General features: G+C 39.9%; 2 protein-coding genes across 3 annotated transcripts; both read right to left on the bottom strand.

The window, feature by feature from the left end:
- Positions 1–54,103: 54,103 nt before the first annotated feature.
- LOC117084345 (epsin-2) lies at positions 54,104–57,255 on the bottom strand. Its single transcript, XM_033212997.1, has one exon. The coding sequence runs from the start codon at positions 56,962–56,964 to the stop codon at positions 55,039–55,041; it is 1,926 nt and encodes a 641-aa protein (XP_033068888.1). The 5' UTR covers positions 56,965–57,255; the 3' UTR covers positions 54,104–55,038.
- A 14,049-nt stretch (positions 57,256–71,304) lies between these two features.
- On the bottom strand, positions 71,305–225,361 carry STAC (SH3 and cysteine rich domain). Of its 2 annotated transcripts, none has more exons than XM_033212995.1 (11): positions 224,953–225,361; positions 163,178–163,454; positions 136,914–137,014; positions 134,629–134,710; positions 133,471–133,586; positions 126,579–126,657; positions 115,113–115,177; positions 113,750–113,838; positions 91,031–91,082; positions 90,786–90,923; positions 71,305–73,114 (listed from the first exon to the last, which is right to left on the bottom strand). In XM_033212995.1, exons 1-11 carry the CDS (start codon positions 225,061–225,063, stop codon positions 73,016–73,018), a joined length of 1,209 nt encoding a protein of 402 aa, XP_033068886.1. In that variant the 5' UTR covers positions 225,064–225,361; the 3' UTR covers positions 71,305–73,015. The 2 variants fall into 2 exon arrangements, with proteins under 2 accessions (XP_033068886.1, XP_033068887.1); XM_033212996.1 differs by having other exon boundaries at positions 163,178–163,421; positions 224,953–225,214.
- Between the last annotated feature and the right edge of the window lie 44,832 nt (positions 225,362–270,193).

Below are 270,193 nucleotides of genomic sequence, written 5' to 3'. Positions count from 1 at the left end.
CACGCCCAGCACCAGAGGGCTCAGTTAAATAAGAGTATGCTATAAAACACTTAGCCCCGAGCCTCTTCTCCGGTTTCCATGGTTCGCCACTGGGCTTACATTACCCACACCAAACTCATGAAGAGTTAGTTGAGAATGGGGATAGGGGAAGGAGGTGTCTTTTCTGGTGGCTACTAAGCAGAATGCTACAATTGGTTCAGTTTGAAAATTTCCACAGCCTGAAAAGGAACTAATATATGATTCTTTCCTTCCAGCTATGAATGATATGTTGTCAAACCTTAGAAAAATCCTCAATGTGAAATCAGAATTAAAATTCTGTGTCCTAAAACTTTCTAGATAATTGCCCTTTGGTAGGTGTTTAAAACTCTAGGCCACCTTTTCCCAAGAAAGAGGAGGCAGACACTTCCTCTTCCTTGTCAGTGGCATTATTGTGAGGTTCTGAAATGGCAGTAATATATGTGACAGTGTTTTGTAAACTGTAGGTCACCATGCAAATGCCAGCTATTATTAGCAACATTTTCCCACAGGTACACGGGTATCAATTTGTAAATAACCAGGGGAAAAATCCCACAGGACTATGCATGAAAAGAAATGGATTTTAACCTCAGTTTAGTTGTGAATATTGGCAAGACCCTTCATTAGTTGAGCATCAATTACCTCCTCATTTATCAAATGGGATCTTTGTGGGTGTCAATCAGTTGGAATTAATAAAAATATTTGCTGTGTAGGGTCTAAATAAAAGTTGGTTATAAACATAGGGAAAAAGCTCAGTATCACGAATCATTAGAGAAATGCAAATCAAAACCACAACGAGATACCATCTCATGCCAGTCAGAATGACAGTTATTAAAAAGTCAAGAAGTAACAGATGCTGGCAAAGTTGTGAAGAAATAGGGACACTTTTACACTGTTGGTGGGAACGTAAATTAGTTCAACCGTTGTGGAAGACAGTGTGGTGATACCTCAAAGACCTGGAACCAGAAATACCATTTGACTCAGCAATCCCATTACTGGATATATATTCAAAGGAATATAAAACTTTCTATTATAAAGATACATGCATATATTCATTGGAGTACTATTCACAATAGCAAAGACATGGAATTGACCCAAATGCCCATCAGTGATAGACTGGATAAAGAAAATACGGTACATGTACACCATGGAATACTATGCAGCCATAGAAAGGAACAAGATTATGTCCTTGCAGGGACATGGATGGAGCTGGAAGCCATTATCTTCAGCAAACTAACACAGGAACAGAAAACCAAACACCACATGTTCTCACTTATAAGTGGGAGCTGAACAATAAGAACACATGGACACAGAGAGGAGGACAACACACACTGGGGCCTCTGGGGAGTGTGGGGGAAGGGAGAGCATCAGGAAAAATAGCTAATGCATGCCGGACTTAATACTTAGGTGGTGGGTTGATAGGTAAAACAAATCACCATGGCACACATGTACCTGTGTAACCTGCACATTCTGCACATGTACCCAGAACTTAAAATTTAAAAAAATTTTTAAAAAGTTGGTTGTTAGTTTTAGCTAAGCCTTTAATCTGATTTATGTGATATATGAAATTATATGAAAATTATGATTTAAAAATATATATGATATATACCTAAATTTAAAACTGAGTTTTTTTTTTTTTTTTAAATTCTTGCATTAGAAGGGAGGAAAGATGATTCACATAACTTCTCTGGCCTCGGGTTTCCCATCTGCAAACGGGATAAAAATAATATCTATCTCAGTATCTTGGCTGATCACAGTGGTTCACGCCTGTAATACCAGCACTTTGGGAGGCTGAGGTGGGTGGATCAAAAGGTTAGGAGTTCAAGACCATCCTGGCCAACATGGTGAAACCTCATCTCTACTAAAAATACAAAAAAAAAAAAAAAAAAAAAAAGAAGCCAGGCGCAGTGGCCCATGCCTGTAATCCCAGCACTTTGGGAGGCTGAGGCGGGTGGATCACCTGAGGTCGGGAGTTCGAGACCAGCCTGACCAACATGGAGAAACCCTGTTTCTACTAAAAGTACAAAATTAGCCAGGTGTGGTGGCGGGGATCTGTAATCCCAGCTACTAGGGAGGCCAAGGCAGGGGAACCGCTTGAACCTGGGAGGCGGAGGTTGCGGTGAGCCGAGATCGTGCCATTGCACTCCAGCCTGGGCGACAAGAGCAAAACTCCATCTCCCCCCCCCCAAAAAAAAAAAAAAATTAGCTGGGCATGGTGGCACACACCTGTAATCCCAGCTACTCAGGAGCCGGAGGCAGGAGAATTGCTTGAACTCGAGTGGCGGAGGTTGTAGTGAGCTGAGATCACACCACTGCATCCAGCCTGGGTGACAGAGAGAGACTCCATCTCAAAAAAAAAAAAAAAAAAAGTATCTATCTCATAGGGTGGTGGGAGGGCTAATAATTTACCATACATGTAAAGCACTCATAAGAATGTCTGGCAGAAAATAAGTGCTCTCACGATAATTTTTTGGCTGAGGCATTTTTTACACTGACATTGGGGTGTCTGGGAAAATGGTGCCTGGAGCAGTTACTCACAGAGAAGTCCACATGGTAATTGGCTCGTTTTCCTCCTCTCTAGAACAGGTGGGAACAAAACAGTTTCAGGAACAAAACAGTTTTCAGTGAGAAGGAAAAAATAAAGCAGCAGATACCTACCATCCAACATATTGTAAAGCACTAGGAGGATTCGAAACCACCAATATGTGCCATTTTTCTTATGGATTCTGCCTTCTAAAAATATATTACCTAAGTGACAAGGTGAACACCATTTCAGTGAAAAGGTTCAAATAATATGAACACAATGAAGCAGGATGTGAAAAAAAAAAACGCTTCCTGCACCCCAACTTCTGCTTTTCAGAGATTTCACTCATTCGGTTCATGTGTTTTTCCTTCTAGACTTTTCCTGGATATGTAGCACACATACAGGTAAACCCAAGTAATTACTATAAATGGGTTAATTTTCTAAATATAGTTCTGTAAGCTTTCCCATAACAATATGTCTTGAAACTCTTTCAAATGCACATGAGTTCAAACATTTTTTGAGCAACTTCACTTGAGCATGTTATTTTATTCTAACAAGAATTCAAAAAGCTAATGTTGTTGCTATCCTGATTTTACAAGTGAGAAAAGGTTAAAAAGTTTAAGTAACCTCTGCCTTGCGTAATTTTATGTAACTCCTAAGTGATGAGGTTCAGATTCAAACTAAAGCAAGTCTGGCTCCAGAGCCTATGTCTCTGTGACGCTATCCTACCTCTCATAAACCTCTATTTTTATGTGTTGAATGTCTTTAGAGGAAGATGTACCAGCACCAGGGGAATCTGTCTCCCTTCTATTCTCTGGAGGGTGAGTAATGAAGTCCATGAGGGCAGAGACCTTTTCTTTCATGTACATTATGGCATTATGTGATGTATACCACAGTATGATTGAATTTGTATTAATCAAGAATTAATTAGCAATTTAACAGATTACCATACCACAACTTGTGGTGCAGTCAAAGTCAATCACTCTGAGATCCTGAGATTGATGGGAATGTCTTGTAGCTATTACCTTACATTGTTTGATCACCTGTAAGAAAGAGGCTCTTGAGTCTGGGCATGGTGGCTCACGCCTGTAATTCCAGCACTTTGGGAGGCCAAGGCAGGCAGATCACCTGAGGTCAGGAGTTTGAGACCAGCTGGGCCAACACGGTGAAACCCCATCTCTACTAAAAATACAAAAATTCGCCAGGCATGGTGGCATGGCCTGTAATCCCAGTTACTCTGGGGGCTGAGGCAGGAGAATTGATTGAGCCTGGAAGGTGGAGGTTGCAGTGCGCTGACATCAGGTCACTGCACTCCTGCCACGGCGACATAACAAGACTCCATCTCCAAAAAATCTAAAATTAAAAAAAAAGAAAAAATAAAGAGGCTCTTGAGGCTTTGCTGAGTCACTGCGTCCTGCCTTCCTCAGGTCAGGTATGAGAGAGCAAAAAGAAGCAACATCCTCCTACTGTCCATTTAAAATGCATTTAGGATTTCCTTCATCAAAGTTTGTCTCAAAACCTGCATTTTCTTAGTCAGTTTCTGTGTGCTGCATCCTGTTGGCACCAAAAATGCTCAGGAGAACCAGTGAGAAACTATTTAAAGCATCATGACCATACCCCAAACATTTTCTTTTCTTTTTTTTTTTTTTGAGGCGGTGTCTCGCTCTGTCGCCCGGACTGGAGTGCAGTGGCCGGATCTCGGCTCACTGCAAGCTCCGCCTCCCGGGTTCACGCCATTCTCCTGCCTCAGCCTCCCGAGCAGCTTGGGACTACAGGCGCCCGCCACCTCGCCCAGCTAGTTTTTTGTATTTTTTTTAGTAGAGACGGGGTTTCACCGTGTTAGCCAGGATGGTCTCGATCTCCTGACCTCGTGATCCGCCCGTCTCGGCCTCCCAAAGTGCTGGGATTACAGGCTTGAGCCACCGCGCCCGGCCACCCCAAACATTTTCAAGGGAAAAAGTGATGAAACTCCCAGCAGTGTGAACCTCTCATTTTCTGGAAATGAAGTCTTGAATCTGAGCTTATTCGTCTTCATGTTCTCCACCTGTGTCAGAGAGCCTGGCATTTGAGTACCCACCTCCCACCTGCACAATGAAACCCTCTTCCTCAGTGTATGTGCAAGGCACAGAAGCAGACCCGAGAACTCGTGTCCGCTCGTAATTCGCAACTTACTCATTTGGCCATTCCCGAAAACAGGACCAGTGTTCATAGAACACAATTACAAGTTCATAGGTTTTTTTTTTTTTTGATTTAAAAGATATCATCAATCATCTACTTAACTAAGCACTGGCCTTCATTTTGAAGGAAATGATAAATTCAATTTGGAACTTCCTACTTAAGAATTAAATTCCAAACCCAACACTGCAGGGATCTTTTGCTGAAGATTGGGTTTTACTACCACAAAATGCTCGATTTTTAACTCAGTCAGCTCCCTGATTAGAGAGATCACAGTCCTTTAGCCTCCAACTGTGATCAGTGCCTAAGAAAACCAAGGCCCAGAAGGACAAACAGTATTAAGACACCACAGCCATGCTCCTCTCATTTTCCATTCGGTAATGAACAGGAGTTAGGAGCCTGTGGCAAGAGACAACATGTCACATGGGACATTCTGCCTCCGGGTGGGAGGTGCTAGAAGTGGACATGATGAACAATGCTGTGTTCTTGCTGCAAACACTTAGCTGAGTTTTATCAGGAGGCAATCATCACACATGTGAGGAATTGAGAACATTGAACAGGACAACTGATCTGTCTCCTTCAAATGGTCAATGTCACCAGGCATAAGAAAACGAAAAGGAGAAGAGACATTTTGGCTTCAAAGAGAGTAAAAAGATTATATAGCTATACTCCTTTAGTCATTTTTGAACCCGAAATATCTCCTTCTCTTTTTGTTGTTGTCATTGATTTTGGTGACATTGACTTGTTTGTGAAGGAAAGTTCAGGTGTCTGGCTCAATGGTCTACATTCTGAAGTTGTTTGATAATTTCCTCATAATTAAATTCAGCCTGAACATCTTGCCAAGAACATTACATAGTTAATGTTTTGAGCTTCCTACCTCAGCCCATCTTCAGGCAAGGAATGCCCTGTTTGCCCATCACCATTATCGTGATACTAGGACTGGTTACTTGGTTAAGAAGGTGTCTAGGAGAGCTGTCCATTGTAAAGATATCTTATTCATAATTGTGAAGTAGCTTGGGAAGTGCTACTTTGAAAATGTATAAATATCTTGTATTCTAACACTCTTCCTCTAAAAATTTTATCATCCATTAATCATCCCTGCCTGTGACAAGTATTGTATTAGCACTTGTACGTTGGTAATTTTATTTCCAATCCTTTGTATGTACTTGTTTTTGCTGGCATTCTGCTACCATAAATTTCCTCCCCAAATTTTAATTTTAATGCAAAATTTATTTTAATCTGTACAATTATATTGCATATCATTCTGCACTAGTGAAATAAAATTCAATGTTGTAATCTTTTATTATGATGATTTTTTGGTAAATAACAATAAGATTAACATAACATTCTATTTTTTATGTTCTAAACTCTTCTATAGTTTTAGGCTATGTTTACCATATGCAATAAATTGTACATACTGTGTTTCCTTGTCTATGTTATTTGTTTTTTGTGTGTGCATGCGTGTGGATGTTTTTGTGTGCCTGTCTTTTGAATGGTATTCAGGAAGGGTCGTATAACTCATGTAAAGTTTAACATTGCACTAAAACCCTTTCTGACATCACTAGTCCCCTTTTACTTGCCATATTTCTAATATTTGGTTTCTACATTTTAAATTATATTTTTCAACTTTAAATTTGCCACTGTGACAATCAAGCACATGATTTTCCTGTTTTCTACTTTCTTCACCTGCCACTTCTTATAGTGTTATTTCAACCCAGACATACACCAGTGACATATTCTTTTCCCGTCTTGCTTCTAATTGTTTTAGATTTACAATGAAATGTTCTCTGATGATCTTGACAGGAACAACTTTATGGGAGACTTGGAATGAGTTGAAAAAGCAAGAACGACTCTTGCGAATGTTTGCTACACAGAAGTTTTACCTCTCGGTCTGCTAGTTACTTCTCCATCTTGGCATTTGATTCCCTTGGACTTACCACAACAGAAACCAGGATGCTTGTCTTTGGCTGTGAGACATCTCTAGGCTAAAAATAGGGACAACGTATGTAAGCTTCTCAGTTCAAAAAGTCAACCTCTTGGCTTTATTTTTAATAACAGAAATGGCTGGTGTGTGAGATGCCTTGGGCTATCCTGGCAGGGTTTGGGTTATAACGTTATAGTTATGAATAGATAAGTGCATTATGGGTGTGTTTGACCTTAAGAGGAAAGCTACACAGGTGAAACATGAGAAGATTGTACATCCCACAATAAAGTCATTTCCTCCACACTTTTAGCCATTTTTTAGCACAGTGTCTCTCAATCTTTTATTCATATTTGTCCCATTAAAGGACTGTTTAGATGTATTTTCTTCACTACCACTCCAATCATGACATTTCAAATCACAGATATAAGGTATATCTGTTTGTGTATTATATGTGTATCTTTGCTTTATAAATGAAATGATTAATTTTTAAAATTCCCCTAAAAATCCATTTTTTTGTGATATCACCTCTTTTGAGAATGCGTGGTCTAACATAATAACGTTTTACCATTTGTAATAGGAGTTCGCAAAGCTTTTCTGTAAAGGACTAGATTGTATTTTATGCTTTGCAGGTCGACACAGTCTCTGGTCTCTGTGACATATTCTTTCATTTTTTAAGTAACCCTTTTAAAATACAAATCCATTTCTAGCTTGCTGGGTATAAAAACAGACTGTGGGCTGGATTTGACCCATATACCATATTTATCGACTCCTTGATTTATAACTATAAAAAGATCAAATTTAAGAGTTAAAAATTTTTTTTGTAGGCATATTGCTTGGCTCTTTGAAATGCAGATACTCTTCTGCTTATGCTGGTGATACATCCCAATAAACACATCATAAGTAAAAATATTATAAGTTGAAATGCATTTACTATGCCTAACCTACCAAACATCATAACTTAGCCCAGACCACCTTACACAGGCTCAGAATACTACATTAGCCTATAGTTGAGCAAAATCACCTACCACAAAGTCTATTTTATAATATAATGTTGAATATCTCTTGCAGTTTATTGAGTGCGGTCCATTATGTCAAAATTGTGAAGATTTCTCACCATCGTAAAATGCAAAATTGTAAGTCAAACCATTGTAAGTGAGGGAATGTTTGTATATGATTTAGTTATAGATTCAAAAGGTACACATAATTCATTTATTTAATTGCCAAATAATGATTGAGAACTTCTTGTGTGCACAATGTATGTGTAATGTCTATATTATGGCAAAACAAAGAACTAAGAAACTAAGTGTTAGAGTGAGTAAAAACAGGCAGGGATGAGCAGAGCAGAATGATGACGGGGGAAAGCTAGAGTGGTGTAGAAGGACTGACTTGGGGACTAGGCTCAGATTGACTTGGGTTTGTATCTACACCCACCTCAGTCCAGCCTCATGACCTTGAATAAGGCATTTAGCCTATCAGAGCCTTAGTCTCTTTAGCTTGACAATGCAGGTGGCAATAAAATCACCACTATAGGGTTTCTAGGAGGATTAACTGCAGCTAAGTATGCAAGATGCTGGGTCGTTTACAGCCATTCCATCCTGTTAACTTCCTTTTTCTTTCCTTTGCTCTTAACATGACTGAGCTAAGTTTTTATGGGTATTGTTATAAATTATGTCAGAAAATCAATTATATAGCTATTCAGAGATGGAGACAACTGGAGACATGATGTCTGTAAGATGAGGAAGCTTGTGGATTCAGGAACCATCTGGAAAGTCTGGTTTGGGAGGTCTCAGAGGCATCTGGGAATTTTCAGTTTTAAAGCAACCCAGGTGATTTTGGTGCAGGTAGTACAAGGGCTGCCCTTTGGGAAACATTCCCCTAGTTTTAATCAGAAAGGATTGATTGAGGTTCCCAAATCCCAGAAATATGTAGTTTTTCCACCAGGTTTCCAGAGACCTCATCAGCTGCACAAGGGTGAAAGTGCCAGGACTGGGTCCAGGAGTGTAACCTGGATATCTAAGTGGATTCTCCACGGGGATGGCCAGTCTTAACAGCCTACAAAAGGAAATAAAGTCTAGCTTGATCCAGGCCCAGGTTGACATCCTAGGGTGCTTAGTCAGGTGATTAGGGCTAGTAGGCAACAGAAACACCAGCCTGACTCTAGATAGTATGACTGGTTTGGAGAAGGACTTTGGACAGTTGAGGTTTCAGGAAACAGGATTGAAGTCAGGAAGAGGAAGATGACAAAAACAAGACGGGATTCTTAGGTCTCGGCCACAGTCCGACTTTGTACATGGGGGATGAGACAACCAGCTTTATTATTTATTAATTGCGTAATAACTTCTCAGGTCCTCATTTTTCATATCTATAAAATGGGATAATAATTCCTACTTTACAGTGATACTGTGAGGATGATATAAGGTATTTAAAGCACCCAGTATGGTATCTGGTACACTGTAGGTTCTTAATATGCAGGGGTGGTTGTTATAATCATTACAGGGTAGAGTTCTGGTTCTAGCTCAACTCTAGAGAGCTAATTAGAAAATCAGACTCAGGCCAGCTTAGTAAGAATGGGGGAATGTATGAAGATAAATATATGGAAGATTAATATAGGAAGATAAATGAGAATAGTGGTATTCTCACCTTTTAGCGTTTTTAGTACCCTTTTGAATGTTTGGAAACACACTGTAAAGGATCACAGGAATCAACCTGGCACTGGCAAGCAAACAACCACTCCAGTGTAATCCCCACCACCATGCAACAATGTCTCATGCTGCTTTTAAAAGCCTCCCATCACTCCACCAGTCTCTGGTTTGCCTCTCAGAATCATGCTTATATTTGAGCTAAACTGTTACTACTCTGACCACACTCTTGACTATACACGGGGAGTAAACTTCTTGCATTCTTCCTTTGAGTGCTGTTTGAATTTCTGCTGTGCTGCCTACCTCTCATTCCCAGCACGTTGTGCTTCTCTCTATATTGAGCCACGTGTCATATGCAGCTCAAAGTGTCAACTACTGAACTGGATCTTAACAGCGTGTATCTCCTGTTGTAGCAAGTGCAGATGTTCAACAGTTAATTATAGTGGTCAACAGTTGGGGGCATATTTGTGTGGCAGTTTTCTGGAGCATGAGGCTTACAGCCATTGGCATAGACAGATGGGGGAGGGAGGGATATGCAGAGCACCAAAGTGGGAGTTGAACTGGACAGAGACAGAGAGGGGACATCATTTGGTAGTGGTGAAAGGGCAAAAATATTTCCATGAAAATTGTAAACCAAAAATAAAGTTCTAAGCTCCTCAACTGACTGAATGGACTCCCCTCTTGGCTAAGGGGAGGATTCTAAAGAAACCTGAAAAACTAGTTCAGACCATGACAGGAAGAGGGGAGTCAAGACATGCCTCATTACTCCCTCTCCCTCTTGGAGTTTAGACACAACTGACCAGCATTTACATAAAAATGCAGATCCTAAGACTGACAGCACAGGCCCTTTGTAGAAATAAGATAGTAACTCCAACCTGGCTCTGGCAGATAACACCTGACAGATAACCTGACAGATAACAGGCCCAAAAAGAAATCAAAGAATTCTTCCCCAAAATACATTTATTTAACATATTTTGGAATGGCCCTTGAGATGGTTTGGATATGTGTTCCCCTCGACATTTCATGTTGAAATGTAATCCCCAGAATTGGAGGCGGGGTCTGGTGGAAGGTGACTGGGTCATGGAGGCTGATGTCCCATGGCTTGGTGCTGTCCTCATGATAATGAGTTCTCCAAAATCTGGTTGTTTAAGTGTGTGGCACCTCCCCCTCCCCACTCTCTGTCTCTTGCTCCTGCTTTTGTCATGTGATGCACCCACTCCTGTTTCTCCTTCTGCTGTGAGTAAAAGCTCCCTGAGATCGCCCCAGAAACCAAGCGGATGCCAGCACCATGCTTCCTGTGCAGCCTGCAGAACCACGAGCCAATGAAACCTCTTTTCTTTATAAATGACACAGTCTCAGATATTTCTTTATAGCAATGCAAGAATGACCTAATAGAACTCTGCAAAGCCGTATCTCGGGGGAATAATTTGCATTCTGTAGAGAATCTCCTTCCCTTTCCAGGCCTTTTTCCAAACCTGGAGAAATTTACCTGAATCTGATACCTTTTAAGCTATGATAAGAAGCAGTCACCCATTTACCATATATTCTCTCTGAAGTTAGCTGCCTGCAGGCTTCATCTATATAACAGGAACTTTGACTTCCACAACCCCCTTATCTTAACCCCAAGCATTTCTTTCTGCTGACTTCAACTCTTTAGGATGTCCTACCTTTCAAGGCCAAACCAATGTATACCTTATATGCATTGATTTATGTCTTTGCCTGTAACTTGAGTCTCCCTAAAATGTATGAAGTCAAGATGTAACCCAGTCACCTTGGGCACGTGTTCTCAGGACTTCTGAGGATGTGTCATGGGTTATTGTCCTTACATTTGTCTCAGAATAAACCACTGTATCTGTATTTTACAGGGTTTGGCTTTTTTTTTTTTTTTTTTTTAATTGTCCACAAAATCTTCTTCTTTTTACAGAAGTAAGAGGTTGGGAACAATTCCCAAGTCAAGGTAAGAACCCAGTCTCTCACTTCACTGACATCATGCAAGTAATAACATGTGCCCTACGTATGGACTCTATACATCCCTTTATTAGCTGGCTTGTCCACAATGCTGGAGATTCTTAGCCAGTGAGCATGGATTCAGTAATTAGAGTGTGAATTGAAATGAGTCTTTAGAATTCACTGCCATTTCTCCGCTGGGGGACCAGGGTTTATTCTTGCAGTTCTCTCTCTTTTGTTTGCTGGTGAAAGTCAATATGTTCATGTTAATTGGATTTGTCTGATTGAAACTGTTTTCTGCTATCATAATGAATGTAAAATGACAACCAGTATTTACAAGAACTTCAAACAGAAACACGCTTTGTATAAGTGAATGTAATGTTAATATGTGGAAACAGCATAATTTTAAAACGAAAGACACAAATGTCTGTCAGCACTTTTGCCATCTGCATGGCTTTGGAGGCATAAGCGATCTAATGCATTGCCCCAGATATGCTAACTTTTCACAGATCTTTGAGCGACTCTCTGGTAAAAAGGCTGTGTCTCTTTACCTTGAGTTTTTGCAGAATGAAAGTACTGACAGACCAATTTTTCAGGTCCTATGGCTCAGTGCTATTCAAAGTGTGGTGTAAAGACTGTGCCAGACTGTCAGCTGTTTGTGAGTGGCCCAGGAGGATATGAGTACAGAAATGGAGAGGACTTTGCTAGCAGTTTGCCATTCCCGCTGCGTCTAAGCAACGATCAGTGACTTTGTCTTTGAATGGAATAGAGGATCAGTTCCGGTGGTGAACTTGCGTGGTGAGTCACATGTGGCATGAGCTGCAAACTAGTAATGGCCAGTAGGGCCATGTTATTAATAAAAGTTAATAATGAATATCTTGGACTTGTTGAAATTGCTTTAAACTCTGTTCTTCCATTTCTGTCAACATATCTCTGTGGGATTGATTTATCTACTATTAGTGCTATTAAAACAAAAATATACAAATAATTTAGCTATATAGTATTCCCTGTGAATAGTATCAAATTTAGGTTAGCAAATTGTTTGTTACATCAAAACTGTTCAATGTTGACATACTGGTGTTTACTTGTTATGTGCACAAAAGTGCTTAATGTGGAAAATTGCTAACTTGTAATTTTTAGTTTAGTTCTAAGTGTAAAATGACAAAAAGTTATGACTATACTAAAGATTTTCTATGTTTACATTTGCTATGCACACTTTCAAGATATATGATGCATGAATTTTATTCTTTTTCTATGTCATGTTTACTCTGATTATGTTTATTGATTATTTGATATATGTATTGATATGTAATCTTTTTTAATTTTAAATTTTTATGGGTATATAGTAGGTGTATATAATTATGGGGAACATGAGATGTTTTGATACAGGCATGCAATGTGAAACAATCACATCATGAAGAAGGAGGTATCCGTCCCCTCAAGCATTTATCATTCCTGTTAGAAACAATCCAATTATACCCTTTCAGTTATTTAAAAATGTACAATCAAGCTATTGGTGACTATAGTCACCCTGTTGTGCTATCAAATAGTAGGTCTTATCCATTCTTTCTATTTGTTTATACCCTTTAAGCATCTTCACCTCCACCCATACCACCCATACAACCTTTCCCAGCATCTGATAACCATGCTTCTACTCTCTATGTCCATGAATTCAATTGTTTTGATTTTTAGATCCCACAAATAAATGAGAAATGTGATGTTTGTCTTTCTGTGCCTGGTTTATTTCACTTAAGGTCTTCCAGTTCCATCCATGTTGTTGCAAATGACTGAATCTCATTCTTTTTTATGACTGAATATTACTCCATTGTGTACATGCATCACATTTCTTTTATTTAAAATTATTATTATTATTTTTATTATACTTTAAGTTTTAGGGTACATATGCACAACATGCAGGTTTGTTACATCGGTATACACGTGCCATGTTGGTTTGCTGCACCCATCAACTCGTCACTTACATTAGGTATTTCTCCTAATGCTATCCCTCCCCCAGCCCCCCAGCCCCCGACAGGCCCCAGGGTGTGATGTTCCCTGCCCTGTGTTCAAGTGATCTCATTGTTTAATTCCCACCTATGAATGAGAACATGTGGTGTTTGATTTTCTGTCCTTGTGATTGCTTGCTCAGAATGATGGTTTCCAGTTACATCCATGTCCCTGCAAAGAACATGAACTCATTCTTTTTTATGGCTGCATAGTATTCCATGGTGTATATGTGCCACATTTTCTTAATGCAGTCTATCATTGATGGACATTTGGGTTGGTTCCAAGTCTTTGCTATTGTGAATAGTGCCACAATAAACATAAGTGTGCATGTGTGTTTATAGTAGCATGCTTTATAATCCTTTGGGTATATACCCAGTAATGGGATCACTGGCTCAAATGGTATTTCTAGTTCTAGATCCTTGAGGAATCGCCACACTGTCTTCCACAATTGTTAAACTAGTTTACACTCCCACCAACAGTGTAAATGTGTTTCTATTCTCCACATCCTTTCCAGCATCTGTTGTTTTTAATGATCGCCATTCTAACTGGTGTGAGATGCTCTCTCATTGTGGTTTTGATTTGCATTTCTCTGATGGAAAGTGATGATGAGCATTTTTTCATGTGTCTGTTGGCTACATAAATATCTTCTTTTGAGAAGTATCTCTCCATATCCTTTGCCCACTTTTTGTTGGGGTTGTTTGATTTTTTCTTGTAAATTTGTTTAAGTTCTTTGTAGATTCTGGATATTAGCCCTTTGTCAGATGGGGAGATTGCAAAAATTTTCTCCCATTCTGTAGGTTGTCTGTTCACTCTGATGGTAGTTTCTTTTGCTGTGCAGAAGCTCTTTAGTTTAATTAGATCCCATTTTTCTATTTTGGCTTTTGTTGCCATTGCTTTTGGTGTTTTAATCATGAAGTCCTTGCTCATGCCTATGTCCTGAATGGTATTGCCTAGTTTTCTTCTAGGGTTTTTATGGTTTCAGTTCTAACATTTAAGTCTTTAATCCATCTTGAACTAATTTTTGTATAAGGTGTAAGGGAGGGATCCAGTTTCAGCTTTCTACGTATGGCTAGCCAGTTTTCCCAGCACCATTTACTAAATAGGGAATCCTTTCCCCATTTCTTGTTTTTGTCAGGTTTGCCAAAGATCAGATGGTTGTAGATGTGTGGTGTTGTTTCGGTGGCCTCTGTTCTGTTCCATTGGTCTATATCTCTGTTTTGGTACCAGTACCATGCTGTTTTGGTTACTGTAGCCTTGTAGTATAGTGTGAAGTCAGGTAGCATGATGCCTCCACCTTTTTCTTTTTGCTTAGGCTTGCCTTGGCAATGCGGGCTCTTTTTTGGTACCATATGAACTTTAAAGTAGTTTTTTCCAATTCTATGAAGGAAGTCACTGGGAGCTTGATGGGGATGGCATTGAATCTATACATTACCTTTGGCAGTATGGCCATTTTCACAATATTGATTCTTCCTAACCATGAGCATGGAATGTTCTTCCATTTGTTTGTGTCCTCTTTTATTTTGTTGAGTAGTGGTTTGTAGTTCTCCTTGAAGAAGTCCTGCACACATACCTTGTACGTTGGATTCCTAGGTATTTTATTCTGTTTGTAACAATTGTGAATGGGAGTTCACTCATGATTTGGCTCTCTGTCTGTTATTGGTGTGTGGGAATGTTTGTGATTTTTGCACATTGATTTTGTATCCTGAGACTTTGCTGAAGTTGCTTATCAGCTTAAGGAGATTTTGGGCTGAAACGATGGGGTTTTCTAAATATACAATTGTGTCACCTGCAAACAGAGACAATTTGGTTTCCTCTTTTTGTAATTGAATACCCTTTATTTCTTTCTCCTGCCTGATTGCCCTGGCCAGAACTTCCAACATTATGTTGAATAGGAGTGATTGAGAGAGGCCATCCTGCTTTTGTGCCAGTTTTCAAAGGGAATGCTTCCAGATTTTGCTCATTCAGTATGATATTGGCTGTGGGTTTGTCATAAGTAGCTCTTATTATTTTCAAATACGTTCCACCAATACCTAGTTTATTGAGAGCTTTTAGCATGAAGGGCTGTTGAATTTTGTCAAAGGCTTTTTCTGCATCTATTGAGATAATCATGTGGTTTTTGTCATTGGTTCTATTTATGTGATGGATTATGTTGAACCAGCCTTGCATCCCAGGGATGAAGCTGACTTGATCGTGGTGGATAAGCTTTTTGATGTGCTGCTGGATTTGGTTTGCCAGTATTTTACTGAGGACTTTTGCATCAATGTTCATCAGGGATATTGGTCTAAAATTCTCTTTTTTTGTTGTGTCTCTACCAGGCTTTGGTATCAGGATGATGTTGGCCTCATAAAATGAGTTAGGGAGGAGTTGCTCTTTTTCTGTTGGTTGGAAGAATTTCAGAAGGAATGGTACCAGCTCCTCTTTCTACCTCTGGTAGAATTCAGCTGTGAATCCGTCTGCTCCTGGACTTTTTTTGGTTGGTAGGCTATTAATTATTGCCTCAATTTCAGAGCCTGTTATTAGTCTATTCAGAGATTCATCTTCTTCCTGGGTTAGTCTTGGGAGGGTGTATGTGTCCAGGAATTTATCCATTTCTTCTAGATTTTTTAGTTTATTTGCGTAGAGGTGTTTATAGTATTCTCTGATGGTAGTTTGTATTTCTGTGGGATTGGTGGTGATATCCACTTTATCATTTTTTATTGCATCTATTTGATTCTTCTCTCTTTTCTTCTTTATTAGTCTTGATAGCAGTCTATCAATTGTGTTGATCTTTTAAAAAAAATCTCCTGGATTCATTGACTTTTTGAAGGGTTTTTTGTGTCTCTATCTCCTTCAGTTCTGCTCTGATCTTAGTTATTTCTTGCCTTCTGTTAGCCTTTGAATTCGTTTGCTCTTGCTTCTCTAGTTCTTTTAATTGTGATGGTAGGGTGTCGATTTTAGGTCTTTCCTGCTTTCTCTTGTGGGCATTTAGTTTTATAAATTTCCCTCTACACACTGCATTAAATGTGTCCCAGAGATTCTGGTACGCCGTGTCATTGTTCTCATTGATTTCAAAGAACATCTTTATTTCTGTCTTCATTTTGTTATTTACCCAGTAGTCATTTAGGAGCAGGTTGTTCAGTTTCCATATAGTTGTGTGGTTTTGAGTGAGTTTCTTAATCCTGAGTTCTAATTTGATTACACTGTGGTCTGAGAGACAGTTTGTTGTGATTTCTCTTCTTTTACACTTGGTGAGGAGTGCTTTACTTCCAACTATGTGGTCAATTTTGGAATAAGTGCTATGTGGTGCTGAGAAGAATGTATATTCTCTTGATTTGTGTTGGAGAGTTCTGTAGAGTCTATTAGGTCTGCTTGATGCAGAGCTGAGTTCAAGTCCTGGATATCCTTATTAACCTTCTGTCTTGTTGATCTGTCTAATGTTGACAGTGGGGTGTTAAAGTCTCCCAGTATTATTGTGTGGGAGTCTGTCTATTTGTAGGTCTCTAAGGACTTGCTTTATGAATCTGGGTTTTCCTGTATTGGGTGCATATGTATTTAGTATAGTTAGCTCTTCTTGTTGAATTGATCCCTTTACCATTATGTAATGGCCTTCTTTGTCTGCTTTGGTCTTTGTTGGTTTAAAGTCTGTTTTATCAGAGACTAGGGTTACAACCCTGCTTTTTTTTTCACTTTCCATTTGCTTGGTACATCTTCCTCCATCCCTTTATTTTGAGCCTATGTGTGTCTTTGCACCCAGAAGATGGGTCTCCTGAGTACAGCACACTGTTGGGTCTTGACTCTTTATCCAATTTTCCAGTCTGTGTCTTTTAATTAGGGCACTTAGCCCATTTACATTTAAGGTTAATATTGTTATGTGGGAGTTTGATCCTGTCGTTATGAAGTTAGCTGATTATTTTGGCCCATAGTTGGTGCCGTTTCTTCATAGCATTGATGGTTGTTATAATTTGGCATGATTTTGGCTGGTACCAGTTGTTTCTTTCCATGTTTACTGTGTCCTTCAGGAGCTCTTGTAAGGCAGGCCTGGTGGTGACAAAATCTCTCAGCATTTGCCTGTCTGTAAAGGATTTTATTTCTCCTTCACTTATGAAGCTTAGTTTGGCTGGATATGAAATTCTGGGTTGAAAATTATTTTCTTTAAGAATGTTGAATATTTGCCCCCACTCTCTTCTAGCTTGTAGAATTTCTGCTGCGAGATCCGCTGTTAGTCTGATGGGCTTCCCTTTGTGGGTAACCCGACCTTTCTCTCTGGCTGCCTTTAACATTTTTTCCTTCATTTCAATCTTGGTGAATCTGACAGTTACGTGTCTTGGGTTTGCTCTTCTCAAGGAGTATCTTTGTGTTGTTCTCTGTATTTCCTGAATTTGAATGTTTGCCTGCCTTGCTAGGTTGGGGAAGTTCTCCTGGATAATATCCTGAAGAGTGTTTTCCAGCTTGGTTCCATTCTCCTCATCACTTTCAGGTACACCAATCAAACGTAGATTTGGTCTTTTCACATAGTCCCATATTCCTTGGATACTTTGTTCATTTATTTTTACTCTTTTTTTGGTAAACTTCTCTTCTCTCTTTATTTCATTAATTTGATCTTCAGTCACTGATACCCTTTCTCATGCCATGGTTTTCAGCTCCATCAGGTCATTTAAGGACTTCTCTACACTGTTTATTCTAGTTAGCCATTCGTCTAATCTGTTTTCAAGGTTTTTAGCTTCCTTGTGATGAGTTCGAACTTCCTCCTTTAGCTCAGAGAAGTTTGTTATTACTGACCTTCTGAAGCCTACTTCTGTCAGCTTGTCAAAGTCATTCTCCATCCAGCTCTGTTCCATTGCTGGCGAGGAGCTGTGATCCTTTGGAGAAGAGCCACTCTGGGTTTTAGAATTTTCAGCTTTTCTGCTCTGTTTTTTCCCCATCTTTGTGGTTTTATTTACCTTTGGTCTTTGATGTTGGTGACCTACAGATGGGGTTTGGTGTAGATGTCGTTTTTGTTGACGTTGATGCTATTCCTTTCTGTTTGTTAGTTTTCCTTCTAACAGTCAGTTCTCTCAGCTGCAGGTCTGTTGGAGTTTGCTGGAGGTCCGCTCCTGACCCTGTTTTTCAGGGTATCATCAGCAGAGGCTGCAGAACAGCAAATATTACAGAACAGCAAATATCACTGCCTGATCCTTCCTCTGGAAGCTTCTTCCCAGAGGGGCATCCACCTGTATGAGTTGTCAGTCGGCCCCTACTGGGCGGTGTCTCTCAGTTAGGCTACATGTGGGTCAGTCAGGGACCCACTTGAGGAGGCAGTCTGTCCATTCTCTGAGCTCAAACATCATGCTGGGAGAACTACTGCTCTCTTCAGAGCTGTCAGACAGGGATGTTTAAGCCTGCAGAAGTTTCTGCTGCCTTTTATTTAGCTATGCCCTGCTCCCTGAGGTGGAGTCTGCAGAGGCAGGAGGCCTTGCTGAGCTGTGGTGGACTCCACCCAGTTCAAGCTTCCCTGGCTGTTTTGTTTACCTATTCAAGCCTCAGCAATGGCATATGCCCCTCCCACTGCCAGGCTGCTGCCTGGCAGGATGATCTCAGACTGCTTCACTAGCAGTGAGCAAAGCTCTATGGGCATGGGACCCGCAGAGCCAGGTGCGGGATATAATCTCCTGGTGTGCCATTTGTTAAGACCATTGGAAAAGCACAGTATTTGGGCGGGAATGTCCCATTTTTCCAGGTACCATCTGTCATGGCTTTCCTTAGCTAGGAAAAGGAAATCCCGACCCCTTGTGCTTCCCAGGTGAAGCAATGCCCCACCCTGCTTCAGCTCACCCTCCATGAGCTGCACCCACTGTCCAAGCAGTCCCAATGAGATGAACCAGTTACTTCAGTTGGAAATACAGAAATCACCCATCTTCTGTGTTGATCACGCTGGGAGCTGCAGATCGGAGCTGTTCCTGTTCGGTCATCTTGGAATGGAAATCCCCGTATCACATTTCTTTATGCATTCATCTGTTGATGGACACTTATGTTTTTTTCCAAATCCTAGCTACTATGAACAGTGCTGCAACAAAAATGGGAGTGCAGGTAACTCTTTAATATACTGATTTGCCTTCCTTTGGGTATATACCCAGCAGTGGAATTGCTGGATCATATGGTAGCTCCATTTTTAGTATTTTGAGGAACCTTCAAGCTGTTCTCCATAGTAGGTATACTATGTACATTCCTACCAACGGCGTATGAGGGTTCCCTTTTCTCTACATCCTCACCAACATTGGTTATTGCCTGACTTTTGGATAAAAGCCATTTTAACTGGGGTGAAATGATATTTCATTGTAGTTTTGATTTGCATTTCCCTGATGGTCAGTGATGTTGAGGACCTTCACATGCCTGCTTATGATTTGCATGTCTTCTTTTGGGAAATGCCTGTTCAAATATTTTGTTCATCTTTTGATCAATTATCAGATTTTTTTACTATAGAGTTGTTTGAGCTCCTTATAATTCTGGTTAACAATCACTTGGTAGATAGGTAGTTTGCAAATATTTTCTCCCATTCTATGGGTTGTCACTTAACTTTATCGATTGTATTCTTGGCTGTGCAGAAGCTTTTTAACTTGTTATGTTCCTATTTGTGTATTTTTACTTTGGTTGCCTATATTTGTGGGGTATTTGTCAAGAAATTTTTACCCAGATCAATGTCCTGAATATTTCCCCCAGTGTTTTCTCATAGTAGTTTCAGAGTTTGAAGTCTTATATTTAAGTATTTAATCAATTTTGACTTGATTTTTGTATATAATGATAGATAGGGGTCTAGTTTTATTCTTCTGTGTATGGATATCCAGTTTTCCCAGCATCATTTATTGAAGAGATTGTCTTTTCCTAAGTGTGTCTTCTTGGCACCTTTGTCAAAAATGAGTTCACTATAGGTGTATGGGTTTGTTTCTGGGTTCTCTATTCTGTTGCATTTGTCTATGTGTCTGTTTTTATGCCAGTACTATGCAGTTTTGATGGCTATATCTCTGTAGTATGCTTTGAAGTCAAGTAAAGTCATTCCTCTAGTTTTGTTCTTTTGCTTAGGATACCTTTAGTTATTCTGGGTCTTTTGTGGTTTCACATTAATTTTTTTCCCTCTATTTCTGTGGAGAATATTTTGATATAGATTGCATTCAATCTATATATTGCTTTAGGTAGTATGAACATTTTTAAAAAATTGATTATTTCAATCCATGAACGTGAAATAATTTCCCATTTTTTGCTGTCCTTTTTGATTTATTTCATCAATATTTTATACTTTTCATTATAGAGATCCTTCACGTTTTTGGTTAATTCCTAGACATTTAATTTTTTGTTACTCTTGTAGATGGGATTCCTTTTTTATTTCTTTTTCAGATTGTTCACTGTTGGCATGCAGAAATGCTACCGATTGTTGTACGTTGATTTTGTATCCTGCAACTTGACTGAATTTGTTTATCAGTTCTAAATAGTTTTGTTGTGGAAACTATAGGTTTTTCTCAAGTATAAGATCATATCATCTGCAAACAAGAATAATTGGACTTCTTTCTTTACAACTGGGATTCCCTTTATTTCTTTATCTTGTCTGATTGCTCTAGCAAGGACTTCAAGTACTATGTTGAATAGCAGTGGTGAAAATGGACATCCTTGTTGTGTTCCAGATCTTAGAGGAAAAGGTTTCAGTTATTACATTCAATATGGTACTAACTGTGGGTCGGTCGTATATGGCTTTTCTATGTTGAGGTATGTTCCTTCTACACCCAGTTTTTTGGAGGGTTTTCATTATGAAGGGATGTCAAATTTTATCAAATGCCTTTTCAGCATCATATTAGTTCATTCCATCCTCACACTGCTATAAAGAACTACCTGATAGTGGGTTCTTTATGAAGGAAAGAGGTTTAATTCACTCACAATTCCACAGGTTGTGTAGGAAGCATGGTTGTGGAGCCCTCTGGAAACTTATAATCATGGCAGAAGGGCGAAGGAGAAGCAAACACCTTCTTCACATAGCAGAGCAGGAGACAGGGTGAAGGGGGAAGTGCTACACACTTTTAAAGAACCAGATCTCATGAAAACTCAGTCATTATCACAAGAACAGCAAGGAGAACATCCACCCCGATGATAAAATCATCTCCCACTGGGTCCCTCTTCCAACATTGGGAATCATAATTTGACATGAGATTTGGGTGGGAACATAGAGCCAAACCATATCAAGCATCAGTTGAAATGATCAGATGGTTTTTGTCCTTCCTTCTGTTGATATGATGTATCACATTGATTGATTTGCATATGTTGAAACATCCTTGCATCCCAGGGATAAATCCCTCTTGTTCATGATGAATGATTTTTCTAATGTATTGTTGAATTAGGTTTGCAAGGATTTTGTTAATGATTTTTGCATCAATATTCATCAGAGATATTGGCCTACAGTTTTCTTCTTCTTTTTTTTTAAATGTATCTTTGTCTGGTTTTGGTATCAGGGTAATACTGGCCTTGTAGAATTAGTTTGGAAATATTCCCTCCTTCACTAGTTTTCAGAGTAGTTTTAGTAGGATTGTTATTAGTTCTTCTTTAAATGTTTGGTAGAATTCAGCAGTAAAGCCAGTGGGTCCCAGGCTTATTGGTCTGTTCTGGATTTCTTCCTGGCTCAGTAATGGCAGGTTGTAATGTGTCTAGGTATTTGTCCATTTCTTCTATATTTTCCAATTTATTGGCAGATAGTTGCTCATCGTATCCACTAATTATCCTTTGAATTTCTGCAGTATCATTTGTAATGTCTCGTCTTCATCTCTTATTATATTTATTTGTATCTTCTTTCTTTTTTCTTAATTAGTTTGGCTTAAGGTTTGCCAATTTTGTTTAACTTTTCAAAAAACCAACTTTTAATTTCATTGATCTTTTATATTGTTTTCTTCATTTCAATTTCATTTATTTCAGCTCTGATCTTTATTACTTCTTTTCTTCTACCAATTTTGTGTTTGGGTTGCTCTTGCTTTTCTAGTTCTTTAAGATGCACCATTAGATTGTTTATTTGAAGTTTATCCTCTTCTTTGACATAGGACTTATAGCTGTAAAGTTTTCTCATTATACTACTTTTGCTGTACTTCATAGGTTTTGGTATGTTGTATTTTCATTGTCGTTTGTTTCAAGAACTTTTTGAAATTTTTTCTCAATTTCTTCATTGACCCACTGGTCATTCAGGTGCATATTGCTTGATTTCCATATATTTGTATATTTTCTAAACTTTCTTTTGTTATGATTTCTAGTTTTATTCCACTGTGGTCAGAGAAGATGCTTGGTATTATTTCAAATTTTTTTGAATGTCTTAAGATTTGTTTTGTGACCTAACATATGGTCTAACCTTAAGAATGATTCATATGCTGAGAAAAAGAATGTGTATTCCACAGATTTTGGATGAAATGTTCTATAAATATCTAGTAGATCCATTTGGTCTATAGTGCAGATTAAGTCTGACATTTCCTTCTTAATTTACAGTCTGGAAGATCTGTCCAATGCTGAAAGTGGGGTGTTGAAATCTCTGACTATTATGGTATTATGACCTCTCTCTCTCTTTAGCTCTAATAATATTTGTTTTATATATCTGGGTGCTCCAATGTTGGCTGCATGTATATTAAAAAAATTTATATTCTCTTGCTGAATTGACCCTTTTTTCATTATATAATGACCTTCTTTGTTTCTTCTTAAAGGTTTTGTCTTGAAATTTATTTTTGTCTGATGTAAGTATAGCTAATCTTGCTCTTTTTTGGTTCTAATTTGCATGGGATATCTTTTTCCATTCCTTTGTTTTCAGTTTTTGTGTGTCTTTATAGGTGAAGTATGTTTATTGTAGGCAGCAGATAAATGGTTCTTGTTCTTTCATTCATTTAGCCGCTCTGTATCTTTTGGTTGGAGAGTAGTTCACTGACATTCAATGTTATTATTGATTAGTAAGGACTTAGTCTTACCATTTTGATATTTGTTTTCTGGTTGTTTTGTGGTCTTTCTTTCTTTTCTTCTTGTCTTCTTTTAGTGAAGGTGATTTTCTCTAGCGATATGAGTTAGTTTCTTGGTTTTTATTTTTTGTGTATCCACTGTATGTTTTTTGGCTTGATGTTATCATGCAGCGTGCAAACGCTATCTTATGACACATTATTTTAACCTGATAACAACCTAACACTGTTTCCATAAATGAACAAAGAAGCAAAAACCAAAACCAAAAATCAGATTAATAAAAACTCTATGCCTTAGTTTCATTACCCTGCTTTGTAACTTTTTGTTGTTTCTATTTATATCTTATTACACTATCTCTTGAAAAATTGCTGTAGTTGTTATTTTTGATTGGCTCATCATTTACTCTTTCTACTTAGTATAAGAGAGTTTACACACTACAGTCACAGTGTTATAATAGTCCATATTTTTCTGTAAACTTACTATTACCAGTGAGTTTTGTGCCTTCACATTACTTCTTACTGCTCATTAATGTCTTTTTTTTCTGATTGAAATACTCCCTTTAGCATTTCATATAGGACAGTTCTGATGTTGATGAAATATCTTAGCTTTTGTTTGCCTGGGAAAGTCTTTACTTCTCCTTCATGTTGGAAGGATATCTTCCCTGAATATACTATTCTAGGGTAAACTTTTTTTTTTTTCTTCAACACTTTAAATATGTCATGCCGCTGTCTCTCCTGTTCTGTAGTGTTTCCACTGAGAAGTCTGCTGCCAGATGTAATGCAACTCCATTGTATGTTATTTGTTTCTTTTCTCTTATTGCTTTTAGGGTGCTTTTTTTAATCCTTGGGTCTTTGGGAGTTTGATTATTAAATGCCTTGAGGTAGCCTTCTTTGGGTTAAATCTGCTTGGTGTTGTTCTTGTATTTGGATACTGATATCTTTATCTAGGTCTGGGAAGTTCTATGTTATTATATCTTTGAATAAACTTTCTATTCCTGTGTCTAACACAAAGGATAAATGCTTGAGGGTATGAAAATGAACATCATTGGTTGCCTGTATCAAAACATCTCATGTACCCCATAAATATATACAATTACTATGTACCCAAAATAATTAAAAAAAATTTAAAATTAAAATTTATTTTAGATTCAGGGTGTACATGTGTAGTCTTTTTTTTTTTTTTTTTTTTTTTTTTTTAAACAAAGGTTTATTGCATGATGCTAAGTTTGGCTTCTATTGATCTCATCACCCATGTAGTGAACTGTGAATACAGTACCCAACAGGAAGTTCTTTAGCCCTTGCCCCCTCTCCCTGCCTCTCCACTTTGGGAAACCCCAGTGTCTATTGTTATTATTTTTATGTCCATGTGTACCCAATAGCCCCCACTTATAAGTAAGAACATATAATATTTAGTTTTCTGTGTTTTGCGTTAATTCATTTTTGTGTTAATTCATTTAGGATAGTAGCCTCTAGCTGCATCCATGTTGCTGCAAAGGACATGATTTCATTCTTTTTTTATGGCTGTGTAGTACTCCATGATATATAGTACCCCAATTTCTTTATCCAGTCCATTGTTGATGGGCACCTAGGTTGTTCCATGTGTTTGCTATTGTGAATAGTGCTGTGATAAGTGCAGGTGTCTTTTTGGTAGAAGGTTTTATTGTTCTTTGGGTATGTACCCAGTAATGGAATTGCTGGGTGGAATAGTGTTCTATTTTTAGTTCTCTGAGAAATCTCCAAACTGCTTTCCACAGGGTCTAAACTAATTTACATCCCCACTGACGATGTGAAAGCATTCCCTTTTCTCTGCAATCTTACTACCATCTCTTATTTTTTGACTATCTAACAATAATTATCTGACTGATATGAGATGGTTTCTCATCGTGGATTTGATTTGCATTTTTCTGATGATTGGTGATGTGGAGCATCTTTTCATGTTTTTTGGCCACTTGTACGTCTTTTTTTGAGAAGTGTCTGTTCATGTCATTTGCCTACTTTCTAATGGGGTCCTTTGTTTTCTTCTTGTTGGTTTCTTTAAGTTCCTTATAGATTTTGGATATTAGACTTTTGTTGTATGCATAGTTTGCACATATTTTCTCTCATTCTGTAGGTTGTCAGTTTTATCTGTTGAATGTTTCTTTTGCTGCGCAGAAGCTCCTCAGTTTAATTAGGTCCCAATTGTTGATGTTTGTTTTCAATGAATTGCTTTTGCAGACTAGGTCATAAACTCTTTGCCTAAGCTGATGTTCAGAAGAGGGTTTCTTTTAGGATTGTTATAGCTTGACGTCTTACATTTAACTTGTTAATCCATCTCCAGTTAATTTTTGTATGTTGTAAAGCTCTGGGGTCCAGTTTTATTCTTCTGCATAAGGTTAGCCAATTATAACAGCACCATTTATTGAATAGGAAGTCCTTTCCCCATTGCTGATTTTTGTCAGCTTTGCCAAAGATCAGTTGGTTGTAGGCATGTAGCTTTATTTCTGGGTACTCTATTCTGTTCCATTGGTCTATGTGTGTATTTTTGTACTAGTACCATGCTGTTTTGGTTGCTGTAGGCTTGTAGTATAGTTTGAAGTTGGGTAATGTGATGCCTCTAGATTTGTTCTTTTTGCTTAGGACTTTTTTTTTGCGGGGGGGAGTTTCATATAAATTTTTGAATAGTATTTTCTAATTATGTGAAAACTGATGTTGGCAGTTTGATAGGAGTAGTGTTGGATCTGTAAATATCTTTGGAAAATATGGACATTTTACCAATATTGATTCTTCCAATCCGTCAGAATGGAATGTTTTCCCATTTGTTTGTGTTGTCTTTAATTTCTTTCAGCAGTGTTTTGTAGTTCTTTCATAGTTTTTTCAGTCAACTTTTTGGTTTGGTGTATTCCCAGGTATTTTGGTTTTTTGTGACTATTGTAAATATAATTGTGTTCTTGATTTGGCTCTCAGCTTGAATGTTATAAGGATATAATGTGGTATATAAAGATGCCACTGATTTTGTACATTGATTTTGTATCCTGAAACTTTACTGGAGTTGTTTAAAGTTTACTAAAGTTGTTTATCAGATATAAGAGCCTTTTTGCAGAGTCTTAAGGGTTTTCTAGGTGTAGAGTCATATTATCAGTGAAGAGAGATGATTTGACTTCCTCTTTTCTTATTTGGATGCCTTTTGTTTTTTTCTCTTGCCTGATTACTCTGGCTAGGACTCCTAATACTGTGTTGAACGGGAATGATAAAAGTGTGCATCTCTGTCTTGCTCTGTCTTGTTCTAGTTCTTAGGGGAAATGCTTGCAACTTTTACCCATTCAGTATGGTGTTGGCTATGGGTGTGTCATAGGTGGCTCTTATTATTTTGAGGTATGTTCCTTTGATGCCTAGTTTGTTGTGAGTTATTATCATGAAGGGATGTTGGATTTTATTAAATGCTTTTTCTGTGCCAATTGAGATGATCATATGATTTTTGTTTTTAATTCTGTTTATGTGGTGAATTATTGATTTGTCTATGTTGAACCAAACTTGCATCCCAGGAATAAAGCCTACTTTACTTGATCAGGGTGAATTAACTTTTTGATGTGTAGTGGATTTTGTTTGCCTGTATATCTTTTTTCTATATAAAAATTAAAATAAGTATGTATACTTCTAAAACTACCTACAGATATTGTTATAAAAATTCTGTTAAATTTACAAATTAATTCAGAGAGATTTGACATCATTATGATGTTGAATCTTCCTATACTGTAAAATGGTATACCTTTCCATTTTTTCAAATTTTCTTTTGGGTTAGTTACTAGAATTTGAAGATTTTCTTATTGTAGTTATTGAATATTGCTTGCTAAGACTATGAGTAGTTATTTTATATTATTTCTTATGTAAATGGGGTAATTTCTTTCATTATATCTTCTTACTGTTGAGTATTTATATACTTGAAAGCCATTGATTTCTATATTTTATATTTATTCCTTGCTAAGTTAGTAAAATTCATTTTCAGTCAATTTATGGGGGAAGATACTCCAGGTATTCAATAAAATGATTTGTACACAGTGAAAGTGTTACATCTTTCTTTCCAATTTTAATGCTGCAGTATCTTTTGTTGTTTGATCACACTGGGCAGGACCTAGAGTATGATGTAATGTGTTAGTGGTTATAGTAAATGTCCTCATCTCATTCTGACTTGATGTTTCTCTATAAGCTTAAGGCTGGCATGTGGGTTGAAAAGAACATCTTTAATCACGTTACAGTAGTATACATTTAGACATTTGTATGGAATGTTTTTGTTATTTATCCATTTATGCATATCAAGAAAGGTTGCCAAATTTTGTCAAATGCCATTTCATTGTCTACAGAGAGAGTCATATGTTTTTTCTCTTTACTTATACAAATATGGTAGAATATACTAATAGATCCTAATACTGAACCATCCTTGAACAAACCTACATGGTCAGTATGTTTTGTTCCTTGTGCTGCTAGATTGTCTTTCCTAATATTTTAATAACAATTTTACATGGATACACATAAGTGAAAGTCACTTAAGGTTTTCTGTTTTGGGCCATCTTTATGATCTGTATCAAGTTTTGCTATTCATATTATAATCATATAATTTTTTTAAAAATGTGAATATTTTATTTCTTTTCCTTTTGTTTTTTATCTTTTTCATATTTTGAAACAATCCCTGTAAATGGCCTGTACTTAGGACTTTTTACAGAGTTGGTAAATTAATTGTTTTTTTTTCCTAAATTTTCTTTCAAAATCAGTCTATATAGAATTTCTTCATTTCCTGGCATCAGTTTTTATAAATTATACTCTCTTGGGAAAATATATATTTCATTCATCTTTTCATAGAGTTAAGCAATGAAATCTAGTGTTATCCTTTAAATTTTTTCACTTTCTTTGTTTATTTACCCTTTTCTATTTCATATTTTTTTGGTAAAACTATTTTCGTAATAAAAATTTTTACAAAGTTTTTATAATTTTTATAAAATGTATTCTCTATCTTCAGAATATAGAGTTACATCTATCACAGTCATGCCTATCTTGTTAACTCTGTCAGTCAGTCCTCTTTGGCTCCATTTGTCTTTGGCCCAGAGGAATTTGGTGGGGTGGTACAGTAGGAGGGCCAGACCAGGGCCTTCCAAAGCCTATGGCCTAGAGTAGGTTATTGTTTTGCCTGAGTCTAGGATAATACTGTTATCCACACATCAGGAGAGTTAAAATTAAAGACTGATAATATAAATTATGGGTGATAAGGCAGGACTTCTGGAACTCCAAACACTGCTGATAGTAAATTGGTATGTAAATTGATATAAACACTTTGGAAAACTCTTTGGCAACATCCAATAAAGTCAGTGACAGAAATTCTACTCTAGGTATCTACCCAACAGAACTGTATACATATATGTGCTAAAAGTCAGTACAATAACATTTGTAGCATTTTTGTTCATAGTAGTTACAAACTGCAAATACACCAAAAGTCCGTCAGCATTAGAATGAATAAATAAATTATGCAATATTCATTCATTAATTCACTCATTAAATGGAATACTATACAGAAATAAAAATGAATGAGATACATGTGACAATATGGAAAAGTCTCACAATGTTGAGCTAGAGAAATGTGACCCAAAATCATATGTTCTGTGTAATTTCATTTATATAAAACTCAAACATAGACAAACTAATGTCTGGGGACAGAAGTCATGTTTCTTTCGTGGAGGAAGGAGAGGCTGCTAATTGGGGGCACTTGAGGGGGATTTCTGGCATGCTGGTAATGTTGTATTTCTGAATCTGAGTGGTTGATAGATGGGTGTGTTTTTCTGTGATGAGCCATCAACTTATACGTGTTAATTTTGAACTCTTCTATACATATGCTATAGTTCAACAAAAAAATCATTTGAAAAAATCCTGGGCTCCCATATCTGTTGGATTTTCCCTGTCCTGGGAAGATCAGCCTTCTTTTGCAACTCTTTTGACTCTTACTCTCTTGTGTTTTCTTGGTTAAGGAACGGAGAAAGTGGAGGGCTCTGTGTCCACACTCTGAGATGGCTGAGTATGGATGCTGCAGCCCCATACAGATGATCTGTCACATCTTCCCTCCTGGTAGTTCTGGGAGGGCCATGTAGTTTAGGATACGAGGGCCAGACCTTGACTGGGTGGACTCATTGAAAATTAGGCAGATCTATAGGGCAGGTACAAGTTTTTGTGCAGAAACAGCAACAAACTCCAAATTGGAGCAGCTGAATCAGGTATAAAGAGTGAGTACTAATCTGAACATGGGAAATGAAGCCAGCGAGTCAGGAGCCAGAACAGATGGAGCTGGGGTTGAGTACCAGGGTAAAGCATGACGGTGAGGATTGATTGAGGCACTCACTGCTGCCTCCCTGTAGGTGCACAGACTATTTAGGGAGCAGGCTGGGACAGGATATAGGGGATGAGCACCTGACCAATGACACCTTCCATATTTTAACCTGCAAATGGTCTTGAAACAATATTTGTTCTAAGCTCAGACTTCAAAATTTATAAAAACAAGCATATGCTCATGACAGCATGCACAGTAACCATTGAATGGAACACCGGGAGGTTAGCTGTCTTCTCCAGGGAATTAAAATAAACGTTTTCTGGCAAGGTGCTTATATCAATTGCTACCCGTGTACAGTTAGAGCTTAAAATAGTAGACGGGCCAGGAGTGGGAGTTGTTTGTCTTTGAAACTTTGTTTGTCTTTGAATTTTGTTAGGGTTGGAGTAAAATACAAGAGAAAATGTTCTGCAAAAACCAGGAAGTCAGAAAGTATTTTTATTCCAGAACAGTTCAGTTGATGTTAAAATATCAATTAAATCAGCAGATGGTTAGCTATCCTTCTTTCTAAGGTCAATTATGTAATTTCAGAATTAAAAGGCTGACAAATCGAGCACACGTCTATTCCATTTCTTCATCTGAATACATGAGACACGTCTTTAAGTTGATTCAATAAATATTTGCTGCTTATCTTCCCCATTCATCCCCCAAACCCTCCAATATACTTGGTAATGAAATAGTCATGGAGCTAGGGCATGGGAATTACTTCATTTAGTTTTTCTTGGCCTGACTGTATTATTGTCTCAGCTTTTCTACCTGATGGATGATGTTTCTTTTTTAAATGGTGTTGCAAAATGGAAGAAATGAACACAAGAAACTTGCCCAAAGTCACTCAGATAGATATTGGCAGAACTAGAACTAGAATTCAGGCATTCTTGTTGTAGCTACTGAGGATTTATTCATTGGATGGGTTTGACATGGGGTCTTGCCCAGATATACCTGTTCACTACTTAAATTGTCAAGTCACAGAAAAGCATTTAACAGTCACAAGGAAAGTCCAATCTGGACAGGACACACTAACAGAAGCCAGTGTATCTTATTTATTGGTGTTTAGACCTAATCTGGAGATAGCAAGGAAGCAATAGAGGCTCTTATCTCTGACAGAAGCTGGGCAGGGCAGGTCAACAAATTGTGAGAGAGAGAGAAAACAACAAGGGCTACTGGCCTCATCTGGTTCTCTTTTTATTTATTCTTGACAAATGTGATTTATGAATCCCAGATCTCTTGTCCCATTATAGGATGGAGCTATCTGCTTTGTGCCCTGACACTATAATTTTGTTCTAAGCCATTCTGTCTACTCTTGTGCATTTCCTGGCCACATTTGTACACCCACTTGTCAGTTCCATAAATCATTACAGATAAGCAAATCCTTCTCTTAACCTTTGGAAAGATAACATGACCAATATTTTCTGAACACATGCTTGCCAGACTTGCTTTGGGGAGATAAATGTGGCCTGTCTTGATGGTGCATCCCTACACAATAGAGTGATTTATGAAGGGGGAGTGGGGCTCCTTCATTGTGGCTTACCCGGAGACTTTTCAAATGTCTTTTTTTTTTGAAGAACGCTGGTGAGTTGAAAGAAGACATAGTAAGGATATTCGACAAAGACTTTGTGATCAGGGTTTTTGCAGTTCTTTTTATGTATCAAAGTGGTGGTAGAATGTGAAAGTTTTATTACAGTCACTTGAATTATCCAGATGTTCTTTTTGAGGAATATGAATGTTAGTTGTATATTTTTTCTGTATGTTTACACAGACACCACCAAAAGTAGCCTCTTTCCAGCTTCAAAAGCCACATATTTGCCGTCTGCCTCTAGAATGAAGAAAACTCAACTAAGATTCATAGGAAAAAATGAAATGTATGTGGCCCATGGGAAGAGCGCTTTACTACAACATAACCATATTGCACATCAATAGAAAACCACATCCAGCATAAACTTCAAAAAAGAAAATTGTGTTATGGTGGAGACACAGGCTGTGGAGCCAATAGGGGTGGGGTTTCATCCCTATCTGTCAGTGGAGTGAACTTACACAAGTACCTATCTTAAGTTCACCTTTTTCGCTTCCTAATAAAATGAGGATAATGTATATCTTGGTCTTGTAAGGATTAAAAGAGATAATATCCTGGCTTTCAGTGAAGAATATTTTTTCCACCTAGGTATGGAGTATTGGAATGATCATCCCCATTCCTCAGTTTGTAGTACATGATTATCCTTATTTCCTGACAGTCTCTCTTTTATTATTTTATTTATTGTCCCTTCATCTCCCATGCCCAATCTTGTTTCCTGTTCCCAATGGACACTCACTCTTGTGTGTCATTCCAGAGGCTCACCCCGCTTCTGATGTAAGCTCTTATAAGCAAGGGTAAATCAGAGGCACCTGCATCATGGTCTTCAAATCATCCCACCTGCTGCCCTGTGCGCAAGAGCTGGGAAGCTGAGCTTCAGCTCCAGGGCTGTCTTTAATTCAGTTCAATCCAGAGAATCTATGGAATGCCAGGTGATACACTTCAGTGTTGGCAGAATGAGATGAGGGCTTTATTTGCTTCAAGATATAAATACACACACACATACGCACTCACACACAGAGGACAGGCATATGTATGTACACACATAAACATATATTATAAACGTATATTCTGAAACAAATAAAGTAAACGTATATAAACACATAGAAGTATACACATATGCATATACATATATATGCTTTTTTTCTTTTCCTTTTAAAAGGATATCATGTTTTTTTTTTTTTTTTTCATAGCATTCATGTAGTCTTCTCATGTAGATCTGCAGGGTTTTTTAATACTGCTCCTCCCCACTGTTTTTCCTTTTTGCTGCTGGAATAAGGAAAGTTCTTCTGGATATGGTCTTTACCACTTGTTGGGGTGGGAACTGATTCCCTTGGTCCTGTTCTAAGTTCATGCAGGTTCTGCTGGAATTTTCTTTGGAGGTGGATGAATGTGATTAATTCCCAGCCTGGTTCATTCTGGGTCCCTGGGTAGGGGAAACATGGAATCAGGGAATATTTTTTTTAACTTCCACTGTCTTTTTTTCCCTTAAACAAATGGGGTTCATAACAATCTTTAGTCTGCATTATCTACTGCTATTAGAGCATTAGACCTCCTTTTTTGGGGACCTTTTCTCTGCAGACTGTCAGCTTCCCCTTCTCTTCCTCTAGGGTTGTTTTCTTGGAGTTGCAGGTGCAATTAGGTGTAGGAATAAAGATTCGGAGGGAGGTGGGAGTTGTGAGTGGGTGGGTACAGCACCCTGATGGCCACAAAACCAGCTACAGCAATAAGTTTTGTTTTGTAAACTTTGAGGCTATTAACAGATAAAGTTTCCCAATTTGGTTTAATTTTAATTATAATTATAGAGCCTGCTTTATAAAATGGCCCTTTCATGCCTTTAATTCTGTTTAATTAGATGTTTATATTACCAACATTTTTCTTTATTATTATTGTTTTGTCAATAGTTTAACTTTTAATCTCTTTGTGCTATTTTATTTCAGGTGTCCTTCCTTATATGTAGGATATAGTTGGGTTTACTTTTTAAAACAATCCGAGATTTTTCCCCCTTTGATAGGGGAATTTAACACTTGCAATTTATTTTTCAAAATTATTATTTATTTTTGTAGGTACTTAGTAGGTGTATATATTTATGTGGAACATAAAATATTTTGATATAGACATACAATGACAATAATCCCATCAGGTAAATGGGTTGTCATCACCTCAAGTATTTATTCTTTTTTTGTGTTACAAACATTCCACTTATACTCTCTTAGTTACTTTAAAATGTACAATAAATTATTATTGACTAGAGTCACTCTGTTGTACTATAAAATTCTAGATCTTACTCATTCTATCTAACTGTATTTTTGTACCCATTAACCATTTCCACTCCCCCCACCTCAACTACCCTTCCCAGTCTCTGGTTACCATACTTCTACTCTCTATTTCCATGAGTTCAATTGTTTTAATTTCTAGCTCCCACAAGTAAGTGAGAACATGAGAAATTTATATTTCTGTACCTGGATTATTTCTCCAGTTCCATCTATGTTGTTGCAAATGTCAGGATCTCAGTCTTTTTTATGGCTGAATAGTATTCCATTGTGTATATGTACCAAATTTTCTCTATCCATTCGTCTATTGACAGACACTTAGGTTGCTTCCAAATCTTAGCTATTGTAAACAGTGCGGCAATAAACATGAGAGTAAAGATAGCTCTTTGAATTACTAATTTCCTTTCTTTTGGGTGTATACTCAGTAGTGAGATTGCTGGGTCATATGGTAGTTCCATTTTTAGTATTTTGAGCAACCTCCAAATCGTTCTTCATAGTGGGTGTACTAATTTACACTCCCACCAACAGTGTATGAAGAATCTCTTTTCTCTACATCCTTAACAGCATTTGTTATTGCTGGATGAAAGTCATTTTGGATAAAAGTCATTTTAATTGGGATAAGATAATATATCATTGTAGTTTTAGTCTGCACTTCACTGATGATCAATTATGTTGCACACCTTTTTATATGCTTGTTTGCAATTTGTATGTCTTCTTTTGAGAAATGTCTATTCAAATTTTGTACTCATTTTAAAATCAAATGATTCTTCTTTTCCCATTGAGTTGTTTGAGCTCCTTATATATTCTGATTATTAATCACTTATCAGATGGGTAGTTTGCAAAAATATTTTCCCCCATTCTGTGGGTTGTCTCTTCCGTTTGTTGATTTTGCTGAACAGACACTGTTTAACTTAATATGATCCCACATGTACATTTTGCTTTGGTTGCCTATGCTTGTGGGGTATTACTCAAGAAATCTTTGCCTAGACCAATGTCCTGAAGAGTTTCCCCAGTGTTTTCTTTTTGTAGATTCATAGTTTGAGGTCCTAGATTTAAGTCTTTAATCAAATTTTCTTTCATTTTTGTATATGGCAAGAGATAGGGGTCTAGTTTCATTCTTCTGCATATGGATATACAGCTTTCCCAGCACCATTGATTGAAGAGACTGTCCATGCCCCAGTGCATGTTCTTGGAACTTTTGTTGAAGAAGATAGCTCAGGCCATTTTTGTTCTAATTGAAGTATTTAGTCTTTTAACAGCTTTCTTATCTGCTTGTTCATCTACATACTTTCTTTACTTTTAATTTCCCCCATCACTTGTTATGTCAGCTTTCAGTTTTGCTTTTGTAGTTCAACTTTTCTAAGACACACTAACCTCCATTTGTTCTTTAAAATTTAAGATCAATTAAATGATCATGTCTTTCCTAAGTTATTCTTAGAATTAAAATTGCGTATATTTATCTCATTTATCATACCATTTTCTGATTTTTGACACTCTGATTTGGGATGATAAATCAGACTATTAGTACTGTTTAATCATATTTTAATATTACACTGTCTATAGATTTGATCCTGTTCTTTATGAACATCAAAACAGAAATCAACTCTGACTTTGTGTTTTTGGTTCCTTGGCCTATTTTCTCACATGAAACAATGGCTTCTTCATTTTTCCAGTAAGCTTTTAATTCTAGCCCATATTTTAGCCTATTAATTTTCAAGTTGATTTTGCACTTTTAAAACAAAGTTGATATATTCTTATATTTTAAAGAAAGCACAAATCAGACTTATACAAATAGTTTTTTTTTTTTTTTACGTTTTTTATCAGCTTCTTCCAAATGTTTGCTATGCTTCTGAATCATGCAGGTAATAGAGGAAAAGATGAATGAAAGATAGCTTCCAGGTATTTGGTGGGGGGAATCTGGTGGACTCTTTTGCCATTAGAACATTCCATTTTGGACATGTTAAATTCCTGATATCTCTTAGATAATCCTCTGGTGCCATCTAACGTTTAAAGCTCATAAGAGAGTTCAAAGCTGGAGATGTAAATGTAGTTGTCACCTATATGTAGGTCCTATTAGAAACAACAATACTTGAGTTTATCGGGGAGGGTATACAGAGAGAAGTAAGGATCTGGTCCTGAGGAAGGCCAACATTTAGATTTGGGGTAGAAGCAGAAGGGTGTGCAAAGAAGCAGAGAAGGAGCCAATAATGTAGGAAGAAAATGAGGAGATGATATATTACAGAATCCAAGAAAGGATTCACCAAAGATTCAAGGAATCTGAAAAAAGATTCTATAATAGGTTTCTGTTAAAGGCTACTTCTATTCGTTAAGGTGTGCCATTAAATTAGCCATTTAGACAATATAGATTTGCAAGAGTAAGTCAAATTCACTGAGCCACATATAAAATTGAACATAAGCTTGCTGGAATAAAGTGAATAGCCGTCTAGTTAATGTTGGAATATCAGGAAAAAAATTAACCTGTCTTATCTCCAGAATTCGTCGTTCATTCTGTGAGAATAGGCAGCATCATGTTTTTGGACTGAAGGGTAGAGCAGTTGCAATAAGGATTTTATTTATTTATTTATTTATTTTGAGACGGAGTCTGGCTCTGTCGCCCAGACTGGAGTGCAGTGGCCGCATCTCAGCTCACTGCAAGCTCCGCCTCCCGGGTTTACGCCATTCTCATGCCTCAGCCTCTCAAGTAGCTGGGACTACAGGCGCCCACCACCTCGCCCGGCTAGTTTTTTTTGTATTTTTTAGTAGAGACGGGGTTTCACCGTGTTAGCCAGGATGGTCTTGATCTCCTGGCCTCGTGATCCGCCCGTCTCGGCCTCCCAAAGTGCTGGGATTACAGGCTTGAGCCACCGCGCCCGGCTGCAATAAGGATTTAAAAGACTTTATATTGTGTCTAAACATCTTCTACTTCTTGAACAACGTATGGCTCGCCCTTTTTTTTTGTTGTTTTTGAGACGGAGTCTTGCTCTGTCGCCCGGGCTGGAGTGCAGTGGCCGGATCTCAGCTCACTGCAAGCTCCGCCTCCCGGGTTTATGCCATTCTCCTGCCTCAGCCTCCGGAGTAGCTGGGACTACAGGCGCCCACCACCTCACCCGGCTAGTTTTTTGTATTTTTAGTAGAGACGGGGTTTCACCGTGTTAGCCAAGATGGTCTCCATCTCCTGACCTCGTGATCCGCCCGTCTCGGCCTCCCAAAGTGCTGGGATTACAGGCTTGAGCCACCGCGCCCGGCCGGCTCGCCCTTTTAAGCTAGTTTAGAGAAAAGAAAGTTATTGAACACGCAGAGAATCAGGCTTGGGGGATTAATAGGAAGATAAAACCAAAATAGTATTTTCTAGGACTCCTTCAGGCACATTTCCATGATAATGGGCACACGCCCCACAGTTTTCACTGAGGACAGTGACCTACATGGCTTCGAAATCCCCCAACATTCCAGATGCTGAAAGCTTACTTTTTCTCTTCCAAGCTCCCTCTCCCTTTCCAATAAGATGGATTCAGTGCTGCATCTATTCTTGTCTTGTTTTCTTTGTTGAAATCTGTGTCTGTTTTGCCTGCTTGTGCCCTGATTGTAAGGGAAGTGGGGGAAGCAAGTTCTCTGGTTTCTATCTTGCACAAGTGGGTCTCACAGTCTGAAGAATTACGAAAATACAGGATGAGCATTCAAAAGATTCTGGAAATCCACAAATATGACAAATACAGAAAGTAGAGTGAACCCTAATAAGGTCACCTAAAGTTTCAGCTGTGGGAAAACTAAAAAGACTGCTTAAGAAAATAGGTCCTGATGCAGTTTTGTAATCATTTTGTGGTGTTTCCCATCATGAGATTTTGAAACTAGCTTCTATCTTGCTAAAAAGAAAGAAAAACATTAATTTCTACAGTTTGATTTTTCTAGAACATGAGAATAATAAATAAGCATGAGTCTTGTTTTTTCTAACTTGTCTTACGTGTATTTGCTTCTTTTTATTTGGTTTTTTATTTTTTTTATTTTTTTTATTTTTTTTATTTTTTTTATTTTTTTTATTTTTTTTTATTATACTTTAAGTTCTAGGGTACATGTGCATAACGTTTATATCATGTATAACTCCCCAATGCAATCCCTCCCTCCTCCCCCCTCCCCATGATAGGCCCCAGTGTGTGATGTTCCCCTTCCCGAGTCCAAGTGATCTCATTGTTCAGTTCCCACCTATGAGTGAGAACATGCGGTGTTTGGTTTTCTCTTCTTGTGATAGTTTGCTAAGAATGATGGTTTCCAGCTGCATCCATGTCCCTACAAAGGACGCAAACTCATCCTTTTTGATGGCTGCATAGTATTCCATGGTGTATATGTGCCACATTTTCTGAATCCAGTCTGTCACAGATGGACATTTGGGTTGATTCCAAGTCTTTGCTATTGTGAATAGTGCCGCAATAAACATACGTGTGCATGTGTCTTTGTAGTAGAGTAATTTATAATCCTTTGGGTATATACCCAGTAGTGGGATGGCTGGGTCATATGGTACATCTAGTTCTAGATCCTTGAGGAATCGCCATACTGTTTTCCATAATGGTTGAACTAGTTTACAATCCCACCAACAGTGTAAAAGTGTTCCTATTTCTCCACATCCTCTCCAACATCTATTGTTTCCTGACTTCTTAATGATTGCCATTCTAACTGGTGTGAGATGGTATCTCATTGTGGTTTTGATTTGCATTTCTCTGATGGCGAGTGATGACGAGCATTTTTTCATGTGTCTGTTGGCTGTATGGATGTCTTCTTTTGAGAAATGTCTGTTCATATCCTTTCCCCACTTTTTGATGGGGTTGTTTGTTTTTTTCTTGTATATTTGTTTGAGTTCTTTGTAGATTCTGGATATTAGTCCTTTGTCAGATGAGTAGGTTGCAAAAATTTTCTCCCATTCTGTAGGTTGCCTGTTCACTCTGATGGTAGTTTCTTTTGCTGTGCAAAAGCTCTTTAGTTTAATGAGATCCCATTTGTCAATTTTGGCTTTTGCTGCCGTTGCTTTTGGTGTTTTAGACATGAAGTCCTTGCCCATGCCTATGTCCTGAATGGTACTACCTAGATTTTCTTCTAGGGTTTTTATGGTATTAGGTCTAACATTTAAGTCTCTAATCCATCTGGAATTAATTTTTTATTTGGTTTTTTAAAATGTCACTGTCTGGAATGGACTCTGAGATGAAACTTTGAATGCCCGAGGTTTTCTGGTGGTTCTCTTGGAAAGAAGAACTTTGCCACAACTTTGGGAGTGGTCATTCCCTGTGGCTGATGACGATTCCTCTCAAGGGACATAAATGAGCTGTCAACAGCCAACACTCCTAATAGTTGGGTTGGGAGTGGAGAATGTACCTCGGTTCTACAGGGGAGATCTTGACATGTACCGCAGAATCCTCTACAGTCTATCAAAATAAATCTGCTTATACAGATTATATAAGCAATTTATAGTGCATAGTTGAAAGTATTTCACCAAGACTAGGAAGGAACGTCAAAGTTCTTGTTTAATCCCAACTAAACAATGGAGGACTTATCTGCAGTGGTATAATCAGCAAGTTTCTCTTCTTTTTTTCTTGCTTGCTGTCACACCAATGAGAACTGAGTAGGTCAATGTGGTAGGTAAATTTTAGCACCACCCAACAATTTAATATGTCTTACTGCTCTGTATTCAGGTGTTCAATTCATATTCTAGACTGACCAGTGGGTGGCATGATGCTTAAAGAAACTTTTTGGGACTCTTCTTTCTTTTTATAGAATTGAGGTCATGGGATCTCCACTCACACGTCACTTTCCTACTTCATTAATAACATCATCATTAGCTCAAAAACATTCCTGATTGTTGTTATAATGTTTGGAAAGTTTTGAGATTTTAAACTTTAGGCTGAGAAGTTAGCTTTTACTTGGACCAGAATGGCTTTTTTCAGAAGTCCCTGTTGTTAGTTGCAGCAAAAGGGTACTTTCAAAAACTTATTATGTTTAAAAATTTTTAATTTTTTTTAGCAGCTCAACTAGAAAACAAACTCTGAAATTAGCATTCTTCTAACAGCAGCAGTCAGAGGTATTTATCTCATTTCCTGTGTCCAATAAGCAGCTACTCTTCTAGGATAGTACAATTTTAGAGAAATAAAATAAAATTTATTGAGTATCAATTATGTGGTAAACACAATTAACTTGATTCTCATAAGGAGCCTGTTTTGTGTTCACCTTGCAGCATCAGAATAAATTCTCACCTGGAATTTGGTTTGAATATTGAGGCTGATGACACTGATTACCAAGAAAACTTGAGAGAAAGCTTATTCTTCAAACAGGGAACTCCTAGAGGAAACTTCAAAGGCACAAGCAGGTCTGGGCAGGCTTAGGAAAAGTAGGAGTGGATTGGGCCATTATAGTGGCTAGCAGGTGGGACTGGGGAAAGTTTTCTGCTAGTGCTATAGGAGGAGTTGCATGCAGGTGCTTTCTTACCCGCTTGACCATATGTGGGGCCAAAGGAGGAGTGAATGAAACTTAACAAGAAGTCAGTAGTCAAACACCAAAAATGGACTCAGACTCTATTACAGAGCTTGAAATACAATTAGTGGGAGCTCCCTTTTAAAAAGGAGGTTGCTTAAGGGTCATACAGTCAGTGAATACTGGAGCAAGAAAGATTCAAAATCTGTGATATTTCCAAATCCCATTATATATATATATATATATAAATGCTCTATAAGGATTATATATATTTATATAAAAAAGATCTATAATTATAGATATATAATTTATATATCTATAATTATATATCTGTAATTATATAGAGCATTATATATAATGTTCTATGAGAGTTTATATATATATAATACATTGCTCTATAAGCGCTGTATGCTTGATAGAGGATTGAGTGAATAGAACTATCATTTCCAAAATGTGTGAGCATTTCTTGAACTATAAATAAGTATTTATTTATTCTTTGTAAGTATAAATAAAGGAGCTTTATTTAAATAAGATTAGAAAATGCTGGGTTAAACCCATTAAACTGTGTTTTCTTTTTAAACAGAATTTATGCATTGTGAATCTTCAAGAGGAACCTGCAGAATGTCCGAATTTACTTGACTATGAAATGCCCTTTTTCCTAGCAATACACTTTTGGGAAATGCTGGGTTACACTAATTCCACTTGCTTTTATGTACATGGAATTAAGAGCCCTCCAGAAGCATGATCTCAATGTGTAGATAATCCTCCATCTACTTTATTATTTACAAAATAATATAGCTTTCCTTTCATGGAAAAGCAATTCAATTTTATTTTCCAATTTGCATAAATGAAAGGGTGGTCAAAAGAACCTATAACCTTGTATTTGTAGACCACCATTAACATTTTGATGCATATTCTTTCAGAAATTTAAAAAACACATATATTTATAATTACCAAAATATGAGATTATACTTTATTTTGTGCCCTGGTTTTTCACTGAATAATATATGATAGACAGATTTTTATTTCAAAACCATACACCCAGTAGATTATTTTTAATTGTTGTTTAGATGTAATTTATTTAATTCATTTCATATTGTTGAATATTTATCTGCATTCTGACTATTAAAATCTTACCAGTGTTAAAAATGGTGCTGTAATAAACGTTCCTGTTGCTAGATCTTTACATACATACTTAACAACATCTTTAGGATAAATCTTCGGGAAATTAATTAAACTTTCTCATTCTTCAGTTTTCTCAACTGTAAAATGGGACTTTTAATAGCATCTGCTTCAGAGAGCCGATACGAAGATTCAAATAAGTATTCTGTGTGCGTGTTTAGATCACTGCCTAGCACGTACTTATCACTCAGGAGGCGTTGGTGATTATTATTTTATTGCCACACTTAGTAATTTGTAATCCTACCTGGCTGTGCTCATTATTCTCTTGATTTACCTGGTTCTTCAGCAGCAGGTCAGCTGCAGCGGCCCTCTCTCCCACAAGGCCATCTTCTGTGCCATACTTAGCCTTGTCCTGTGTAAGTCCAAGTAAGTACAACATCTTCAGAGGCCTGAAGAGGGAGATCTGGGGAAGTTGTGACTGTTACGGGACGTACCTCAGCCTCACAAGAGTCAACAGGGACTGAGCCAACAGAACTCCCCAGTCAGTTCCCTGTCATGATTTTTCCATTTCCCAACCCAACAACCCACAGGTTTCTGAACTTACACCCTGGGAGGATAAGTATTAGGTGGGTGCCTTGCTTGCATTAGCCTCTCTTTCTTTGTAAAAGGAGAAGTACGGTGTGTTTGTGAATACTTTTTGTCACTGGTGCAGAGTTCTCTTTTTCACCACAACTGAAAAAACATAATTGGGCTGTGGAGTGAAAGGCCATTTCACCTTTGAAGCCCAGAACACTCCTGTGTTTGTTCTGGAATCTCTTCTTGTGAAACCCCCATATCAGAGTTGGGGGGTCTGGGGTTGGGGCCCAGCAATGCTAATTGCAATCAGGCTTGCTACACTGGAAACACATGGAGGGCTGACCCCGGGCTGGCTTTTTTTTTTTTTTTTAATACTTTAAGTTCTAGGGTACGTGTGCATAACGTGCAGGTTTGTTACATATGTATACTTGTGCCATGTTGGTGTGCTGCACCCATCAACTCGTCAGCACCCATCAACTCGTCAGCACCCATCAACTTGTCAGCACCCATCAACTCGTCATTTACATCAGGTATAACTCCCAATGCAATCCCTCCCCCCTCCCCCTCCCCGTGATAGGCCCCGGTGTGTGACGTTCCCCTTCCCGAGTTCAAGGGATCTCATTGTTCAGTTCCCACCTATGAGTGAGAACATGCGGTGTTTGGTTTTCTGTTCTTGCGATAAAAAGGATGAGTTTAAGTCCTTTGTAGGGACATGGATGCAGCTGGAAACCATCATTCTCAGCAGGCTGGCTTTAACAAGGTGCTGTTTGGGTTGAAAAGGTCTCTTACTCACCCTCCTGGGATGACTTGTCAGAACACTGATGATGTAATCTCTCCTGTAGTGGCTCAGGTCCACCCGGTGATCCTCTTCCCAGTGCCATTGTTTGATCAGCTTTGCTACAGCCCTTTATTTATTCTTCCTTTAGATAAAATGTCACACATGGAGGAATTTGGATAGTGCCTCAAGTTTTTGGTCCGGATCATGTCTGAACTTACTTTAAACCACTTTAACACTGACCTGTTCCGCCTGGATTTGTCCCTTCAAGCTGCTGCCCCCCAGCCACCATATGACTTGTGGGAAGACCTTCCTGTCTGAACAGAGGACCTCTTGCCTTTCTGTCCACTTGTGGTCATCCTGGCCCTTCCCCTCTTAGCTGGGAACTCTGGCCTAGGCATAAACGTTCAGCTATAGAAATAGAACAACCTTAACCAGGGGCTCCAGTTCCCTTGGGTCCTCCCTTTCATGCCTGCTACTTTGTGTATGATCACTTCATGCTTTTTATTCCCATGGCAGATTGGGTTAGATATCCACCTATGAGCAAATAGTTGGTGGTCAGGGAAGCTGACAGTTTCAAATATGGCAATACCTGTGGGAATCACATATGTGAGAGATGGAGAAGGGGAAGTTCTGTGAAGAAGGGGGATGGTCCTTGGCAGATCATCCCTTATTGATCATTATAGTGATAAACTTTTAGATTGGCAGGAAAACAGGTGCTAGGTATTAGTCATCTTTTGCTGCAGTAACAAACAACTCAATTCTCAACAGAATAAAACCAAACACTTACTTCTTTCTGACATTACATGAAATCCACAAATTGGCTGTGATTGTGGAGAGCTTTCCTGGCTTCCAGGCATCTTCTCATCCCAGCACTCAGGCTAAAGGAGTAGCCTCTATTTTTTGTACTGCTGTTGTAGAAAAAGGCAAAAATGCAACAGGCTAATCTGACTGAATCAGCACATTTAAAGCTTCTGCTCACATGTGGCAAATCTCATGTTTGTCCACATTCCACTGTCCCACTGCAGTCATGGGGCTAACATGAGCGGAGGGGCCCAGGAGGACTGCAAGTAGAGTAAAGAAATGTGTCTTGCCAACTTGGGAGCACTCAACATCATGTGGCAAAGGTTGTTGATGAGTGATCCTCATTATTCATTATAGGATAGGGAGCAGGAGGTGTGAGTTAATGGGAGTAAGGGCAGGACGACACATGGAGACTTTAAAATAACTTGGCACTTAAGGAAACGGAGTTGTGGTAAATTGTGAGGGTGGTAGATCAAAGTGGCATTTATCTTTCCCCCAGTGGAGAATTTTCTTTTTTTTTTTTTTCTTTTTTTTTTTTTTTGAGACGGAGTCTCGCTCTGTCGCCCGGGCTGGAGTGCAGTGGCCGGATCTCAGCTCACTGCAAGCTCCGCCTCCCGGGTTTATGCCATTCTCCTGCCTCAGCCTCCCGAGTAGCTGGGACTACAGGCGCCCGCCACCTCGCCCGGCTAGTTTTTTGTATTTTTTAGTAGAGACGGGGTTTCACCGTGTTAGCCAGGATGGTCTTGATCTCCTGACCTCGTGATCCGCCCGTCTCGGCCTCCCAAAGTGCTGGGATTACAGGCTTGAGCCACCGCGCCCGGCCCAGTGGAGAATTTTCTGCACAGAAGTACAAGAGAAGCCACAAGAGAGAATATAATAACTTAATACTTTTAGCCTACATTCATTGAGAGATTACTCTGTGTGGCCACTTTACATTTGTCAACAGTCTTCAAGAACTTCATGAGGCATGCACTGTCATTATTTCTATTTTAGCAATGAGGATAATGAGGCTGATAATATATAACTTGCCTAGTCTTAGAGCAAGTGAGTGACAAAATTGGTATTTAAGTCTAGTTGATGGACTGTAAAGTCTTGATTTGTTTCTTATTTACTAGATAAAGGTGATAGAAACACCTCTTTCCCCTACTCCCACTACCCTCTGTACCTCCAATAAATCCAATAGGCATGTAGGTGGTATCTTGCATGTACTGGAGCAGATAGTAAATGTTTGATGTCATTGATCAGTCAGCTCACGGAAACATTTGCCTCCAACCTGTGCTTTGGGTGTGCTACAAATGTTGCAATGAATACCCTGGATCTTTGGTAGGATTTTCTGCATCTTGGCTAGATGTGGCCAAAACAGCCAGAACTCCTGATGATTGCATCCAGACGTTGCTTTCAGCTAGAAAACATACAAAATTTACCTCGGTCTCTCTCTGGATCCAATAGAAGAAGTTTTTGGGTTTCCTGTAGTCCTTGGTAGATTTGCCGACACATTTCTTTTTATTTAGGGCCGAATGTTCTGAAAGCAGAGCTTGCATTGTATTTGCCAAACACGCATAAGAACACAAACAAAACTCATGTTTGCAAGCCCCAAATAAGTGCTTCTTGTGCCTTAAATGCCTTTTGAAAACCATCCAGTGCCACAGTGTGTAAGCTTTTTGAACAATTCTCCATAATTGTATATGCAGAGGATGTATATTCACAATTGCATGAATGTCTTTGATTGCCCTTGATTACATGGCACACTCTGTCCTGCCCTCTTAAAATAAGTGTTCTTTACACACCAATGGCTTCCTAAATTTGAAATAGATTCCTGTGGAGTGGAATTTTGTACAATAAAATTTCTAATTGGAGCTGGGGTGAAAGGAGAAGGAGAAAGGGAAGCGGACACCACATTCTAAACAAACAAAGAAAAATTCAAGTATAAATTGTTACATCCCACTGCTCGTCTCCTAAACAACTCTGTGGGTAGAGTAGAGTGGGCACACTGGCTAAGTTCCCTCTGGGTGGTAGACTTGTGCAGTCCTAAATAGCATCTAGTGTTTCTTGGAGTCTTGTTGTGTAAATGTAGTATTCAAATGGGCTGATCATAGGCAAGACAGAAGAACATGTGGGGGGAGTATATTTCATACCTTCCACTCATGTCACCATGGTCCCCAATATTCATCCCTATCATCCATGATGGAGACAGGGGTGAAAAAGACTTATAAGGAACCCAGGCTATCAGACTGTGGTAGTCCACATAGAATTGTTCGGATAGGGGGCTGGAGAGAATTTCCAAAATCTGACAAGTATTACTCCACACAGATGACGAGGAGTAGTGGATTGGCTGTAGGTAATTCGTGGTCCTTATCAGAAGGCAATGGGAAGGATAACAACTTAGCACCATCTTGGTTTACTCAAAGCTCTTCTTTGCTGGTCATGCAAGCAATAGCTTGCTGTGGTTTGCAAATTCTCCATTTTATCCTCTCTATTCCAAAAGTTTTCTTCCTCCTCCTTTGCCCAATACTGTGTGTCTTTTAAAACTGTCTTTTAGGCAGAGAATGTTGCCTTCTATAAGAATGCAACCCCACTGTTCTGACCTGTGCTCTGATTCATGCATTTTTTGGCTAACACGTGAGTATTTATAGTTTTTTTGGGGGGGTTCTGTAGTGCATAGGCCCAATGCAGTCGTTTGGACTTGGGGTATGAAGTTCAGTGGCTGCAAGTAGGGAGCATAGATTAATTCTTAGAAATACATGCCACTGCAATAGCATACTATTTTTTGAGCTGTGCACACAATGAGCCAAACACCACATTAAGGGACTCTTCAAACATTTTCTCCTCCAAAAAATACGCAAGATGCATATTATTACTCCATTTCAACCAATGAGAAGATCGTGGATCTGAGTGTACCAGTAAATTCCCAGGCCTGGGAATGCAATTGGGTATGTCTGACTCTGGAACATGTGATCTCTCTGATAACATCAGAAGGCTAGCCTGCCTCATTATGAAATTTCCAAGGTTTTTTTTTTCCCATGTCCCATTTTTCTTTTAGTTCATTTTCCCTTGTCCCCATTCAGTGATAGGCCCTATGTGATTCTCTAGTATGTCAATCAAACCCAGATCTGACCACATTTGTTTATAATGTTACATTGCTGCTGTTGTTTCTTTTTTAGACTGCATTTTTGAAATTGGGTTTTGGAGGTTAGTTCCATGTAGAGGAACTATTCCCAAAGAGCCTCGCAAGGGTCTGGAGGTGCTGGAATAAGATTTTTCTAGCATTGGTTCTTTTTTTTTTTTTTTTTTTTTGAGACAGAGTCTTCCTCTGTCGCCCAGGCTGGAGTGCAGTGGCCGGATCTCAGCTCACTGCAAGCTCCGCCTCCCGGGTTTATGCCATTCTCCTGCCTCAGCCTCCCAAGTAGCTGAGACTACAGGCGCCTGCCGCCTCGCCCGGCTAGTTTTTTTTGTAGTTTTTAGTAGAGACGGGGTTTCACCGTATTAGCCAGGATGGTCTCAATCTCCTGACCTCGTGATCCACCCGTCTCGGCCTCCCAAAGTCCTGGGATTACAGGCTTGAGCCACCACGCCCGGCCTAGCATTGGTTCTTATACATTTTTGCTAGACAAAAATTAGGCCAAGTAAGACAATACTCTGTGAAGAGACTGTGTAGTAGACACTACAGAACCTCCCAGAGTTCCCCTGTGTTGTGCACCCATCTTCTCAGCTTCTGTGAATGTCAGCTGCTCATGTTTCACAGACACCCATCTTTTCTGGAAAATTATCCTGGAATGAGGGAAACTATCTGACTTGCAAAGTTATGGGGTATCAGCTTATTTTCCTTCAGAAGGATGCCTCTGAGGTGTGGATTTCTCTCCAGACCCCTCTATTTATCAGGGCTAGACCAGACTATGCTTGAGACCACGTTCTTGCTCAGCATCTTCCTCTTGCTCTTCCTACCATCCTTCCTTCACAGGTTTCTCATGAGAGTGCTTTCCCAGAAAACCACATGTACTTGATTCTCGTCTCAGGCTCTGCTTCTAGAGATGTTGACCTAAAATAGGCTGCTGATATCAGTCTGGTCTACTCTCAGCACAGAATCTTGAATTTGATAGCTGAGCAAGATCTATTTTATTTCCAACAGCTATCCCTAACTATATTCAAAGGAGTTATTTGAGAACAACTGAACCCACTTATAAAGTAAAAACCATACAGACTTTTCAAGAAAGTTGTCTCAAACATAAGTAATCCAACAACTATGGATACTATGTAATGGATCCATGTACTAATTTCTGATATTTTCCCCCTTGACCAGATAGATTTTCCCCAAGGACTTATTCTCTCTTGTCATCCAGTTTGCACTTTCTTTTCTTCCATTTGTCTGTGTTCTGCTGTGAATAAATTGCTACTCTTGTTTCACACTATTTTTATTTTTTGCTGGCATGCAAGGAAAGAAGGGTTTTCATTTCGGAATGCTGGGTCTCAGTCTCTCCTTACATATTTGTTTGAGGCTTATTTTAAATATTGTTAAGTGCTAAGTGCTAAATCTTCAATGTTGTGGAAATACTTCTTTGTTTTGAGGTCTTTTGCAGTCTGCCTAGGGCCTGCATCCGCATGCTGCAGCTCTGTTATTTTGCTCTTCATTATACCCTGCCTTTTTCCTGAAATGATTCTGATCAGTGTCTGAGCTGAAAACAAATCCCTTTTGGGGATGAATCAGAGCACCACGACAATTCCTCTGTAACCTCACCAAACATCCACTCTTGTTGCAGATTAGAGGCTCTAACTGTTGAGTTACTTCATGTCCAATATACTGTGAGTGAATGATTTAGTCTGACATATATTCTTTGAAGTTTGTATGTTTTGATGATGTTGCCTATAAAGGTTTTTAAGTCAGTTTTCCTTCTGAATGTGTCGTTCTGAGTTTTACAAAGTGGGCCTTAAAATGCTTCAAGGAGGGGAAAAAGTAAATTCGGAAACTACTATTTGTTGTATCTTTTTTTTGATATAGGAAAGCAATTACTGAGTTAGGCAATAGGTTGGGAAACTTCTTTTTTTTTTTTTTTTTTTTTTTTTTGAGACGGAGTCTTGCTCTGTCACCCGGGCCAGAGTGCAGTGGCCGGATCTCAGCTCACTGCAAGCTCCGCCTCCCGGGTTTACGCCATTCTCCAGCCTCAGCCTCCCAAGTAGCTGGGACTACAGGCGCCCACCACCTCACCCGGCTAGTTTTTTTTTTTTTTTTTTGTATTTTTTAGTAGAGACGGAGTTTCACCGTGTTAGCCAGGATGGTCTCGATCTCCTGACCTCGTGATCCACCCGTCTCAGCCTCCCAAAGTGCTGGGATTACAGGCTTGAGCCACCGCGCCCGGCCGAAACTTCTTATTTGCAAGGTCTCTTCACCTTGCCAAACCCACTGAACCAATACTCACTGACATGTCTTTGCTCACACCGTTCCCTCTGCTTGAATGCTTTCAGCTCTCCTTTCTACTAAGCCACATTTCATTTGTGTTTCAAGATCATGTCCCACTGCCCTTAAAAAGTCTTTTTTAACTGTACTGTCCCATTCTTACATGACCTTACTGTCTTTTGAACTCCTAGAGCATTACTTGTCATGAATGGCAAATAGATGTCATTGCATATGCATACTCTGACTCCTGGTGGCTACCAACTATATTGTGTTGAGAAGATATTAAACTCAGGCTCTATCCATGCTCACTGGGAAAAGGAAGTGCTATAAACTAAATGTTTGTGACTACCTCAAATTCGTATGTTGAAACCTAATCCTCAGTGTGATGATGTTAGGAAGCGGGCTTTTGGGGGAGGTAATTAGACCATAAGGGATTAGAGCCCTTATAAAAAGAGAGAGGGGAGAGATGATCTCTTTCTCTCTCTTTCTTGGCCTTGTGAGGATACAGTGAGAAGGCGGATGTTTACAAGCCAGGAAGTGACCCTTCTGAGACACTGGATCTGGTGGCACTTTGATCTTGGACTTCCCAGACTCCAGAACTACAAGAAATAAATGTCTGTTGTTTAAGCTGCCCAGTCTATGGTATTTCTGATACAGCAGTCTGAACTAAGACAGAAAGTGTGATTCACTGGGAATGTCTCCCATAGATAGCAATGGTTGGAATGGCCCTATGTTTGACATACTTGCTTTATACCATTCATATAACAATTTTTAAAGTTATTGTTTAGAAACATAATCTATCTCTCTAGCTGGATTGCATACTCACTGATCAAGTGGACCATCTACTTCTCTAAGCCGCAGAGCTTAGCTTCTGACACAGAAGGTATTTATAATAATGAACCATTAATGACTTGTACCACACAAATAATATCTATAGGCTCCTACAGCTTCATTGTTCTTTAGATAGATAAGAACTCCTCTCAGAGCTTCTCTTGAGTGCTTAACCCACAACCAGGCAGAAATGTACAATTCAAAGAATCACAGGCATGAAACATGGTTTCACAATTAAAATGGAAAGAAACAAGGTGAAATTCCATTTGACTTAGAAACACTAAAAGCAAACATTCATTTGCCTGTGGGAATTTCTGTTTTTTAAAAATTTCCATTGCAAACAATGATTTTCAAAAGAAAACCGCTAATTAAAGTGGACTTAAAACTTAAGTTGGATCCTTTCATAGAAAACTAATTATGAATTATATTTTTATTAAATATATGTACACAAACACGCAAAACTTTCCAGATTGGGAACATATTTCCCCACTAAAACTGAATCCTAGAAGAGTTTGCATCATTAAGGAAAGAAAATGAGCATATATTCAAAGTTCAAACTCATTGAACAACTTACAACAAGGGTCAATATATGAATGAACAATTTATTTAATTTATTTAAAAAAAAAGTGAGGGGCCGGGCACAGTGGTTCATACCTATAATCCCAGCACTTTGAGAGGCTGAGGTGGGGGTGGATCACGAGGTCAAGAGATCAAGACCATCCTGGCCAACATGGTGAAACCCCGTCTCTACTAAAAATACAAAAATTAGTTGGGCGTGGTGGTGCTCACCTGTGGTCCCACCTACTTGCGAGGCTGAGGCAGGAGAATTGCTTGAACCTGGGAGGCAGAGGTTGCAGTGAGCAGAGATCGTGCCACTTCACTCCAGCCTGGTGACAGAGTGAGACTCCGTCCCAAAGGAAAAAAAAAAAGGAAACCTCAAGTCAATAATCCAGTTCTCACCTCAAGAATCTAAAGAATGAAGAGAAAGATAAACCCAAATAAAAGGAAGGAAATAGTAAAGATAACAGCAGAAACTCATGAAACTGAAAATAGAAACACATTAAGGAAAATCATTTCCATTATTTTGCATTTGCTGAGGAGTGTTTTACCTCCAATTATGTGATTAATTTTTGAATAGGTGTGATGTGGTGTTGAGAAGGGTGTATATTCTGCTGACTTGGGGTGGAGAGTTCTGCTGCCCATTCATGACAAAAACTCTCAGAAAAGTAGAAATAGAGGGGAACTTGCTACATGATAAGGAGAGATTCACAAAAAACACCTAACTTTATACTTAATGGTGAACAACTGAATGTCTTCTATCTAGGCAATGATATCTACTCTCAGTACTCTCATTCAACACAGAGCTGGAAGTTCTTGCCAGTAAAATACGGTAAAAAATGAAAACCAAAGGCATATAGATCATAAAGGAAAAAACAAAACTGTCCATATTTGTAAATGACATGATTTTCTACATAGAAAACCCCATGGATTCTAATATTAAACAAGTTCAGTAAGGTCACAGGATTTGAGATAAACATATAAAAACCATTTGTATTTCTACATACTAGCAATTAACACAAAGACACCAAAATTAAAAAATATAATACTATTTAAAACCTCTTCGAATAAAATATTTAGTGGAAATCTCACAAAACATGTAAATTTTTTGGATCAGATAGAACATTGATTAAATAAATCAAATAAGATCTAATAAATGGAAAGCCAGATTGTGTGTATGGGTTGGAAGACTCAACATGGTAAAGGTATCAATTCTCCCCAAATTGATATAAAGGCTGAATGCTACTCTTATCAGAACACCAGAAAGATTTTTACAAATATATATATACCAGATTATTCTAAAATTTATATGAGATAAAGCTAAAGTATCCAAAATGATTTTGAAAAAGCAGAATAAAATGAGAGAGCTTGGTCTGCTCAATTGCAAGACTTATTATCTAGTTAGAGTAATCAAGGCACTGCAATATTGGTAGAAGTGTAGACACATAGGTCAATTAACAAAATAAAGAACCCACAAAAATAATCTAAAATTATGCCCAAGTATTTTTTTCACAAATGTATAAAAGGCACAAAATTTAATGGAAGAAAGAGAGCCTTTTCAACAAATGGTGCTGGAGCATTTAGACATCTATAAGTTAAAAAAAAAAGAACCTTAAAACATAAATCTCACATCTTACACAAAAATTGACTGAAAAAGGAGCATGAACGTAAATGTAAAATGTTAAACTATAAAATTTTTAGAAAAACACAAGAGAAAATCTTTGAGATATGAGGCTGTACAAAGAGTTCTTGATTTGATATGATCCAGAAAAGGAAAAGTTGACAAATTGGACATTACTACAATTTAAAATCTTTTGCTCTGAAAAAGACCCTGTTAAGAGTATAAAAAGATAAGCAAATCATAGAATATTTGCAAATCACAAATCCAACAAAGGACTAGTATCTAAAATATTTAAAGAACTCTCAAAACCAAACAAACAATGAAAAAACAAACAATCCAATTAGAACACGGGCAAAAAACATGAGGAGACATTTCATCAGAGGATACACAGATGGCAAACATATGAAACATAACATATTCAATATCATTAGCTATTGGGGAAACGCCAATAAAAGCCACAATGAAATATCACGTTGAGTATATAACATTTTACATTCTATGCATGCAATGAAATTTCACATGTACTCCAAAAATATGTACAAATATAATATATTAAAAAAGGTAAATATAAAAGAAAATCACTAGACACCTATAAAAATGGGCAAAATGGAAAGCAATGCTCACACCAAACACTGACAAAAATGCAGAGAAATCCCATCACTTATTCATTACTAGTGGGAATGTAACATGGTACCATCAGTGTGAAAAACAATTTATCAGTTGCTTAAAAAACTAAACATACAACTACCATATGATTCAGTAATCATGCTCTTAGGCATCTATCCAAGAGAAATAAAACCTTATGGTTGCGTGAAAGCTTTTACATGAATATTTATAGAGGTGTTATATGCAATAATAAAAAATTGGAAGCAAACAAAACGTCTTTCAATGGATGCATGGTGAAACAAACTGTGGTACATCCAGACCATAAAATACCACTTAGTAATAAAAAGGAACCAACTGTTGATCCATGCCACAACCTGGATGAATCTCCAAAGGAGTATGCTGAGTGAAAGAACACCAACCCTAAAAGGCTACATACTATATTATTTCCCTTTTTTTTTTTTTTTTTTTGAGATGGAGTCTCGCTCTGTCGCCCAGGCTGGAGTGCAGTGGCCGGATCTCAGCTCACTACAAGCTCCGCCTTTCGGGTTCACGCCATTCTCCTGCCTCAGCCTCCCGAGTAGCTGGGACTATAGGCGCCCGCCACCTCGCCCGGCTAGTTTTTCGTATTTTTTAAGTAGAGACGGGGTTTCACAGTGTTAGCCAGGATGGTCTCGATCTCCTGACCTCGTGATCCGCCCGTCTCGGCCTCCCAAAGTGCTGGGATTACAGCCTTGAGCCACCGCGCCCGGACTATATTATTTCTTTTATACAACATTTCCTAGATGACAAATTCTAGAAATGGATTAGTGATTGCTAGGAGTTAAGGTGGGGATTTGGGCTGAAGGGAATTGGGTGTGGCTACAAAGGGGAACATGAGAGACGCTTGTTGTGATGGAAATATTTTGTATTTTGACTCCATATCAACATTCTGCTGTGATACTGTGCTGCGGTTTTGCAAGACGTTACCACTGGGGGAAACTGGGTAAACAGTATGTGTGATTTCTTCCTACTATTCCTTACAGCTGCATGTAAATCTATAATTTTCTCAAAATAAGTATAGTTTTAAAAATCCCTTAAGAAAAAGTAATAATGTAATTTTCACTAGGTTAACCTAAAGTGAAAGGATACAGACCTAAATGTAATGTCTTAAAGACATCAAGGTTAATTTCTTGTTAATGTAACTATTCCAGGTAAGCGTTCAAGGGAAGCGGTGGGTTCTTCCCCATGTGATAATTCAGAGACAAGGGTGTGATTCCAACATCCACTAGCGTCTTGCTATTAATGACTGAGGCTCCAATGTCATATCCATGGTCCCACTGGTAGAAGGAGAAAGTACAAGAGTGGATTAGCCCTCTGTGTGTGCAAAACCTTGACCTGAAAGTGGTTCATATTTCTGCTCACATTCTCTTGCAAATGTGGCCACATCTGGCTCCAAGGAAAACTGGGGAATGTAGTCCCTGTCAAAAAAGCAGCTTCTGAGATACAACCATGAACACGGAGAACAGATTTTAATGGACAGGTTTCTGCTTAAAATCTAAAAATATTCAAGCAATTTGAAAGAATAACAAAGAAGAAAACAAATGCCCTGGCTTTCCTGTTCCATTCTCCCTACTCCCAGAGGTCACCACTGCTAGGGTTTGCAGTATTTCTTTTTAGACTTTTCCTAGGCATCTACACATGTAATCACAGATAAAGAAACCCTACAGGGAGACTCACCAAAATGAGTGCATGCTCTACATAACATTGAACAACTTTCTCTTTTCACTTACCAATATTTCTTTTTTTTTTTTTTTTTTTTTTAATCCCTGCATGCCTTTAATAAAAAAAAGGAATTAGTTGATAAAAATTGGTGAGTCACATTCATACATTAGATTTTTTTCTTTAACTTTCAGGATGTTGGTATATCAGTAAGAAAAATAGCCTCTCGCTCAGGATCTAGCCAATAAGGCTGAAAGTCAATCAGTTTAGTAATTCACCAAAAACAGGAGTTAAAGAAAGGAAAAGGCAACTGGAGGCTAGGATTTTTTGTTGCTGTTGTAGTTTTTTTTTTTTTTAAATAAACATCATCTATGTGTAATCAAATTCCCATATTTTCTCCTATAAAGAATTTGCTTTAGTTTTTCAATAAGGCATTTTTTTTGTCATCCAAACATCTCTTCCTTTTAAAGTGTTCTTAGAGTTAAAACCATAAATAAGAGGATTTAAACCACTAAAATAACACGTGCCAATATCTTCATTCAGCCAGACCTGGTAAATTCTATCAAAACTAGACAGTTAAATAAGAACCACGTTATAAAAATATTAGCCAAAAAAAGACTATTAGATAATTCTGCAAACTCAAATATGAAACTGTACTAAACAAAATATGTGCAAAGGTACACAAGCATAGAGCCACGTTGGGGGTTATGCTCAGATTAGTTTTAAAGCTCGCTCTAGTGGATTTAATTCAAGAGTTGTCCACGGTGGTGGTGTTTACTTTGAACTCACACGAGTCAAAGAAAAATAAAATATGCACAACCACTTCCCCAAAAGGTCAGTGTCTTATGGAGCAGGTACTTCATCGTGTCCACACCCAGGACTGCCTGGAGTGTCCCTAGGGCTGGGGGGTGGGGAGGACAAAGATGAGGCCACTGTCCCAAGTCCTGGGACAGGCAACGCCCTGGAGACCCTCTGGCTGAGGCTGGGGACAAGGGCAATACTGATGACTCCACCTCCTCATCCAAGGCCTCAGAGGGGCCCTGCCAGGACCTGAGTGCTTGGGAGGAGGTGGTGAGAGCAGGCCAGGCCAAGTGGGCCTGCCTTGGAAGGCGAGGGTCCGAGGGTTGGGGCTGTAAAGACAGCCCTTTCATCAGGAAGCTGGAGCTGAAAAGCCCTAATACCCCTAATCCCCAAACTCTTGGATCCCGTCCCACAGACGAGAGTCCCTGCTTGGCATCCTCCAGCACAGGTGCTTTGGGCGGGTCCCAAGCCAGGCACTAGAGAAGGAAAGGGTTGGTTGTGCCAGTGGCCTGGGCTGCAGATGGGGGGATACCCACACTGCCCACCATGTTCATCGTTGCAGGGCCCAGCGGGGTCAGAGAGGAACCAGTGGCCCCCAGAGCTGGGTGTGAGGCCGTGGAGGTTATCGAGACCACAGCCATGGACTCCACTCCTGGGCCAGGCCCAAAGGATGTGCTGGTCCCCAGGACCGGGCTCCCCCGAAGTTGGTTCAGCGTCAGCGGCTGGGGCTGGTTCACCTGGAAGGGGTTAACAGGAGCCGAGGTGGCGGGTGCACCTGGTGCCAGGAAAGGGTTGAGGGACTGAGCTGGTGGGGTGGGCCTGGTCACCAGTGAGTCCAGGTTCACCAGGGCTGCATTGGGGCCCAGGAAGGACTCAGGTGTTTTCCGGGCACTGCTGGTCTTGCTTGAGGCAACGGTCAGGGGTTGAGACTCAAAGGGGTCAGGGCTGGTAGTTCCATTGTTTTGGGATGGCAGAGAGGTCACAGATTCGGCTGTTCTTTTTGAAGTCCGAAGGTTGTCAAATTCAGAAAAGTCGTCTTTAATTGTACCATTCAGATTACTGAAGAGCTCAAAGGACCCAGAGGCAGACACGGGCTTGGTGGTGGAGACTGCACCCCATGCGTCAGAAGCTGTTTTCCCGGCACTGGAGGCAGGCTGCTGTGAAGCTGCCCAGGGGTCCGAGTTCTTGGGGACAGACTGTGTGCTGGCTCCAGTGGGCACCCCCCATGGGTCAACAGAGGCAGCTGGCTTGGTACCAAATGATGGCCAGGGGTCTGAAGTACTCGCAGGAGCTGCTGGCCCGCCCCAGGGGTTGGTCTGGTTAGTGCAGGCCGACGGGCCCCAGGGCTCCGCTTTCTGGGCTGCAAGGCCTGAGCTGGGGAGAGCATCCATTAAATCCAACAGCGTAGTCTGCTGTGGGAGAGAGCCGTGCTCTTTCTTTTTTGGAATTTTAACTGTGTCCCTTCGGCTTTCTTCCAGGGCCATCTGTAATCTGAGGTCATCACCCCTCCTGAGGCGTTCTTCCTGCTCAGCCACTTCTCTGCTCATGGCAAGTGCCAGCTGCAGCTGAAGCTCCTCTTCTCCACTAGTCTGGGGCCGGGCTTGCTCCAGCTCGGAGGACACTCGTGGGGAGGTGGCTCGGGCTGCGCGGTCACAAGTGAGGCAGGGCTGGGACCAGTCACCATTTGGGCGAGAGGCCAGCCCCAGGTGCGGCAGGAAGGGGTGGCGCTGGCTCAGTGGCTGCAGTTCCTCACTCTGACCCAGCGGGGCCCCTGTGCGGTGCTGGGGGCACAGCGAGGCCTCAGGCGAGCCATGGTAGGAGGCCGGGGAACCCCCAGCCTTGCCATACTCCTGCTCCGAGTGGCTGGTGGAGAGGTTGGGCTGGCTGGAGCCTCGCCCAAAAGTGATCTGGTTGCTGCCCATGCCAGTGGCAACCTGGGCCATGCGCTCTTTGGTTTTGAGAGCCTGGGCCCTCTCAGCCTTCAGCCGTTCCTCATCCTTGAGGAGGGCCACCAGTTGCTTTGACTTCTCACGCACATTGATGCCCTGGTCCTTGCCATCTCGGTCAATGTACTGGAAGTCCTTCAGGGTCTGGATGGCGAAGATGTTCTCACGGCACTGCTGAGCCACGCGTTCAGAGCCTGTCTTGATGAGGTAGTCCAGCAGGGTCAGCGCCTTGTACACATGCCGCCAATTCTTGCCATGGTCATTGAGCCGCTTCCATACCATGCTCATGATCTCCGAGAAGGCCACCACATTGTAGGTCAGGTCGGCGATCTCGGTCATCAGAGAACTGGATGGTCCCCACGGGTCATTGGAGGTGGCTTCCCGGACTTTGATTTCTGCCTCCGAGTAATTGTTCACAATGTTTTTCATCTGCCGTCTGATAGACGAAGTCGTCATTTTTATTTTCTTTGTTATAAGTTAAAGCCCTTCAAAGAGAGAAACTTTCCTGTCCTTGGTAAGTGCGCACCTATGAAGGTTCAGTTTCCGTAATCGAGCTGGAGTAAGATCCCTGAACGGTCATTTCCTCCTTTGGAGCCTCAGATTCGAAAAGCTGGAAGCCATGACCAGGCTACAGTGAGGTCCACGTCTGTGACATGAGGCTCCTGTCCACAAGTTTGGTAACTTTCATCTGCCTCATCACCAGCGAGCACCCAGCACTTAGCACTGTGCCCAACACAGAAATGAACAAATGCGCCAGGGACCACCAGGCCCTTCTATTTGTTGTTCCATTTGATGTAGAGCAGGTATGACTCTTCAGCTTCTCAGAGAAGTGGGCAGAGCTAGGATTCACCACTGACGAAGACTTTGGCTGGGCATGGTGGCTCACACCTGTAATCCTAGCACTTTGGGAGGCCCAGGCAGGCAGACTGCCTGAGCTCAGAAGTTCAAGACCAGCCTGGGCAACATGGCGAAACCCTGTGGTGGTACACATCTGTAATCCCAGCTCACTCAGGAGGCTGAGGCACAAGAACTGCTTGAGCCTGAGAGGCGGAGGTTGTAGTGAGCCAAGAGTACACCACTGCACTCCAGCCTGGGCAACAGAGTGAGACCCTGTCTCAAAAAAAAAAAAAAAAAAAAAGGAAAGAAAAAAAGAGGACTTCAGCCACCTCCTTCCCAGTAAAATGGTATCAAATGGTTGAGAATGTCCTCTGCTCCTCCGGGCCGGCGTGGGTGCGCCGCTGCGGCCGCCGGCGGCGCTGGGGAGGCGGGAGCGACGGAGCCCGCGGAGCCGCCGCCACCACCGCGTCTGGCTCCGTTTGACACCCACACACCACCACTTACCAATATTTCTATTGTTCTCTGTCACTGCCTCTCTGTCTCTACACACACAGACACACACACTTCATTTTAAAGAAATGCTTCTATTATATCCATGGTAGAGATGTATTGCACAGATTATTTATGTCACTATAGAACCATTCCCTTTTGCCCCATATATAGACTGTTTCTAATTTTATGCTATTATAAGTAGCACTTAGTTAAACTTTGGGTAAAAAGCTGTTTCTCAGTTTAGTATTTTTCTATTTATGAGATTCAGAAATATAATTAATTCCTGGGCCCAAGACCACTGCGTAAAAGGCCTTCAAGTTTCATTTTAAAACTCTTGTCTCTTTTTTTTGGATGCCTTCATGTGTTTGTCAGCTAAGTTTTCCTCTGCAAAGGTTTACCAAGTTTACTGAGTTCAAAATGCCAAATTTTATTTCTGGATCTGGTTTGAGCTTCATTTTACTTCTTGGTGTTCATGATTCTCATGTTAGTATGTATGTGGAAAAATAGGGACAACACACTGTCTCATTCTTGGAAAATTGTAGTTTCTCATTCTCAGGAGATTCTCTAATAAAAGGCAGATCCTTGGGTCAGTCATCCTGGACTGTGCTCTGCAAGGGGAGAAGTCAGGAGTGTAAGGTCATTCATATACACAATTCTTGCTTCTTAATTTAGAAATATTTCAAAAAACATAACAATTCCTTCTTGGCTGGCCAATTCTCTTGAGTTTGCGGATCCTGACACTAGGTCTATCCCTTGGGCTTCTGGCTGTCCTCAGTCTCAGATCCTGGTTTCAGTAAGTATAAGGACTTCTCTCTTGGTCCTATGTCTGCTGATTAGCTTTGCATTGGAACAATTTTTACTGTTCAGTTGACTCCACGAATAATTCAGCTCTGGTCCTTCTGGTTCCTCGTCTCTAGAAAATCCATATTTTTTTCCTCTCTTATCTCTCTGTTTTATGACCTGGCCCTTTCTCTTCTCTCTGTATAAAAGTCACAAAAGCATTTTTCCCCCTGTGGGAGTTTATTTCTGCCTTATAAGCTTTCACTGGGTTCTGCCTTGCTCCTCAGTTAACCTCAGTTAACTTTGGCTTGTTTCCTCAGCGTCCCTCCTTTGTCCTATTTCTTTCCCATCTGGCCTGTGTCCTTCTGTGTGCTTTACACTTGACCAGCTTGATCACTTTTATTTTACTATTAAAGGGTAGCAGGCATAGAGCCCTGGCAGCACCTAGTGGGAGATGGCAGAGATCTGGGTTAGCAAAGGAGACTGATGATGAATCACTGTCGGGCAGACAGTGTGGTCTAAAGAATGAGCATGCAATGTGGAGCTAGAATGGCATGGTCAAACCTGTGTGTGCATGTGTGTATGTATGTGTGTACATGTATGCATGTATGTGTGCATGTGTGCATGGCAGACAATGGAAAGCAGAAAAGCTGGGAAATAAAAACAGAAAAGAAACTTCAGCACAGCTAAAGGAAAAGAATAAGGAAATGTATCAGGGGCTTTAGGGAGGTCTAGAAGAAGGATGGAAGAAAGTTTTCTGAGAATAATTTTTTAAAGTATTAAGAGCATTCTTTTCTTAACAAAACTGGTGAGAACAGAAGCTAGACTTTATGGAATTAAGGAAGAAATCAGCAAAGAGCCAAAACTCATGCTCTGGAATCTGACTGCCTGGGTTTAAATCCCAGCATCACCACATACCAGTTAATTGATATAGAATAATCTTCTTGTTTCTCAAGTTCTTCACCTGTAAAATGAGGATAATGATAGTGCCTGCCTTCTAGGACTGTTGTGAGGATTAAATAAGACAGTACATGTGTATCACCTGGGGTTCCATCAGAAAAGTAAGACTACTCTAAGTAATAAAGAAAACAAAATTTATTATAAGGATGTGATTTTGTAGAGACTGGGGGAGGAGCCTATGCCAGACTGTGTATCTCTTCATCTAGTGTTGGGCCTAAAGTAGCATGAGGGTACCCAGGCTGGCAGCTAGATAACAAAGGTGGGTGTGAGCAAAAGCAAAGACAAGCTGGACCCCATGAGGAGGAGTTGGAACTCAAGTCTGTCTCTTCCCACCAGCAAACTCGATGCCATGACTAACATGCAGGAGCAGCTGCACCCCTCACTAAGATGCTGTGTACATGTGTGAAGAAGCTGAAGGAGAAGATAAAGCAGGAATTGGAAGAACAGCCAGTGACAATGTGAGTGAACTGCCAAAGTGTCTCGTGCCTCCTATTGACCTTCAGAGCATCAAAAACATGGCTGCGGCTTCATTTCTGCTTTTTAAATCTCATGCAGTATTTATCTTGTGACCTTCACTGACATGGAATCATTCGGGGATGGGAATTCTGGGAAAAGTATTTTGAGCTTAGCTGTGTTGTCAAGGTGTAAAGGAGGGTGATGGTCCCCAAGACCCACTGTGTTTGTGGTGGAGGTGGTTGCCGCGAGTTGGAAGTCTTTCTGCTTCTTCCTGTCACAGTTACTGACAGTGTTTCAAGCTGGCAGGTTGGAGCTCTGTCCTCTCACAGCTGCTGATCAGAGCACTCCAGTCCTCTCCATGCACAAAGGCCCTTCTTCTTAGGCCCTGCTGGAGCTGCTCTTTCCGCCTGAGAAGAGGTTTACTGTAGCCATGGAAACTTGGTCCAAAACGGGAACTTTTTGTTTCCCATGAGAGGTATCACACTGTACACCTTTGGAGTTCCAGCTTACCTGCTTTTCCTAACCTCACTGACTCAGACTGTTTACCCACTTCAGACAGACCCTGCCTCAGCACTCCTCGACCCCAGTAGCGTAATCCTCTCAACCACATTAGAATGGTGGGCTGCCTTCTCCAAGAAACCACAGCCATGATCTCTGGGGATTCCTGCTGGCTTTCTGTGCACCCCGTGAAACACTGGTCTTCATAGATAAACTACAAGTGTACACATAAGGAATGAAGAATCCATAACAAGTCCTCTGATTTATCTTCTCCATGCCTCAGTTTATTTGTATGGAAGATAAGGTTGTCAGCCACCTTCCTCAAAAGGACATTCGGAGGCTTCACACTGAAGACTTGACATTTATTAACCAGGTCATATGAAAGTCCCAATTTAACCTCTGGAAAAATGCTTGGAGTGTTTCAGACATAGGGACCATATAAGCATAAAGAATTTTGCCCATAGCTCTTGAAGGAGATGGCAGTCAGTCAGCAGAGGCATGGCTCAATCATTGGTTTACCCTGCTTTGCACTGTGCTCAGGCAAGTTAAGTGGGGGAATCAGAGTGACCAGCATGTACTATGCTGGTTTATTAACTATCAACTGTTCACATACTGAACAAAAGATACTCTGAAAATATTTACCACGTGAGGCTAAGTCACTATTAAAAAACTACTTATTTGTGCAGTAAGAATTTTTATATTCAAAAAATTACTACAGTGCAACTGCCTCTTACTGGGATAGTACCACTCTTGGGAGACAAAAATAGTAAAACAAAAAAAGCGACCCTTCTATGTGCCACTGCAATATACCCTTTCACATAAACATTTCCTTTAATTTGCTCAACATCTTTTCGGGTGGATATGATTATCTCCGAGGATCAGAAAAGTTAAATAATTTGTCCAAGGCCACCAGCTAGTAAGGAACTAAATTAGGTTGATTGTATTTAAAAAACCCAAAACACTATGCTCATCTCACAATCTTATCAAATCCTAATAGTTGCTTTCTAGCTTAACAGCTCTATTATTTAAGGTTTACTATTTATGTCCTTTCTTGTGATGCAGTGGTAATAAAAATAAAATAAATATAAAATAAACTTGTAAAGACTATAGCTATTATATTGTAGAGCACACAATTACATTTGTAGTATATCTAAACTTATACAAGAGCAAGTAATGTTGTTACTGTTCTTGTGTACTTAGGAAACAGATTAGACTCCTTCAAAGAATGGTTGTGTAAGTGGGAAACAAATAACAACTCTATTCATGTGATGGGAAGGCCAAATGCATTCAGTGCTGGGAAGCTCTAGGGAACCAAAGAAAGTGAATATTTAAGAGAAAGCAGAAGTATTATTAAGAAACTACTGCAGGAAAATCATGGCATTTTGGGTCATTCTGTTTCTGCTGTTTGGTGTGGGGTATGATTTCTATTTTTCCAAGAGTGAACCATCACTAAGAATCCCTCACTGTTTCTTGTATGTGGTATGTTGGAAAAGTGACTTTCCAAAAGAAATATGTTTGCTTTAATTATCCAAATCTCAAACCATAAGCCCAATAAAAATCGTTTTGTGTTCAGCATGAAGGAAAGGCATAAATAAATAAGCACACATTGTATTCACATGAACAGACAGTCAGCTCAGTTGAAATAGTGAAACTTTCAGAAGTAGGTGTCAGAAACATGACATGACTACAGTGAAAGACAATCCCAGTTGTTTTGCCATGTCACACAGATGGATAGTGTATGAAGAAGTATACTGAGATGGTTGGCATGGAGATGTGTCCTCTAGGGCAGGAACCAGGCAAAGGGTCTGGAGGGGAGAAACCCTTGGAGCTCCTCTAAGACACTGTTTTAAGTGGAGGCTTTCCTTGGTAATTAAACATGGTATTTGTATAATTTTAACTGTAATCTAAGTTCTTCTGCAGAGAGTAAGTCTTGTTAAAAGGGAGATTTCTAGTCCTGTTGAGCACTTTAGTGTGTTTGGTTGTGCAAAGGGAAGGAAGGAGCTGGAGAGAAACACACTGTTTAAAAGAGTGAGAGGAATTTGGAGCTCCTGGGACCAAGGTGGGAGGAATCAAAAGGGATCAGGAAAGAAGGGCAGAGAGATAGCGAAAAACCAAGTTCCAGGACTCCTTCTGAGACTCTTTGTTGATATCATCAGGTTGAGTCTACTAAACTCAACACATGATTTATGGGAGTGGATTTCTCGTAAACAATGGTGAGGAGACTGAATTTTGCTTCCAGCTTGAGCTAGTGCAGCTCAGAAACAGCTTGCAATTCCTCCTTCTGGGTGCTCACAAGTCCTACAGTTAATCTAAGACACAGATTTACTTAATGCTCTTTACTTTTAAGATTACTTGTAATTTGAGACTTAAAAATCATAACATGCAAATAATTCCTATCCTTTTCCCCCAGTCCCTACCTGAGCTGAGCTGTCTCTAAGAGCACTAGAGATTGGAGGGGGTGGACGCACAAGGGGACCTTGTGGAGCAGCCTGTCAGTGAGTGTTCTTTAAGTTGCTTTTGTGGAGGTGGCAATGGATCTGCAACATCACACCCACACCTTGTGACTGGGGCTGAAGCTGGAGTTTCTTGCCAAGGAATAGAATATAATCAAATCTCTAGTTCAGATCTTGGATTTAATCTCTATCTTAGTGGGCTTTGTTGACTGATTTAACCTCCTATAGACAAAAGTCATGGTCATCTAGTACCATGACCTGGATATGTAAGAGGCGAGAGAGTGTGCTGGTAACAGAGATTTTTCTGATGATGTCAATATTCCATGGCATCCTGAAATGATCACAGAGATAGTTTCTCTTGACTACCATCTGAAAGGCAATCAAGCCTAGCATTCTGCCTTCAAAAAGTCCATTCACTGAAGTCAATTTTTAAAATTATCACTAGTCAAACAGGAAGTGATAGACGCCACTTGAGAAATTCAGGGCAGGGCTATGCAGTTTCAGAAGAGCTGAGTTTGGTCTGAGGCCTCTGGAGAAACCTCCACTGCAGAGGCTGAACTTGCTTCTGTATCCCTGGGGAAGCCCTTGGAGGGTTTTTAACAGGGTGGCAACAGGATCAAAAGGATACTTTAGGAGGATGATTCTGGCTTTAAGGTTGGCTCTGGGGAAGAACCACCACCAAAAAAGGCATTGCATTGGTGGAGGAGCTGTGAGCACACGGTGCCAGCAGGTTGCTGCCAAACAGGCTGCCTGACCTTGCTGTCCTGCCATGGGTCTCTTGTTGTTGCCCTATATGGCTGCAGACTGCCACTCAGTCACGGCCTGCCTCGTTGCTAGCCTGCTCTTCTCTTGCTCTTAAAGTGTCTTCCCTTCTGTTTCAGCTCTCCCAATGCCAAGTCTGTCTTCACCCCAACACCAGTTAGAACACTTACTGAATGTCATTTTCACCTATACTTCATGATGCCTCATAAACCTCTTCTTGGGTTCCTTCACCTACCTGTATCACCCCAAGCACGTTATATTCTTGTTTCCCAGAATCTTCTCTTGTTTAGACACCTCTTTCGCTCGTGCTTTATCAGTTACTCATTGCTGGTAATGATTGATCTGTGTTGACATATAAATATAGAATGTATTTGAGAAATAAATTGCAGGCTAAGGTGGAAATGCTCATATCTCATTATCTCCTTATCATCAGACCAGAGCTTATCTTTGATTCTGTTTTGTTTCCCAGGTCACACAAAGCCAGAGGTCACTGCGACCAAAATTTACTATTCCCTGCTGAGAAAAATAAAAACTGGAAGGAGAAAAACAGATTTTTAACATTCTTCTCTGGAGGCTACGAAATTTACAAGATATAAGAAAGGTATCATTTCCTCAAGGAGATGGAATATTTCTGAGTGTGGTAGTCTCTGGATGGTGGTGGTGGTGGGGACGGTGGAGGAGGAAAGGGTTAAAGAGAGATGCAAGAAAAGAGAGGCCTAAGCACTGAGACTGCTTCTTGTGTAAAAAACAGGGAGAGATTGGCTTTGAAATCAATCAACTGACTCAAAGAAGAAATAACTGCTTAAATCTTTACTGGAGTGCAGTATAAGTTCCATCTGAGTGTGTGTGTGTGTGTGTGTGTGTGTACGCATGTGTGCATGTATGTGTGTATACATACATTCTGGAATTCCTTGCCTTCTGATTAGAACATGCACTGCAGTAGCATCCTCAGTTGTAGGCCCCAAGGTGGCAGGGACAGTGTGCCCTTGGATATAATCCTAGTGGCCAAACTGAGGAATCTTTCCCCACTTTTCTGGTCCTCAGAGGCTAGCTTGGCAAAGGAGATAATAACTTTCCTACACTGGTTACACATTACCACCGTGTTATTGGATTTTTCCCATTCTCCTTAGCTGGCTTTTTCTGAGTTTGGGAACTCAGTATTCTTTAGGCATAACAATAGGGTTCAGTTAAATTTCTCCTGTTAGCTCTCCACCTTTCCAAGTGGCAGTGCAATGCTGCATGTTTCCTGTTGGTGCTGTAACAAATGACTACAGACTTAGTGGCTTCAACAATCCAAGTGTGTTATTTTGGAACTATGGAGATCAGAGGTCCTTAATGAGTCTCATTGGACTAGGGGTATGGGGGCTTTCTTCAAGCATTCAAGAAAGTTCAGCTGTGGTCCAGCTTGCAGGCTCCTCAGGAAAACCAAAGCCCTGCAGGTAACAGCAACTACTCTTTCTAGAAGTCAGGTTAGCATCAATCTTCTGTTATTTCAGCTGGTGTGTTGAGGGTCTCACACTTCAAAGCAAGGGCTCTTTAAGTATTTCTTCCTTCAGTAGACACAGAGCTGAGGACAACCTGCTCAGTCTTGCTACACTGTTGGTGATTCTTCATTGCCTGGTGCTGCCCCATCCCCATCCGACATCTTGCTGTATCTGGAACCTCATCTGAGTCCTGCTACTGCCCTCTTGGCTGAGTCCGTAGACCCTCATTGTCCCATTCTTTTTATTTTACTTTAGAGGCAAAATCTCATTATGTTGTCTGGGCTGGAATGCAGTGGACCAATCGTAACTCATTGCAGCCTCAAACTCCTGGGCTCAAGTGACCCTCCTGCCTCAGCCTCCCAAGTGGCTAGGACTATAGGTGCATGCCATCATGCCCGGCCTAACCTCCTTGTTCCACTCTTTTTCTGCAGAGTGTGCGATACTTCTCAGATGGTTGATTCTCCTGTGAGTGCAGTAGATGTTTCTTGGTCCTGAAAGCTCACAGATTTATTCCCAGCACTGGATCAACATGATTTGCCCTGCACTGCTTCATTGCATTGAATTTTATGTTTTTAATATCACATCTGCAAAAGTTGTAAACTAATTTCTTAGTATTTAATGTTTCGGCTCTCCCCCCACCCCCCAGCTGCCTGTGATTGAAAGGGAGAAAAGCAACTTTGGCAGCATTAGCGGTGAGCAGTTTCATGTTTGGGATCTCTCTATACTACGAAGGCTCTTGTGAGATCCATCATGAATGACAGGAATTTGGCCCAAATCACAAGATGCTTGTGATAAAAAAAAAAATCTGGTTCCTTTAGTTGTGAAGAAGCCGATATATTTGTTTCCATTTTGATGATGCTTTAACCCTTATTATTCTATAAATAATTTTCTTCTGGGGTCCTAAACATCAGGACAGATGTGGGAAGGATGGGGACTTACCTGGATGGATTATTCTTCTTAGGACATTTCTCTAGAGATGAGATATGAACCTAAACTGTCTTTGGAATGATATGTTGCATAAGTCAGCAGCCTCTTTCACCTATGGCCCCCATCGTGCCTCCACCTAACCCCATCCCCTCTTCCTCACCAGCCCCTCTATCCCTCACCCAATCTTCTACTAATACTGCTAATATTGCTCAAATAGTCAACACTCCAACATGAAGGGCCCACACAATTGGAAACATTTGTGCTAAAAAGTTAAAAAAAAAAAAAGCAAAAAACCCCACAAAAAATCCTTTAGTCCACAAAATCTAACTCTGCCCAATCTCCACAAAATACCCTTCCTCATCATCCATAAGTTCTAGTGAATCTAAAGTGCTTCAAGTGTTGGGAAATTATATGAGAAAGAGTGGAAAGAAGGCTGCCTTACCATACTTCCAATATAAAATTGCCTTTTTGGAAAGTGAGAACATTTTTAGCATGAGAGCTTTGAGCTTTGTGGGTCCTATTCCTAATGAAACCAGTCAAGTCCCAGCATGCTCTTATGGTTCAACGTACTTTCTCTATTGTTGCACTAATCACACATTTTTAGTATTACTTGTTCGATTACCATCTTTCCCAGTAAACTGTAACAAATACCTGTTGATTTTACCGCAAAAAGAACAACCATTGTGTCTTAGTTCATTTTGTGTTGCTATAACAGAATATCACAGACTGGATAATTCATAATAAACAGAAATTTGTTGGCTCACAATCCTGGAGGCTGGAAAGTCCAAATATTGAGGTGCTACATCTTGTGAAGACCTTGCTGCATCATCCCATGATGAAAGGCAGAAGGGCAAAGAGAGGGCACAAGAGAGAATGAATCCACTTCCAAGATAAAGACATTAACCCATACATGAAGGCAGTGCCCCCATGACCCAAACACTTCCTATTAGGCCCCGCCTCCCAACACTACTGCACTGGGGATCAAGTTTCCAACATTTGAACTTTGGAAGACACATTCAAACCATAACACATTGTCATGACCAAAGAAAACTCCGTGTCTTGAAACCAGCAGCTTGTGATTCACCATGTCCAAATTTAGATACTCTTAGGTATGACTATATTTAATCAGTTCATTACGTGATTGTCACCTTTATCAGTCTTGTAGGTGGCATGCCTTGGAGCTGTGATACGAACCCCATCCAAAGACTCAATCTTTGAGAACTTGGAAATAAGGGCATATCTGCTTTTTGAAAGTTAAAATTTCAGAAAGTTAAGCACAGACTAGATAAAATTGGAGAGATTAAAACTCTTTTTGAAAAGAGGCACTCCCTGGTTGGAGCAAGACTTACTTGAAAGTAAGAAATGTGCCTCTGAGAAGGGGACATATTCCTATACTATGAAAACATAGACAAAGTGATATCACTAATGCAAAAGTGAGCATTGGCCATTTTAAGCACTGGATGAAGAGAGGAAATCTTATCCAACAACTATCCAATATGGTGGGTACCACTGTCAAGATCAATCTTATTGTACATGTGGCTCTTTCAGGTTATGTGAGTTGGATACTACCAAACACATCTCTAACCTCCATAGTCATTTCGTGCCCTTCCAAGTACAGGAGAGATTTAATGCAGTTGCCCTCAGGGAGACCAAGTAGGATAGATATGCCAGTAAAGTTTGTCCCTCAACATAATGACCATATTATTTTCAATGTGAGCTCATAAATTATTATTTTTGGGCTTATGTGACTTTTTGAGGTTGGTAAATGTAAGTCCTACTCTGAGAAGTGAAGTTCTCCTTCCATGCACCAACACGTCAGATTCCTCAGTCTGCAAGGCTAAGGGTGTGTCTCATGGATCCTTGGAAAGTCATAAGTTCCTCTGGCACCACCTCTACATCATTGTATGCTTTTTGCTATAATCACCTATAAATCCATTAACTTGAAACTGTTATTATCATCAAGGAAATAATTACAATAAACTATATAGTAAGGCATGACACCAATAATAATTATTGCCTGTGTGTTATTCTGCAACTCCAACATTTAATTTTGCAACCAAATGCTCTCAGTAGCCAGCCACTTAGGAGCACTAGACAGAGTCTCGCTCAGTCGCCCAGGCTGGAGTGCAGTGGCCCGATCTTGGCTCATTGCAAGCTCCGCCTCCCGGGTTTAGGCCATTCTCCTGCCTCAGCCTCCTGAGTAACTGGGACTACAGGCGCCCGCCACCACGCCCGGCTAATTTTTTGCATTTTTAGTAGAGACAGGGTTTCACCGTGTTAGCCAGGATGGTCTCCATCTCCTGACCTCGTGATCTGCCCGCTTCGGCCTCCCAAAGTGCTGGGATTACAGGCGTGAGCCACTGCCCCCGGCTCTGTTTGAGTTATTTTTAAGTGTTTCTGTTTTGTGATAAATTTGTGGAGCACACCTGCTCACTCAGTTTCCTGGGGATGCTATTTTGGGCAATGATGAATTTTCTTTTATGCCCAGATTTATACAGCCTATTCCCTGCTGGTATTTGCTACAGCTATCAGTGTGATAAAGCTACTTTCTCTGGAGTTTTTCACTCTTGGAGTATACAGGTTCCCACTTTAGTTTATTCTCCTACCAACTCAGATCCCAGAGTAGATCGTCTTCATTCTTATCATTATGATTGTGTGCTTTTGCCCTTCGTAAGTATTTCAGTGAGATGTAGGAAGACAGGGGATAGTAGAAGCATAGGGGCTATTGGGTGATCTGATACGAGAATTCTTTACTGCAGAATTTCCCAAACTATGTTCCTTGGAATGTTGTTTTAGGAGAGGCTAATAGGTGATCCACAGTTTTAAATTTCCTTTTTGGAGATTTACCATGAGAATTAGCAAATTAAAGGTTCTGAGAAGTCCTGAGTAAAGAAGTCAGGTTTACTTTATTTAAATCTCAGCTTTTTCCCCCCCACACACCACTTTTTCACAGCTGCATCTCTGACTGGACCTGGCTGTAGGCTGAGGCTGACCATTAGATTTCCTTCTTGGCTCTCTCCTCCTTGGAGTAGCCAGTTTCCTGGATAACTGGCTCTTTTGCCTTTTAACAGTACTTGGCACCAAGGTGTTGTGATCTTCCCACTGGTTTTATTTTTATCTCTTTAGTAGCAAAGAAGACTAACTCTAATAGATCCTATCGTGTTCTACTCCGCTACCTACTCTAAATATGCAACCCAAATGCTAGACTCTTCCTCTTAATGGGAGTGAATGAGAATGTGTGTATGGGTGGTCATGGTGGTGGTGGTGTGTGTTGTGTAGTTAGGAAGGAAAAGTGGTTGGTGAAATCAACCATCTGTGAAATCAAGCCATCTGGACTTCTAACTGTCTGTGAAATCTAGCCATCTGGATATCTACACGTGGGCTCTCTTTGTAGCCCTGCTGCCCACGTGAAAGGTGCTGTAGATGTCTGCTAGTGATGGGAGGTAAAGGGAGTTCTATTCTCCACTTTTTGGAGCCCTGAGGAAGGCACATTCAGTTCTTCATTTCAAATTTACTATAATAGAAGTAAAATCTTACAGCACTGGTGATGAAGTATAGGACATATCTTCCCTGGTGCAGCTAGGAATGTACCATCCCTTGGCTGTAGGCAAGAGCAGGAGGTAAGGGGGTACAAGGCTGTTTTCGTACACTACAAAGCATATCCTTCAGGTTCCCTTTTTATTCTTCATATGGACACTTCCCCTCCTTCCCTGTCTCCTCACCAGAGTATCTCCTGAGGTCTTCATCTCTTCTTCACTCAAAAACTATGGTCCTTCTTTTAGCCATTTTCTGAATCTTGCAAACCTTTAAGACTTTGGCAGGCCATAGCTATCCTTGTGCTTGTAATTTCTGCAGATAGGCGGGAGAAGAAAAGTTGTAGCTCCTAAAATCTGTGTTTGTGTAAGCATTCATGAAAATCTATATTATGAGAAACATCTTGCTTTTTCCCTTATGTCTGGATGACACCAGATCTTTAGGAAATACTAGATATCTTATATTTGGAGGGGTAATTGCCTGCTAGCACTTGATGTTTGCAACACTTTTGGGCCTCATTGTGCAGAGAGAGCATTTTTCTCTTCTAACAAACTCAAATTTTGTAATTTGACTCAAATTACAAAACCCCTGCTTCTGTTATCTGTTTCTGTATAACAAATCACTCCAAAACTTAGTGACTTAAAAAATCCTTAAATAGTTATCTTGCTCATAAATCTGTAACTTGGGCAGGGCTCAGCAGGGATGATTCATCTCTGCTCTGTGATGTCTGCCACCTCAGGTGATGAAATATGTAGTCTTTCCACTGGGTCTTTCCTGCATGGTGGCCTCGGGGTAGTTGAAATTCTTATGGTATCTGAAGGTTCTAACAGTGAATGTTCCAAGAGATCAAGGCTAAAGCTGCTTTTAAAAGTTAACCTCAGATGCAATCATAGTAATGGGGTCGTTACTATGTTTTGAATATGGTTTGTCCCCTCCAAAACTCATGTTGAAATTTGATTGCCATTGTGGCTATATTGGGAGGTGGGGCTGAATGGGAGGTGTTCGGGTCATGGGGAGAATCCGTCATGAATAGCTAATGCTATCCCACGGGTGTGAGTGAGTTCTTGCTCTCTTGGGACTGGGTTTGTTACTTCACGAGTGAGTTGTTAAAAATCAAAGCTGCTCCTTGTGTTTAGTCTCTCTCTATATGCCTGCTTTCTATTCTGCTTCTCTGCCATACTATGATACAGCATATGGCCATCATCAGAAGCCAAGTAAATGCCAGCACTATGCTTCTTGGGCTTCCTAGCCTCTAGAATTGTCAGCTAAAATAAATCTCTTTTCTTGATAAATTAACCAGTCTTAGATATTCTGTTACAGAAACAGAAAATAGAGTAAGACAGCTTTGTAGTACTACTTCTGCTGTATTCAATTGACCACATAAGACCAGACCTGATTCGGTGTAGGAAGGGACTACACAAAGGAAAGAATATGAGGAGGTAGGATCTTTGGGAGACTACCTTGGAGGCTAGATACCACATCTTCTTTCTATTCAACTGTAAAAGGCAAACTGATTTTTAAGATTCATCTTAATTAAACATGCATATGATGTGACATCACTGTACCAAAAAGTCAGTGGGTATCACAACAGAAAGAAGAGATCAGGACACATGTTTCTGATGCTCCTTTCTACTGTATTGTTTTTATTAAATGGAATACTGAATTAGAGGCAAAGAGCATTTGTACTAGGCATCCAATTTTACAGAAAGGCAGTCATGATCTACCCTGGCTCTCAAAGAATCCATCTTGCCATTGTATACCTGGTTTTGCATGTGGCATCAGAGAGGGAGGAAATTCTGGATGCTGGCTTTAAGATAAGAGTAAGGCATCCAAACTTCTGTGAAACCAGCAGCCATCCCCTCTCAGTTCCCAGCTTCACACTGAGTAGGAACAAAATAAATAAATGGAGACTAATGATGCTTTGGTTTGGGAAATAATGCTTACATGCACAGGATGCATCCACTTAAGTCTTTTAAAAACCATTGTTCTAATGATTTTATTGCTCTGTAACAAAATAAATCAAACTGACATTGATTCCAAGGTGATTGTGAATTGAAGTTTAACCATATTAATGACTAATAGGATGGAAATTTGAGTGCTAGCAGGCTTGAGTAGGAAGGCATCACAGTATATTGCATTCTTGTAAACATTAGTGCAAGTACAGAGTGATAGAGATTCCCCTAGATGATGCTAATTGGGCCCCTAGTTCCTCTACTTTCAGAAGGATGAAGCATTAGGATTATTTTCCATTTTACATCTGCTAGGGTATAACATACTGCCCTAAAGAAGAATGGATTCCAATTTGGCTACATTTCTTGCAAGATGCTGTTGTTGATTCCCCTTCATGTTCCTAGTTCCCACAAGGTAGGTTCAGCCTCCAAAGTGGAGTCCTATAGGACAGCATGAAGGAGAAATGCTGCCTCCAATAGAGAGGATGTAAAATGAAAGTGTAGACTTTTTGTTATAGTCTCTTCCCTAGGTCTATCGCCCTCAAGCAGGGGTTTCATAACTGAAAGGGCTGTATAATCTTCAATAAGTAAGAACTCTCTGCCCCACCTTTCCCCACTTCTCCTCCCCACTGTATCTATGTCTTGTGTCCTGCTCTGTTACCCAGGCCAGTACCTAGAACAACAGGAAGGATGGTTTGTCATCAGTCTTTAGGCAGGTCAGGTCTTTGGAGGTGATGCCATGTCAACATAGCCCTCACATCTAATGCACACCACCAGATGTACTCAGAGGACTGAAGAGAAAGAAAGAACAAGCTGGACACTCTGGACAGCACAATCACAAAGAGGGGGAGCCTGGGGAGCACTGGAATGCTGGGGGCTGGGAAGCAGGCCTTTCTGATGCTTTGCACAGAGATTGCTTGGGGCCTGAAATGTGATGACACTGACTGACCAGTACTGGTGACATAGGTCTGGAACCAGAAGAATACTTGGCTACATGGATCTGAATCTTGCACTGGGCTACCCTGCAAACTGGAGCACACTCCAGTGTGTTAACTTACACCACACAGACAGGAAAGGAGTGGGATCCTAGGGGACAGCTGTGGTTTATAGTCCTACTGCTCCTGCCAAGCATGGCATCTGGCTCTGCCTGCTGACTCTCTCAGCCTCGTCCCCATCTGGGGAGGCCTGGATATGCTGTTCAGTGGGCCCTCTGTTTTGTGGCTGTTACTCCACAGTCTCAGATACTTAATTCTTGTCTCACTGTTTCCTGGGGGGCTGGGTCAGTGTGGCAGCTCCTCTGGGTTGACGCAGTGTGAGATGAGGCAGAGGCATCACAGCAGAGCTTGCCTACTGCAAACGGAGGAGGAGCCAGCAATCAGATGTTTTCTAGGACATCAAGGGGGATGAGGCCTTTCTTTTTTCCACTGAGGACTCTGATAAAGCCATCTTGCTCTTCTTCAGAACTCACGCAGATCTGAATGCCAAGGAAGGAAAAAAAAAAAAAAAAAGACTTTACTGTCAGCAAGAAAGAAGTTAGAACCTGCAGCTTGAATCCCTGCTGACTGAGGTTGCAGGAGCAACAAACTGGAAAAGGGAGAGCAGTTTCAGGGTGGGAAATGAGCACAGTGAGAATCTGATAAAAAAATTAGGCAAAAACCTAGCTTTGGAATGAGGCCCAGGCATTCAATGTTTTCTGAAATTTAGCTTTATAAATGAGGATCAATAAAATGAGGATTAATAGTACTGTGACCCTCTGAAGAGTCACTGTGAGGACAGAATGAGCTAAGAATGTTTGTCACGGAGCCTAGCATATGGCATGCAATGAGTGCTCAAGACATTATTTAAAGGACCAAAATAATAGCTATCATTCAGCAGACTCCTGTCATGTGCTCAGAATTTTATATGCATCTCATATAACATCAGGAAGTCAAAGGGAACTATTTCACTCCTGGCCTTAAGCAAATAGATGCTAACAATTCCCATATTCCAAAGTAAGGCCACCTATGCTAGACTTTTAAAAAGGAGTTGATAAACAGTCATTTGGATACTCTTGCCACTCACCACTTATTGGCCACTGAAGGGCATAGAAGGGTGGATGTGCCAGATGAAAATTAGAAGAGGTTTATGAACAGAACTATTGTTGTGTTGTGAGTTTCTCCTGCCTTACCTTGTCTTAGGTTGGATTCCCTAGAAACAGAGCCTGATACAGGGATCCTTGTGCAAGTGGCTTATTGAGAAGGTGCTCTCGGGGGGGTGGGAAGTGAGGGATGCAGGATGGGGGCAGGGGAAGGAGCCCAGCAATGAGAGGTTTTCAGCTGGAAAGCAGTCTAGCTTGGTTCCCCTGGGAGCTCTGGAGCATGAATTGCATCACAGAATTGTCTCACTTTGAAGCTAGGGTTTCAGACTTTTGGACCCTATGTCAGTCAGTCATTGGCCATTGGCTGGCCTGTAGCCTGAGGGGCATAACCTTCCAGGAGAGAGGGTCCTGCTGTCTCAAAAGGCCCTCCCTGAGAAGGCAGCTGTGAGTTGTTGGTGGCCAACATAGCAACTGGGAGATGAGTGCACCCATCTGGTGAAAGGGATGTGAGCAAGGTTCCAACAGAAGCCACCACAGTGGGCTCGTCCATCATGTAGAAGAAGGGGCTTGAATAGGACACTCAAAGAGCTTGATTTGTGACTCCTGGAGCTTGGGACATACAATGGACAGGTATCTGACTCATACTTCAGAAATCTACTGTGTAAGAAACTTGACTAGAAAGAGGCTCAGACAGTGAAGTGAAGAAGAGATAATCTGTAAGAGTAGAGGATGTGTTGACTGTTTCATGAAGACCAGATATGGGCCACTGTGAGAGAAGTAGCTGATGGGTCATGTTAGGTCCCTTGACATGACTTCAAAAGGGATGGACTACTTGATTTTCAAAAGCTGAGCTGTGCAGCTTTTTTGTCATATGTTTGGTAACAAATCTGTACTTTCTGCACATGTATCCCAGAACTTAGAGTATAAAATAAATAAATAAATACATGCCCAACATAGTACCAGGTGCCCTAGGTGGTACAAAAGGAGCACAAAACATAGTTTTTGCCCTCAAAATAATAGGGTCTAATCAGAATGGAAAATTATACCTCCATAAAAAAAATAAAAATAAAAAAATAAATGCTGACACCTGGCTGGGCACAGTGGCTCATGTCTCTAATTCCAGCACTTTGGGAGGCTGAGATGGGCGGATCACTTGAAGTCAGGAGTTCATGACCAGCCTGGCAATGTCATGAAACCCTGTCTCTACTGAAAATACAAAAATTAGCTGGGCATGGTGGTGCATGCCTGTAATCCCAGCTACTCAGGAGGCCAAGGCAGGAGAATCGCTTGAACCTTGGAGGCAGAGTTGCAGTGAGCCGAGATCACGCCACTGTACTCCAGCCTTGGTGGCAAAGCTGAGACCTGCCATTGCCTATGCCAGTAATACTGAAGGGGGGAGGCTCCAGTGATGAGCAGGGAGTATGTCTTGAAAGAACACACAAAAGTGCCTTGAGAGGAGGATTTACCTTTACAATTTGCCAAAGAGTGTGTTTTCTCACCTATTTCTATGTGTCAAAATTCAACAACCCTTAATGTAAGTCCTACCAGTCAGCATCGATAAAAATATAAACACCTGCCCTTTGAGTAGGCTGGTTCTAGGTGAAACACGAACCATGAAAACATGTTGAATTTAAATATTGAAATTAAAAAATCAAACTTGAAAACAATTTATTGACATATACACACAAGGATGCTGTATTGTGGTGATGTGGAAGAGTGGGCAAGGAGTCAGAACATTGAAATTCTGGCCAGAGCTAAGAGCCTTACACCGTTACTCCATGCCTTGGAGCAAACAAAAACCGGACTGACCCAAAAAATGTCTTTTGGGTCATTTTCAGAGAATTTCATCATCTCTGTGAAGAGTAAATTTCAGTTCTTGGAGCAAAAAAACCAACGAGGTTCAAATGTGTGCCTGTATATAAGATAGACTTTTGCTTTTTTCTCTTCTCTTTCAAGGTTTTTATGTAGAAGAGAAGCATTGCTTGATAGAGGCTGTGGAAGAGTTGTTCGGAAGTGTCACTGAAATAGGAAGCCAAGAAGCACAATGGTTCATGCTTTGTTGAATGCACTGGCTTATTTTCAACCTTTCAGTTTGGCATCCGTAAAGTGCTTTGATTTTGGGAGACCTTTGTAAGGATGAGAAATTTTGAAGATGATGAGTACAAACGACTGAACACAGGCTTCAGTAGCTTTGACTCTATCCAGAAATGAGGGATCCAGAATTTAAAATTCTGATGGTAAATACATAACCTCTCAGCCTTGAGGATCTACCATTTTAGGAAATAATGGCAGAGCCTGAAACATTTCCATTCATTTAGAGGCAGAATGGAAATATCTTCCCAGAAGATTAGTTATGGGTGGAAGAGTGGAAAGTGAGGACAGAGGAACTCTTTTGGTTTGGAGGGCCATAAATAGAGGGTGAACAACTAGTCTTGGTTTCCTCAGGACTTTCTCAATTTTAGCACTGAAAGTCCCAAGTCCTCCAAAACCCTTCAATTCCAAACTGTAATTGAACAGTTGATCTCCCTAGTAGAAATGTTTTACTCACCAGGTCCAGTTAGAGATATTTTTGTTGCCTAAGGATCCTCAGTTCCCTGCTTTCCTTATTTATTCACTCATTCAACAACTCTTTATTGAGTACCTACTACATGCTAGATACCATTACAAATGCTGGGAACTAGTGCAATACAAGACAGACAGATCCTTGACAGAGCTTTCTGGGTACAGCTGTCCCAGCTGAAATTTATTGAGACATCAAAAACGTGGTAAGTGCAAGGGCTGTGGCTGTTTTGATGGCTGATTGTCCTGTGGGCAACATTTAGTAATCTGACTGACAACATAAAACATAATTTTTTTTTGCACAACCTAATGAATGAAGAAAAAAGTACCAATGGAAATACTTATGGAAACCTGATCTAGCCAATGGGGTAAGAAATACCTTCTTGAAAAAGTGACATTTAAAGAAAAAAGAAAAAGGTGTGGGAAGGAGGAAAACAAGACTAGAATAAAAACAAATTCCAGCACCAAGAGATTGTGACACTTTGAAGTAATGGAAAAAATTGAGTGGACCAGAACAGAGAGATGGAGGGAATAACAGGTGTAAGATGAAGCCACAAAATTTGTCAGAGCCTAAAGTGTGCAGGAAATGGAAGCCACGCTAAACTCTGCTAAGACCTTTGGCTGACCTTCTGACCTATCTCATGGATTAGAATTGGGCCACAAGTAAACCACTGAAATCATCACCGACAAGGAGAATGGGATCAATTCAGTTAGCACTGCCTGAGTCATTTAAGATATAGGTGGACAACAGAATAAAACTCAGGACTCTGCAGCATGGGAAAAGGGCAAACACGACTGTTGGTATTAACCACAAGGGTGTTGAAAGGTTTTAATTGGAGGAATGAGGTGGTCAGATTTATTTAAAACAATTATATCTGTTTTCCTTTCCTCTCCTCTCTCTTCCCTTCCCTTTCCCTCTTCTCCTCTCCCCTCCCCTTGACTTTCCTCCTTTCCCTTCCTATCTTCATCTGTCCTCTTTTTTTTTTTCTCTTGCCACCCATTCTCTCTCCATCATTCCTCCCTCTCTCTAACCTAAAGAGACTTCCTGAAAGCTGGACAAATTTTCTTCCCATAGTGATAAATCCTGGCCTGACCAGTCAGCTTGCTGACATGAGCATCATGTATGCAGCAGTGGTAAGCTTGATGTCCCAACACCAAGGCAGGCACAGCATATGCAGAGCAGAGGCACCCCACATACACAGCAATCCATTTCCAGCCAGCCTAGCGCATACCTAACCATGTAGGCCAGGCTATGGCCAGCTCCTCAGCATCTCTCAGAAACTTTGCTTTCCTAGTATGGGACACAGGCAATTTATGGTCTTCTGGATTTGAATGACTACTCAATTTCTTCCCAATCTCATTCTCCAGAGCCTAGACTCTTTAATGGCTTGCAGGTCCTTGATTTGGAGTTAAATGTTAACATTCAGTGTTCAGTCTTTGACATTTTAGACTTCTGATCACGTATCCATATTCTCTACTTTGGTTTTTGCATTTGGTGGAAACTGAGCTGGATTCAGACTAATTCACTCATCATTTCAGCTGGGCAACCTTAGTTCTGCATCAATCACTCACTGTGCTAGGAAACAAAACCTTAAGGCAAACACTGATGATTGGTACTTATGGTCCTTTCTGTCGTTTTCCCATGAGGCAGAGTCCTACCTTTCATTCTATTGCCCATCCCTATCCTATGTAACTTAGGTAAATTTAATTGATCCAAGTCCTGTTTCTATCCTCCTTGTTAGTGATTCTTAGTGGTTTACGTAGAATTTAGTTGTAGCCAATGAAGCAAGATGAAATATCTGCTAGGGAAGTTCTGGGAAAGGTTCCCCCCGGCACTATTAAAAGAGATGCCTTAGGAAGAAAATTTTTGTCTGGAAGGATTCCTGGAGTGGCTGCAGCCATCTGTGACCACTAGGGGACGTAGTCACCATTTCAAGGATGGCTTAGCAGAAATGTGGAAGAATTTGGTTCTCTGATCAGGGGATCAAGCCACTGAATTATCAACCCAAGAACTGGCCTCTATCAGACTCTTTATTATAGGAGTAAAATAGACCCTTCGAGGTTGAGTTTGAGTTTTGTAATTTGAGATGTTTATTCATCTGCTATTACTGTTGTAACAAATCACCACAAACTTAGAGAAGCCTTAAACAACACCATTTATTGTATCACAGTTTTGTAGGTCTAGTGGACTTGGCTAGTTTTCTCTGCTCTGGGTTTTATAAGGCCCAAATCAAGGAGTCAAAAGGGCTCTATTCCATTCTTTCTTTACTTTTTCTCTAGGGGAGTATTTAATTTTAGGCTCATTTAGGTTGATGCTGAGTTCACCTCCCTGTGGCTGGAGGACTGAGATGCCTGTTTCCAGCTTCTAGAGGCCACCCTCATCCTCTGGCTTGTGGTCTCCTTTCTCCATCTTCATTTCCAATAATAGTAGGCTGAGTCTCTCTCATACTTTATCTCTCTTTGACTTACACTTTTACTTCATTTCTCATCTGTCCTCTTCTGTTGCATCTCCCTGACACTAGCCAGACACATTTCTCTGTTCTTAAGGGCTCAAGTGATTAGATTAGGCCCACATAGACAATCTAGAGTATCTCCCCATCTCAGGGCCCATAACCTTCATCACATCTGCAAAGCCCCTTTTGTGTAAAAGCTGGATTCGTTTCCTATTGCTGCTACAATAAATTACCCCAAATTTTGTGGCTTATAACAACACACATTTATTATCTTACAATTCTAGAGTTCAGAAGTCCTAAGAACAAGGTGCTGGCAGGGCTGCATTCTTTCTAGAAGCTCCAAGAGGGAATCTGTTTCCTTGTCTTTTCCAGCTCTAGAAGTCATCACCTATATTCCTTGGCTCATGGCGCTTTCCTTCACCTTCAAGGCCAGGAACATAGCATCTTCAAATCTCTCTCTCTCTGACCTCAGCTTCCATCATCACATCTCCTCTGACTCTGGCCCTCTTGTCTCCCTCTTCTAAGGATCTCTGTAATTATACTGGGCTCACCCTGGTAATCCAGATAATCTACTGGTCACAAAATCTTTAACTTAATCACATCTACAAAGTTCCTTTTGTCATATAAAGTAACATATTCAAAGTTTTGGAGATTAGGACCTGGGCATCTTTGGGTTATCCTGCCTACCACAGGATAAAAGGACCAAGACTATAACAATAAAACATTTAAAAAATTGCAGAAAATATGCACATATGTCTCAGAGTTATCATTTCAGACATACTGAATGCAGTACGTTGAAGGAAGACTTGGCCTCAGTGTTATAAGGAGAAAATATCTTGAGGTAAAGAGATGATGCAATGAGATGCAAAGAAAACATGCTGTATAGCAAAGGCACAGATCCATCCTAAATACCCATCAATGGTAGACTGGATAAACAAAATATATGTATCCCAAATTTGGGGTATGTATACACCATGGAATACTAAGCAGCCATAAAACAACAAGATCATATTCTTTGCAGGGACGTGGATGGAGCTATAGGCCATTATCCTTAGCAAACTAACACAGGAACAGAAAACCAAATACCGAGTGTTCTCACTTGTAAGTTGGAGCTAAATGATGAGGACACATGGACACACATAGGGGAATAACACACACTGGGACCTTTTGGGGGGTGAAGGGTGGGAGGATGGAGGGGATCAGAAAAAGTAACTAATGGGTGCTAGGCTTAATACCTAGGTGAGGACATAAACTGTACAACAAATCCCCAGGACATAAGTTTACCTATATAACAAACCTGCACTGTACCCCTGAACTTAAAAGTTAAAGAAAAGAAAATATGCTGTAGAAGAAAGGGGCTGACTGAGAAGAAAAGTCTACAAAGAAATAAATACTAAACTAACATGTATTAGAAACAATGAAAGACTGAATTGAAACTTCAGAAAATCAAAGTGAAACAGTCTCGGGAGGAATTAGAGAGAGATAAAGAAGTGTAAAATAATAAAGACATTCAAACTATAAAGGAAGTATGGTAAACTAGAAATGATCCAACCAAGGAATGATTAAGTTCCTGGAGAAAGAGGCATTGAGAGCAAAGGACAAATGATAAACTAGAGAAAATATTGGTCACATGTGGTACACCAGATATAAATATTCTTCAAAGGTAGAAAACTTTTTATATAATGTAAGAAAATGGGCCAAGTACATAAACAGATTATTAGAAAAAATAAATGCTCTATATATATGAGATAAAATGTAAGCCTCTTTAACCATCCAGAAAATGCAGATTAGCATGAAATATTATTAATCTATCAAACCGACACAACAAAAAATAGTAATGTTCAATTCTTGCAAGCATGTGATGATCTAGATATGCTCATGAACAGCTGGTGTGAGTGTAAGTTGGCAAGACCTTTCTGAATGCAATTTGGCAGTATGCATCAAGAATTGTACAAGTCTTGATCTGTTTTCCTCTAAATTCTAAAGTATACCCTAAGAAAACAATCAGAGTTAGAGACAAATATTTAGCTTCAAAGATGTTCATTGCAGTTATCAATAACAGTTTAAAAAATAAAAATTCTGAATATCCAATAATAGGAGGAACTTAAACACACTCCTGTACGTCTAGACTAAAGATTGGCAAACTTTTTCTAGAAAGGGCCAAATACTAAATATTGTAGGCTTTGCAGGCCATCTGGTCTCTATTGCAATGGCTCAACTCAGCTGTTCAGTTGTAGCATGAAAGCAGCCGCAGACCATATATATAGGAATAAATTTAGCTATGTTCCAATAAAACTTTCTTAAAACCTGTGTTTTGGTAAACATTTAATAACTACATTTTTTAAACATTAGGAAACTAAAGAGGATATGATATCAAAATGTGAATTAAAAGTTTGTCAAGAAATATGCCAAAGTGTTTATGTTGGTAATAATTTATTTGTTGAATTGCTTATGGTCTCTATTTTATCTTTTATATCTCTTAAAAATATTTTCCTTCAAAATTTCTCCAAAATAAATGCCTTTTGGTTTTGTAATAAAAATTTTTTTTTCTGTTTTTATTACAGCTTTGATAGAGCACAATACATGAAAATGGTTCTATAGGTGCAATAAAACTATGCATGAATTTAAAGATTTTTTTTTCAGGTGGATATTTAATGTTCAATCAACTAGAGTAAAATAGACTAAATTCCACATAAATGTTCAATTTATGGACTTAATTAATTTTCCTAAGTATTTTAAAGTCCACTTTTTAGATCAGTATTTTTTGTTTACTTTTTAAAAAGTTTTATTTTATTTTATGTTCCAGGATATATGTGCAGGATGTGCAGGTTTGTTAGCTAGGTAAACGTGTGCCATGGTGCTTTGCTGCACCTATCAACCCATCACCTAGGTATTAAGCCCATGTGCATTATTTTGTCCTGATGCTCTCCCTCTCACTACTCCATCACACCCCTGCCCCGATAGGCCCTAGTGTGTGTTGTTCCCTCCCTTTTTTCCATGTGTTCTCATTGTTCAGCTCCCATTTAGGACTGAGAACATGCAGTGTTTGGTTTTCTGTTCCTGCATTAGTTTGCTGAGGATAATGGCTTCCAGCTCCATCCGTGTCCCTGCAAACATGATCTTGTTCCTTTTATGGCTGCATAGTATTCTGTGGTGTATGTGTAGCATATTTTCTTTATTCAGTCTTTCATTGATAGGCATTTGGGCTGATTCCATGTCTTTGTTATTGGGAATAATGCTGCAATGAACATATGCATGCATTTATCTTTATAATAAAGTGATTTATATTCCTTTGTGTATATATCCAGTAATAGGATCGATTGGTCAAATGGTATTTCTGGTTCTAGGTTTCTGAGAAATTGCCACACTATCTTCCACAATGGTTGAACTAATTTACATTCCCACCAACAGTGTAAAAGCATTTCTGTTTCTCCACAGCCTCACCAGCATTTGTTGTTTCTTGACTTTTTAATAATCACCATTCTGACTGGAGTGAGATGGTATCTCTTTGTGGTTTTGATTTGCATTTCTCTAATGATCAGTGATGTTGAGCTTTTCTTCATATATTTGCCAGTCACATAAATATCTTCTTTTGAGAAGTGTCTGTTCATGTCCTTTGCCCACTTTTTACTGGGGTTGTTTGGGATTTTTTTTTTTTTTTTTTTTTTGTAAATTTGTTTAAGTTCCTTGTAGATTTTGGATATTAGACCTTTGTCAGATGGGCAATAATTTTCTCCCATTCTGCAGGCTGTCTGTTCACTCTGATAGTTTCTTTTGCTTTGCAGAAGCTCTTCAGTTTAATTAGATTCCATTTGTCAATTTTTGCTTTTGTTGCAATTGCTTTTGATGTTTTCATCAGGAAATCTTTGCCTGTGCCTATGTCCTGAATGATTGAGTTAATTTTTGTATAAGGTATAAGAAAGGGGTCCAGCTTCAGTCTTCTGTATATGTCTAGCCCATTTCCACAGCACCACTTATTAAATAGGGACTCCTTTCCCCATTGCTTGTTTTTGTCAGGTTTGTCAAAGATTAGATGGTTGTAGATGTGTGGTCTTATTTCTGAGATCTCTATACTGTTCCATTGGCCTATGTGTCTGTTTTTGTACCAGTACCATGCTGTTTTGGTTATTTTAGCCTTGTAGTATAGTTTGAAGCCAGGTAGCAGGATGCCTCCAACTTTGTTCTTTTTGCTTAGGGTTGCCTTGTCTATACAGTCTCCTTTTTGGTTTCATATGAATTTTTTTTTATGTTATTACAAAAACAATTGCCATTGGAACCCTGCTTTATTGCTTTTTGAACCCTGCTTTCATGCCTCTATTTCCCAGAAAATGAGCCACTGGAGACACCAGGAGAGGCAGGAGACCATTCTCCTTGCACAAAACCCACTCCTCAGATGCTGTCCTCAGCGAGGGTGGCTGGGGGCCAACCAGGGGGCCCACCCACAGAGTGGCAGAGGAGACAGGTTGACCCTGTGGACGTTGAGCTCTGTGGCGAAGGTCCTGGCCTTCTGGTAGAAGAAGAGCGACTTCTTGCAGTCCAGGAGGAAGTCATACGAGTTTTAAAGTAGTTTTTTTTTCTAATCCTATGAAGAATGTCAATGGCCATACACCCTCCCAAGACTGAACAGGGAAGAAGTTGAATCCCTGAATAGACCAATCACAGGTTCTGAAATTAAGGCAGTAACAAATAGCCTACCAACCAAAAAAAGCCCAGGACCAGATGGATTTACAGCTGATTTCTACCAGAGGTACAAAGAGGAGCTGGTACCATTTCTTCTGAAACTATTCCAAACAATTGAAAAGGAGGGACCCACCCTAATTCATTTTATGAGGCCAGCATTATCCTGATACTAAAACCTGGCAGAGATACAACAAAAAAAGAAAACTTCAGGCCAATATCCCTGATGAACATTGATGCAAAAATCCTTGATAAACTACTGGCAAACTGAATCCAGCAGCACATCAAAAAGCTTATTCACCATGATCAAGTTGGTTTCATTCTCAGGATGCAAGGCTGGTTCAATACATGTAATTCACACATAAACAGAACTAAAGACAAAAACCACATGATTATCTCAATACATGCAGAAAAGGCCTCCAATAAAATTCAATGTCCATTCATTTTAGAAACTCTCAATAAACTAGGTATTGAAGGAGCATACCTCAGAAGAATAAGAGCCATTAATGGCAAACCCACAGCCAATGTTACACTGAATAGGCAAAAGCTGGAAGCATTCTCCTTGAAAACTAGCACAACAAGTATGCCCCCTCTCACCACTCCTATTCAACATAGTATTGGAAATTCTGGCCAGGGCAGTCAGGCAAGAGAAAGAAATAACAGGTGTTCAGATAGGAAGAGAGGAAGTCAAACTGTCCTGTTTGCAGATGTCATCATCCTATATTGAGTAAACTCCATAATCTCAGCCCAAGCTTCTTAAGCTGATTCACAGCTTTAGCAAAGTCTCAGGATACAAAATCAATGTTCAATAATCACAAGCATTACTATACACCAACAACAGACAAGCAAAGAGCCAAATCATGAATGAACTCCCATTCACAATTAGTACAAAGAGACTAAAATGCCTAGAATACAGCTAACAAGGGGAGCGAAGGACCTTTTCAAGGAGAGCTACAGAACACTGCTCAAGGAAATAAGAGAGGACACAAATAAATGGAAAAGCATTCCATGCTCATGGATAGAAAAAAAGTATCATGAAAATGGCCATCCTGCCCAAAGCAATTTATAGATTCAATGTCATTCCCATTAAAGAAACGTTTTTATGGTATTTTAAAGTTGATTTAATAAGGATACATTTTAAAATTTAAAAATGAAGAGACCAGGTGCAGTGGCTTATGCCTGTAATCCTAGTATTTTGGGAGGCTGGGGATTGCTTGAGTCTAGGACTTTGAGACCACCCTTAGCAACATGTCAAAACCCCATCACTACATTAAATACAAAAATTATCTGGGCATGGTGGTGCACACCTGTGGTCCCAGCTGACTAGGAGGCTGAGGTGGGAGGATTACCTGAGCCTAGGGAGTGAGACCCTGCCTCACAAAAAGAAGACAAAGAAGGAGGAGGAGGAGGAAACAGAAAATATACTTGTGTCAATGCAAACTCTCACTGTGTTCATAAAAAATGAATAACTTAACTGTATTTGGAAACAAGAGCTCTGCAAAAAAAAAAAAAAAAAAAAAAAGCAATAATTATCAGACAGGTTAACCACAGAGGTAGAAAATGTGATTTAATCAAAGATGTGCATTGCATTTATCTTTAGAATCAAATTTCTTTTTTTTTTTTTTTTTTTGTTAATGACCATTTGTCTCTTTATATTTGTAGGGTTATAAATACCATGTTGGCTATTTTCTGGTGCTTACTGGGTAAGTGTACGTGGCATTAACCACTGCAGATGAATTCCTCATTTAGGCTTTACTCGTTAGGGATCATGGTAGCCAGGAAAATGACTTCTGCTATGCATCTGTGGCGGCCAGGCACTGTGCTAAGGCTTTACATAGGTGAGCACATTTAACCCTCACATCAAGTTCAAGAGGGAGATGCTACTATACTGATGAGAAGGTTGACATTCAGAGGCTACTTTGTCAAAATCACACAGGATATAGAACCATTTCTGTATGACACTAGTATCTGTGCTCTTTCTATTACATACTCCCTGCAATTAACAAGCATATTTTGAAATCTTCTACCTAAAATAACTTAGGACACTAAAGTGGAGACAAATTTTGAAGTTTGTTTCTAAACTGGATTTTTAAAAGGCATTTTTTCTTTGAGATGGCTGATGTATTTAAAAAATTGGTACTATTTTATTATTACCTGAGTGGTGAAATAATTCACCTGAGTGGTGAATTAATCTGTATACCAAACCCCCATGGCATGCAATTTACCTATATAAGAAACCTGCACATGTTGTACCTCTGAACCTAAAATAAAAGAAGACAATAATGATGAGCAGATCCATTTGGTTCCAGGTTCAGGCTGAAATGCTCTGTTGCATCTTGAACATGTCTAGCTGAAGAGGCTGAATTGTTTGCCTTACCTCCTCCACACCCCAACCCCTAACAGATTCAGTTTAACCATGAGGGCAGAGAACACAGGTATGAGGCCCATTTCCAGAAAAAAAAATTGTGAGGAATATGCCAAGGAATTGGTGGGAGTCACTGAACAGATGTTCTGCTTGTAGCAATTGATCAACTTGAGCAAATTTTAATTTGCCTTCTGGTTTCACTGATTGTATTTTAATAACACAAAAACAATGTTTGACCTCAAATGGGAAAGCATAAGATTATTCTGAAAAAAAAAAAAAAACATGCTGGCAAGATTATTGAATAACACTTTGCCAATAAAGATGAACATTCTTCCCAAATTTATTTTATTCAAAAGACTTCCCAAATTTTTGGATCAGGAAGGATACAGTTGGGTAAACTTGGGGAAGGTTGAAGTGTTGGCATGGAATCAAGCTGGGAAAAGTGCCCATTTGCTTTGTGAGTTGTGTATCGCATCAGAGATGGGGTGTCAGTCGGATGAGGATGCCTTTGCCTGGAATCAAGAATGACTCAATACTCGGAGCCCACATGAGCAAGAACTTGTTTTCAAGGAGTCCTTTGGTCCCAAGACAGCTGCCTTTATGACACTCGCCATCCTTAGGAACAAAGCTGCTCTTCACTATTCAGAGTTCTTTCCACATTGTTCAGGGCACATGGCTAGTGGAAAGCCTTGACTTGGAGTTTGCAGACCCGTGTTTATGTTCCAGCCTGGACACTCACTAGGTTTTTGCCCCTGAAGCAAGGCACATAACCTCTCTGAGTGTTTGTTTTCTCATTTATAAAATAGAAATAATGAATCTGTAAAATTCACACGCATGTGTATAAACTTTATTTATACAATGTGTCTGTACGACATTAAATAATGACTAATAATTATGGTTCTTATAAGAATTATTATTGTGACAATGTTTAAGACAGTATTAATTTGTTCTTTCCTTTTCTGTGAGCCAGGGACTAGAGATAAAAGGTTCTCTTTCAAAAAGCAGACCCCAAAACAGGTCATCACATCCAAAAAGGAATAGTCATGTGGGGTTTGCATATACTTTTATGGGAGACAGAGTGGTCAGTGCAGTCTTCCAGGGGTAGGGGTAGTGGGTTTCCAGGGATATTGTCATTATGGGGAATCTTCGGATGCCACTGCTCTTCATAGGCAGATGCTGGCTTCTGCTGTTACCTCTTTGGGGAGTGTGCAGGCAAGTGACAGGTTGGCAAATAACAGCCCCAGGGGGAACAGACAACTTTGGGCAGAAAATGAAGGATCAGGTGCTCTTAAGTGAGGTATATTTCATGTCAGCACATTGATGACTTTTGATTTGTTTACACATATATTCTGTCTACAAGCAACCGGGTAAAAGAGAGTTTGTGCAATTTACGAAATGCAATGTGTCCTAAAGTGTCATATAAGCAATTTTTATAAAAGGGAAGGATGTCAATTTCAGCTAAAACTGTAAAACCAGGGTGAAACCATAGAGTCCAGTGACCCAATTTCCTAAGGACATTAGAGATTTTAACAACCAAAAATCGTTAGATGGCATTACACCTCTTGGGGTTATTGCATCTATATAAGCAGCAGCAGATAATGCAATTCGATACAGCAATTGTTGGATATGGTGATGTGTGTGTTGTGTGTGTGCATTTGTGTACACTTGTGCAAAGTTGAGGCCCAGGAAAATCACAGCAACACTGTGTACTTTTATGTTATTAGATTCAAAAGACAAGATTGAGTATTTTAAATTGTGCTACTGTTTAAATTTTATTTTTGTAAATATATACCATGAAAGTAATTTAAATGGAAGAGAAAAAAGCCGTAAAATTTTATACTACCATTGTATCATTAATATTTATTTGTTCATGGTTTATGAAGCCATCATTTAAGATGGTGACACAATATCTGAAGATATCTGCCCTCTCTCCTAGGTCCCTCCTCACTTCTCCAAAGACAGAAGATCTGATTGCACCACAGGTGCTGGGGGTTTCTCACTGTCTCTTAAAGCTTCCTTCTCTCTTGTTCCTTCTGGGAAGGAATTGGGCCATCTTACTCCAGTTTTGCCACAGTCCTTTCTGCTCCTTTTCTCCCATGGGGCATCTGGTACCATTAGATCCTCAGATTCAGACCAGCCCATGGTGGTGGTGGTAAGGTGGGTGGGCTGTGGTGAGGCCTCTTAGGTCTCTAGATCGCATCTGGTACTCTGTCTGGTTTACTATGGTTCATGAATGAAAACAGGGCTTCAGGCCCCATCTGCATCTCTCCCTTTGTTCTACCTTGGGAGAACAGTGACTGGGATCTGGGTTCAGATTCCACTATTCCAATTCCATAATATTATCATAACACCATCACAATTGCTTAGGTTCCTAACATTGTCCATTAATGAAAATATTGTCAGTGAATTAATCACGTCCATTGTCTGTGCAATTGTTCCTAATTCTCACCATCATGAATATCACTCTGATGAGTGTCTTTTTGCATAAAGCCTCTCCCTGTTTACTTTAGGTTATTTTCTTGGATACATTATAGAAAATGGAATTACTGTATTCATGAAGTTGAGCAATTTCATGGCTCTTAGCACATGGTACCAAATCAGTATCCAAATGAGTGGACTAATGTCTTCCAGCATTTATGAAAGTGCCAGTTTCAATGATTCCATCCCCACCTTTGTTAAAATATATAGGGGAAGTAATACTCAGAATTATCGGTCTCTTATTTTCAATGATTTTCATTTACTTGAGTATAAAGGGAGGGTGAGTTACATTTTTTTTAAAAAGCTGTCCTCCATATTATCATTTTTCTTTAGATTTTTCTTTTAAAGATCCTATTGAAAATCAGTATCCAAATGAGTGGACTAATGTCTCCTAGCATTTATGAAAGTGCCAGTTTCAATGATTCCATCCCCACCTTTGTTAAAATATATAGGGAAAGTAATACTCAGAATTATCGGTCTCTTATTCTCAATGATTTTCACTTACTTGAATATAGAGGGAGGGTGAGTTGCATTTTTTTAAAAAAGCTGCCCTCCATATTATCATTTTTCTTAAGATTTTTCTTTTAAAGATTCTTTTGAATAGCCACAAAGAAAAGGTAAATCGGCCGGGCGCAAGTGGCTCACGCCTGTAATCCCAGCACTTTGGGAGGCCAAGTCGGGTGGATCACCTGAGGTCTGGAATTCAAGACCAGCCTGACCAACACAGAGAAACCCCCATCTCTACTAAAAATAGAAAAAAAAATTAGCAGGGTGTGGTAGCGCATGCCTCTAGTCCCAGCTACTCTGGAGGCTGAGGCAGGAGAATGCCTTGAACCCTGGAGGTGGAGGTTGCTGTGAGCCGAGATAGCACCATTGCACTCCAGCCTGGGCAACAAGCGCGAAACTCCATCTCAGAAGAAAAAAAAGAAAAAAAGAAAAAAAAAAGAAAAGGTAAGTTATTGTTCTTTGAGGATATATTTGTTAGTCTGAAAATGGTAAAGTCAGTTAAAGCTCCATGTGGAATATACAATGGCTGATGAAGTGGGGCAAAACAATTTTTAAAACGACAAATCAGCTATAATTTCAAGGTAATGACTGATTTTCTTGTGTGACTGAGAAACTGTCTTCGAGGCAATCCTAAAAAAGACATTCAAGATGTGTTTTCGGCAACTCTATTGAACAGAGATGTATTAAAATTATCAATGCCTTTTTCATTTTGAACTTCCTGGGAGGGCAAGCCTTATCAATTTCAACTTTAGGCATTCATCACTTTGGGAAATAATAAAATTCTTATACCAAGAATGCAGAAAGAAACAGAGGAAAGATTTTGACTTCCGAAGTTGAAAATTAAAGTCCCCTGTGAGACTTTGTTGGGAGAGGAAATAAAATTTTAATTCCCCAAATCCTCCACTAATATATCAAGAACAAACCAGGCTGGAGTGCAGTGGTGCGATCTCAGATCACTGCAGCCTCCACCTCCCTGGTTCAAGCGATTCTCCTGCCTGAGCCTCCTAAGTAGCTGGGATGACAGACGTGTGCTACCACGCCCAGTTAACTTTTGTATTTTTAGTAGAGACGGGTTTTCACCATGTTGGCCAGGATGGTCTCCATCTCTTGACCTCATGATGCACCTTCCTCGGCCTCCCAAAGTGCTGGGATTACAGGCGTGAGCCACCAAGCCCGGCCATAAGTCCCAGCATTTTATTTTACTCTGTAGGGAGGACACAGGATATGACCTGAGGGGAGCTGCAGTCAGAGAAGAAGGGAGGGCAGGAAGGCCTCTCTCTGCTGGAAGACAAAGACAGGAAGAGTAGTCCAGAGAGTTAAGGTGTGAGAATGCTGTTTGTCTCTATCAACATTCCAGCCGTGAGATGGTGGAGCTTAAAGACATACAAATGTGGGGCTTCACATTTTACTTCTCAGGAAAATTGACAGCATCAAAGAGAACTCTACATTCAACTTGGCCCTGGAGCAAGATGGTGACAGGCACCTCTAGATTATACATACGGAGACGTTCATTTATGAGCCTGAGATAGTATCTGGTTATCTAAGTTTAGTCTATTGTCTTTTGCAGTGATATGAAGCTGTTATGAGCTTCAGTGAACAGGTAGAGGCTTGGAGTCCAGATAATAAAACCCAAGAGGTTCCTAACAGCAACAACTAATGACAAAGTATTCATTAGAGAGCATTGAAGAATTAACCACGCCATTGGTGGACACTAACTCAGAGCCTGAATGAGAGAAGCTGCCTACATCAGAGACCAGTGGTCCTCAGAGAAGAGCATGGGGGACGAGATGTCCTCACCTGCCGCTATGACATTTCCTTTATGAACAGGTATCACCAAGTGAGATTCCTAAAATTTTAGTTTGCATGTTTTGCTCCTACAACACTGACATCATTGGAGTAAGTATATCTTTTCTCAAAGTGCATACTTTGAATGTGACCCCACTCATTCAGATTTATACATATTATTATGTCTATTAAAATGACACCCTATTTGGCTCATATCTGGAATGTGTTTGTGTGATTTACTCACCTGATTCTCTTTCAGTGTTATCTGCCCCTGTTCCTTACACCCAATGAAGGTTCTAACACATCTAAAAATCTTCTCATTTTGTTGTAGTCTCTGAACAAAGTTGGCAGGAAAGAAGCCAATTCTGTCTTGAATTTTCCCCTGAAAGGAAAAAGGAGGCATGCACCCACAATTGTAGCATGTATTGTAATTATAGTTATCAAACGATTTTCTCTTTTTTTTTTTTTTAAAGAAAGAGGAACACTTACTTTCCACCAGTCTTCATTGGAATCCTCTAAAAGAGTAATTATGTCTCCTGGCCTAAAATGAAGAATGAATGAGTTGGGTAAAGGTAAAAAAAGAAAAATAAGATACTTTAAAGTCAGGAGTATTCATTTCTCATTTACACAAATAGTCTTAAAAGAAATAGAAGTAAAGTAAATATAACTTTTATCAGTTCTTCCTACCCAAGAAAATAGCTTTATTACACATTGAAGGCAAACATGATTTTATGCTGTATTATAAAAATAACCATTTTTTTTTTTTTGAATAGAGTATTGCTCTGTCGCCAGGCTGGAGTGCAGTGGCGCGATCTTGGCTCACAGCAACCTCTGACTCCCTGGTTCAAGCCATTCTCCTGCTTCAGCCTCCTGAGTAGCTGGGATTACAGGTACCTGCACCATGCCCAGCTAATGTTTGTATTTTTAGTAGAGATGTGGTTTCACCATGTTGGCCAGGATGGTCTCCATCTCCTGACCTTGTAATCCATCTGCCTGGGCTTCCCAAAGGGTTGGGATTACAGGCATGAGTCATGGTGCCTGGCCAAAAATAACTGTTACCTGTAGTTTGATACATAAATGATCATGAAGCTCCAAAATGTAGAAGTTGATACATTTCAAGATACAAATCTCCCTTCTTCTCAGCCCCATGGATCTACCTTCCATTCCCTGTGTGTCCTTCTAGACTCCTTCCCATGCACTTACATTTATACATAGATATATACATGTAGAATTGGTCATTATCTTTATCATTATCTACACCTTCCCAATACCTTCTCAAAACCTAGCACACTTTTGCTTAGCTCCATTTTTCCCGCCTGCCACCTTTTATGCTGATGTAATTGGAGTTTGGTACTAGATTTGTGTATGTGTGCATGTGCGTGTGTGTGTCTACATCACTCATCAATAATTACTTGCGTTTGGCTGAAGACTAATGTGTTTTTGTTGTTAATTGTTTCTATTCAACACAGCTGTAACAATCGAAAGACTGTTATTTTTCACACTGGGAAAATTTTCTCTACTATTTCTTTCATGTTTTTCTCCCATCTATGATGTTCTCTCTTCTTTCCTTCTGGAACTTCTAGTCAACACATGCTGGACCTTCTGAATCCATCCTCACATTTTTTGTCTTTCTTACACACCTACAGTCTTATTTTCCTCTATGTTCTTAAATTTTTTTCTCAGTTATATTTTCCTGATCATTTATTTTGTATTTGGGCTTTTCTATTATTTATCATAATACTGAGAATTGTTTCAGAAAAAGTTTTCAGAAAACATTTTTAGAAAAAAATAGTTTCTAAGGGTTCTTTATTATTTCTGAAAGTTTTCTTTCTTTCTAATTTCTCATTATTTCCTTATTCTTTTCTAAAAGAGTTCTGAAAGCGGCTTTCCATCATGGATGCAATGTTATAATGGATTGTACAGAGATTATTATATTTTCAAAACAATATTTATTTTTTTTTTAGATGGAATCTTGCTCTGTTGCCCAGGCTGGAGTGCAGTGGTGCAATCTCGGCTCACTGCAAACTCTGCCTGCTGGGTTCACGCCATTCTCCTGCCTCAGCCTCCTGAGTAGCTGGGACTACAGGCGCCTGCCATCACACCCTGCTAATTTTTGTATTTTTAGTAGAGACGGGGTTTCACCTTGTTAGCCAGGATGGTCTTGATTTCCTGACCTCGTGATCCACCCACCTCAGCCTCCCAAAGTGCTGGGATTACAGGGGTGAGCCACCATGCCCGGCCTCTTTCTTTTACTGAACATTTGTTTCCTCTGAATTTAGTTGGCCTTCCTTTATCTTATTACTTCTTTTTCATATCAAGTATTTTTTCTAAAATCTAATGTTTCTTGGTTGTCTCTTTTTATGAAAGACTAAAAATGGAGGTAGGTGGATGTGGACAGGCTTCTCCACTATTCGATATCTGTGGTCTGCCATGGGTCTCTCTCTCAAGTGCAATGGCTATTTACAGGCTCTGTTTAAGGGAGCAGCGTGTGCCAATTGGTGCATCTCCCTTTTGCATACTTGAATGTAGAGCAGGTAAGCAGTACGGTGCCGCCTCCTCCTCCTATCCTAATAGCTGTAGCAAGGAGGATTTTCTTACCCTTGGGGAGAGAAAAGGTCAATTTATTTTTCTCCTAAGTAGAGCTGCCTTTTCCTTTTTCCCTATGCCCTCTAGAAGGTCTGAAGGTCCAGAGTCATCTCAACACAGTTCTTCTTTCCCAGGCTTCTGTGCTCACATTAGAGCCCTCCTTAGGCATGGGTTCTTTTTCTTTAGAGTACAGGTGTTGGCTTAATTCTGGAGTCCAACATTATTGCTGTCAATTGTTCATTATAAGTAGTAATGTGGTGCTATGAATAGTTGAGACTGTATCAATTATGTATTGTCACAGTAATGCTGTGTGATAAACAGCCACAAAACCCCAGTGGCTCCCTCACAGGCCTGGGTGTTGGCTGGCTTTTGCTGAGGCGACTGCAGTGATTTTGCCCTATTCCACATTTCTCATTCCTTGGAAGGTCAGTTTCATAGCAATGGTCAAGGTTCAGGAGCAGCGTATGCAGACACGCAAAGTACATGAAGTCTCTAAGGCTTAGATCCAGAACTTACACATTGTCATTTTGCTTCATTTCATTGGCCAAAGCAAGTCTCAAGGCCAGTTCAGACTCAAGGGATAGGGTAACAGGCTCCACCTCTGTTTTGAGAGGAACTGCAAAGTCCCATGACACGGGCATGAATATAGGGAGGGGTGAATAATTAGGGCCGTTAATGCAATCAATCCACTGCAGACTCTTCACGCTCTTCAGTGAAGTCCTGAGCATTCTGTGTCTCTTTAAATGTGCTCCCCCTTCTACAGCTGTTTTGTCCCGAGTATTCCTTGGTCTCTGGTCATCTTCATTGTTCACAACTCAACTGCATTTGCTGTAGTCTGCGAGGAAATTCCCAAGATTTCTGGCTCTCTCTTAGCACGCACTCTTGTTTTCTAGTACTGTTACACATGTGTTAAAAAAACAAAAAGTATTTTCTGACACGTTTAGGAATTGGAGCAAAAGTAGATTTGCATATTCATTTTGCTATTCTGATTCAATCTCCTTTGCTGTCATTTTCAATTCTCAGTTAATATCTGTCTTCATCAGGGATTCCAAATATAACAGGCTTGTCACCCCTGGAGCATTAAGCACAACTGGCATTTTGGTATTTCAACAGTCACAGTTTCATGCTGATGCCACAGAAAGCGAGGTGGCTGAAAATCACTCTTTCTCAGGTCAGGGATTTAATTAAGTGGCAAGGACGAAAGTCAATGTAGAAAAATCTTCTAAGCCCCAGCAGATTTTATTTAAACTAGTAACCTAAGAAACCATGAGTTAGTATCAAATACTATGACTTTGCTGCTGCTCTGGCAGAAGCTGTAAATAGGGAACAGAGTTGGGGGTGGGTATCTTTCCCTAAGAGTGAAAGAGGGAGACTGGGAGGTACTTTTCCCTAAGGGTGAAAGAGGATGCTGCCTGAATCCGACCTCTATTTTATAGTCTACTCAGAGACTCACTCTTGACTGTGCTTAGAGGTGGACAGTCCCCAGCACTTGACCCTCGTTAACTAAATTACATATTAGAATAAGGCACTCACTGGGATAACAGGCTATAATCTTATGAGAAATACCAGACATACTTCTTGAAGTGTGATGAGGGTTCTGTCTTTTCCTAAAAAAGAGCTCCACCAGGATCAGAAAATTGCTTGGTGAGTGACTTATGTATCCATTTATTATTTCTTTTGTTTTTGTTTACCCACTCATTCAACAAATATTTATAGAATGGGCTCTGAAAGAGTGTCATTTTACTAGGCACTGGGTTTACTTCGGTGAATAAAATCCTCACTAGAACTAATGGTCTAGTGAGAAAGATAGATAATAAACAAGTAAATCGATAATAAAACATCTAATAAATAAATAATAAATATATCATATATGTATAATTAATAAGTATATAGTTGTACATTGGCTTAAGGACTATGAGGGAAATCAGAAGATGTAGCTAAAAAGGACCAGTAGACTCCTCTTGAGATTAGTCAAACACTCTAAGCACCTGGCAGAGATAGCTAATGCCTCTTTTTCACTATAGAGAGGATCTTGCTCTAGGGGAGCCCTTGAACCCAAGATAGTAACTCTCTAACATCTAGGCCAGCAAATCTGTGGCTTGTGGGATTTTTTACTGCCTCCTTACCCTTCCAGGCATTACCCGACAATCTCAGCATTCTTTCCCACAGAGCCTGCACTCTGATTTAGAATCCTTTTCAACATTGGGCTCTAGGTGGTGGATCTGAGTAGGCATGCAAGATAAAACCACTCTGGGTAACATAGCTTATTATTATTATTGTTGTTATTTTATTTTATTTTTTTGAGACAGAGCTTTATTCTGTCACCCAGGCTGGAGTGCAGTGGTGCTATCTGGGCTCACTGCAACATCTGCCTCCCAGGTTCAAGCAATTCTCCTGCCTCAGCCTCTTGAGTAGCTGGGATTACAGGCGCCCGCCATCATGCCTGGCTGATTTTTTGAATTTTTAGTAGAGACAGGGTTTCACCATATTAGCCAGACTGGTCTCGAACTCCTGATCTCATGATCCGCCTGCCTCAGCCTCCCAAAGTGCTGGGATTTCAGGCATGAGCCACAGCGCCTGGCCGGTTTATTATTACTTTTTAAAAATGAGTGTTGACGCAGTTTTGAGGCTCTAGCTGGAGGCTGGTCAGTTCCCCTTCTTAAGCAGCTGATTAAGTCCCCACCACAACAACTCCCTGATGAGGGCTCTTATACTCTGGGCCACTCTGTACCACCCCTAATGTCCCACTCTAGAGCCAGGTACTAGATAATGAGGGGCATCCTCTATGCCCTAGAACCTGTGAAAATTATTCAAATTAATCAGTCTACAGGGAGCCCCTGGAAACCTAGCCTACCCCGCTGCCTGCCATACATAATCCGCCTACCGTAGCTCCAGCTTGCTGTTACCCTGACTTCCAGGGCAACCTTCTGTGTTGCCCTTAGTGGCAGCCCTTCACTCTCAGCTGTGAGTTTTCTTCTGAACCCTTTCTTAATTCAGTTCTCTTCTCTTGCCATGGTGTTGGTGTGTTGTGCGATGTCATCAAAGAAACAAATGAAAACATTCTGCCAACTGGCTCAATTTAGGGAGAGCCTTGCCATTGGCCCCAGAGGAATGGTGGCCTAATGCTTAAAATTCTCCTTTCCCCAGGTTAGACATTGGCTAATCCATGACTCTGCCCTCAGTTGTTTCATGCTTCTGTGGCGGTCAGGCCCTTTCCATGGAATAATTTCTTCATTCGGGTTATCACACTACAGGCACATTTGAGAAAAGTCCTTCTCTGGCCTGATAGTTATTCTCTTGCTTTTAGTAGACTTTATTTTCTTGATCCATTACATCTAGATTTTACAATTTAACTCTTTATTTCCAAATTCTTGGGACCAACTTGATGGGCTCCCAATTACTTAAAAGGTTCCTTTGCTTAATTCAGTCAGAGCATTGTACATACAGGTAAAGGTTTTGCTTACATTGTAATCCACAATTGTATACCACGATGTAAAGTATAATGCAATTCATAAACAATTGAAGCATCAGTTTCCTTTAGTGAAAAGAGGTCAGAGCACCACAGCTGGCCTTTTGCTTTTGTTTGCTCAGTAAAATTTGCCATAGGCCCAGAGGAAGATTTTCAAGTTGGTTATATAATGATTTATAGGAACTCTTGAAATGGTAAGGCTGCAGGCTTGCAAGAATTAGAATAAAATAACAAAAGTAACTACAGAATTATGACTTACCAGTGAGCAGGACAGGGTTTAATTTCAAGTGTGTGTGTACTTGCACACGTGTGTGTGAGAACTAATGGTTGCTTTCTGGGTTCATTCTCAACAGTCCTTCTGTCTCTCTTATTTCTCGATTTTTCATATGGGTGTTGGAACCATCTCTTCCACCACCAGGTAAACTGTCTGCAGGGACTCAGTGTACACAGAGGGTAGGAATGATATAAACTGAGCTTGGCCAGCTACATGGAACTATTCTGCAAGATCTTCCAGGGTGGGCTCTCGGAGGGAGGAGTGTGAGGTGTTCTGAGGCAACCCCTGCCCAGTCCAGCCTCTCTCCAATCCCCAAGTAGGGCACAAATTCTTACGAGAGGAGACATAACACCCTCCAGATGAGGACACTGCTTCCGAGAGAAACACTTTCTCCACTATCTGAGACAACCTGAGACCTCAGAGTGGTCTTACTTTGGGAAGCACATGGTCAAAGCAGAATGCCCTAGGGCCTTTGCTTTCTGAATGTTTTAAAATTCAAAGAAAATGAGTCTGGTCTCACTCCTCCATTTCTGCGCATTCATCCTATGAAAACTATATGACATTCAAGTATTTTCTAAATGTTTACAAAATTTCAGGTATTGGGTGTGCATAGGGGGATACAAAAATGAAAAAATTATCTAAGCCTGGGTTTTCTTATCTGTAAGTTTAGGATGATAGCACTTACTCCATCAATATTTTTTGAGGACTAAATGACATAATGCTTGTAATGCATATTTAGATAAGCCCCTATTAGATGGTGGCTATCATTGTAAAATAGTTACTGCCCTCAAGATGTCGGTAATTTCAAAGGATAAAGACAGTAAACTGTTTAAAGTAAGGGTCATTCCTGAGGGAGAAGCAGATGCTAGGTTGGTGGGGAGATGACAAACAAGCATAGAATTGATCCCAAACAAAAATCCCAAATACATGTCTCTTGGAGGATTGGCTATCTCAATTATATTTATTTACTTATATATTATGCATGATAAATTATTGTGAGCTATATTTACTTTGCAAAGTTAAATCCTTTTTTTCTTTTTTTTTGAGACAGTCTCACTCTGTTGTCTAGGTTGGAGTGCAATGGTGCAATCATGGGTCACTGCAGCTCTACCTCCTGGGCTTGAGCAATCCTCCTGCCTCAGCCTCCCAAGTCTCTGGGACTACAGGTACATGACACCACTCCCAGCTAACTTTAAAAATTTTTTATAGGGTCTCATGATGTTGCCCAGGCTGGTCTCTAACTCTCGGCCTCAAATGATCCTCCTGCCTCAGCATCCCAAAATGTTGGGCTTACAGACATGAGCCACCATGCCTGGCCTCAAAGTTAAGTCTTTATCACTGTGGTTGATATACAGTAAGGCTTAAAATTGCTAATTTTCATGTAAACCTGCATTTTTTCACTTGTAAATTAGAAGATTTATTCTAATCATTGTGTTTTATGTTTATGTCTCATTAGGTTTTTGGCAGAGGTGGTTGGTTAATGAAATAGCCTTTGACTTCAGTGGCTTAAGACGCTAACATTTGGTGTGATACGGAGCTATGGAAAACCTTCTCCCTCTTTTCATACTGTCCCTCTTCCCCTTCCTTGTCCACTCTATGAAGTGACCACAAAGGTGTATCAAGGCCCAGGGGCTGGATCTAGTATTCTATTACCCAGGTGGCTGATTGTAATGGAGATGTTGGCAGGGTTGAGCCTAGAGGGCAATGGCAATGTTCACTAAATGTTGTCATGAACAGTTGCATTTTCATACAAGTAGGCAGGCTAAGAGAGATTTCACCATTTACAGGCAAGGTTTCAATCTAGGACTAACTCCACTAAATCAAGCAGCCTCTTGCATCACCCATGCCATGTCAAAACTCATCAGAACTGCTCACTTTACTATATAGTTATTTTGAGCCTCTTTAATATTTCCTACCCTTTCTCATTCATTAGGGAAAAAGAACCTTAAATCAAGTTCATAGCAACCAGTCACTCAGCAAAACTAGATACCCTTGTAAAACCAAGCTGAAGGGGGCAGAAAAAGGAGCCAGCAAAATGGCTCCATTAATCAAGATCTATGACTTAATTTTTCACCAGACTTATTTCCCAATTTACATTATCTTGGTCCAGAATCTTTTACAGTCTTGGCACATGGGTATGTAATAAGGAACTCCTGAATTTGCATTTTGATTTTGTCTTAAGCCTGATATCCACAAGACCGCCTGTACTTTCTCAAGTCCATAGACCAGCTCAGAGAAAAGCATTCAACTAAAGGGCAATTTGGAAGGAATTTGGTAAATGTTCTTGAACTGTCATGGATCACACTCTCCAGAACCTAATTGAGAGAGGCATTTGAGTGAGAGGGAGGCTGCTAAACACATTAGTGACATTTGGGAATATCTGGGTTTCTTGACATAGTGCAGCATCAGAGCATAATATGCATCAGAGACTTTCCTCAAATAGCTTTAATTGCATTTTGATGTCCTGGTGACTGTGAAGATTATTTTTAAATCAAATTGGTGCATTAGAATTACATTTAGTTTTAATTAAGTTGATGCATTTGCCAAGCAGTAATGTACTTAGAGAATAGAAACGAGACACCAACGGAGTCTTATTCTGTCTTACTCAGTCTTGAAACCTTGCAGGGTGAAGGACATTAGAACGTACACAAGCCACAGGTCAGAAAGCCAATGCAGACCTGTGCACGGAACATTGACAGAACCGGGAAACCTCTGTTCCGGTTTTTGAGTCTGCTACTGGCCCACTGCATATCTTTGGATAAGTCACAGTTGTTCTCAGATACTGCAGATAATCAGAATCCAGGGGGATATTTAACCATACAGATTTCCAAGTAGGATTTGACTCTCTAGGCTTAGGTGAAGCCCAGGAATCTCTATTTTAATAATACTTTTTAGGAAATTCTTATGGCTTGTAACAAGTGACTTAACCATTCTGACTCAAGTTTTCTCCTTTTGTGAAATACTACTTGCTTGGGTAACCTCTGAGATTTATTAAAAGAACTCAAGAGGATGCTAGGACAAATTATGAAAGACTTTGAAATGGGCAAAAAACATGACTGATCTGGAAGTCCTGTCTGGCACATCCTTTCAGATTACCTCCCCTTTGTCAATGCCTTTGAGCTATTTTACATCTCAAGCAAGTTGTAGAAAACTGATATTCATACAAGTTATTTTTGTCCACAGAAATGCAAGTGAATTTTGCCTGGTGGAATATAGTCAGTTATTACCCTTTATCCTGTGAATACTGAATGGTTTTGTATCTATTTATAAATTCCCGTCAGCATTCCTCATTGCCTATGTACATGTGATGTATTGCGTTCTCCTTTCAACCAGGTGGAACATCTTACTGTTTCTCTCATTAATTAATGAGCCACGTTATGTGGCTCATTAATTCTGACATTCTGACATGTGTTCAATTTACATTGCATGAGAGTCATGTTTTTATCTCAAATCAAAAAAAAAATCCTTTAACAGAAGTGACTTCTCAGTAACATGCTCTATGGATCACAAACTTCCTGGTCTTAGCAACCATACTTAACAAACCAATGCACTAGAAAGAAGTGATGTGAATGGCCAAAAAGGGATAAAGTAAAATGTTGTCTACCCTTGCTGATTAAAATAGAATTGTCAGCTTTATCAGAGAGAAAACGTAGAACAATGAACCTAGGATGGAAAGTGTGGTGGAGGAGAAAGATCAGTGGACTGGGAGTCAACCTCTAAGGGTTCTAGTCCTAAGCTCCCATTTTCTTCTTGTGAATTATTGCGCTTGGTTCTCCTACCTCACCTCCAGAAAGAGAAAAAAGAACCATATATTGTCTCACTGGAGTATGAACTAAACAACCAAGTGGCCATTCACTAAGCATTACCAAGTTTTAAGGCAGTCTTTCAGAATCAGGACTGGAATTAATGTAGTTATCTAAATATGCTCCTGCCTCTGCCATGAATTCTCACCACCTCTTTTTGTAATGGGGCTTGCCTGTGCCCCTGATTTGGCACCTCTTAAAATAATTACCTGGTTCTGAAGTTTAACCCCATTATTCCCTTACGCTTTCCTCACTGGAGAGAGAGTGACTGCTCACTAACCAGGCTTCCCAGCCACCCATGACCCCTCTTCCTTCTGGAAGCCCAGCTTCTTCATATCCCTTTGAGGCTGCTGTAAGTCACCTGGACTACCTCACACCCACAGCCCTGCACACTGGATTGTAACTTATGGTCTAGTCTTCTGTTGGCCCCCTGGCCCATGACTGCTTGAGCTCTTTGAGAACGGGGCCTGTGAATGGTTCTCCCAGAAAAGAGCAGATGCTTGCTTACCATGTGATGAGACGTGAATAGATGAAGTAAATCCTGGAAATAGCATGCAAGAGTTAAAATCACTTTTAACTCTTTTTAAAGTAGTGCTTTGAAAATACTCCAAAGAGATGAATTCAGGCCACCCCATCTCCAGAGATTCTGGCAAATACTAACCAATGAGAGAAATGGTTGCTTGCTTTCATTTAGACTTGCCCATGGAGAATCTGAGACTTGCTGCTTCCAGGAGTGGCCATTCATGAATCTAAATTTGCACTTGGAGTTACAAAAGAAGATAGGTTTTTCTTTGAAGCCCCTCATATTTAGGTGTTCCGACATACATTGAAGTAGTAATTAATCTGCATTTCTTTTAGGATTTAACAATATTGAAAGAGCAGTTCCCTCTTTTCCTCTCTTGGCTTGTAGTCTTTTTTTTTTCCCTTCTTTTTCCCACTCTCATGAAAAATGGCCATTATCATATAAATCTGTTTGAGGAGAACTAATAAAAATGAAAATGACTTAGATGTGGGAAGTCAAAATGAATTCTTTGGAACAGGCATTGTATGATTGCTAAAATATGCATTTAAACCTTTAAATCTTTTATTTACTCTCAATCCTTTGTTTCAGTGTCCCTAAGATGTTTTAGGAGTTTATGTTTACTTGAAGTCATTTATATCTGCTGATTATTTACATAAAATATCAACTCAGCAAAGTCATGAAAGTCATTGTTGACTGAAAAGTTTTTATCAGCTTAAAAAAGGTGCCTTGGTGTGAATACTAAGTGATGACTCCAAGACTCTGTTTTGCAGATTGCTGAGCCCAATAGCAGTGAGGATAATGGGACTGGTTACATTGTAAGTGTTGACGGCAGGATTTAATTTCATCAAAACTAAGTGTGGGTTATCAAGCTTTGGCTAACAATGTGTGTGTGCTTGCGTGTGTGTGAATGAATGTGTACTTGAATGTGTATAAGGGTGTGTGTGTATGCGCATGTGTGTGTGTGTGACTGTGAGTGTCTGTGGGAGGTTATTTGCATGTGTAAGTGTATCACACACACGTACATACCCACTTGGCCAGAAGGATGATGTGACACATGATCTATGTTAATTCACAGAGCAGTATACGATAATAATGACAACAGTGCTGATTATATTAGGGTTCTCCAGTTTATATTCTATTTTTGTTAATTAATTTAGATAGATAGGGTCTAGCTCTGTCATTCAGGCTGGAGTGCAGTGGTGTGTTTATAGCTCACTACAGCCTCAACCTCTTGGGCTCAAGTGATCCTTCTGCGTCAGCTTCCTGAAGAGCTAGGGCTACAGGTATGCACCACCATGCTTGGCTAATTTTTTGTTTCTATTTTTGTAGAGATGGTGTCTTGCTTTGCTGCCCAGGCTGGTTTTGAACTCCTGGACTCAAGCAATCCTCCTGCCTTGGCCTCCCAAAATGCCGGGATTACAGGCATAAGCCACTGCACTTGGTCATGTATTTTTAGCAGCGTATAAGAGCTTTGTTCATGAATTAAACTGGCAGTCCATAAAGTGTAATTTTCAGGACTCTTCAAAAAACTTGATAATAAGGGTAATTGGTGGAATCTGTCCAAGACTCTTAATTTCAGGAGATTATCTACTGTACCACCCTGCTATACCCTGATAGAAGAACCTGGGTAGCTCTTTAATGTTATCAGGCCTCAAATTGTCAGCAATGTTTGAGACCCCATGCATGATGGCATCACATCTTGGGTATCAGTGATAAAATTTCATATTATAGCTCATCATGTCAGCAACTGAAAAACCTGCTCCCAAGATAAGTATTGGATATCACAGCTCCTTTTTGCTGGACCAGTTGGACAAGGTCTCATTGGGTCCGCTCAAAGGGAGAGCCTTTAACTGTGTTTTCTCTACTGTATATCCTTAGGGTGGTGTTAATGAAGTTGTTCTGAAGACTAGGAGAGAAAATACACTGTGAAAAGATGTAATTATGAAGAGAAGGTATCTAAAATCTACTGTGACCTCACTTTGTACTGGGCATGAAATTCCACATTTTATTTATATTATCTTGTTTAATACTCAGTCTTCTTAGGAAGGAGAAAACGGAGTCTCTAAAAAATTAAACGGTTTGCTAAAATTGACACAGATAGTGTCAGAGTTGGAAACTAGACCCAGGCCTCTCTGACTGCCAGAAATTTCTCTTTTCTGCCTTGCCAGCTTGCTGTCCTGCTCTCTGCCCTCGATGGTGGAAAGGTAGAGAATTATCACGGTCTACATTACCTCCAGAGGTTTAGGTGGGAAATAGCAAATTAATTTATAAAGGAAGTTTATTCCTACTTTTTCATGGCAGTGTGAAAAAAATAAATAAAGGAAGTTTATTTTGCACTGGAACTGTAGCAAAGCAGGCTGTAGAAAGTCTCTGCCTTTATATGGGATTTGGAGACTAATGATGGGACCATTGCACTTCTAAGAAAAGTGTTCACTCACCTAAGAACAAGAGGGCAGCAACCAGCTCTTCCTCTCATGAAAGGAAAATAAAATCTCAGGACTCTAAACTCACTATGTCAAAGGGAAAAAATGTTAAGCTTGGGATCTGAGTCACACAACAACTGCCTTCCTTTTTGTTCCTAAACGGATAGATGCAAAGATGGAAGGCCACATATCTCCCCAGGTGGGCTCCCTGAAACTGCTCACAAGGAAATTCCTTGTGGACCCCAAACTCTTTACCCTGAAACAGAGTTCTGTTGAATCTCACCCAGACAGTATAAAGTACCAGCTTTTCTTCACAGGAACAGGGCAAAGATAAGACTAGAAAGCATCCCTCCACCTATCTGAGACAAATCTGACTGCTTCCTCTACTCTGTGTTTATTGATATCTTATGTAAAATGCAGATTTACTGAACGCCAGACAGATGCATAATTGACTGTTCCTCCACCCCCCTTTCACTTATAACATGTGGATTCAGTGAGCATTAATCAAAGCTTCACAAGAATGTGATCACGTATCTCACTACCTACCCTCCCTGCTTTTTTTCTTTCCTCCTTACCTTCCTGATGCCCTTTCCCCTTCAAATATTGAAGTCCTCAAAACCCTTTTTGGAAAAAGCACAAACCACTTATCCTACTGTAGCTTGCATCTCTTTTTCCCAGGCACATTCTCAACTTTGGCAAAATAAACCTTTAAATTGACTGAGAACTGTCTCAAACAGTTTATGGTTTACAGTCTCTGAGGTCCCCACCTCCTCTCAGCTGTGAGTGCTTCAGTAAAGGCTTAGCAGGGCTTCTTCCAAGTTGTCTTAAGCCTGTCGTTATTTGTGAATGGAACCACAGGCTACTTTTGGTCTCCCCCTTTACAATTTCTTCTTGATGAATAACATTTATCCTGGGCTCAGGCTCATCTCTTCCAGGAAACAGGTCCCTGACTAACCACTCTCAGCTTGGTTTGCTTCCTTATTTATAGTTTCCATTATATTATTATTATTATTGAGACAGAGTCTTGCTCTGTTGCCCAGGCTGGCGGGCAGTGGTGTGATCTTGGCTCACTGCAATCTCCACCTCCCTGGTTCAAGCAATTCCCCTGCCTCAGCCTCCCGAGTAGCTGGAATTACAGACACACACCACCATGCCCAGCTAATTTTTTTGTGTTCTTAATAGAGACGGGGTGTCACCATGTTGGCCAGACTGGTCTTGAACTCCCGACCTCAGGCAATACACCCGCCTCAGCCTCCCAAAGTGCTGGGATTACAGGCGTGAGCCACTGTGCCTGGCCTATAGTTTCCATTGTATTATAGACTTGATTTGCCCACTAAGTGTATATGCCAGGCATAGCATTAGTTCAGTTAATCTCCACAATACTCATTCATTCGTCAAATAATTATTATCTACTATACATCTACTATGTTTCAAGAATGAACTCATGCTCTAGGGATATGAGGGTTAGTAATTACAGACTTGTTCTCATGGAGTTTACAGGAGAGAGAGAGATTAACCAAATAATTCGAAAAATATATAAATACAAGTAGAGATGAGTGTTTGAGAGAATTATGGCGTCATGAAAGAATATAACAGAAGAATGTAATCCAAAGTGGGGTAACAGGAAAGGCTGCAACAAGGAAATGAAATTTGACCTGAGATCTAGTGGATGAATCATAGTCAACTGGAAGAGTTTGCCTGTGTGTGTATGAATGTGTGTGTTTGATAGTGGTGGGTAGGAGGATGGAGGGAGAAGCAGACTCTGCAGGGAGAAAAATCCTTTGGCAAGTGGGTGGTGTGGTCCTTTTGTGAAAAAAAGAAGGCCAGTGTAGATGGATCAGAGAAGTCACCATGGATGAGACTGTGGGTCCTGGAGTCCCCATAAATATTCTAGATTTTACCCCAGGGCAATGGGAAGACATTGGACAGTTTTGAGCAAATATGTGTGTTTCGAGCAGACTTGGGAAGGCAGGCAAAGTGATTATCTCCTTCTGCAAGTCAGGAAGCAGAGGCTGAGATGGTTAGGGTAACTTTTTCAGGATCCATGGGGGTTACACAGCTAGATAGTGGCTTGGCTAGGACTTAAATCCAGGTCAACTGATGCCCACACTTTTTATTCTTAAACATTCAGTGAATGCTCATATATTCTCTTTCTCTCTCTTCTCCCCTCCCCCCCCGCTTTTGCTCCCTCTCTCCCTCCTTAATTCTGGAAAGGAAGCACCTACTTTTGAAATATAAAAAAGAACTGACTGGAATTAATATTATTAAGGTCCTACCATGTACCAGATATTGCTATCTTATTTAATCACATCGATCCTAGATCTAAGGGCAGTAAGGGCAGGCCTTATTATTCCTGTTTTCAAGATGAGAAAACAGATTCAGAAAGTTAGTTAGTAAGCCCTATTGTTAGAAAGTAGAGAAGGGATGTGAATCATTCTGTATGACTTCAAAGATGAGATGAAGCCCAGAACACTGTACTGTTACCTTAGTGCACTGTCACCCATAGTGGATAGGAAGGGAGAGGAAGACTGAAAACACTGAGAGCAGGAAGCTCTTTTACAACAGTCCAGGTGAGAGATGAAGGTGGGGAGAGATATAGTTGATTTTAGGCAAAGAGAAGAGTAGGAATTGAGCTTCAAATACATTTTGGGCAAAAGTAGAGCGAGGCCTCTGCCTGGCTGACTTGAGGCCTGGGCAGAGGTGGACATCTTTCACCATAAGAGGCAGGTTTGTGGAAGAGAGGGCAGAGCTGCCATGCTCTGTACATTGCTGGGGTAGGCAGGAGGGTACGTGAATCTGGAGGTTCGGGGAGAGGTCTGGAGCATTGGCCTTTGGCAGAAGCTTTTCTTGTTATTGAACAGATATATAATGAATACCCAGCATACTGCCCTGGATCAGAAGGTGGGTGGATAAGAATGCTAGTTTGTTAAAAGGAATTTTTTTCTACCTTATGATCTGAGGAGAAAAAGATAATTCACAAAGCTCCAGTTCATTCAAGGTGTTATGCTGAATCCCCAAAGCATTCCCAAAGCATTGCCTTAAACAGTCTAAATCAAGTGTCTGGCTTTTAAAATGGGAACCTATAATCTCTTGGCAAAAAAAAAAAAAAAAAAAAGTAAGTGTGATTTATCACTCCAATCTTGCAGTCTATGTAATGCAGACATTTCACTCCTGGGAATGGCTAGTCCTGATTGCCTCGAAGCAGACTGTAAATGTGTCATTCGTGAACAGACAACTTGACTTCTAATGGCCTGCAACCAAGTAAAATAAGCACGCAAGGTGATGACCACCACCAGGCAGCTAGACATCATTCCTCATTATCCCAGTGACATTCTGTATTTTTCTGAAATGACTTTTTTAAAAAAAATGTTATGACTTCAGAATAATCTTCTAATATAAAACTATAAGATCTCTATAATAGAAAGCTGTTAAATCTTAAAGATTACACACCTAAATGACAATTTCAAAAGGACCCAATATGGTGTACTTATTGTAAAGTAAATATGTGTCACCCTTGTCTTCGTCAGCAGATAGTTAATTGTGGATCATCTGCTGAAGGCATGGCTTCATCCCAGCAAGGAATTCTAGGCAGGCTCTGCTCTGGCTCACAGGGCTTGTCATATCTCTAACAGAACAGGGCTTCACTTGATAAAGGCCATCTCCTCCTCTCCCACCGATGATGCCGGACTGTTCAGGTAATATTTACAATTTCAGCCAGTGAGTTCAGCATGACGATTGTACTCAGCAATAGAGAAAACTCAGATGTACAAAAGCTTAATTGTCTCTACAAATCTAAGGAGCCAGGACTCAGGCCCCAAACTTTGCTCTGGAGAGACCCAAGACTCACTTGGTAGCAGATCTCAAACTAATTCTGAAACAAAGCTGACCTCAGGGTGTGAGCCAGGGAGAGTTGTCAGACTCCAGCAGGATAAATAAATCTGCTGTGATGTCTTGCTGGATATTATATCCACCATGAAATTTGGCGGAGCTGCTGGAACCGATCCTGATAGCATAAGAAACCTGGGAAACAGGGTCTAACTGAAGCACTTCGGTGGCTCTCACCGTTTATAGGAGTTTGGGTAGGTGAAACAGAAGGGTAATTTCACTGAGGTGGTGGACCATGGGTGGGAAATGACACAAACCTGAAGATTTGGGAAAGCCCAGGTAGCTCCAGCATGGAGAGGCAGGCTTTCTAGAAGCCATGTGAAGAGAGTAACTGGTGATTGATCATTTGGCTGGCACAGCATTCAGACAAGCGGTGTCTACCTCCCAGTGGTGGCTATTTTCCCAATGCTCTGGCAATTAAATAGTTTTGAGTGCTAACTTATCTCCGCATTTTTTTAGAAGAAGAAAGAACGAATCTCCAAGGGACCATTTGACTGGAAAAGTACTCTTTTCTATTCTGCTCTAGGATGGGAAAACACAGAGAGCCCTATCATGAGATGACTCATGTTTTGGGGTCATGAATGCATGGAAGCAGAAGTCTTTTCCTTGAGATAGGCCAGTGAACACCACATTATAAAAACTGTGATAAGTACTCATTACTGAGTGTTTATGATTTTAGGCACCGATATGTTTAATTTCCTTTCTATCATTTTAGTCTCACCAAATACCTTAAGGGGGAAGAGATCATTATTATTCTTTATAAATAAGGAAATCAGAGTAATGAGATGTTTATAAATTGCTTAAGGTCACACAGCAAGTAGGATGTAAACCCAGAATTGACTCTAGCTTAACAACCCCTGAAACATGAGGAACCTCAAGTAAGAGAATGATTTAGATTTTGAGAAGGCCACAAGACTCACCTATTCTATCTAGTGTTTCAGTTACCATGAATTGGATAGCTCCTAGTTGACTCCGATAGTTTTAGTTTGATTTTTCTATCAATATTAATTTGGAGATTAAATATATATACATATATGTAGTGTATATATACATACACATATATATAGTGTGTGTGTATTATGTACATTATATATATATTAATTATACTTTAAGTTTTGGGATACATGTACAGAACGTGCAGGTTTGTTACATAGGTATACACGTGCCATGGTGGTTTGCTGCATCCATCAACCCATCATCCACATTAGGTATTTCTCCTAATGCTATACCTCCCTTAGCCCCACACCCCCCAACAGGCCCCATTGTATGATGTTTCCCTCCCTGTGTCCATGTGTTCTCATTGTTCAACTCCCATTTATGAGTGAGAGCATGTGGTGTTTGATTTTCTGTTCCTGTATTAGTTTGCTGAGAATGATGGTTTCTAGCTTCATCCATGTCCCTGCAAAGGGCATGAACTCATTGTTTTTTATAGCTGCATAGTATTCCATGGTGTATATGTGCCACATTTTCTTTATCCAATCTCTCATTGAGGGGCATTTGGGTTGGTTCCAAGTCTTTGCTATTGTGAAGAGTGCCACAATAAACATATGTGCACATGTGTCTTTATAGTAGAATGATTTATAATCCTTTGGGTATATACCCAGTAATGGGATTGCTGGGTCAAAAGGTAATAGTTCTGGTTCTAGATCCTTGAGGAATCACCACACTATTTCCCACAATGGTTGAACTAATTTACACCCCCATAAACAGTGTAAAAGTGTTCCTATTTCTCCACATCCTCTCCAGCATCTGTTGTTTCCTGACTTTTTAATAATCACCATTCTAACTGGCATGAGATGGTATCTCATTGTAGTTTTGATTTGATTTTCTTTAATGACCAGTGATGAAGATCTTTTTTTCATATGTTTGTTGGTTGCATAAATGTCTTCTTTTGAGAAGTGTTTGTTCATATCATTTGCCCACTTTTTGATGGCGTTGTTCTTTTCTTGTAAATTTGTTTAAGTTCCTTGTAGATTCTGCATATTAGCCCTTTGACAGATGGATAGATTGCAAAAAGTTTCTTCCATTCTGTAGGTTGCCTGTTCACTGTGATGATAGTTTATTTTGCTGTACAGAAGCTCTTTAGTTTAATTAGATCCCATTGGTCAATTTTGACTTTTGTCACCATTGCTTTTGGGGTTTTAGTCATGAAGACTTTGCCCATGCCTATGTCCTGAATGGTATTGCCTAGGTTTTCTTCTAGGGTTTTTACAGTTTTGAGTCTTATGTTTAAGTCTTTAATCCATCTTGAGTTAATTTTTGTATAAGGTGTAAGGCAGGGATACAGTTGCAGTTTTCTGCATATGGCTAGCAAGTTTTCCCAATGCAATTTATTAAATAGGAAATCCTTTCCCCATTTCTTGTTTTTGTCAGACAAGCAGAATAAAGAATATCAGAGATTGAAGATCAACTTAATGAAATAAAGCATGAAAACAAGATTACAGAAAAAAGAATGAAAAAGAATAAACAAAGCCTCCAAGAAATATGGGACTATGTGAAAAAACCAAACCTACATTTGATTGGTGTACCTGAAAGTGATGAGGAGAATGGAACCAAGTTGGAAAACACTCTTCAGGATATTATCCAGGACAACTTCCCCAAACTAGCAAGACAAGCCAAAATTCAAATTCAGGAAATGCAGAGAACACCACAAAGATACACCTCGAGAAGAGCAACCCGAAGACACATAATTGTCAGATTCACCAAGGTTGAAATGAAGGAAAAAATGTTAAGGGCAGCTAGAGAGAAAGGTTGGGTTACCTACAGAGGGATGCACATCAGACTAACAGCAGATGTCTCTGCAGAAACCCTACAAGCCAGAAGAGAGTGGGGGACAATATTCAACATTCTTAAAGAAAAGAATTTTCAACCCAGAAATTTATATCCAGCCAAACTAAGCTTCATAAATGAAGGAGAAATAAAATCCTTTACAGACAAGCAAATGCTGAGAGATTTTGTCACCACCAGGCCTGCCTTACAAAAGCTCCTGAAAGAAGCACTAAACATGGAAAGGAACAGCTGGTACTAGCCACTGCAGAAACATACCAAATTGTAAAGACCATTGAAACCATGAAGAAACTCATCAACTAACAGGCAAAATAGCCAGCTAGCATTGTAATGACAGGATCAAATTCATACATAAGAATATTAACCTTAAATGTAAATGGGCTAAATGCCCCAGTTAAAAGACACAGAATGGCAAATTGGATAAAGAGTCAAGACCTATCAGTGTGCTTTATTCAGGAGACCCATCTCATGTGCAAAGACACACAGAGGCTCAAAATAAAAGGATGGAGGACCATTTACCAAGAAAATGGAAAGCAAAAAAAAGCAGGGGTTGCAATCCTAGTTTCTGATAAAACAGACCTTAAATCAACAAAGATCGAAAAAGATAAGGAAGATCATTACATAACAGTAAAGGGGTTAATGCCACCAGAAGAGCTATCCTAAATATATATGCACCCAATACATAAAGCACCCAGATTCATAAAGCAAGTTCTTAGAGACCCAAGGAGAGACTTAGACTCCCATACAATAATAGTGGGAGACTTTAACACCCCACTGTCAATATTAGACAGATAAATGAGACAGAAAATTAACAAGGATATTCAGGACTTGAACTCAGCTCTGGACCAAGCAGACCGAATAAACATCTACAGAACTCTCCACCCCTAATCAACAGAATATACATTCCTCTCAGCATCACATCACACTTATTCTAAAATTGACCATGCAATTGGAAGTAAAACACTCCCTAGCAAATGCAAAAGAACAGAAATCATAACAATCTCAGACCACAGTGCAATCAAATTAGAACTCAGGATTAAGAAACTCACTCAAAACCATACAACTACATGGAAACTGAACAACCTGCTCCTGAATGACTACTGGGTAAATAATGACATTAAGGCAGGAATAAATAAGTTCTTTGAAAGCAATGAGAACAAAGACACAATGTACCAGAATCTCTGGGACAGAGTTAAAGCAGTGTTTAGAGGGAAAATTATAGCACTAAATGCCCACAGGAGATAGTGGAAAAGATCTAAAATCAACACCCTAACACCACAATTAAAAGAACTAAAGAAGCAAGAGCAAACAAATTCAAAAGCTAGCAGAAGACCAGAAATAACTAAGATCAGAGCAGAACTGAAGGAGATAGAGACATGAAAAAATCTTCAAAAAAACCAATGAATCCAGGAGCTGTTTTTTTTTTTTTGAAAAGATTAACAAAATAGATAGACCACTAGCCAGACTAATAAAGAAGAAAAGAGAAAAGAATCAAATAGACACAATAAAAAATGATAAAGGGGATATCACCACTGATCCCACAGAAATATAAACTACCATCAGAGAATACTATACACACCTCTACACAAATAAACTAGAAAATCTAGAAGAAATGGATAAATTCCTGGACACATACACCTTCCTAAGACTAAACCAGAAAGAAATCGAATACCTGAAGAGACCAATAACAAGTTCTGAAATTGAGGCGGTAATTAATAGCCTACGAACCAAAAAAAGCCCAGAACCAGATGGAATCACAGCTGAATTCTACCAGAGGTACAAAGAGTAGCTGGTACTATTCCTTTTGAAATTATTCCAAACAATAGAAAAAAGAAGGACTCCTCCCTAACTCATTTTATGAGGCCAGCATCATCCTGATACCAAAACCTGGCAGAGATGCAACAAAAAAGAAAATTTCAGGCCAATATCCCTGATGAACATTGAGGCGAAAATCCCTAATAAAATACTGGCACACCGAATCCAGCAGCAGAACAAAAATCCTAACCAATACGATCAAGTGGGCTTCATCTGGGGATGCAAGACTATTTCAAAATACGCAAATCAATAAACATAATCCATCACATAAACAGAACCAATGACAACAACAATATGATTATCTCAATAGATGCAGAAAAAGCCTTTGATAAAATTCAACACCCCTTCATGCTAAAAACTGTCAATAAACTAAATATCGATGGAAGGTATCTCAAAATAATAAGAGCTATTTATGACAAACCCAAAGCCAATATCATACCGAATGGGCAAAAACGGGAAGCATTCCCTGTGAAAACCAGCACAAGACAAGGATGCCCTCTCTCACCACTCCTATTCAACATAGTATTGGAAGTTCTGGCCAGGGTCAGGCAAGAGAAAGAAATAAAGGGTATTCAAGTGGGAAGAGAGGAAGTCAAGTTGTCTCTGTTTGCAGATGACACGATTGTATATTCAGAAAACCCCATCATCTCAGCCCCAAATCTCCTTAAGCTGATACTCTACTTCAGCAAAGTCTCAGGATACAAAATCAATGTGCAAAAGTCACAAGCATTCCTATACACCAATAGACAAACAGAGAGCCAAATCATGAATAAACTCACATTCACAATTGCTACAAAGAGAATAAAATACCTAGGAATACAACTTACAAGGGATGTGAAGGACCTCTTCAAGGAGAACTACAAACCACTGCTCAAGGAAATAAGAGAGGACACAAACAAATGGAAGAACATTCCATGCTCATGGATAGGAAGAATCAGTGTTGTGAAAATGGCCATACTGCCCAAAGTAATTTATAGATTCAATGCTATCCCCATCAAGCTACCACTGACTTTCTTCACAGAATTAGAAAAAAATACTTTAAAGTTCATATGGAACCAAAAAGAGCCCACATAGCCAAGACAATCCTAAGCCAAAAGAACAAAGCTGGAAGCATCACACTACCTGACTTCAAACTATACTACAAGGCTACAGTAATCAAAACAGCATGGTACTGGTACCAAAACATATAGACCAATGGTACAGAACAGAGGCCTCAGAAATAATACCACACATCAGCAACCATCTGATCTTTGATTAAATATATTTTTGATTCCCTATTAGACCCTACCTGATGCCAAGTGCATTTAATGTTCAACCTTCATGAAAACTCCAATTAGCAGTTCTGTTGAGCATGTACTAAAGTGGTGCTTCCCAAAGTGTAGTCCTTGGCCAGCATCATCAGTGCCACCTGGGAACTCCTTAGGATGCAGTTTCTTGGGCCCTGTCTCCGATCTGATGAATCCAAAACTCTGGGGACAGGGCCTGTGTATTAACCAGCTTTGCTGGTCATTAGATACATGCTAAAGTTTGAGAATCACTGCTTTAAAGCATTAGGAGGGGCATAGATGGAATTACTTTTTCACATGGAGAAGCATTGACTTTAAAATTTTACTCTTTTTTTTTTCTTTACAGAAGGTTTTTACCTCATTTCCAAATCTTCATTCTCCTGTGGTACAAATTTGTACAAGGCAACATAGGTGTTCATCTGTAATGGGTCTTTGGAAAGAGATCCCTGAAAGAGAAAATAAAAGAAAAATGAGATAAGAAAGGTGAAAGAAATTGAGAAAGGAAAGAAAGAAAACAAGAAATGGAGAAATTATTGCAATGTAATATCAGTGTATGGATCGTAAGTGTTAAAATATCTAACCATTATTAAAGATTTTCTTTCAACTTTGCATCTATTTTTAATTTCTTAACTGAGGTTGGTTTCACTCTAAACAATTTGAAAACAATTATTTGGAACTCTTTGTCAGAAATATTGCAATTTTCTTCAAATAAATTTTCTTTGATAATATAGTTGATCATGAAAAATGATACAAGTTAGACTTCAGAAATGGGAATATTCTCTCTAAAGAAAGAGGGACATGAATAGTAATGCATAACTCTCACTTCCTAAAATTAACTGTTTATCAGTTAGCCGTAAAGTTGGTATCTAGTATATGAAAGGGAACCAGGTATATTCATCTGGCACTTAGTTCATTTATGTTGAGAAAAAAGCATAGGTTTTGGCATCAGACTGATTCAGTTTACCACCATCTATTGGCAATGAAACCTTGCAATAACGACAACATAAGCTGCTGTTTTCATAGTTTGTTGTGTGCCAGGCATTACGTTACATGCATTAGCATACTTCAACTTAACAACAACTCTGTTAGGGAGATTCTGTTGTTGTCCCCAATTTATAGATGATAAAAGACTCTTGTAAGTGTCATATAAACATTAGCTATTATTACTAACCAAATAAATGTTAATGCTATAAAAACATTTATGCTTCATAATAAACAAGTTAAAATTATATATTATGTCATATATAGTTACATCATATATCTAACTATATACTAATACATGCTATAAATTTATAGAAAACACACAAAAACTGTACACAACGATATATATCTTTTTATCTATAATTCACTCTGCTCTTCAAAGCTCAGGTGCATTATATAATATTATTGTAGTCTGTCTTAATTTTACATATGTAAATGAACATATAAAATATGATATACATGCTATAAAATAAAGTGATAATATACTATATAATTCTATAATCTACACATTATATAACAGAAACAAAAGGTGCACAGTGCAATGCTTACTCTTTTTACCTTTTATGCAATGAGATAGTTCTGTTTATTCCATGCTATGGTACATTGTGTTATATTATTCTATTCTCGAAAGATGCTGGTCTGGACCCACTAAATTGATTTCATGACCCACTTGGATGGCGACCTTCAGGTCTATCTAAGCACTCCTGTCTGACTTGTCTTCTGTGACATCCATAAATACCTGGTGGCTTATGTTCTTCGCCGGATCTCTGAAATCATCAGTGCCATTTTCTGGATATGTAAACACTGAAGGAGACAAGAGAAAGCAGGTGCTTTATGAATCTAGTAACCATTTTAAAAAATATGCCTGAAAGATGGCTTTATTTATTCTAAGTACCGTAGCTTCTACTTTACTACTTATTGCCTTTTCCTCACCCTTTGTGACCCAGTGTTCAGGTCGTCTTCCACGTGACTCTTCTCCTGCCTCCCCATGCAGCATTCTGTACCACCTTCTCTGTGCTCCCACAACTTTGGTTTGTTTGTTTTTTTTTTTTTTTTTTTTTTTTTTTTTTTTTTTTTTTTTTTTTTTTTTTTGCGACGGAGTCTCGCTCTGCCGCCCAGGCTGGAGTGCAGTGGCCGGATCTCAGCTCACTGTAAGCTCCGCCTCCCAGGTTCATGCCATTCTCCTGCCTCAGCCTCCCGAGTAGCTGGGACTACAGGCGCCCGCCACCTCGCCCGGCTAATTTTTTTGTATTTTTTTAGTAGAGACGGGGTTTCACCGTGTTAGCCAGGATGGTCTCGATCTCCTGACCTCGTGATCTGCCCGTCTGGGCCTCCCAAAGTGCTGGGATTACAGGCTTGAGCCACCGCGCCCGGCCAAGCTCCCACAACTTTTGTACATGCTTGACTAGTACTTGCCTCGTATAATGATTGGCAATAGTGTGTTCATATTTGATCTCATTGGATAGTGTACCTCTCAGGAGCATTTGTCCTTGTTGAATGCCTCAAACTGCTTGTTAATGGGGTGGTGGGTGAGGTATGTCCACTTTAGCTGTATTTGAGCTGCCTCTTCTATATATGATTCTTTAATCTATATTCAATACCTTGATTCTAGTTTCTTGAAGATATCTACACTGTATTTTGAAGATTAAAGCTTTAGTTTTAAACTTCAAAATATTTCCTTGATTTCTTATCGTCAACGCATTGGGGCTACTATTTGTTTTTTCTTTTAGTTTATTATTGGGAAGTATAATTTTCTTCCTTTTGTATTTAAGTATCCACTCTGTAGCCTTTGATAGTGGACAAGCCTTAACAAAATGGGCAGGAAGCCTGGGCATGGTGGCTCACGCTTGTAATCCCAGCACTTTGGGAGGCCGAGGCGGGTGGATCACTTCAGGTCAGGAGTTCAAGACCAGCTTGGCCAACTTGGTGAAACCCCATCTCTACTAAAATACAAAAATTAGCTGAGCATGGTGGCACATGCCTGTAATCTCAGCTACTCGGGAGGCTGAGGCAGTAGAATCACTTAAGCCTGGTGGGAGGTGGAGATTGCAGTGAGCCGAGATCGCACCACTGCACTCCAGCCTGGGTGACAGAGTGAGACTCCATCTAAAAAACAAAAACAAAAACAAAAAACAAAAAACAAAAACAAAATGAGCAGGAGTTTTCGTTGTTCACATACCCAGCTGTGGGAGGTCCCTGATGGATAATGGGACTTCTGCCTTATCTAGTTTGGTCAGCCTAACCTACATCCATGACTAATGTCATAGCTTTATCATTCTCATCATATGTATTTTCCTTAAACAAAAATGTGGTAAATATTTCCAAGTTTATATAATAAAGCTTTGTTGTTTAAATTACTCTACCATTTTGGTGACTTGAAATTTTAAGATTATACATTGCTGCTTTATTCTTCTCTTTGATTTCCCTTCAGATTATCAAGGAAATGTCCGTAGAGGGAGGGGAACACTACAGAAAGCTCTATAACCTATTTCATTAGTGCACTGACAGTCTTCACTGTTCTTAAAATAGCCTCAACAACAGTGATACAGAAAAAGTGCTTCAGAACGAGAGCCTCTGTAAATGTACTGATGCTTATCAAATATCTATTCTTCTTGGCTTATAGTTCCAGAGTTTATGGATGCAATTCCATTATCCCTAGGAAGCCAATATGCAGTGCAGTCACTGGTGGGGCTCTGGTTTGTAAGTAACTAGAAAACGAAGGTCCGATTCTATGAATCTTGTCTGCCTCAATGTTTGGCCACTTAACTTGATGTTTACCAGTCTAAAAAGAGTAGAGATTAGCAAAACCTTTTTCTGGTATTGTGTGACTGTCTGAAATCCTGCTGTAAACACTTGATTCCCTAAGTATAAAACCGGACACCTCTAAAAGAATATTAAATATTTGAATGGAAATGTAAAGAGAATCTTCCTAGAAAATTCTTGATTTGGCCTAAAAGGGCGCCTACATAAAGTGTACATACAATGTTCAGTGTTGATTGATTTTACAATTTTATAATTTCACATTGTTTTAATTTTTGTATTGAATCTCCCTCTGACCCTCTGGCTCAAAATGTATATCATCTTTGTAAACTTTGCTGAAAAATATTTGAAGTGACCCTATATATGTTTTCATGTATGGTTGCAAACAGAAATGGAAGGTTGCAAAAATAATTTTTAAAATCTATTACAACCATTTCTAAGACTTTGATTTAATGGAAGGGGAGAAAAGAAAGGTAACTACCAAAAACATATCATATGCCTTTTTTTTCTGGTGTTTTAAATTATTTAATGAAAAATAATTTGGTTGTTTATTTCACCTATAACAAGTATTCAAAGAATATGTCTATTATGTAGGCATAGTTTCTAATGTTACGGAAGCAAAATGAACTTTTAGTTCTTTAGTTCTTATCACATCCCCAAAGAACTTTCTTCTTTTCCTATCCTATATACTGTCTTTTGTTTTTTACCTTGCAGACCTGTGAGGCCCAAGACCACTGTGTTTTTCAGTTAGATTATTAATTTTTTAACCTAGTAATGCTGCAAGTTACATTACTGGATTATCTGACGTGAACCAAAATTTGCATCCCTGGAATAATTTCAACTGGTTAATTATACAATGTCTTTTAAAAATACTTTATGGGTTCAGTTTACTGAGATTTTGCTTGAGATTTCTGCATCTGTATTCAAGTGAAAGACTGGCCAGTGATTTTCCTTTTTCATGTCATCCTTGTTTGGGTTTAAAGTCAGTATAATCCTAGCCTCATAAACTGAGTTGGAGAATGCTGCTGTCCTTCCTCATTGCTACTTCTTGTTTCTCTGAAAGAGCTTATGTAATCTGAAAATTTTCTCTTCCTTAAATGTTTCATAGAATTTACTCATGAAGTTGTTCACGCCTAGTATTGTCATTGTGTAAAATTTAAAACATTGATTCAGCTTCTATAAATATTATAAGAAAATTCCTATTTCCTATTTCTATTTCTTCTTGAGTCAGGCTTTAATCGTTGATATCTATCTTTATATCTGCCCATTTAAAAATGTTTTAAAATACATTGGCATGAAATTGGTTATAAAATTCTTCAGTTTTCTTTACAATCTCTGTTATGTTGCTCTTTTTTGTATTCATTTTTGTTTCATCTCTTTTATCTTAAAAATCATTAGAGGTTGTAATTTTGTTTAAAAAACACTAAAGATTTATTGATCCATCTTTGTAATTTAATAATTTCTGTCTTTATTATTGCCTTCTGCTTTTTTGAGTTTATTCTATTTTATTTTCTGACTTCTTAAGTATAGTGCTTAGATTATTACTTTTCAGACTTTCCTAATTTTTAACACTCATTTTAAAGCTAAATATTCCAATCTCAACTTTAGCACTTTGGATATGTGTTGTTTTGATATGTTTTCATTCTCATTTAGCTTTAAATATATTCCAGTCTTTTTTATGAATCCCTTTATGTGTTTTTGTTTTTGTTTTTTTTGTTTTTTGTTTTTTGCTTTGTTTTTGAGATAAGGTCTTGCTCTGTCGCCCAGGCTGGAGAGCAGTGGCACAATTACAGCTCACTGCAGCCTCAACCTTCCGGGCTCAAGTGATCCTTCCCCCTAAGCTTCCAGAGTAGCTAGACTATAGACATGTGCCACCCTGCCTGGCTAATTTTTAAAAATTCTGTGTAGAGACAGAGTCTCCCTAAGTTGCCTAGGCTGGCCTTGAATTCCAGGCATCAAATGATCCTCCAACCTTGGCCTCCCTAAGTGTTAGGATTACAGGTATGAGCCACCATGCACAGCCAAGTTATAAAGATTTTAAAGTGTTTTTATTTCACAAGTTATTGGTTTTCCTAGTTATCTTTTGACTATTGATTTCCATCTTATTTGCGCTGTGGTCAGAAAGATGTATTCTATATAATAATAATTATTTGAAATTCATGAAATTTGCTTTTGGCCTAGTGGGTGATCAGTATTTTAAATCATTCTATGTGTTCTTTTTAAAATTAATTTTTAATTTAAATTCTGGGGTACATGTGCAGGTTTGTTACACATGTAAACATGTGCCATGGTGGTTTGCTGTATCAGTCTATCCATCAATCCATCACCTAGGCATTAAGCCCAGCACGCATTAGCTATTTTTCCTAATACTCTCCCTCCCCTTACCCCATTCCCCTGACAAGCCCCAGTGTGTGATGTTCCCTTCCCTAGGTCCATGTGTTCTCATTGTTCAGCTCCTACTTGTAAGTGAGAACATGCAGTGTTTGGTTTTCTCTTTCTGCGTTGGTTTGTTGAGGATAATGGCTTCTAGCTCCATCCATGTTCCTGCAAAGGACACAATCTCATTTACTTTTATGGCTGCATAGTATTCCATGGTGTATATGTACCACATGTGTTCTTAAAAGGAATTTGAATCTTCTACTTGTTACAGGGAGTGTCCTTTTTAGGTAAATTATATTAGGATTGTCAAATGTGTCATCAAATCCTCTATATCTGTGCAGAATCTTTTTGTCTATCTGATTTGCCAATAACTGAGAGGCATCTTAAAATCACTCAATAGTTTGGAATAATTTTGTCAATTTCTCCTTGAGTTTCTATCATTTTTCAGGCTATCTATATAGCCTGTATTAGGTATATGCAAGTTTAGAATTTATATCTTCAGATGAAGTGAATCATTTTAGATATGTAGATAACACTTTTAAATTCTAGTAATGTTTTCTTGGTCTTAAAGTCAATTTTTCGCACATTGATACAGCTATACAATTTTGTTTTGCTTAATATTTTCCTGTGGTTGCCCCTTGGTGTCTATATCTGGTAAATTATTTATTTTGCCTATGTTTTTCCTTCTTCTCCCTGCAGCAAGTAAAAAAACTCAAAAAAACAAAACAAAACAAAAAAAACAAAAAACAAGACAAAAAAAAACTTTGTCTTTTAACTTTCTACATCCTTATGTTTTAGGTATTTATAAGCAGTATATAGGTCATTTAAAAAATCTAGTCTGAAAAACTTTATCTTTTATCTAGAGTGCTTAAATCGGTTTACATTTATTTTGATTACTGATAAATTGGGATTTCTTCCTAACATTTTATTTTGTATTTATCCCAAATTTTCTATGCTTTTTCTTCTATTCTGCCACTTTCCATCCCTTCTTTCTTTTGAATTGATTGATTTTTTTCTCCTTCTCATCATTCAGTTTGGTTCCCTTTCTGATTTGGAAGGTTGAATCTATTTTTTATTCCTTTAGCAGTCATCTTAGAAATTCTATGAGATATGTTTTAACAAAATAGAAAGTGAAATAGTATATTTAATCTCCTCCAAAGCAATACATGAATCTCTGAATGCCCATTTCCCACATAAAGTCAGTGTTTCAGCTAATGTTTTATTAACAACTTTTAAAAAACATTATTTTAAAAAAATGTATCCAGTGTTTGCTTAGATTTAACCACATGTTTACCACTTTCTTTGCTCTTTATTTCATCTTACTTTTCAGTCTTTCCATTGAGGTCACATTTTCCTCTTTGAAGTACATCTTTTTGAAGTGTTTTGAATATAGGTCTTTCTTAATTGAACTGTAAATACAGTTTTTGTCTGAAAAATATATTATTGAAAGATAGTTTTGCTTCATTTACAATTCTAGGTTAAGGATCACTTTTCTTTCAGCAAACTGAAGATAGCATTCTATTGTTATTTCACTTACACTGTAATTTGTAAGAAGTAACAGTCTAATTTTCATTTCTTTGCAGGTAATCTGTTTTTTGTACTGCATTTTATGTTTTCTTTTATCTTTGAAATTCTGCAGTTTCAGTAACCTATGTCTAGGTATAGATTTCTAAATTTGAGTAATGGTGTCTTTAATCAATTCTGGAAAATTCTCCACAAGTATGTTCTTAAATGTTGTCTCTTTCACATTCTCTCTTTCTCTCCCTCTCTTTTTGAGACAAGGTCTGGTGCGCTGTCTCCCAGGCTGGAGTATAGTGGCAAAATCATGGCTCACTGCAGCCTCAGCCTCCCAGGTTCAAACATTTCTCCTACCTCAGCCCCCCAATTAGCTGGGATTACAGACAGGTACCACTACGCCTGGCTAATTTTGTATTTTTTGTAAAGCTGGGGTTTCACCATGTTTCCCAAGCTGGTCTCAAACTCCTGGGCTCAAGCAATTCTCCTACCTCGGCCTCCCAAAGTGGTGAGATTACAGGCGTAAGCCACTGTGGCTGGGTCCCATTCTCTCTTTATGTACTTCTAAATTGTCCGTTACATGCATGTTGGACTTACTCATCTTCCATATCACTTTTACTCTCACAAATTCCACTGCTTTGTCTTCCTAACTGTACCCTAACATTTATTTGGTTCTATATTTTAGGGAACGAATTCTCTCTTTATGCCTAATATGTTGTTAAATCCATCAATCAAATTTCTACTTTAAAAAAAATTCTTGAAGTTCTTTTTGACTTTCCTCAAGTTTGCCTCTTTCCTTTTGATAGTCTCTTTTTCCTTTGTTATGTTTTATGGTCCATTTTAACATTTTAAATGTATACAACTATATAGTTATATATTTCTTCATTTGATAATTCTAACATGTACAGTCTTGAAAATCTGACCATAAAATTGGTTGTTTCTGCTCATACTTACTCATCACGGCTCATTTTCTCATGTGTTTGGTGAATTTTGATTGTCAGCTTGTGTTCTTTGAATGTTCATTTGTGGGAAGTTTTTGAGGTCTAGTTTAAAATTTTCTTCCTCTAGAGAGGGTTTACATTTGTTTCTGTCAAATGCCTGGTGATCTTACTGTACCTGGGCCACTTTAAACTAAATTAAACTAAAATATCGTATTATTATATTATTTGCCCATACAGGTGGTATGAATTCAGGCCCTAAAATCCAAGTAAGCAGACTGTTTCTTTCGTTCCTCCTTTCTTTCCTTTCTTCCCTCGCTCCCTTCTTTTTCTCTGCCTGTCTTTCTTTCTTTCTCTCTCCTCCCCACTTTTTTGTTTCCTTTCTTTTCCACCTGAGTTAAGGCTGATATAGCATATTCCTCTGCAGGGAATTCTCTTTGTCCAGTGATCCTAAGGGTACCTTTTGGGGTATTAATATTTTTCAAAAGGGCCTCTCATCCAACCTAATACTCTGGCCACTCCCCATTTTATTGTCTATTGTTTATAAATGGGGCCTATTATTTCCCAAGCTAAGGCTCTAGGATGTGCACAGTAAACATTGGCCTTTACCTGCTTATATCTCTGAATTCATGTTTTACTGTCATTCCTAGATGCTAAGGAATTGCCTTATTTTGCTGCCAGCTCAGCCATGCATTAACTAGAATTTTTTTTAAAACAATTCTTTTTCTTAACAGTTTTAGGAATGCTAAATTGGGAAAAATTCCTCTGAATGGCCAGTTCTCCACATTGCTGGAAAGGGAATCTTCTGTTCAAGTTTAAAAATATCTTTACCTGAACTTGATACAAAGCATGTGTTGCAGAAACATACCACAAATATTTGCATCTGTAATTTAGAAATTATAAACTGGAGTGGTACCAAAACCAGGGGCATCTGCCAATTTAACCTTGAAAATATCTGCTCTTTTTTTTTTTGACACATTAACATTTGAGATATTGAATTAGTACATGCTGAAGGCTAGGATTCATTTTTCAGATCTGAGCTTGCCTTTTTTTTTCCAGGATAAAATTTCTTTGCTTTAGTGCAAAGTGAGGTAATATTTGATTTTGTAATATCCTTAAGTGGCTGTGATTAACCCAGCCCTTTTTGAAGAAAATTCTAGGAATTTATATTGCTTATGTCCTCTTCTGTCTGTTTCTCTTCCAGGAAGATTATGATCACATACAGTCATTCTGAAATGCAATTACTGAAGGCAGCCAATAACATTATTATTTGGCATTTGGAGCTGAAATAGGCAGGCCAGATTTTACTTCAGGCGAGATTTTACTTCTCTCTTTGCTTGTTACTTTGTTATGAGTGAAGTTTCTAGCAGTTAAGCCAAAGGTGAAGACCAACAATTTCCTCCATGTATATTTATGATGCATCCAGGAATAGCGTTCAAAACAACAACCAGAAACACTCAGACCTGCCAAGGATTATTTATAAGAGAGAAAGCAGAGACTGTACTCTTAGCAGTAAAGAAATTAGTATGAACTGAACTCCTTCTAAGGTGGCTTTGGAGATATTCCTCAAGGAATTTGACATAATAGCTGGTTGGAAGCAATGACACCTGTATACACTGCATATTTTTTAAGACATAAATGAAACATGTAATACAGAACTGGTTGTGACTGTAATCCCAGACACTGCTTCTGAGCAGCAACACCCTCCTTGCATGACTGAGAAGATCTGTGGGAACTTGGACCACATATGTAGGGTGTTTTCTCCATGTTGTTTCTCAAACTGACTGGACAGGACAGTAAAGTCAATCAAAGGAAAGTGTTTTGAAGCAAACTGCTGCATAATTAATCTGCCTAGCTTCTCAGGGTGCACTGTAGAGAAAGCTATTGTTGATCAAAATAATTGTTAATACATCTCCAACACTTTTTTGGAGTTTATTGCTTGCTAAGCTCTTTCACCAGATCTCTTTGAAAAAGGCTGTGAAAATGCCCCTTAACATAGAAGAGATGGAAAATTGTCAACTTGGTGTCTTTGTGTGTACTAGTCTGTGACGTAGTTTCCTTATCTATACTGGGGTATTGTGGTGTGCATGTGTGCGTATTGGAGGGGAGGGAATTGGACTAAGTGACCTCTAGTCCTACTTCTTAAACTTTAATGAGACTACGAACCACAGATTCATATGCAGATCCAGATTCAGCAGGTGTGGAATGGCCTGAAACTCGGTATTTCTAACAGGCTTTCAACTGATGCTCACGTGAGTTGTCCATGGGCCACATTTAGAGTAGCGAGGCTCTACCTGCATCTCTGACACTTCATGACTGTATGATGGCTTTTTAATAGTGATGCTACAAATCAATGATTGCTAAATATAGCTCTTCCTATTGTAAAATCCTATTAAGACCACCTTTTAAGAGAAGAAACCCTCAGTGTAAATTGTGTTCTAACTCCTCAAGGAATTGGTGAGCAACCGCATAGACAGAGCCAGACCAGGATGGCTGAGGCAGAGAGTTAAGCAGTGAGCACATGCTGGGCATAATTTTGAGAAGCAGCAAATAGAGTTTGCTGATGGATTACATCTGAGGTGTGAGAGGAAGAGGCAGTCAGGGCTGATTTGAAAGACTTTGGCCTAATCAACTGGTTGAACAGAGTTCCTATTTACTGAGCAGAGACAATTGTGGGGAGAGCCAGTCTGAATGTGTGCCTGGGTGAGGGGATCAAGAGTAAAGTTTGGGTACGTTAACTTTAAGACGACTATTCTGCATTCAGACGGCAATGTCCAATAGGTGATAGGCATCTGGAGGCAGCAAAGAATCCTAATACTGAAGATGAAGTTTGAGTCAACAATGAATGGATAGTATTTACATTCATTATATCTGAAGATCATAAGAACCCTATGGATTTGGTGTTATGATCATTTTAGAGAAGAGGTGATGGAAGCAGAGAGAGGCTAGGTCACTGCTTCGGGATCACATGATCATTAAGTGAAGTCTAGCATTCTGCCTCCAGAGCAAAGATGGGCCAAGGACCAAATGTTTCCAGCACAGTTAGTGAGGAGGAGGCCAGCAGTGATGTTGGTGAGAAGAGCGTCAGGGGAAGGGGGAAGGCAGTGGTCAGACTCAGGACTGAGCAGCTGATCACACTTAAAGCATTAACATGCAAGTCTCTGGTGAGTCAGATCCTTAGATATTGAGAAACTCTAGGGTTGCTGTTTAAATTCAATTGCTGGTCCTGCAATGCCAGACAGTTGGGCTGGGATGGCCCTGCTATAATGCTGACCCACTATGAGGTTCCCCTTGAAGCCAACACCCTCTAATTTGTCTCTCTAATGGCACTGCTAAGTGCTCAGTGATTGTTTGCATTATCTAAAAGTACAGTTTTCCCGACGTGATGCCAAACAGTCCTTACCCCAGCAGTGAGCTTTAGCAGATGTGTGTGGGCCTGGCAAGAGGGGGCATGGTGAACACTGGCACTTATTTAGGAAGGAAAACCATGGGGCAGCTGAGCACATGGTGCTTTGTGGGAATTACAGGCACAGTCCTAACTACAGAAGAGCCATAAATGAATTCCCAGAGTGAAGGAAGTAAAAGTGATACCTCATCAGACAGCTGTTGACAAAACAGCTATGTGGTATTGAATGAAGAATTTCTGCATACAGGCTGGAAAAGGCAGGGCTGGGATTGGAGTTTGGAAGGATAATTTCTGCCATGAGAATACATTCAGCTCAAGTTAACAATGTAACTCAGTCCTGCAGGACTTTGACTGACACACTTTTGCTAATCACAGTAAATGCTTCATAAATAGTTTTTGACAAATGAGTGGAGGTTAAGTAGTTATTGATGTCAACAAGGCCCAGCAAGAATGCATCCATAAGGGTCTGGTCACATGTCTTTAAGCTCTGGATTACGAGGCAGCTCTTTCTTAATGTCAGCAAGTGGAAGCATGAAGTTAGCATTTAATAAAGACTTTAGAAATTATTATAACAAAGGCTTAAATTATTAGATTAAATAATTTTAATATAGAATGTTTGGTTGGATTGTACATATCAATTTTTTGAGCTTCTTAGTTGTCTCTGCTGGGGAAGGAGCCAAATGTGAGGCCAACACTTCCCTCCTGGGCCCCACCACCACTTGGTTTCAGGTACCTAAGGTGTAGCACAAATTAACTTCTCTGTGTATGGTTTGCTAATGTGATCTAGCTCAGTGGAGGAAATGACATATTCACAAAAAGTTCTGGAAGCGACTCTTCAACCCCAATACAGCTCATTATATATATATATATATCATATATATCATATATATGCTATATATGATAGTATAGATGCTATATGTGATATATATATGATATATAATATATATGATATACATATATGATATATATGAGTATATATACTCTCATAAAGCATGAGAACTCAGGATATAGAACTCAGGAAGATATTAGAGCAAATCACTGAAATCCACCAGAAACAATGCTCACATTCTCTCCAGAACATTGAACACTTGCCCTGATTAAATTCCAAAGCGAGAAGAGAAAGCAAGGGGACTGGAAATCAACTTGACCTGCCCACTGACCCTGACTCATGTGATCACGTTTGTGCTGTGCCAGCTCCCTCACTCACCGCTGTTGCTGCGTTTCCTTAGGTCATACCCGCCTCCTGGCCCATTGGCTTCCTCAGGAACCTCCACGATATCTGAAGTCTTGCAGGAAAGAGGAGAGAGCATGGGATGAGCAATGTTATATCTGTGGGTCAATTGAGCAGAGATTTTGGTGTAAGAGAGCTTAGGTAGAATTTACATGTGTACACGTAAGGACCCAATGACTGCTGTCTTGGCTGTTTGGCTAACATCGGAAAAGCTCTGTCCACTAGGGGGCACTGTACCTCCCTTCAGGTGTCCATGGCAGGCTCAGGCTTGGTGATGGTAGGTAAGCAGTGAGTGTTGAATGAATGTCTGGAAGCACAGGCCACAGCCAGGCTTCTTCCCAGGAATAGGCAACAGAGAGAAATCAGAATTCCTGTCCATATCCTATCACTTAAAATTTTCAATAAAACGCTAGCTCTTTCTGCAGGTGTTTTAAATATTAGTTTTAGAGAATGGGATGCACTATGGAGAGATGCACTACTTAGGTACAAGTTAAATACGTTTCCACTGCTGCAAAATTAATTGTTGTTATAATATGTATCCTGACTCTCTTTTTAAAGTAAGTCACAATCGTTCTTCCACTTAGGTTACAGAAATAACAAGAACAAAAACAACAATAATAACAATAACAGCACTCTAAATAGCTAATGGTTCCTGATCATTTACCAAGTACTGTTTTTAAGGACTTTATAGATACCATCTCATTTATTCCCCAAGTTAATCCTATGGTAGACCAATTTTTCAGAGAGGAATCTGAAGCCCAGAGAGAATCGGTAGCTCTATTTGAGGCCCCATAGTTAATACATGGTGGAGCTGGGGCTGTGGCTCACAGGTGTTGCCTCCAGAGCTCGTGCTCTTAAGCATTGTGCTTTATCCATTGGTGTGCTAAAGCATCTCCATGGGCTGGTGAGAGTCTCATGGTTATCACATTGGTGGCATGAAATGGATCACCATAGGAGTTTTACTCCATGGAATTGGCAAACGCTACAAATCAGAGTCCAGCTCTGACCTGGCGGTTAAACATTTATTAGCATACCACTGAGTGCCTCTTTCAAAGGGCCATGTGACCCAGTTTCTGTCTAACTGGCTCTATACTCTTCAAAAGAGGAATTTAGGGGGCCTCTGTGGACAGTCATATATATATATATATATATATATATATTTTTTTTTTTTTTTTTTGAGATGGAGTCTTGCTCTGTCGCCCAGGCTGGTGTGCAGTGGTGTGATCTGGGCTCCATTTCCTGGGTTCAAGAGATTCTTGTGCCTCAGCCTCTCAAGTAGCTGGGATTACAGGTATGTACCCCCATGCCTGGCTAATTTTGTATTTTGGTAGAGACGGGATTTCACCATGTTGGCCAGGCTCATCTCAAACTCCTGACCTCAGGTTATCTACCTGCCTCAGCCTCCCAAAGTGCTGGGATTATAGGCGTGAGCCACCGCGCCTGGCCTGACAGTCAAATTTTTAAAAATTATTTATTTATATCTTATCGGAGAGGAACAAGTTATCTTCTTAGCTCTCCTAGCCAGCTCTAGAGCCGTTTAGCACCACCCTCCAGAGACTGGTTTTTGTTACAATTTAGCTTTAAGATTTTTGTTTTCAAACACTGTTGCTATCATGACACAGCAGAAAGAAGAAAAAAAAAGTCGCAGTGTCTCTAAGTCACTCATGCCCTGCTCCCTTTGAAGCTCACAATTTCTATACAGAAGTTAGTTTGTAGAGAATTTCATTTATGTTAATTCAATCTTATGAAACCAAAGATTATTCATAAACTAGCCAACTAACTCCCAGAATGTTGTCTGAATTTGGTTTCTTCTAACCTTCCCAAAGCCATCAAGCCTTTTATATTTGAGAACGTTTGAAAGTATATTGAGAAAAACGTAACAATTTGGAAACAGCCAAGCAGTGACTTCTCAACAATGTAAAAATATGCCTCTGCAACCCTGTAAGAAAATAAACCTGCGGAACAAAGCTTTGCTATGCAGGAATATGTTAACTTCAGGACATAAAAATACTAAAAATAAAATAAAATAAATAAAAAAAGCAGGATGCTGAAGTTCATTATCACTGACCTGCAGGCAGGAAACAAAATCGCTTTAAAGTACCAATCAGTCTAGGTCTCTGTTTTCTCTGAGGATAGTTGGACTTTGGGGAAAGAGTGAAGTGACAGATCTTTAAGTACAGTTTGGTTTGTCTTTGTCTCCCTGCAGCTGTCAGAAAAATGCCTTCACAGAGCTAAACTCCAACAAATACGTCCTGGTGGAGCCAGTGCCAGTATAAGTGGACGGTAATAAACGGACATCTCTTTGACATTCAGAAAACCATGCTTTTTGCTCCTAAAACCAGTCTGTAGGGCCCAGATGTTGCTAAAGACAAAGCTATATTAGAGATGAAAGCAAACTGGACATCCCCAGTTGTTCTTCTGGTGGTTTTGCTGCTTCTCAGCATCAGCCCCAAATGAGGAGGCTGACATGTTCATTGCCTACTATGGAACGTTTCCAAGGAGGTCTGTTTATCATAGTTCAGCAAAGCTCAGAACCACAGGAGCAGCCATCTACAGCTCATGCAGATAGATCAGAGCCACCTCTGGGAAGCTGTCTCTCCGCAATTGCCTCTATGTACTGACTTTTCAGTTGCCCTTCCATAATGCCGGCCTCACACAAGCATGGAAGAGGCTTGCACTGAAGTGAGATGACCTCCCAGCTCTCACCAAAGATTTGAGAAAGGCTTGTTCAGAATGCTGGTCAAAGGGGACAGAGATCTCTCTACTCTGACCAGTTGTGTTTGTGCTTTTCCTTTGATTGCTGGATGGCATCTACAAACAGTCTTGCCTTGTAAGGGGAGATGGTTACAGGCTGAGAGTGAGCTCTGTGTGGTTTTGGGGAAGCAACTCATTGACAGCAGTGGCCCTCCTCACTCCCCTGAGAAAGGAGCTGCGATGCGGTGGGTGAGATTAGGGAGATGATTAGCGTTCTTGGATCTCTATTTCAAACTTCAGATCCAGGCCTGTGGCCACTGTCAGTGTGTCACTCAAATGCTGTTCACACAGAGAGGGAGTAAGAGCAAGGGTGAAGAGCAGAGAGACAGAGGGCTGGTTTATTTGGACGCAAACTTTAGTTTTTAATTTAACTCAGTAATTCTCCAACTTTAATGTGCATCAGAATCACCTGGAGAGTTTTTAAAAATGGAAATTGTTGGGCTCCCCAAATCAGATTTTCCGATTTTGCAGCTCCTAGAGAGAAACCCAAATTTGCATTTTTTACAAGTTTCCAGGTGATGCTGGTGCTGCAGATCCAGAGACCACACACTGAGAACCACTGATTTAGCTCATTGCCAGCCTTCTATTATAGAAGTTTAGGCAGTTTTGACTGAGGAGGGTGCTCATTCATTCATTGATTCGTGCACTCATCACATATGTATTGACTCTACGAAGGGCCAGCAGAACCTGGGCCTTTATATTGTTACAAAGTTCTCCAGTGGATTCTGATATGCCCCAGCATTTGAGAATCACTGGTATAAAGTAATGAAAACACAAAGCTGTGAATAAGAGTCCTTGCATTTAAGCAGGTTAGTCTAATTGAGGAGAGGACTGGGAAATTGAGAGAAAAATCAAACAGGAAAGTGAAAATTACCAAGCAATAGATAACCAATGGATTAATGAACTGGATGCTCCAGGTGACCAGGGAAGAGGCAGGTGCCCAACCAGACCCAGAAGCTTGGAGAGATGCTGTCTGAGAGAGGTGGAGATAGTTTGAATGTCTGAACAGAGCATGACTAAGCAGAAAATGGAAAACTGTGCCCAGAGCTTAGGGTGTGAGAAATGAAGTGTTGTGTGGATCCCGGAGGATTCTGAGATCAGTCTTCAAAAGTCCCTTGTTAATTCTTCCTCATTCTTCACGCATTTCTTGAGCATTCACTATGTGCCAGGCACTCTGTCAGTCCCTGGTGTAATGAGATGAATGAGGACTGGGACCTAGATTCTCACCAGATACTCAGCCTTTATTCAGGGAATCGATACAATAGCAGATGAGCACAATGCAATCATGTATAGTCCTTAAGAAAGGAATTCTTGAAGGCTTGTGGGAGGAGCAACTCACCATGCTTGGTGCCGTCTGGGGATTGTTCATTGTTGGTGTAAAAATAGAGTGGATCTTAAAAAATTTCAGCTCGGTGGAGCAACATGTTCTAAGTCATAGATATGTTATAGGGCTTGGGGCGTGCAGGGGAAAGTGGGTTTTTAGGGTAATGACAGGACTCATATGCCATGCCTAAGAGTTTGGGCATTGTTGTTCTGACATAAGCAACTTAATAGAGGATTTTAATTAGGAAAGTTGTGCAAAGCCTTTCTTTAAGGGTTGATAAATCAGGGTTTAGGTAAAGGTAAAGGTAAAGGTACCGTTAAGGGTAGGCTCAAAAGGGTAGCACAGTTATTGCTTTATAATAATCTGAGTGAGAGATTATGAGGTTCAAACCTCTAGTACTGGTGATAAATACTAAGGGTATCTTTGATACTATTTTTGAGGTTTGAATTATAGGACCTAATCCCAAATGGAATATGAGTTTAGTCTGAATCTGCTGATTTTGCAATATCTGTAGGACCGGTTTGGTGCTTGGGCAAGAGGAAATATCTAAGGGAGTCATCAGTGTAGAGGTGGTGCTTGAACTAAAGGAATGTGACAGAGGTCAAGCAAAAAGAGAGTAGAATAAGAAGACCAAGAAAAGCAGACCCCTGGAAACACTCCAACTTGTGGAGTTACAGGAGGACACATCGGAGAAGGAGATGGGCTGAGCAGAACAGGGAAGTTACCCTTGAGTAAGTCAGGGGTTTCTAACACTGCCCAAACATGAGTGGCTCTGGGAAATGCCCTTCTCAGGTGACATACTTGCCTTGTTAATGGACTACATCCTGTTTAAGTTCACAATAACTCAGGTTGAAAGAAAACGCTGTTAAGGCCTGGGTGCGTAATGAAAATGAAACAGCTGGGTTCAGTGGCATGCACCTGTAATCCCAGCTACTCAGTACACTCAGGCAGGAGGATCGTTTGACTCCAGGAGTTTGAGGCCAGCCTGGGCAACACAGCAAGACTTCATCTCTAAAAAAATTTTTTGAGTGAATTAAAATAAAGAACAGTAACAATTGCCATTCATTGAGTGTCAATTATGTCAGGCCCTGTGCTAAACACTTTATGTGTATTATTGTTACCCAACCTAAGCAGCCTTTATTTACATATAAATCCTACCCATGGATGCTTTGTATACTTTCATCACATTAGCACCATTTTTATCCTTCTTTCAGTAAAAGAATTAGCATTATCTTTTGGATGCCAAATGACAACGATCTCCTCCTTAAGGAGGTAATCAGGTATCTTAAAATGACACACATTATCCCCTCACTGCTTTGAGGTAATGTCTACTGAAGCCAAACATTTTTCATCTTTACTATGAAATGCTTCAATACTCATATGACACAGTCAGTATAATATCCTTAACACATGTATGTTACGTTCTCAATCTTAATAAAATGGGATAAGACATATAAAAGTGTATTTTTAAAAAAATGGTAAACAAGGCCACCATTGTCAAATTTCTTGGCTGTTGAAATTTCTTCTTCAGAAATAAGTTGTGAATTCTAAGGGTACAAAGCCATGTCTTCCTCTTCTTTTGTGTCCCCTACAGTGCTAGTAAACTGTAGGCCCTTCATTCATGTCTGCTAGCTGAGTAGAAGAAAGAACTATCTGACGTCAATTTTATGCACAGTAAGGAAAAAGAGTAAAAATTATTTTCAGTGGTATCAGGCAGAGGACCTATAAACCTACCTACTTGCTACGTTCCTATTCACCTACATTCTATTCACCTGCCTACAATCTTGTGGCTTCACCTGCACCTAATGAGGAATGTGGACCTACATTCCTATTCACCTGCCTACAATCTTGTGGCTTCACCTGCACCCAATGAGGAAGCTGCTTCAACTCGGTCTCTGAGAACCCCTCCCAGGCGTGTGCCCTGCCCCTCTTCCCACAATCCACCTAATCACTTGATGTTGAGAGGACTCAGTGGGGCAGAACATTTGAAGGCTCATCTGTGTCTTGCCTGGAAGCTTCCAGTCCAGCAGAGGCTGCAACAATGGAACTGGTAACTAGGTGCTGGCTATCCTAAGTGGCCATGTGAACCGGAAGGTCCTTGCCTCTTTGCTGGAGGAATGGTGGCTTTCAGCATGGGCTGAAGAGTTATATGGCATCTTGGAGTATTTATAGAAATTCTGGTTGAAACAACCAGAGACAAGATGATGACAACAGGTCACAGAGATGCATGCAACAGTCAGTGTAAGTCAGATGAAACTTAGGAGAGGTGCGTGGAAGGGTGAGTGTCCCACAGAGTCATAGTTCAGGTACCGTTGAGAGGGCAGTTTTTGTGTGCAATCAAGAGGTGTGCCCTCTCTTAGAGAGAAAAGACAAAAGACATGAGAAATAGCTGTGTCTTTGAACTGGAATGTAGCTAAAAGGAAAACTGGAAATAGCCAGGACTTCCAAGTTCCTGGCCATTGTTTGAGCCAAACATTTATGTGTGTTGACTCATATGTTATCTAATATTGGTGGGAAGGTAAAGGAGACGGGGTCCATGGGAAGGGTCAAGAAGCATGAGGCCAAGGGGATGGTCTTTGGGCAGGAAAGTAAAATAATCCCTGGGTGTTGACAACAGGAAGTTAATCCTTAGTGGCTCAAAACACTTTGGCTTTCTCTTTGGCAGGTGCCTGACTCCCTGCAGACCTGCCGTCATGAGGCAGTTAGGTGGAATCCCCCATACTGCACTGCCTGAGGCCCGTTCTGCCCAAGACCGCCATAGACAAACTGAGGAAGGAAGAGGATAATTACAGAGGTTCTGTGAGGTGAGTCAGAGCCACTGCCCGAGCTGCCCTTCTTTGTCCTCTGGGCCAGGGAGGTGCCGAAGCGGAGGGTCTCGTAGACAGGGTCCACCTTATTGCCACAGGCTGCAACAGAAGAGAAAGTTCATCTGAGGAAGCTCATCTGAGAGGACCCAGCCAACTGCTTACCACATCTCCTGGGTGAACAGCACCTGAGAAGCAGGCTCTGTGCAGAGGACTTCAGCCTCTGGGTAGACAGGGCTTTCATGGCCCCCATGCAGCATGCTCCCGTTTGCAGGTCCTGCCATGAACCAACTAGTACTCTGCTCCCAAATTCTTCCTGATTGGATTTCCTCTTTCATTACTCCTCTCTAATTTCCAGGTTCTTGCAGGGACCAGCTTTATTTCCTCTACTGGGAGTCTGTGCTCACCAAGGAACAAAGCCTTGAGACACAAAGTTTGCAGTAGGAGGCAACTGTTTTAGAAATAACTTGTCACTACTGAGCCTCATTAATTTCTAATTGAAAGCTTTCTAATTTACAAATTTCTAGTTTAAAATTTGTCCCCCTAAAAAAACAAAAATAGATGTCGAGATTTTCAGAGAGAGAAAAAAAAAATAGAAGTAAACTGAAAAATATTGTTAGAGAAGAAATCCAAGCCAAAGCTATCAATAAATATAGGGTATCTTTTGATATTCATCAGAGAATAATATATTCACTGAACTCCTACTAAGCATTGGTGTATAACCTATATTTATTTTTTATAGCAATTATGAGACGCAGCAATTGCTGTTCTCATTTTGTGGGGGTTGACAGGTCAAGTAACTTGTTCAAAGACACACAGTTGTCAATAGGGAGCTGGCCTTTGAGTTTGGTCTGGGGGATGCCATGCTCTGTGTTCTTTCCACTTCACCATGCTGCTGACAGTGGGATTACTAAGCCTTTGGGACTTAGGTGTTTTCTGAGCTTCATCAGGGAAAGGATGAAAATTCCTGGAGAATTTGGTCCACTTTATGTTTCCCTTCCAGCAAAACACACAGTCATACCCCAAACAGCTACCAAACAAGTACACAGAGATACCCCATGGGTTTTGCAGCCCTGGGAGGACAGTAGCCATTACTAACTTTACTGCTTCAAACTCAACTCAACCCATCAATGTCCCGACTCACCAATGGGCATGACTTCTTTAATGCAGCCAAACTGTTCATTAATGAGCAATGGGGAGCTGTAGTAACGCCGAAACCCCTTTGGCTGGAGAGAGAATGAGGAAGGCAAGGAGTCAATGTCAAGGGAGATGGAGAAAATTATATAAGAGCTCCCTAAATAAAACCAATTGGTTTCTCCAGGAGCACCCTCCTGTCTCCCATTAACATGCTGACTTATCCTATAATTCCACAATTTAACCCCAGCAGGGACACAGAGGCAGGGAGGAATAGTGGCAAGAAGCAAGTTACACTCTATCCAGAAAGTAAGGTCCTGGCCCTGACCTCCCCAGTCCTGCCTGTCCTCCTTCTGCGGGGCACTGCAGCCTCCTTTGTATCCCAGATCCTCATTGCCTCCTGGATTACAAGTGGACTGCCAGATATTATTTCACCACAGTTTGTTATTGTGGTTTGTTAAAATAATATAAATAAAAGAAAGGCCTGGGCATGGGTAAGTGGACCTCAGAGGGAGGCCTAAAAGCTCTTGTATATCTGAAGAGCTTTACCCAGAATTATTTGCTCTGTGTTCTAGATTCCGTTCTCTCTTTTTCCGACCTCTCCCTCATGGTCTGTCTTGGCTTATGGGAATCACCACTGGAGAAGGAGAAGGGGAAGCAAGGGAGGCAGAGGTTTGAGAAAAGAGACATTGCAAATCAGAGTAAATAGATAAACTAAGAACCTGGACTCACTATACTCCACCACTGGATGGGAACTTGGTGGCCCAGTCCCTACTAGAATTCCAGAATCCTCTGTAATGTTCCTGGAAAGTGGTGTCCCTTGTCGGTACACTGTCAGTGATGGTAGGGGGTGAAGGAGCATTCACTAACCCCAGACGCAAGACATTATCTGTTATCGCTAAGACTTAGTATCCACTGATGTTAGGCCTTTCCCCAGGAGCCTCAAAGGACAATAGATTTGCTCTTCTAAACTTTAGGTCTAAAATTTTTTGAAGACAGCTGTTGATGTCCTGTCTAATTATTCTCTAGGGTAGACATTCTTGGTCCTTTTTACAATTCTTTGGCCATCCTAGTTTCAAATACCCTCAAATTTGTGCTCTGGATTGCTTTTTGAAAAAAAATTTTGAGACGGGTTCTCGCTCTGTCATTCAAGCTAGAGTGCAGTTGTGCAATCTGGCTTACTGAAACCTCTGCCTTCCAGGCTCAAGCGATCCTCTAATCTCAGCTTCCTGAGTAGCTAAAACTATAGGCACACACCAACACACCCAGCTAATTTTTTAATTTTTTTTTTTGGTTTGTTTTGAGACAGAGTTTCGCTCTGTCACCCAAGCTAGAGTGCAGTGGCGTGATCTTGGCTCACTGCAACCTCCGCCTCCTGGGTTCATGCCATTCTCCTGCCTCAGCCTCCTGAGTAGCTGGGACTACAGGTGCCTGCCACCACGCCCCGCTATTTTTTGTTTTTTGTTTTTTGTTTTGTATTTTTAGTAGAGACGGGGTTTCACCGTGTTAGCCAGGATGGTCTCTATCTCCTGACCTCGTGATCCACCCGCCTTGGCCTCCCAAAGTGCTGGGATTATAGGCGTGAGCCACCGCGCCGGGCCTAATTTTTAAATTTTTGTAGAGACGGGGTCTCACCATGTTGCCCAGGCTGGTCTCGAACTCCTGGGCTTCAGCGATCGACCCACCTTGGTGTCCCAAGTGCTGGGATTATAGGCGTGAGCCATTGTGCCAGGCTTGAATTGCTTCTTCATGAATATGTGGCACCAGGACTGAAGGCCATCCCCCGAGATGGTATGATCAGCCGTCTCAAAGGCCATTCAATCTCCTTGGTTTGGCCAACATGATTCTGTTACATTGGTGCTGATATTTATTACTCTCTCCTCTTTTGTGTGGGCTTAGCTCTTATCCTCTCTTGCTACCCACTGAGCTGACAACCAGGGAAGCACTAGGGTGACCAACCATTAGTTAGCCTGGGGCTTAGGAGGTTCCTGAGATGCATGACTTTCACTTTTAAAACCTGAACAGTCCCAGGATGTGGGACTTTCAGTGTTAAAACTGAAGAAGTGCCAACCTGGGAGAAGTTGGTCACTCTATTAATGACCGTGACTCCTTCAAGGTAGGGCATTGTTGATTAGGTTGACAAAGCTCCTTGTCCTTGTTTTCTGATGATGCCAATTAGGAAACCAAGCTGGCAGCCAGTTCTGGGGTGCTTTGCTGAGGGTTTCAGGGAAGGACTGCAGCAGGCAAGTGCCCTAGCAGGGAGGTGTGGGCCTCACTCCTGGCACAAGCCCTTACCAGCTTGCCCATGCACCGCTGGGGTGCCAGGCCATCTGTGCACTTGTGGTGGATGCTCATCTTACAGGCTTTGCAGCGCAGTCCATGCTTAGCATTTGTTCCTGTCAGGCACATGGCAAACTTTGGTTAGGATACAACCTGCCCTTTCCTGCTGATTAGTCTAAAATCACAGAAAATGAGGTTCCCTCTATAACCAGGTAATTCTTTCCTACAACTTTCTCATGAAGCTTTCAAAATAGAAAAAAAATATATATATGGTAGATTCTTTTGCTTTCTCCTACATTTTCTACCTAAGGTATACACGCTGGTTTCTCCCCATCTTTCCTATTTACTACTCCAGCAACTCTAAGCCTCCTCCATGTCCTTTGTTCTCTCAATTCAAGCTAGTAAATTCCATTTTCTTTGCTTTTCATGTAGATTACTCAGTTCTACTTTTCTGTGTCTTACTGAGTAGTGCAAGTCCTGAACTTTCACGTATTTTCTTCTTTCTATCACCGGATCTGAGCTGTTGGACAAACTCTCAGGGAAATGATTGATTCAGGGGGAAGGGCAGGTCCGTGTGAGAGTGGGGCTGACAGGCTTCTAAAAAGGGGAGAGAGGACTCAATCAGATGCCAACCCCAGCCTGGGGAAAGAGGAAGAGGATGTGAATGATAATGAAATTGCGGTTGAGGTGAGTCACTTAGCTTCTTGGGACAGGGTGCTATCATGGAGTGAGAATAAAGAAGGTGGAGAAGAAAAGGCAGAGAGCCATCCTGGTAGCTGCATGCACAAAGGCCCAAGGCAGGAGCACTGGAGAGGAACTGGGAGGCCCAGTAAGAGGGCAGGGTGTGGGAGCTTCAGGAAGATGGCCGGTGCTGCACACCGGTGTTCATTATTTCAGAAAGTGGCTGGATAAAGGTTAAGACAGGATGTTAAAATGGGTGTGTTCTCCCTTCATCTAGTCCAAGACAAGAGAATGCAAGACAAGAGGTGCCATCTGCTCTGATATCCCAAAGTAAGAGGGTAGGTTCCCAGGCAGGTCTCAAAGAGGTGCCAAAATGAATTTTTGCCACTCTTAGATGACCAAGCACCTCATGTATTAGAAAAGAGGAAGAAAGGTGAGGTAGTGGAGAGAGGATTCCTTTGCAGAGTTGTTGAGACACTATCAGTCTTATCCCTCCTCCTTTACCATGATGAAAAGGATGGGGGGTGCTCTGTTGTCTCCTCAGTCCTGAGAGGGTCTCAAGGAGACTATTTTAACAGCTTGACCTGTGTGAGTCTGTGGGACATACGGCTGTGGCCACACCCATTCTTGGAAAAACCTAAAAATAAGAGACATAGGTGGCCAGGGGTCCTGTCAGTCTACTGAGGAGACAGTTGTATGAACAGGGCCTGCACTCCAAAAGCTTGTTAGGAGAAGGGTTGGTGAGTCCAACAAATATGTGATTCTCATGGATCAGATATGGATTATGTCAAATGCTATCCGAGATGACAGCCTGGAGAGACAACAGGATTTCAACAAAGTAAATCTCTTTAGAGGGGAGATACAGGAATGAATACATCCATGTAGTGCGAGACATGAAGTCAAGATACCTTGCTGTACAACACAGCTGACCACAGACCCAAAGTGAGGTCTGTGTGAGGGTCCCAAAGTGAGGCTGTCCTAAGATTACAAAATCCACCCTCTTCTCCACAACTGCCTCACCATCTAGCCACTCTCACTGCTTCATCTGTTTTTGTCCTCCTCCAACCCAATGTGCGTGCAGTGCTGGGGTAATGTTTTAAAATGTAATCAAATCATCTCTATTTCTTGCTTAAACATCTTTCAGCAGGTTCTGTCTGCCTTTCTGATGTATTATAAGGTGCTCATCCTACTGACAAGGCTCTGTATGATTTGGGAGCCCACCTTTAACTTGATCTCAGGCCAATCCCTCTTGCTCACCATGCTTTAGCCATGTGGTCTTCTTATAGTTCCTAGAATACTTGAGCTCTTTAATTCCTCAGCTCTCTACACATGCTGCTTCATATGTTTGGAATGCGGTTTCCATCACTCTTCAGCTGGCTAGCAACCCCTCAGTCTGTGGATCTCTTGGCATTTCAATGAAGCTTTCTTGAAAACATTTCCCACCCCTCTCTAAATTATCCTTTTCCTCTTACTTTTTCTCCCAACACTCTGTGGTTATCTTTCACATCGTTTATCATGATTATTATTTATTTGAAAGTTTGTTTTAGTCTGCCTTTCCCTCTGGACCATGAACTCAATGAGGCTAAGGACTGTGTCTGTTAATTTGCCTCGATATTCCCAGCTCTTGAGCATGATGTCTGATAAATATACATTAAATAAATTAATGAACACATTTTTTCATGGTCACTCATGAACTGAAGCAATGGTGGCTGGTTTGAGATAATTCGTGGAAGTTGATTAATCAACGATGCATAAATAGTGTTCAAGAGCTGAGAGGGGGAACTTGAAGATCTATTTGTCTTATTTCATTTCAAAGATGAGATGCCTAAGGGTCCAAGGGGTATAAGATTTGCCCCAAGTTGGAGAAGGTCCTGCCTAGTTTCACTCTTGCATTGCTTGTCCTAAATATTTCCTCCTTTTATTTGGGTTGTTTAACCTACATGACGATGAGGTTGGGGCTAACTGGGTGATAACGTAAGTGTGGGTAAGAACCTGGCATGCAACCTGGAAAAGCAACAGGCAAACCCCTGAATGAGAAAAGAGTTAGAAATTACCTGAAAACTTTCTTCAGGATGGCATCATTTAACATGATGTGTGTCTGCTGTCACAGTCACTTCACAGAAAGTTGAAGTGACATATGAACACACTATACATTATTGGGCATGTATGCTTGTTTATAAATACTCACTGAAAAGTCCCTTTTCCTTTTTGAGAATAACTACTTAGCTGAAAGACTGCTGTGCTTTCAAAAGACTGGACTTTGAAAGCAATTACTTACTTTTCGTTTTCAAATTAGAGAATGCTATTTGTGCTCTATGGGGGAATTTAAGTAAAAGCTTCAAAGAGGAAGTTATTTCATTGTGTGCTGGACTCTGCAATAGTATCATTATATGTTAAAATCTACATGTTTTATTCAGGTCCAAACACCATGATTTCAGTTTTCCATGTCTGTTCTTATACAGTACACTGTTTTGTATGAACCAGACCACCAGAAATTATTTGGTTTCTGATGTTCCAATGTCCATTCTGGGATAACAAGAATGATTGAAGAGGAAAGCTTTTATTCTGCAGCTCAGAGGAATAATTCACATCACAGCAGTGGCATTAGTTTATTGTAGCAAGGTATGGGGAAGCCATGGTATGCCTTGTTTTATCACTAGTGAGCACCATCACAAAGTCATTGCTGCAAGTGACCCTTATGCATGAATAGAGTAGGAAAAACATAAGTTTTAAATTTGAATCTGTCTCAGTCTGGCTCTTTAAATTTAAGAAAACTAGTATTTCTGGAACCTCAGCTACATCATTAAATGGGACTAGTACTATCTACTCTCAGAGTTTTTAATAGAATAGTATCACAATGTATGCAAAAGGATTGCATGGGTTTAAATACCTGGAAACAAAGATTTAATATACCTGGTTTAAATACCTGGAACTTTGGATAAACAATGGTGGACCAATCATATAAACTTCCCACTTAGTCCTACCAACACCCTACTAAAATCACAGTCCAGGAATTTAAAAACAAAGCATATACTACACAGAACAAGGTTATTGGAAGAAATAGCAAGAATAGATGAGAGTTTAACATATTTGAAAGATAAAAGGCAAGTGGAGATATGGTAAGCAACTTAATAGATGATAGGGAGACTGAATTTCTCAGTAACAACTTGGAAACTAGAAGAAGATGAAATTTCAAAAGCTGTTAAAATTTTCTGAGGAAAAAAAGATTTGCAACCCAGAATTTTATGCTCAGCCAAATTATTAACATGTATGAAGGTAGAATAAAGATATTTTCCTATCTTCAGGGATTCAGAATATTTACTTTACACATACGTTTTCTTAGAAAACTGCTAGAGAATATGACTCAGAAAAATGAGGGACTAAATCAAGAAAGAGGAAACTATCAGATTCAGTACATAACAGAAGAACTGACAGTCGACACCGAGGAGAGGTAAGCGGTATCCCACTATGATAACTCTGCAGTACCGGTACACTGGAGCGTCAAGAAGAAGTAAGGCAGCAGACTTGGAAAAAAATAGCACTTAAAAGTTTATTGATAGCCAGATGCAGTGGTGCATGCATATAATCCCAGTACTTTGGGAGGCCAAGGTGGGTGGAGGCCAGGAGTTTGAGGCCAAGAGTTCAAGACCAGCCTGGGCAACAGGCTAGTGAAACTCCGTCTCTAATACAAATTCAAAAACTAGCTGGGCGTGGTGGTTCATGCCTGTAATCCCAGCACTTTGGGAAGCTGAGGTGGGCAGATCGTTTGAGGTCAGAAGTTTGAAACCAGCCTGGCCAACATGGTAAAAACCAATCTCTACTAAAAATTCAAAAATTAGCCAGGCATGTTTACGCTTGCCTGTAGTCCCAGTCATTCAGGAGACTGAGCCATGAGAATCGCTTGAACCCAGGAGACAGAGGCTGGAGTGAGCCGAGACTGCACCACTGCACTCCTGCCTAGGTGACAGAGTGAGATTCCGTGTCAATAATAAAATAAAATAAAATAAAAAGTTTATTGATACCTTTGAGGTTTTGATACTGTAATAGATATGGCATTTGATAAATCTGTGAAGGGATTTGAAAAAAATAATTATAGATACATGAAACGTTCAGGAAGTAAAAAAGGCAATTTTTAATTTGAGGAAAAATAAAATCTGTGTAAGATTGTAAGAAATGTACAGTACTTGAATCAGAAGTGAACAATAGCCACAATAGGGCATAAATTGGCCATGTATCACAAGATTGTGATAAAACTACTTGGGAAGATGGAAGTAAGGGAGCAAAGACTGTGATGTGACTCTTTGTAGAAGGTGACAGCAAGGAAGAAAGAAACAAGGGGTGTTGCTGGAGATGTGAGAGCTGAACCCTCATCTGCAGCAGGAAGTCAACAAAGTCAATAAACAGCAGCAGAAGCACAGCATTTAGAAGTGCTGAAATAAATGACAGAAGAAACAATGAAAGAGGACAAAAGTGATTGCCTTTCAGATGCGAATCTGGGATGAGACAGTTTCTGTTGTAGAACTTTCAGTATCATCTGCCTTTAAACTATTCTCATGAACTACTGTAACAAAAAGCAGGTACAAAAATGAAGTCTCTGGAAACAGGGTCAAGTCATCCCTCAGAATGATGTGGCTCTTCGGATACGGAGATGTTGGGAAAACATGGGGCTAGCTCATCACCTAAGTCATCAGTTCTTCCCTGGGCATGTGAAGTTCAGGGCTAAATTAAGACAGTTTTCTAAGTTACAGCTGAAAATTATTAAAAATGTTAGTTATGATGTTCAAATGGAGTTTGGAATGGATCAATGCAAGCCAATACAACACTGATTAGGAGATAGGCAGTGGGCTGTTTTATGAGCATGGTATCATTGACCACTATGCTTAAGTGAGCTGTCCGCAGAGAGCCAAATATTGGAGTGCAAAGACATCTGGACATCAATGTTGGAAGAAAATATTGAAAAGCTTTTCTCAATGCTGGTGGCTGAACCTACTACACTAAATGGCATGCATCCACTTTTTTAAAAAATGAAATTAATTACACATATCTGTAAAATAATTGACTGGACTCATTTTGGTAAGATTTTGCCATTGAGGCATTGCTTAATCCTCAATCCAATTCATATAATGTCAGAGTTAAAGACAAAACAGGATAAAATGGTGATTTACAATTGAGATTACTTAACTACAAAAATAATTTGGAGAATGAGTACACATAACTTGTATAAGAAAAGAAATGTAATCAGTACAGTACTTAAATCAACAATGAACAACAGTTATAATTCTTGCTAATAATTAGTCTGCTTCCAGATTATACAAGTATAGAATTACTCCTGTAATTTATTTGATGAAATTAGTATACATTAGACAAAAAAGACTCTTACCATGATTAAGAAAAATAATTTTAAAAATCTGTAACTACACATATAGAAATGTCCATAAATATTGCTTAGATTATATCAAATATCCATAAGTGATTCTAAGGTAAATGCAGGCAAGATAGTCCAAAGACTTTCTAGGCCTCTGCTTTTCCAGGTTTAGCTATTGGACTCCTCTCAACGTCCACCAGTACAGGGGCATGGCTGGGAGAGGAGCCTGTGAGGGATACCTGCATCAAGAGTTGTGCAGAGCCCAGAGAAGGTCAAATGATCATGTCACAGAAAGGTCTTAGAGCTGGAGAGAGGAGACCAAAAGCAATGGGTCGTTTTCAGTGCCAAGGCAGACAAGAGGAATTTAAGGGCTAAGGATGATGCAAACAGTAATAATGATGACAGAGTCAGTACTTTTAAACTGAAGGCTATAACAAAACTGGTGCTAGACAGTAAAAACAGGCCTAATAATGCAGCTAGCTCTATTCGTCAGCAGTTTGCCCTTGAATATACACTAACACAAGGAAGAAGCAGAATCACATGGCGATCACTAAAGCAGCTTCTCCACCATGCAACCCTCCCTACTTTCCTTGCTTCATCTGCAACGTGACACCTTGGGTTCCCCCTCGGATTTATCAGATCATTTATGGTTCCTGGTAAGGGTGGCTGTGTCATACCTGCTCGAGTGATAGGTACACCAAAATCTCAGTAGAGAACTTATCATGTAACCAAAGCCACCTGTTCCCCAAAAATCTATTGAAATAAAAAATAAAATAAAATGAGATATTTTGATATAGACACAGATGTATGCTTCTTGTGTTTCAAGATTTTGGATTGATTTTAGAGCCACACATTCCTGGATTCAAAGCCTGGCTCCAATATATTCCATCAAAAGTGTAAGGAAGACAGAGAGAAGACTTTAATAGCCTAATGACCGAGGATGAAATTGAAAGAAAAATTATTTCAGGAACCCCTGCCAAAAGATGCCTTGTCTACACAATTGTAGGAATAGCTTTTTATCAAATCATTGAGAGAATTCCCTTCTATTAAGTTGCAAAATATAACAAAAAGTTTCTCAATTAAATTTATAAGTTGCACTAAAAACGAAACCAAAATTTCTCAAAGCAAAGAAGGGAAACTACAGATCAATCTTACTTATAAGTGTAAAAATTTTAAATCAAATGTTAGCAAAACAAAGTCCACCTTGTACAGAAAGAAGAGTCACAAGATCTTGTCAGGTTTTTTTCCCAGGAATGCAAAGATCGCTTATTATGAGAAATAGTTGTCAATCTAACAATCATATAAATAGACTTCTCATTCTGACTTAAGCTATGACTAAATATGGGACAGAAGGGGACTTCCCTAATATAATAAAGAATACACGTGTGAAATAAATACATTTCTATGATATGTAATGCAGAAACATTAGAAGCTCTTCCTCACCATCCGCAAAAATTGCTCTCATCAAGGTTACCAGACACCATGATCCATTTGGCTAAGTGTCACAGTCAAAGTCCTTCCCATAATTGAGCCATCAACAGCATTTGACGAGGCTGATCATTCTCTCCTCAACCTATTTTCCTTTTTGGCTTCGAAGACAACACACTTTCTTGGCTTACACCTACTATACTGGTCACTCCTTCCCAGTCCCTTTGCTAGTTCCTCCTCTTCTATCCAACTATTTCACATGAGAGGGCTCCAGGGCTCAGTCACGGGTCCTCTTCTCTGTCTATACTTAACTCCGTGGCTCATATCAAAAGGTCTCATGCCTTTAAATACTATGTATATGATGATTATTTCAAAATTAAAACTCTAATCTAGACAAGACTCTCAAACTCCAGACCTACTGATACACCTGACTACTTGACATTTTTTTCTTTTGGCTTGGATGTCAAATAAACATTTCAATTTTAACATGACTAACACTGAATTTTCCCCCAACGCATACTCCAGAATCTATACAACCTCACATACTCCAAAACTTATAGTAGACAGTTTCCCTGTCTAAGTTGATGGCAACTTCATTTTTCAAGTTGCTTAGGCCAGAAACCTTGGAAGCATCCCCATCTCCTATTTTTCCCATACAGCCGACATGTACAAAATCAATCCAGTCGGGGTCATTCAGAATATATGAACAATCTGACACCATCTCTATTCTTCCTGCTGTACCTTGATCTCTTACCTGAATTACTGTAATAGCCTCCTAACCGTTCTGCTTGTGTCAATCATCGCCCCCATGCCATCAAAGTCTATTTTTCTCATAGCAGAAACACCAACACTTTGCAAGTATAATTAGATCCATGTCCTGTAACTACTTTGCAGAATAAAAGCCAACGCCCTTGCAATGGCTTACAGAGTTGCACAAGATCTCTCTGCTCCTTTACTCTGTGCTCCTTATTTGCTCTGTTTTAGCCCCACACTGGCCTCTGGCTGTTACTTAAAGACACCAAGTATGCTCTGCTTTGAGGTTTGCTCTAGCTGTTTCATTCACTTGGAATGCTTCTTCCCAGGAGTTCCTTCATTTTCTGCAAAATTTACTCATATTATCTTCTTGATGACTCTCATTCTGACCACCTCATGTGATACTGCAACCTGCCCCTGCCTCTGCACTTCTGATCTTTCTCTTTGTTTGTTTTACATTTTCCTTCTTTCCATATCATTTATCACCTTAGAAAATTATCTACCTATCATCAATCACCTTCTTACCTATCTTTTCATCTTTATCCATCAATTCATCCGTCATCCATCCATCATCTCCCCAATTAAAATGTCAACAATTTGAGAGCAAAGATCTTTGCCTGGTTTGTTCATTGATGCATCCCAAGTGCGTAGAACAGGGCTTAGCACAAGAGGAGATACTCCATAAGTATTTGCTGAATGAATTCTTAATTAAGTTTGAAAAAAATGCAAAGATGTCAGATATTAATAATACTCGGCATGCTTATTAAATAAGAAAAACATTTCTTGAAGGGATGCCAATTTTCTTCAAGTGGTTCTGCAGATTTACCAGAATTCCAGTTGAAATATCAGTGGGATTTGGGTAGGGGATTTTGTAAAATGACTCTAAAATTAATATTGAAAAGTACATGTATGAGAATATCAAAACATTTTTGAAAAAGAATTTGTTGTAAACCACAATAGTACTTAAACTAGAGAGCTACTGGAACTAATACAATAACCAACAAAGCAAATTGAGAGCCTAAGTATCTTTAAGAATTTAGTTTTTGATAAAAGTGACTTTTCAAATCAGCGTGGAAGGAGGAATTATTCAGCAAAGATTGGTGAGTTAGTCTGGCTAATTTTTTTTGGAAAACACCAGATACTTAATTCATAGCATATTCTAAAATAAAATTTGGATGGGTTGAAAAATTTAAACAAAAGTTTAAACTACTAAATTAGTTGGAGAAAACATAAGTCCTAGGTTATTCATTTTTGGGTAGAGAAATCCTTTCTAGGCATCATTTTATGAGAGAAAGCAATATACCAAAAGATTGGTACATTTTGCCACATAAAAATGAAATCATTAGTACAAAACTGAAAGGCGGATAAATTAGGAAAGATTATTGCTTTACATAATTAAGGATATTATACAGCATTCTATAGGATTTACAAGCAGTTCTTACAAATTAACAGAAAAGGATAAATAAGCCAAAAATATATTGTTCAAGGACATAAACTGACGACTTAAAAAAGAAATAAAATAGAAAGTTAAGCATCTAATAAATCACATACTTAATTAGTAATCAAGTAACTAGAAATGAGAATAGCAAGCTATCTGTTTTTTTCCCCATCAAATTTGCAAGATTGAAAAAAACTCTAAAAGTTACCATCATTGATGGGATGCAGGCTAATGGTCACTTTCACATGCTGCTGCTGGAAGAGGAAAATGGTACCACAGTTGTCATATTAATTTGGGGACATGCATCAAAAGCTTCAAACATGGGCATTATTTTTGGATGCAGCAATTTTAATATTAGAATCGGGTCTTACAAATTAATTAAGCTTATCTGCAAATATCTTACTACAAAGATGCTTACTTCAGCTTGGCATATACTAAAAAATGTAAAACAACAAAATATCACAAAATAGGTTATTAGTTAATGAAAATGTGGTACATCCATAAACAAAATATTTTGGCCACTGAGATAATTTTTAACTAATGTTTTAATTAATGTTCACAATATAATGTTAAAGTGTCAAAATTAGGGTAAAAACAAAAATATTTAGAAAACTCATTCAAAATATGCATATATATACATGTAAAAAAGTCTAGTAGGGCACACACCAAGATGTTAGTAATATGGCTATCTGAATTGTGGAATTATAATTCCTTTTGTTCTTGTTTTTGCTTATTTGTATTTCCTCATTTTCCATAATGAGCATATTTTCTTACATTAAGAAATAAAACACTACACAGTTTTGAAAGGAAATATTAGTTTTGAAGAATTGGCTATTCAGGTTTTTTTGTGGTTTCACACGAATTTTAGAATTGTGTTTTATACATCTATGAGAAAGACATTTGAAAATTTTGATAGGGATTACATTGAATCTGTAAATTGCTTTGGGTAGTACGGACTTTTAACCATATTAGTTGGCTTTCAATGCTTTATGGACTTCAAAGTGTGTTTTTTAATCCACATTTTCTGGTCAAGGTTTTCCAGCCTCTGCACTACTGACATTGAGGCCTGACAATTCTTTGTTCTGTGTATATGTGCAGGCCTGCCCTGTGCATATTTAGTGGCATCCCTGGCCTCTACCCACTAATGCCAGCAGTTGTGACAACCATCTCCAGACATTGCCAAATGTCCCTTGGGGGTAGGGTTGCCAGATAAAAAACAGAAAGCTCAATTAGATTTTAATTTCATATAATAATTTTTTTGTGTGTTAGTGTTTCCCAAATATTGCATGAGACAAGTGTATCCCAAATACTGCCAGTGACCTATTAAAAAAATTTGTTGTTTATCTGAATTTCAAATTTAACTGGGTGTTGTATCTTTTTATTTGCTAAAGTATGAGGCAAATTGCTCCAGTTGAAAACCACCAATGTAGAGCAATAGTTATTTTCAGCTATTTTTTTTCTTTAAATAGCTGAGGAACCTGGCTTGGAGAGGCAAGTGCTTGGTCTAAGGCCATAGGACAAGAATGGTGCAGAGATGAGATCTGAACCCAGGTATCCTGATTACACATTCCCTCTTCCTTCCTTTGCATAGAAGAACTATTAATCTTTATTCCTGAAGGGTTGACACTGAGAGATAATCAAGACCAAGGTCACTTGACATGGGACTGCGCCCAGGGTTGCCAAGAAGTGGAGACTGCATACGCTTTCTCTAACATGGTTCTTTGAAGTTAACTATTATTCCTCACTTAACAGATGGAAAATTGAGGATCAGAGAGTTTAAACAATGTTACTAGATTAACTAGTTAGTAAGTGATAGAGCTAGAATCCTAAAGCAGGTCTGACTTAATGCATACCTGACATTCCATTTCTGGCTGGTGTCCTTTACATATTTATTCTCCCCATCTTTCATCAACTAGGATTACCTGAAACCTTCTAGCTAGATTTTCTGGTTGTATCAAGGTACCAGTTCTTTGATCTATTTTAATTTGGAAATCAGGAATAAAAGAATAAACTGGTCCAGAACTCTTTTAAAATACCATTTCTGACCAAAACCAAATCATGAAACCATGAGATTTTCCTTTTGGATATGGTGCTTCCTAAATGAGGAGTTCATCAAAAGAGAGACAATGGTTAAGCTAGAGCAATCTGTAGACTATGTATTAGCTTCTGGAAAATTAAAAATGGATTCTGTTATGCTTTTATTTTAAAGAAAATATGGGATGTTTTGGTTCTTTATACACAACAGGATATTGCTGCTAAGAACTGCAGATAGTTTGGTAGAGAGTCATTAACTCCTATTCATCCTTCAATACCCAACTCAAATACTACATTCTTTATGGAACTTTCATTGACCTCTTCCTCCAGAGGTAGAACTATTATTTCTACACGTGGCTTTCTCTAGTACTTTGTATATGCTTTGGTATTCAGGTTTTTTTATGTGTATCCCCAATTATTTACCAGGACAATCTGTATATATTAAGCATCTGTGGGGAAAGAAAGAAAGAATAAGATGAATATATATGCAAGAAACAAAGTAAAGATGTTATTTAAAAAATAAAATTAGCTCTTTTCTCAACTATTTTTGTACTTCCTTTTTCTCTCCCCAGTACCTAATGCCTTTCACATAACTCTTAAGTTACTTGCTGAGTTTTAGTTTCAGAGAATTTTGTCAGGAAGATATGTTAAAGCCTTGCAACTAAAAGTGTAGTTCATGGACTAGCATCACTAGCATTACCTGAGACCCTGTTAGGAATGCAGACTCTCAAGACCCAACCGGGTCTGATTCTAAATCAGAATGTGTATTCTAATAAGACTTCTGGGTGACTTAGATACTCACTAAATTTCGAAGATGTCTTGCATTATAGATCAGCAGCCTAGGAAAAGCGAATACACATGTGTTGAAGTCCTTCATTTGGGGTACATGACAAACATCACTAATCCATGACCATTTTTTTCTCTAAATTGAGGTGCAGCTTTAGAAGCTTCTTTGGTGAGGCACTTTCAATCAATTAGTGTGGAAGTCGGTTTGCCCTCCCAGATGTAGCCAACCCTCTCATTTTACCAATAAAGAAACTAAGGCTCAGAGAAGCAAAGTGATTTGGTAGATATCATACTGTTCCTTCATGCAGAGCTGGAATTAAAATACTAATCTCCAGCCTCATGGTCTTATGGTCTTCTCGTCACACGACGCTGGGAAGTTAAGCAGACATGGCTCGAACCAGGGCTTACAAATGACCTCTTTCTCATCATCCCAATGGGAGACCTAGATTACTTGTCACTGTCTTCTCAGTGTGATGTTTTAGAAAGAGTTTGATATTTGGAGTTAGAGCATTACAACTTAAACTGCCCCTAAACTTTAGATATCTCTCAATAGTTACAAAATTTTCTATTTAGGGGGAAGAAAGGGAGCACATTTTCTAGTACAGCTGAACTCTAGTATGGGGCCTCAGTGAAAAATAACCCATTCCATCTCTCCCCTACTCCAAGTTCAGTTGAACAAAATGGTTTCCAAGTTTTCCAGGAAATTCAATAATATAGTAATTCACCAGTGACTTTTGAAATGCCATCAAGCAAGCAGAAAGGATCCTTTAAAAATGCGAAGACCCCAAGGCCATCTTTCCCTGCCTATGTTCCCCACTCCTTGCTCTACTACATCTTTTCCAATGCTGTCTTAGCTTTAAAAAAACTAATGGCATTCATTGTTTATAAATGCCTCTGTTGATCTTTCCTATTTTGGTTCCTGACTACTAGTGGAAAAACTCTCTCTACTTCCCCCTCCCCTCACCCGCACTTGGCTTTAAAAATAGCAATTAGAGTTAGGTTGGCTGAGGGCCTTGTGGTTGGAGTCCACAGCCTTTGCCCTCTGGGTCACTGGTTCACATCCTAATACCATGGCTGGTAGACTTTTCTTCTCTTTCGTGTGTTTTGCTTAAAGTTTTGGGAGGAGGTATTCTCCTGGATGATCATTTTCTCACGACCATCTGGGAAACATCTGAACTTGATATCCCTGACCCCGGTATTAATAATATCTGCTATGCTGTCTTCTTCTCCTCTTTTCTGAAGTCTGCAGTGTTCACAATTTCATGTGCTTTCTTCAGAATTGCTCTTCTAGCTCAAGGCTGAATAATTTGTATTGATCTTCAGGTCTCCAAAGAATGGACTGGCCAATTCACGCTCAACCCCTTTTCCCTATTTTCAGACTGCTTTCCTAGGAATTTGATATACGGTTAATATCAACCTGCTTTTCGCACATAAAGATAGCTTTAATAATAGTGAACAGGTTTTAAGTCTTATAGTCCACAAAGTGCTTTCACATGTATCACTTTAGTTGTCAGTAAATTCTATGATGTAGGTATTGTTATTTCTAACTCATTTGAAAGACACTTAGATTGAGAGAAGGTAAATCAATTGTCCAAGATCACTCGATCCACCAACCCTCTGACTCCTTGGCAAGATCCTGCCTCTCTCCTGTCTCTTGCCAGTTTATATTTTGAGTTTGTTTGTGATGATCCACTTGCTGATGATCACCTGTGGCACTGTTGATGACCGTTAGGGGTACTGAACAAAGTTTTACTTTCTATGAATCCAGTGAGACAAAGTTCTTACTTCACGTTTGTTAGATACTAGAGGTTTAAGCAAGTCAAACTAGGCAGCATGACCATAATTCTTCCAGCAATGAGGTAGTGCAAGCGTTCTTGAGAAAAGCAGTAATGTGATGCCAGTTTGCTTCCCTAAGAGATATGGCGGCAGTGTGTTAAGTGGATGAGGAGATAGAGAGGGAAATAACATAATTTAGGAAGTTCTTGAAAGAATTTGTATGAAATGTACTAAAGCCTGAACCAGGGTGGGAGCTGTGGGGAAAAGAAGTGGGTGCCGATGAGAGAGAAGCCACAAAAGTAGCACTGACACTGTGGTCATGGAAGGGATTTCTCGATCAAGGGGCCAGGTAGCTGAGGATGAGGTGCCATCTGCCCTCAGAGGAGAGAAAACACCAGCGAAGTGGCAAGTTTTATTGAGGGAGGAGATGCTTTGTCTCACTGTGGATGTATTTAAGCATTTTGGCATCAAGAAGGCATGTGGGCAGCAAACTTTTGGCAGTCGATGTAATAGACTAGACCTCCGGAGAGCAGGGAGGCCTGCAGCAGGTTTGCATAGTCCCTACACAGCAGGGAGCAAGGCCGTAAGACAGGGAAGAAGGAAAGCGCCTTGAAAGTGACTAATAACTGAGCATGACTGCATTTGGGTACTGGCTCATTTAAACTTGACAACACACCTATTAGATAGGTGTCTTTTTTCTATTTTTTAAAATAAGAAAATAGATACTCAGAAGGTATTCCCTGAAATATCCTTACAAACATAAATATTAGGATAATCTCAGGCACAGTGATATAGTCCTTTCAGGTCAACAGAGTCAGGCTCATTCATCGTCCTTCATCAGTTTTAATTATATGTGATTCTTGGCACTTCTCTTTATGACACTGGAAATGGGGGGAGGGTGTCTGGATCTTAGGTTGCAAAGGATCTGGTACAGGCTGAAGTGAATATGAGCCCTTTAAACCACAGTCTTGCTATGACAACAGAAACATACTTCCCTGACTGGAGGCAGGAGTGTTACGCACATGCATGTACATTGTATGTATGGGCCTTCCTATGTTTATTTATTGTAATGTTGTTGAGGCAGGGACTGCAGGGTTGCCATATGCTTCTGCATTTTCTTCCCAAGGTATGCGTAACATGTGATAGAATGATACCTGCTTTGTTTCTGTGGTTGAACAATCAGACAGTGTTTGATAAGCTACGGAGAAAACACTTTAACAGGATTTAGCCATATATTTCTCTTCACTCTATCCTTAATAATTGGGTCACGGTGTAGACACACACACACACACACACACACACACACACAGACACATCTGCCTGTTTCACTGAGTCCCAGACATATACAAAGGACTGCCCTATTTTATACTACCGGCCCAGTTCTGTCATTTTACGATGTGGTATCCACTGTGGCTGCACAACCAAGAGGACCATTCTAAAGTAGGTCAGTGGAGCATTCCCTGTTACGGCAGTTGAATGATAGTGCAGGATGCACATTTTCCAACTGGCCTCCCTCTTCTTTGTGTTTGTAGCTGCAGATGTCCTATTCCTGTGGATTCCTAGCCTTTACACACAGAAGTAAGAATGAGTCAAAAGGCAGGCAGCCTCTCAACTTTATCTGTCATGGCTTGGTCTGAACCTTAGGCAGGAAGGCAGGAATCAGCAATATCACAGGCGGGAAAAGGCTTTGCAGCTTCAAGTAAAGAAAACTCTTAAGTGCATCCAGGATTCATTGCTGTGTCCACTTTCTCTCTACCCCAAGCTTCACCGAAACTCCACCTCAGATAATTTCTCCTCTTTTCCTTCTGATCTGGGCAATACTTTTATTTCTTCCTGGATGGAACAGGGATAAAATACATGAAACACAACTGGTCTCAGAAGAACATGAAAATATGTATTCAGAATATATGTGCTGTGATATTACTGAATAGTATCAATTTGGTGACCTCTAGAGAATGACTAAAAATATAACAAAAGACCACCTTAAATGATCAGACATTCTCCCTTTTCAGGTCTATTATTTAGACACTGAAAATATGTTCCTGTGTACCACTTCTTTCTGCTAAGGTATAATCTGAAAAGGCTCCTAAAACACAAGTCTCTTTTTAGAGGCAGGAAAAACATTACTTTCCTGAGAGATCATCTCTACACAGTGGTTCAAGAAATCACCAAAGCACTTGCAAACATTATGGGCTGTAATTTGAGAGAGACGGCCTCTTTCCTTTGACTGACTTAAAAAATATTCCCCCCTCCCTGAATTTGATCATTTAAGACTTCAGTTAATTACTATTAATAGTAAAATAAACAGTTTACAGGAAGGAAGGTCTGTATTTTTTTTCTTACACTGATAAGATAGAGGCAGTGTCTGACAACTTGGCAAATTTTTATTTTTTGGAAAGTTATATGCATATGAAGACGTTCTCTTGCCACTTAGTCCCTTTCTCATTCTTAATAGTCATGAGATGTTTAAGGATGGGATGGAGAGGGGAAATAGTGTCCATGTCTTTCTAAGATTAGCATATATGCATAGTAAGAAAAACATTTAGAGAAATATGTAGCAGTATTATGACCAATGTCATTGAGATGAACTAGACTCTAACAGTTCCTTTGGCTTCCCAGCTTCCACAAACTGGTACCCAAAATAGAGTTCAGACATCCTCCCATTAGCAGTTTGGTTTTAGGACATTCCAGTTTGATCACCTGGATAGGGGTCTGGGTGGGATGGCCTTGGAAGGCCAGGGAGAGCACCAGGAGGCTTGTTGAGCCCACCTTGTCCACCTATAATTGAAGAGTCAGTCATGGAAGGAGGCCCCACAGGCCTTTGGCTTATAGTGGCAGGGGCTCCTCCTTTCTGCCACTTTTTAGGTAATGTCTATTCCCCTTTCCTTTGTTACCTCTCAATCTCTCACTTGAATTTATGATGATGTCAGACTTGGTGTTCCCAGATATCAGTATAGGGCCCCTCACACAGTTGGTGCTTAGTCCATGTGTGATGGATACATGATTATTGGAGTTAACTGCAATTCTACCTTCTTAATTCTCGGCATTTTGCTTTATGTATCATAAAAATGATCATAACTGTATTTCTGATGATAATATTTCCTGCTGGTTGAACACTCATTCACTCACTCAACAAATTCATGTTGGCCAACTATTAGATAGGTGCTGGGCTTAGTACTGAGGACACTTCAGAGAACACAGCACATCATGGTGTCTGCCCTCTGGAATTTATGTTGTCACATTTGCCATGTGCCAGTTTATGTGACTGTATTACACGATCTGTCTCCTTTACCCCTTTAGACAATGCCATAAGGAAAGACATGCCTTGAAAAGTTATACTATGTTAAACAAAAGGCAATTATAAACAGCATCTGCTTTTGGGGTTGGCAATAAAATACAAGAGAATCGGATAGCATGATAAAGGAATCTAAAGAAGAAATTTTAAAAATATGCTGAAATGATGTGTGGGGTATAGGGAAGCAAAAAATAAAATTTCACAATCCAAATCCTTCGTAGAGGCAGTGAAGGACAGACCTGATACTGCGGCTGATTTAATTGCTAACATAAAGCAGCAGTGCCCGAGTCTTTAGGTTTTATGGACTAATATAAAAGGCAAGAATGTGCTAGTAACTTCAGTGAGAGCAAAGCAGGCAGGGAAACAATGCTAAAGAGCGGATCTGCGTAAAGCCACCGGAAAGCCCTGAGTTGACCTCTGCGCACCAATCTGCCCCCACCTGCAAGAGACTCATTAGCTAAACTAGTGGAATCCATGGCAAATGACTCCCTTATGTATTTGCTACTCAACGTTTTCTTCTTGAAAAAATATTACTGAAAATAAACTTTGAGCAACCGAGAAACAAAACAAAAATAAGAGCTTAAGCAAAGGGAAGTTAAGTACAGCTAGAAGAGAAGATTTGAAATGTTCCCAACACAAAGAAATGATGAATGTTTGAAGTGATGGATAACTTAAATATCCTGATTTGATCATTAAACACTGCATGCATGTATCAAAATAACACACATAACTCCTAAATAGGTATAATTATTATGTAGCAATGAAAAGGAAAGAAAAGAAGAAAAAGAATTGGGAAATTATCTAGTAATAGAATAGAATGGTGGTGAGTATTGAAACTGGTTAAAGCTAGAAATATCTAACAAGATGTATAAATCTTGTTACAAAATTTATATATATGTTAAGATTTATTCTCAGTCAAAAGTATGAACTATAAAATACTGAAATAATAAAACCTGGATTGATTTTTAAAATCTGGATTAATTTGCAAAAACAGGAAGTAGAAATACTGTTGCTAGGGAGGTGGGAGTTGAGACGAAAGGTTCAGTAAATTTGGAATCACAGAGGAACAAAATACCATACTTATTTTTACTTTTTAATAATTTGAGAAATGTAGAATAAAGAATGTTTTTGAAAATCTCAGAGGTAATTATTAGTAGAACATATTATATATCTGCCAACAAATGAGTAGCTATTAAAAAGAAAGAACATAGAAACCACATGTGAAACACTGCACACATACACAAAATGGAAGGAAACACACGATAGAAAGCATGTAAATCATAAAACAGAGGGAAAGCCAAATATTTCACTCATGACAAGAAATGCAAATCCTCTTCTGTTTGTGAATAAAAATTCAGGTTGGGCAAAAAAGAAATCTAAAAACAAATTATGTTTATTTTCAAAAGAAGCACTTAGAGAACACAACAAAAAAGGTTGAGTGTAAATGTAGATAAAGGCCTATCAAGCAAATATAAAAAAAAAAAACAAAAAACTAAGGTGGAAATATTATTATTAAAGTGGAATTAATGACAGAAGCTTTAAATGGGATGGGATGCCACTGGCCGGGTGCAGTGGTTCACACCTGTAATCCCAGAACTTTGGGAGGCCAAGGTGGGTGGATCACCTGAGTTCAGGAGTTCGAAACCAGCCTGGTCAACATGGTGAAACCCCATCTCTACTAAAAATACAAAAGTTAGCCAGGCATGGTGGCAGGCACCTGTAATCCCAGCTGCTCAGGAGGCTGAGGCAGGAAGGAAGGAAACACAAGCCAGAATCGTTTGAACCTGGAAGGTGGAGGTTGCAGTGAGCCAAGATTGCGCCAACGCACTCCAGCCTGAGCGACAGAGCGAGACTCTGGATAGGATGCCATTTTATTTGGGTATGGATATAATTCACAGTGAAGATATCCCTGTTATGACCTTCATGCACCAAGTATCTTTGCATTAAAATATTGAACACAAAGGAGAAATGAAGAGAAAGATGACAGATGAGGGAAGAGGGTCTCTGTGTCAGGCTGCCTTTTGGGCAGGCTGGAGCCTTGATATACTTAGGAGTGACTTTTAGAAAAATCAGAAAATTTTTCCATGTTGTTCTTCTATTTTTGTTTAAATTTGCTTCCATTGCTGTTGTTTTTATTTGAAGGCAAACTATTTTTTCCCCATTTACTAACAACGGTTTAAAAAAAACTCACTGTGTGCCAGGTGTATGCTGTATAGCTGCAATGGGAACAGGCACATAAATTACAGCTGGCTGTTTCTTCGAGGAGCTTACCAAAGTCTACACTGTCAATAACATGGAAATTCAGAGAAAGTAAGTGATCACCACAGAATTGGATAAAGCATTTTAATTGGGTCTTGATAGATGTAGGACTGGATTGATGGAGAGAGAGAGTAGGAAGGAAGGACATTCAGATGTTCCAGTAGGAAGAGCCAAATGCTGAGGAACTAAAAATGGGCCCAGAAAATAGTATTAGGACCTTCCACGGATACGTGAATATTTGTGGGAGAGCAGTGGGAAATATGATCACAAGAGCAGGCCTCCTCACTTCCTCTTGTCCTGTCTTCTCTTTCGATGGCAGCTCAAGGATTTTTTGAGATGACATGCAGTGCTCCAGAGCACAACAGTATCCCCTAACGAGTATCACTTCCATTTCTGTGTGAGACTCTAGGATATGTCCTCCTTGAAGTCTACCAGCATCAATTTTTGCTCAATCTTTGCTGGAAGGATTGTGGTTTAGTGTTTCATTTAAGTAATTTTCAGTGAGAGATTTCTTAAAATACACAGTACTTGGCAGCAGGCATAAAATTTCAGAAAAATAATAGCAGACACTAACTTAAAAGTATGTTGTGCTTTTCTTAGCTGAAAGGTGCTGTGTACAAGCCGTATGCCCATGTGTGCCATTTATACTTAATAATCTCTGTGAGAACACTGGATGGACCTTATATTGAAGTCTTAACAACTCTTTAATGAATCTGCCCTTGCAAGAGTTAGAAATTCTCTCTGAATTATGTATATTAAAGAGATACATGCCAAACTGTGTTCAATAGCAGCCAAATGGAATTACAGAAAAGTAGCTGTTGATAGAGAACTCCTTAGTTACAATCCATTTGCCCCACTGCCTCCTCCTCCACTGAGAACACCTGGGTTGTTTCCAGGATGGCAGGATTTCAAAATGCTAATGTGTGCTGTGAATATCCAAAGGGGGTACACCAGACAGCATTTGCCAAGCACATAGTTTATCCTCTCCTCAAATCCACAGAGCCTACATCATATTCTTTCTTTCTTTTTTTTTTTTTTTTAAGAGATGAAGTCTCACTCTGTTACCCAGGCTGGAGTACAGTGGTGTGATCATAGCTCATCGTAGCCTCAAACTCCCGGGCTCAAGTGATCCTTCTTCCTTAGCCTTCTGAGTAGCTGAGACTACAGGTGTGTGCTACTATGACTGGCTAACTTTTTTTCTATTTAATTGTATTCATTTTATTTTATTTTTTTAGAGACTGGGTCGGAAGTGAGGGAGTTCACTGTTTTGCCCAGGCTAGTCTTAAGCTCCTAGCCTCAAGCTATCCTCTTACCTTCCTTTCCCAGTAGCTGAGATTACAGGTACAAGTCACTGTGCCCAGTGGAGGCTGCTTCTGAAACTGCTTTAAAAAACTGCTCTTTTTAGTGTCTTGAACTCTGCCTCAAAGTATCATCTGTCATTTTGCACTTGGGGCCCCAAGTGAGTTTAAACGTTCTTCCAGATGAGATCTTTTCAACTATTTTAAGATAATAGTTTTCAAAGTCTTTTCCAGGCCAAACATTGCCACCTCCTGCAAACATTCCTTATCTGCTGGGTCACCATCTCCTTAGCATGACTATGTTCCAGCTTTACTTATTTTCACTTAAAATTCCGTGACCAGGCTGGGTGCAGTGGCTCATGCCTGTAATTCAAGCACTTTGGGAGGCCGAAGTGGGCAGATCACTTGAGGTCAGGAGTTCAAGACCAGCCTGGCCAACATGGGAAACCCCATCTCTACTACAAATACAAAAATTAGCTGGGGACAGTGGCACCTGCCTGTAATCTCAGTTACTTGGGAGGCTGAGGCAGGAGAATTACTTGAACCTAGGAGACGGAGGTTGCGGTGAGCTGAGATCATGCCATTGCACTCCAGCCTGGGCGACAGAGCAAGACTCCATCTCAAAAAAAAAAAAAAAAATCTGTGACCACAATCAGTAGGATTCTCTCAAGTGGGCCGAACGTGCAAAGAGAGAAACAAACTATTTGCATCTGTTGGAGCAGACATTACACCGCATTTTTTGTCCTCTAGTAGTAAAGAAGCATCTAAGTTCTGGACACCAGAGAATAATAATTGCATTGGACAAACCACTGGGTTCTGGGTGCTGCATTTTAATATGGAAACACACTATGGCCCAAAGGAGAGTATCTATGTGAAACAGTAAAAATAAAAGTTTTAGAGAGAATTTGTATTTTATTATTTACAAACTGTACAGCTCCTAAAACAACTTCAATTAAGTGATGGACAGAACCTTAGAGATGCAATTCCGTTCTAAGAATTCACAGAGTTGACATTTACTTTTTAATATTCCCCTTGATCTTTGTTTGGCCTTTCTTGCCAAGAGACAACTTCATGGATGAGCAAACACTGATTTGTCTTTTTAGTTCAATGTCTTTATGTATATGTGTGTGTGTGTTATGTGTGTGTGTGTGTGTATGTGTGTGCGTGTGGTGTGTGTATACATATATATTTTTTCCATTCAAGGTTTGGTTAATGGCTTATGGCTTTGTTGAGCAATGGGATGAGGTCAGAATAGGTCAGAAAACAACCTAATTGTCAAATAACAGCACAGCAGGTCTGGAACTCAGTGTAATGTAGTATTTTCTCATGTTATATTATTCATTATAATGGCAATATAATGTTTTAGGTACAGCAATTGCAAGGTTCATCTGCATTTTAAATTTGTTCCTAGTGGAGAGTGTTTTATGCTTCATCCTGTAGCATCAAAGTATGTTTACAGATATAGTGGAGCCTTGTCCTGATCTTATTTACCATTCTAGTGCTGTGAGTGTTGGCAGCCAATGACTCACAGATACCCCCCTTTTTCTTTCCAGGGAGCTGTCCTTGGCCAAGTGGGATGCTCCCTCCCTGGAATGCCACACTCTCACTACTTCCTGGGGGCAGGCATGGCTAGTGACTGAAGGACAGAAATGTACAAAGGCTAGTCCTTTGTCTGAAGGTGGGACCACTTGGTGGAATTTGTCTGAAGCAGATTGCAGCTGAGACCACACCCTTGCTTAGCTCCTTCTCCCGCCTCTCCTGCTTCTTTGACTCTCTTTCTGCTGAGGGCACTCCTCACAGCAAATCTCTTTCGTAAGACGCCCCATCTCAGGCCCTGCTTCTAGGGATGCTTTCCTAAGCCATTGCCATTATTATTTCCCCCGATGGATGCTAATTATGAAAGTGAATGATTCTTTGTGCAGCAACTGTATCAAGAAACTTGAAATTTTAGGCAATGAAACACATTTTTCGAAATATCTGTTTAGAAAATATGACTCCGTTTAATATGCTGTGTCTTCTAAGTGAATTTGAATTAAAAACATTTAGTTAATTTAAAAATAGTTTTCAAAACAAGATATCTGGCAATAAACAGAATGGAGTCCCTCAGAAACATCTCCTTATTTTGATGAAGTAGACCCATGCATTGAGTTAGTTATATTAATAGTACATGTTGACTTGTTGAAGTCTTTGAAATTTCAATGAGATGCAGATTATCACACAGATTTAATGCTTTCCTGAAATGAGTCATTGTAGACAGTTAATTCACTGTAAGATAGAATGCCATAAATGGAATACATTTAGGTGGTACACAGTGAAGCTGAGTCCTCCCACCCCTAACCATCATTGTCAAGGCCTAAGAGTGGATCTGCTTGGTGGAGGAAGTGTGTTCCTCTAGCCAAGTACAAGAGACAGCTCAGAATTCTCTTAGACTAAGACTCAGTATTGAGTCCCAGTGACTCAAAGGCAGGGGCATTCAGTGTTGAAGCTGACAGACACACCTAACTGCCTATTTCATGTCTCTGTGAAAAGCTGGGTTGATCATCTTTGGCTTGCTTAGGTGACCAAAGTTTCAGGGAAAGGATAGCTTAAGAGGTGATCATAAAGGGTATCAATGTGTTGAAGGCAAGGTTAGGTTAGCTGGAGGGCATGCCACGGTGCCTGCTAAACACAACAAGTCTGAGAACCTGGTAAATAGCAATTTCAGGTGTCAAGTTCAAGGGCAAAGGCCTAGCTGGCAATAAGAAGCTAAGGAAACTAGAAATGGGTGGGCAGTGAATGAGGCTGGGGTCCTGGTCTACTTTTCTTGATCAGGGATCTTATGGCAAAGGCGAGGACTTTCCATCTTCATGGCACAGCTGTCAGGAAGGCACAAACGTGAGTCCTTGTAAACTGAACTGTGAGTGTACATGGAGGATGTCAGGTTCATTTTATTTTTAAAGAAGTATCTGTCAGTTGGAAAGAGCACAGATGAGGTTTGATTCTTCTTGGCTATCATTATACAACCTTTGGTTCCCAGTTGAAAGGAAAAAACAAACAACTTTAACATCTTTTCTGAGATGTCATTCTAAGGGGATAACAGCAGGTAGTCTTTCCGTAAAATCTAGAATATGAGGATAACCCATGGCTTGAAGGAAATAAATCTTCAGGTAATCTATGTGGAGACAGAAAGCTATGTCTGAAGGATCAAGAAAGAGAGAGAGGCAGATCAATTGTGCTCCATTATCAGATAATTAAAACACCCTATGTATTGTTTTAGGAAGTTACAGCATACACCAGCCCCTACTTATCTTCATTTCTCTTCCTCTTCTCACCTCCTTCCTCCTGCCTTTTCCTTCTCCCCCTTTTCCTTCTGCTCCATATCCCCTTTCTAAACCCTTTTGTTCTTTCCTGAAGGGAGCCTAATATTGGTTTATTTTGTTTCTGTCCTTGAAAAGAGCAGTGAAACTTGTTGATTCTTTTTTCTTTCTTTATAAAGATAAAATGACAGCTGCAATGTAAATTTATTTCTGATGAGAGAAAAGTGCAGTGCAATTCTCTTTAGCATAGGATTTTTTTTAGTGATGTTCAAAATAGGGTCTTTCAAAATTGTTGTTGTACTTGAGGTGTACCTAGAATCCTCTTTAGGGTAACGACTATGACATTCCTCAGAGGTGAACTCATTTCCATTACTCATTTTAAAAACACATCCTCTGTCTTTTCACACTCATCACAATGAGATCTAAAATAGAGGCTCATCATCACCTATTTAAGGGTTATTTATGAATAACACTGCCTTGAAAAGGCCCACTGGAAATTTGTGTGGAAATTGAAAGTGACACAGATTCAGAAGCCAGGCAGGCACAGAAACTAAGTTAGAGGCCGAAGTGTCTAAGTGCTGTAAGCATGAGACATGATGAGACCCTCCCACCACCCCCGGCCCAGCAGCCCCAAGCTGACAGTCAGATGCTAGGCATTAAGTCCATATGGAGATGTGAAGTGGAAGGGTGGGAGCTCCAAGACTTAGCAGACTCTACCAAACAAAAAAAGATCAGTAATCCAGAGAGCATCCTAAATGGTAGATTAGATACTGAGCCCATTCTCCACCCCTCCCTATATCCAAGCCTTTTGCCAGGTGGCTTGCAGTCCTTGCTACTAGAGATGGCAGGTGGGGGCTAGGGGGTTGCCCCTGCCTTGACTATGGGTTTGGCCACATAACTTAATTCAGCTAATGAAATGCCGGTAGAAGCCATACTGTGCCACCTCCGGCCCAAGGCCTTAAGAGGCTTTGGATGCTCCCAATTGTCCTTGCCATGAGTAGTGCAAGATGTGGCTAGCCCACTGGTTCAAGGAGAGGGCAGGAGATAAGGAGAAGAGAGAAGATGCAATAACAAAGCTGAGTCTGGATCAGCCAAACCTCAGCTGATTTGAAGATCCCTGAGTGAGGGTAAAACATGGCCATTTTTAAAGAACTTCTAAACTTTTCAGCACTTTAAAACTACTTTTTAGGGTGGCTTTTAGGCAACTTTCTGGTGGAAATCTTTGACTGATACAAGCACTGTTCCTAAGTGTCGCCATTTAAAAGAAGAAAATGAGTCAGAGTGACTAGAAAATGAGAACATGAGTACATAAAGGTTTTCTGAAAATGAGAACAAGCCTTGTGTGTGATTGTAATAAGAGTTAATATTACCCACCATTTTGAATATCCTACCCCTTAACTGAGCCTTGGTAAAGGGTGAGGAGAACTGCAGAACCCTGACTTCCAGGCCATATTGGATGTCATTGATATGACCATGCACATATGACAGATATTGGCGTTTTTTTGGGAAGCAACAAGGATTCCAGGTCTCACTCGTTGCCTATATGCAGTGACGGGCTGATGCAGGTGTTCAAAGACCCAGACCTTGGGCTTCAATGCAAGAACACACTAAAGAGCTTTAGGGATCTCCAGGGGATCAGCTGAAGTCCTGATTACAACTATATCACAACCCAACTTCTCCCACTACCTAGTGCTGCTTCCCTTACCTTCTCACAAATATTGTTCCCCAAAGCACTCCTGAATGATCTTCCTGCATGTAAATCTCTGAGGCCTAGCATCTGTCCGTAGGTACCTGGACCCGTGGCACACCACTCTCACTCAACTTTCCGGGGGTGCTGGGATCTGGAGAAAGGGGTGGGAGAAGGCCTTACCCACTATCATGTGGTTGCAGACATCACAGAAAGTGGGCTTCTTGAAGATGTAATCCTGAAAGGCATGAGCCTTGCTGCCTGGATGCAGGCCAGCCCTGGCAGGTGTGGACGTCAGGCTTCCTGGAGCAGGGAGTGGGCTGGAGCTGGGGCTGATCTCAGCCACAATGTGTGCTTGCAGTTTCGTGTCTTCACTGTTGGTTCGCTGGAAGAAGTTGTCAGCACTTTTGCTCCGTAAACTCTTGGTCTTGAAAGAAAGTGATCGTTTTAGTTTCTGGAGCTGCAATGCAATGACAGAACAGTCTCTCTTACGATCAATGGATCAAGCAGACCGAGGCTGTGGGGGTAAGGTCTGCTGTGTGCGCTGCACAGTCCCCACGGACACTCTCAGCCTTGCGAAGGCTCATAAATGTCCCTGTGTTGGGGGGGGTGATGGCAGTGCCTAGTAAAGAGGGAATATCCCCCCACCCGCCACTAAGCCAGATGAGCAGAAAGAGGTCCCGTTTTGCCCTTGCTTCTGCCCCTGCTCCTCCTCCCCTGACTCCTTAAAGTCCTACCAGTGTGCTGTCAAAGTGTCCCACCACATTGGGTTTTGACATAATTTGCCTTTTGAATTTGAATCATTGGAAATATTAAGTATACATACTCATGGACTCAAAGGCTACATGTGTAAAGCTGGCCTTTCTCTCTTATGATCACTTAGCAGCCACTTGTCTCTGCACACAGTAAAGCAGAAGAGTCTATTGTCTGACTCAAAATTGATCTCGCTGAACTATCCACAGAGCACAAACCAGGAACTCTCAAATCGGCTTGGGTCTGAAGCATATGGATAAGTAACTTGTGTGTGTGTGTGTGTGTAGGACACAGGACATATTGTATTATCCCTTTGACTTTCTCTGCTCTTCCTGCTGCCCTCCCTCTTGTTTTGACCATGACAAACTAGACTATTTCTCCTTTGCTTCTGGGGCTTATGAAAAGGCACCAAAACAGGTTTGGAGAAGCACAAGATTCTGGCAGGTCTGGGTTTGAGTTTAATCTACCCCTCTATTCTGGATCCAGGAACTGGAGGATTCTGGACCCTGATGACAGCTTGTACCATGGTGCACCTTGCTCTGTCCATCCCCACAGTGGCCTTTTAAAAGTCTCTCCTGTTTACTCTGCTTTCTCATCACTAGTCCTTAGTACGTAGTTTTTCTTTTCACCCAGCAACAGGTCACTTCACCTTTAAGGTGGTTTCTTTTTGTAATTGAATATCCATGGGAGTTCTTTCTGTTGCCGGGAATAAACATGTATGACCCAAAGCTTCAGAAAAAAGATGCTCAGATATCAAACTAAAAAGCTTCTACACAGCAAAGGAAACTGGAAGAAGCTGTCAGCACTTTTGCTCCATAAACTCTTGGTCTTGAAAGAAAGTGATCGTTTTGGTTTCTGGAGCTGCAATGCAATGATGGACCAGTCTCTCTTACAATCAATGGATCATGCAGACCCAGGCTGTGGGGTGAGATGTGCTGTGTGCATGGCACAGTCCCCACTGACACAGAGTGAAGAGACAACCTATAGAATGGAAAAAGCATTTGCACAATATGCATCAGACAGGAGATTAATATCTAGAATATACAAGAAACTCAAACCTCTCAATGGCAAAACAACAACAACAACAACAAAAACCCTCCAAACAATCCAATTTTAAAATGAGAAAATGATCTGAACAGACATTTCTCAAAAGAAGACATACAAATGGCTGACAAATATATTTAAAAAGTTCAACATCACTAATCATCAGGGAAATGCAAATCAACACCACAGTGAAGCATCATCTCACCCCAGTTACAATGGCTATTAACAAAAAGACAAAAATGACAAATGCAGAGAAAAGGGAACTCATAGACACTGTTTGTGGGAATGCAAACTAGTGCAACTTCTATGAAGAACAGTATGGGGGTTCCTCAAAAAGCTACAAATGGAACTACCATGTGATTCAGCAATCCCACTGCTGGGAATTTATCTAAATGAAAGGGAATCATTATACGGAGGTGACATCTGCCCCCCCACGTTAATTGTAGCACTATTCACAATAGCCAAGATACGGAGTCAATCTATTGGTCCAACAACACAATGAATGGGTAAAGGAAATATGATACATGTACATGATGAAATACCATTCAGCCATAAGAAAGAATGAAACTCTATCATTTGTGGATGACATGGATGGAACAGGAGGACATTATGTTAAATAAAATAAGCCAGGAAAAGAAAGTTAAATGCTGCATGTTCTCACTCACGTGTGGAAGCTAAAAAAAAGTTATCTCGTAGAAGTTAAAAGTAGAACAGAGGATACTAGAGACTGGGAAGGGCAGGGAGAAAGGAGGATAGGGAAAGATTTTTTATATAAAAAAATGACAGCTAGATAGGAGGAATAAGTTCTAGTGCTCTATAGCACTGTAGGATAACTATAGTTACCAATAATATATTATATAGTTTCAAATAGTTAGAAGGAGGATAGTTCTGAATGTTCCCAACACAAAAAAAGATAAATATTTGATGTTATGGATATGCTAATTACCCTGATGTAATCACTATACATGCATTGCAAAATCACTATGTACTCCATAAATAGGTACAATTATTTTATGTCATTAAAAATAAAATCATAAAAGTAATTTAAAAAGAGAAAAATAAACAAATGGTGCTCACTACTCTTGTCTAATAAGGGTATCCATAAGTGTGGTCAGACTCTCCCGACACAATGTATCAGACAAGTTTACATGGCCTTGCCAAGCCCAACCACCTCTGTCTCACCCCGCTAAGTTCCACTTCAGAAGTCCAGGAAGATATGGTGGTCATTAGTGTTTGGGGTAGATACAAAAAGCCTGCAGTTCTCTCCCCTTTCCCTTATCCATGCACTTTGCAATGTGAATTTGCATCTCAATCTATCAAAAGTGGAGTCTAGTTTCCCACTCCTTGAATCTTGTTGGTTTCTGAAATCTGACCAATAGAAGGTAGCAGAAGCAATTTTAAAGCAGTTCCAAGCCCAGGCCTTAAGAACCTTGCATACTTCTGTCCTCCCTCTAGAAACCTACCAAACTGCCCAGTGAAGCCTGAAGGATTATGAGACACATGGTCCAGTCAATTCTCTGCCACTTTAGGATACAGTCTAGAAGCAGAGCCACCCTGCTGTCCTGCAGGAATAAGGGAGTCTAGATGAGACCAGAAGCACTATCCAGCTGAGTCCTTGTCAAATTGTCAACGCATACACTCTTCAACTAAAAAGATGACTGGTGTTCTAAGTCATTAAACTGGGTATCTATAGTGTGTACACAATAGATAACCAGTACAATGCTGTTCTCTCCACCCTCCTGCATGTAGTGGGATTGTATTTCTTTGCCCTCCTGAGGTCAGGTGTGGTTGTGTGAAGCCAGCTCTCCACTTCAGGGAGCCTTACGAAAGAGAGGCCCTGCAAAGCCCTCTGAAAAGCCCCACTAGGGCTGCTAATAGGGCATGATCAGCTAGAAAAGGTTAGCCAGAGAAGCTGTAACAACCTGCAGAAAGGTCAGAAGCAGTGGACCAGCTAAGACTTTTGTCCCTTTCCCTCTGCCCTACAGCTCAGACTAACAGAGGAGTCAGAGCTGCCAAAGAAGGAGGAAGAGGGAGGTGTCCCTGAGTTATTGTGGAGTTGCTTATTGCTGAGGCATAAGTTAGTGTATCCTGATGGATACAGGGCAGTGAGTCCTGAGTCCTTGGAAGCATAGCATTGATTTTGAAGAGGACACTCCATCTCTGAAAAAAGCTAAGTGAGGGGGGCTATGAGACAATCATTCATTGAAATTGAGCCACGTTGACGTGAGGACCTGGATGCTGCAAAGGAGCAGTGCAGACCCTCTTCACTTCAAGTCCTTCAGGCTATAAACTGGACTGAGGCTGGAGGAAGGGAGGCTTACACAGGAGGTAAGACTGAAGTTTTATTTTAGAAGGGCATTTAATACATTAAACTGAACAGGAAGGTAAGGAATCTGCCAAGGTTTTGTCATGGGATGTGCAACCCAGGGAGAGGTTTATCAAAGTAAACAACATCACACAGAAAAATCAAAATCATTTTCTGTTTGCTCCCTACTGAGTTCAGATGATTCAATAAATTGACTACTCATGTCTCAAAATCAGAATAACACCCACCCTGTCGTGAGAGTGGCAGAGGATAATGTGTGGGAGAGCCCTCTGAGAACTCCACATGATGTAAGTGGATAGTGGATGATGTGGGGCAAAAGGGGGAAGCAAGGAGCTGGGAATACGGAACTGAGCTAAGTGCTTCGCCAGGCAACCTGTCTTAATCCTTCCAACCATTTGGTGATGATGTGATTTTATCCCTGGAGAAATGGAAGCTGAGGGTGGTTAATCAACTTGCCTAAGGTCACACAGCTTTTGTGAATCAAGACCAGAGTTCAGATTGAATCTGCCTTCCTCCAGTCCCCATCCCCATGCTCTTTCCACTGTTCGTGTCTTTAGAGGAGGGATGGAGCGGTGGAGGAGAGTTACCCCCCACAGGGAGATGATACTACTTCTGGCCATCAGTGAGGATGTGGAGCAGGAAAGCAAATCTGCTTTTTGGGGAACTATTTCTTTCATTTTATATATTTCAAATTTCTAAAAAAATGATAAAGGAGCATGCCCTGTTTATCAAAGGAAAGCATCAAATGTCACTGCATGGCCTCTGCTGCCAGGACAGGGAAAGTGACAGGGAGGATGCTTACACATATCCAGTATTGTCTCCCTCCTGTGCTCACGTGCTTTACTTCTCCTTTCAAACCCTTTGTCATATGCAGTGTGGTGTTCTGTGTTCCCTGGAAGTTTATGTATGATGTTCAAGTATGATGCCAGGAGACCTGCCACATTTTTCTTGCTCTGGGGGATGTGGCTTGGAAATTGTATCAAGCCATCGGACCCTGCCTGCCTCTAGAGCTGGAGAATCTGTTTTGGAAGTCACTGTGACTTATTCAAGTGGGAATCTTCAAAGAAATACCTACAAGTTAAATTAAGCCCTAGACATGAGCTTAAAGGAACATGCTTTCTCTAATTATCCCAAAAGAGCAGAGGCCAGAAGAGAACATATGAAATGCAGAAATAGAAGCAAACCCTGATCATCACAGATGTCACAAAGTGATCAGCTTCCATGTACCACTGCCATGGCCCAGCTCCATTTTATTTATAATAATAATGATAAAAGAAACAGATATTCTTCAGAACCTTACCATGTGCCTGAAACTACTCTGTATCATTTACTTCATGTAATCATCCTAGCAACCTTATGGGTAGGGGATCATTCATTCAATAATTCATTCAGGCCGGGTGTGGTGGCTCACACCTGCAATCCCAGCACTTTGGGAGGCTGAGGTGGGCACATCACCTGAGGTCAGGAGTTCGAGACCAGTCTGACCAGCATGGAGAAACCCTGTCTCTATTAAAAATACAAAATTAGCCAGGCGTGGTGGTGCATGCCTGTAATCCCAGCTACTCGGGAGGCTTGAACCTGGGAGGCGGAGGTTGTGGTGAGCCAACACGTGCCATTGTACTCCAGCGTAGGCAACAAGAGTGAAACTCTATTATAATAGTAATAATAATATTAATAATAATAATTCAATGAATGTCTATCATGGGTACTGCTCTGAGCTAGGCATAGACCTTGATTTGGGGGCTACAACAGTAAAAAACAGGATTAAAACCTTCATTTTAAGGTTTTAAGATCTAGTGGGTAGAGATAGACTATAGGTAGATAATCAAAGTGGTAAATAATATAAATTTGGACAGGGAGAGGAGGTACGAAGGAAAATAAGGCCAGAGCTGGGCATTAGAAGGTGACAAGGAAGGCTTCTCTGACCAGTGACAGTGGAACAGAGACATGAAGTGAGTGTTTGAGCTACACTGGAGAAGAGCATTGTGGGTAGTGGAAAAACCTGGAGCTGAGGCCCCAACAAGAGAGCAAGGGCATGGTATTGGAAAAGCACTGGGAGGTCGCTGCATCTGGATAAGAACCATGGGGGAGAGAAAGAGCAGATGCCAAGGCCAGCTTCTTGCTGGACCTTGTAGGTCATGGCAAGGGCTTTGGGATTTATCCTAAGGGCGATGGTTTTGAACAGGGGAGTGACAGGCTCTGACTTTTATTTAAAAGGGTCACTCTAGTAGCTGTGTGGAATACCGGCTGGAGGAGGGCAACATGGAAACAGGGAGACAAGCTGGGAGAGGAGACTCTTGCGATAATCCTGATGAGAAGTAATTTTAGCTTGGCCTTGCATAGTTATGGTAAGATATGGCTGAATTTGGAGTTGAGTTTTGAATAAGTTTGAAATGCTTATTTGGAATTCAAGTGGGGCTGCCAGTTAGGCAGCTGGATATATGCTTCTGGGATTCCAGGGAAAGGTCCAAGCTGGAGTAATACCTTGGGAGTAATTAGCATATTGATGGTATTTAAAACCATGAGACTAGATGAGATCACTACATAGGCAGTGAGTGCAGACACAGAGGAGAAGTGATCTGAGGACAGAGCTCTGGGACATTTCAGTATTTGAAGGACAAGAAGATTGATAAGGACAAGCAAAGGAACTTGAGAAGGAGAGGCTGATAAGGAAGGAGAAGACCCAAAGAGAGGAGTGTGTTAGAAGCTGAGGGAAGAAAATGATTCAAAGAGGAGAGAATAGCCAAAAGCATGAAATAAATCTTAAATAATAATGTCAAGTAAGGACAGGCTTAGGAATTGGTTATTGTATTTGGTAAAGGGAATGTCTTTGGAAGACCTTAACAGTAGCAGATTCAGTGAAGTGGTGAGTGTGACAAGCTAACTGAGGAGGTTTCAGGAGAGGATGGCTGGAAGAAAAGTGAGCAGAGGGAAAAGTGAGCAGAGGTAGTGAACATGGACAGTTGGTTTGAGAAGCTTTGCTATAAAGAAGATTAGTGAAAAGGGGCAATATCTGAAGGGAAATGTAGCATCCAGGGAGTTTTTCTGTCATAGTTTGTTTAAATACAGGAGCTTACTCCAGCATGTGTTAAATCTGATGGTGCATAAAAGAGAAAGGGGCATGCTGGAGCCATGTCCCTGGGTAGTTGAGAAGAAGGATTGCCTTTAAATTGGAGTGAGGCAGGCTGCTGTAAGGAGAAAGATGGAGAAGAGTTGATGGAATTGGTATTGGCTGGATGTGGCTTTTCTCTTTTGATTGCTTCTATATGCTCAGTGAATAAAGAAAAAAAAGTCTGTCTCCTGAGTCAGAGACAATGGGAGATGGAGGGAGGAGATGTCAGAAGCTGAAAGAGGGAGATGTGGAATAACCATTTCAGAGACGGGAGGGTGAATGGACTAGAGCAATGCACAGTGGTAGGATGGGAAGGTAGCTCAGAGGGTCCATTTTAGGTTATTTCCTCATTTTACAGATGATAAAACAGAAAAATGGCAACTTGCCTGAAGTTAAATGGCTAGGAAGTTGCAGAATGAAGACCCTCATACAGACCCGTCTGTCTACAAAGCTTCTAAAGCCAAATGGACTTTCATAAGGTATCCCACCCTTGATGTGCTCTTAGCAAAATTTCTCTGCTTAGTGTGTTTTATTTTCTGGTGCCTGCCAGAATTTCAGCAATAATCCATGTGGTTGCCAGGCTGAGCAGCACTACTTCTATGGCAATTAGTCAGGGAATGCAAAAACTGGGAGTCATGAGAGCGCTGGAACACCGAGAATTGCAGCCTGAAGGTGAATGCAATAGCAGGTGTATTGATTTACCAGCCTGTTCCGCAGTGGCACATCAAGTTAATTAACCAGTGTGCACTTGATTGTTTCTGCCAGGATCTAAAGTCCACGCTATATGGGAAAGGGGTGGTTCTGATGCAAAGAGTCTGCCCACACAGGCAGTAAATTAGGAGGCACAGTCACCATATCAAATGTTTCCTGCCCACTGACATTTAACCATAAAGTCCGTTGCCACTATACAGTCATTTCCTTGGCTATTTAAGGAATAACCATTAATGTACTGACTTTTTTTTTTTTAAATATATTTTGACACCTATAAAGTTTCTTTTTTCTTAAAATTTATTTATTTATTTATTTTTATTATACTTTAAGTTCTAGGGTACATGTGCATGACGTTTATATCATGTATAACTCCCCAAAGCAATCCCTCCCTCCTCCCCTCCCCATGATAGGCCCCAGTGTGTGATGTTCCCCTTCCTGAGTCCAAGTGATCTCATTGTTCAGTTCCCCCCTATGCGTGAGAACATGCGGTGTTTGGTTTTCTCTTCTTGTAATAGTTTGCTAAGAATGATGGTTTCCAGTTGCATCCATGTCCCTACAAAGGACGCAAACTCATCCTTTTTTATGGCTGCATAGTATTCCATGGTGTATATGTGCCACATTTTCTTAATCCAGTCTGTCACAGATGGACATTTGGGTTGATTCCAAGTCTTTGCTATTGTGAATAGTGCCGCAATAAACATACGTGTGCATGTGTCTTTGTAGTAGAGTAATTATAATCCTTTGGGTATATACCCAGTAGTGGGATGGCTGGGTCATATGGTACATCTAGTTCTAGATCTTTGAGGAATCGCCATACTGTTTTCCATAATGGTTGAACTAGTTTACAATCCCACCAACAGTGTAAAAGTGTTCCTATTTCTCCACATCCTCTCCAACACCTGTTGTTTCCTGATTTCTTAATGATTGCCATTCTAAGTGGTGTGAGATGGTATCTCATTTTGGTTTTGATTTGCATTTCTCTGATGGCGAGTGATGATGAGCATTTTTTCATGTGTCTGTTGGCTGTATGGATGTCTTCTTTGAGAAATGTCTGTTCATATCATTTCCCCACTTTTTGATGGGGTTGTTTGTTTTTTTCTTGTATATTTGTTTGAGTTCTTTGTAGATTCTGGATATTAGCCCTTTGTCAGATGAGTAGGTTGCAAAAATTTTCTCCCATTCTGTAGGTTGTCTGTTCACTCTGATGGTAGTTTCTTTAGCTGTGCAAAAGCTCTTTAGTTTAATTAGATCCCATGTGTCAATTTTTGCTTTTGCTGCCGTTGCTTTTGGTGTTTTAGACATGAAGTCCTTGCCCATGCCTATGTCCTGAATGGTACTACCTAGATTTTCTTCTAGGGTTTTTATGGTATTAGGTCTAACATTTAAGTCTCTAATCCATCTTGAATTAATTTTCGTATAAGGGGTAAGGAAAGGATCCAGTTTCAGCTTTCTACTTATGGCTAGCCAATTTTCCCAGCACCATTTATTAAATAGGGAATCCTTTCCCCATTTCTTGTTTCTCTCAGGTTTGTCAAAGATCAGATGGCTGTAGATGTGTGGTATTATTTCTGAGGACTCTGTTCTGTTCCATTGGTCTATATCTCTGTTGTGGTACCAGTACCATGCTGTTTTGGTTACTGTAGCCTTGTAGTATAGTTTGAAGTCAGGTAGCATGACGCCTCCAGCTTTGTCCTTTTGACTTAGGATTGTCTTGGCAATGCGGGCTCTTTTTTGTTCCATATGAACTTTAAAGCAGTTTTTTCCAATTCTGTGAAGAAAGTCATTGGTAGCTTGATGGGGATGGCATTGAATCTATAAATAACCTTGGGCAGTATGGCCATTTTCACGATATTGATTCTTCCTATCCATGAGCATGGTATGTTCTTCCATTTGTTTGTGTCCTCTTTGATTTCACTGAGCAGTGGTTTGTAGTTCTCCTTGAAGAGGTCCTTTACATCCCTTGTAAGCTGGATTCCTAGGTATTTTATTCTCTTTGAAGCAATTGTGAATGGAAGTTCATTCCTGATTTGGCTCTCTGCTTGTCTGTTACTGGTGTATAAGAATGCTTGTGATTTTTGCACATTAATTTGTATCCTGAGACTTTGCTGAAGTTGCTTATCAGCTTAAGGAGATTTTGGGCTGAGACAATGGGGTTTTCTAAATATACAATCATGTCATCTGCAAACAGGGACAATTTGACTCTTCTTTTCCTAACTGGATACCCTTGATTTCTTTCTCTTGCCTGATTGCCCTAGCCAGAACTTCCAACACTATGTTGAATAGGAGTGGTGAGAGAGGGCATCCCTGTCTTGTGCCAGTTTTCAAAGGGAATTTTTCCAGTTTTTGCCCATTCAGTATGATATTGGCTGTGGGTTTGTCATAAATAGCTCTTATTATTTTGAGGTATGTTCCATCAATACCGAATTTATTGAGCGTTTTTAGCATGAAGGGCTGTTGAATTTTGTCAAAAGCCTTTTCTGCATCTATTGAGATAATCATGTGGTTCTTGTCTTTGGCTCTGTTTATATGCTGGATTACGTTTATTGATTTGTGAATGTTGAACCAGCCTTGCATCCCAGGGATGAAGCCCACTTGATCATGGTGGATAAGCTTTTTGATGTGCTGCTGAATCCGGTTGCCAGTATTTTATTGAGGATTTTTGCATCGATGTTCATCAGGGATATTGGTCTAAAATTCTCTTTTTTGTTGTGTCTCTGCCAGGCTTTGGTATCAGGATGATGTTGGCCTCATAAAATGAGTTAGGGAGGATTCCCTCTTTTTCTATTGATTGGAATAGTTTCAGAAGGAATGGTACCAGCTCCTCCTTGTACCTCTGGTAGAATTCAGCTGTGAATCCATCTGGTCCTGGACTTTTTTTCGTGGGTAGGCTATTAATTGTTGCCTCAATTTCAGAGCCTGCTATTGGTCTATTCAGGGATTCAACTTCTTCCTGGTTTAGTCTTGGAGAGTGTAAGTGTCCAGGAAATTATCCATTTCTTCTAGATTTTCTAGTTGATTTGCGTAGAGGCATTTATAGTATTCTCTGATGGTTGTTTGTATTTCTGTGGGGTCAGTGGTGATATCCCCTTTATCATTTTTTATTGCGTCTATTTGATTCCTCTCTCTTTTCTTCTTTATTAGTCTTGCTAGCGGTCTGTCAATTTTGTTGATCTTTTCAAAAAACCAACTCCTGGATTCATTGATTTTTTGGAGGGTTTTTTGTGTCTCTATCTCCTTCAGTTCTGCTCTGATCTTAGTTATTTCTTGCCTTCTGCTAGCTTTTGAATGTGTTTGCTCTTGCCTCTCTAGTTCTTTTAATTGTGATGTTAGAGTGTCATTTTAGATCTTTCCTGCTTTCTCTTGTGGGCATTTAGTGCTATAAATTTCCCTCTACACACTGCTTTAAATGTGTCCCAGAGATTCTGGTATGTTGTATCTTTGTTCTCATTGGTTTCAAAGAACATCTTTATTTCTGCTTTCATTTCGTGATGTACCCAGTAGTCATTCAGGAGCAGGTTGTTCAGTTTCCATGTAGTTGAGCGGTTTTGATTGAGTTTCTTAGTCCTGAGTTCTAGTTTGATTGCACTGTGGTCTGAGAGACAGTTTGTTATAATTTCTGTTCTTGTACATTTGCTGAGGAGTGCTTTACTTCCAATTATGTGGTCAATTTTGGAATAAGTGCGATGTGGTGCTGAGAAGAATGTATATTCTGTTGATTTGGGGTGGAGAGTTCTATAGATGTCTATTAGGTCCGCTTGGTGCAGAGATGAGTTCAATTCCTGGATATCCTTGTTAACTTTCTGTCTCGTTGATCTGTCTAATGTTGACAGTGGAGTGTTGAAGTCTCCCATTATTATTGTATGGGAGTCTAAGTCTCTTTGTAGGTCTCTAAGGACTTGCTTTATGAATCTGGGTGCTCCTGTATTGGGTGCATATATATTTAGGAGAGTTAGCTCTTCCTGTTGAATTGATCCCTTTACCATTATGTAATGGCCTTCTTTGTCTCTTTTGATCTTTGATGGTTTAAAGTCTGTTTTATCAGAGACTAGGATTGCAACCCCTGCTTTTTTTTGTTCTCCATTTGCTTGGTAGATCTTCCTCCATCCCTTTATTTTGAGCCTATGTATGTCTCTGCATGTGAGATGGGTCTCCTGAATACAGCAGACTGATGGGTCTTGACTCTTTATCCAGTTTGCCAGTCTGTGTCTTTTAATTGGAGCATTTAGTCCATTGACATTTAAGGTTAATATTGTTATGTGTGAACTTGATCCTGTCATTATGATATTAACTGGTTATTTTGCTCGTTAGTTGATGCAGTTTCTTCCTAGCCTCGATGGTCTTTACATTTTGGCATGTTTTTGCAATGGCTGGTACCGGTTGTTCCTTTCCATGTTTAGGGCTTCCTTCAGGGTCTCTTGTAAGGCAGGCCTGGTGGTGACAAAATCTCTAAGCATTTGCTTATCTGTAAAGGATTTTATTTCTCCTTCACTGATGAAGCTTAGTTTGGCTGGATATGAAATTCTGGGTTGAAAATTCCTTTCTTTAAGAACGTTGAATATTGGCACCCACTCTCTTCTGGCTTGTAGAGTTTCTGCTGAGAGGTCTGCTGTTATTCTAATGGGCTTCCCTTTGTGGGTAACCCGACCTTTCTCTCTGGCTGCCCTTAAGATTTTTTCCTTCATTTCAACTTTGGTGAATCTGGCAATTATGTGTCTTGGAGTTGCTCTTCTGGAGGAGTATCTTTGTGGCGTTCTCTGTATTTCCTGAATTTGAATGTTGGCCTGCCCTACTAGGTTGGGGAAGTTCTCCTGGATGATATCCTGAAGAGTGTTTTCCAACTTGGTTCCATTTTCCCCCTCACTTTCAGGCACCCCAATCAGACGTAGATTTGGTCTTTTTACATAATCCCATACTTCTTGCAGGCTTTGTTCATTTCTTTTTCTTCTTTTTTCTTTTGGTTTCTCTTCTCGCTTCATTTCATTCATTGATCCTCAATCGCTGATACTCTTTCTTCCAGTTGATCAAGTCGGTTACTGAAGCTTGTGCATTTGTCACGTATTTCTCGTGTCATGGTTTTCATCTCTGTCATTTCGTTTATGATCTTCTCTGCATTAATTAGTCTAGCTGTCAATTCTTCCACTTTTTTTTCAAGATTTTTAGTTTCTTTGCGCTGGGTACGTAATTCCTCCTTTAGCTCTGAGAAGTTTGATGGACTGAAGCCTTCTTCTCTCATCTCGTCAAAGTCATTCTCTGACCAGCTTTGATCCGTTGCTGGCGATGGGCTGCGCTCCTTTGCAGGGGGAGATGCGCTCTTATTTTTTGAATTTCCAGCTTTTCTGCCCTGCTTCTTCCCCATCTTTGTGGTTTTATCTGTCTCTGGTCTTTGATGATGGTGACGTACTGATGGGGTTTTGGTATAGGTGTCCTTCCTGTTTGATAGTTTTCCGTCTGACAGTCAGAAGGACTGTCTGTTGGTCTGTTGGAGATTGCTTGAGGTCCACTCCAGACCCTGTTTGCCTGGGTATCAGCAGCAGAGGTTGCCGAAGATAGAATATTGCTGAACAGCGAGTGTACCTGTCTGAATCTTCTTTGGAAGTTTCCTCTCAGGGGTGACTCCACCGTGTGAGGTGTGGGGTGTCAGACTGCCCCTAGTGGGGGATGTCTCCCAGCTAGGCTACTCAGGGGTCAGGGACCCACCTGAGCAGGCAGTCTGTCCGTTCTCAGATCTCAACCTCCGCGTTAGGAGATCCACGGCTCTCCCCAAAGCTGTCAGACAGAGTCGTTCGCGTCTGCACCGGCTCCCGCTCTTTCCCCTATTGGACTGCAGCTGTGCGCTGTCCGCAGAGGTAGAGTCTACAGAGACAGGCAGGCTTCCTTGAGCTGCTGTGAGCTCCACCCAGTTCGAGCTTCCCAGCGGCTTTGTTTACCTACTTAAGCCTCAGCAATGATGGGCGCCCCTCCCCCAGCCTCGCTGCTGCCTTGTGGATCGATCGCCGCAGACTGCTGTGTTAGCAGTGAGGGAGGCTCCGTGGGCGTGGGACCCTCCCGGCCAGGTGTGGGATATATTCTCCTGGTGTGCCTGTTTCCTTAAAGCGCAGCATTGGGGTGGGAGTTACCCGATTTTCCAGGTGTTGTGTGTCTCAGTTCCCCTGGCTAGGAAAACGGATTTCCTTCCCCCTTGCGCTTCCAGGTGAGGCGATGCCTCGCCCTGCTTCAGCTCTCGCTGGTCAGGCTGCAGCAGCTGACCAGCACCGATTGTCCGGCTCTCCCTAGAGAGATGACCCCAGTACCTCAGTTGAAAATGCAGAAATCACCGGTCTTCTGTGTCGCTCGCGCTGGGAGTTGGAGACTGGAGCTGTTCCTATTCGGCCATCTTGCTCCGCCCCCCCGACTTTTATTTCTGGGTTAAAATGAAGTCATCAGGGAACCTTTGACAAGCAAATGCTTCCTCCTTGATGCTCACATGTGGTCTATGTCTTTGATTTTTAAATGGACATTTTTTTAATCTGTTAACTTTTCTAAAATAGTTGTGTCTTGTTCAATGAATAAAGAGCATTGAAATGCTCATTATTTCCATTTTTCTGAGAAAATATTAAACCATTAAATGATGACATCTAAGAATTGAGCACATAACTATCATATTGTGGCCCAATAGCCCTCGCGCATTGACGCGCGAAGCCAGCTCCCTTCACACTCCAGCCGCCATGCAGATTCACCTCATCTATTTCAAGTTTGGCTGGTGGTGTAGTTTATCAAAGCACTTTCCACATTCACCGCTAACATTTTACATGTGAACTCAATGGACAGACAGTAAGCATTGGGGGTCTTCAGAAATGTAGTGTTTAGTATGAGGATTAAATTTCTCACCAACAGTTTTTCCCCACTCACAGCTTGATTTCTTTTACAGCAAGTACAATACATTCCAGGTACTGATTTGCTTTAGTTTGGATGGTGACTTCAAAGTTGAAATATTCTTCTTACATCTACCTGGCTCTGTCATAGCCAGCTCCAAGAACCAGTTATTTGTGACTGTATTGGTAAAGCAACAGTTATTAGATATGATTGACTGCATGCTCTGCCACTGATGGAATGTATGGTCGTGGGCAAGTCTCTCAAGCTCCTTGGCTTAGGTTCTGCCAGTAAATATAGAGGATGAGCTCAGTGGCTGCAAAGTTCCCTTCCAGCTCTGAGAATTCAGCATGGTGAGAAAATACGAAAGACTTTAAATGGTCTCCACTTTTAGGAAGTCTAAGATCTCATTCTGGAGAAAAATAGCAATGCATAAAACTTTCTGAGGGTGACACAGCCCTATATTTATATTAATAAGTGAAGCTGAGTGTTTTGATCACTGCCTACTCTAATATGTCAGAAACAGGAGCTATCAATGGAGGCTGAAATAGTCAGAGGCATTCTTTCAAACCTTAAAGTATGAATCAATGTTAAAACATATAATTCAACTATTTAAGTGCTCTGAAGGCCTCCCTCAGTTCTAGGTTACACCAGGTTCCTTACTGTGGGATATGGGACCCTTCCTGCTGGATTGAGGCCATCACCTGTCCAGTATTATTTCCAGGCATCCCCTCCTGCACCCCATGCACCTAGATACACTAAGAGCAGGCCCCAGTTTTCCAATGATACATAAACCTTAAGTGCCTTGGTTTGTTCTTCCTGGGAGGTCTGTGTCTCATTCAGTGTATCTGAAGCATGCCTGGTTCACCTAACTTTAACTTCTCTGTGGAGTCTAGCCTGGCCCTCCTTGCAGGTGGTTCTGGACACTCCCTTCTACATGACCCCAGTGCGCAGCATGTGCGATGTGTTACCACCCTTCCTACCTCTGCTCTGGGGCTCTCCTGCAGACCATGAAGCCACTTCCAACAGGAAGCACAGTGACTGGTACATAGTAATGATATATATTTACTACCAAGTCGTTATTGTACTCTTATTATACACCAGGCTCTAGCCTAAGGACTTCACATGGGTTGTCTTTGGATTGTCAAGCTAACCCTATGAGGCAGGTACTATTACCGTCCCTGTTTTATGGATAAGGAGAGGGTGGTAGAAGGAAGTTAAATAATGTGCCCAAATCTTATAGATTGAGAAAATGGGACCGAAAGATGCTAAGTGGCATGTCTGAGGTCCATAGAAGATGAGATGCTTTGAGATGCTTAATAAAGTGACAGTTTTTTTTTCTTTGTTTGTTTATTTGTTTGTTCTGAGACGGAGTCTCACTCTGTCACCCAGGCTGGAGTGTAGTGACATAGTCTTGGCTCACTGTAACCTCTGCCTTCTGGGTTCAAGCAATTCTCCCTGCCTCAGCCTCCTGACTAGCTGAGATTACAGGCACCCACTACCACACCCAGCTAATTTTTGTAGTTTTAGTAGAGGAGGGGTTTCATCATGTTGGCCAGGCTGGTCTTGAACTCCTGACCTCAGGAGATCCACCTGCCTCAGCCTCCTGAAGTGCTGAGGTTACAGATGTGAGCCATCACGCCAGACCTAAAGCAAAAGTTTTAAGGCTCCCCTCGTGTGCAGAGATAGAGGAGCCTTTCATACCTGAGGAAGAGATACAGTGAAGGTTTTGGGGTCAGAATGGCTTTGTTGCCCTTCCAGCTTTGCTGGTCTCCAGCAGTGTGAGTGTAGAAAGTTATCTAACTTCTCTGAGTCCCAAATTCCCCATCCATAAAATAGGAGTAATAATAGGTTCCCTGCAGATTTGTTGTGAGTATTAAATAAAATGAAGCATCTAAAGTATCTGGCAAGGTGTCTGGCACTCGAGGGCTACTTCATAACTCTGACTTCTCAAAATCCCCACCACACCTCTGCCATATCTGGTAAGGCGTGTGGATGCCAGTGTAAAAATACAGGGCGATTGTATCACCTTCAGAACTGATTCAGAGATTCCTCTTAGGAAACAGAACTGTATATATTCAGAAGAAATACTTTGAGAAGCTACCTAGCTGGGGAAGACGGTTCCAAGGACCAGTCTCAGTTTAAAAATAATAGCCCTTTGTTCTACTGAATACTGAGAAGAAGTGAAGTTTGCAGATTTAAGGTCTGAGTTACGAGATGACAAGCAGTAATAGAAAAGGAGTCGGAAGTGAAGGGAGGCTGCCATGAGGGAGTTGTGCCAGAAAGAGCAGGGAGAAAACAAATTCTGGGTGGGTATGGAGGCAGAGATTTTTGAGTAAGAAAACTACTGATGGAAGTGTACTTTATAAACCTCTCTCCCTTTTCTTTTTCTCCTCAAATTCTTCAGTAAATTCAGTACATTGCTCATTGATGTTCTGGGCAAGAGGCTTCCTTTTCAGGGAGAATGAAGAGGTGAGTTCAGAGAGATAGGACCCGCATTATAATGGATTGTATGGCAAGTTCTGGAATCTTGTCAGAGAGAGCCCCTGCCTGCCCAGGTGGCATTGAGGTTGCAACTGAGAGTATGGGTTCTGAGCCATCCAGCTCCTCAGGTAGGAGTCACGCCAAGCTGTCTGATGCCATGGCCATCAAACCCAACACGGGTGGCAGTGGCCACTCCCGACTCTGCATTCCGAGTTGCTGCTCCTGTTGTGGTGTGACAGTGGGGAGAAAGTGTACAATCCCAAGGACCATACTGGTGTTTCCCCCCAAGAACAAAGAGAGTGATGAGCCCTAGGAAGGTCAATGAAAGACAGAGAAGATGGAAATACGATGGCTGGCTGACTGTCTAAAAGGTAGAAAAACTGTGTTGAGGGCAGTGAGGATTTTACAGTATGGATCTTTCTAGATTCCAATTTATCCATCAAGTAGTTCTAGAGATTAAGTGATGGACAGTAGAACAAAAGGATTTACATTCAGTACTATGCTAGGTTTCATTTATCAAGTACTGCTTCTCATAATGCCTTGCAAATAGTGGGTATTTGCTACCGGCTGAATTGCATCCCTCCTCAAATTCTTATGTTAATGCCTTAATCCCCAGTACCTCAGAATATGACTTTACTTGGAGATAGGGTTTTTGCAGAGGTAGTTTAAAATGAGGTCATTAGGGTGTACCCTAGTCCGATCTGATTGGTGTCCTTGTAAGAAGAGGAGATTTAGACACACAGAGGAAAAATCATATGAGGACAGTGAGAAGGTGACTATCTACAAAGCAAGGAGAAAGCCCCCAAAATAAATCAATACCTTGATCTTGGACTTCTAGCCTCTAGAGCTGCGAGAAAATAAATTTCTGTTATTTATGCCACCCAGTCTGTTGTACTCTGTTATGGCAGGTCTAGCAAATTAATACAGTACTGCATAAAAGCTCGCTGAGGCAAATACTGTGCTCCTAAAACATCAATTGCAATAAGAAAGAGCTGCACTGAGGATATTTCTATAGTATTTCTACTGTTGCACAGGCAAGTATATCTAGCATGTGCTCCACTGGTTAATAAAGATGGAAACCTGGGTAGATTATCTTGTCCATGCTGTATTGTCTGGGACATCTTCTCTCACATATGTTCCTGGGGACCTGCTGCTCATTACCTAAATCTCAGCTCCAATATTGCTTCTAATGCTCTGCCTCAGGCTCTCCCTGACTCCTCCACATAGAGCTCAATACTCTATGCATGCAGGTGCCCTATCATTCTACCATAACTTGCAGCAGTACATCACCACAACTGACATTCTGCATACTCTTATTCTATATACTGAGGTCAAGGACTGTTCTTTTCATCTTTGGATCGCCAACACGCAGGTACAGGTTTTCACATAGGATGGGCATTCTATGTTGAGTGAGTAATTGAATGAATGGATTGCCTGCCTTACATGTTTGAATTTCCCACATTTAGTGGGAAGAAAATGACAGATGAAGCATCCCTTCAATCTTCTGGCCTAGAACAATGCTCTGGCCTAGAAGACTCTTTGAGTCTTCCTTTCTCTCATCTCGAATCCCATTTTCTACCAGTAACCAAGGCTAATCTCCCTTTCCTTAAAAATATCTCCTGTATTCATCTGTCCTCTCCAACACATACCAACTCCAACCCTTTTCACCTGTATTATGACTTCCAGTTTCCCTTTATAATATATTCTTGCAGTCTTATCTTCCAGCAGCCTGGGTCAGGCAGGGGCCAGATTCAAGAAACCAGGTGAGTACATGAGGGTATCAAGCCAGTATAGTGTAAGGAGTTGGAGCAGAGTGAAACAGATAAAAATGTTCCTATGGACCCTGTGGCCTGAAACCAAAGGCAGAGTTATACAACTGAATTCCAAGGAGGCAAGGAGAAGTGGGGGAACATACACAAGATTGAAGAGCTACCATGGTGGCCAGGCAATATCGAAGAGTGTGTTCAACCCAGAAAACAAGTGTATAGCCTTGAGATGGCCCAAGGACATGCAAGGGGAGGAAGTATCTTCCATGCTACATATGTCACCCCTTATGGACAGAGAGAGAGAGAGAGCTGTGAAGGCTCTGAGCAGGTTCCAACCAGTTCCCCACCACTCCCAGTCCTCCTGCAATGGACAAGGCCTAGATGGGTGCAGGAACCTTGGCAGTCATAAGGAATATCTCTCTGTGCTCTCGCACCCCTCATGTGTTCTCTGGGGCAGCACGAGGACCAGAGGTTCATAGTGGGACCTGGGAAGGTCAAATGAAACAGTTGGATTATTCTAGAGAAAGGCTCCTGAATTACTGACTGGTGTGTCCTTGAAGACCTCTAAGAAGCAGTCTTCTAGCTTACTTCCTCATTTCACAGATTCTAAGTTAGTAAAGGGCATAGCATTTTATCTAGTTAATAGACCTCAAACCTTGGAATCATCCTTGACTCCAATTTCTCCCTTCCTCTTCATATTCAGTCGACTGGCCAATACATTAGTCAATGGGACTTTCAAAATATATGCAGAATCCACCCACTTCACACTACCTCTACTATCATCATCCCAATCTGAAAACTGGTCTCACCTGTACAACACCATCCTCAAGGTCTCCGTGACTGAATATGTTAACTATATTCTAGTTCTGGCTCCATGCTCCATACTTCCTTCAAAGTGGCAAAGAGTGATTACTTAAGATGGAAGTCAGACCATTGTACCACTCTGCTCAAAACCTTAGCATAGTTTCTCTGTAGTTACAATAAAATCTAATGTCCTTTCCATGATCTGACCTCTGATCATTCTTACCATTCTCCTTCATCACTTACTCTGCACCAGTCCCTCTGGCCTCCTTGCTGATCACAGACACACTAGAAAAACTGCTATGTCAAGGTCTTCACCCCTGTTGTTCTGTCTTCCTGTAATCCTCTTCCCTTCCCATGGTCTTCTTACTTCCCCTTTCCTTCAGGTCTCTACTCGAAGGTCATTCACAAGAGACTTCCCCTGATCCCTGTGCTCTATCCCCATTTCCTCTTCAGAGCACTTATTACTATTTGATTTTGTTTCTTAACTTTTTATTTTGAAGACTTGTAAGCTTATAGAAAATCTGCAATAATAGTTCCATGAATGCTGGTATACCCTTCACCCGGATTCAACAACTATCAACATTTTGGACTATTTGATTTTTATTGTTCTTTCTGACATCCAGATATTATTATGATTTGTTGTAGTCATTGCTATTTTTATCATCACTGATCTGTTTGGGAATAAACTGCAAGCATCAGGATCTTTTATTCCCAAAAACTTCATTCATTCTATCTCTCTCAAGAATAACCACATTTTAATGTAAATACAACATAGTAAATTAACATTAATGTAATACATTAATGCAACTCATACCCAAATTTTACAAAGAGCTCTAGGGGGCCTCAATCACAGCCCACTCTGGACAAGTGAGGAGCAGAGCAGAACTTGAGCAGAACTAATAACACCTTTCATAGCATTAAAAACTCTGCTTCAGCATCTAATGTAGGATTATGCATTCTTTTAGTTTTCAGGTATTTTTATTCTCATTTATTTTGAAATAGTGTCAGCTTTTCATTGTTTTTTGTGACATTTTAAAAGAGTACAGAACAATTGTCTTGTAGAATGTTCCCCAGTGTGGGCTTGCTGATATTTCTTCACAATTCTATCAGGTTACACATTTTTTGGTAGAAATATCACAGAAGTGATGCTGTGTCCCTCTGGGCACATCATTATCAGGAGGTATATGATTTCCTGATATGTTCTTTTTTTGTTTCTTTGTTGAATATCTGCTTCACAAGCTAGAAAGTAGTTTCCACAAGGGTAGAGAGTTTTCACTGCTCTACTAACCCCCGTCTCTCACAATCTCAAACTGAGCCTGGCACATGTTAGATGCTCAATAAATATTAGCTGAAAGACTGAATCTAGAATCTAGTGAATCTAGAAGTGAGTCTGGTGAATCTAGAAGTGATTGAATCTAAAGCCCAGGTATCCTTAACTACTAGATGAACTGCTTACCACAGCATCTCCCAGAGAATTCCAGAAAAATGTCCCTATCCTACATATTCTTGAGCAGTAATAGCATGCCAGGAAGGCTGTAGACACCTTGAGGAGACAGAACAAAGCACATAAATGGCTCAGAGCTCTCTGGCACTTATTTCTGAGGCTGGCCCAGAGGGGACACTGCATTAGGGGCCTGTGGCCATCCTGGTTGAAGGAGAACTTGCAAAGATTTCACATACAAGAATTCATATATGATGCATACTGGGGTGTGAACGAAGGTCGAGGTGTTTCATGGGTTCACAGTGTTCTTCATGGAGTCACATTAGCCCCACATTAGCATGGAGAAGGTTCTGCTCTGCTCATCATTTATCCAGAGTGGGACATGACTGAGACCCCCTAGAGCTCTTGTTTGCAAAATCTCCTGTGGACTTGGAAGTGAGAAAGGTGGAGAGGAAAAGCAAGGTGGAGGCTAACTGAAAGAACAGACCACAGCTCAGTTTCCCAGCACAGGTTCTCAACCCAAGGGTTAGGCCTTAGCTGGGGTGGTTGTGGATGGGTCAGGAAGGAGGCTGTTGGTGGGGATGAGTGGAAGGGCAATGAATTAGCTGTCACACATGCATTTTGCTTTAGATGGGTTAGATTTTTAATACCTAAAAATGAGACCCTTATGACCAACAATGAAAGCCATGAGACCTTCCCAAAATGTTGCCGAGAGGCGATGAACAGAATTCCAACCAAGCAACCATGTTAGAAGAGTGTGATGAGAGAAAAATAAAGCTAATAGCTGAGGGTAACCTTCTGAGTTCAGCCCACTTAATAAACCAGTGACCCTATCCTTATTTAAAAACTTGTTTTCATATACGTTATATAATTTGATCTTAAAATTAGTGGTGGGGTTAGAAGTTGAACCCAAGCTTCTAAGTCACATCTGGAGACCTTTCCTCTAGTCTGGTTCTGCTTTTCTATATTGTATTGGCTCAAGAAAAATCTATGGCTTGAAAAAAGTAGCTAACAGATTACGACAACAATTTATATGCAGAATACTTTGTGTATTTCAAACAATGTATAATCCTTGACTTTTTGTTTTCAAACCACTGCAGTATGCTGCTAAAGCTACACGTTAGATTTACAGGAACTTAGTAAATGGTTTTTTATTAAATAGCTTGCAGCTTTAAAGGCTGCTTGGAGAATTACAGCAGCAAGTACAATCCCAACTCTGTTTAGAGCCTCATCTGATGCTTTCCTTGATTTTTATAATCTATCTAGCAAGAGATAAGATAAGGGCAGTTTCCTTTGCCAAATGAACAAGGGAGACTTTGCTTCCTCCTGATAATTAAGAAAAACCCTAGAGTTAGATTACATCAAGTGAGAAAAAGAAAACTACTGATGTTAAACATTAGCTATTAGATGTCAGAGAATTATTCTGAATTTTTCAATTCAGGAGGGCTCTGGATTCCTTTTATCTATGAAAGAGCAACCCAGTAATACATTATCTGAAAACTCTTTTTTTTGTTTTGTTTTGTTTTTTGAGAGAGAGGGTCTTGCTGTCACTCAGGCTGGAGTGCAGTGATACAATCTCAGCTCACTGCAACCTCTGCCCCCCTGGGCTCAAGTGATCCTCCCCCTTCAATTTCCTGAGTGGCTGGGACCACAGGCACACATCACCATGCCTCACATTTCTTTTTTGTATTTTTGGTAGAGTCAGGGTCTTACCATGTTGTCCAGTCTATCTTCAAACTTCTGAGCTCAAGCCATCCCCCTGCCTTGGCTTCCCAAAGTGCTGGGATTACAGGGATGAGCCACCACTCCCAGCCCAGAGTATTTCTTTTTCTGACATTTTCTTTTAAAATAATATTAGTCATAAAGAAAAGTTGCAGGATAGAGTTCATATACACCTTTCATCCAGCTTCCCCTGCTTAACACCTTATATAACCATAGTAAATTGATTACAACCAGGAAATTAACACTGATATAAAACTGTCAACTCATTTACAGATCTTAGTAGAATTTTGCCTTATCAGAATTACGTGTCTCACTATTGTCCTTTCTCTGGTCCAGGATCCAATCCAGGATTCCATAGTGCCATGAATTATTATTTCTTTAGCTTCCTCCAATCTGTATCAGGTCCTCAGTCAGTCAGTCTTCCTTTGTCTTTCATAACCTCGAGCCTTTTGAAGACTACTGCTCTTCTGGCTTAAAAAATGATATGACTCCTTTGAAGTTTACTTTTAATTTTGATTTAAAATTTTTTTACCTAGACGTGGAAAGTAAGATCAAGAATAACATGACTCTTAAAACATCCATATGAATACTGAAGTCATCATAGGAGACTTTTCCCACTGTATTTAGGAACAAATTGTAGATCTTGGGAAACTCTTTTTTCATTTAGAAATAAATTAACATAAAAAGCAATCAATGCTCTAGTGCTGGTGAAAACTTCTAAAACATAAAATGAAGTAAGGATTATAACACACAGGTAGTAAAAGAGGAACATAACTATGAAAATGCTTACTACTGGAATGAAAAGTAAATTTTATATATTCTCTACTTTTTTTCTCTCAATAAATATGAATAAACATAATCTTCAAAATAAGGTATGAAAGCTGAGATGACCAAACTAGATTAGAAAAGTAGGGGTCTTGAAGAGTTCAGGAAAGAATTTGTAGCAACCAGTAATATAATGCCACAGTAAAATTTAAAACAGTAGGAAAGGTGAAAGTGAGACCGTCTGCAGAAAGGCAAGGTGGTTTATGTGTGAGTATGTTTGGGAAGCTCTCATGGAATGTAAAATAAAGGTACAATAAGTTGAAAATCGTTAAAGAAATTCAGGAAGATGTAAATAAATAATTGGATCCTGAAGAAGACTTCAGAATGACTATGGTATAAGCATTGTTCAAAAACAAGGTAAGAGAGAGCTTCTGGGTTAAGTGAAGAAGGAAGACCCAAACCTGCCAGTGAGGGGATCACCATGTATCAGGTCAGTGTGGTGAAAAGAGACATCTCTTTTCTTGCCAGCATGTTAAAGTATCCTGTCAGAAGGTTACGGTACCAACAATTTTTGAATTCTCACAGTATGACTACAACTATTGTAATTCTTCAAAAGAGACTCTCCTAACCTTAAATAATCATAGACAATTATTTAGGAAATAAGCATATTACATGTTAGTTATTTTAAAAGGTACAATATGTGAGGGTTACAAATATATACAATTAAATAAGTTCATATACTTCACATGAATGTAAACATATGGAAGCATATCTTGTAAACAGCTGAATGTATCTAAGTTTTCTGCATGTGAAAATAGAGTTAATGTGCTCATTGTGGAGGTAATAAGAAAACTACTTTTTAAAAATAAGTGGAACTGAATTATGATATTATTTCCAGAATCAGAGAGGAAAAAAAGGAAGGAAGGGTATCAAAGCATATAGACAGGAAAATGGGTAAACCAGAAAGAAAGAAATCTCAGATCACTTCAAATTTTCCTTCCACAATATGAAGCAATGTAAGACAAAATTATAACCTAAATATTTTTAAAGCAGACAAATCACCATTTATGATCAGAGAAAACAAAAACATTGGGAAATATGGGAAATGTGAGGCACAAAAACACTTGTGCTTGGAATAATTTAAACACGGCTGAGTTAAAATGATGGATATAGATATATTTTACAAAGAAAATTAACTCATCACAAATACTTGATGAAACAGATGACACATTGTTTAGAAAGGTTTTAACAATAATAAAAGTACCAAAAATTGTAGTAACAAAACACAAGTGGTATAGGGAAGCAGCCCCCAGTCTTTTTGGCACCAGGGACCGGTTTCATGGAAGACAATTTTTCCATGGATTGAGGTAGAGGGGGGATGGTTTGAGGATGAAAGTGTTCCACCTCAGATCATCAAGTATTAGATTCTCCTAAGGAGGGCACAACTTAGCACCCTCGCATGCACAGTTCACAATAGGGTTTGTGCTCCTTTGAGAATCTAATGCCACTGCTGATCTAACAGGAGGCAGAGCTCAGGTGGTAATGCTCAATAGTCCACCACTCACCTCTTGCGTGTAGCCCAGTTTCCAACAGGCCACAGACTAGTACTGGTCCATGGCCCAGGGGTTGGGGACCCCTGGTGAAAATGCTTACTATTGGAAAAGCAAGGGACCGAAAAAGTAAGTCAGGTTATGTGAATTTCCTCATTTTATATGGAGAAAAAGTAACAATGACTACAGCAATGGTATCAGTTACACTAGCATTTGAGTCTTTCTGTGTGCCAGATACAGTTCATAGAACTTTATAGTTCTTTTAATCTTCTGATCCACACTCTCTGGTAGGTCCTATCATTATTCTCACTTAGGATAGAAGAGGAAAAGGATGTGTTATTCTATTCTCAGTGCTAACTAATACTATAGAGGTACACAGTTACAATAGTGTTAAATAGAATTTTAAAAGTAGCCATCAGTATATTTTACAAATTAGATGTCTTCAGTTTATCAGGAAAAAAGTTCATATGGCAAAGAATAATTTAAAAAGAAAACAAACAAAAAAAAATAGCAAGGAGTATGATAATCTCCAGAAATAGAATATAAAATGACAGAGGCAAAATCAAACATATGGCAGTTGCTGGGGCCCAGAAACCTATACCCCAAATATGGTGCTTTGACAGGCTAAGCTGAAGAAGCAGCCTTATGGTGTCTCGGGCCTTCCTCTGCTCCTGTCTCTCAATCCTCTGTGTTTTCCAAAGCACAGGATGAGGTTGTTTTCTGAAGTCCTCTTATCTGCCTAAAATCTGGACCTGCCAAAGAAGAAAACAGTTACCTCTGGTCCCTTCCCTGACCTGAACAGACTTTTGTCATAAACCATTGTCTGCTCTGAGGGTCCAAAAAACGTTCTGTCAGGCCATTGTATGTTCTTCAGGCCCATTGAATGCCCCTAAAAATCATGTGCTGCCTGCTTAAATCACCCACACTTCCTCATCTCCCTTTCTCCTAAGAAGAAGGGTATATAACCATCTTTACCCCACTGTGTGGTACAATCACTCTGTGACTGTCCTACACACACACTAGCAAATGTGTATGCCATTTTTTCTACTAATTTGCCTTTTGTGTGTTAATTTTTCAGTGAAAAATTAGGGGGTGAAGGAGAGGTTTTCCCTTTGCCCCTGCATAGTAAATGTTAATGGGTTATGTTCCAATTAAATAAATTTACAATGTAGTTTAAAAGAGTCACACTAAAGCCAAAATAACTCCTAAAGATCAAATAAGAGAATTAGAAAAGAGAATGACAAATGCTGACAAAGAGGAGGGCTTTGCAGTATTAATATTAGATAGAATTGAATTTAAGTTAAAAGAAGTTAGTGAGACAGAGTAAACTCAGTGGTGAATGGTACAATCCAAAATGAAGTTTAAACAGTTATGTTATTGTGCACCAAATAACATGACTTTAGACTATTGAAGATAATTTTTTTTTTTTTTGAGACGGAGTTTCACTCTCGTCGCCCAGGCTGGAGTGCAATGACGTGATGTTGGCTCACTGCAACCTCCGCCTCTCGGGTTCAAGCGATTCTCCTGCCTCAGCCTCCTGGGTAGCTGGGATTACAGGTGTGAGCTACCATACCTGGCTAATTTTGTATTTTTAGTAGAGATGGGGTTTCTACATGTTGGTCAGGGTGGCCTCAATCTCCTGACCTCACGTGATCCACCTGCATTGGCCTCCCAAAGTGCTGGGATTACAGGTGTGAGCCACCACACGAGGCCAAAGATAAATATTTTAAACTATAAAAAGAAATAGAAAGAAATGAATCAGTAGTAAAATACTTTGATATCCTTCAATCCATGATAAATCTCACACTGTAAAAGAAAGTATAAAATATATGAACAATTGAACTTATAATGTTGACTTTGTTGACTTAATCGAGAGTATTAAGTTTTTTACACCTCAGTAAATAAATTCTATTTTCAAGTGCCTATGAAACACTCACCAAAAATTACCTTATGAGAAACCACAAAGGAATTCTCAATGAGTTCCTCAGAATAGATGGTTAAACAGGCCACCTTCTATTAGCACAGAACTGTGGAACAATCATTTAACAACTCAAAGGCAGACATTAAAACACCTAACCAACTGGAAATTAACCCCCACCTCTCATTAGCATGTATGCATACACACACACATCCTCTTCTGTTTCAGGGTATTAAAAAATAGTTATGAAAATAATAAGTGTAAAAACTTTAAGAGATACGATCACAGTTGTATTTAAGAGTAACTTCAAAGCCATTAAAGAGTTTATCGTTGCCCGGGCGCGGTGGCTCAAGCCTGTAATCCCAGCACTTTGGGAGGCCGAGACGGGCGGATCACGAGGTCAAGAGATCGAGACCATCCTGGCGAACACGGTGAAACCCCGTCTCTACTAAAAAATACAAAAAACTAGCCGGGCGAGGTGACGGGCGCCTGTAGTCCCAGCTACTCGGGAGGCTGAGGCAGGAGAATGGCGTAAACCCGGGAGGCGGAGCTTGCAGTGAGCTGAGATCCGGCCACTGCACTCCAGCCTGGGTGACAGAGCGAGACTCCGTCTCAAAAAAACAAAAACAAAAACAAAAACAAACAAACAAACAAAAAGAGTTTATTGTTACAAAGGAAATAATGCATACTGGTGAACCAAGAAACGACTCAAAAATTATAAAAAGAAAATCAAAGGAAGGTCGAACAAATCAGGAGACATACCAAAAAATCATAAAATAGATAAATCAAAGAACTAGTTTATTCAACAAAATGTTAAAATAGAAAAATTTACTTAGTCTAATCAACAGGAAAAGAAAATATCCTACTAAAACAAAATTTAGAATAAGAAAGGTGGTATAACCACAAATGCAAATGATTTGAGAACCTTCACTAATATATTTGAATATTTGGACTTAAAAAATAACCTCTCTAGGAAAATGTAAATTGCTAAAATTAATTTAAATATGAAAGAATAGCTGATTAGCTCAAATATCAGAGAAAATATGTAAAATGATTTCTAAATAATTATCTGCAAAGGAGTGGCTGGACTGGTTTTTTAGGGGCAAGTTTCTCCAAAACATTAAGGAACACACAAATTCTATACTATATAATCTGTCCCATAGCATAGATCCAAATTCATTTTTTTTTAAACCTGTACTATTCCCTTGCTGGAACCCAGTGAAGAGTATGTGAACAGAAATTTAGAAACATCCACATTCTACAAACCAATTTCCTTTCCAAATGCAAAGAGAAACTTTAAGTAAAATACTAAGAAACCAAATAAATCTGTTTTTGAATTACATTCTGTGGTCAAATAGGGTTTATTCTAGGGACAAAGACTATTACTTACGTTGTTCTGAAAACTCCAGCTGTAAACAGTAAAGCAAACAATAGAAAAATGTATATACGTTGTGTGCGTGTTTGTGGGAGTGTTTGTGCGTGTGTAAGTACACTGGACTGAAAGAAGAATGAACATAAACTATGCTGATTCCCCTGAACCCATTCCTGGGTACGCCACATAGATGGGAAGAAGGTTGAAGGCTCCAAGGACACAGGAAAAGAGAGAAACTACTAGGCCTTTGGGTTCCATTTATATGGGAAAAACATCTTAAACTTCGAAGAGAGCTGAGCACCATGGCATATACAGGGTATCATTTCTTTGGGGGGGCCTTCCCTCTCCTACATGGCTTTAGGAAGTTTATTGCCTCCCACACACTTGTCCATGCAGAGCATTTATGCAGCAATGCCAGTCTGGGGCACACTGGAGGCTGTGGGGTCACAGAGAATCTTTGGATGCCTGGTGCCATGGGGGCCAGATACATTGGGGTAGGCCAAAGACCTGCCCCAAAGTTCTCCCTGGCCTCCCCTCTGTATGTGGGCTATATGACAGCTCTTGGCCAAAGAAAAAGTGCGCAACGTGAAGGTGCAGGGAAGTTTCCTGAAAAGCAGCATTACTTGGTTGGGTGATGGGGGTTGTAAACAGGGAGTGGTTGAATCCAGGTAACACTATCAGAGGAAGCCTGCTCTTTGGTGGATTACTCACGCCTCAAATGAGAGCAAGGGACATGCTCAATGGTTTGCACTTTTGCTTCCCCGACCACATACAAATTACCAACCAAGGCAGCAAATACTCCCAGGGGAATATGGCCCTCAGGAAAAAATAACATGGCATAGAGAAGATAATGATTGGGCCAGAATATAATATAAACTTAATATATGCATAATACATATCCTAAAGAATTGGGGGCAATGTCAGAGGCATGATGCAAGAATAAGCAATCTTTCACAGGGAACCAACTGGAGATGATGGGCACAAAAAATACAAGACTTGATATTAAAAGCCCAAGAGAAGGAATGAATAGCAGCAAGGATAACTTTGTGCAGATAATTAAAACGTTTTATTAAAGTATATATAAAGAGACCTGAATAATAGGAAGTTATACCATGTTTATGAGTGATATGCCAGAGTGCAGCGGCATGCTCATGGCTCGCTGGAGCCTCAAACTCATGGGCTCAAGCAATCCTCCCACCTCAGCCTCCATAGCTGGGACTACAGGCATGTGCCACCATGCTTGGCCAATTTTAAGAACAAATTTGTAGATACCATGTCTCACTATGTTTCCCAGGCTGGTCTTGAACTCCTGGGCTCAAGTGATCCTCCCACACCAGCTTCCAGAGTAGCTAAGATTATAGGCATGAGCCACCACGCTTGGCCTGACTAACATTTTTAGTAAGTCAATTCCTTCCAAGTTACTATAAAAATTAAAAGTAATTCTCAAAGGATACTGAACAAATTAACATCTGCAATAAAAATTACATTACAGAATAAAGGAACCAGAATAAAGAGCCAAGGGCCTATTTAGTAAGAGGAGCAAAGAAAAAAAATCCCAACTAGATTTTAAGACATACTAAAAAGCCATAAGAATGTTAAAAATACATGATACTTATTTTCTAATAAATACGTATTTATAAAATACCATATACAACCATACATATATATCAATGGAATTGAATGTAAGCATAGAACCCTGAAACAGGTGGGTGAGTGCATGTAGAATTTTGTGAATATCAGAATGGTTTAGGACAAATTGGATTCCTTTCTATCCTTATGTCACACACAAATTTACAGTTGAATTAAATATCTCAGTGTGAAAGAATAAAACTAACAAGTAAAAATGTAGGAGAATATCTTCGGCACCTTGAGTAGGGAGGAATTTATTTAACAGACTCAGTAATTGCAAGCCATAAGGTAAAACACTAGTGGATTGTACAGCATTAAAATAAGAATTTCTGGCAAGTTCCTGACACTGATCAGTGACATGAGTAAGAAATAAACACTTGTGGTGATAAGCCACTGAGATTGGGGGAGGGGTGTGTTTTCAGCAGTTAAACAACTGATCAATACAACTAGTGTATCAAAAGGGAGAGAGGGTTACTAGGGCTTATACCTGGTATTAATTGAAGGGGGTCGGGCAGGAGGTTGGGGATTTCTGTTTGTACAAGAGAACTATAAATGTCTAATAGTGAAATGGTAGATCAATATTTAGGATTTTAATGAAAATGGAGTAGGTTACTCTCCTAGAAATAAAAGGAAATAAAGAAAATGCACTTTGTCTCATGGCTTTAATGTCACCGTACCGAAAGCCAGGTATAAACCCTGCACTCCAATTAATTAGAAGTCCAGAGACAAGTTCACTTATTTTCAAAAATGTAAAGCCCTTGAGGTGAGAGTCTTGTCTTTTTTGTTGATAGTTCACATTGTTTCCCAAGTGTGTGGAATATGGAGATATTCTGTACCCATTGTGCTGGACAATATGGAGACATCTGCCACATGTGCTGCTGAGCACTGAGAGCACGGCTGCTCTGAACGGAAATATACTGTCAGGTAAAATACACACTTGATTTGGGAGACAATGCAAAAAAAAAAAAGGAATTAAAATACCTGAATAATATTTTATATTGATTGTATTAAAATTATTTTCCTTAGTTTCCTTTTGCTTTTATTACTATGGTAACTAGAATTTTTAAAATTACACATGTAACTGTTATTGTATTTTTATTAGACACCAAGTGCTTGTCTAAAGCAATGATTGGCACATTGTTGGTCCTGAAAGATGCTGAATGAAAGAATGAATGGGTAAATTAGTTCAAATGAATCTTTTAATCAGCAAGTGGTTAGTTTTTTACATTTATTGTTCAGTCTGATATCCTTAAATATAACCGAAAATATTTTATCAACTGAGAAAGGGATGGCCTCAGCTGGCAAACGAATTTAGCAGTTTCCAAAGGAAGAGGAACAGTGAACAGAGCACTATTATTTGAAAATGGATTTCAATTATGGACTAGTAACCGTATGGCAGATACTTCATGTGCACTCTCCCATTAAACCCACCCTACAACTTTACAAAGCATTATATTCCAATTTATAGATAATGACACTGAGGATCAGAGTGATATAGGACACAGTGCAAGTAAATGGTGAAGCCAGGAGTCAGTCCTGGTCACTCTGACCAAGACAGACATTAGCTGCCAGCCTACTCTGATCATGTTCCTCCATCCTCACATTCAGTATTTCAGCTGCAGTTAACTAGTAGTGGCCACTTTCCTGCCTCTGAGCCTTTGTTCATGCTCTTCTTCTGTCTGGGAACACATTCTCACTCAGAAAGCCACCTGTTGTGTTAGATTTTGTCATAATTGGAACTTACTTTACTTATCTGTTTCTTGTCTATGTCTCTCTTAAAATGTGAACTTCATGAGGGTATGCAGGTTTTCTATCTTGTTCACTGTAGAGAGATGAGTACTTAGTGTTGAAATGCTTGGTATACAGGCAATGCCTAACGGATAATTGCTGCCTGGATCAATGAAGATGCCTTCATCATTCCAATCAACAAATTGCTCTTTATGTCTCCCATAATTTGCACTCCAAGTATAGTTCTTATTTCAATTTGTATCATATTATAATTCACTGTCTTTTTGTGTGCCTCACCACCCCGAATTTGTAAATTCCTTGTAGATTGGATTAGGCCTATTTAGAAAGAGGAGCAAAGATAGTGATATCCCAACCAGATTTTAAGACTTACTGCAAAACCATAGGAATTTTAAAAATACATAGTACTTTATGTAAAACCATGTATATCAATGGAATTGAATCAGACATAGAGCCCTGAAACAGGTGTGTGAGTAAGTGTAGAATTTTGTGAGTATAAGAATGGTTTAGGGCAAATTGGATTCCTTTGTCTCCTCATGCCACACCGAAATTTACAGTTGAATTAAAAATCTAAATGCCAAAGAATAAAACTAACAAATGACAATGTTGAAGAATATCTTTGGCACTTTGTGTTTTTCTCAAAGCAGTTCTCAGTCTTTTTTTCCCCTGAAAGACTTTCTTTCCTCCCACTGCAGACTCTTTTAGTTTTATACTCAATTTCCAATTCCTATTACTCTTTCCCTTTTAAAAAAAAAAACCCTCTATTTTTCTTGGAACAGCAAGGTGTTCAACTTTCCTTACAGTTAGAAATGGCCATGTGACAGTTTTGGCCAATGAAATGTACATCCGATGTAGATTTCTCCAGAGAGTTTTGCTTTCCTAATAAAAGAGAGAAGATATGGTTGTCCCTCCCTTTCTTTCCTTCTTGTCCATAACATAGGCACAAAGTCAAAAGCTACAGCAGCCCTTCAGCCATTTCAATGCAATAAACAAGAGTACATAAACCAACCAGACAAGGTGGCCGAGCAAAGGAAGATCTTCATGACTTTGCTGAGTAGTTGAACTAAGCCAGCCACCTCCCACCTGCAGACTTCTTTCCATGTAAGAAAAACAGATCCATATTTGCTTAAATTATTGTAAGTTGGGTTTTTCTGTCTGTTACTTTTAGTCAAAATTATCTTTAACTTGTACAGTTAATATATTTAACTGGTATAGCACATACATGCTATACTCCCATGGGCATATGTAGATTTTTGATAAATCCAAAATATTATTGTGAGAAGTTAAATCTGCAAAATTTTGAAATATGAGGAGACTGAGACTCAGAAAGGCCAAATGACTGCCCCCAGTTACATGCTGATAATAAATGGTGGAGTCAGGAATTTAGGTCTCCTAAGACCTCAAAAGCCATGCTCATGACCCACCCATATTGCCACATGACAGGGCATCTGTGCTGCCTTCACAGCCTACAACCGTTGGCCTAATCTCCCTTAGGGGACCTACAACCTGGGGGCCTCTCGTCATTGTCTCTTGAAGACCTCATCATGGAAGAACAGTCTCTCCTGGGCGTAGATGTTATGGTCTTACTTCCTATGGTGCAATTTGTTGGCAAAATACTCCCTGCCTTTCCTGGGCACTTCTTTTAAGAGTCACTTTGGAACTTCTCCCACTAGCACTCTTTGATCCTGGTCATTTTCTCAAGCTGAGATGCAAATATATTCTGTGTGTTTGAGGAACATCAAGGAGTTGAGCTTCAATAACTGGAGCAGACTAGGAGAGGGAGAGGAGGATGCAGAAGATACAGATAAAGTTACATATGCAGATTCTTGATAAGGACTCTAAATTTATTCTCAGTGTTATAGAACATCATTACTTGACTCTAAGGGACATGACTATTAAAAAGATTGTACTGATTTATGACTTATAGAAAAAACCAGCATTTCTATAGACAGAAGATGGCTTAGGCCAGGGGTATGGCAGTGGACATGGTAAGAAGTGGTATGTTCTGGACATATTTTGAAGTTACAGTCTACCAGATTTCTTAGTGGGTTGATGTGGGGTTTGAGGAAAAGAGCAGCCAAGTATGAGTCCAGGTTTTCTGGTTTCTATAGTTGCCATTGGAGGGAGTGGCCATTTACTTAGATGATAGACAGTGTGAAGAAGCATGTCTGATGCATGAAGGGGATAGATATTGGGCAGTTGCTTTTTATGGGTTAATTTTGTGATGACTATTAGACATCCATGTGAAGATGTGGTATAAAGAGAGTTCAAATCCCCTAAATGTATAGTCCCAACCATCACACAAACTGATTATATGAGCCAGAGGCCAGATGGCAAGGCACCAGATTGAACTAAGTAGATTATGAGACATATAATATTTGAAAGATCAATCAGGAATTACAAACACCCTCAGATGTTAGTTTTTCAATTTCAATTTGCTGCTGAATACATCAATGTGTTACCAAGAATATGGGTGTGTGTGTTTGGTTAATTGCCTGATTAAATGTACTGATTTAATATGGACAATAAAAGGAACTGATATCCTTTAAGCTTTTCTCCAAAACAAACAGAAAATATCCAAACACACATATAAACACAGTCACCATGTAGCACAGCAACCTAATCAATGGCAATGGGTCCTGGGGAGCTGTTTGCCCAAAATGGTCAAGCTGCCGGGATCCAAATTTTGGTTCTGATTCTTAATAGTTCTATTAGCCTCTTTGTTGAATGGAAAACATAGGCTGTTGAAATGATTTAAGGAAAGAATCCCCATAAAGCTCTTAGCACAGAGTCTGGGACACAGTATCAACCCAATAAACATTAGTTAGCTATAATTACTTACATTCACAGAGCATGGGATATAGACACACATACCCACAAAACATAACACCCAGGCACTGATAAAGCATATGAGCAGGTGAACACACACTAGTAAATTGATATATATAGTAATATGTACACAAATACACAGAAAATGCCTTACATTTTCTTATTCCCTCACTTCCTGTCTCACCTGCCTTTGTACTTAATAACGTTCCTTTTTAATGCTTTTCAAGAATGGAAAGATTTTTCTTGTCAGAGCTGGCTGTTACTACTGATGCCTGCCATGGCTCACAGCAGGATGAATGATAAATTCAGCAAATCACTTTCTCTAAAAATAGGCCACTCCAGATGATCTTTGGCTTTGATTCTTATTTCCATACACCTTTAAAAGAAAAGAAAAACTCCATTCTTGTAGAGACCTACTGCTAACCTATTCCAAGCAATGTGACTTGATGAACATGAACAAATCTCCTCTCAAGGTCTGCAAAATGCCCTAGCTTTCCCTCATCTGTTTATTGGATTTACATAAAATGGAAATATAAGGCTGAAGGATTTCTCTAGACACTGCCAGAAGAATGTTCATTCTGTTTGGCTTTATGGAGCCACTTAACCTGAAATATTTTACCTTGATAATTGAATGCATGACTTGCCTTCTCTATTTTCCCCAAGATGCACGTGGATGGATGGAGTGGATACAAGATACTTTCCAGTCAGTGTCACAGTGCAGAATCATTTGCATTGCCCTCAGCACTATAGGCCAACTAACTTTTGATGGACATGATTCCTCAAGAGTTCATTTGGCCTTCTGGGTCAAGAACCACTCAGTTCACATCATCCATAGGGCTGGGATGCATATTTATGGCAAAAATAAAACAACAACAAAAACAAGCAAACCTCACTGAGAATGCATTTTTATATTGGGAATATCGACTGCTGACCCAATGCTAATGGAGCCTGAGCATGAATCCCATTTACCTCCTTACAACCTCGTTAAGCATAAATCAACAAAATTCTGATTTGGACTCTCTGCTCCACTGATTTGGATTGGAAAGGGGCATTCAATCAAGCTTTTAATATCAACTCATTAACAGCTTCTCTAAAGTCTGTCACTGGCACACTTACTCTGTGTTTTCAAACTGGATAATACTAAATCTGGAAGACTACAGAAAATATGTCAAACCCATGTTTATATACTTCTAGATGCTATTCAGGAAAATCAGGGGCAATTGATATTGCAAATTTCATGTTGGTGACCTTGACATCAATCCTTTGCCAGAGGCAGCTTCTGTCTACTTTGTTGCTAATGTTATCATTATCATCATTAATGTTTCCCACTATAGGATGTGAAGTAAGGGTACCACAATATTTTGCATAATTTTGCTGTGCTCCGTGGAGGGTATCACAATTAAAAATTGATACACCATCCACCCAATCATTTAGGTGTCTACAACTGGAGGTATATGAAACTGAGTTTCAACCTGGTCTAAACAATACTGTTTCATACAAGAGGTCTTAATGCATGGAGACTCTAGGGACAGTTAATTCAGCAGCAGAATGACATCACTAAGAACTCAGGTTATCTCCATTCTTTTACTTTGCCTTCCTCATTCCAGCCTTAAAGCTGGCTTCTCGCATGGTCAGACAATGGCTGCCCATTGGCAACTATTCAGCAGTGGAAGAATGATGGCATTTTCTCTTGTATGTGTTCTAATCAGTCTGGAAAACCTTTTCCAGGAGCCTCACCATTAGATTTCCTTCAGGTCTCATTGGCCAGAATTGTAACAACCATGATTGCTTAAACCAATCAGGATTTGCATCTTTGGTGTTTGGACTGAGAGTATGGTAATACGGAGTAGGGTGGATACCAGAGCAATATTAGCATTTTATTAGAAAGGAAAAAACAGGAATAAGTGGCTTTGGGGTAGGCAAACAATAGGGTCTCCTAAACATACAGAGACCCCTGGTGGAGAATGACAATAACTGGGCTAGTGGTAGGAGTAGGAGGAGATGAGCAGAAAGAAGGGGATAAGGAGAAGAGGAAGAAGACGACAAAGACTTTAGGGAGCAGGAGTACATAGTCTCCTCCCCTAAAGTGTGGGCAGGGCCTATGGAGAGGATGGGATAGTAACTCCCTTGATTAGCTTATATTGCATGGGAAAAGTGAGGGGATAGTCACTGTGATAATTGCTACGTTATGTTATTGTTTACAAGAGTCCACCCTAGCAGACTGGAGTGAGACTATCCTGTTGTCCTTGAAGAAGTAAGCTTCTAGGTTGTGAGAGGAGGGGGGCCATGTGGCAAGGGCCTACAGTGGCCTCTAGTTACTGAGCACATCCCTGGACCGTGGCTAACATGAAAACTGAGACCTCAGACATACAACTGCAAGGAAGTGAATTCTTCCAACAAGCAGTGAACTTGGAAGAGGACCCCAAGTCTCAGATGAGATTGAAATCCTGACACCTCAATTCCCTCCTTGTAAAAACTGAGATAACAACTTTGTGTTGCTTTAAGCTGCTAAATTGGTGGTGTTTTTGTTATATGGCAATAGAAAATTAATACACCCACTTTGGAATGTTGGATGAATGAGAAATAAACTTCTTCTTTGTGCTAAACCACTGAACTTTGGAGGGTAATAGCATCTAGTGTTACCTTAACTAAATACAATGTCATTAACAAAGTGGCTCATATAAAAGCATTAAAAGCCCCACCAAATGTGCAGTGACTGATGCCTCTGGAAATCTTGCTTTGGAGGCAATCTTCTGGGAATGGCTCAAAGCATGGCTCCACCTGCTAATGAAATGGAATTCAGAATGGCTATGACAGATTAGTCATCATCCTCAAATTTTGGCACTTCTCATTTATGGGATCTGGCTTCCACCATTTAATTAGGATCTGGGCCAGATATATATAGCATGATACCTCTGAGAACCACCAGGATTGTCTGTCATATTTATGCAGCAGGAAAGGCCTTGTGTTTCTGGCAGGTGCTAAAGGTTTATCTATTTTTGTTTTTTTTTGGTTTGTTTGTTTCTTGTTTTGTTTTGATAAGAAAAGCACTACTAACGTCTGGCCTACTCATATAGGGAAGAAGGACATAATTCAGCCTTTTTCAGCCTTAAAGTATAGTATAACTTTTTGAATAGACCTAATGGCTCTCACTTAAGTGAACATATAGTATGTGCCAGGTACTGTGCTATTAGTCTACATATGCTTTTCCATTTAATGCTTACTACAACCCTAGAAAGGAAGTAGTAAGTCTCATTTTGTTGATGAGGAACCTGAATTTAGAGAGGTTAATCAATGTGCCCAAGATCATACCTTTTGAGTGGCAGAGCCAAGAATCAAATCCAAGTCCATGTGACTCATTCGTCCATACATTAATTCATTGGTTATTCCTCTAAAACTTATTTCCAGGCACTGGTTAGTGAATATTGTGTAAGATAATAGAAAAGGAGTTGGTAAACTTTTTCTGTAAAGTGCTAGCCGGTAACTGTTTCAGGCTTTGAGGTCAACATAGTCTATCACTACTACTCAACTCTGCATTATAATATGAAAATAACCATAAGCAATGTGTGAATGAATGAACATGGCTGTGTTTCAATGAAAGTTTATTTACAAAACAGGAAGTGGGCTGGATTTCTCCTGCAAGCTGTAGCTTGCTCAGCCCTGGTCTAGAGGGAAGACTGACACATTATAACACATGCTGGTAAGTGCAGAGAAGGGTCACCCAGCGGGAGCTGTGGTGCACAGCCCAGATCACCAGCCTTATTCCCCTGCTGTTAGAGCATTGTTGGCTGCAGGTTCGCAGTGAAGGGGGCAGCCTCAATCAAGACCATGTCCTTTCCTTGGAGGCATGACTGGTAGGTGTCAGAGTATAGGCCCCATGCTTTTTTACCAATTTGGAACAACTCTGATGGATCACTCCAGCTTCAGAGCCCCTCATGCAATCGACCAAGGCCTTTGCTGTAACTGCATTGCAGCTCAACATCTCCCTTAGCTTTTTCTCACTTTCCCTGGTGTCTTCCAGGGCCTGTTTCCAAAACTGCCTCTCAGAAACTACCTACATGTGATTCTCCATCTCAGAGTCTGTGTGCAGCGAAGCAGACCTAAGCAGGCCATTTAACCCAGGCTGCGGGGTGGTGGTGGAGGGGGGGCCGTGGGGGTGAGGGGGCTGAGGGTTGAAGAGAAAGGCTTCCTGATCGAAGTTGTGTCTTAAAGCACCACTGGGACCATACTAATAGAGGGGGCAAGAGGTAGGGGAAATAGGAAACAGTCTTCTGGTCAGAATGAAGAGATCTGCTAGTTGTGGTGGCTCATGTGTATTATCCCAGAACTTTGGGAGGCTGAGGCATGAGAATTGCTTGAATCCAGGAGTTCAAGACCATCCTGGGCAACAAAGTGAGACCTCATCTCTACAAAATAAAAATTTAAAAAGTTAATCAGGCATGGTGGCATGCGCCTGTAGTCCCAGCTACTTGAGAGGCTGAAGTGGTGATTGCTTGAGCCCAGGAGTTTCTCCAAACTCAGTGAGCTATAATCATGCTACCGCACTCCAACCTGGATGACAGAGCAAAACTCTTGTCTCTAAAAAAATAAAGAAGAGATCTAGTTAGAAGGGAAAAGAAATGGAGGAAAGAAACACATGATGGATTGAATAGTTCACAGTTGCTGAACTGTCATGTGTGGCTGGGGATTCATCTATATCACATATGGAGCTGAGGGGGAGGCAAGGGCTACATCATGCAGGGTCTTGAAATAGCGATCAGTTGTATATCTGGGGATGGAGTAACTGCCTAGAGACAGCCCTAAATGGTGAAGGAGATCCTTCTCCACCTTCCTACCATAAAATTGGAGGTACAGTGCTGGGAGAAGCTTTCAGTGGAGAGGGCTGCAGGAAGCTGTGTGTCTCGGGGAACTCCTGGCCTCAGTGACTCATCAGATAGAGAAGCTGTGAAGACCCCCAGAATACAAGAGAGCATGGTTATCACACCTCAAGGTTTCAGAGCACATGGTGGAGAGTTGGAACACTTGGGGAGTGTGGCACAGTAAGTCGGGGTAGCAAGCTCAGGTTGGAATGGAGATGAAGCTGAAGAGAGAATTGGTGGCTGAGGGGTTTGCACTTGGGTTTAAGCATGGGTGGCCCCGAGGTGAGGCTGGCAGCTTGGTGCAAGCCTCCTTCTTCATTGAGGGTGACCCTGCTGGCACAGGGATCTCCTGAAGCTCAACTACAATCTGAAAACACTGTCTTTTCCTATTTCATAGATTTTAAAGTAAACAAGAATTGTATGATATTTTAAATTTTTCAGACAATATATTAGGATGGCACAAAAGTAATAGTAGTTTTGCCATTTAAAGTGATGACAGGCCGGGCGCGGTGGCTCAAGCCTGTAATCCCAGCACTTTGGGAGGCCGAGACGGGCGGATCACGAGGTCAGGAGATCAAGACCATCCTGGCTAACACGGTGAAACCCCGTCTCTACTAAAAATATAAAAACTAGCCGGGCGAGGTGGCAGGCGCCTGTAGTCCCAGCTACTCGGGAGGCTGAGGCAGGAGAATGGCGTAAACCCGGGAGGCGGAGCTTGCAGTGAGCTGAGATCTGGCCACTGCACTCCAGTCCCGGCGACAGAGCGAGACTCCGCCTCAAAAAAAAAAAAAAAATAAAGTGATGACAAAAACTGCAATTACTTCTGCACCAACCTAACAGATGTATTTATAATAAAGAATATATAACAGAGGTATATTATATAATTTATAATATCATCAATCTTTGTATTCTATGCACAAACAATTGGTAACAGTTTGGTATATATAATTCCGGAACCATTTCTGTGAATTTACTAATATATATTTACTTTTATTTAAAAACATCTATCATCTATCTCCCAATTTTTATATACTTATTACATGAATATGTACACATGTTGCTTTGTGACTTTCTTTGTTCATGTCAGATTATAGACATATTCATAACAAATTTTAATATTTTTCCATGTTGTGGATATACTATATTGTACTTAATCATTATGATACTGATAGAAATTTGAGGCCTAATTTTTGCCATTATAAATAGTGCTGCCATGAACATTGTCATACATATATGAGTATTTATATACATGAGCATAATATGATATGAACTAAGATTTGTGGGTGCTATTATCAGCTGGTAATTGTGCTAAGTGCTTTGCATGTGTTATCTCATTTAATTCTCACGATTGTCCTTTGAAATAGGTTTCATTACGATCCCAATACTACACAGGAAGAGAATGTGCCTTAGAAAGTTTAAGTAACCCGCCATTAATTTTCTCTGAAGAATAGTGGAATGAATTTGCCAATTTGCATTTTAAAAAAAGACTTGTTGGTATACGATTGAAATCAACTTGAGCTTACATGTTTATTTAGAGTGGACTGATATCTTTACAATATTGAGTCTTCTCATCTGAATGTCATGTCTTTCCATTTGTTTAGATCTCCTTATTTGTCTTTCCATAATGCTTGTATGTTTTTTTCACATAGGACCTACGTATTTCTTGTTAGAGAGATTCATAGGTGTGTCATAGGTATTGTTGGTGTAAAGAAATTTAATGAAATTTGTGTTTTGTATTTTGAGCTTATAGCATACAGAGTTGTGTTACAAGATAAAATATAAGATACCTTTCAAGTCACAGTCACTATGCAGAGTTGCTTTGTTAATGCTTTATCCAGTATTTAATTTCTATCTATGCTCTTTCAGGAGACAAGTTGATGGCTTGTTTTTTTCAGAGTCATCCAAATGACTCAGTATTGGATTCCAGATTGAATAGACTTTCTGCTCAGAATCTGAAACCATGGCACCCTTGACTTTTACTCTCAGTTTGATGCCCTTTTGAGTTTTATCATGATAACGTCACCTGTTTCTTAATTTCTGGATATATTAAGGATTTTTCTCTATTTTTGTAGTTTATAAATGTCACATGATTTTGCTAATTGTGTATGCAAAGCTCTTTCCATTTTATTTTTCATTTTTTCACATATCATTTTTGCATTTTTTGCTTTTACTGCTTGGCACTTCTATTTTACTTTCATTGCTCATTCCTTATTGAGGGCTTTCAATTTGAACACATGACTCCTTTTTTTCTACTGAATTTTCTTTTATTTTCTTTTTCCTATTAAAAAATTCTTCACTAAAATGGAGGTGAAGAGATACTTAAATATAAAAATAGAAGAAAATTGAGAATTAAAGAAAAACCAAACGTTTTTTTCCCAGTGGAAATGATTGACTGGTTGACCTGTGTCAACTTTCGATATTTCAAGACGTTCCTTTTATTAATTATCTGTCATTTGTTCTATGTATTGGGAAATTTCCCAACTTTATCTTTTATTTATCTGATTCAGTCTTCAGAATTGTTCATTCTATTTTTCAGGCATTGCACTGATTGTTTTTAAATTACTTATTGTAACTGACAAAAAATTAGACAGAAATCTGATTTTTCCAAAAAAGTAATTCCTAGGTATTGATTGTACCTTTTTTAAAAAAATAAAAACCAGTTCCTTTGAAATGGTCACAATACTTCTTGAATCCCTCTGAAGATATCAGTTAGAAAGTTTTCAAGGCTAGCCATAATCCTTGTGTTACATCTTATTTCTCTGGGTTAGCTATTTGGTTTGTGCACAGTGGTCCTTTTGGTTTATGCTTTAGTTATCTGTTCATATTTAAGGGTGAAGAACTAGCTTGATCATATGGGTAACCGGAATGAGTTTCCTCTGCAGATAAGGCTCTGAGTAGATAATTCTCCTGAATCCATTGAGGTAGGAAGACTGACCGGCAGACTTTGCTTTAGGATACGTGGGTGGGATCAAACAGGCAGGATGGAGACTCCCACAAATGCCAGTGCATGGAGGCTTTTACTCTGGGATTTGAATGTTTTCATTCATACCTCTTCTTATTATTCCTGCATAAAGCTGTCTTCTGTTAATTATTATTATTTTCTTGCAGTTTACAACTTTTGAATTCTAGAATTATCTTGGACTCTGTTCTCTTGCCTAGCCCTAAGTCCACTTTGGGTGACTTCCTAGGCTAATGTTAGATGTTGTTTAGACAAAAACCTTGAGCCTTTAGCGTTGAGCAAGTTAACTAAGTGCTGTAAGCTTCCAGCTCTGCATCTGTAGAGGGGGCACAAAACCAAGGCTTCTTTGAGAGGGTTGTTGTGATAATTAAACAGAATAATGCATATAAGATTGTAGGTAGTAACTGTCCAGCACATGCTCACCTTCCTTCTTCCTCATCACCCTCTTTCTCCCCATCTTCTTCCTCACTCTTCCCTTCCCTTTTCCCTTCCTTCCTTCTTCTTCTCCTCCATGTCTTGTGTTTCTACTTTTATTATTTCCATTATACCAGGATTTGGACCATTTTCTAATTATCTTATTCATTACATTCTCTCTTTGTCTTTGAAGGGAATAGAAGTTAAAAACATATGTAAGAGCTTTTCCTACAAGCCAATACTGCTTCAGGAATATGAATGTGGAAAAGTTTAAAACAAAAACAAACAAACAAACAGAGACTTAGAGTCAGAAATGAATCTCAGTGTAGCCACACATCAGTCATGTGACCATGGGCAAGAGGCTTTACTTTTCTAAGCCTCCACCTCTGTAGTTTGGTGCTCTGTGAAATGAGACTACATAAAATGATGTACCTAAATCATCTTGCACAACAAGTCCAAGTGAAATATCCATCCCCTTTCCCCTTCCCTTTCTCTTGTTCTGCCAAACTGTGCCATGATGATCATGCTGTAGACATGCTTCATGGGTGATACCTGTATGTGGGTGCATGGGGCCCTGCATTTAGATGGACCCCAGATTTGGTTTAGTGCTTTTTGCTATTGCTGTCTTAAAATTCTTCAAAATGTTTGAACAAGGAGCTCCGATTTCCCTTTGGCACTGGCCCCCCAAATTATATATCTGGCTCTGTCTTCTGTGATTCAATTCATTAAACAATCCATATTTCTGTCTCAATAGTAGACAGGGAGGAAGCAGGTTCCCAGGTGCCCAAGGGCAGCAGCTGGGGAATCCCGTGTATGGCTGCAATTCTTCCAGTGTCATTTCTACCCAAGTTCCTAAAGCATCCAGTGTGGGCTTCCTTGGGTTCCCTGCAGCTTTCCAACTATCGCTCCAATTTGACACACGGGCTATTTTCTATCCAGGTCCTAAAGGTAGCCTTCTGTAAGGTTTTGGAAATAAAGCAAGTCATTGCCTTTTTGTTAATGACTTTTAAAAGAATGAGCATTTTACTGAGCATAAGAAACCCTCTAAGAATATACTGGAAAAGGCAGGCTCATGCTGTGGATGAACTAGAGTGTGTCCTTCAATGTGAAATCCCTGCCAAGGAAATGCACAGCTGGGAGGTTCCCTTTGCCTCTTTCATGACCCAGCTGACCATCTGTTCCTTTATTTCCAGGAGGAATGTAGACTCTTTTCCACAAAAAAGTAACTCCAAAATGTAGGAGTACATTTTTAGAGGCTTGACTCCTAAGTAGTTACAAAATAAACACAAAACATTATAGGGAGGTTTCAGTGAGCTAGTCTCAGTCATATGAAGCCAACCTCCTTTGCATTCTTTAACCAAGTCCACAGCTGGGGAAGAAGGGATGGGGTATGAAAGACTGGATCCTTCCTTCCTTCCTTCCTTCCTTCCTTCCTTCCTTCCTTCCTTCCTTCCTTCCTTCCTTCCCTCCTTTCCTTCCTTCCTTCCTCCTTCCTTCCTTCCTTCCTTCCTTCCTTCCTTTTCCTTCCTTCCTTCCTTCCTTCCTTCCTTCCTTCCTTCCTTTTCCTTCCTTCCTTCCTTCCTTCCTTCCTTCCTTCCTTTTCCTTCCTTCCTTCCTTCCTTCCTTCCTTCCTTCCTTCCTTCCTTCCTTCCTTCCTTCCTTCCTTCCTTCCTTCCTTCCTTCCTTCCTTCCTTCCTTCCTTCTTCGTTCTTCTTTCCTCTGTCTTTCTTTCTCTTTCTTCTTTTTTTTTTAACATACTTTCATAGATAGCAGTAAAATAATCTTTTTTTTTTTTTTTTTTTTTTGAGACGGAGTCTCGCTCTGTCGCCCACGCTGGAGTGCAGTGGCCGAATCTCAGCTCACTGCAAGCTCCGCCTCCCGGGTTTATGCCATTCTCCCGCCTCAGCCTCCCGAGTAGCTGGGACTACAGGCGCCCGCAGTAAAATAATCTTAACTACAAAACTCATAAACTGGCAGGTAACATTTTAGTCTGACCATCGGGGGATGAGGTCAAAGCTGCTGCTCTCCTCATGAGCTTCCTTCTGTTTCACAGCTGCTGCCTAGAGTCTGGGAACCAGATGTATGGGCTCAGAGAGCTAGATTCAGGCTCTTCGTTTAGCTGTCCAACAAGGCTATGGGCAAACTTACCAGTGAAGGTCCAATTAAGAGCCAGGAAAGATCCTGCCATGGAGTTAGATGGCTTGGCATTTTGCTCTTGGTTCCTCATACACAAGTTTAAAATATCTCCTATCATCAACACTACAATGTATTACAAATTGAGCTTAGGTGTTTTTTTTTTTTTTTTTTGTGCTGCCTGCTGCATGCAAAAGTCATCCTATTGGCAATCTATGAAAGAAACTTTGCCAAAATAATCCTAACCACAAGAACAAACAAAGAAATAACATACGAAACAACGTATATTACTTTTTCAGACAAGCTCATAAAATCCACGAAATTCTAAGAGCACTTGGGTGATCCAAAGTGGATTGAAGTTATTCCACCTGAAAGGTAGATTTTTCACAATGATTAAATATCTGCATGATTAGGAGGCTTCAGTAGTCTGAGTGGTGGTCTGACATGAAGCCTCTTGAATTTACGTCATATTCTTTCTTGTGTTCATGGGAAGAAGCATAAACTGTATGCTTTATTTTTGTAAACTGGATTTTTCTTCTTTTGTTATTTTTTATCCTCATGCAACATATTCATGGAACATTTATTTTGATCATTTTCACTTGCAGGATATATACCTGAAGAGAAGAGACATGCCCAATACAGCAGTTAAAAAAGATCCACTCAGATATTGACAATAATGAAATCTTATATTTGAGAATTTATTTCTTCAATGTTAATTAGAAGATCAGATCCATCAGAAATAATTACCAGTAAACTGATCAACACATTCCTCATTCAGCAAAAATGTATTAATTAAATAAGTGAGTACCAGCAACTTTAGCTTGATTGATTTGCCTTTTAAACAAGAGTTAAGAAATTTCAAATCTATCAGGAACTCAGTATCTGACAAAACAACTTATAGGAAACATAACCAAGAATCAGAAAATATAAACAAAAAGTCTGAACCACCAGATTAATCACTAAATAAAAGACAAAACAAAACACAAAACACTAAAAGACAAAACCGTGTTTACTTTTCTGATAGTCCATTAGGCTCAGTGTCCATTTTGTTTTGAGGAAAAAAAAACTCCAACTGGTTTGATGATTTATTTTCCACTACAAATGCAGATTAGCAGAAGCAAATTAGAAGCCTTAGACTAGAGACAGGGATAATCTCTGTGTGGGAGGAGATAGTAAAATGTAAGAATCAGATACAAGAACTAGGAGAGAATAGCAGTATAGAGTCATTAGTGCAAGGAAAAAAGTACCCTACATATAATAAGTTCAATAACTGGCATTCAGAATAGTGATTCTGAGTAATTAGGAAAAGGAAATTATAAAAACAATACAATTGCTTTGAAATTTACAAAGCATTTGCAACGCTGTTATTACATGGGAATGAAATTACATTTGGTATATTCTGCTTTTAAAAGCAGGGAAATGTGAACCAGAAAGATTTACAAGCAAAATTATCAACAGAAAAAATGCTTGCAACATTTTCATGCCTCCCATTATCAGTATGGCTTGATTCTCCCGGATGACCCCTTTGCTGAGCATTCTAATGAAGTATCCCTGTACTTCTGTGAGATGGAAAGCACTAATTTCCCCTAAAATATGGAACTCTGGAAAAAAGTAGTGACTAACTTTGTATAGCAGTAATAATGTGCTATCAGAAAATTATCCCTAGCATTTTTCAACCATAAATCTGATGTAAAAGGTTTATTGCATTTGTATCCTGTGATTTTTGTTATTTTTTTATAATGTTATTTTTCCAAGGAACTTCATCTCAAATTTTTTAATGAAACTAGTAGAAAAATATTATTCAATAAACAGAGATCCAATTTATAATTAATTTTTCATATGTATATCTAAGTCATGTATACTCTGCTTGATAAAACTTTGGTTCAATATCTGCTAAAACAAAATATAAAAAGAGAAATAAATCTGAAAACCTCTAAGCTTGTTGAAATTCAGGGTGGGGCTCCCATTGTGTTTTTAGAATAAGATTAACTGGGGGAGGAGGAAATAAATTTATACAATGAAAACTATGACCAGAGAGTTTTCTCTTTCATAGAGGTAAATATTATTTACCAGAAAGACTCTAGGACTGAAGTAAATTATTCTAATCCAATGTCTTTCTACTTGACTCTCATCTTTTTTTTTTTTTTTTAACTTTGTGGCGAGATGCTTATAGAAGCCAAAAATCAACGTGTTTTCTTGTTGGATGATTCTGGCCCTTGCTGCTATCTTCTTGCTACATGAGGAGATTTGAATGTAGATTACTGGGACTAACAGCCAATCCTTATGACTGAACGTCGACTGATAATCTACATGGACCAAGCAACATAGAAGAGAAGAGCTGCCATAAGCAGTGAGATGAATACTTTTAATTCTTGATGACTTTGTTTGCACCTCATTCCATCCTGCTTCTTATCTTCTAACTGCTAACATTAGCCCCTTTTGCTCTGTTGGTTCTCACCCCACCATTGGAATTTTTCTTGTCTCCACATTTCTGGCTCTGATCTTAGAATTTCTATTCATGTATTCTGGTCGTTCACTATGACCAAGTAGTCTCCAGCCAGATAAGGGCCCTCCTGATCCCAACTTCCACCTCTTGTGCAGGCTCTGTGAAGATGGCTCCCTGAGGAGGAAACAGACACTTCTACTTGTCATCGAAATTCCTCTCATGTCTGCTCTTTTCTCTTTCTTCTCATTTGCTCTCTGTCATGTTTTAAAGACTGGACTACTCACCTCCCTGGCTTTAGGTGCTCCCCATGCCAGTTCATCTTTCACTTCACTACTACAACATTAGTGACTTCTCTTATCCTCACCTTTCAAATCTAAATCCCTGTGTCCAGCTTCCAAGACCTTCATCTGACCTCTTCAACTTTCTGGTCTGCAATTTCCCAGTATGCAATTTCAGTCAAGCCAATTACATTGTTTCTATCTTTGGAAGGTTATCCATAAGATTAAGTTTACATCCCATCTTTCTGAAGGTTACTGTGACTGCTACCAACTTACCTTTGCACAGGGTTTCTTGGACCATAAAATATTTTGAGATATATATCTCTCTCTTTGGATTCTCCTATTAACCTTTTAAAAGTCATTACTGAGTTATCTCTCTCCTTCACACCTCACAGTACACATTCATAGGAACTCTTGTTGAGTTTATTTCTAAAATACAATGCAAATATATTCCTTTTTTTTTTTTTTGACAGAGTTTCACTCTGTTGCCCAGGCCAGAGTGTAGTGGCACGATCTCAGCTCACTGCAACCTCCACCTCTCGGGTTCAAGCGATTCTCTTGCCTCAGCCTCCTGAGTAGCTTGGACTACAGGTGTGCACCACCACACCTGGCTAATTTTTGTATTTTTAGTAGATACAGAGTTTTGCCGTGTTGGCCAGGCTGGTCTCTAACACCTGACCTCAGGTGATCCACACACCTCAGCCTCCCAAAGTGCTGGGATTACAGGTGTGAGCCACCATGCTGGGCCTATATCACTTCTTAAATTGTCCACTATGTGCTACCAGATTCTCCCTAATCTGGACTACCATAGCATTCTAACTGGCCTCCTTACTTTTACTCTTGCTATGCTGCATACAGCAGCCACAGTAATCTTTGTAAAATGTGAGTAATGTACTATCCAGATCCTCCTCCTCCCTGGATTTCTCCAGTGGTTTTCTTTCAAACTTGGATAAAAATCTAAATTCCTTAGCATGGACAATGAAGTCTATAAGACCAAGCCAGCACTGTCCACTAGAGCCTGTGCAATCATGAAAATGTTCTCTAATCTGTGGTGTTTAATACAGTAGCCACTAGCCACATGTGCTTACCAAGTGCTGGAAATATGGCTAGTGTTACTGAGAAACTGATTTTTAAATTTCAGTTAATTTAAATATAAACTTAACTAACCACATGTGGTTAATGGCTACCATACTGGACAATGAAGATCCAGCCACTGGACTCACCTCTCTGTAGGTGAGTTTAGGTGTCTGTACTCACCTCCTGTTATTTTTCCTGTTGTTTACTCAACAATAAGCACCCAAGATTTCTGGCTGTTCTCCACAAATGCAAGCTTGTTCCACCTCTGGGGCTTTGCTCAGATCTCCCCGCCCCCCGGCTTCTTCTCTTCCTCTAGATCTTCACACAACTCATGCCCTTACTGCATTCTCATTTCTGAAACAAAAGTTACTTTTTCACAGAATCCTTTCCTGGTCACTGTCTTAGAGAGTTTGAGCTATTGTAATAAGAATACCACAGACTGGGTGGCTTAAGCAATAAACATTTATTTCTCCCAGCTCTGGAAGCTGGAAGTCTGAGATCAGGGTGCCAGTATGGTCAATTTCCTGCTGAGGGCCTTCCTCCTGGTTCACGGATGGCTGTTTTCTTGCTACATGTTCACATGAGGGAGAGCAGAGAGAAGAAGGAAGCTCTCTCTTGTCTGTTTTTATAAGGCCACTAATTACATCATGAAGCTTTCACCATCATAACCTTATTATCTCCCAAAGGCCGATGTCCAAATACTATCACATTGGAGATTAGGGTTTCAATATAAATTTGGGGCACATATATTCAGCCCATAGCAGTCAGTCTATGTAAAATAGCTCCCTATGCTACCCTATTCCACAAGTACTCTTCTATTTAGCTTTATCACTGCCTAAAATAAGGTTATGCATTTTTTTTTTACCTTGTTTATCATCTGTCTTCTCTACTTTCTCCAGAAGTACAGGTTCAGAGTAGGTGGAAAATGAGCTTTAGGATTGAATTTTCTAGGTGATGCTGGGGACACAGGAGCAAGGGAGTTGAGGGTGTTTGCAAAGAAGTAATTACAATGAAGGAAAAGTAGAATCTAAGAACCTAAAATGGGTGAGGAATACTGAAAGGAGGGTAAATTCACTGATTTAATGGATTTGATGCTCTGGTGTGGCTGAAATACTATTGGAACAGAAAGGCTAAAGAGAATTAGATGGTAGCCATACAGTGGGAAGCTTGAAAGGGAGATTCTAGAGAGGATGTAATGCTTGTTTGAATGAAGTCTTGGGAATGCTTATGGAAGTGGGTGGCCAATATGGAAGAGGGTAGAAGACAAGATCGTAGGAGGAGAAAAGCTTAAGGATTCAGGAGGTCAGGGTATTTGGAAGAGTCATCTTCAGTGTGTGAAAATCATAAAGGATTATGTACAACAGGAGTAGTGCTGGAGTGAATTAGAGTAGGCCTGGCTCTAGCAGACGAGACCTCCCTGGGGTTGGGAGGTGACTGCTGATGACAGCAGGAAATGGGAGAATCTGACAGCATAGATTTTAAAGCTGCAAGTTTTAAAGGAAGAGAGACAATAAACGGGAGGTAGCAGTAAGGCTGCCTCCCTGGTCACTAGGCGTGATGAAGGAAAAAACAACCATCACCTGAAAGCTCTGCAGGGGCCAGGCATGGGGCTCATGACTGTAATTCCAGCACTTTGGGAGGCTGAGGTGAGAGAATTGCTTGAGCCTAGGAGTTCAAGACTAGGCTGGGCAACACAGGGAGACCTCATCTCTACCAAATAAATAAGTAAATAAATAAATAAATAAAAATTAGCTGGGCATGATTGTATGTGCCTGTAGTCCCAACTACTTGGGAGGCTGAAGTGGGAGGATTGCTTGAGCCTGGGAGGCTGAGGCTGCAGTGAGCCATAACTGTACCACTGCACTCCAGCCTAGGTGGCACAATAAGACTCTGTCTCAAAAAGAGAAAGGAAAGGACTAGATATTAGCATAAGAAGTAAAGGACACATCCGAGAGGAAGTTGAGGATAAAGAGGATTTTGCTAAAAGTGAATTCTAGAGTAGAGTAGAGGTTATTGACCTCTAGGGAGGTTGGACGATGGGCTGGATTAGCAGACGTGCAAATCTGTTCAGAGAGGAAACTGTGAGAGGAAGGGGCCTTGCAGCCTTGTGCTTCTAGTGATTGACATCACTGGGAAAGTGGTGTGATGGGAATCTTTTCCAAGGTCTCCAAGTCACCTTGTTCTGATAAAACAGAGTGTTGGAGGGGAGGGGAGGGAATGTGGGATCTTATCAAGGCATAAAGAACTCTGGTGCTGCTTTTCACTCCCCTGGTATCAGTTTGGAGGGCAAGGGAGCTGTGGCATTCCTGGGAGCCCCAGGGTGTTCTGGGTCTTCCTTCTTTATTCCTTTCTTGAAGTCTGACCTCAATCCTTCGTTCTATGGTCACAGTTGCTTCCAGACCTGAGGAAAACATGCTGACTGAAACTTCAGTTATGAGGGCCCTTAGAAACAGGCAACAGGTGCATGTTTCATTTTCAGACAAATGAAGCATGCTCTGGGAGCTGCAAGACATCTTGTCTTCTCTCTACCTGCTGCCAAACAGCCTCCTCCCTGCTCAGGCCACCCCCGTCAGGCTCATCAAGGGCTTCTGGTTTTCTGGTTTGGTGGACTCCGTGGATGATGCTTCTCTATGGAGGAGCTCATCAGAAGAAGAGCACATAAGGAAAAACAAATTAACAACAAAAAGAGCACATAAGAAGAACAGGGGTGAGAGCTGAGTCAAGAATGATAAATTCCGTTGAGGGTAGGTTGAATTTAAGATGTGGGCATCAACAGAGACTGTCCAAAGGGCAGCAGGATGTATTGGTCTGGCACTCACTAGAGTGATGTCTGGGTTGGATGCAGATTTAGGAGTCTTCAGCTGGTGGATGAAATAATAAGAAGTAAGATTTAGCCCAGAGAGATTATGAAGGATGAGAAGGGCTGGGGGTGAAAAACAGAATGCTGGGGAAGAACAACATTTGAAAGACAGGCGGAGGACAGATTGCCAATGGGATCAAAGAGCAACTTCTATAGCAGTAAGAGGGAAACCAAGAATGAGTGAGAGATTGAAAGAGGGAGCAAGGGATCCTTTCTTTTGGTAAAGTGGAGATGTGAACACTCGTGCTTAACGCTTCTGATTTCAAATCCAGATCTAAGGAATCAGTGTTAGACAGAAATAGAGAAGTATAAAAGATGGTATGAACAAGATGGAATCCATGGGAATCTTGCCAGAGAGAGGGAAGATGGGACAAGACTGAAGGAAGGTACCAGTGCTGTCCTCCTATAACCCATCTGGAGATGTTATGAAGATTTAAGTAAAATGGATAATTTTCTGGTAAAATACAAGTTAACAAATCTGACTCAAGCCAATTTAGGAAAAAAGGAATGGAATTTAATAATGGAAAAAAATATTTCCAAATTTTGTTTTAAGACAGGTGGTAGGTTTAGATATTATTGGCATTTTTAAAAAACATTCAAAAAGAATATTATTTCTGGGTTCCATAAAATGTTACACACATAAAAATACAAAAACAAAACAAAAACATTAATGGACATGTTCCCAATTCATCTTCTGAAACTTGGCATATCATTAAACATAAAATCTGACCAAGAACACAAAAGTGACAGTTATCGAACAATCTCTCTTATGTATGTGGATTTAAAAATAATAAAGCATTGGCAATCAAAACTCAAAAGTTTATTAAAATAAAATCCCCATGGCCAAGTAGGACTTGTTCCAGGATTGTAATAAGAGTTTAATATTAGGATATCTATTAATATAATCCATCAGATAAAGAGGCCAAAGGACAAAAAAAAAAAAAAAGGAAAAGAAAAAGAAAAATCACATGATTACCTCCATACTTGCCAAAAAGTCATCTGAAACAATTCCACATCTACTCCTGATGGAAATTCTTCATAAGCTAGGAACATTACCTATCTTTAAAATGAGAAAGACTGCCTTAGTTTAATTGTGAACATGAGTGGGATGTCTGGAATTTGTGTAGAAGGGGATCTTAAGGAATGACTTAGTTAGAAATGGATTTGTCTTTAAGTTGAATTTGCAGGGCACCACATGATTTTTCTCAGGCTATATAAGTACTTTTGGTGGCTTCTAGAGTGGCTAGTGTTTATAGGAGAACTGAGGCCACCTGTCAGCCCAATACTGCACAATATTACATGTATAGTAAAACATTAGTGGCATTTAAAGTTAAGTCATGTGCCAGCCTGGTATCTCTCTAATATTTACCATACTTTTGGAAGTTCTCCAGCAATGAACTCCTGTCCCTACACACTGCACTCCCTTTCCCCTCCAAATGAAAGAGAATTATAGTTAGAGGCAAAATTGTTATTTCACATATTATGATAATATGAAAATAATAGCTATCATTTACTTGCTATATGCCAGGCTCTGTGTTAAGCACTTTACATACACTAATTAACTTGAATGGCAATGCTGCAGAGGACATTATTATGCTCACTTTATGGAAAGTACAGTGAATCTCTGGAAAGTGAGGGACAGGAAAGCTTGTTAAGTGGCATCTCAAAGTGGCACAATGGGATTTGAACATGACTGTGTCTGTGCCCATGCTCTGAACCAGTAAGCAACATTGTATTTCTTTATTAATGGATAAGAAATGGAATATAAATGATTTTAGAATATAAAACTAATATAAGAATGAATTTCTTATGTGCCAGCTATCACCAGTCAAAAAATATAAAAATGGTAATTCATAATAGTAAGTCAGAGTATAAAATACTGTGTGCTATGTTTTTAATGTTTGTGTCCCCCCGAAATTCATTTGTTGAAACTTAATCCACCAGTGTGACGGTATTAAAGGTGAGGCCTTTGGGAGGTGATTAGGACATGAGGGTAGAGCCTACATGAGTCGGATTAGTGCCCTTATAGAGAGGTCTCAGAGAACTACCTTGTACCTTCCACTATGGGACAGCACAGCTACAGGATTCCATCTATAAACCAGTAAACAGGCCCTCTGCCGATGCCTTGGTCTTGGATTTTCCAGCTCCTGGAACTGAGACAAATACATTTTTGTTGTTTGTAAACCCAGTTTATGACATTTTGTTTTAGCAGCCTGAATGGACTGAGATACTTGGAAAATAGCTAACAAAGAATTTGGGCAAGAAATATTTGAAGGCAGTTCCAAGCATTTATGAGAGGCATAAAAGATAGATGTTTCAATAACTAGAGATATACTATGATTTTGGATAAGAAATCTCATTATTGTAAAGATTTCACTGAAATAATATCAGGAGTTTCATGAAATAATATCAGGAGTAATTTGAAATTACTTTCAAGATATTGTTTTCATAATTTGGTAGAAAATGAAAAGTTGAGTGCAGATAAATATAAAACTTCCAAGAGAGTACTTGTATTCTTAATTATCAAACTCTATTACTAAGCTACAATAATTAAAACACATAATAGTCATGCAAGAGTACAGTATAGTAATAAGTGCAAAAATAAAGTTACAAAACACTAGAATATGACAGATAACTCTAAAAGAGAATCTACTACATATTACCACTTATTACATAATAAACATAAAATTTCAAATCAGTGAAAAAAGAATACATTATTCAACAAATGGTTTTAGAAATATCAATTCATCATTTGGAAAAAATAGATTTATTCATACTACATAATGACATAAATTCCAGATGGATGAAAATGATAAAAGCAAAAAGTACATATTGAGGATCTAGAGAAAGATACAGGTTATTTTATTTTTCTGTTCTCAGGGTTGGAAGTACTTTCTAAATATAATTGAAAAGAATAAAACATAGCTAAGTAAATTTGAGACATTTAAAGCCATACAAAAGGAAACTTCTACATTGAAAATGTAATAAAATTGAAAAACAAATTTCAATCTGGGAAAATGTTAGCAATGTATATGAAAGGTTGATTTTAATATTTATAAAAAATTTTTAAAAAACCAATAAGAAATAAATAAACAGTATTAAAATGGACAAGGACATGAACAGATAATTCACATACCAAAAAGACAAGTAATAAAAAAGCATGAAAAATAACCCTTTCAATGAATAAATGTAAGTAAAACAATAATAAAATTCAATAATTCTGCATCATTCAAATTTGCTGGCTAAAAGCCTTTAATACTTACTACAATCCAACAACAAAAACAAAACAATCTAATTTTAAAATGGACGAAGGCCTTGACTAGATATTTTTCCAAAGAAGATATGCAAATGACCTATAAGCACATAAAAACATGCTCTACATCACTAAACATGAGATACCATCTTGTACCCATCAGGATCAACAAAACCCAGAGAATAACAAGTGTTGGTGAGGATGTGGAGAAACTGGAATCCTTGTGCATTACTTGTCAGAATCCAAAACTGTGTGACCACTGTGGAAAATAGGATGGCAATTTCTCAAAAAATTAAACATAGAATCACCAGATGATCCAGCAATTGCACTTCTGGTTATATACCCATAAGAAATGAAAGAGGGGACTCCAACAAGTATTTGCACACCCACTTCACAGCAGCATTATTCAGAGTAGCCAAAAGGTAGAAGCAGCCCAAGTATTCACTGATGTATCAGTGGATAAACAAAATGTAGTATATACATACAATGGGATATCATTCCGCCTTAAAAAAGAAGGGAATTCTGATACATGCCACAATGTAGATGAGCTGTGAAGACATTATGTTAAGTGAAATAATCACAAAAGGACAAATATATGATTTCTCTTATATGGTAAACCCAGAATAGTCAAATTCATATAGACGAAAAGCAAAATGGTGGTTGTCAGAGACTGGTGAAAAGGGGGATGGGGAATTAGTAATTAGTGTTGAATGGGTACAGAGTTATGTTTGGAGATGATAAAGATGCTCTGGAGATGAATGGTGGTTATGGCTGCACAACAATGTGAATGTACTTAATGCTGTAGAACTGTACACTTAAATATGATTAAAATGGTGAGCTGTATGTTATGCATATTTTACCACAGTCAAGAAAAACCTAGGTTGGTTTTGATGTCTGCATGGAGTGGGATCTAAAAAAGAAGGAAAAAATGAACTAGAAATAAAATTCTTACCAACTCAGGTTGATGATAAAGAAATGTTAGTTTAGACTTCAGGTGGACAAAAGTGAATAAGTAAACAAAATATTCATCTTGGAATTCCTAGTCATGGATCTGCCCTCGCATAGATGTGATGCTTGAATTTAGACAACAAAAGTTGGTTTGGTAAACCCCAAACTGAAAAAGTAACAAAATTTGGTTCCTACCAATGATGTCCTAGGGGACTTGACAAAAGCAAGTACTTTGGAGTAAGAACATGCCCATTCTCTCCACATGGATTTATAGATTCAATGCAGTTCCATTCAGAATCCCAGCAGGCGTTTTTGTGCAAATTGATCAGGTGATTCCAAAGCACATGTGGAAATGCAAGGAGTCAAAAATAACCCAAATCTGTTTTGCAAAAGAAGAGCAAAGTTCCAGGGCTTATGCTACCAGATATCAAGATCTTTTAAATAAAATCATTACATTTAAGACAGTGCTGTACTGGTAGAAAGATAGACAAAGAGACCAATGGGCAGAATAGAAACTTCCACATATACAGTCAAATTATTTATGGATAGCAAAAGTGGTACAGTCAAAATGAATATTGACCCCTACCTCACACCATACCAAAAAAGCAATTCCAAATGAATTGTAAATCCACCTGTGAAAGGTAAATAATAATAACAATTCTAGAAAATAATAATAGGAGAATATCTATATGACTTTGGAATAGGCCAAGATTTTATAAGCAGTACACAAAAAGCACAACCATAGGAGAGAAAATGTAAAAATTAGACTACATTAAATTAGGAATTTCTGTGAAGAAGAAAAACGGTAAGCCTTTTTTTTTCAGTGTAGAAGAGAATATCTGCAATACATTTTTCTCTCAACGTTCTCATATCCAGAATATAAGAAGAACCCCTACAAATTAGTAAGAAACAAATAACCTAATAGAAAAATGGGCAAAAGACTTGAACAACTGCACAAGAAGATATCAAATGCCAATAAACATATAAAAACTGCTAAGCTTATTAGTCATTGGGGAAATACAAGTGAAAACCACATTGCAATATCATTAATTGTGCATTAGATGGCCAAAATGAGAAAGACAATACGAAACAATGGTAGCACAAAGAGTGGATTGAAGTCTTATACATTGCTGGCAGGAATATGAATTGGTACAGCCATTTTGAAAAATATGTTAAAGCTGAACATGTGTATACCCTATAACCCAGAAATGCCACTTCTAGGTATACACCCAGTAGAAGAGCTTCATATGTGCCACAAAGAATATATAAGGAATGTTCGTAGCAGTATGGCTTATAGCAGCCCGAAACAAGAAACAATCCAAATGTCCATCTCAGTACAGTAGGTAAATAAATTGTGTTCCATTCATACAATGGAATGTTATATGGTAATTATTTAAGAGTATGGGAAGACTGTTTACGTATAACACTAGGTGGAAGAAAAAGCAAAATTTGCATTTATGCATACACTATTCTAATTCTGTTTTCAGTGGGATCTGCATAGAAAATACTGATGCTTGAGATCTCAGAAATTTCAACTTAGTGGTTCTAGCCTATGGACTGGGTTCCCTTGGTGATTCAATGCAAAGCCAAAGTTTTGTTTTCTTTCATCTTCTTCCCTGAGTAGAAGTTAAATTCCTTATTAATAATAGCTTCACAAATATGTATGAGATATGCTGGGCACAAAGCAGGCACTCAATAAATAATTGCTGATAGATGGACACAGAAACCTTTCTGGGAGATTCAGGCCATGTCTTCATGGTTAGAGATTTCTTTTTCATAGGTTGGATTGTGGTACAGGTTCAGAAAGAACCCTCCAGGAATGAGGGTCACTTTGGTCCATGGCTCCACTAGGACACTGGTGGCTTATATCACCATTTCAAAATCTAAGTCACATGCCGGTGAGTCTATGGCTTATCTTCTTGGGGATGTAAAATAGCTGAAGTGAAATCTCACTGTAGTCAATTAGCATAACTAAAAGCCCAAAGAGGTAAACTCAGTTACATTACAGTAATGTCAGCTGTGGTTATTGAAATTATTCCAATGATGACATTTGGGGTGGCTGGTGGTAGCAGTCATCTGATTTGAAATAAATAGAGAAAAATAATGGTTTATGTTTGTGTATGCTTACAACAAACATATTACGTATTAGGTATATTACGTATTCTTAGGCCTTACAAAAACCACACCAATTAGGTATTAGTAGCCCCATCAGCATCCCCATGAGGAAGCTGAGGCTTTGAGGTGACAGGCAGGTTCACAGAGGTGTCAAGCTCAAAGCCTATAATTCCTCAATATCATCAAAATGTTACCTTGTGTCATATAAGTGATGACAAAGAGATTTATACCAAACCTTCACATTAGACACTAGCAAGCTTTCTGTTGTCAATAAGTCAGTAGGAGAAAAGATGTTCATTGAAATAAGCGATAATGGGACTTGAAATTTTTGTTTATATTCAATGATCTTTGTCAAGCCCTTAGAAAACAAATTAGGCTGTGTCAAGCCCTTAGAAAATAATTAGGCTGTGATCTTTCTGAAATAGTTAGTGGGAAGATAGAGGGGTATGATATATCAGTGGCTTTCAAACTTACTCAACTCAACTAGTTTCATAAAGAAGAAAACCCACAATTACATTAAACTATATTATGACTTGTGCTTACAGGAATTTGCTCCAAGGAAACTGTACTGGGATACCAATGGGGATGGACTGGGGATCGCACAATGAAATCAGAACCCCAAGATGGGGTTCATAGATAAGGGTATTGCCAGTAACTATCTGTGTGATCTCAAGCAAGTCATTGCCCCTCTTTGGGCCTCAATTTCCTCAAGAAAAAGAGAAAGGACATTAAAATAACCTTTGAAGCTATAGACCCTTCGTGAAGCTATGAATTCTTTCCTTAGATGATGCACATAAGCATGTACACGAACAACTTTGAATGCTGGTTCAGGTTATTCACAGATTTTCCAAAGACTATTTGTGAGCTTCCAAAGAACATAGTGGCCCTTAGTTTAAAATACCTGAAATATGTGCTAATTGGAATTATAATAATGTTTATGAAAATAACCCTTATCTTTGAGAGATGCAACCTAATAGCATATTTACAGGTGAATTATTTCATGTCTGGAATTTGCTTTAAAATGATCCAGTATGTGTGGTGGTGGTGGTGGTGGTGGTGGTAATACATAAAACAATACTGTCCATGAATTGATTGTGAAGCCACATGATTAGGTCCATGACAGTTCTTTATACTGTTTTCTCTACTTTTGTGTATATTAAAATTTTCCATAATAAAATCAATTTTCACAATGAAAATGATCTAACCTTTCTTGGCTTCCACTTCCCTATCCATAAAATAGAAATATTAACAGAATCTTCTATCGTGAAGATTAAGGTTGTACCTGACTTACAGTAATCATTCAGTAGATGCTCACTATTGTTCTCTCAACTATGTAAATATATAAACAGATTTAAAAAGACATAAGATATAGATCAAAATATTATTAGTAGATGCTTCTGTATGGTAAATCAAGAGCTGATTTATTTTTCTTTTCATCATGTATGTCTGGACTGTTCAAATATTTACAAAGAGTATTTGTTACTCTTATAATAAGGCAAAAAAACCTAAATCTTTTTAAAAAGTAATTTTCAAAGTCTTCCTTGAGAGAGTTTAATGCCCAAAGGGGCCTGAACCATGTTTGTCCCACAAGATATTTTACAAACAAGACGACTTCATGGAAGAGTAAGATGGAATTCTTATTACCGTCTTGTTCACATTTTCCTCACCAAGCTCTCATGCTCAGGGTCAAAGATCCTTGTAAATGCCAGTAAGCTTTAAGCTAAGTCTTCCTAGAATAGAATGAATTGAGCCTTCCTCTTCTTCAGTTGCATGCCATCTTACTGCCTTACCTTACCACAACCATACTAGCAGTTTAGCCTTTTTTTTTTAAGGGGCATGCATCCCTTTGAGAATATTACGAATGTTATGCCAAGAAAAATTCAGATTTAGGCATATGATATTGCATTCTATTTCCTAGGGTTCATGGGCCCCCATAGTTCATCTCCACTAATTAAGTTTTCTGAGGCCATGACATCAAATTTAGGAATGTAGAAACACACATCTGGTATATAGACCACTTTGAGAAAAACTAATTTGTACAAAACCATAAGCCAGATAAATTGGTGGATAATTATGGGCATTACATACATGGTTTTTGCTCTGCCAAATAATTCCCATTAGGACATCTATAAATAGCAAATCCATATAGTGCATTTGAACCATACCATTGTTTGCCCAAATGCTAAGCCCTTTCCAGAACACACCTACTGCAGAGCAACAGGTCAATTCAAAAAGTTCAATACTAGTTTTACTCTTGAGCTTAGCTACATTCATTTATAGAATTCTAGCTTTCCTCTAAAATGGCCACTAACCTATATCACTTTGGGGACTGATGTTCAATGGGAGGCAATGATACCCAGAAACTTTTTGACTAAGGAGAGGTAGTGCTTGTGTATGGGTTATCAGATTGCTTTGGAATGGATCATTTGAGATGAGATGGAGTCCATCTCTTTATTTCCGGAAGGAAAAGGATAAACATGATTGAGTCCTTACAGTATACCAGGTGGACATTAGAGCAGCTCATGTACTCCTCACAATGACTCCGGAAGGTGGGGGCTTTTTCCCTAGTTTCCAACCGAGTTTTAGAAAAGTTGACACATATACCCCAGGTCTGGCAGCCAGTAATTAACAGAAAAAAATAAAAATAAATAAGAGGCAAAGCTTTCGGGCTTAGATTACTATCATTGCTGGTTAACTTCAGGGGGCTGGGAAATGTACAGTGCCCAGGATCACACCAAATCCAGAGAGCCACTCAGGCTGTGATTTTCATCCTCCTGATTGCATCAATGGCTTCCAGGGATGCATGTGAAGGGAGATAGGATCGCACTTTTCCTTGCCCCATCTGGCCTGTCCCTATCCTACAAACTGGCAACCCCTTTCCTTTGCTGGTATACACGGACTGCCTCACATTCCCCAAATGCCTGGGGATCGCACAATGAAATCAGAATAAAGAGCCAGGAACTCTACACTTAAAAGAATCCACGTAACTACAAACTCCATCTTAGGATTTCCACCACCAGCTGAGTTGCCATTTGGCATTGCACTGCCAGCAGCCACATTTTACTCTATCCTCCTCCAAGATTTTCAAACATGTGCCTGGCACCCACGAGAGTTTCAGAGGAAGTGTAACAGCGACAGGAGAAGTGCTGCGGGTTTGGTTTTGTGTATACGTGTTAGTGTAACTTTCATAAAAGCAAGTGTAAGTTCTTAGAGTATTAACTTTCACAAGAGGAACATCAACTTTCAGACAAACGCAGGCAAACCCTTTTTCTTTTTCTTTCTTTTTCTTTTTTAGTGAGTGGTATCTGAAGGTAGGGGTGATCCCTGTTATGCAAAAGGTCTCTGAGACCCTTGGGATACATACATGCTTTTCTGGCCCAGTACTCAAGCTTTTCTGGAAGAGTATCCCTCGGCTGTCTCCATCCCTCAGCCTTCAAAAGCCACCTAATACCCACCTACACGTGCTTTGGACACAAGCAGGTTCAAAGCACAAAGCAACCAAGCCACCACCCTGCAAGAAATCGATCTCTGAACCCGGAGTCACCATGAATTGCGCGTGTGGATGTGTGGGCGAGAAGGCTAGGTCCACAGGGATGTGGTCCAGCATCGTGAGCAGCGGGTCCTACCAGACGTTCAGATCTCAGCGGGTCCTGCCGGACGTTCAAGTCCTCCAGCCCTGGGCGAACTAGCAAGTTTCAGACCCCCACGCCCGTGCTAGATCGGAGGAGAGACAAAGCTGGACCGAGAGGAGAGGAGTGTGAGTTTGTGTTCTCTTGGGGCAAGTGTGCTCGGTACCTTGGATTCCTGGCTGCTGGTGGATGCAGGAGAGGGCGGTTGCTCGGCGCCCGCCGCTTCCTTGGACAGCCCGTCCACGTCGTCCTCGCGGGGGCAGCTCGGAGGGATCATCGTGGCCGCGCGGGAACGGTGTTGGGCTCCCGGAGGAACAGCGAGGCTGCTGTCCTGCGCGCCCTGCCCGCCGCGCGCCAGGCTGCTCAGCTCCGGGTCCCGGGGACTCCCATCCTGGCCGAGGCGCCGACGTGCCCTCCTCCAGCCTCGCCCCCTCTCCCGCCCGGCCCTGCCCACCTCCCCTGCACTTCCGCCGGCGTGGAGGAGAGTGCGCCCTGCCCCACCCCGCCCCGCCGCGCCCGCGGCCACCTCGCCGGCGACCTCACAGTCGTGACTGCCACTCGGCAGCGGGCGAGCGGGCTTCAGCTCGCCCACAGGAGGAGGAAGGAGGCGGGGAGGCAGCTCCGGGGCGGGGCTGCGCGGCCAACGCCTGGAGTAGTGAGGGCAGGCAGGGGCAGCGCCCTGGAGAGGGCTGGGGGAAGGCTGGGCGCGCGCCGGCACAGAGTGGGGGTGATTCTGTAGAGAGGATGCTGAAAATTCAGACTCAATCCCCAAAGAATAGAAAATCTGCGAATGATATAGCCAGAAAGGACCGCTTGCAACAACTCCCTCATTCCTCACCCCAACAATAGTGACTGAGAGAGACAGTGACTTAGCTAAGCTATTTATAGGGTTCAGTGACAGAGAGCAGGGATCGGAGTGGGGGTCCCCTGACTCAACGGGCACTGCGCTTCCTCCATTCAGCTTTGATCTAAAGCAGAGAGATAATGCGGTGTGTCTATGGACACCTGTTCCTCGTTTGTTATGCACTTATTGTGCTAAACCCTTTCTTTTTACCTTATTTAATCCTCCCAGCTACTCTATGCGTCTAGGGATGATCACTTCCATTTTATGAGGAAATTGAAGCTGTAGGAATGAGGAAATTGAGGTTGTAGGAAGGCTGAGTAATTTGCTTTAAGCCACTAAACTATTATTGGTGAAACTGGAATTTGAACACATTTTGGCTTCAAAATCCATGCATTTCCGACTGTGGAGCCTCAAATCTAGGCCAAGTCTTGGCTGAAGAGCAATTGGATGTTGCAGTTTAGAGAAGAGTTGAGGACTGTTCACAGAAGGGCAAACCAGCCTGCCTTACTTAATCTTTTGGAAACATAGGGATAGCTCCATTGAAAAAAGATACAGACGGTCCAGTTTCTTTTGAAGACAACCTCAGTGTGCAGGGAAAGGAAATACACCTAGATATTTAAAAGCCTCTTTTTCCCCATTAATACAAAATACCATCAACTTTTTAAAAGAAAATTGCAAACTTCTGTTCAGATTTTTAAAATTAGCTGTAGACGTTTGCAAGAGCAGCTTCATGGATGTGCAACCTGTGCAGTCACACAGGGCCCCGCACGGATGCTGCCATCTTGAAATTCGGTAAAAATATTTAACAAGACCACGTTTTCATTTTGTACTTGACCCTACAAAGTATGTGTCTGGTCCTGCATGCATTCCCTAGTTCATGTCTTTTAGAATGAACTGACTCTTACTCTTTCCATCCCAGGTGCCAGTTGAAAGCTACTGTTCTAAGTGTCAACCTCTTACTCAGCATTGAGCTTTCAAAATGCTCTAAATTTTCTGGTGACCCTCAGTACTGGGCCAGATTGGCTAGCTAAAATGGCTTCGGTTTTTGCCTTCTCACAACGCAATTCCTGATTGTTCGATAGAGACAAAATTCTAGTAGCCAAAGTCACAAACACAATGACAGGACCAGCCATATCAACACATTTTTATCAAGCATCTATTCTGTATCAGAATTGTGCCAGAAAACTAATGATACAGCAGAGAGAAAACATAGATTAAGTCTGTTTTCCTGGAATTTAAGTCTAGCGGGAGAGACAGTGATTAATTAAATCACACACACAGTAAAAAAAAAACAAAAAACAGAAACAAAAACAAACAAAAAAAACTATGATAAGGGAAAGTACAAGACTTTGATGAGTGTGTACAAATTAAGCCTGACCTAGCATGGGGCCAGACGAGGGTTTTCTTAGGAAACAAAACTCCCAGGGTCTACTGGTAATTCCAGTCTTGGTGAGCAAGCATATCATGGCTTATAACAATACATTTTTCATCTTCGGATTTTCTTTTTTTAAGAACTGAAGATGTCACCCTTCCTTTTAGTAAGTACTTAGATCAAGTTAGCAACAGTATTAGCCAATAGTATACGTTTAAATGTTGTCCCCTGAAGGAAATTTAGAGAAGCTAGTACCTCCCTCCTTTCCATCCCACCCTGATCCCTGCAACAGAAATCCTTAGTCTGATAAATAATACCTACCATAGGAATTAGCCATGGTGTCCCAAACTAAATCAAGCCTTTGTTTATGTGTTTGTTTCAAATTATTTTCCATCCCATCTTTTGTTATCTAGCTAACTTATCTTATTCTTCAAGTCACATATCTAAGTATTTACTACTCTTGACATCTCCTTTCTTGACCCATTTATCTGATTTAGATTCCCAAATCAATGCCATGTTCCCATGACTTCCTTTCCTAAGTAATCAATGACAAGGTTGCCTGCTCTTCTGTTGGGCTATGATCTCCGCTAGGGCAGGGGCAATGCCATGTTCATCTTGTTTCTCCAGCTCCTGGTATAATGCTTGTTAACAAGGTGGTCAAAAGTGGCTACCCTTGTAGCCCCCGAGCTCTAGAAATGGTCTAGGCATTAGTTACTACACATGTCCTCCACACACTGAATGGAGAAAGACTGTGAATTCTTCTGTGAAACAATGGGATTTGTCAGTGATTTCAGTTGGTAGATGGTAGACCAGCAAAGTGATCCTCAGAGGGCCCCTCATGAAGCACTGATATCCCTGAGCAGAAGTGTACATTTTCCTGGCTATGTGTGAGATACTCCCTCTGTCACCCAGGAATACTTAGGTGAGACCTCACAGAAGACTGGAAATTCTGCATTAGAAGCTTTATGACATTGTAGCTATGATTGTCAAGATTTCTCATTTCAACTGCAGTCTGGTAAAGCCTGAGGAAAAAAGGTTGTGAATTATTATTCTAAGTCTCAAGTCTGTAGCAGGACTTTGTGATTTTTGTAGATTCCCTTTACGGTCTATTTCACTCTGGTTTCTGGGTAAATATCAAGCCAGCAGAAGTGTGAGGTGTACAGAAATTTATCTGCACAAACTTGAACTGGAAGCTCCCATTCCTGGTTCATTTACTTGTTCATTAATTTGTAAAGAGGGCAAAGGCCTCCTCCTGATTGCATCCAAGCGCCTTTCACAGTAAACACCATTAAGCAGAAGACTGTGTAATCCTGCCAACCTTCTGTCATTTCTTTGTTCTGAGTTTGTATAAAGAGACTGGATTTCATCCTATGGACCTTGGCTTCTTCTAGAGCCATTTGGTAAAAAGATCCTAGTAAGACTTCTTAAATAGAACAGGCATATTTATGAAGGGTACAGAAAAGAACGACAAGAAAAAAGAAGAGGGAAGATAATATGGAGAACTGATGAGGATAAAGGAGAGGATCTCAAGGAAGGGATGGCTCTCCATGCCTGATGCATCAGAGTCATGATGGATACACAATATAACACAGTATATGAGAAAGGCATAGGTTGCTGATAACAATAATAGCTAACATGTATTGGGTTTCTAATACATCATAGACATTGTATATTTATTCTTTAATTTAATCCCTATGGAACTTTAGCAAGATAAAGAAAATCAGCCTAGGTTCTACAGTTTAGGAAGGACTCAGTTGTATCCTGCTCCTGGGCCAACTTTTGGCCACTCTGATTTGCTGCCACCTAGATAACTGCAGAACCCGGATGTCCCGAAAAGGCAGCAGGCCTTAAAGGTTAGGAGCAATGCAAATTGAGAGCCACAGGCATAATAGAAGGCAGAGGGCAAGTTCTCAAATAATGAAGAGTTGCCCATTCCATTCTTTTGTGTTAAAAGTAAATAACGAGCAGATCTACACTTTGGCGATGACAGTCAAGAAGTCTAGACAAATGTAAGCATGAGGCATCCACTGTTTTTTGGTTTTGTTTTTGTTTTGAGATGGAGTCTCACTCTGTCGTCCAGGCTGGAGTGCAGCGGCGCGATCTTGGCTCACTGCCACCTTCACTTCCCAGGTTCAAGCCATTCTCCTACCTCAGCCTCCCGAGTAGCTGGGACTACAGGTGTGTGCCACCGTGCCTAGCTAATTTTTGTATTTTTAGTAGAGACAGAACTTCACCATGTTGGCCAGGATGGTCTCCATCTCTTGACCTCATGATCCGCCTGCCTCGGTCTCCCAAAGTGCTGGGATTACATGCGTGAGCCACCACGCCTGGCCGGCATCCACTATTAGCATCACTTGTCACCCTCTAGATCCAGCTTGATGATCTGCCTTCAAGCTTAGAGAAACAAAATGCTTTACACAAAGTCTTACCACTGACACTACCACCACCACCACCACCTCTTACTTTGAACAGCTGCTAATGCTAGGCTTCATTATGGTCTCATAGGAACTCATGATTGGTTTCTTCTCAGAGTCAAAGCTAATAATTTAATTTGGAGACTCATTTTTGTGAGGGCAAATTAGATACAGCTTAAGCATCCTCAACTTGTTTGTCTAAGCACCAATTAGTAATAATAACAACAATAATAGTTGATCGCATTGTAAAGCACTGTTTGTCTGCATTAGAGTTATGTCCACTGGAGGTTCCCAGAAAAAGGTAAGGTAACAAGGCCCAATCCTCATATAGCTGCTTACCTTCTGGCTTAAGACTATCTCTCTTCTTTAAAATGTATGGCTGCTTCTAACTGGTTATAGTCTCTATGAGAGAGGATGGCTTGAATCTTTATATTTAGTGGAAAGGCCAGGAATCTAGAATCCAAACATCCCAGCTCTTCCACTTAAAAGCAGTGAGATCTTAGACAATTGATTTAATCTGTCTCAGCTTCAATTTCCTTAAGTCTCAAATGGGATAATAATCCCTATGTTGTAGAGTTTCTGTAAGAATGAATGCCTAATCAAAATAGGATCTGATATTATCATCATCATCATCATCAATATCTATATGATTTTGGGCAAATGTATTTGATTTGAGTTGGATTTACTGTTTATTATAGTCAAATACATATACAATATCAAAATTAGATGTATTCTACATTGCTAAAACTGTTAATAGCTTTTGTTTAGAATTTAGAAGCAGCGAATATCTAAAATTTCTTGGAAATGCATATAAAGTAAATTCATCCTATACGTTTTGGTTCTTTGACCAGTAATTAACATTTAGCTTTATGTTTTCTTATTCTATGAGTTTAGGATAATAGCTTAAGAGGTGTATGACCCAGCCTACCCTGGTCTTATTGCTCCTCAAAAATGTCTGGTCTCTCACCAAGTTTTAGTGTTTGAGTTCCCTGTATCTGAGGGATCCCCACCATTCCCTATGACCAGCTCTCCTCATATTGTGGACCTCAGTGCCCACCATCTGAAAGCATCGTTTCTTTCTTTTCTTATTTGATGTCGTCTAGAATGTAAGCATCATGAGGTCAAAGGCCTCATCTTTACCCTTCACCATATATCCCTGCTGCCTAGTTGCTCATATAATAAGTGAATATTTGTTAAATTAATGAATTGACAAATGACAAAATGTCAGTGTTGTAGAGGAGCTTGTAGGTCTAATAAAAAACTTTTTGTAGAGGGGAAAATCAAAACATAAATAGATTAAGTGCTTGCCCAAAGTCAACTAATATGTGACACAATGAACACATGTCAGTTTACTGCTTACCAATCCCATTGGTCATTGTTTTATTCAGCTTTGAAATATTTGACCAAACTAATAGCTGCACAACTTTCTTTTCCAGGTTTTCAAATTAATTTTGATATTTTGCATAATATTTCTAAATATTCTTTTGCAAATAGCTTTATCATTAGTCAAACAGTATTCAAGAATAGTGAAGAAATTTAAAATCTTCTAAAATTCCACCACCGATTGGTAATAACTATTAGCATTTTGGTAAACCTCCTTCTAGATGTGCATGTGTATATGGGTACACTTTACATTTATATTTATTTGTATTTACATAAAATGATCTCAGGACATTAAGCATTTTTGTAACATCCTTTCCCTTTAGTAATATATCAGAGATAGTTCTGTGTCAATAAATATAAGTATACATCATCCTTTTCTAATGACTGTGTGCTTTCCTCTGAATAGATGCACAGTAATTTATTTATGAGGGATCATTTATGCTTTTTTCTAGGAACTGTTAGAGAGCAATTAGAAACTCATTGTCCCTTTCTAAATAGCAACTTGGCAAGGTAAATACTATTAGACCCATTTTGTAGATGAGGTAATCAGAAGCCGGAGAGGGTTTATGACTTCCCTAATGGGATATGGTAAGTGCAGAGTGGTGAGTCTAGCCCACATCTTCAGACTGTAAACCTCAGGCTTGTCACAGTACCTAAGCAAACAGTAAAACTCAGTGTGATCGCTGTTGTGTAAGAAGTCTGCACAACATGATTTGAGAGCATGTGCAGTGGAAGGATAAGGTTCACCAAATGGAAAGGATGCTGGAGAAGGTTCCAGTGGAATTTGAAGGGTGACTATGATTTTTCTGGAAGGATAACGAGAAGCAAAGAATCTTGAGCAAAATGCACTGTGTCAGTACAAACATGGAGGTGTGCGTGTGCAGGCTTTGTTTAGTTTTGGTTCCACAGTTTTTTTTTTCCTTTGGGAGTAACATTTACTGATCATATGGGCAACGCTTGAAAAAAGGGAAAGATTAGAGCCAGAAAAATGCTTTGAATAATAGTTTTAAGTACTTTTACAAATGGCCCTTGAGGAAACTTGGATCTCAGTCAGCCTGGGAGGAATGCTACTGTTTTAACTAGTAATAGAGGGAGGGGAAAAAAGCATCATAGGGATTGCTGGAGGGTTAAATGGGTCACAGAGTAAAAAGGTGCCAAAATTCAGAGCTCTGAGAGACACACATAGAATCTCCGTTCTGGGAAACCAGACACAGAGAACTCTGGTTCTTTTTGATACAGAAGCCTGTTCTGTAAATGGGGCCCTAAAATTTAAACACACAAAGAGCTTGCACATTTACAACCTCTAAAGGATTATGAATATCCCACTGAATCATTATGTATCTTAAATGAAATTCCTAAAAGTAAGCAGTAGAATTGACTTTCAAAACAAAAAAAAAGGAATTCCAGCAAAAATGGATAATAGTTGATGCTGTTTATCCATAATGCTTTGCACTTACTTTGAAATGTGTTCCAAAAGTTTGTAGAGCCATGCTGGCAGCAAATGAATCTCAAAAATTCTTTCTACTATATTTTTCAGGATAGGGGTTATATGACCACTTTGTCTTTCTGCCTCCTATAACCCTCTATGTTTCTCCAGTTGCTCCCTTGGCAGCCATGAACCATCCATCAGGCACTTGACAATTGGCCTGGAAAAGATGACTCAAGCCTTAAGCCTTAAATGCCAAGTTTCTTTCCTCCATAGCTGAGGCAAACTTACTCATAAAGCCTGGACTTAAGAAACATACCTATGTTTAATCTACCTTTGTTCTTGCAGAACTGGCCAAAAAAATGGAGATTTTTATTTCTTCAAACAATAACAATAGTTAACAATAGTTCATAATGATAGCTTACCAGTTAGAGGGTACAGTGGGAGATAGTATGAATGCAGATGTTATCCAGGCAGACCTTCTGAGGAGGTTTTACTGCATCTTGGTCCTGTTTATTCCTAAAATGTAAGCTGCCAAAATGCCAAAGTCTACCAGGCAAATGGCTCAGTACTTTGAGGAAGCCCAACCTGGATATCAACTCCGTATTGCACAGAATTACTGAGTTCCCTAGAATGCAATTACAGTGCTAATGGATGAAATGAGATAAATACCCATTTTTTAAACAAAAAATATGCCCTATTTTTTCCATTCACTTTTCCTCAACCCACTTATGTAGTGAGTCACTATGTCCTGTTGTTTCTACCTCTTGTGTGGTCATGGGGTCAAGTAGTTAGTATTCAGCTTAAAATATTTGAGATTGTTATTAAATAAGGTGTAGATGTCTAATGAATGAAGTCCTTGTTTTTTTTCACCAATTTATTCATCAAAAGTTGCCAGGCTGCTGCATACTAGGTGCTTTATTAGTTCTAGGAATATAGACAAATACATGCAGATTCCCTGACCCAAAGGAAAATTCATCTTCACTAGAAAGGCAGAATTTAGGACAAATAATAACTGCAGGTAGGCTGGGCGCAGTGGCTCATGCCTGTAACCCTAGCACTTTGGGAGATCGAGGCGGGTGGATCACCTGAGGTCAGGAGTTTGAGACCAGCCTGGCCAACATGATGAAACCCTGTCTCTACTAAAAATAAAATAAAAAAAATTACCTGGGCCTGATGGCAGGTACTTGTAATCCCAGCTACCCAGGAGGCTGAGGTAGGAGAATCGCTTGAATCTGGGAGGTAGAGGCTGCAGTGAGCCAAGACCATGCCACTGCAATTCAGCCTAGGTGACAGAGCGAGACTCCATCTCAAAATAATAATAATAATCATCATCATTATCATCACAGGTATGAAGAGACAGCTGTGGGAATCTGGAAAAGAAAGAGCTAATTGAACTGAGGGGTCCACAGAGGATTTACCAAAGAAAGAAGTTAATAGTGAAAGTTAATAGCAGTTTTTCAGAAGGAGAAGAGGTAGGTCATTCCTGGCATCTTCAGATTGGTATATATCCAGTTTATGTTTTCTTGTGGTATGCTGTGTTGGCTATTTATTTATATTTATTATTATTATGTTGGAGATATAGAAAGGACACAGAACTGAGTTATTCATTGCACTATCAAAATCAGTCCTTGCAATCCCATTTCTCCTTGTAACTTATTTAATTAGCTGTTCCAAATTTACTCTAATCCTCACTCAAAATCCCCATCTTTCAAATGATACTCACTATAATGTTTTTAAAATGTATATCGTAGACATGCATGCATATTTTAAAAATATGTGGAGTTAAAAGTGCTTTAAATTACATTCAACATATTGCACTGTGGCATATTTCCTCTTTCTATTTTTTATTTTTCTGAGCCTGCTCTATTACCCAGGCTGGAGTGCAGTGGTGCGATTTTGGCTCACTGCAACCTCTGCTTCCCAGGTTCAAGTGATTCTCCTGCCTCAGTCTCCTGAGTAGCTGACATTACAAGCACCCGCCATCACGCCTGGCTAATTTTTGTATTTTTAGTAGAGACAGGGTTTCACCATGTTGATCAGTCTGATTTTGAACTCCTGATCTTAGGTGATCTGCCCGCCTTGGCCTCCCAAAGTGCTGGGATTACAGGTATAAGCCACTGAGCCTAGCCCATATTTCCTCTTTCAGGAAACATAGTTTGATTTTTAAAACTACATTAAAAGTAAAATGTGCAAGAGTAAAAATCATTGGGTACCCATGATGTTGAATGTTTTCTCTTTCATTGTTGTATAGAATTCTATTGTTTGGATCTGCCATGATTTCTTACATCCACTGTGTGTTGATGAATGGCTGAACTGTTTCTATTTTCAGCTTATCATGAATGGTGCTACTATGAACATTCTTGTACATGAGTTTTGATGCTAACATGTGAGTGTGAATTAAGGATTCCAGTTGTTTTCTTCAACACTTATACAGTCATTATTTTTAATTTTATCACTGTGACTTTATTTGCATTTTGCTGATGATTAATGAAGTTTAACACTTTGTCATGTGGTTATCAGTCATTCAGTTACTCTCATAAACATAAGGTTAAAAAAGTCAACAGAGAAGAGTGCATATTGTATTATATATAACATTCAAAAATATCCCCACTAATCCCAAGCATTAGATGTGATGACAATGATTATCTTTGGGGAAGACAGAGAGATAATTTATAACTGGAAAGAAACACTATAGCTTTCTAGGGTGCTAGTAAACTACTATCACTTCACTTTTGGTGGTGGTAATTCATTTGTGAGCTTTTCTGCAGATATATCTCAATAAAACCTAAACATTTACCTAAAAATTTGGTAAGATGTAGATAACCCAAATAAAAGTGCTTGTTAGTAGAAGGGGTAGACATATTTTTCCCTAGCTCTTTAATTGTCTAAGGACAATTAAAATTCCTGGATGTTATGTATAAAACTGACATAACAAGACTCTAAAAGGCAGACTGAAGAAAGCGGAGAGAAGAATGCACTCATATGTGCTTTCAGGACCCAAGGGATGACACATCGGTGAGTTCCCTGGATTTTCTTTTTGCCTTATATATCCCAGACTTGGAGATGAAGAAGCTTGCAACCCAGAAATGCCAGTGGGAACAGACAAAAAAAGCACTAGCAAAAGCCTGCTCTCTTTAGCCAATGGACCAAAAAAGGGAGCAGCAAGCAAGACAGAAACTTACAGACAATTGCTCTATCCAGCCAAACATGCAGAAAACACCATGGTTCTACACCGACCCATACCAATATAGGCTAAATGGGGAACCCAAATTTTCACACTCATTAGGGTATAAAGAGGTGCCTCAAAAAAAAGTAGGGAATCAGGACTTTAATCCCCACCAGCTTATAATAAGGCCCACCCATACTGTCAGTGGAGACCAGTGAGGACTGAGACTTTCATCTTTACCCAACAGTAATAGAGACCATCCTCCCCTAGAGGATCTGGACTTCAGCCTCCACCTGACTGTAACAAGGTGGTGCCTGCCCCACTTCCTCTGCAAGAGCAGTGTCAGAGAAAGCCAGCTAAAAGTAAAGACTCAGAGTCTTGTGACATAATACAAAATAGTCCATGTTTCAATAAAAGTATTCATTATATAAAGAAACTGGAAGATAGCAAATGGAATGAAAAAAAAAAAGCACTCAGTGGATACCAAAAGAAATGACAGAGTTGTTAGAATTACCTGACAAAGCTTTTTAGCCAGATGTGGTGGCTTATGCCTATAATCCGAGCTACTTGGGAGGCTGAGACAGGAGAATCGCTTGTACCTGGGAGGTAGAGGTTGCAGTGAGCTGAGATCGAGCCATTGCACTCCAGCTTGGGCAACAAGAGCAAAACTCCATCTCAAAAAACAAACCAACAAACAAACAACGAATTACCTGACAAAGCTTTTAAAGCAGCATGATAAAAATGCTTCAGTCACCAATTACAAACATTCTGAAAACAAATGAATAAACAGAAAACCTCAGTATAGAAATAGTAAGTCTCAGAAAACAGATAGAAGACATAAAGAAGAACCAAATAGAAATTTTAGATCTCCGTTCTGTAGTGGGCAAGTCTATGCGAAACTACCTTCAAAGGCCAAGGAAGCTGAGAGGTCCAAGAAGTCTGACAAATCCAGTTTCTCAGAAAGAAACTTTCATCAGGAACTTCTGAACAGAAGCCATTGTCTCAGGCTGCGGCCAGATGACATGGTGGACCCCTGCGCTACTAACCCCCAGACCAAGGTCTTATATACTATAGGAAAGGCACATGTAGGACAATTAAAGTTGACACCCCCAGGGAAAGGCAAGAGTGCTATATCAACCTGCCTAAGGACAACATTTACAGTAACAGTAGATAAAGGAGAAATCTTAGAGGCAACAGGGGTTAATCAGAAGTCAACGTGGCAGATTGGCATCCAAGATGGAGTTTATGTTCCACACTCCATTTCCCTAATCCGGCTCTTACAATCTCATGCACCCTCCTCTTCCACAATGGTCCCAGAGCCTTTAGGGAGAATGCTTGATATTGTACAGCATTTAATGTGGTGCATTGGCAATGGAAGACAGATTGGGCCCTGTGGGATTCTAAATGAGGAAGATTCATAGGCTTTGTTGAATCATCTTCTAGTCTTTGGAATACCATGACTTTGGTTTTCTCAGAAGAAGAAAAACAAGATAAATAACATTAATATGCACGCAAGGATTACCAGGAAAAATAAAAAAAAGGGCGTGAAGAAAAATAAAAATTGGTTCTTAATTTAGAGAATTGTTGTAGCCAGGAAATAATTCAGGATTCAGTTCAAATTGTGGGCAAATAATAACAAGTCAAAAACAATGATTAGGGCTAGAAAAAAATGAAGGATTTACTGTAGTTTTCTTCTGAATAATCTCTTTCCCCAATTACTCCAATTCTAGCAAGGATAAATCATATGTTGACCAAAAAAGTCACAAATTTATTAATTTAGAAAGGAAGACTTTATTTTTAAAAGAGGCCACCACAATGTGCAAGTGGGAAGTGAAGCCTGCAGCTGAAATTGAAAAGCAAGTGCTTCAAGTGGGGGCAGAGGGAATAAGAATTTATGTTGAGCAGGGTGGCCAAGTATACATATTCAACAGGTTATAGGAGGTATGAATATTCACGAAGGAGTAACATGGGCATGCATAATAGGCTAACATGTATGCAACATGCATCCCATGTTCACCTTGGGGTGGAGACTCAACATTTAAGTGTATTACAGGACTCAACATTTAAGTGTATTACAGTTAGGCCCTTTACATCAAAATATGAAGCAGAGAACGTGAAGGCCCTTTGTGACAGCCTCTGTAGACTAGCCAGGGCCCCTTGGTGGTCCTCCATCTCTTATCGGGAAGGAATGCTGGTCATTTGTTGCACTGAAACCACAAAAAGGGAGGGGCAGCATAAGGCAATTAGTTGATATCAGCAGTGGACCCAACCTTTTAGGGCTGGTTTCTGTTTACCCCTTAGGGGGAAAAATATTAAGGGAGATTAATGAGGAAAGGGGTATATGATAAGATGTGTGTGATCTCCCTTCCCATCATGGCCAGGAACTTAGTTTTCTTTTCTTTTTTTTTTTTTTTTTCTTTTTTTTGAGACGGAGGGTTTTGCTCTGTTGCCTGGGCTGGAGTGCGGTAGTGCAATCTTGGCTCACTGCAACCTCCACCTCTCAGGTTCAAGCGATTCTCCTGTCTCAGCTTCCTGAGTAGCTGGGATTACAGGCACACATAACCATGCCTGGCTAGTTTTTTTGTATTTTTAGTAGAGATGGGTTTTACCATGTTGGCCAGGCTGGTCTCAAACTCCTGACCTCAAGTGATCCACCCACCTTGGCCTCCCAAAGTGCTGGCGTTACAGGTGTGAGCCACCGTGCCTGGCCAGAAACTTAGTTTTTTAAGATTTCTTTGTTGTTCCCTTGGCCAAGAAGGGGTTTGTTCAGTTGGTTGGGGGGACTTAACAATTTTGTTATTTCTCACATAGTAGGACCAATTTATTTGAAAAATAAAGTTTAGTCTCATTATATTTGGCCTGATCATTTGTATAAAGTGCAGCAAAAATAGTAGCTGGCCATGTTGACACTTTTAAAGATGGCTTTGCTAGAAATTTTTTATAAGGAATCTCAGATTAGACTTTTACAAGCCTTGATTCTAACCAAGTCAATGATTCTCCATCAGACTGTGCCTGTAATACCTGTATGAATGGTTGAATTCTTCTCCTCTCAAGATCCCAAAATAACTTGAGGTTCCTGAGACTATCAGAAAGTCACATTCTTTTCTTACCACAGGTCACAAGGTGCAAGACCAGTCTTTCCAAAGGGCTTTTTATTGGCTCTATAAAGTCAACTTCAGTTCTTCAAAGCAGTCTAGTCATATCGGAAAATATGGCACTCCAGTCAAGACCTTTGTAAAATAACCAGTGTCTCTGATGGTGTCCTTTTACAAAACAGCTTCTTACTGAAATTATGTAAATACATTATATTACCATGACAGAAGAATACTCATGAATAGTTTCCAAATTTTGTAGAACTCAGGTCGAGAGAAAGGTAAATTTTGCTGACAAGAGTATACTTTACTCAATCATTGTAAACTCTAAATAGCTCAAAAGAAAACAAGGTTTTCTTGACTCTTTTTTTTTTTTTTTGAGACGGAGTCTCGCTCTGTCCCCCAGGCTGGAGTGCAGCGGCCAGATCTCAGCTCACTGCAAGCTCCGCCTCCCAGGTTCACGCCATTCTCCTGCCTCAGCCTCCCGAGTAGCTGGGACTACAGGCGCCCGCCACCTCGCCCGGCTAATTTTTGTATTTTTAGTAGAGACGGGGTTTCACCATGTTAGCCAGGATGGTCTCGATCTCCTGACCTCGTGATCCGCCCGTCTCGGCCTCCCAAAGTGCTGGGATTACAGGCTTGAGCCACCGCGCCCAGCCGGTTTTCTTGCCTCTTATTTAATCAGATAGTAGCCTTCCAAAAAGGATGTTGTCTGTTCATCTTGGTACTACTGCTAAGTACTAGACACAAGCAGGGAGAAAAAGAGGCTCCCTGTTAGTGAGTATCTCTTCTTTGCACTTGCCAGGTAGCATTGATACAGGAGTTAAGAAGAAATCACTTAGGCAGATAGTAAGGGTGTGGGAGCACTCGGTAAGGCTTTTCTTTTTAATGAAAAGCAGCCCCAAATCATTTTCTAACAAAGAGAAGCCTGTAAAGTCAAGCTGCAGACATAGACAAGCAAGCTGAGAGCTTGCACAGGTGAATGCCAGCAGGAACTAGAGACTAGACACGTTCAAGATGGTGGCTCCATCTTCCCTTCTCTTTGCCAGCCACGTGTACTATAAAGAAGAGACAACATGGCAGCGATCAACTGGAAAGCCCATTTGCGTAATAAGATTAGGGTAGGGCGACCTGCCTTCACTGTGCTATGTTAACGTCATACCTGACTGAACCAATTTATAAGCCCTATGTAAATTAGACACTGCATCCTCAAACTGGGCTATAAAATTCAAGGCATTTGCCACCAGCCGGTCTTTTCGACTTGAAGACCCCTCTCTCTGTGGAGAGAGTTGTTTCTCGTTCTCTTCTCTTCTACCTATTAAACCTCCACTCCTAAACTCCTCATGTGTGTCTGTGTCCTAAATTTTCCCGGTGCACAACAACGAACCCCAAGTTTATACCCGAGACAACATAGCCTCTTCAGCATGAGCCTATATAAATAATTTCCATTTTATTATGAAACTCTTCTGGGTACTACTATCCCCATCAGAGGTTTCTATGACATCATCTGAGATAACATGCGTATTTCAGGTGTCAGGATCTTTTATATCTTCAGTCACAGGGGTAGCTTTAATTAACATCCCATAACAAGGAAGTTAATTCCCCTCAAGTGGAAATTCTCTAGTCCAAAGTGCCAGTAGCCATGGTTGAAAAGGGCTTATAAGTTTTTCTCATAACCCCAATAAATACAGAACAAAGGGCTATCAGGTGGAGAATTTGTTCCTACCAGCACTTCAGCTTCTACTCTATGCTTTGTGGGCTTGGGAAATCTTACAGGTTCCCATTTAGCGTGTCCAGTTAATATTGCTCAAAGGAAGGGTTCACATGCCCCATGTTCTGCAGTACTAGGTAGGAGAAATATTTCCAAGTTAGACACAATGTTCATTCTCATAAAATATTTAGATAAAAGAGACGAAACTAGTATACATAAAGCCTGCTTAAATATTCCAACTTCCATAAACCTATCGGTTCTTAGATTTTTATGTTCTAGTCTTAGGAACTTCACTTCTTCACTACCAGACCATTTACCGGCTCTTGTAAGTCTTTGGGTTCCCAGATGTGGTTCAGCCAGGGAACCTGGGCTCTTTTGTCAATTTTTACCTTGATTAGCCCGCCTCAACATTGCCCCCAAGGAATTGTTGGTCAGCTTTCTCATTGTGTTCTTTGCCTTCTGATTTCTTTCTTTTCTTTTTTTTTTTTTAATTCTCCAGTCTGGGGTAAATACAGAAAACTAGTTTGGGACCCCATAATGTTAGGGGATGGGCAGGGACTTCCTGTGGTCCACCTAACCTTCCATAATGCTGTATTAAGACCTTTGGTTTAACCTCATCAACGTCTATTTTATTTGTTCCATTTTGTCATATCCGTCTAAAGATTTCCATCTTGCTGTGATGAGTTATTTGACCTTCCCTTTTGCCTTTCCTCATTCTCTTGTTAATTAACCTAATGTATTTATTAGGATCTGTAACATCCACAAGGGGAAGCCGAGACAAAAAATTTGATAAGGCTTTTCTGATAGTCTTTTGGTTTTGTAGCAACAAGATTATATGAAGTGCCCGTGAAAATAGGGCCCCTCAACCGTAGCATTTACCGTCACCTAGGTAACGAGCATATCCAGTAGGCGAATATCCCAGTTATCATGAAGCTAGTCTCACATGAATTGCATAGGAAGCATTTTAGCTACTTTATCTGGGGTCTTCCGCTTGGCATTTATAGGTGGAGTCAGGCAGACCGCCTTCTCAGGGTAAACCTTACAGTGGCATTTATCCAGTCCTGCAGGCTGGCTGTTCCCTTGGGAATAGCCTCCTGTGTCTGGACCACATTAAGCCATCTTTGATTGTTCAACAGTGAGCTGCTGGTCCTGCATCAACCCAAACATGCTCTCCCACTCTGAAGGATTTAAAAACAAGGATACTACCCCTAAATTAGTTACTCTCATAATTGATTTTAGTAAAGGTTATTCGGAAAGCTGATGATACCAATCTACAAAGTGGAACAATTCATTTGCTCTAGCATTATACCCTCTGGTTTCAACAGTTACTTGGTTTTGTTCTTCCCCTACATTGGCTGCCTTCTTGGTAACCGCAGGTCCCAGAGGTGCTTTCTGTTGTTCCTGCGTAATTTTGCTCTGAGGGATCAGCTTTGAGGCTAGTAAAGGAAGTTCAAACTCACTGAAATCCGAGCTTGGTTTAGCATCAAGGTCGAACGCAGCACTCTCATTTAATTTCATTTTAGCTATTATAGATAACAATAAAAAGGAGATTGAATATTTCAGTTTTTCTTATTAGTTTGCATTCCTTATAGATCCAGGGAAACAACTCCCTCAGAGTCAGATCCATCTCTAAATTCCACCGGTAACTTTTACCTTTAGCAACTGAGCAAAGCACAATTGCAGCTCCATACCTTGGGTGACTATGTAGCCACCCAGGAATCAAAGGTCCTCTTCCCCACCTTTTTATAAACTAGACAAAATTACTTTTCCTTTAGCAAAACCACATCCTCATTTTTTTTCATAACCTTCTTCACCAAAAAAAAAACACACACACAAAAAAACTTACTTTCTTTGTAGAGTCTGTATGTAGAATGGTGTCTCTTAGATCTAGCAGTTTTAATCACCTATATTAATTGCAATTTTATTTTACCAATAATTTAAAAACTATCTTTAATCACCAAAGATTACTAAAGGCATGTGAACTAAAAGACATTTAAGTTAGGTTCTATTTTTCTGATGAAATCTGTGATTTAAGCATTTACTTTTCCTTTAAGCTAATTAATTAGAGCTCTTTCACATATTTTGATAATGATATATCACATACATATAACATATATAAACATATCAGAACACTTAGATGCCCCTCAATCAAGGACCCCATTTTTACACTGAATCTTGGTTCCCCAAAAGGAAAATGCTTCCTTGGCAATGCAGTGCTTCCATGGCATCCTCACTGCAATGGCATCCACCTGAGACTGGTGGGCAGCCTGGCACCAGCGAGCTCACTCTGTCATCAGCCCATCCCCCATGGACTCCTATCCCTCAGTGGGACATGTTTCCATAGTCTCTAGATGCCCAAACCATACTTTTCTTATCTAAATGTGCAAATGAATGAGCGGACCCCCTGTAGCAATAACTATTTACTATAAACAACTGCCATCAGCCGCCTCTAACACTGCAGTTCTCTCCGGTGACTCATCAGTCATTATGCACACACCAAGGTCAAGTCCTCTCATGGTACAAAGTAATCTCTAATACCTCCAAAAGCCAAAGAGATTAGTAATTCAACACAAAAGAAAGCAGAGTTTTAGACCTGAGAGGAATCTCTTTGCTTATAACTCTTGGGATCCCATGAGGGAAAGCAGATAATCCTTCCAAAAGAGGATTCTGTGGTATCTTTTCTCTTTTCCTTAAAGGACCCCAGGCTATTAGAAATTTTTGTAGGTTATTTTATGTGGACAGAGGGTGTCAAGAGGAAGGAGGGACAGATGGAAGTAAATAGAGAAATAGAATGTGGTCAAGTGAATTGTTTTACTTGACATATATGTTTTGTTTTAAGGCCTCTGTCCTCACTCTCTCATATATATACACACACATACATATACATATATGGCCTAAATATTAGTTTTAATTAAGTCAACTTTGGACTACAGAGCTCTTCAAAAATATTTTTCCTAATTGTAATTTCTACTCAAGCTGTTTCACTTTTGCTTCTGCTGTTAGCTCTGGGTTTTTGTCACCAAATGGGCAGCCTTCAGAAGCAGCCAACTCACTGCAGCAGCCGCTCTCTGCCCTGTCTCACCACAGTGTGATAAGATGTCTGACAGATGACTATCAGTCAATAATCACTCTAAATCTGCCAGCATTTTCTGGGCATCCTGTACTCGTGCACAAGTGTCTAAAAGGTGAGTCACACCACTCCATATAGAAGTGGCTGGCCACCCTGGGATTTCCCACACAGATACTTCATTTCCTTTCCCCATTTCTTAGTCTCTCAGCTCCTAGCGAGCTCGCCACATGTTATGCAGTGGGCAGGTCTATGGAAACCTACCCCTAAATGCCAAGGAAGCTGAGGGGCCCAAGAGAGAGACTGAGAAATTCAGTTTTTCAGAAAGAAACATTTGATAGGGACTTACGAACAGAAGTCATAGCCTTGGACAATGGTGAGAAAAGGTGGTGGGTCCACATGCCTTTATCTCACAGAACTAGGGCTTGTATTTTGTATAGAAGGAATGTGTAGGACAGTTAAAGCTGACCTCCAGGGAAAGGCAACAGTGCTATGTGGATCCACCCAAGGGCAGGATTTATTGCCAAGATTGTTTTGACGTGAGGGCAGGATTTATGGCAACTAGATAAAGTAGATCTCAGGGGCACTTCCAAAATAGGGACTGATTGGAAGTCAACATGGCAGATTTCATTTAAGATAGAGTTGCTTTATCTTCCACAATCTGAAAAAATACAAAATCTGAAATAAAAAGCTCCATGGATGGTTTAAATAGCAGAAAGAAAATGCCAGGGAAGAATCAGTGAACTGAAAGTTCTAATAATAGAAATTACCCAACCTGAACAGTAAAGAGAAAGTAGATGGAATAAAATGGACAGAGCCTCGGGGACCTGTGGGGTTATAACAAAAGATTCACATTCACATCATCAGAATGCTGCAACGAGTGGATAAATAGGATAGGGCTAGCAAAGTACTCAAGAAAACTATGGCTGACAACTTACCAAATGTATCAAGAGACATAAACCTTCAGATTTGAGAAGCTGAGAGAACCCCAAGAAGAAATTCAACAAAATCCATTTCAAGATATATCATAATTAAACTTAGGAAAACTAAAGACAAATAAAGTATTGAAAGAAGCCAGACACAGGCCGGGCGCGGTGGCTCAAGCCTGTAATCCCAGCACTGTGGGAGGCCGAGACGGGCGAATCACGAGGTCAGGAGATCGAGACCATCCTGGCGAACACGGTGAAACCCCGTCTCTACTAAAAAATACAAAAAACTAGCCGGGCGAGGTGGCGGGCGCCTGTAGTCCCAGCTACTCGGGAGGCTGAGGCAGGAGAATGGCGGAGAAGCTCGGGAGGCGGAGCTTGCAGTGAGCTGAGATCTGGCCACTGTACTCCAGCCCGGGCGACAGAGCAAGACTCCGTCTCAAAAAAAAAAAAAAAGAAAGAAGCCAGACACAAATGAAACCTTTACCTATAGGGAAAAAAAAGGAGAAACAATTCAAATGACAGGATTTCTCATCAGAAACCATGGAGGCCAGAAGAAAGTGACATATTTTTCTTTTTTATTATTTGTTTATTCATTTTTCCTTTAACTTTTGTTTTAGGTTTAGGGATGCATATGCAGGGTTGTTATATAGGTAAATTCGTGTCACAGGGGCTTGGTGTACAGATTATTTCGTCACCCAGGTACTAAGTATAGTACTAGATAGGTATTTTTCCTGGTCCCCTTTCTCCTCCCACCTTCTACCGTCAAGTAGGGCCCAGTGTCTGTTGTTCCCCTCTTTGTATCCATGTGTTTTCGTTATTTAGCTCCCACTTATAAGTGAGAACACGCATTATTTGGTTTTCTGTTTTTGCGTTAGTTTGCTAAAGATAATGGTCTCCAGCTCCAACCATGTTGCTGCAAAGGACAATGATTTCTCTCTTGCCCTCCCTTCCCCTCCCCTTCCTACCCCTCCCCCTCCCCCCTCCCCCCTCCCCCCTCCCCCTCCCCTCCCCTCCCCTCCCCTCTCCTCCCCTCTCCTCTCCTCTCCTCTCCTTTCTTTTCCTTTCCCTTTTCCTGCCCTCCCCTCCCTTCCCCTTTTTTGAGACGGAGTCTTGCTCTGTCACCCAGGCTGGACTGCAGTGGCATGATCTTGGCTCACTGCAACCTCTGTCTCCCAGGTTCAAATGATTCTCCTGCCTCAGCCTCCTGAGTAGTTGGGATTACAGGTGCCCGCTACCACACCCAGCTAAGTTTTGTATTTTCAGTAGAGACCGGGTTTCACCATGTTGGCCAGGCTGGTCTTGAACTCCTGACCTCAGGCAATCTGCCCGCCTCGTCCTCCCAAAGTGCTGGGATTACAGCCATGAGCCACTGCACCCGGTTGTGATCTCATTGTTTTCTATGGTTTCAGAGTATTCCATGGTGGATGTGTACCACATTTTCTTTATCCATTCTGCCATTGATGGGCATTTATGTTGATTCCATTTCTTTGCTGCTGTGAAGAATGCTTCAATGAACATACATATGTATTTGTCTTTATGGTAGAATGGTTTATATTCCTTTGGGTATATACCCAGTAATGAGATTGCTGGGATTCTGTTTTACGTTCTTTGCAGAATTGCCACACTGCTTTCCACAATGACTGAACTAAGTTACACTCCCACCAGCAGTGTATAAACATTCCCTTTTCTCTACAACCTCCAGCATCTGTCACTCTTTGATTTTTTTTTTTTTTAAATAGCCATACTTATGGGTGTAAGATGGTATCTCATTGTGGTTTTGCCTAATGGTTAGTGGTGCTGAACATTTTTTAATATGCTTGTTGGCTAATGTATGTCTTCTTTTTAAAATAGTCTGTTCATATTATTTGCCCACTTTTTAATGGGGTTGCTTTGTTTTTGCCTCTAAATTTGTTTAAGTTCCTTGTAGATTCTGGATGTTAGACCTTTGTCAGAAGCGTAGTTTGCAGAAATTTTCTTCCATTCCATAGGTTGTCTGTTTACTCTTTTGATAGTTTCCTTTGTTGTGCAGAAGCTCTTTAGTTTAATTAGATCCATTTGTTAATTTTTGCTTTTATTGCAACTGCTTTTGGCATCTTTGTCATGAAATCTTTGCCTGTGCATATATTATGAATGATATTGCCTAGATTTTCTTCTAGTGGGTTTTACATTTAAGTCTTTAATCCATCTTGAGTTGATTTTTGTATACAGTGTAAGAAAGGTGTCTACTTTTGATGTTCTGCATATGGCTAGCCAGTTAACCAAGCACCATTTATTGAATAAGGAGTCTTTTCTTATTGCTTGTTTTTATCAGTTTTGCCAAAGATCAGCTAGTGATAGGTGTGTGACATTATTTCTGGAGTCCCTATTTTGTTCCATTTGACTATGTGTCTGTTTTTGTATCAGTACCACTGCTGTTTTGGTTACTATAGCCCTGTAGTATAGTTTGAAGTTGGGTAACATGATGCCTTCAGCTTTTTGATTAGCATTGCCTTGGCTGTTTAGGCTCTTTTTTGGTTCCATATGAACTTTAAATAGTTTTTTTCTAGTTCTGTGGGAATGTTTTTGGTAGTGTGACAAATAGCATTGAATCTGTAAATTGCTTTGGGTAGTATGACCATTTTAATGATATTGATTCTTCCTATCCATGAGCATGGAATGTTCTTCCATTTGTTTGTGTCATCTCTGATTTCTTTGAGCAGTGTTTTGTAATTCTCATTGTAGCGATCTTTAACATCCCTGGTTAGCTGTATTCCTAGGTATTTTATTCTTTTTGTGGCAATTGTAAATGGAATTGTGTTCCTGATTTTTCTCTTGGTGTGCATGATGTTGATATACAGGAATGCTACTGATTTTTGTACATTATTTTGTATACTGAGACTGCTGAATTTATCAGCTTAAGGAACTTTTGGGCAAAGACTGTGGAGTTTTGTAGATATAGAATCACATTGTCTGCAAACAGGGAGAGCCTGACTTCCTCTCTTTCTATTGGGATGCCTTTTATTCTTTCTCTTGCCTGATTGCTTTGACCAGGACTTCCAATCTATGTTGAACAGGAGTGGTGAGAGAGGGCATCCTCGTCTTGTGTAAAGTTGCATATTTTTTAAGTGATAAAAGAATAGAAGTATCAACACAGAATCTGTATTCAGCAAAATCTACATGTCATCCTGCAACAGTTGAGTGTTTAAATAAACTAGAACATCCATACCATGGCATATGATTCAGGAATTAAAAGGAATGAACTATTGATGATAATTTCGTTGAGTGAAAAAAGGCAATTTCAGAAGTTTACATACTATATAATTCCACTTATATAGCATTCTTAAAATCATAAAATTATAGAAATGAAAGACTGATTAGTGGCTGCTAGGGATAAGAAGGGGGTAGGAGGAGAGAATAAGTGGGTGTGGCTATAAATGGAAAACATGCAGGATCCTTGCGGTGTTGAAAACATTCTATATATTGACTGTATCAAGGACAATTTCCCGTTTGCCATATTGTACTGTGGTTCTGCAAGATGTTACCTTTGGAGAACTACATGGGATCTCTATTATTTCTTATAACTGTATGTGAATCTGCAAATATCTCAAAATCAGAATTATAGTAAAAAACACAAAAAGTGAGTAAAATACATGAATAAGAGTATCCAATTTATAAATCAGGATACCTAAAAAGTTAAAGAAAACATTTAATTATGTTCAATGTTCATTTAGGTTATAAAAATGAAAAGTGAAGCAAATTATGTTTCTACTATCACCCATTAGCTCTATAAAAGTAAAAAAAAAAGAATCACAGGCCAGGTGCAGTGGCTCTTGCCTATACTTCCAACATTTTGGGAGGCTGAGGAAGGAGGATCGTTTGTGGCCAGGAGTTCAAGACCAGCCTGGGCAAAATAGCAAGATCCTGTCTCTACAAAAAATAAAAAAAATTATCCGGGTGTGGTCATGTGTTCCTGTAGTCCTAGCTACTAGGAAGGCTAAGGCAGGAGGATCGCTTGAACTCAAAAGTTCAAGGCTGCAGTGAGCTATGATTCTGCCACCTCACTCCAGCCTGGGGAACAGAGCAAAATGCTGTCTCAAAAAATATATATAAATAAGAGAATAATAACATTTCTCCAGAGGGAGAATGTGAGGAAATCCATACTCTCTTGCTAATCACCACAACCTCTTAGAAAATTACATGTTGGAGTAGCTACTCAGATGAGTAATTCAGTTGTATCTGCAGTCTTATTTCTAGAGATTAATCACATAAAAATCAAAGCTCTAGTGTATAAGGAAGTGAGAAGGGCAATGATAAGAGAGACATTTATTTTTTTCTTTATAATCTTTATAGTTACACAACCTGTGATTGACATGTCTTGATGCTGAACTATGAAAAATAAATATCATGACAGAGGTTTAAAAAACTGATTTCTGGTTTCAACTCTGACATGTAAACAGCTAGGAAGTCATCACCCCTAGTTGGATTGGAATACTTAATATTGTCATGATGTCAGTTCTTCCCAACTTGATCTATAAATTCAATAAAATTTCTTTCAAAATCTCAGCAAATTATTTTGTGGATATCGACAAATTGATTCTAAAATTTATATGGAAAAAGCAAGAGATCCCAAATAGCCAACTCAATACTGAAGGACCACAAAGCTGGAGGACTGACATTACCTGACTTTACAATATACAATAAAGCTACAGTGAACAAAATAGCATGATACTGGCAAAATGATCAAAATAGCATGATACTGGCAAAATGATAGGTACATACACAATGGAAAAGAACAAAGAACCCAGAAATAGATCCATACAAATATATTCAACCTAGCTTTGACAATGGAGCAAAGGCAGTTCAATGGAAAAAACATTTGTCTTTTCAACAAATAGTACTGAAACAGTTGGACATTCATATGCAAAACATAAATCTAGTCAAGTCCTTACACTTTTTATGAAAATCAACTCAAAATGGGCCATAGACCTAAATGTAAAACACAAAAATAGAAGACTTCCAGAAGAAATTGTAGGAGAAAACCTAGGTGACCTCGAATTTGGTGTTGAGTTTTTAAGATATAACACCAAAAGCATGATTCATAGAAGAAAATGGGGAAAATTTTGTCTTTATTAAAATTAAAAACTTCTGCTCTGCAAAAGACACTTAAAAGGATGAAAAGACAAGTCACAGACTAGAAGATATTTGCAGACAGTTGGTAAAAGACATATGTAAAATATTTAAGAAACTGTTAAAACTGAATAATAAGAAAACAGACCAATTAAAAATCAAAAGACAAATGTGAAAAGACATCTCACAAAAATCATATACACATAGAAAGTAAGCATATGAAAAGATGCTCAATGTCCTTTCTCATTATCAGATTGCAAATTAAAACAAAAATGAAATACAACTATACTTTCATTAGAATAACTGAAATCTAAAATTTTGACAATTAGAAATGTTGATGAGGAGGATGTGGAGCACCATGAACTCTTGCTCATTGCTTTGTGAATGCAAAAAGGTACAGCCACTGTGGAAGACAACATGGTGGTTTCTTACAAAGCTAACCATAGTTTTACCAGATGATCCAGAAATCACACTCAACTGATTTGAAAATATATGGTCACACACAGAGAAACCCTGCATGTGAATATTTAAAACAACTTTGTTCGTAATCACTAAAATCTGTAATCAAGATACTCCTCAATGCGTGAATGGATAAACAAACTGTGGTACACTCATGCAAAAGCCCATCATTCATTTATAAAACAAAATGAGCTATCTGACCATGAAAAGATGTAGAGAAACATTAAATGCATATTATTAAGTGAAAGAAGACACTAAAAGCCCACATACTGTATGACTCCAATTATGTAACATTCTGGAAAATGTAAGACAATATAGAATAGTAAAAAGGTTAGTATTCACCAAGGGCTTTGAGGTTGGGGAGAGGAATGAATAAGTAAAACACAGGGAATTTTTAGGGTGATGAAACTATTCTGTATGATTCTGTAATAATAGGTATGTGAGGTTATGCATTTGTTAAAACCCATTGAACTTTACAGCACAGAAAGTGAACCTGAAGGTATGAAAAAATTTTTAAATTATTTAGGAGTTTGGGGACCTCAGGAAAGGATGCAGACTGTGATAAGAGACACAAGTACCCAGATCTTGGTTTTTAATACCATTCTCATTAAAAGGAACCAGTGTTTCTTGGAAAAATGGCTGTTTCTAGGACTGGAACAGGAAACACATAAGATGACCGTGGAGTATTGTGTAATGTCAGAAGTTAAGGAAGTGCATAAACAAACAAATCAACAGACCAAAACAAACACGAAAATATATTGGTAGGTGTGTGTCGAAGAGACACCGGAGCCAACCGAACGAGCTTTCACTTATCAAAGCTGAAATAATTGGAGCAACAAAGTAAATAAAGAAGTATTGAATTATAACTGAATGTATAAAACAAATATTAATACGTTCAAACTCATGATATAAATAAATAATTGAACAAATAAATAAATTGGGAGAAGAGACAAATCTTCCTTTCAGAACTCCAAATAATTTCTGTAGATAGGCTGACCTTAAGAAAGTGGAACATAAGTCTCTAGTCACACTGTGAGTTGCACAGAGTGACTTCCTTTCAAATAGTTCAGCATGGAAAGGGGGAAGAAAGTGTAAATTTACAGTGAAGAAACCTGACAAATACTATCTTACTCAGATGATCAAAGTCAACATTAGTAGTTATACATCACATTGAGGGCCTGTGTCCTTGATATAATGCTCTGTAAGTGGCACTTGACCTCTGTGATCTTCCTGCCTAAAACGTATAAACAAAGTCTAATGGGAAGAATATCAGACAGATTAAAATTGAGGAAAATCAAAATATACCTGATCAGTATTCCTCAAAACCGTCAAGGACATCAAAAACAAAGAAAGACTGAGAAACTGTCACAGCCAAGAGGAGCCTAAGGAGATGTGACAAGTAAATGTAATGTGGTGTCTTAGATGAGATTCTAGGACAGAAAAGGACATGCATTAGTCAGGGTTCTTCAGAAAAACAGAACCAGTAGGATATTATATATATATGTGTGATATGATATATGTATATGTACATATGTAGGTATAAGAAAGATTTCCTATATGGATGTACATATATAAGATTTTACATATAGATATATATGAAATATTTTATTTTGGAAATTGACTCACTTTCAAAATAATTCCAATGTGGATAATACAGCATATAGTCACTTTAGTGTTGGCACCATTATCATATTCAAGGCACTGTGTGTTCCGTCTACAAAAGGAACAGGTAGAACTCAGCCCAAAGGAGCTTTCTTAGTCATTCTCAGGGAAAAACATTATCCTCATATTCTTTTGAAGTGTTCTTAGACAGCTTTAGTTCTTCCAGCTGATGTTACTGTGTGTTGCATGACTGAGGTTGCAAAGGCTAGCCTATATTTTTAATATCTGTCCAGGTTGTCATCTAGTTAACCTACTTCTATCTGATGTACAATATTCTATTGTATGAAGCCACTTATATTTATTATATTCCCTCTTCCCATAGTGTTATGACACTATCTTAGGTTAGGCTGGGTTCTGCTACTGTAGTAAATAAACTCCCAATTTAGTAAACCTCCACATTAGTGGATTAGCCCCAAAAGGCTTATACTTCTTTTTCATTTAAGTCCAAAGTAGACTGATAAAGGCTTTCACCAGGCATTGATTTGGAAATTCAAGAGCACTACATTGTGTAGCTCTGCAATTTAAATACGTGGTTCTCACAGTAACTGCTGAAGGGAAAGTGACTCTTAGTTGCCTCAATCCAGAAGTGATAAAAATAATTTCCATTCCTAGTGTATTTGCCGGAACTTGTAGACAGAAATTGGGAAATATGGGGGAAGGTCACATAGATGATCTGGTGTACATTAAGGGTCTTTGCCCTGAGAATTAATTTTGACTTCCTGGGACACAAATGTTTCTGGCCTTAAATATTCCCTTGCGTTTAGCAGGAATTGATGATCAAATCGTTGTTACATGAATATTTAATTTGATTAAGTACAATCAGATTTCTCTCCAAAGTGATTACACCATTTGTTTTCCCATTAGTAGTTCAAGAGATTTTCTGTTAGCCTGCTTTTCTGCTTTATTTTTTTTATTTTAATGAAAAATTTCTTGTCCATATTGGAATTCCAACCTTATTACACATGATAATGTTTGCATTTTGTCATTAAAACACCGATATCTGTTTATTTTATATTTCAGATTTCTATTTGGAAAAGTACTATTGTAAGCGTCTTATATACAAGAACATTTTGTCACCTTTTAAAATAACTTATTACATTCAACTGCTTTTATATTTTAATTTTTCCATATTTTATGTCATAAATATGACTGTTTAAAAATTGTTTATAAATGTTGTCCTATTTTCCTATTGTAAAAAACCCTTTTTCTCATTGATATTTAGAATTATTTACAATGAGTAAGCACTTTCTGGGGGGTCTCCATCTCATTTTATTTTCTTTTATTATTTAGTTTTGCTTCAATAGGTTTTTGGGGAACAGGTGGTGTTTGGTTACATGGATAAGTCCTTTAGTGGTGATTTCTGAGGTTTTGGTGCACCCATCACCCAAGCAGTGTACACTCTCTGCAACCTGTAGCCTTTTATTCCTCATCCTCTCCCACTCTTCCCCTGACCCAGCCCCCAAAGTATATTGTATCATTCTTATGTCTTTCCATCCTCATAGCTTAGCTCCCACTAATGAGTAAGAACATGTGATGCTTGGTTTTCCATTTCCATCCAGGCTGCTGCAAATGCCATTATTTCATTCCTTTTTATAGCTGAGAATGGTCATTTTCACGATATTGATTCTACCCATCGATGATCATGGGATGTGTTTGATTTGTTTGTGTCATCTATGATTTCTTTCGGCAATGTTTGTAGTTTTCCTTGTAGAGGTCTTTAACCTCCTTAGTTAGTATATATTTAAGTATTTTATTTTATTTTATTTTATGCAGCTATTGTTATAGGGGTTTGATTTTTTTTTATTTGATTCTCAGCTTGGTTGTTGTTGGTGTATAGCAGTGCTACTGATTTGTCTACATTGATTTTGTTTCCTGAGACTTTTCTGAATTCATTTACTAGTTCTAGGAGCTTTTTGGATGAACTTTTAGTGTTTTCTAAGTAAGGATCATATTATTAGCAAACAGTGACAGTTTGAGTTCCTCTTTACCAATTTGGATGCCTTTGATTTCTTTCTGTTGTCTGACTGCTCTGGCTAGGACTTCCAATACTACGTTGAATAGAAGTGGTGAAAGTGGGCATCCTTGTCTTGTTGCAATTCTCAAGGGGAATACTTTCAACTTTTCCCTTTTCAGTGTGACATTGGCTGTGGGTTTGTCATAGATGGCATACGTGCCATAGATGGCTTTTATTACCTTAAGGTATGTCCCATCTATGCCAATTTTGCTGAAGGTTTTAATCATAAAGAATGCTGGATTTTGTCAAATCCTTTTTCTGCATCTGTTGAGATGATCTTGTGAATTTTGTTTTTAATCCTGTTTAAAACAAAACGCATATATGTGGTGTATGACATTTCTTAACTTGTGTAAATTAAACCATCCCTGCATCCCTGATATGAAACCCACTTGATCATGGTGGATTATATTTTTGATATGCTGTCAGATTCAGCTAGCTAGTATTTTGGTGAGGATTTTTGCATCTATGTTCATCAGGGATATTGGTCTGTAGTTTTCTTTTCTTGTTATGTCCTTCCCTGGTTTTGGTATTAGGGTGATACTGGCTTCATGGAATGATTTAGAGAAGATCCCTTCTTTCTCTACCTTTTGAAGTGGTGTCAATAGGATTGGTACCATTTCTTATTTGAATGTCTGATAGAATTCAGCTGTGAATTTATCTGGTCCTGGATTTTTTTTTTTTGTTGGCAATTTTTAAAATTATCATTTCAATCTTGCTGCTTTTTATTGGTCTGTTCAGAATTTCAGTTTCTTCCCAGTTTAATCTAGAGGGTTGTATATTTCCAGAAACGTATCCATCTCCTCTAGGCTTTCTAGTTTGTTTGTGTAAAGGTGTTCATAATACCCTTGAATAATCTTTTTTATTTCTGTGGTATCAGTTGTAATATCTCCCGTTTTGTTTATAATTGAGCTTATTTAGATCTTCTCTCTTCTTTTCTTAGTTAATGTCACTAAGGTCTATCAATTTTATTTATCCTTTCAAAGAAGCACCTTTTTGTTTCATTTATCTTTTGTATTTTTTTGTTACAATTTTATTTAGTTCTGCTCGGATGTTTGTTATTTCTTTTCTTCTGCTGGGTTTGGATTTGGTTTGTTCTTGTTTCTCTAGTTCCTTGAGCTGTGACCTTAGATTGTTTATTTTTGCTCTTTCAGACTTTTTGATGTAGGCATTTAATGCTATGAACTTTCCTCTTAGCACCACTTTTACTGTATCCCAGAGGTTTTGATAGGTTGTGTTATTGTTATTGTTCAGTTCAAATAATTTTTACATTTCCATATTAATTTCATTATTGACCCAACAATCAATCAGGAGGAGGTTATTTAATTTCCATGTGTTGGCATGGTTTGAGAGTCCCTTTTGGAGTTGATTTTCAATTTTATTCCACTGTGGTCTGAGGGACTACTTGATATAATTTCAACTTTCCAAAATTTATTGAGACTGGTTTTGTGGCCTGTCATTCTATCTTGAAGAACGTTCCATGTGTGATTAATAGAGAGAATATTCTGCAGTTGTTGGGTGGAATGTTCTGTAACTGCCTGTTAAGTTCATTTGTTCTAGGGTATAGTTTAAGTCCCTTGTTTCTTTGTTGACTTTGTGTCTTGTTGACTTGTCTAGTGCTGCCAATGGAGTATTGAATTCCTCCACTAGTATTGTGCTGCCATCTATCTCATTTCTTTGGTCTAGTAGTAATTGTTTTATAAATTTGGGAGTTCCAGTGTTAGGTGCATATACATTTAGGACTGTGACATTTTCCTTTTGGGCTGGTCATTTTATCATTTTATTATGTCCCTCTTTGTCTTTTTAAAATGCTGTTGCTTTAAAGTCTGTTTTGTCTGCTATAAGAATAGCTACTCCTGCTTGCTTATGATGTCCATTTGCATGGGGCATCTTTTTCCACCCCTTTAGTTTAAGTTTATGTGAGTTCTTATGTGTTAGGTGAGCCTCTTGAAGACAGTAGGTTCTTGGTTAATGAATTCTTTTTTTTTTCTTTTTTTTGAGACAGAGTCTCACTCCATCACCCAGGATGGTGGAGTGCAGTGGCACAATCTTAGCTTACTGCAACCACCACCTCCTGGATTCAAGTGATTCTCATGCCTCAGCCTCCTGAGTAGCTGGGATTACAGGCATGTGCCACCACATCCAGTTAATTTTTGTATTTTTAGTAGAGTGGGGGTTCACCATGTTGGCCAGGCTGGTCTTGAACCCCTAACCTCAAGTGATCTGCCCACCTCAGCCTTCCAAATACTTGGATTATAAGTGTGAGCCATCATACCCACCTAGTTGGTGGATTCTTATCCCTTCTGTCATTCTGTGTCTTTTAAGTGGAGCATTTAGGCTAGTTACATTCCATGTTAGTATTGAGATGTGCGGTACTGTTCTATTCATCATGCTAGTTGTTGCCTGAATACCTTTTTTTTTTTTCCATTGTTTAATTGTTTTATAGGTCCTGTGAGATTTATACTTTAAGGATGTTTCTATTTTGGTGTGTTTTGAGGATTTGTTTCAAGATTTAGAGCTCCTTTTAGTAGTTCTTGAGTGCTGTCTGGGTATTGGCAAATTCTTCCAGCATTTGTTTGTCTGGAGAAGACTCTATCTTTCCTTCATTTATGAAGCTTAGTTTCACTGGATACAAAATTCCTTTTTTTTTTTTTTTTCCTGAGACCGAGTTTTGCTCAGTCACCCAGGCTGGAGTAGAGTGGCGTAATCTTGGCTCACTGCAAGCTCTGCCTCCTGGGTTCATGCCATTCTTCTGCCTCAGCCTCCCGAGTAGCTGGGACTACAGGCACCCACCACCATGCCCGGCTAATTTTTTTTGCATTTTTAGTAGAGACAGGGTTTCACCATGTTAGCCAGGATGGTCTTGATCTCCTGACCTCGTGATCCACCTGCCTCGGCCTCCAATAGTGCTGGGATTACAGGCGTGAGCCACCGCGCTCAGCCAGATACAAAATTCTTGACTGATAATTGTTTTGTCTAATGATGCTAAAAATAGGACCCCAATCCCTTCTAGTTTGTAGGGTTTCTGCTGAGAAATCTGCGGTTAATCTATTAAGTTTTTCTTTATAGGTTGCCTGATGCTTTTACCTTACAGCTTTTAAGATTCTTTCCTTTGTCTTGATTTTAGATGACCTGATGACTATGTACCTTGGTGATGATCTTTTTGTGATAAATTTCCTGAGTGTTCTTTGAACTGCTTATATTTTGATGTCTAGATCTAGCAAGGCCAGCGAAGTTTTCCTTGATTATTCCCTTAAATATGCTTTCCAAACTTTTTTATTTCCCTTCTTCTTTGGGAACACGAAGTATTCTTAGGGTTGATTGTTTAACATAATCCCAAACTTCTTGAAGGCTTTGTTCATTTTTGGGATTCTTTTTTCTGAGTCTTTGTCAGATTGGGTTAATTCAAAAGCCTTGAAAGGAAGGCTTGACGCTCTCAAAGCGGCTCTCAAGTTCTTTCTTCTGTTTGTTCAGTTCTGTTGTTGAGACTTTCCAGTGCAGTTTGCATTTGTTTAAATGTGTCCTTCATTTCCAGAAGTTGTGACTGTTTTTTATTTATGCTATCTGTTTCTCTGGCGATTTTTCCATTCCTATCCTGGATCATTGTTTGTATTCTTTAAGTTAGTATTCACCATTCTCAGGTGCCTCTTTGAGTAGCTTAACAATTGATCTTCCGAATTATTTTTCTGGCAATTCAGAGATTACTTCTTGGTTTGGATCCATTGCTGGTGAGCTAGTGTATCTTTTGGGGGTGTTAAAGAATCTTGTTTTGTCATATTATCAGGATTGTTTTTCTGGTTCCTTCTCATTTGGGTAGTCAATGTGAGAGGGAATATCTGGGGCTCAAGGGCTACTGTTTAGATTATTTTGTCCCACAGGGTGCGCCCTTGATGTAGTATTCTCCACCTTCCCCTAGGAATGGGGCTTCCTGAGAGCCAAACTGCAGTGATTGTTATTTCTCTTTGGGGTCTAGTCACCCAGCAGAGCTACTGGCCTCTGTACTAGCACTGGGGAGTGTCTGAAAAGAGTCCTGTGATGTGATCTGTGTTCAGGTCTCTCAGCACCAGCACCTGCTCCAGTGGCGTTAGCAGGAGAGTGAAGTGGACTCTGTGAAGGTCTTTGGTTGTAGTTTTGTCTATTGTGCTGGTTTTTTGTTGGTTGCCCTCCAGCCAGGAGGTAGCACTTTCAAGAGAACATCAGCTGCAGTAGTATATGGAGGATGCACACTTGCCTTAGGGTCACCTGGATAAGCATTCAAGTTTCTCAGGTGGTTGGGCCATGGAGCTCCCAAGAGATTATGTCCCTTATCTTTGGAGTTTTTCAGCTGTCTGATGGAGCCCACAGAGGCAAGCTGCTTCCTTCAAAGGGTCTGTGGATTCTCTCCTGTTACCCTACTCTTTACGAACATTTGTTACTTTTTGATTTCCTAATTTATGCTGATCTGATAGGTAGAAAGTAATATCTTTATTTTATTTTTTTCCTGTTTATAAAACATACTTTATTTTATTTTATTTTTTTAAATTTATTTTTATTATACTTCAAGTTCTAGGGTACATGTGCATAACGTGCAGGTTTGTTACATATGTATACTTGTGCCATGTTGGTGTGCTGCACCCATCAACTCGTCAGCACCTATCAATTCATCATTTATATCATGTATAACTCCCCAATGCAATCCCTCCCCCCTCCCCCCTGTAATATCTTTATTGATGATATTCTTTATCCTGATATTAGATACAGCAAAATTTATTCAATTGTTTTTCCTGATGCCTTTTGAATCCTTGCATCTCTCTTAAATTCCTGGAGTGGAAGAGCTATTCTGTGTATTTTTAGCAGCTGGTGAACAGGTGAACATTGGCAGATCCCATCCTCCCTGGCCTGGATTGCAGAAGAGTTATACCAGGCAGTGGTGGTGGGTGGGCAGTGGTACCTGGGCAGTGACAGCAATTCATGACTCCTCTTGTACCCTCTCCCACAGTTTCTGCTCAGTTGGGAAAATATCCAGCCCTCCTCCTCCCCGTCAAGCTTCTGTTCCACATCATAGAGCATCTGCCTGGGGGATGGTCAGGGCAAGTCTCAAAACTGACAAAATACTCTCTTTTGCCACAGAGGCTGACTTTATCTGTATTTGACTACTGGGCAATTTATGTCCCAGGATTTTCTAGAGTATGATAGAGCAGTCTAGTAGCAATTAATAGAGATTATCAGATGAGTGTAATATCAATAGAGGCAGAAGCCTGAAGGTTTCTGCAGAGATCAGAGAAAGAGATGGTCAAAGAGAATCTAGAGTGACTCACACCTACCTGTGCTCATGCCATAAGAGTGACTGGTGAGGGAGCATCTGAGTTTCAAGTCCTTGACTGAAAGCTGTGCAAACTCAAACTCCCTGAATTGTGAAAGTAATCCCCAAGCCACACATAGATCCAAAGGTAAAAGGTGAAAATCTTCCTGGTTCAGAAGAGTTAAGCACAATCCCTAACAATCAGCGGTTAACCACTAAATGGTGTTGACCCTTAAGAAGCCAGGCTTAAAGATAAAAGTAAGGGGGAAAAATGGAACAGTGTTGTCAGAGGCTCAAGTAAGTGGGAAATAGACTTCACTGAACTAGTATAGACAAGTCACTAATAAATAAACAAGCAAATAAACAAACAATAACCACAGCCTTGAAGGAGAGGATCAGTATCAGGAGTTACTATAGTATGTTAACTATAATTTTTGGCTTTCAGATGAGATTGCACTTGTTTGGGATGATATGGCCACAGGCAAATTTTGGTGTTCAGCAAAACGTTATGATACATGCAAAGAGACATGAAAATGTGACCCATACACAGGAAAAAGAAAGCAAACAATAGAAATTGTCTTTGTGGGAGGCCAGATGTTGGAATCCGACTTCAAAGCAGCCATTATAAATGTGCTCAAAGGACTAAAATAAATCATGTTTAAAGAATTAAAATAAGGTATGATGGCCATGTCACATCAAATAGAGAATATCAATAAAAGGAAATTATAAGAAAGAAATACATGGAAATCTATAACTGAAAAGCACAATAGCCAAAATGAAAAGTTACCAAAAGGTCTTAACAGTAGTTCTCATCTGGAAAAAGAATCAGCAAACTTAAATCAATAGAGATCATGAATCTCAAGAAAGTCTTTTTATTTTCACTGTTTTACTAAATATTCCTAAGATGTATGAGTGAGACACCTGAAGTTTGTTTTCCTGCATCATTATAAGGACAATGGAAAAAGTCACATTCCCTTGCTTGAGAAACTATTGACTATTATCTATCTATCTATCTATCTATCTATCCATCCATCCATCCATCTATCTATCTCTATTTTAAGCATCTTTTATATTTCTTCTTCTATACCTCCATCTACCTAGCTATCTTTCAGTTACAGCTTCTAGGTCAACTTGTCTTCCTACTTCAGGTTATTTCATAGCTACTAAAAGAAGAAACCTAGTTTTTTAGATAATCTGACTGGTAGCTAATCCCTAAGTAAATGCACAATTTTTAATACTTTTACTTTCTTGTAATACTGAAAATAAACCCTCAACTTTTGTATCTACTCCAATAATTCTTAGGAGGCTGAAGAAGCCATTCCTCTACTTCTATAATCCTTCTTTGTTTTCTTCTTTTGTTTCTTTTTTCCTCCTGGGGCTTCCTTCTCCCTGATTGTACACTACAGAGTCCCAGACTATTGGGTTGAGAAGAGATCTTGGAAAGTTAAAGCAGTGCACTCTCCTTATTTCACCAATAAGAAAGCTGAGCAGGCGGTTAACCTACTCAAGGTCATCCAACCTTGTTACCCCAGTCATTCCACCAAGGGACATCTCCTGTCTTTTATTAGTTTTTAAAAAATTTTCTTATCAACACTCAGCCTTTAACTCTTCTGCCTTCCTGGCCTCTATTGTAAAAAATAAAAGAAATAAAAGACAAAAGAATGAAACTTAACACCTGTTGAGAGGGGGGAAAATTAAGAAAGACTCTGTTTTGTGTAAATGTTTGGAGAAAACTTTTTATTAAAAAAAAAACTGCATAAGCATTTTGCTTCATAAAATACCAACTCAGAGGCAACATTGCTATTTCTCCATGTGTTTTGTATGCACATGGGACATGCTATTAGGAGTGCTCAGCTAGTCACAGTATATTTATGGGGAAATGTAAATGACTTGGTGGATTATTCTTAACTGTTATGACATGTAACAAAATAATTGTGAACCTAAAAGGGGAATTATTGTATAATTAGGAATATATACTGGAGAATTTTAAGGCTCAAGGACTTTAATAATATAAAAACAAAATCTTTTAAAGAAAATTTGTATTGTTTTAAAATTAAAGTTTTTTTTTGTTGAGCATCTCTTCACTGTGGACCAATTACAATTCACAAACTTGGGAAATCAGACCATTTATAGAGGATTACTGACAATAGACAATGACAAACCTTGAAATTCAAAGTTATTTTCATCACAATATCTAAGAGAAGGAAATTAAAACTGCCTGTAGTTCTTCAGCAGGCCAAATGCCAGTAAAGTTGTCTGGAGCTGATATGAGATGGTCATGTAACCACTCTTTTTTTTCTGGAAAATGAACCCTTGAAAGTAGGATCAATAAAAATATCAATGAGAGAATAGCATTATCTCACACAAAAAATTACAATTGTGAAAATGACGCACAAGAAAAGGAGAGAATATCTCATCATACAGGGAATATTTGACTAATGCCACAAATGTATTTAGTAAAAGAAAAAACCAAGCATTTCAGAAAAGTGGGATAATTTATAAACTTCCCTCATTAGAAATAATATGACAGTACTGTGAAGCTAGCATGTATTAACTGAGACACGACTCCATTGTTTAAAAATCCATGTAACAACAACCACAACAACACATTACAGAATTTTTCCAGAATGCTCTAATACAATTTCTAAATGCCATTCCTCTTTTATAATAAATCATCTTGGTGATCAATATTTTCCAGCCAATATTCTCCTCCCTAAAAGCAATCTGGACTATTGGGCAGAAACAGAAGCAGTCAGTAATTTGAACGGTCTGTGTTTCCTTGGTTTCTCTAACAATAACCTGACGCTGCTTCTGCGATAGGCACCACCACACTCTAATTTCCATGTCTTCAATGTTCCTTTCATCATCAGTCACCTTTACTTCCATTTTGTTAGTAATCAGGTGTGGGGTTGACCTATGCGAAGGAACCACTTCTATACGCAGTGTCTTGTACCCTAGATAGAAGACACTTTGCATGTTGCATTTTGCAGGCATGTTCAGACAGCTGAATCAGCCACATGTCCCTGGGAATTGTGCTCAAATCCAGGCTGCATTTTACCTCAGCAATTCCTTCTTCTTGGGACTTACATATCCGTGATTCCACATCACACAGCTCAAGACATTATATAGTGTCACATAATAGTTGTTTTAGTCTGTTTTCTTTTGTTATAACTGAGTAACTGGTCCTGGGCAATTTATAAAGAAAAGGAACTTATTTTTTATAGTTATGGAGGCTAAGAAGTCCAAGGAGAGGGGCTGCATTTAGTGAAGACCTTCTTGCTGGTGGGGAGTCTGCAGTTTCCAGGCAGTGCACAGTATCATATAATGATGGGGTTGAGCACACTCGCTCAGGTCTCGCTTTCTCCTTTTGCAAAGCCACTGTCACTCCTGTGATAACCCATTAACACATTAACTTTTAATCCATTAATCTGTACATGAGGGCTAATACCTCATGACACAATCACCTCTTAAAGGTTCTACCTTTCAGTACTGCCACATTGGGGATAAAGTTTCAATATGTGTTTTGGAGGGGAGAAACATTTCAACCACATCAACAGCATTTGTCACCGACAACTAGACACGAGATACCTCAGTACTGTCAACTTGTAACAAATTAGGGTCCCACTGCAGTGACTGTCATAGCTGTCCACAAATATGATCTGGACCATTGCATTTTAGCCAGCGGAAGCATTCAGCAAGGGTCAAGCTTACTACACAACAGCAGTGAGTATGTAGTGAGTGGTGATTATGCTCCAGTGTGGAGTCTTGATAAGTAAGCGAGGAAGAGGAAGGGACCCCAGGTTGGGGAGGGACCCAGGTGGGGAAGAACAATGAACAATTGTTTTGAGAAATGAGAAATCACAAACAATGACCTTGTTTAGCACATGGCCCCCTCCAGTACAACCCTATCAAACTTCCCTCCAGCACCCCCCAACCTTTGCACAACTCCATTAAACTTCCCTGCAGCTGCCCCCTGTCTACCTTGTGGCAGACAGCCCCTTCTCTGCTGTGCTGCCTGTTGCAACCTGACACTGTATTTTCATACTTTTTCTAATAAATATGCCTTTCTTTACTTGCAATTGTCTTGGTAAATTCCTTTACCATCTGTGACGCCGGCCCCAGCTAGTCATACCTGTAACATTTTGGGAGCCTGTATGGGGACTTCTTGGGGACCTCTCTACGACTCTATCCTTTTCCTCTCCTCCAATTCCAGACTCTTGGTGGTCAGTGTTCAAGTCCAGAGACAACTGAAGGACCCTGGCCAGGGCGCCTCCCAGGCAGACCAGAGGTCCTGGTGGAAAGATGTCTGACTGCCATCACCTGATCAGGTGAGAGTTCAGAGTGTTCTTTCCTTTTCAGTTATCTGGTGGACAAACTCTATTACCCCTCTGGCAATTGATGGCCCCTCCCTGGTACAGCCTGAAGGCCAGGGGTGAATAGGGTTGGCTGCCTTGCAAGGAAGGTAGGAAGGCTCTCTGCTATCTTTTCTGGTCAAGAGCCTCCAATCCTTATGTGTAGTGCAATTGGCAGCAGAAGTTCAACCAGGGTGAGCCTACACCCATTTTGGGGAACTCAGACTCCCTCTTTCTCACTCCAAACTCTCCTGTGAAGACAGCCAGCCATCCTGCTCCAGACATCTTAAGCCAGGTGATCCCAAACAACACCAGGATGATGAGTCTTCCCTCAATGTTTTTCTGGCATACCTGGATTGAGCACCCAGTGTAATTTGTACCTGGACTGACCTTGGATCTCTTACCTGGTGTTCATCCAGTGTAAGGCCCTATCACTGAGACATCCTTTCCAGTAGGTGGAATATCTCTTTGGAAAGTGCATTTTGAAGTCCCTCAGTAAGTATGAGTGGATCCCTTTTCCTTTGCAGGATGCTTCAAAAGAAATTGCAGTTCATGTTCCCAGGGGATTTTTTTTCCCCCAGTCCCGTCATGGGACAAAGCCCCATCCATTCCCTCAGACTTAACCCCGCAATGCATTTTAAAGCATTGGGATAAATTTGACACTCAGACCCTTGAAAAGAAATGTCTAATTTTCTTGTGTAATACAGTATGGCCACTTTATAAACTTCCAGATCAGGAATCCTCCTGGTCTCCAGGCAGGACCATTACTCCCAATACCATTTTACAGATGACCTTTTCTGTCACAGCTGTTCTAAATGGTCTGAAATTCTTAATGTTCAGGTTTTCATGACTCAGGATCCTAATCTCCACCAAACCTGTCGAATGTGCATGACTGGATTCTCTGGTCCCACTGACTCTTCTCACATTTTGATAGTCCTTCTTTCACTCTCTATCATTCTCCATACTCGGCTGGATCAATTGAAGTCACGCCTTCTTCCCCTAACAAGCCACCTTCACGTCAATTACACTGACTGCATCTGCTCCTTCTCCCTCACCTTCCCCTTGACACCCAAACCTTGGATGTTATTTTCTGTTGCCTCCTCCTTATCAGGGACACTTCATCCCTTCACATACAAGTCAGGGGCCACCTGGGATCCCATTTCAGGCCCAGAAAAAGTTTTGTCACTCCAGGAGGTGGCAAAAGGGGATCTAGGAACCATCAGAGTCCCTGTTCCTTTCCCAGCGTCTGACCTTTTCCACATAGAAACTAAACTCAGCTCTTTCAGTCAAGACCCTTCTCACTTCATGAAGGAATTTAAAGAATTTACTGTTTCCTTCGACCTCACTTGGTAGGATGTCTATATTGTTTTCACCACTTGTTACACCCACAAGGAAAAATCCTGCATTTGGTCTCTGGCCCAAAGATGGGCAGATGACTTGCATTCCCCAAATCCCCAGGAGTCTGGCCCTGGGAGAACCACGGTGCATGACACTGATCTAGGTGGTGATGTCAGAAGGGAGACCACAGCAAGGAACATCATAATCACATGATCACTTGCCTGATGGAGGGCATGAGGAAGGTCACCATAAAACCTATAAATTATGTCACACTAAGGGAAATAACACAGGCATCAAATAAAAATCCAGCCCTATTCCATTCAGGCTGGCTGAGGCTATGAAAAAATATACTATATGAACCCTGAGAGCCCAGAAGGCCTACCATCTGGGCTGTTCATTTCATCAGCCAGGTATCCCCAGCCATTAGACATAAACTCCAAAAGCTAGATAAGAAACCACAAACTCCTTTCCTCACATTGCTGGACATGGCCTTCAAGGTCTTCGATAATTGAGAGAAGGTCTGAAGAACTGAACAGGATAGGAAGGAATGAGAAAGAGATAAGCAGCAGGCCCATTATATGGGCGCTACTGTTGCTAACTCCCTGCCTACCTCAAAGGCCCCGGGCCAGCCATCAGGATACAACCCAGCAGCCTATAAGGGACCTCCCATTTGTTATCATTGTAACCAGTCAGGGAATATTAGCCAACACTGACAAAACTCTCTCCAGCCATTTTCTGGTCCCTAGCAACTGCCACCTGGCCCCTACCCACTGCCACCTGGCCCCTACCCACACTGCAAACAAGTGGGGCACTGGAAATGGGACTTCCTTTCTCTCTCTCATGCAGGAGGGTCACTTCTTTGCTAGCAAGCCCAATTGCAGGCCAACTTGAGAGAAGGCAAAGAGTCCTTGACTCTGTTCCTCAACTATGAGGAAACCAATAGGAACAAAAGCAAAGAAGGGATGACCCAGGAAGGGTCATTCTCTCTCTTTCCCAGATTGACAGGTCCCAAAAGCCATTCAGGCTCCTGTGTTTTCCGTCACTATGGCTGAGCCTTTGGTAACCCTAGACGTGGCAGGAAGAAGAACTGAGTTATTGATTGATACAGGAGAAGATTACTCTGCCCTAATTAATTTTCCTGGACCTGCTTTTCAGTCCTCGATCCTCCTTACCAGCAGAGATGGCCAGCTAAAACAGGGATAATTTACTTTTCCTTTAGTATGTACCTTTGCAAAAAATATTTTCACTCTTTCTTTCCTTGCTTTGCCAGTTGCCCAATCCTGCTACTTGGGAGGGACATAATGACAAAGATCCAAATGAAACTTCAATTGTCTGAGCTTCCCTGCCTATTATTATCCTTACTAGCCCCTGACACCAAAAGCCCAAAGATAATAAAGCCTTCTATTCTACAATAAGTTCCTTCAGAGGTACAGGATACTTCTACTTTAGGGAAGGATTTTTATAGGATCTGTGAACATGAGCAGATCCTATAAAAATCCACCTTAAAAGTCCCAAATCCTTCTCTAGGATGCCCCAGTAACCTTTAAAGCCCAAACTCAAATAGGCTTACAGCTGCTATTGTTAGCTTAGCTGAAGTCATAGAATCTGGACTTCTTTCAGGAGACACTACCTCAGCCCAAAAGGCTGAGCTCATTGCTCTTACCTGAGCCTTACAATTAGGGGCAGGCATGAGGCTTAACATTTAAACAGACTTGTGCTGTGTCTTTCATGTAGTGCATGCCCATGCAGCCATTTGGCGGGAAAGAGGACTTTTAATGGCCCCAAATATTTGAATTAAGCATGCTCTTGAAATAATGGCCCTGTTGGAGGCAATTATGCTTCCCTCACATTAGCTGTCATTCACTGCAAAGCCCATTAGAGGAACAATGATGAAATCTCTATTGGGAACAACCAGGCTGACAAACAAGCAAAACTGGCTGCCAGGCTGCCCCTTTAGGCTGTCCTAGTTCCCACCCTAACTTCCTTGTCTCCACACTCTACACTGGAGGAAACCCAAAAATCTCTAGAAAGGGGTTTCTCCCATACCTCAGAGGGCTGACTAAAAAGGTCCTGATGGGAAACTCTTGCTTCCAGGAGCCTCACAAGGGCAGCTTCTAAACAGCTTACACCAATCAATTCATCTAGGGTCTAAGGCCCTCCAGAGAGTAATAAAGCCACTGTTTACCAGCAAGGGGGTAGCCCAAACTATGGACCATCTCACAGGCCTGTCTCACTTGCTGCCAAATAAACCCAGAGGGAGTCCACAAACCTCCCCTACTCCTTCAACCAATTTGGAGATGAGGGACTTTACCTGGAGAAGACTGACAAATAGAGTTTACATACATGCCACTATGCAAGGGACTCACGTACTTGTTAGTTTTTGTAGACACCTTCACTGGATGGATAGAGGCCTTTGCCACTAACACCAAGTGGACCTTAGAAGTCACTTTGGCCCTTTTAGATCACATTCCTCTTCATTTTGGACTTCCTTACACCCTATAGTCAATGGCCCCACTTTTATTTCTCAGCTAAGGCAGGGAATCAGTGCTTTCCAGACCATGCATGTGGCTTGGCATCATAATTCTTCTGGGAACATGGAGAGAGTCAACCAAACCATAAAAAGGTACCTCATGAAGTTAATGCATGAAATCCAACAGTCATGGCCAACTTTATTCCCCATTGCACTCTGAAAAGCCCGTATCACCCCAAAATATGAAACTCATCTTAGGCCCTAAGAGATTCTCTATGGAAGATCTTTCCTCCAAATAGATCTTATAGTAGAACCGAAGAGTCATTATCTCATGCAATATGTTATGTCCCTGAGACAAACCATCAAGGCTATTAATCATTATCAGAATCTTCATAACCCAAAACCTAAACCCTGTTTTTCAGGAGACACTCACCCTAACCTTATGCCTGGAGACTGGGTATGTCTCCCACAGGACAAAAAGCCACTGGAGCCTCTTTGGACTAGATCATACCAAGTTCTCCTTATGACCCCAACAACTGTAAAACTCCAAGGCCTCTCCCTGTGGATTTACCTCTTCAGGGTCCAGGTGGCACCAGCACCCAACAAAGAACACTTAAACCTGTGAACCAGTTGGAGACTTTCGTCTGTTGTTCATGTGGGACCTGAGCTCCAGTGATATCCACCCTAATACGTAGAGGGCTTACTTCATCGTCTTACAGCCCTTAAGCCAGTACTCACAAGTTTTCCTTGGTCAGCTTTGTCTTCTGCTATAAATGCTTTTATGAACAACTCACCCAAAATTGCTATCTTCAGGGGAATTTCCAAGACTTCCACCTGGACTAAATTTCCTTGTATGTATCTTAGCTATGTCATTAACCTCCACCCCACAACACAGGTTTGTGAAAGTTCTAGGACTCTGTCCAGTTGTTTTCTTATATTTGTGGCTCTTCTCTCTTGTCTCCCTGAATTCATTATATATTGTTACTTTTAACATGGCAGGCTTCATCCCAGTTATTTGGATGTCTCTCCACTTAGTGTTAACACTTACAATGAACCTTACTCTGCCTAGCTTCATGGATTATACCCTATTTGAAGGGGCCCATAAGCTATTAAGGGAAAAACATTATCTGTGTGCAAAGGATTTTTGGCTTTGCTTACCACTAACCCCTGAAAGGTATGCTTCTGCATTCCCTATTTCTATTCAGGATTGGATCTATTTTTAACACCACCTTGTACCCTAAATTTCTGTTCCCCCAACTCCCATGGGACCTTAAAAAGCATGCATGAGGCATGGTATCTGCTTTCTCTGCCTATTTACGCCAATACACAACCAAGCTAAAAACAACAACCCTCTGGAAGGACTGGTCACCAAGTCGAGAGACAATGGTAGACTCCAAACTCTGTAGTAGGCCCCCTTTCTAAACAAGTCCAACCCAAACATCAAGCTCCTATTTGTCTTAAAACAACAGATAATGAACATTGCTCCAATCCTGTGGGTGATATTCCTAACCCCCTTTAAAACTACACTGTAACTGTAAGTATCACCAATAGAAAAACATATCAGAGGGAAAACACAATTCAGTACCAGTTAGAATATCAGGCCCAGGTGCCTTCAATTCCCCAAATCTCCAAAACATAAACTCTCACTTCTGTACAAGGTGCCGCTCTCCATACACTTGTCCTGATCCAGTCCCATGGCAAAATTGCAAAGTTGCAAATTCCCCAAATAATTGCCTACACATTCCCATGCTCAGCAGCCTCAAATCTCAGATGTTTCTAGACACTCAATGCTTTCATTTATTCTGGGAAAACAAAACCCACTAAACACAAACTTTAATATTCAAGCCTTACAGCCTCTTACAACTACCGCACTAGCTATTCAGTACTTCTTCAGGTCAGAAGGCCAAAATAACACTGTTTCTTCACTTTAAGTCTAACATCTTCCCTCAAATCTAAGGGAGCTTTCTTCCTCTGAGGATCAAATGTATATATTTGTCTTCCAGCCAACTGGACTGGGGCTTGTACACTAGTTTACTTAGCCCCAGACATCCAAATTGCTCCTTCTGACCAATCCCTCCCAATCCCACTTTACAGTTCTAGCATGAAAAAATGGGCAATCCATCTGATTCCCTTACTCATTGGCCTAGGAATTGCCACTGGATTAGGTACAAGAATAACATGTATGAGCCTTGCAGACCCTACTTATCATGCCCACTCAATCAAACTCACCCCTGAGCTCAAACACATCTCTGACACTCTGGAAGTCCTCTAAGATCAGGTAGACTCCCTAGTAGCAGTTGTTTAAAACCACCATGGCCTAAATCTGCTTATCACAGCCCAAGAGGGGCATTTGTTTAGCCCTTAAAGAAGATTGTTGTGTTTATGGTAATCAAGCAGGAATAGTGTGGGACCATATCAAAAAACACTGAAATTGAGGAGAAGTCATTACAAGGATGGTCTTCATGGACATCTACCTGGGGATGGTTCTCCTGGTTGCCCCTTGTGGTTGCTCACTAACAGGTATTTTATTATTTCTTCTTTTTGGCCCTTGTATCTTCAATTTACTTGTTAAATTTGTGTCTTCTAGAATTCAGCAGTTTCACCTTCAAATAACGTTGCAAATGGAATATCAGTCTCTCCCCAGTGATGCTCGCTAACTGAACAAATCTCCCTTGGATTCAGCTGGACACCAGTTTCACCTTGACATGCCCCCCTTCTCTGATGAGTCCGTTCCTCCAGCAAGATCCAATATCCTAAGTCCCACAGTCCAGGACAATAACCCACAGGGTTTCCTGACAGACCAACAACCATAGTTAGGGTCAACTCTACACCTGAGGCCAGCAAGAAATAGTTGAAGTATAAGACAACTGCCTTTGTGCCAAAGGCTTGTCATTGTTGTTCTGTCGAGGACAAAAGGGGAGTCTGAGGAAGGGTTCCCAGGTGGGGGAGGGTCCCCTGTGAGGAGAAACGCAATTGTTCTGAAAGATGGCTAATCACCAACAACTCATGGTCACAACGACCTTGTTCCACGCATAGCCCCCTCCAGCATGACCCTATAAAACTTCCCTCCAGTCCCTCATCTCTTGGCAGACAGCCTCTCTATTGTACTGTCTGTTGTAACCTTGCAATTTCTTTCATAATTTCTCTAATAAATCTGCCTTGCTTTACCTACAACTCTCTAGGCAAATTCCCTTACCACCTGTGACACCAACCCCAGCTAGTCACACCTGTGACAGTCACTGTTTTAAGTGCTTTTATGTGCATTATCTTCCTTAAATCTAAGAGGTAATATTATTGTATTATTATTTTCACTTTGCAGAT

The sequence above is a fragment of the Trachypithecus francoisi genome, unplaced genomic scaffold (assembly GCF_009764315.1).
Source record: "Trachypithecus francoisi isolate TF-2019V2 unplaced genomic scaffold, Tfra_2.0 Lachesis_group0, whole genome shotgun sequence".
Classification (NCBI taxonomy): Eukaryota; Metazoa; Chordata; class Mammalia; order Primates; family Cercopithecidae; genus Trachypithecus; species Trachypithecus francoisi.
This window is presented reverse-complemented; position numbering and strand designations above follow the sequence as displayed.

Coding starts and splice junctions, on each gene's coding strand:
- LOC117084345 (XM_033212997.1), bottom strand. CDS start 56,964: ATGACGACTTCGTCTATCAGACGGCAGATGAAAAACATTGTGAACAAT.
- STAC (XM_033212995.1), bottom strand. CDS start 225,063: ATGATCCCTCCGAGCTGCCCCCGCGAGGACGACGTGGACGGGCTGTCC. Junction 137,015..163,177: donor CTGCAACCACATGATAGTGG/GTAAGGCCTTCT, acceptor TGTGCCTGACAG/GAACAAATGCTAAGCATGGA. Junction 73,115..90,785: donor TAACACTGAAAGAGAATCAG/GTGAGTAAATCA, acceptor CTTGGCATTCAG/ATCTGCGTGAGTTCTGAAGA.